We start from the raw sequence: 288,358 nt of genomic DNA, 5'->3' as shown, positions 1-288,358 counted from the left end.
AAACTTTCTCAAATTGTTGCTAATGTTCAGATTAATTGAAATTTTGTAGACCAAAAGCCTGTCAGATTTGAAAGCATAATGGAATTTTTCTAATTGTGAAACTATATTACATTAAAAAAATTCAGAGAACTAGAACAATTAATATTAATTTAGATCCATAAATTAGTGAAATATAGTATTGCAATTCAGAGACAACAAAAATTCATCAGGTGTGTTGCCCATAAAATAAAAACAGGCTTATTTCTTTACATGTATTTGTCCTCAGTAACTATTTAAAAGTTCCATAGATTGTGCCAAAAACAAAGATGAGGTAAGAATAATACTATTAATAATAAATAGGAGTAAAGATTATTTTAGTGTTCAGGCACAAACTAACTTGCAATCATTCCTAAATGTCTCATCCATGTGTCTTAGAAATCTCAAACTTGGTAATTTGTAAGAACTCTACTACAGAAATATTGAGTGTAGTTATTTCCTGGCCATATGAATTTGTTAAAGAATATGAATTTATTTTCTATTGCTGTAGCGACAAAGTATTACAAACTTAAAATCATAGGAATTTATTAATTTACAGTTCTATAAGTCAAATATGTTAAAATACACGTCTAAGTAGGGTCGTGCGTCTGGAGGCTGCAGGAAGGAATCTGTTTCCTTGTCATTCCCAGCCTTTAGAAGAAGCTGTTTTTCTACCTTCACAGCCAATACCATAGCAGCTTCTCATCACTTTCACCCGCTTTCTCTCCACCTCTGTCCCGTCCACCTTTGCTTCCACGTCATATCTCTGAATCTGCTGCTTTTCCCTCCCCTTTATAAAGCTCTTGATGATTGCACTGGACCTATCCACCTAATCCAGGTTTATCCTCCCCATCTCCAGAGCCTTAGTTTAATCACATTTGAAATGTACACTTTGCAGTCTTCAGGGTGTTGAGTATTATCTCCACCCCAAAGATACGTCAAGTTGCAACCTCGGAAGGGGACATTATCTCGAATAAAGGTCTTTGAAGATGAATTTAAACTAAATTTCTAAGATGAGATACTTGTGTATTAGGGTAGATCCACATCTAATAAGGAATGCCCATGTAAGAGACAAAAAAAAGTCTTAGACACTGACAAACAGTAGACAGACATGGTAATGACTTTTCCCTTAAAACCTTCAGAAGGAAATAATCCTACCACAAAATTTGGCCTTCATAACTATGAGAGAATAAATTTCTGTTGGAAAAAACCATTCAGTTTTATGGTAATTGTTTATGACAGTCCTAAGAAATTAATACTTTACAAGATCTGGATTGGCGGGGCATTATTCTACTTACTACAAATACAAACATTTTACCAAAGGTAAGATGTGAACCTCATATTTTGGCACGTTACATTGTTTCTGTCTCATGGGAGAAGTGGGAGGGATGAAACTCTAACCTAACAAAACTCTTTATGCATCACAATGGAACCATGACAAAGAACCAACTTGACAAAAATTTAGAACTTTTCTTCAAGGTAATGTAAAAAGCACAACTCCCACACATATTCTGGAAACTTGATATACTATCCCTATAATTTAGAAGTATTTGATATTCTTTTTGTCTTAATCATTAAATGCAAGCATAACAAAATTCATGAAAACTAACTTATCAACTGTAATACTCTAAGCAAAAAGAGATGCCAGTAACCATCTTTTGCCCTCTCTTTGTTTTCCCCATGGATTTGAGCTGATTTAGAAAGAGATGAATATCTAATTATGACACTTGATTTACTCAACCAACCATAACTCTCAGAAATATGAATATTTAATATAGTTATTTCAGAATACATGTATTCTTAACGTAACTATAAAGGTAAATGGTATAAAGTTTAACTCACTAATTTTTACTTGTTTATCCCTTTTGCTTTCTGGAAATATTTGTATCTAATGCATACCGATTTTAATTTCACGGTGAATTACAGAGTTTGATTTTCTTGTTCACTATTACACTTTACCAATGGTTTCACACTAATGTAAATTCCTATAAAATATCTTCAGGAATCTTTTGTATTCTATATAAAAATATTAAATTATAGTTAATGAAAGAGAATTGATTTTATTTTTTTAAAAATAGTGTTTTTAAATAGGTTGAATTTGAATTACTCCAAATCAATAATAAAACTACATCCTTGGTGAAAATGATAAAATATTGATTTCTCTAGTTTGAGGGAGGTTTCACGTAAATATAAGACAGTCTAAGAATTCTCAGCATTTAATGCATATGACTATGATTTCTTGCCTCCTTTAATTCCTTTTCAAAACAGACATGACTGACAAAGTTCTCTTTATACTCTATTTCTGGTTACCTGTTATAAGAGTATGTAGGACATTGCGACTCATTGAATGCAAGTGTGTTGCAATAGGCTCATAATTTCTCAGCAATAGTATTATTTTTTCATCAAGCAGTGATATATAACAAGTGAGAACATGATAGAATTATTCTGATGATGTTATATTCTGCATATACTCAAATAATGCTTAGTTTCTCAAAAAAGATCATTTTCATGAGTTTCAAGAGTAAAATTATAGAACACTAGAGTACTACAGATAACTTTAAAAATAAGGTATTTTTATAACTTTACTGAAGAAATTTACCAGAAATATGAAGCTTCTTACTGTATTCCATACCACCAATGAACATTGCAGTAATTTCCTTAAAAGTCCTGAGTGAAGTACAGCAGACATTGCTAGGCTCTATCTGCTAATATTTTGAATGTTCCTAAACTACTGAATTTCTTGGTACTCATAAAATAACATAGTGAATAATAATTGATGTTAAATGTGTTCCTGAATCTGCATTGTTATTCTAATGCATGATGGTATAATTTTCCTTGATTGAAATAAAGTGTTTCTAATTGCATACCAATTGCTTAAAAGCACACCTAGAGGTATGCATCTTTTAAGCTAATGAAATGTAATAATCAAAAAAGCTTATCCATGCTTAACTGATATAATTATTAATAAGTTCAAAGAAGGTGTGAAAAATATACCAAACACATTTACTTTCTGAAAGTTAGAGTAGAAAGTGAGTTTACACAAAATTTTTGAGTGTTTTACAAAATTTTTTGTGACATTTTCTTTCTTTTCCTTACTAATTTCACAGAAGTGTGTTGCTGTGACATTTCCACACGTGCATACAGTGAGCTTTGATCATATCCACCCCCTCCCGTTACCCCCTCTCAAACCGCTCCCTCTACCCCCTTCAACATTTTCAGTAGGTTTCATTATGCCACCCTCACATATGTATATATAATGCACTTCTGCTGTCTTCACACGTATTTAAGATGTAATGCAAATCACCTGCATTCATCTCTGTTTCCATTGGTTCCAATGCAAAAAAAGTCCTCCTTCTGTAATCATTTCACATGATTATGATTATTTGGGTTTATATTCTGTGTGTGAGTGAAAAACATGATATTTGTTTTTCTGAGCTTGGCTTATCTCACTCAGCATGGAGAACTCCATCCATTTCCCTGAAAATGACATAATATCATTCTTCTTTAATGGCTGAATAATACTCCATTGTGTATATATGCCACATTTAATTTACACATTCAGCAGTTTGGGGGCATGTAGATCGATTCCACAGCTTGGTTATTGTGAGTAGTGCCACGACCAATATCGGTATGCAGGCATCTCTACTGTACTATGACTTACAATCCTTTAGATATATGCTCAAGCGTGGTATGGCAGGATTATATGGTTTCTGATAAGCCTCCATGCTGATTTCCACAGTGGCTATAGAGTAATTTACATTCCCTTTCAACAGAGTATAAGGATTCCTTTTTCTCTTCATTCTCACCAGCATTTGCTATACTTGTTTTCTTGATGATAGTTATTCTGACTGGGGTGAGAGAGAATTTCAGTATCATTTTAATTTTCATTTCCTTTAAAACTGTGGTTGTTGAATACTTCTTAGGTATTTATATGTCACTTGTACTTCTTTTGAGAACTGTCTATTCAATTTGCCCATTTATTAATTGAATTATTTAATCTGTTGTTGGTTTCTTTTATTTTTTGAGCTCTTTAAATATTCTGGATCTTAATCCTTTGTTTGATGAATACCTTCCAAAGATTTTCTCCCATTGTGTAGGTTGTCTCTTCATTATGGTGATTATTTCTTTTGCAGAAGTTTTTTAATTTGATGCCATCACATTTGTTAGTTCTTCCTATTATTTCCTGAGCAATTGGAGTCCTATTCAGAAGCTTGTTATTTATACCTATATCTTCAAGTGTTTCTCCTGTCTTTTCCTACAATAATTTCAAAGTTTCAGGTTTTACATTAGTATCTTTGATCCACTTTGCATTGATTTTTCATACAGGGCAAGACACAGGGGTTTACGTTTAAGTCTTCTACATGTGGATATTATTTTTTCCTAACATCATTTGTTAAAGAAGCTTTCCTTCCTCCAACATATGTTTTTGGCTTCTTTGTAAAAGTCAGATGGCTGTAGGTGTGTGGATTTATTTCTGGGTCTTCTATTCTATTTCATTTGTCTACATGTTTGTTTTTGTTGATACATTTTCTTTAGGTTATTAAAATTTTCAAAACATTGAGAACATAGAGGCATGGATACAAGAACATCCATAAGGAAAAGGAAGGGAAAAATAAATGTAATAATGGGAAGTGAAAGTATCAAGTGATCATAATGAACTATTAAGAAGAAATAATGCCCATAGTGAGTGAGACTCTACCATACCCTGCTATGGTATAAATCATTATAAAAAGAAATATAATGTAGTCTTATCCTTTAGGAAGTTTTCTTTCCTAACCACTTTGCTTTCCAATCTCTGTTCCATTACTCTAACCACCATTTCACAAAGTGTTGTCTGCAGCCACCCACGTCTGCCTTAGCAGGGACGAGTTAGAAATGCAAATTCTCAAGAATTCCATCCTAGACCAAATGAATCAGAACCTCATAGGCAGTGTCCAGCAATGTTCTTTCTTTCTTCTTGTTTCTTTGTCTTTTCTATTTAGCATGCCTTTCAGGAGATGCACACTAAAAGCCATAACTTTAATCCAAATAATTATCATGTCTTGTTTAATCACTTTGTCTTCATCAGTTTCCATCCAAATATTTCAAACTCCATATAAAGCTAAAGAGAATGTGTATTATGTATTGTATTTATTTCATCTCTCTCCCACCCCTAGCTAGACTAGGTCAACAAAATAATGAAGACATGACAAAATAAAGGTGCATTCATATGTTTGACATTCAACACATCTTAAGAACAAAGTCAGATGAGATCATGTGCATTCAGGGTGGTATGGGCTAAGCCATGAAGAAGAATGAAATCTTATCATTCTCAAGTAAATGGATGGAACAGGAGAACATCATTCTGAGCAAGGTTAGCCAGGCTCAGAAGACCAAAAATCATGTGTTCTACCTCATATGCAGACTTTAGATCTAGGGCAAATGCAGCAATGTTGTTGGACTTGGGTCACACACTAAGGGGAGAGCACATATGGGAGATATGGGGATAGGTAGGAAACCCAAAACTTGAAAGTGTTTCATGTCCCCACTTCAGAGGAGCTAATACAGAAACCTTAAAGCAACAGAGGTCAGTATGGGAAGGTTACCGGGAACTAGTGAAAAGGTCAGGTAGAGATGAATCAATTCAGGTTGTAACACACTTGTGCATGGAAGCAATGCTGGGAATCTCTCTGTATAGCTATCCTTATCCCAACTAGCAAAAACACTTTGTCTTTCTTATTATGTTTATGTCTTCTCTTTAACAAAATTGGAGGAAAGGGCAGAATAGGTTCTGCCTGGAAGCGAGGGGAGTGGAAGGGAGAGGGTTGGGGAGGGGGGAGGGGAGAGGAGGGAGTGATGGCCCAAACAATGTATGCACATATGAATAAATGAGTAATAATAAAAAAAAGAACAAAGTCAGTAAGTAAAAGTTACAAAAGAAAAGTATTCCAGTTTATTCCCTCAACATTTCTAAAAATATTGGATTTCCATCTGCACTCCCTTCATTATGTCTCTGTCCAAAGTTCTTGGAATTATCTTCATACAGCCAGGTCTAGAAAAGTCACCATTTAATCAATTGTTGAGTTGATTTTTGAGGTCCAGGGTTGGCTTCAGTGTTAAGTATAGATGATTTGGCACTTTTCAAACCACCTAATTCTTCTATCTTCTCCCTTCTCTCACTTTATCTATGTCTGTACTTTTCAACTCACTATTCCCCCTATGACTTTGCACTGCCATGCCCATAACTTTTTTCTTCTTATGTCTGCAGCAATGCATCATTGTATTCTTATTTGAACCAATAAAATTCTATTCACTTTAAGTTCAATTTAAGATCTTTTTTTCCTAAAGAATATATGAAAACAATTCCATTTACAATAGCCTCAAAAAAAAATCAAATACCTAGGTGTAAACCTAACAAAAGATGTGAAAGACCTCTACAAGGAAAACTATACACTTCTGAAGAAAGAGATTGAGGAAGACTATAGAAAGTGGAGAGATCTCCCATGCTCATGGATTGGTAGAATCAACATAGTAAAAATGTCGATACTCCCCAAAGTAATCTACATGTTTAATGCAATTCCCATCAAAATTCCAATGACATTCATTAAAGAGATTGAAAAATCTACTGTTAAATTTATATGGAAACACAAGAGGCCACGAATAGCCAAGGCAATACTCAGTCAAAAGAACAATGCAGGAGGTATCACAATAACTGACTTCAAACTATATTACAAAGCAATAACAATAAAAACAGCATGGTACTGGCACAAAAACAGACATGAAGACCAGTGGAACAGAATAGAGGATCCAGATATGAAGCCACACAACTATGAGCAACTTATCTTTGACAAAGGAGCTAAAAATATACAATGGAGAAATAGCAGCCTCTTCAACAAAAACTGCTAGGAAAACTGGTTAGCAGTCTGCAAAAAACTGAAACTAGATCCATGTATATCACCCTATACCAAGATTAACTCAAAATGGATCAGGGATCTTAATATCAGACCCCAAACTCTTAAGTTGATACAAGAAAGAGTAGGAAATACTCTGGAGTTAGTAGGTATAGGTAAGAACTTTCTCAATGAAACCCCAGCAGCACAGCAACTAAGAGATAGCATAGATAAATGGGACCTCATAAAACTAAAAAGCTTCTGTTCATCAAAAGAAATGGTCTCTAAACTGAAGAGAACACCCACAGAGTGGGAGAAAATATTTGTCAATTATACATCAGACAAAGGACTGATAACCAGAATATACAGGGAACTTAAAAAACTAAATTCTCCCAAAACTAATGAACCAATAAAGAAATGGGCATGTGAACTAAACAGAACTTTCTCAAAAGAAGAAATTCAAATGGCCAGAAAACACATGAAAAAATGCTCACCATCTCTAGCAATAAAGGAAATGCAAATTAAAACCACGCTAAGATTCCACCTCACCCCTGTTAGAATAGCCATCATCAGCAACACCACCAACAACAGGTGTTGGCGAGGATGCGGGGAAAAAGGAACCCTCTTACACTGTTGGTGGGAATGTAGACTAGTACAACCACTCTGGAAAAAAATTTGGAGGCTACTTAAAAAGCTGGACATCGATCTACCATTTGATCCAGCAATACGACTCTTGGGGATATACCCAAAAGACTGTTACTCCAGAGGCACCTGCACATCCATGTTTATTGCGGCACTATTCACAATAGCCAAGTTATGGAAACAGCCAAGATGCCCCAGCACTGACGAATGGATTAAGTAAATGTGGTATCTATACATAATGGAATTTTATGCAGCCATGAAGAACGAAATGTTATCATTCGCTGGTAAATGGATGGAATTGGAGAACATCATTCTGAGTGAGGTTAGCCTGACCCAAAAGACCAAAAATCGTATGTTCTCCCTCATATGTGGACATTAGATCAAGGGCAAACACAACAAGGGGATTGGACTATGAGCACATGATAAAAGCGAGAGCACACAAGGACGGGGCTAGGATAGGTAAGACACCTAAAAAACTAGCTAGCATTTGTTGCCCTTAATGCAGAGAAACTAAAGCAGATACCTTAAAGCAACTGAGGCCAATAGGAAAAGGGGACCAGGAACTAGAGAAAAGGTTAGATCAAAAAGAATTAAGCTAGAAGGTAACACCCACGCACAGGAAATCAATGTGAGTCAACTCCCTGTATAGCTATCCTTATCTCAACTAGCAAAACCCCTTGTTCCTTCCTATTATTGCTTATACTCTCTCTACAACAAAATTAGAGATAAGGGCAAAATAGTTTCTGCTGGGTATTGAGGGGGGGGAGCGGGAGGGGGTAGAGTGGGTGGTAAGGGAGGGGGTGGGGGCAGGGGGGAGAAATGACCCAAGCCTTGTATGCACATATGAATAATAAAAGAAAAATGAAAAAAAAAAAAAGAAAAAGAAGTAGAAGAGTAAAAAAAAAAAGATCTTTTTTTCCTAATGAAGTGTGATCACTTATGTGCTTATTTCTATGTTCTATGTTCCATTTGATCACATGCAAACTCAGATTCTCTCAATGAATGATTTCCAAACTTAACCACAGAGATCCTTCTTGTAACACTTCAATTTTAGATATATTTTTAACATAAGTCCCCCCATCTAAATTTCTGCCATTCATCCATTATTTTATAATTTTAAAGCATTTTAAATTATGCAAATATTGCTTTACATTCTGTATTAATTTTCTGGGGCTGCCACAACAAAGTATCAAAAACTGGGTGACTTAAACAAGAGAATTTTTTTTTTTTTGTAGTTCTGCAGGTTGAAAGGCCAGTAACAATATAACACAAGGTTGATTCCTGCTGAAGCCCATGAGGGGCAGATCTATTCCCAGTTTTTCTCCATGGCTTCAAGATAGCTGTCTTCTCTCCGTTTCTTTGCATGGTTGCCCACTGTGTCTGTGCCCCAACTTTCTCTTATTTTAAGGATGCCATTAATGTTGGATTAGGGATCACAGTAATGAATTCATTTTAACTTAATGATCTATTTAAAGATTGTTTTTCTAAATATGCTATATTCTGAAATTCTCATGGTTAAGAATACAATATATGAATTTTAGGGAAAGAACAAACTTCAGCCTGTATTCTTTCCCTTAAATCAAACAAAAAGGAATAATTCATAATAACATGGATAAGGAGTCTGACATGATGAGTAAGACTAATTGTTTAGATAGTTTAAGGGCAAAAAAGGCTTCATTGGACAATTCTAGATCATAATATTTATCCTACATGGCCTAAACCAGTTAAAAATATTATAGTGTATATTTAAATATCATTCCCATCTCTCCAGTTTTCTCTATTGATTGAGCTTAAAGCCATGGGAAATATATGGAGTAACATCAAGTTTACACACTCATTGTTTAACAAAATGCCTTCTTAAGAGCTACAGCAGACCTTTAGCAAATTATTGCTGAGCTGTTGCACTGCAAGCACTGAGAAAAATCCAATCAATTTCTGCTATTTTCTATTGAAAAAAAACTAAAATATCATTCCTGAATAGACTTGCTTGAAAAGAATTCCATCATATTTAATGGTCTTATTGTTGGCATTATTTATTATTTACTACACAGAATTGGTTCGGATAAAATAAGCCAATCATGAAGTTCGTTCCATAATATTCCTTGTTATCAGTTACCATAGGGTCAGTATTATGCATGTTGTTTATAAAGCAGCAGAAGCATTTAGAAAAGACCTGAAGCCTTTAAATAATTACATTCCCTCTGATTAGAAGATAAAACAACATAGTGTGGTTTAGCTACCAAAAATATTTTAAAATACCCAATTCTTTAAATAAAATGAAATAACATTATATCTTTTCACTACTAAGAATGAACCACTTCAAGAGATCTATGTAGAACTTTTGTAATAAATGTAAAATGAACAGAAAATATTAGTTTACTTTTGTCATTGTGAAAGGAGACTCTCACTAAATCAGTATAAATTTATTATTTATACATGATTCAAAGTATTGTTTCTATTCTGTTAATTATTACAAATCATGAAATAAGAAATTCAAAGCATTAGAGAATCATAGAAACATTGATACATAGAGATTGTGCAGTATAAAAATGCATTTTTTAATCAAATGAAGAAATCAAGCTTTGAAGAGTTTTGACTCCACGTTCAGGAATAAAATAGATATTAAAGCAGATACCTTAAAAACAACTCAGGCCAATAGGAGAAGGGGACCAGGAGCTAGAAAAAAGATTACCTAGAAGGTAACACACATGCACAGGAAATCAATGTGAGTCAACTCCCTGTATAGCTATCCTTATCTCAACTAGCAAAAACCCTTGTTCCTTCCTATTATTGCTTATACTCTCTCTACAACAAAATTAGAGATAAGGGCAAAATAGTTTCTGCTGGGTATTGAGGGGCTGGGGGGAGAGGGAGGGGGCAGAATGGGTGGTAAGGGAGGGGGTGGGGGTGGGGGGAGAAATGATCCAAGCATTGTATGCACATATGAATAATAAAAAAATTTTTAAAAAGAAAAAAATAGATATCATGATATATAATAAGTGAAATCTATGTAATACATAATTCTTAAAATTATAGTCTATGAGAGAAGAAGGACATTATTTTAAAAATTAAATAAGACAAATATAATTATGGAAAATGAGTAAAGTACCATAAGAAAATCATTTAAAATAATTTTCATTCAATTTATGTGAACACAGTTGCAGATGTGGGCAAAACTTTTGCTGAAAAACCTAAATCTGATTTTTTGAGAGGCTAAGGCATGGGGATCCATATGTGACAGGATGTTTTAATTGCTGCATTGGCTTACAAAGATTTGAGAACTGGAACTATGTCAGAGACTTTATTCTGTAATCCATTCTTACAGCTTTAAAGACATCAGATTATGTGGCTTGTCAAAAATGAGTAGCTAGTGTGTTGAAAACCATCGGGTTTGGAAGAAGCATCCAACATCAAGTCACTTCTCATCTTATTGCTGACAAGCTTCTTGGTGGTTTACCTGAGAACAGACCATATACAGCTTCTAAGTAAATGGCTTTGTTTGCTTGTTTGGTTTCCCTGACATGTTATGGTATACAAATAGTTGCTTGAGTTTTCGGAGCATCCAGATTTACTTCATCAAAATGCCCACCCAAAATGTCCTTACTCTTGGTTTCAGAATTCGTTTTGAAACCTCTACAATAAAAGGAATAGGAACTCATCACAATCTTAACTCTTCCTGATTATTTGTAAAATCTACCATAACCTCCATGAATTGGCACATTCATGCAAAGGAAAACATTTCACATGTGTCCATCCAAGTGAGAGGCTGTAGTGTTTGATGTAGTCATATTTCTGCTCCCTTGATAACAAGATTGCCTCTTGTTTTTGTGGTTGCACATTATCAGTTTTATAGACTCTTTATTCTTAAGTTTAAAGGCATCTTAAGTTTAAAGTGTAAAATCCTGAGAATAAAATAGGTGAGTGTAAGAAACCCAGGAAAAATCATCACTGGAAAAAATTGGGGGGTTGAGAACCATATCAACTATGTAGCTATATCTAAAAAAATATAAGCTTAACCATACACAAGTTGTATTGTTTGTCTATAGATACCGTAGAGAATCTTGACAGTGCAGCAAGTGTTGAAATATAGTTGACAACTCTAGGTGAAAAAGTGATGGGACAGAGACTTTTTTTTTTAGGAAACTAAAGAATCATTACTAACTACACAATTTAATAAATGAGGGTAAAATGACTTAGAAAAAAGCAAGACTACACTGAGCTTCCTCATGACAAGGGTTGGTGCAGTTCTTGTCACAGAGGTCTATTTGCTTCTGGCAACAGAAGTGACTGCAAAGCAAATATTCTAATTGGACAAAGCAGTACTCTCCAGAAATAAATGATATTTCTACATCTTTCTGATAATATCTGAAGGTTAAAAAAAAGGAAAAATACTAGAACCTTAAGTGCCAAAGATAAACCCATCATGCTGACAGCAGAAATTATGGAAGGAGACAAAATCTTTTTTGATAGAACACTCCCAAACCTCCAGACTCATTTACATAATAGTTGTTTACATTGGCTATTGTCTAGTTTTCAAATAGTAAACTCCAGATAATATAGAAGTTATCTAACTTTGAGGAACTTTACAATGCATAAAGAAAATCTTACAAATAATGTTCTTTGATGACAGACAATACTTCAAGAATTTATTTTTTAATGGTATTTTAAATTTTTATTGCCATGTTTTGGGTACATTGTGGCATTTACAAAAGTTCATACATGATTTGTGAGCTTCTACCTTCCTAACTTGATTATTGTAACTTTTTAGATCAAATTGTCAGTCAAAACATATACTAAGCAGTTATCTCTTCTGAGTGCTGATGAAGATGTTACTGATTCCATGAAGGATTTACAAGTGTTTTGAATCAAGGAGGCAGTCAGGCTTGAAAAAAAAAATCACAATAAATATCAGAGAACAGGTAGGAGACACCTGTTTGCCATTTCTTTATTTCCCACCACCACCACCAATTTCCAAGGTGTTTAGAAACCATATGATCACTTCATTCTCATGTAATTATATATATCTTAGATCTTGCAGGCAGATCAGGATTTTGTGATAATAAAGACCCTAATCATAATACATTTATTTTTATGCTTATTAGTGACCAGAGGGATCAATTTGAGTAGCAATAAATACTAAATACTAAAACTGTGGTTGAAGTTTTACATTAGGTAAAGAAAACCACCCTGATCTTGTTTAACCACCCTAAGAATAGTCATGACCAGAACATATGCATCACATTAAAGAATGCAATAACAAGTTCATCTTACGGTATCAGGATTTTTGGAGTTACGATCCATTTTGAGTATATAATATTGGCTTCCTGAATTCAACAGTTGATGAATCTGTAACATTTCATCAATGAAGTGCTCGTTCCCTGGAGCTCTCTCTAACATCCCACACATCAGCATGACGAACATACCTTCATCTGTCTCCTCTTGTCAGAAATGCCTTTTAAGCAAGTTCTTTTATTAAGGAGCTTGAGTTATTTGAATTTCTTATGTCCAGGTTTAATTATTAATAGCACACACTCAAAACTGACATATTTGCTTTCTTTCAGTACTGGAAATTTAACCCAAGGCCTCCTGCATGGTAGGCAAGCACTCTACCACTTGAGCTAAGCACCCCCCTATTTTGGTTTCATTTTGTTTTGAGCTAGTCTTAACTTTGCTGGGGTTGGCTTCAGACTTAAGAATTGCTTTCCTCCTCCTGGGTGCTTCTGGTGTGCACCACCATGTTGGGCTCACAGTTTGCATTTTAATTGCTATACCCATTGCAGTTACACTATATATTTCTCTCAGTTTACAAAAAATTTGATTCGTCCTTGACATTGTGTATGGTATCATGTTATGACACTCCTCCAAAAAAGAAAAGAAATAACATACCAATGTTCATTTGGTAGGTAATTATAATTTGTAATCCGCAACTTCTCAATGACTTTTTACATAGGTATTTCATAGTTTTTCAAAGCTACATGAGGAAATTTGGGGTTTTGAATGAGGTCAAAATGTATTATTGCTTTTGTCATTTAAATTAATGTACCTAAAAGCTCACCATCTGAAAATTTATTATCCAGTGAATTTTCAGGAATGGATTAGATGGTAGTGTTTAAGAACTACTTGAACTACCATTGGTCAGCAGGTAAATAATAGATCTGGAAAGTAAATATTGCTTATTGTTCCTTGGGTATTATACTAGATCTTTACTGTGTTTGCTTTATTCAAAGAAATAAAGTGCATCAGGAAAAGAAAATCTAATCCTTCTTTCCCAGCTTCTCTATCTCTGCCAACAAATAGAAATAAAGCTCTTAGTTGAAATCGAGGGATGAATTCTGTTTATGTAGGCTTGAATTAGAGCAATGTTTGTTTTATCTGATTTGTAGTCCATGCTATTTTCTCCTTTAATTGAAAAACTAGCAAGGCCAATTTTATTAATCTTCTTGGAAAGGAAATTTTGTTTTGTTTTTAACCTGACATAGATTAAGAAGTCTACTTGTATGTCTGAAAGAGAAAAAGCAGAGAATTGTTATAAAAATATAAGATGTTAATCAAGATTAGTATTATTAAATGACAATCACGTGCTGACACAGCCTTCGTTTAAATGCACAAAATAAATGAAGAGATCTTCTCCGTAACTGAGATTCAGCTGGGCTTTTATTTGATCATCGTTGCCTGTAATAAACTAGGGCTTATTCAAGTGAGTGAGCTAGCACGTCTCTTTTTAAAGCTGAATTAGACAGCATTTTAACAGTGGGTGAAATCACAGGGATTTCAGATAGGCTGCACTGCCTCCATTGGTGGAGAAAAAACTGATGCCAGCTGAGGACACAGATACAGATGAGCTGGCCAACTTTGGCAAATTATCAATGTTATTTCCTTTTTCTTTAAAATTTAGATTGGCACTTGCATGATAAAAATATTCATCTTTGAAATTAATTCAAATTTCACATAAATGATGATTTTTTTCAAACTTCATAATTATTTTATTGAAGAAATAACACAGAAGTGTGCTTATCATATGAAGCAAAATACCAGGGCTAGTTTATTAGGACTTGCAGGAAATGTAGCCAGTCTGACTGTAACCCCATTTGTCATTGGATTCTTGCCTGTATATACACATGTACAAATTTCCTTCACAATGAGTACTGATGCACCTGCCAGGACAAGTCCAATTCTGACAGGAAGTACTATTCATACATGTTTACTGATTTACTAAGATAACCAAATAGCTTTATGTTTACACAGTTTCAATGATCATATATTGAATTGTAATTTATTTTATTAAATCTTGTGGGTAAAGTTAAAAAAACATAGAGATTTCAGAATTAAAGCCTATAATGATTAATATTTATGCATTTATTTCGTTTTTTACTCATTTTTTTTCTTTCAGCAATCCGTTCTTATTTTCTGTCAAGCAACATTTGGTGAATCATATAATGTAGTAGCGACTGAATTACAGAAGACAATGCAAGCATATGTGTACCGTTGTCTTGAGCAGAATTCCAAGTTCTCCCAGTCTCAACATACGTAAATAGGCAACATTAACACACTCTAATAAGTGGTAACATGGAAAAGGCTGAGTGGATGATAAGCGTTCTCACCACAGAAGTGATTATTGTGTGAAATAACGAATGTATTGATTATCTGGAGTTGGCCCTTCCACAGTATGTACGTACTTCAAAACAGAGTGCACATGGTAAGTACATACAAATTCGTCAATACAAAACATTAAATAAATTTGCCAAAAATTATTTAGAGTAGAACTATTGATTTAGAAGAGCTAATGATTAAAGTGTTAGTTATAAATTATCACCTTCTCAGATCATAATATTTATATTTGATAGCAGATAAATTTTGGCCTAAGAAAATCTTTTATTATAATAAGTAGCTTTCTCAGTCAGGAAAAATAAAGCCCAGAAAAATGAAAGAATTTTTCTAGGGAGAAAAATTCCTATGTCCATTTCTATTCTATTTCTGTGGACAGAGAAATTATCTACTATGCAACATTCTACTTTTTCCAAAACAAAACAAAAAGACAAGATCTAACTTATCCTTAAACATTTGCAAGAAAGTTTTTAACATTTGCCATTAATCATGAGGAAAAGAATAAACATATGCTTATAAAACATTCACTTTTAAACTATTAATTTATTCTTATCTAAAGACATAGTTTTAGTGATCCAATATTAATTTGCTGCAAAATTTAGTAAATAATTCAAATTTCCTAATTAACTTAGGGAATTTAAAATAGATATGCAAGAAATAAAAACTGATTGCATTAAAGTGACAACTAAGTTACTTCTTCTGGCAATGATTAACTATAATATTGAATATGTACTTAAGGCTATCTCCCTTTATGATTATAAAATCATATTATCACTATATCTTCTAAATTAGAATGAATAAATAATTAAAAATGTAATTAACCATATATATTGTGCATACACAGATTATCAAAATTATGTCTTAATTCATTGCACTGACAATCCATTTAATCATATTCTTTAAATGGATGCAGCATATTGTAACATATTCCCTTAACTATTCATTACAAGCCATTGTCTCATTCAGCAATAGAGTATCCTGTTCTTAAAATGGTGCTTTATGAGCAAAGATTGCATGTAAGAACTCATAAGTGGGAACTTACATTTGTTCCCTCTAATAACCTATAGCTCATTCTTGCCCACAGAATCAAACTTTGAAGATAGGTTAACAATGAATAAGATTTGTCATTGTTTTGGGACTTACATGTCAGTCAGCACAATTAGGGAAATGAAGCAAACATGGATTCATTTTACTTCCTTATAAAATATATATTTATATGGATAAATGTTATTTAGATATTTCTGACAAAAATAATCATATTCATTTCACTGCCTTACTCTTTCTTGACTACAGTAGAAAGGCAAGAACCAAATACAGAAAAGTATCCCTTGATGTTTATGAATACATGAAGGTTACCTCAACAGTGGGGATGTAACTCAGTGAGAATGCTTCCTAACATACAAGACCCTCAGTTCAATCTACATCATTGTGAACAAATATAACCTCAACTGCAACCCTAAATTATGTAGTAGAATTGCTGATACTATGAAATCTGGAATAAAAGAAGAGAACATGATGAGAAACAATATAGTTCACTCCCAAACCTAGAGGAATTTGGGCTTATTCTCAAAAGTAAATGTCACCTCCATAAAAAGAATGTTCAGCTAGACTTTCATGGAGCAGTAAAGTTCAAAACACCAAATAGGTCATGAGGTTTTCTTTTCTCTTCTGCAGATATCTTCTTACACCTCGAACGACTTCAAAGTGCTTGTACTGAAGGTAGAATTATAGTACAAGATAAAATAGTTGAGTAATTTCATAAACAGCACCTAGTTATAGTAGGAAATACTATGTCCAACAGTGGCTTAAATGACTATGATATAAAAAACATATTTTCAGCTGGTGCATAAAAGATGTGTTTTATTTTAAAATCATGCACTCCAAAAAGACAGTTTGGTCACTGACCAAAAATCTGGTCACAAACTAAAAACTTCCTGTTGCCTAGTGATGTAGCCTCATAACATTCAAATGCATTGCTTTACTCATGTGTTTATGATGACTGGCATAAATAAGGCTGTCCTCACCAGTTGTATAAAGTGCAAACAATTGCCTGTAGTACATAATGCTTGATAATTATAAGCAACTATGCAGATGATTTATGTATTAGCTATGCTATTCATTTTAATCTATATATTAGAATAGGCTCCTACTTGTGAAAAAAAGTTTGTTATAAAAGAGTATGCCTTGTTATACCAGCAGCAGACTTGTATGTCTCATGTTTTCCAGGTCTCTTGATTGTATTATACATACACCATGTAGGTTTGTATACACACATCTAATACTTCCATAATGATGAAATCACATCCCCTACCTAATGACAAATTTCTCAGAATGTGTGATTTTACATATACAGTATAAAGTTATTTCCACAATCAAGGTAATGAATATATCTATTATTTCACATAACTATTGATGTGTGTGAGAGAATGCTTGAGATATACAATAGAATTCCCTATAGTCATTAGTCATAGTCAGATAATTATTAGTTATTTATTCATTAAATATTCAGGACTTACTCATTTTTATAACTGAAAATTTGCATCTAGCTTTTATTCCTTTAATTGCATAATTTCAAATGACTTAACTTTGAATTAACAGTGTCTTTCTCCTGATAAATGGAGTATACTTTTTTTATAGCAGCGGGGCTTATATTCAGGGCCTCTTTTTAGGGAGGTGGTCTTACCACTTGAGCCAATCTGCCAGACCCTGGAGTATACTTTTGATGTTGTTTATTGAATTTTTCATTTATTCTTTGACTTCCTTAACTTAAGAATCATTTTGGTGCATTTTAACGCTTTCTACCTATCTGTTAATCTTCTTGTCTTGTTTGTTGTATTTATCAAATTGTCTATCTGTCTTTCATTTTATCTTAAAAATTGTTGGGAATGCCTAGCAATTAGTAAATTTCCATTTTTTGTTCAGTTACTAGAAAATTAGCCTCTTCCTTTATAGGAATCATATTTCCTTAACTTGTCATTTTCCTTGTAGCTTTACATTGGTTGCTGCACATTTGATGGAGGAGTTACCACTTCCAAACTTTCCAGATTGGTTTTCTTGTGGAAAGACCTTCACCAGCATGTGAGTGCAAAGGTGTCAGCTTGGTGGCTTGTGGCCCTTCTTGCGTAAGTATGGCCTGGGGATCCAGCTCTATCATCTGAGGTGAGCATCAGTAAATTGCAGGGGTCCTACATGGCCTAGGCTGTGAATGTTCAAAGTGTAAGAAAGGCCATTGGTGTCTTTGGAGACAAAAGTTATCATTTACCATCTCTGTTAGTCCAAGCAAATGGTGAAAAATGATGACTAGACCCTCACTTAGGGAGGTCATAGTTCCTGGTCATAATGCTATTGTCAATTTATAGCTACTATACTTCTTGATTTACTACTAAAATAATTATTACAGGTAGTATGGTGACTGCTCTTGTGGTCTGTTGCTCTTTTATCATAATGAGACCAAAGTAAGTAAGTGATAGCTACAACTGAAAGTCCCCTGGGCCTTTGAGTTTTCTATTACAAAACCCATTGCACTCAGGGAACAGATCTTTAGACTTACATGACCTAACGCTGAAATGATAGGAAGGACAAATCATCCAAGTTAGTAAGAGTGATGCCTTTTGATACCCAGATCTGTGATCCACATGTTCTGCCTACTGAAGACACACTTCTATTCATTGCTAATCAAGGTAAGGCATATCATATCCTGAAAAGGTGTTCCTAATTCAATGGAATGGGGAGATTCCTTGGTCAAGTGACAACTGCTTTGATATAAAATAGGCCTATTGCTCTGAGGTGATGTTATATAGCACGCTATGTGAACAGATCACTCCGTAGGTAGTGATAAGGTTGTTCAATCAAAAGACAAATTCATATATAGGAAATGTATAATTCTACTTCAAGAAGAAATATCTCATTTTCCTGGTAAAAGATATCTAATATTCTTACCCAGAATTCTGATAACCTGGTCTGATTTCTACTTGCCATAGCAGGTCTACAGCTGTGGCCCATTTTGTTGGAAAGTTGGTCAATAATGAGATTCACCTTAGGATGCTACATTGTCCTGCCCATATGTAGTCGTCCTCTCTGCCACTATAACTGCAGCAGGGAGGAGGGCCAGAAAAGAAACAGACAGACTGTTCTGATAATGAGGCAGGGGGAGGGGATGGCAAAGCAAAGAGATAAAACTTAAAAAATTAAAACATGAAGAAGGTCACACAGTACTGGAAAAATGAAATAGCCGTTGAAGTCATATGCAGGCACAAGTGGGTTGAGCTTTGCTTTTTGCTTCTATAACCTGCTTGCAAGGGTAGATAAGGTGAGACCCCTTTGTTCTCGGGGCTCAGCCTTTGAACACAAGTCCGTTGGGTCGGTGCTGGTGCAATAAAACATTGCTTCCTGCTAAACTGCCTCAGTCCCATTAGTCAGCCTGAGATTCCCACAACATAACCACTCTGTTTATGAACTTTTATACCAACAATGAGATGTAAATAAACTGGTTGCTTTCAACTAAGTCGTTCTTCTAATACCTTAGCTACATGTATAATTCATGGCAGATAATTTCTGATGTCTTTCAATAATATATAATGATCTTTACCCTTGCTCCCATTCCAATAGATCCATTTATTTCACACAGACATATGTGAGCCAACACACACACTTATTCCTTTACCTCCAGTTTTCTAATATTGTTTATCTATCTGTCTATCTACCTATCTATCTATCTATTATTGTTGTACTGGGTGGGAGTACATTATAGCATTTATAAAGGCTCTTATAATACCTCAAATGTATCATACTTGAATTCACCCCTTCCACCATTCTCCTTTATTACCTCCTCCCTCCATTCAACAGGTATCGTTTTTCTATTTACATACATGTGTACACAGTATTTGCATCATATCCACCATCCGATGCCCTTTCCCCACCTCCTCTCCCTCCCACTGGCACCAGTCACCCCCAGGCAGACTTTGTTCTGCAATCCTTATCTCCAATTTTTTAAAAGGGAAAAATGACTTTTTTGTTTGTTTAAGATAGCTACAAAGGGAGTTTCCTTGTGACATTTCCATGTATATATATATGTATGATAAACCAAATTGGTTCATCTCCTCTGTTTTTCATCTTTCTACTTTATTCCCTTGTATTATGGTCATTTCACCAGGTTTAAAAATTCTGTATTCATTCTTGTATAGAGAGTACATCAACCATATTCACCTTCTTAACTTCTTTCTTTTACCCTTCTCCTTTCCTATGTGACCTTCCCGTAGCATGACCTGTTGTTCATAATATTACTGTATTTGTATCAGGTATGTAGTCTACATATGAGAGAAAACATGTGGCTTTTGGTCTTCTGAATTTGACTAACTTCACTTAAGATGATGTTCTCCAGTTCCATCCATTTACTTACAAATGCCATTTACCTGCAAATGACAAAATTTCATCCTTCTTTGTAAATAAATAAAAATGCATTGTATATAAATACCAGATTTTCTTAATCCATTCATCAGTAGTGGGCATCTTTTGTTTTTTGAGGAGCCTCCATACTGTTTTCCAAGGTGGTTGTACTAATTTACATTCCCACCAGCAGTGTATGAGGGCTCCTTTTTCCCCACATTCTTGCCAACATTTGTTATCATTTGTGTTCTTAATGTTAGCCATTCTAACAGGAGTGAGGTAGAATATTAATTTGGTTTTCATTTGCATTTATTTATAGCCAGTGATGTTGAGCATTTCTTTGTGTGTATTTTATCCATTTGAACTTCTTCCTTTGAAAAAGCTCTGTTCAGTTCTTTTGCCCATTTCTTCATTAGGTCATTGTTTTTGGGGGGAATTTAGCTTTTTTACTTCCCTATATATTTTGATTATTAATCCCTTGTCAGATATATAGCTGGCAAAGATTTTCTCCCATTTTGTGGAGAAAATTTACTGACCAATTAAAAAGCAGAAGCCTTTTAATTTCATATAATCCCATTTGTCAATCCTTTCTCTTAATTTCTGAGCCATTTGAGTTCTATTTAGGAAGTCATTGCCTATGCCTGTTAATTTCAATGTATTCCAATGTATTCCCTGCTCTTTCCTGCACTAACTTCAGTTTCAGGTCTTATATTCAGGTCCTTGATACACTTAGAGTTGACACTTATGCAGGATGACAGACATGGATCTAGTTTCAGTTTTCTGCATGCAGATATCCGGTTTTCACAGCAATCTTTGTGTGGCTCAAATGGTAGTGTGTCTGCCTAGTCTTACTAATTCTAAATGCCTGATAAACCAATGTGGTAATTTGTTGCTGTCCATTTCCATCCACCCCATTCTACACAAAGTGGGTGATGAGGAATACTACCTGGAGTTCTTCCAATTGGGTAGACCTTTTCTTTATTCTGAGAGTACTTGTAGTTAATCAGTCATCTGTTTTCACTTTGTAACATGCCAAACTAAGTCTACTGTGAACCTTGTTTGACTTTTTCATTCTCTAGAAGTTGGGTACAACAGACCTCCATTTGTGGTTATAGCAGTGACCTGAGGGACAAGGACTGATTTAACAGTATGGGATGATTGTGAGGACACCTGAGCTGTCTAATCCTGATCCTACTTATCCAAATATTCATCAACCTTATCTTAATAGATTGCTGTACTTTTCTCTTCCCAGTTAATGATGTTGGTTTAAAAAATCAAAATTCAAGATGGTAACCTCTAGGTGTATTCACTTGATATCTCTTGGCCAGATAATCCATTTATACCAAACATAGTAGTGTACTTTGTGCTGCTGTTTTTAGAATATTTATGTATTTTATGTAAATGATACAACCTATTCCAGAAGCTTAAGAGTGTACAGTGTTATTCACCCACTAGAGAATATAAACAAATTCCAGGTAGCATTGTTTCCCAACACAGACACCTAAATGTCTACAAGGCAGCTGGTTCTATGACCCAGACCTGCTGCACAGCTTTCTTTCCTGGGGGCTGTTCAAAGCTGACTTCCTTTTGTATAACCAGTAAGTTGTTTGAAGCAACTGCTCAAACAACGTATGTAGAATGTGGTGTTTTCTGAACTCAAAAAGGTCTATCAAGCATCTCTTTCTTTAATAGTAGTAGAAACTGCAAGGTGAGTTCACCAGACCATTGAATTCTTAAAAATTGACTGCTGTGTCAGATCTTTAAATTTTGTAGCACTTTAGTTAGACTCTCTGGAGAGCAAGTATTGCTCTCACTATATTTTCCAAATCATGCCAATTGGCTTGATATGACATCATTGATAAGGAGCAAATATTTGTAGAAATGTCCAGAGAATAGAGTGTCAGAGTATAGATAGCAATGAAAAATGCCTGAAAATATGGACTCTTGTCTGTTACATGTGAATGCAAACTGCTTTTGATCCTCATTTGTGAAGAAAGGGAAAGAATTAATTTATCAGATCAAAAGTTGACACGTGCTGGAGGTGTTGTTTATCTGATGTATCAAAGGTACAAATTTTGACACAGCAGGTACAATTGGGGATACTACTGTCTCTGTGACAGTTTGGGACTATTGCTATTATCTCTGTGTTTACTGTAGAGACCACATTTATGAGTTAAAATAGGACTAGTACTACACATACTTCATTTTTATTTTTTTGAGGGTGGTTCTCCCATCTGCCATTCTTCTTGTAATACAAGATTATTTTTACTTCATTGCTTTGACTTGGAAAGGGAGAATACATTTTCAGATACTTCCGCTTAACCTTTTCTCTTATAATCCATGAGAATGACCTATTTAGAATCATGAGAAACTGAATTTCTGTTGTTTCAATCCATCATTTGTGGTGTTTTTTTAGTGGTAGTCCTAGAATTCTAGTACAATATGCTTCATCACTTTTGGGAAAGTGTTTAACAGTAAAATGAATAAATATGGTAAATTTGTTTTTAAGTATTGAACAAACCTCTCAAATATTTACACAAAGTTGCACCATTTTGTATTTTCATCAGTATTACATGATCATTCTAGTCATTTTACAGCTTTAGTGAATAGTGTCTCTCTTTCCTTACTAGGTCTGGCCCAGCCTCAATGAAACCTTGTTGCTATTTAATTTCCTTTAGTTTCCAGGAGGGGAGGGGATTTGGATCTTAAAGGAAGCACACTATCTTTTGAAGGCACCTGTTTCCTGACTTCTCCATGCTCTTCTCTCAAGATGGAGGGACACTCTTCTATCAAGACCACTCCTGATGCCCAGTGAATTCAGGAAACTTTATGAATAGAAGTTTCTCATTGAAATTTGACTTCAAATTTTCATCAGAAATAACAGGGGCACAATTTTTCCTTATCTAGATCTACTGGAGGTGATAATTCATCTGCTTCTGAAGCTCTCCTATTCTTATAATTAAGTCAGGAAATTGGACTTTGCCACTCTCAGGCTGCAGGTGATTATGGTTTTCTTACAGAATGGTATGGAGGTCTCTAGCCTTCACATTTTGTTTTGAATTAGTGTGACCTGATTAATTCATTCTTTGCAATGACTAAACAACACAGACTTAGTTCTATATTCTTAAGGTTGCTTTTTATTTCTATTGCTCAAGTTTCAGTAGTATTTAGTCTTCCAGAACATCTTCTTTCATCAGAATTCTACTCCAGTTCACCATTGTCAGACATTCCAACAATTGCACCAATACAATATGCAATATGTTATATTCATATTATACTTACTAGAGTGAAAGTGCCTGCATCGTCAGCTGTCCAGTTAGTGATTCATTCTCTAAGTTTCAATTTAAAATGTGTTTACTAAGACTGTTCCTGGTACCAACTGTCCTAGATTGAAATGCCCTTGAAGATAACATTTTATTTTTTTAAATTTTTTTTGTTCATTTATTCACATGTGCATACATTGTTTGGGTCATTTTTCCACCCTGCCCCCCCTTCTCCCCCTCCCCTCCTCAGTTTCAGGCAGGTCCCGTTCTGTCCTTATTACTAATTTTGTTGAAGAAAAGACATATGCATAATAAGAAAGACAAAGTGTTTTTGCTAGTTGAGTTAAGGATAGCTATACAGAGAGATTCCTACTATTGCTTTCATGTACCCATGTGTTATGACCCATGTTCATTCAACTCTAACTGATCTTTATATTGGTTCCTGATCCCCTGCTCATGACAACCTGTTGTTTTAACATTTCTGTATTAGTTCCTCTGGAGTGGGGACATCAAGTATTTTAGACACAAAATGGTACACAAAGCATTTACTGAAAAACTCTGCTATACCTATAATGATGTGTGGAAAGTAAGAAACTGACCTATGCATAGCAAGCAATTCAAACTTCCCTAAGGTTTATTCTGAATCTAAAGTTGGATGCTTCTTTAGGATTGTCTCCAAAGGAACCTTTGCATCCTTGTATCAGGAAGTCATTGAATAAAGTAACATCAACCTTTTTGCTTCCTAGGAAGGAACGAAAATCTTTGCCAGGTTCCTTCAGTTAAGGGCAATTCCCACTGAGGGCTATAACTATGAGCTGAGTAGCTGAGATCACCAAAAGTTGGGGTGAATGTGTGTATCCTGCAGAGGGAATCTGGACATTAAATTAAAAGTTATAGCTTTTAACATGTCTTTATTTTGTATAGGGAAATATTCTCTTACTCTGAAAAATGAGTCTCTTGTAAAATTAAAGTAATTGTTCATTTGCATTAGCTAGATCTCTCATCTACCTATCTACCTACCTACTCAACATAACTCTATATTTTTGTCTATATCGCATTTTACTTAAGACATACCAACTTGAGAATTAGAGTCAAATTAATGGGTTTCAAAAATATATGAGGCAATTTTTCTCTCTGGGGGTTTTTCATCAACTTAATTTGTAGTCACTTGCTATCTAGCAAACTGTCTTCTTTTGGTGCCAATTTTTGTTTCCATTAACTTTTAATGTATAGGAATTATTTGGTGGTTTGAAACAAGTATCATTAGTCTCTCTCATGAATATTTATATTTTCTGGGCTTTTCTCTGGTCTAAGCTAGGTCACCTGGAGCTAGATGATTGAAGACGATCTCTTTCACTTGTGTAGAAAGTAGAGGGCCTGGCTGAATGCAGTGGTTCAGGCCTGCAATCCCTGCTATTTGGGAGGTGGAGATCAGAGGATCATTTCTCAAGGCCATCCTGGGAAAAAAGTTAGCAAGACCCCATCTCAATCAGTAAGCCAGTTATGGTGGCACACGCCTTTGATCCTAAGTGTGAGGGAGACTGTAGGGAGGAGGGTCATGGTTTGAGGCTATTCCTGGACAAATCACAAGACTGTCCCTTAAAAATACCTAAAGCCAAACAGGGCTGGGGGCATAGCCGAAGTGGTGGAGATCCTGCCTAGCAAGTTCAAGTCCTTGAGGCCTTGGGTTCAAAAAAGGAAAAAGAAAAATGTAGCAAGCTTTTCGATCTAGGGACATCACAACTGGCTTGGCTCTTCTCTATCCACATAATCTGCCATATGGGGTACTTTAAACAGTATCTCTGTGTTCCAAAGAGCAGGAAAGGACAAGAACTAATGTATAAGCAGTCTTACAACTTCCTCACATTCACTAAGGCTCCATTTGCCTTGTCACGTTAAGTGGCCAAGATTAGAATCAAAGGGTTTTTATGTCATCCTAGAAAGATTTGCAAAGTCACATTGTATATCAAAATGAGAAAAATTGAGGGTCATTTTTACATTCTAGCAATCTAGTAAATTAAAATGGAAGAACAAAGAAAAAGTGCATAAACACCATTATTTTTGCTATTTATTTTACAGATGCAACATTATACTGTCAAATTGCCTTAAAATATTATAAATACTTTTGAGTTCTGTACTTAACTTGACATGTACTGATAAAAGCTGTTAATAGAACATAACCATCCCACTGCTGTAGAGATAGTCAGTCAGAACTTTTCTTATTTCCCTCTGATATTGTTTGACATATTCTTATTAAGCAGACTTGCTCTTTCCCATGTATGGCATTTTCATTTTTTCAAGAACAATGTAACAAGTAAGTTTTCTTATTCCATCATGTGAGACAATGTTGAGTCATCATTTTGTGAAATTCATAGCCATTGATACTTACTTTCTAGATCCTTTAGTTTATTACAGTTGCTCAATGCTTATATTTGTCTAAATCATTTTTTAATTCAATAGAAAAAACACCTCTATATTTTGTTATTTAGTAGCACAGTGGTACACGTCCAACAATGTTGACTCCAAAATGTTCAATTTATTGGTTTTACTTATCAGTTTTCAAAATAATGAGTTAATTTCCAATTTCTTTCACAGTTGATCAATTAGTTTATGTATGCAATAAACTAGTGGGTTTAAATGTATTGAAATGATTTAATAAACAGAAGTGTTTAAGACTAAGTAGCCCTGAACTCTCAATCCTCCTTTCTTAGTCTCCTAAGTGCTAGGATACATGTGTGTGGAAGGACACCTGGCTAGCATTTTGTTTTTATTGAGGTCAAAATATTCCAACTCGGTCTAGAAAGAGTATGCATAAATTAGTTCCTAAATATTTTATTTACATTTTCCCTAAACCCTTAAAAATTTTTTTATTGATACATATTAGTCATGTAAATTAATGTGACATCTTCATACATGCATATAACATATTTGAACATCTTTGACTCCCTTCTAATTTTCTTTTTTTCTCCCCCCCTTCTCCCCTTGGTACTTTTTTGTCTCTCCTAATAGTTTTGGTTATACTTTGATGTGTCTTTTTTTTCTGGATTCCACATATGAGAGAAAACGTGCAATACTTGTCTTTCTGAGTCTGTCTGATGTCACTTAAAATGATAATATCCAGTTCCATCCATTTTCCTGCTATAGACATGATTTCATTCTTCTTATTGTTGAATAATACCCCTTGTGTATGCCAAAAGCCCACATTATTCATAGATTTGATATACATGGCTTTGACCAAGCATGGTAAAAATATGAATAGAAAACAAAGGAAATTTTGCAAAAAAAGATTTAAATTCCCATACATACATTACATAGCTCAGTTGATGCAGACAGGTTCTGTCAATCCTGTGTCAGTTGTGTTCCATTCATTGTGTGATCTGCCAAGTATTCCCATGTCCTTAAATTTGCATCCTTAAATTTCCTCAAAAGCAAATGGTGCCCCCCCAAATAAGGTAAAGTCAATATGCTTAACCTAAGTAATAAGATGAAAATGTTAGATTTATTGACATATGGCATATCTTTAGCATAAGTTGTGTAGCATTATGGGGAAAATGAATCAAGCATCTACAGTATAGTTTTGACATCACATCCTGAGCGTTTTCCTCAATGGGGTCACCTTGGAACCATACACCCTTGTATACTAAGAGTCTATGTGCATACTGCATTTGGTTTATCCATTCATTTGTGGATGGACACCTAGACTGATTATATAGCTTGGGTATTGTGAACACTGCAATGATATACATGGGTGGGCAGGTTTTTCACAGCATGTTGACTTTGATTCCTTCAGGTATATAACCAGGTGTTGTATAGATGAATCATATAGTAGTTCTATTTTTGGGTTATCAAGGAGCCTCCGTATGTATTTCCAGAATGACTTGACTAATTGACATTCCCACCAATAGTGTATAAGGGTTTCTTTTTCCTTTCACCCTCCCCAAAAATAGTTGTTGTTTGTTTACTTAAGGGTAGTTATTGAGACTGGGGTGAGATGAAGTTTCAGTGAACTTTGGATTTGCATTTCCCTGATGATTAAAGATGTTGAAAATTTTTTCTGTGTTTATTGTCCACATGTACTTCTTCATTTGAGAAATTATCTGTTAAAATCGTTTGCCCATTTATTGATTGAACTATTTGTTCTTTGGGCATTTAATTTTTTGAGTTCTTTATATGTTTTAGATAGTAATCCCTTGTCAGATTGATAGCTGGCAATATTTTTCTCCCATTCTGTAGGCTATCTCTTAATCTGTTAGTTGCTTCCTTTGCTGTGCAGAATCTTCTTGCTCTTATTTCCTAAGGTGTTGAAGTTCTATTCAGAAATTCATTGCTGATGCAAGTATTTGTCCTGTTTCCATCTAGTCATGTCAAAATGCCAAATCTTACATTGAGATTGTTTATCTATTTTGAGTTGACTTTTGTACAAGATGAGACATAAAAATAAGATTTATTTCTCTACATGTGGATATTCAGTTTTCCTAGCACAATTTGTTTAAGAGACTGTCTTTTCTACAATGTACATGTTTGCCAAAATTTCCAAGGTTCAAATAACCATAGTTGCCTGGGTTTATTCTTGGGTTTTATATTCTATTCCACTTGACTACATGTCTGTTTTGGGGCCAAGTACCATACTTCCTAAATGTTTTGGAAGTGACCATAGGAGGGTAGCCATCCATTATGACATAATGTTAAAGGTTTATCTTATTCTTTTTCTTGACCCATATCTGAATTCAGTCATTAATGCAAGAAACTCTAGTTCTTTGGTAGAAAATGGCATTTTAAGGCTAGAACCTCAAAGTTAGCAGTGCTCATTTCTTTAATTCTCTCTGCAATCTTAATTGACATGTATAATTACATATACATAATCACAGATTCTGGGATAAACACATGGACATCTTTGTAAGCTATTATTCTGCCTATCACAATGTTCCTGTGCACTTTCACCATATACAGTTGACCTCTCTATTAATCAGTTCTACACGATGGATTCAACTAACAGAGAACCCAAAATGCAGTTAGGCCTAGAATGGTTGCATCTGTTTTGAACATGTATAGTACATTACAATGTACAGACATTTTATTTATGTCATATTCCCTAAATAATACATTATAACAATATTTCCCATGGGATTTTCATTGTGTTATGTATTATAAGTAATCTAGACATGATTTAAATTATATTGGAAAGGCTGGGGATATGGTTCAAACTACAGCACTTACTTAGCATCCAAGGATCCCTGACTTCAATCACCAACACCAAAAAAATTATATGAAGGATATTGGTTAGTTAGATGAAAAAAACTGGTATTTGATGTAAATGATTTATTTGCACATCTGTGGATTTGGTTGTCTGTGATAAATCTTCCTGGAAACATCCTCTGTGGATACTGAAAGTGATTATATCTTTCTGGGAAGTAGTTATTTCTCAAGACAAGGAAAGAGGCTCTCCATGTCATATTATAGTTAATGCAATAATGTTAAGAACATTGAAAGCTGCAAGAGAGAAGCACCAAGTCACATTTAAAGGCAAACCTGTCTGAATAACAACAGATTATTCAACAGAAACTCTAAAAGCTGAGGACATGCACTGAAGCACTTCAAGCCCTGAAGGAAAAGTAGCTGCCAACTTAGATTACTGTATTCAGAAAAGCTATCCTCCATAATGTAGGAAGAAATAAAAGTCTTCCATAATAAGCAAAATCTAAATGAATTCCTGACTTCTAGACCAGCACCACAGAAGACACTCAATGGCATTCTGCACACAGAAAAAAAAGATAAACAAAACCATGAGATTATGGGAAAAAATAAATCTCACTAGAAGAGAAGAAAAGCAATTGAGAATTAAGAAAGAATCAAATAGTATAAAGACAACAAAATGATAGCAAATAGTTCATACCTTATGATAATGACTCTGAATGTAAATAATTTAAATTCTACAATTAACAGAGACAGACTGATGGTTTGGTTTATAAAACAAGACCCAACTATTTGTTGCCTATAAGAAACACATTTCAATGGCAAAGACAAGCACAAACTTAAAGTGAAAGAATGGAAAAAAAATTCTAAGTAAATGGAACCTGAAAGTAAGCAAGAGCAGCTATACTCATATCTGACAAAGCATATTTCAAAATTAATCAGAAAAGACAAGTAAAATCACTTCATGTTGCTGAAGTAAACAATCCTTCAAGTGCTTATTACAATTGTGAACATATGCACACTGAACATTGGCACACCCAATTTCATAGAACAAGCACTGCTAGATGTGACAACTCAGATATATCCCAACATAATAATATTAGATGAATTTAATACCCCACTTTCATCACTAGATAAGTCATCCAGGAAAAAAAATCAGCAAAGTAACTTCAGGATTAAATGGCTTTATAGATGATATAGATTTAGCAGGTATTTACAAAATTTTTCACCCAAAAGCTGCAGAATACACATTGTTCTTTGTAGCCCATGGAAGTTTCTCCAATTATATCATATTTTAGGGCATAAAGCACATCTTAACAAATACAAGAAAATTTAAATAACTTCTTGTGTTTTATCACACCACAATGGAATGAAACTGGAAATTAACAGCAAGAGAAATTGTAGAAAATCTATAAACATGTTAACTGAACAATATACTTTTCCATGATCAGCAGACCACTGAAGAAATTAGGGGGATAAGAAAAAAATACTAGAAGTAAATGAAAATGAAAACACAACATACCAGATCCTATGGGGTATAAACAACCACAAAAAAAGTGGTCTAAGAGGGAAGTTTATAGCTATGAATGGCATATGCTTATATAAAAGTATATAACTATATGCTTATATAAAAAAGAGAGCTCTCAAATAAATAACCTAATGATGCAATTCAAAGTCTTAAGTAAACATGAACAAGCTAACTCCAAAAAGGAAAAAAAATGGAAGGAAAAGAACAGTAAATATCAGAGCTGATATTAGTGAAATGAAAACTAAAAGAACAATACAGAGGATCAGTGAAACTATGAGTTTGTTCTTTGTAAGAATAAACAAGATTGACAAACTCTTAGCTAAACTAACCAAAAGAAAGAAAGACCCAGATTAAATTAAAAGTAGAACTCCCATATGATTCAACCACACTATTTCTGGGTGTATACCCAGAAGAATCAAAGAAATCCTACTATAAAGATGTCTGTTTGCCCATGTTTATAATGGCATTATTCACCATAATCAAAGTGGGGAGTCAGCCTACATGCTCACTGACAGATGAATGGTTAAAAAAATGTAATACATGCATAATGGAGTTTTATTCAGCTATTAAGAAGAATGAAATTATGTTGCCAGAAGAAAAAAATAATGGACTTGGAGATAATCATCCTAAGTGAAATAAGCCAGTCCAACAAAGACAAACATTGCATGCTTTCTTTCACTTGTAGAAGTTAAACAAAAACAAAAACAAAGTTATGAACAGAGATTGAGGACTACTGGGGAGGTTGAAGAGAAAGGGGGAAGGAAAGAGAGCAATGGGCAGTTAAATATGATCAAAATGCATTGTTTGCAAGTATGGAAATGTTATGTATGGTACATTTGTTATGTACCAGCAATATAAAACAATAAAAAGTAATATTTAATGGAATATATGCTATAAAATGTATTGCCTAGTACTTTGTAACCTACTTATGGAACTTTAACTTTTTCCATACTTTTGTTTGGATTTAACTAGTGCTTATAATCTTAATTGGTACATGTGCACTTGTTTCATCTTTTATAACTTCAATTTTTTTCTTTCATTTTAACATTGATCTTTTTATATTTATTTATTTATTTATTGTGATACTGGGGCTTGAACTCAGGGCCTACACCTTGAGCCACTCCACCAGCCTGGGCTGGCTTTGAACCATGATCTTTCTGACCTCTGCCTCCTGAGTAGCTAGGATTATAGACGTGAGCCACCAGAACCTGACTCTGGCTTGATCTTTTTAAGTTTTAAGCAATGATTCAGCAGCATATGGACCTAGCCAAAGAGAAGGTAAACAGCACCATTCTTTCATTCATATCATTATTTTTCATCTTTTATGTGTAGGTTATAGAAAAGCATCCTAAACAATTGTCACTTCAGCAGGGGCCATTTTGACAGAGGTTAATCTGTAGCAGTAGGACTAAATGTTCTTTTCAGAATCTTAGCTATGTGGAGAAGGATTGATCAGATATATCTAGAGGCTTGGAGGCCTGAGAGTACATTAACAATAGTCTAGGTGAAAAGTGACAATAGCCCAGAAATAGAAGCAAAGAGAGCTGATTAGACCATATTTTAAAGACTAAGACGATGTCATGGCTAATTGTGTGGGTGGGAGGATGTTAGAGTCCATTTCAGTGATGGTTGCACCTCAAATTAAAGTCAGAGGAAGAACAAACATTTAGGGGTTAGATAACTTCAGTTTGGGATGTATTTAGATTGTGATACTTATGAGAAACTCAAGGTGAGTTACTGATTTGAGAATAATGGTAAATTCAACTTCTAAATCAATTAAAATTACTCAGGAAAGTAAGAAGAGCTAGAAGAGAAAGAAGGTAGGTACATTCACAAACACATAGAAAGGAATCAGAAAAATATAAGTATCAAATAACTATATCTTTTATTCTCTGAGACATTTCATTTAGGTCAAATAATTTGAAAGTTCACATGTAACTATGGGAGTTGATAAGGTTCCAGAGATACTGGACTTTCTAATCCTCAGTAAAAGAACGTAGAAGTTCAAGTTAATATTCATTGATTACACAACCAACAAGTTGGAAAGTATAATTTTAGATAGTTATTCAAAAAGCAAAAGAAAATCCAAATGAACAATAACTAAGATAAAATAGTGATAAATACTTATTGATTCTTGCAGTAGGAAGATTTTTCTAAATTTGAAAGCATTAGAAGAAAAATAAATTTAGAGATTGATTTTTTTCTATAAAATTGTTAATATCCATATAGACAAGCAATGAAAAGAAACATAGCATGTAACTGAGACACTTCTACTTGTAAATTTTAGTTTCAAATGTACTAAGCTATACTGACTTTTCTCGAAAACACCTAACATGGCTCAGAAACACCAAATCTCCTAAGAATACTGAAAGCTTTAGTATATTATAATAACCTGAAAGGAAGTACTAGACCTATGGGGCTGAGTTGAGAATTACAATTGGCAGCTGACATGAGCTTTGCCAATTGGAGCAGATGGTATAGATACGCCTTGGTTCTGTGCCACACCTCCCCCTGGTGAGAGATCAGAATCTATGCCAGCAGGAAAATTGGAAGCTGCCCTCCTACTGCACAGATCTAAGAGTTTTAGGGATCACAGTATTTAGTTACTTTCCTGTTGTTACACTGCTGTTAAGTACCTCTCAAATACACAATGTAAGATTTTAAAAGATGGAATTAGGAGGGAGAGACTAGCATTGATATGTTACATGCTGCAAGATGATGCCTAAACATGTTAAATTTTGTAGACAAGGTCATTGATAAGAGCCTCACTAGTCACACCTACTGAACATTATAGTTGCTTCAGAATTCTTTTTTCAACATAGTGTTAGAGAAAGTTGTCATGGTTTTCTTCAGACCATTGTACCTCAGTCAAGTGAAATTCCATTCCATAAATCATTTCCCAGTTCAGGAAGTGGATCTAGGAGCTCTGTCATCAACCTAGTATATAAAAATCAATAATGTGAGGTTTGTTTGCCTTTTATAAATTTCCTGTAACAGGCAGGTATTTGAACCTTTCTGTTTAGAAAAAGTAAATTCACACTGTTAAGTGGCTTATGCTAAAATGGTCCACTTTATTCCATTCATTTAAACCATTCAAAACTCTGCCAATTTGTTGCTTAAATATGAAAGCATAAGGCTTTGGTACAGCAATTCTTTTTGGATACTACCTGAGATGTGCAATGTAGACACTGAGAAAACATAGCATATGGTCTATCATTTTTTTTTCTGGAATTGACTGTGATAGACAACTCTTTATTGCAAAACAAGCAAAGAGTAATAAATGTTCATATAAGAGATATGAAAATACTGTGTAACAATGAGCAAAGATGAAAGTAGATGTACAATTGAGAGATTTTCCTTCCAATTACTGTTTAATTCTCTGAAATCATAAACTTCTATATTCCCTATGAGGACATGGTCATGATATTCCCCTCTTCCTTATTGTCTTAACTCCAGGTTTTCAACATTACTGAGACTTCCAAACCCTGACTTCATCTTTTTGGTACTCTTACCTCCTCTTCTGTTTTACTTTCTATCTGGAACAGACCCTTGAGCCTCTTCCCTAATCACATTCCACTTTTTGATTCTAGTCCATGTTAGTTTTATGCACCTGCCTGGAATAAGTTCAAAGCTGGATAGACCCCATATCTTCATTCTGTAAGCTATGTGAGATCTACGTAGCTATGGGTGTGGGGGAAGGACCTACATCAATGCACAGATTATGGCCTGATTTCTGTGTTTATTGTCATACTTCTACTTCTTCCATAGAGTAGAGCAGTTTGATTGTATGTTCTCAATTTTCTACAAATGTATTGAAGTTTTCCTTCACATTTGGTCCAGAACTTAGCTTTACAAAAATTATAAATTGTCTATATTATCACTAGTCTTTATTTTTTCTTGTTTTAGAAGAAAAGCTATCTCTTTCCTGTTGCAGAAGTGACACACAATTGGAATAAAGTTGAAAATTTTAGAGAATGACTATTAATTGTTATGGTCAAAGGGAAAATGTTACTGATATTTACTGGGTGGAGACCTATGAAAGCAGGAGTTCTGTAATTTTAAGGGGAGTCATCTTAGTTGAAAACGTATCTTCTCTTGACCCACTGTCAATGGTCTTTCAGATTAAAGGAGATGAAAAAAATCTGCTTATAATTGTATCAGTGTAGACCATAATTGTGGTTGATATGTACGGCATTATTTTTGCATGTACTTAACACAAGGAGAGCTCTAGAAAGGCAGCTAATGTAAAAGTCAAGGGAAATTTTAGTTAGTTTCGTTCAGAATTTAACCAAACACTGTCCATCACCTTCTACCTTGGGGTTGATTTTTTATTCTTATACAAGTATACAGGGTAGAAAATAATATGGGTTACAGAAAAAAACTGAAGAAAAATAAGGAAAGATTTAGAATCTCCTGAAGATCAACATAGTAGGTCTAACTGAGAGTGACTTTTGAACCAATATTTGAGAGATGTTATGAATTTACTTATTTATTAACTAGTGATGCACAAGAAAAAATAGCCACTAAAAAGAATTTCACACATGGGCACCCTGCAATGCATAGGTGATGACAGCTAAAAAATCCACTTGATTTTTGTACAGGTCAAAGTACAGTCTTGGTGTGAAATAGAGAATGCTCTAAAAATAATCTTTTCATTTAGCTCATTCATCATAATAAATATTTCTCTGCCAACACTAAATGTTCAATCCAATTTTTACAGAAAATGTATTACAATAATGAAAAGTTGAGAGAAATTTAAATGCCAAGTTAAAAATTATGAAGCAATTACAATTGTTTAGTTCAAAATTATTCAAAATAGTTCAAATATATAAAATATCGATTTTAGTAACATTTTCTGTAAAGAGGTGTTGTTGGATTTAAAGGAAAATAATCAAATGTCACTAAACTGGTATTTGCAATTTCTATCATAATGTGACTACAAATTTTTCCTCTCTTATTTTAAATCATTTTAAACGATTTCACTTATGCAGAAATTTTATTTATATTTTTAATTGAATTGTTTATATTTTATTTAATTTCCTATTACTATAGTAACCTTTTAGATATATGATTTTTAAGTCTTAGTATCACACTTCAGTTTTTAAACTCAATACATAAGGATTAGAAAATTTGAAAGCAAATATTTGTAGCCCTACTGTTGAGTTTTTCACTAGTCTAATGAGATTATCCTTACTGTAACAACTTTGTTAATACATAAATGGACATCTACTCATAAATTTAAATATCAACATATTTGCAAATTGGAGAAAAGCAAGACTGTGTAAAACTCTCACTTTATAAAGATTGACTTTCAGAGGACAATTTGTTTTAATTGATGGTGTGTATATTTAGGAGTGACATAAAGAATGGGAAAAATGCACCCTGCTTTGAAGCCTTACAAATAAGAAGTAGGAGGACCATCTGCTTTGGAGAAGATTGCTTCTTACCCATCAGTTAAATGTTTGTAAGCATTGTAAAAAAAATCTCAAATAATGTCTGCATTTCTTAAAGTACATATCATTTATAAAATCAAATATAAAATTCATAAAGTGGAATGTGTGAGCATACACAATGCTGAATTATTTTTTTCTGAATCAGATCCCCATCAAAGTGGAGCATTGTTGTAAGAAGAGCAAAATCCAAAAGTGAAGAAATCCTCAGTTGTTTATAATATAATGCACAAAAAGAAGGAACATCAATCTGAATACTGTCTTTTATCATCATGCAGAGATTTTTTTTTTAGTCAAAAATCATGTGAATATTAGAGTTTTATGGAGATATTTTAGTTGGCTTTTAATTTGGGGCAAAATATTTTCTTAAATACAGAATAATATGGCAGACTTCTTTATAACTGAGTTGAGGATGATTATTTACTCATTCAAAATGACTTTCTTTCAGAGAAAAATACACCTTCAATCATTTAATCTGTGAACCTCCCAATCTCAGCCTCCCAAGTATCAAAGATTGCAGGGACAGGCCACTGCCACCCAGCCAGTCATTTTTTTTTAATACTTGACTTCTTTATTTTTAATCACATAGCTTTAGTTGTTCTTGTCAAAATGAATTTAGTCAGTTTTTTAATTTACTTCATAATTCATTTCATTCATTTAAAAAGTGCACTCGTTTTGGTAAAATTTTTTTGGAATATAAGAATAATTAATGGCACTGTTCATCTCATCTCAAAAACTCAAGTAGCTTCCAAATGGACAGACTTTGTGAGAGCACTGGAGGCAGTATTTGATTAATTGTATACCTCATGCTTGACAGAATTGCTGGCAGAAGTTAAGGATTCCGTAGTGTCCATGTCAACAATAAGGAATCTGAGGCATTGTGTATTTTTATAATGGCTCATCTGTTTTGGCTAAAACTCAGATACAATGGTTAACTCAAACACTTTGTCTGATTTATCAGTCACTTCTTTCTACTAAATTAACTAAATATTTTAGATTTGTTTGTAGTATTAGTTGTCTAAGCTGTAGATATTTAGATATTGATTAAGATGTGTTCAGTGTATTTATAAAGATTTTTTTAAGTATTCTATTTATTTTGCATATGCTTAATGCATTTTATTTTGTAGGAATCACATAAAAATTCATCATTTCTGATGCCCTGTTAAGTTACAGCCTTTTGAAAAGAGGTTTCGATAATACTTTTGTATGTAATTAATGAATAATTATTTGTGGAAATGACTTGACTATATTGTAGTTCTCTGTAGCTATAATATAAATGACTTTAAAAAGAAGGCAGTATTCATATAATAACATATACCTAAAATGAATGAATGTCTGTGAATTATTAAAATATGAGACTATTTTGTTTTGATGATTATAATGTGGTCTCAAATTAGTACAAAGTATCTGGAAATGAGTTTAATATAAAATGATTTTTATGGACTATTGAAAGAACAAATGTTGCATTGTAAAATAATATTTGATCTAATATCATAAGCTTGATCAAAAGACTTCCTATTTACTTCACAGGAAATCTTTTTTGATTGGCATAACATCAGTTACAGGATCTACCTCCTCACCCAAGAAGAAATCTTTGATAAGGAAACCATTGATTAATATGAGCAAAGAGTTTTATAAATAAATACTAAAAAGGTAGCTTCAAAAATAAATTAGGTAGTGTGAAAAATGCTATCATCTTACTTTTAGTTTTGTTAAATTTGCTTAATTCCAGGGAATTGACTAAAGTTCCTGGTTTTAGAGACTTTCATATACTCCACATTGGCTACAAAAAAAAAAGAGAAAATGTTGATTTGCTAATTTGTCACTACTTCATTCTGAAATGTAAGAAACCTTTAATAATTTGATAAATTGCCTTGTTAATCTATTAAATTGTACCTAGCCATTGTGTTGATCCTAATTAAAAATGGACAAGTGTTATAGGAAGAGTGACTTAACTTTTTAAAAGTTTTGAAGACAGGGTGTTAGAAGTAATAATTTCTATAAAAACAAAACAAAAAAAGTCAATATCCCAGTAACACAATATCTAGCATGTAATAAAACTTTATACTGCTGGCTAAAATTTTAAAGAGCTTGGCAATTATTCATTTTACTAAGTTTCCAAAAAATGATTAGTCCCAATAGCTTTGTCATTTCTGTAACAGTGATAGTCTCTTCCTCTTTTTTTATTTTTTTTTATTATTATTCATATGTGTATACAAGTCTTGGGTCATTTCTCCCCCCTGCCCCCCCCCTCCCTTACCACCCACTCTGCCCCCTCCTTCTCCCCCCACCCCCTCAATACCCAGCAGAAACTATTTTGCCCTTATCTCTAATTTTGTTGAAGAGAGAGTATAAGCCATAATAGGAAGGAACAAGGGTTTTTGCTGGTTGAGATAAGGATAGCTATACAGGGCATTGACTCACATTGATTTCCTGTGCATGTGTGTTACCTTCTAGGTTAATTCTTTTTGATCTAACCTTTTCTCTAGTTCCTGGTCCCCTTTTCCTATTGGCCTCAGTTGCTTTTAAGGTATCTGCTTTAGTTTCTCTGCGTTGAGGACAACAAATGCTAGCTAATTTTTAGGTGTCTTACCTATCCTCACCCCTCCCTTGTGTGCTCTCACTTTTATCATGTGCTCAAAGTCCAATCCCCTTGTTGTGTTTGCCCTTGATCTAATGTCCACAAATGAGGGAGAACATACGATTTTTGGTCTTTTGGGCCAGGCTAACCTCACTCAGAATGATGTTCTCCAATTCCATCCATTTACCAGTGAATGATAACATTTCATTCTTCTTCAAGGCTGCATAAAATTCCATTGTGTATAGACCATCTGGGAGGGGATAGCAACCATCAAAGAGTGCAGAAATCCAGTCAGCAAATGACCGGCAGCAGTGGGGGAAGAGTTCATGATGTAAGTATCAGAACCAAGATGGATGACCAAGCTGCTTCCGCAGAAGATTCGCAGACTCAAGCCATATGCCTGCTCTGCTTCCTTAGCAAGCTGAGAACCTGTGTTCACAAATGAGCACACACCTTCTACTAGATCAAGCTCATTCGTCTGAATGGAATTTTTTTTCCTTCATAACACTTATTAATGGTGTTATTAATATATTAATATTGTAAAATGCTGAGTGTTTTTAAAATCTGCATTTCCATGTTTGAAAAATTAAGGGTTTTTTTGAGGAAATATACCAAAGTTTTAGACTATTAACTTCATTTTGGGGAATATGCAAGCTTGTATGTGTTTATTTTACAAACCATAAAATTGGAAATCTATTATAATTAGATGACTAACATGTGATCAGACACCAAACTGAGGCATTAACTGCTCATAGCACCACTTAGTTGTTTAAGCAAAATCCTTTGATGTACCTGTACTGATTGTAAATAGCTAACATTAATTAATCAATTCTAAAAAAGAAAAATGCCCATCCCCCCATAACTTACCAAATTAATTGGTTTGTATTTTATCAGAAGACCTCTGGTGACTGTGCCTATGTTTATTAACAATTTTAATGGAATAAAGTAGTAATTGTAAGATTAAAATTTCATTCCTCATGAAAGGAAAGCTAACAGTTAAAAGATGTTACCTAAAAGAAAACATTGCCTTCACTCATAAAATCATTTAGAACGGGCCTTTAGCATTTAAAACTGAAAGCAAAAGGTTTTATACACTGAAAAATTATGTCAAATAAGGACAACATTTTTGGCTTATCAATATAACATTTTAATACTGCTTATAGTAATAATACTTGAATTTCAATAAGAGGTAAATCATTTCAGAAAATTTAGAATAAAAGGGTTATCTTAGTCTGGACATGATGAGAATTTCACTTTTAAATAGACAGTAATTATAATTATTAATTTGAATTCAGAGAAACTAAGGCATGAAATTACTGTGCATTTGGAATGTCAATGATATAACCATCAATGGTGTTCTGTTAATCTTTTATCCATTTAACAATGTGAAGATAGATTAAAGGTAACTTTCTCTAAAATGGAAAACTATCATTTGGCAATTCTTATATTTCCATCATGCTAAGTAATTCAATTCACTTTTCTGTATATAATAAAGTGATATTGGAAATGGGCAAAAAGTTATGTTTAATAGATAATAAACTGAGAAAATACTTCATGACCAGTTCAGTTTAGCGACCTGAGAATATAAAAAATAGCAAGGCAATTAGCAGAGAAGACTCAGTCCACAGTAAAATCCCAAGTACCGGACATTCCTCAAAATTACAGAGCATTGTTGTAAAAATTAGATTACAGGAAATTATAAAATACCACACTCCCAAAAGAAGTAAGATTTTAATATTGTCTACATGACTTAAAATACAGAGGCATAAAAACTGGTAAATCTTCATGACTAGACACCGACATATGAAGACACAAATTGTGACAACAGCCTAAAACCGGAGGTGTAGAGCTACGTGAGTTTTGTTTGCTATTAAAGGTAAGTTGTTGTCAATTTGTATTAGATTGTTATAAATTTAGGTTTTTATATGTAATCGCCATGGAAACCACTAATAAATGTTTCAAAAATATACAGTGATGGGAGGGGTAAATATAATCAGGTACATTATATGCATGTATGCAAATAGAATAATGAAACCCATTAAAAATTGCTCAGAAAAGAGGGGAAAGAGGATAAGAAAGAGTAATAGAGGGTGAATATGGTCAAAGTGTATTATACACATGTGTAGAAGTATCACAATGAAACCTCTTTGTACAATTAATATAGACCAGTAAAATTGTAAAGTAAAAAAATACATAGAAAGAAACTAGAAAAGAGTCAAAACAAGTTACTAAAATCATTATAGGAGCCATGGGTCAAGCAGTAGAAAGTCTGCTTTGCAAGCACAAAGCTCTGAATTCACACCCCAGTCCCCCCAAAATAAAATTCAAACATTAACTAAACACAAAAGAAGATAGTAATTGATGGTATGAGATACAAAAAAAAAAAAAAAAAAAAACAGGAAAAGGAAAAGTCCTTTAAAATCATCAATAAGATAAAGTCATGAGTGATAAAATAATTTATGTTAAATAATGACCATTAAGGCTGGGAGCCATTTAATAGTCTTAGAAATTACTAGGGACTTTAATACTTCATGCAAAAATAATATTTTACATTTTTGCAAATCTAATATCTACCTTAATAAAAATGTGGGAGTCTCACATCTGTATCTGCAGTTTGTTATGCTATTTTATAAAAAAAAAAAAAAAAAGAGTAAAACATGTCAGGCAGAAGAATGACCTAGTAGACCACTGAAAAAGACATCAGGAGACATCATGCCACAGCTTGCAAAGCACAAACTTATCTGGAAACCAAGTTTCTGAAAAGACATCATGTATCATGGGCATCAACTCTGGCTTGAGTAATGTTTTTTCTCCAGGACTTCTGAATGACATTGTTTTTTCAAAAACAGTCACAGATACACTTATTTCAAGACAAATAATTTTCTTCTTTTTTCTCACACAACTTTGGCTTATGTCTTTTCTTAACTAATTGCATTCAGTTTTACCTATGGTTCGCTTCCTTACACCACCAGCACTTATAGGTACCACAATGTATTTCACTAGTTAGGACCATGTCACAAGTTACAAGTACACTGAATCACTCTAAAAGTGTACAGATGATTAGTTGGATAAATGGGTGAAGAAAATATTTGAAATGATATTTAAAAGCAAGTGTCATGTCTTCTTGTTAAGACTTGAACATAATAGAAGCATTCAAAGAACAGAAAGGTGGAACAGTTCCTTCCTGAAACAAGGGTTTGGTACCAGTGGGAGCGGGGAGGAGGTGGGAAAATGGTGAAGGAACGTGAATGTGGTGCAAATACTGTATATGTATGTAAATGGGAAAATGTAACCTTTTGAAACTATTCTAAGAATGGAGGTGCGAGTGGTTGAAGGAGAATGGTGGAGGGGGCCAATTAAAGTACAATATATTTGACATAAGGGCTTTTGTAAATGTCACAATGTACCCCCATATAGCACAACAATAAATATAATAACTATAATAAAATGAAAAAAAGAAATCTAAAACAAAAATTGTCAGAGGACATGGCAGGATAGCAAGGGAGAGATTTACCTTCATTCACAATGGCTTCTAGACTTAACACCCTACAGACTCCTCCTGCTGGCAACTCACTTGTGTGAGAAGCAAATTTCTTTTCCTTTTTATCCTTGTTTTTCTTTTTTAGTAGTTTACTGATATGATTTTAATGGTGGCATTAATTTTTTGAACTAATATTTAGAATTTGAAGAAATATTTAGATAAAAACCACTTAGTATTAAGTATTTTTCTAAAGATAGTAGATTGGGAACATTAAGAAAAAAACACTCTTACAACTAGGAAGAAATCAGTGTTCATAGTCACACATCTAGGCATATTGTAGTAAGGCTTTTCACACAGAACCTAAAGGTAATTCTATTAAGGCATCTTACTTAGGCATGTTATTTATTGTTTACTTTCTTGTGGATTTATACTGACTTTAAAATTGTGTGTTTGACATTGTTTGAAAAGAGGGGAAGGAAAGAGACAGGGGTTAAAGGAATTTAATAGACAGGATGAACTTCAAGTACCCTGTGTGCATCTATGGAATTATAATAATGAGACCCTCTTACATTACTAATGTATACTAATAAAAACAGTCAAAATTAATGCATTTGAGTTTGTGCATGTATGCCATTTTTCCACTCACTGTACTTCTTTATCTCCTTCCTCTTCGCCTCACCTATTCAGTCTTAGATGTGTACAACTCTTCCTTTTGGTATTTGGGATGAATGCATAGTTGACTTTGAGAGCTTCCTGCATGATAAAGCAGGTGATAGCCCCAAAGCTTCTGGCAGTCTGAGTTTGCCCCTGGCTCAGTGCAGATGGCAGTCACTGATGGAGACAGTGGCTTTGTGTACAAATGTGAGCCAGAGTGACAGCTTCTGCCCTTGCTGTGTTTCTAGTACCAAACCCATCCCAGAGAGGAGTTATCTTCCTCAAGGGAAGATTATTTATGAGGCAGCCACTGGGTGGGGCAAAAGTGCACATTTTGTAAGAGGACAGGAACCTGATTGACAAGTACTAATAAAGATTAGTTAAAAGTGTTTCGCAGGCTTATTTCTGAAAACTGAAGTTCAGACTCTAAGGTCTGAATTTTAATTATAAAGCATATCTCCTTTATAATATTTTTTAGTATTTGCCTATATCTTTGCACATATTAAAGAAAATTTTTCTCTTTGTCTATTTCTCTCTCTCTCTCACACACACACTCTCTCTCTCTCTCTAAGAACGAACCATGATCATTTATTTCTAAAATGGCAAGTAAAGCTCCAAGTGTGTTCGTACTTACCTGTAATCCTGACACTTAGGGGCTAAGGTAGGAGGTAATGATCTTGCCTCAAAACAAAACAAAACAAAAAAGGGGGGAAAAACCCAGAAACCACCAAGTTACCACTTATAATAAATTTTTTCTCCAACAGATCTTATCTGCTGGGCATTTTTGACTTTCTGAACATGTATGTTATAATTTTGCTTCAGTGCGGCAATTTTAAAAATGATAGTTTATCGCATTTTTCTTCTTAGTTCTATTGCTTTGTGATTGTTGTAGTTAGATTCATCAAACACCACATTCATATGCGCACATAATTGTGGCCGTTTAGTGTCTATAATCACTTACAGAGAATGAGTGGGAATTAGCCCTCCGCTGGAGTGTTTAAAGAAGGAAAGAGCGAGCTTTAGTGTTTAAAAACAGATGAGCCATTTTCTACCTTCAGGTTTCTTGCAGAATTTGTGCCTAGTTTGATTTTCCTTAGATTGGGAAAAGTGCTCGTATCTATGAAGAATGCAAATAAGTACATTATACAGATGTTATATTCAGGTGGAAGAAACTATTATGTTGTACTTTTTAAGGGACTCGGGACCTAAAAGTTCAGTACCGTAAATTTCACTCTTTAGACTTTTATAGAACATGGACACTGATTTTAAAGAATAATTTTACACAGGAAGGAAGTACTTTTTCCATGTTATGTTTGTAAGAAATGTGGAAATAACCACTGAAAAGGATAATATCATAAGTATATCAGTGTTAAATGCAAATTAAAACATTTAGTGGCATCGTCTAGATTTTTTTTTCTTTGTGTTTTCCTTTTTGTCAGTAAGGCAAGAGTCTTTTTCAAATGTAAAGAGAGCAGTGACGGATTATTGGCACAGCCAATTTAGAAAAAGAAACAAATGCAATGTTCAGTGATACTTTCCTTTTCCATTTCTATTTTCCTTCTCATTTGTTAATTGCCATGAAATTCACTTACTGCCAAGAACCGTTTCTCTCATTTGTTTATTATCAGCTTTAAAATGAAGTATTTCAGAAGGAAGTCCCTTCTTTTTTTTTTTTAATGGCATAGGGATTTGTCCATAACAACATACACAGAAAAAGCACAAGATATTTAACTTTGCTATATACAATCCTATTTTGTTTAAGTATGTTATAAAAGTGTTGGAAAGTAGCTGAAAATTATATTCGGTAATAAAATGTGCCGCATTCAACTTTTCCACTATTTGATTGTGACTGAATTAATAAAGCAACATCTTCCCATGATTCTTCCTGTGCCTCATTTGTGGCCAGTGGTTAATCTGTGAACAAAGATAATGCAATTTTTAAATATGAACAAAATGGCTCGTTCAAATATATCATAGACATGTTAAGAGTGAGTATCAAGGTGTCAAGGTGTGTATAGAGAAACTCCAAATACAAATGGGGCTTTGGTGGAAGTAACAATAGTGGTGATGAGGACAATGATAATGAGGATGACAGTAATAAAACAAATTCTGTCTACTGAAATAGAAACCTGGTCCTCTACCAAGATATCTGTGTGTTTGAGCGTGTGTGTGTCTTAATTCTAGTACCTATAATTCAGCATTTGCCAAAGGAAGAAGAAGCAAAATGATAATATGCAGGTTACCCAAGATTTGCCAGAAAATGAGTGACTAACTGTGGAAAAGAAGATGGAGTCTCCTCAATGCATTTACTATGACTGCAAAAATGAGACAAAACACTGGTCCTTTATAAGTGCCTGATGTCTTATTGTTTACAAAGTACTGCCTTACCACTGTTTGATTTGGGGAGAAATCTAGGGGATGCAACTATTACTAATTATCTCTGTGATCCAGATGAATGAATGAATACTTATAACAACTATGTACATAAGGTCAGGCAGAAAACCTGTTCTGTGCTCTATCAAATCACACCAGCTGTCTTGGAAAACTGATTGAAAGGTTAAAAAAAAAAAACTATACATATATATGGAAAGGAAGACATACATGTGAAGAAAGTCAAAGATTCCTCTTAGTTTTCTATCCCCGTTCAAGGCTTATGTAACACTGTATTGGCCATAGACTGTGGATGTGAAGAGACAAGCTGGAATTGACTGTTCCTTAAGGCAAAGGTGCTGTGTTCTAGACATGGAGTCTTCTCTTTGCACTCCCACCACCCTCGTTTCAGGAGCCCTCCATCTCTCCACTACTCTTCCTTGTAGCCATGGCAACAGGGCACTCTGCCTTTCAGACTAACCCAATTTGTGTCACTTTGTTTCTTCTGAATGAATAGCAGAAAGTCAGCAATACTTTTCTTTTTTCTTTCTTTCTTCTTGTTTGTTTGTTTGTTTTGTTGTTACGGTATTTGAACTCAGAACTAAACAAGCACTTTACCACTTAAGTCATGCTCCAGCCCTTGAGGCTTCTTTGTTTTTCACATAGGATCTAATGCTTTCACCTGGGGTAACCTCAGACAGTAAATCGTCTATCTATGCTTTCCATGTAACTGGAATTATAGATATGGTATACCACACACAGCTTGTTCTTTTCTTGAAAACTTTTTTCCCTGGATTGGCTTCTAGCCATAAATATATATTCAAATACACTTCATTTTATTATAAATAACTGTGGGGAGTGGATTAAAGTCTATAAGAACTGGACACAAGCAAGGCAAGATGCAGTTAATTTCTTTTACTTGTAGGCCAAGATAGGCAAAGCCTCCGGCCAGGAAACAGGGAAAGGTAGAACAGCTGTGTCTCCTAAGCTTGAGTTCAGAGAAGCAGGAAGGAAGGTTTCTCCTGTTACAATGTCACACCCCTCTGTTTGACACTGTTTATAGAAGGCCAGATGAAGGAGGGCTTGGGGCTCTTTGCTTTTGCTTTTGGGGGCTTTACTTTGGGCTTTTTTTTGGTGTGGGAAGCTTTTGGAAGGGAAAAGAATTATTGAAGGGAAAAATTGCTGAAGGGAAAAGAATTGTTGAAGGGAAAATGCTAAAGAGGGGTTGATAGAAAGTCTGCACCGAGAACTTTAACATGGGCTTCAGAAAGCAAAGCTGAGAAAGAGCTTCATGCATAGGCCTTAGGAAAGCTAAAGCTAAAGAAAAACCAAGGAGAACCTGGGACAGTGCACAGTACAAGTCTAAGGACCGAGACCTTAAGAGTTATGCAGATGCAGTTTTTAGGCTCGGCTGCTAGGCTGCTGGTTTGCAAGTTTGAGCACCAAGGCTTTGAGAGAGCAAAGGACAGATGAGACAGGGCAAGCCTGGGGGCAAAAGACTTTAAGAGCGATAAAGCTAAAGATAAGAGTAAACATGGGACAGTGCAGCCTAAGGAAAGAGGTTTTAAGCCAGGTTTTAAAGAGAAGCAAGGTTTTAAAGAACTGCAAGGAATGAGACATTAAAGAATCAAGATAGAGAAAAGAAGTAATGAGGGTTGTGCGTCTCCAGCTGAGTGTACAACACACCTGACCCCAGCTTTCTGTCTGTCTGTCTATTCTGTGTCTTTTCTAAAATCTCCAGTTGCCTCCAGTTAAGCCCAGTTAGGTCCAGCAAGGGAAGGAGCACGAGAAATAGCACCCCATTCAAATAACTTCCTTTATATTTCCTTTTTTATTAATTTTTTTCCTTCAATTCTTCTTTAAACTTTTATTAGCATAATATTGTTAGACTGGGCATTTACAAAAGTGCTTACAACAATATCTTAGTTAAATTCACTCCCTCCATCATTCTCCTTCGTCCACCTTCCCCTGGTCCTAAAGTAGTTTCGACAGGTCTCACTGTTCCATTTTCATAGACAAGCACACAATATTTCCACTACCTTTACCCTCCTGTACCCTTTCCTTGTATTCTCCCCCTCCTACTGGTACCAACACTCTGACAAGACCTGTGTTACCTTCCTGTTCTTCATTTTGAAAAAAGACATGTTTGTTTGTTTAAGATAGCTATACAGGGAGTTTCACTATGCCATTTCCATGTATATATGTATTATATCCTAAATTGGTTCATCTCTAGTTTTCTCCTTTCCACCTGAGTCCCCTTCTTGTGGTGATTTCAACAGGTTTAAATATTCTATATTCATTCTTCTATAGAAAGTACATCAACCATATTCATCTTCTTTACTCATTTCTTTTTCTTCTTTAAAATTTTTAATTTTTTGAAATTACAGGATCTGGCATTATAGTCCAGATTGACCTCTAACTCTTTTTATCCTACTGACTCAAGCCCTTCCCCTAAATGCTGGGATTACAGGTGTGTATCATCACACCCAGCTCTCACTTATTCTTAGAGGGATATGATATTAAAAATTTTTAGTGAACATATAGGTGAGTTTATTTTCTATAAATTCCATTTCAAATTGTTAAATAACCATGATAGAGTCCTTCTTACAAAAAAATCATTGGTTTTTATAAGGATATTTCTCACTGGCATAAAATTAGTTACATTGTTGACTAGAATCCTCCTTTCCAGGTTGGATAAACAATAATGCTTCTTTTTGCTCTAGTTTCTTTAACACTCATCATAACTGACTCTTTAATTGCCAGGATTAGGAAAATATCTGATATTTTATTTATTCCCATGTGGATTGGAAGAAGATGGCCAAAAATTAAAATAAAATAAAAATCTGAAAACAGATTTTTCTTTACCCCTTATGATATCCATCAGGTAACACTCATTGTGCACTTACACTGTGAATGCCAAGTGATCAAAGTGTGGAGTTTGAAAGACAAGGTGACGATCTTAATGAGGCTGCACTTGTGTTTGGTGGGATAGAAAGAAGAAATACATGAATAGGAAAGCATGAAGACCCAGGTTTTGTTTTAGGAAACAAAGGCATGCTATGCTATCACACTAAGAAAACCAGTTCTGACAAAAGTGATCAGAGAAGGTTTTATGAAAGAAATAACAGTTGAATAGAGGCTTAAGGATGAATGGATTTTGTTAGAGTAGGAGAACAAACAATATAAGCAGAATTAATTGGCGTAAAAATTTGTCTGTGTTCAGGGAATAATAAACAGTAAACAGGAGCAAGAGGGTGTGCGACCAGGTGGAGCTGAAAGGCAGTATGTGGTCAACCTTGGACATTACTGAATACAGAGCTTTTGACAATAACGCAACACTGAAGGTTTGGGGGAGAAGGTGCAGTCATGATCCAACTAGTTTAAGAAAATGACTGCCAACAATCTAAATGTTAAGTGAGCAAAATTCTTAAAAAATACAGGCAGCAAGACTAATTAGGAATTTCTTCCATAGTCCAGCCATGTTATGACAACACAGGACTGAAGCTAGACACTGTTTATGAGAATGAGAAAAAGAAAAATGACATGTGCCATTGGTGAACAGACACTGAGGAATATCAAGAGGGACAGAAGACTCCAGTGGCTCCTTACACTGGTAATACCAGTAACTGAAGCTGGCAGATGAGATATTCAGACAGAGGACAATGAATATGCTGAGTAACTTAATAATAAAGTTTTCTTTCAATAAAGGTAATATCAACATTAAAGGAAATCTATATTAATTTGTGACTATCAGCTGTCATCATGGTACAATATTGGCTGGCTTAAGAAGCTCTTCAAAACACTTTTTTTTTTTTAAGGTAATTGAATCACAGAGGCAATTAGCATTGTAGGTAAACTTCATCAGCAGGTACAAAAGTGTTGGTACAAAAGTGTTGTCAAGTGTGTGTTACAATTTAAAAAATGCATTGTATATATCCCTTGTCAATATAACCCAGCTGTTTACATCACCTAATGTGTGCTAGGATATGATTTGATACGATACCATGCCTAAAACTAAATTGAAGTTAGAGCAGACATTTATATGTACAAACACTTCCCAAGACAATTCTAAGGAGACACTTGCTTTTACACATTCTGAGGATAAGATTCTTTCTCAAGGTCTTCCACTAAATGCTAATTTTATTTTTTTTATTATTTTGATTTTGCCTTTGTTTCACAAAAGCATTTCATGTGCTCTTCACTCAGACACAAATGCTGTTTCTAGGTGACAGTCTAATTCCGATATATTGTAAGAATAAGTTATAGTTAGTGGGCTTTTTGAGAAGACATGGCCCACTATTTTTCCACTTCACAACCACTGGGAAATCTTTCTGCTCAAGATCATGGCACTGCTCTGGGTCGAGGCAGATAGAAAGACTTCAGAATCAGACAGAAGTCCCCAAATAACTTCAGAGATTGATTAGAGATCAAGTGAACTTGTCATTAAGGATAACAGCTACCAGATAAGACACTGATTGGAATAAAATAAACAGAAAAACTATACAAACAAAAACACCCAATTAACACATCTAGAGAAGTAAAGTGTTAATAAGAAAGAGAGGTTAGGAAGAAATGCAAAAGCACTCATAAATAATAAGCCATTTGGCTAGACATGCTTGTGTCTATTTTAGCCAGATGCCTTTACACTTTTAAATCACATAACTAACAATCCTCATTGAGATTTCATGCTCACCAAGTAACAGCCTGATTACAGTGTGGCTTCCCATGTGGCATGCCTGCAGGTGGAGTGTCTGGTTGCATCTCCAATTAGACTGCTCATTATAAATTGAAAATTGGTGTGCATCATTCTTTTTGAGCTGGGTTAACTTGAAACCACTCTTGTTTCTGGAATGTTGGTAAATCAGCTCTATAAGCTTCCTAGACTTTGAGGCAACCCTTGAACCAGGATGAATTTGAGGGTGTCATTCTCTGAACCTTCTTGGTAGATGGATAGAATTTATTTCTTTCAAACTTCCAACATCTCATTGATTGCAGCTTTTATGAATTACATTGCAGTAATTGCCACTATTGGCAGAGTGAAGGTCAAAATGAGATAAAATACAAGGTAGTATGTCTGGCCAAGTACTGTCATACAGCCAAGGTGAGCATATAATTCAGAGTTCAATACCAGATTATATTTGCGGGTGAAATGCAGCACTCACTAAATTTGAGAACAGAAAGTGGAAACAAGGGCTGCCCCATGGAAACAAGGGAATATAGTAACCTTCAGGTTGTTGACTAGTCTTGAGAGATTGAACTAGAGATTTTCATGATGATTCTTTTATAAATCTAGATCCATGAGACCCAGTTCCTCCTCTGTCAGGTGGTGCAAATGCCTCTTAGAGCTGCATGGCATCCTGGGATTCTGGCCTTTGAGATGCCTAGCACATACTGTGCTGTTTGGGATGAAATCCAGGATTGGGAGCCCCAGCTATACTCAGTATTTGGTGTGCTTTATCTAAAGACATATTTTGTTTATTATTTTCTGTACTATTTGAATTTTCTTGCATTCATTTGACTTTTTTAAATGATAACTATTTTTTTAAAAAGTCATTTTGTCCTTTTCAAAGTTCTTGCTGACTTGTATAATCGTACAAAAAGACTTTTATTGAAGGCTCATAACCTGAAGAGCACAGAAATAATACCTGTTTTAGTGTCACCACGATAAGCACATCAGAAGAGGGAAAAGTATGCACTGAATGTAAGAATTTCACGTATGGCTATGTGTGCATGTACATTTATCAGGATCACTGCCTCTTGAAATGTTATTTCTTCACTGGATTTTTTTTCTTTCCTGATTATCCTTTGTGAGGTTTATCACTGAAAACACTCACGCCAAAGTCTCCAAAGTATGCAAAGTGAGAAGTGTGGGTGCAGACTTCATTTTCTGAAAAGAATTCTCTGAGCACACTTTACAGAAGGAGACAGCTGCTATAAATCTTGTGAAATTAAATAGTATATTTTAAATTTCTTAAAATTAAAATATACCCAAGTGAGGGAATAAAAATAGAAAAAGAATTCTAACCTCAATAACAAATACCCGTGGCTTAAAATCGTCTTCATGTTTGAGCTTGCTTTCAGATACATATCAATGGTGTAAAAAGTATATTATTAAGACCTAGTCCAATGACAGAAGCTCAGTATAAATGATTCCTACAATGTAAATCATAGAGATTGCACCCAAGAAATAAGAAGGTGTATACACACTTGAAATGAAGACAGTGCTATTTGTCTAAAAAGAAAAAAAAAAAGAACAAGGAAGGAAGAAAGAATGAAAAAAAGAAAGAAAGAAAGAAAGAAAGGGCTCCTCAACCTTAATGATATTAGGGCACCTCAATCTAGTAGTAGAAAACAAAGGGAGAGAGCCTTTAAGGAGAAAAATACTAAAAAAAAAAAAAAAAGAAAGAAAGAAGGTAAAAAAAATTTCATTATATCGTGTTATTACTTTTTGCCCTATGATGCCTTTGCATACAATATATTCAAGAATTCAGACAAGAACATAATACATTCAGAAAGAGGACAGTGACAAATGATTAACTTGCAAATGGATGATTGAAGGAGTAGAAAATTCATGTATGTGGAATTCATTCTCAGTAAAGCGAAAAGAAAAATATTTGCATTTATCATACTATGAAAACATGGCAACAAACATATCCTCCTCAACAGTTTCATTTAAATGTCTTTAAGATGATAATAATGTATTAGATATTTTAAAGAAAATATTACTAAGGAGAATTTTTTTTTGTTTGTATAGAGATATGAATTCCAGGTCATAGAGAGAAAATATTGGAATCTAATCTTATCTTTAGCATTTATTGGGTACTTACAAAACAACAGAGATTCTTATATACTTTACAATAGACTGAGAATACAGACATTGTACTCATCTCATTTTATAGATGAGAAAACCAAAGATTAGGCAATTATTCAACATCATTGCCTGTTGGTAGTACTACCAGAATTTTAACTCAAGAATTCAGTCTTCAGAATGCTCATTATTGTGAATAAAGCTAAATAGTTAAAAGCGCTTGGTACCAGCCTTAATGTTCATCATTATGTAATATTTGTTATTATAACGCATATTATATGTATGAGGTATAAAAAGTTTTATGTATTTAAATTTAATATGTTATTTATTTAATACATTTTAATGTTAAAATTTAAGAAGAACTATTTCACTGGGATTGTTTAGAGATTCTGAATTCCTATGAATTCAGAAGAAGCGGTGTATTTGAAATTCAGAGAGAAATTCAGAGAGGTCGTGAGACACTAAGTTAGATAAAACCAAATGCAGTGGGACAAAAGCACTGAGGGTCGTTTGGTCCCAGACAATATTTTGGAGGTTATAAGCAGGTCTTGAGCAGCACAAAACACCAGGGACTTAGGCCAGCAATGGTTCTGTCATATTTACTATGTACCTTCCAAGACTGCTATGAACATGGTCATTTTAGACCCTGGGGAAAGAAAGGAGCAGAAGAGTAGAGGTGTGCGACTCTTCTTATGGAAGTGCGGTTGAAGTTGTGTGTATTACTGCATTCACATTCTACTGAGGGAAACTTGGACTCTTCACTTGCCCAGAGTATGAAGAATGTACTCTAGTTAGAAGCCTCAAAAGAAGAGAAACGTTGATATTAATTGATATTAATTATAGACACCAGTTTTAGCCACTTAAGCATTATTATTCATTCAACAAAAGTCAATAAAATTCAATAATAATCAGAAATGACTTCCAAATAATCTCTCATTTTTTTCCTTTGGCAATTCAGTGAAAACTCAAAATTCCTTAAGAACTGAAGAGTCAGACATGACACAAAAGTAAGGATCACATGACTTCCTTTGATAGAAGAGATCCTTTCATGAAAAATAATAGGAGTTACCATCCTGGAACTGACAGAGGATAGAGCTCATCTGGTGGCCAATGCCAGATGTTTCACTAAGAGGAATAAAACTCCCTTAATACAGTTAATTTCACAATACTATACCATAGGGGGGAATATCTTCCTGACCCATCTGGTAAGCAGCTTCTGCCCTGAAGCATGAAGATTGATAGCTGGTGCAATCCTATCCTAGTTAGTGTACTATAACTGCAAATGCTAGTCTTCCTCATGTGAATGTCTAATTACATTTTCTCTAGGATCATTTTCTCTCACTCACATCCTGTTGCCTGGACTTACACAGGTTAAAAAGGTAGTTGATTCTTGTATGTTATTCTAAAAAAAATAAAACACTTGTGGAGTACTTCATACATTGTTCTGTTTTGTTTTACTAGCTGCAGCAGTCTTTTTTTTTAAATAATTTCTCACTTTTTATTATGTATTCCCCTCATTAGTTTGACAGGTATATTAATAGACTATTTTTTTCTCAAAAATATTGTTGGCTCCATTGTTCCTATACCAAATATTTTTGTTTCTTTTCCATGGCAATTAACCTACATGAATAAATTCCTTTCTATTAATCTCACTGTAAATTTCACTCTGTTGCCATACCCTCTCTTGACTGTATACCAAGAGATCCATACTCTGAATTTATATTTGTTATGGAGCTATTGGCACAGGTATCAGCAGGATAACTAACTTCTAAAAAGTGATATCATCCTCTATCTTCATTATTAATAGTATCTTGTCTTGAAGGGCTACTTCTACTTGTATCTAATACACAATCACACATCAAAAGAACTTGCTGATAAATTTCAAAGTCCATTTGAATTCCAGACTTTACGGACATGATTTCTCTTCTAAGGCCAATTTTAAGATATGTAGGATACAAGAGCACATTGAAGAATATTTGTACAGTCAATCATGAAAAGAGCCATACATAGGGAAAATATAAAAGACACATAGAAGACAGATCTCAACTTCAAACACTGTGAAGAATGTAGATCATCATCCTTTCAGAAATAGTGGAGCCAATCTCTGCTTAAGTGACATGGAGTTCAGTTGAAGCACAGCTTTCACAGTGAAACAAAGGCTAACAAGTTCTCCTTGCCACAATATTTTCCCCTTGTAATTGAGAAGGGGACTAACTTCATTAAAACACACCATCTCCTTAAGGACTACTGGGAAAATTTGCATTTTATATCATATGCTTGCATTTTTTGTGAGTTTTACATTCCATTGTCTTTTGTATCATCATTTAAACATGACTGTGATTCTCTACTGAGTTCCACTAATGTGGACAAGGGATGGCATAACCAGCAGTTCTAATGGAGATAAAAAGAAAAGGACTCTATGGGTGGCAATCTCATCACTGCCTATGAATGGAATATTTGGGGTTGCCTGGGTCTTGTGGAATAATTATACTGAGCTTTTAACATAATAATAAATGCTGAGGACTGACAAATGCAAGGTTGATACCATTAATTTAAGGAATACAATGCCATCAAAGAAGAAATGGAACTTCACCTGTTATTTGGTAACATTTTTTAATGTTCTTATCCAAATTAAGGAATTAGAGACATTTTATTTTAAAACAAAATATGAGATTGTTGAAAGATATACACTTAAATTTGTCTAACCACTTCAAAAGCCTTCATTCAAAATGATAGTGTCACTTAAATCAAGTTATGCTGCTTTTTTATTTAATTAATGTCTGTTAGTATTTAACTACATTTTCTTCTGCAGCTTTGTTTTTAGTATAAATTTATCCTACTAGTTTGAAATTGTTCATATAATTCTATGCTTAAATTGGAAGATAATTTATCAAGTTTAATCATCACTTTACTTATAATTACTTCCTACTTACTACATGTGTTTTCCTTCATAAATGTCTTCACCCGACACTTCCACTTGTGCCACGTGCATCTAAAGAGTCAGTTCTGTATCCAAATGCTGGTGAGAATTACTCAGGTGCAAGGGAGATTCACAGTCTATAGGATGCTTGATAATTAGGTGTAACTTAATGAATGCTAACTACTTTTTTCCTTATTGTCACTCATATAACTATCTTGTAGTTTCTTATGTCATTATGGCCTACTTTTCAATATGACCATGTCTTAATATTAAGTGTATCAAATCTAATCCTATGGTTTATTGTAGGCAACCCCAGTTGGTCTGTTCTAAGCTTTTTCCTTCCTTCACAGTGAATGGAGCTTATACTTAGGCCCTACTGGTGGCTTGAATCACTTCAATTTGTTCTGGCAATCAGAGGCAGCTGCTTCATGTGAAAGTCATGAAGACCATGAACATCACATAAGAATTGACTTCAAGTTGAATGTGAAAGGCCCAGCCCTTTCTGCCAGGCCAGCAGACCATGTGCAAACAGATTTGCTGAAGTGTAAAATGGTCCAATGATTTAAAGCAAGGCTTAATCTCTTATCCCTCCCTCCTCTCCTCTCTCTCTCCTTTTCTTCCTTTAAAAATGAAACCGGATAGTGGACAAGCTGGTATAATATTAGCAACATCTGCTGCCTTTCACAAGGGTCTTGGTTGAGGACAATAACTTTTCAAAAAGCTGCTGCCATCTTGTTGAAAAGGGGTGAAATAAATGATCTCAACTGAAGGGAGGGTGGACATGTTGCCTTGCACACATTCCAGTCCTTTTGTGAGCTCTGTCAAAACGGACACAAAGAAAGTGTTTTTCTCTCTTTTTTTTTTTTGACTGATGTAACTGCCAGGAAAAAAAAAAAATCTCCCAATCAATGCTTAATGGACTTAAAGGACTGTAGAAATTTACAATTCACTTCTGCTTTCTTTTATTTTCAAACTGAAACTGTATCTCAAACTCAGTTTATCATCAATGCTTTGCATTCCTTCATAGCTATTACTTTTGAGCTCTCTTATTCAGATAACTTTTGCAACCAGACAGGTTGGAAGCAATCCTTAGCTTCTTTTACCTTTTTTTTTTCTATTTTACTTTTCATTTTGTCAAAATGAAAAAAAAAATATTGACATTTCACATTGATTATTTCCCCCTGGAATTTGTTCTGTCTTCCCTGCTTGTATGTCCATTAGAATTACCTGCTCTGAATTTATTCCTGCAAGATGTTTGTGATTGTAATCTGCTCCTGGCATCTTTTGCTTAAAAGGAGACAATAGATAAATAGGAATCAATTGAATTATCTATGCTATAATTGACCTTTTACATATTCAGATGTGCATATATACATATTTATATGCATGGAATTCTTGGTGTGATTTTGAAAATATATAGAGACAATGTAAAGATGTGGATTCATGTTTACTAAGAGAATGATAAATTAGTATAAATCTTAATCATGACCCTGATTCTAGTGTAGTAAAGACACAAATATGTCTGAATATATTTGAATTTATACATGTTTCTTTAAAATAGATATACAGGAGTCTTTGCCATTCAAATTATTTTACTAACTTAGTATATTAATGCATGATGTATTTAAGAATTAGTTAGTTTCCTTTAAATTTATTAAAGTGGATGTAATATATTGTATTCCAAAATTAAGAGGTTAATAGAACAAGAACTTTTAAAATGTTCCTTTTAGTTCCTTTTAGCATTAGACTTCTAATGCTATTTAAATATGTTCAATTTAAAATATAATAGTTCTATATTATATTTTTCATATGATTCTACTTAGTGGTTATAAAGTTGTATTCAAAATCAAAAGTAAAAATAAGCAACAGAAGTTCAGTTATAAGAATGAGGAGTAAGAATAAGGAGAATGGAGGAATATAAATATGGGAGAATATTCTGGGAATAATTGAAATAAATATAAATGTACATATATAGAGACATACACAATTTTTTGAAAGAAGGATGATACTAGAATTTGAAATCATGATCTTGTGCTTGCTAGTCAGGCACCCTACCACTTGATCCATGTCCCCGGTGCTTTTTGTTTTACTTAGTCTTCAAACAGGGTCTCATATTTATACCCAGGTTGGTCAGGTCTGTGATCCTCATATTTACTCCTCCCATGTAGCTGAGATGGTTGACTTGTACCCACATTCAGCTTTTCCTTGTTTGTGATGAGGTTTCATGAACTTCACGGGGACTGGTCTCAAACCACGATCCTCACTGTCTCCTCCTACTAAATTACAGGAATATAGCTATAAGTCACTGCTCCTAGCTAAATAAGAGTTTGGTTTTTTTGTTGTTGTTGGTGGTGGTGTTATTTTTTAAAGAAAAGAATTGTTACAATGTAATACAGAGTAACATCTAGATGATCCTGTAAGGATAAGAGAGGCCAAAAATAATTGAGTTTCAGGGCTAAGAATGTAACTTAAATGGTAGAGTGCTTACCTAATCTGCAAAAGGCCTTGAGTTTGATTTTCAACACAGCAAGAAAAATAAAGTGGAGAATGAGAGAGAACGAGAGAAAGATGTTGAAATTCATAAAATAGAATGATTTATGGTTTAATTTTCTTGTTTCTAGCAAATTTACATAAATGCTAAGCTCCCTTTTAAATCAATAGAAACACCAAGCCTGGAAAATTTTGATAGTGTCAGATGAGGGAATAGTGCAAAGGCTATTTTGGAGTTCATACATCCTAGTGGGTGGAACTGGAAGACCCCAGGCATGGAGCCATGCAAAAGGGCAATGACTGAGGCTTCCATTTACTTTCAAAGTATAGACAACTGTCAGGCAGCAGAATGAAAAGATCTAATTATTTCTAATGGTTAAGTTAAAAAAAAACTCTTCAGACTTTGAAGTCTTCTTACTTGTATATCTTACCTTCAGTATTGGTGATTCTAAACTCACATGCGTACAGAGGTTTGACAGATAATTTAAGGCATTACTTGACTGTGGTGAGCTGGAGTGTACATGTTTTATCTCAAGGGTATTCGTCATATTTTCACTGTCTTTAAGAGAAGTCAAAAATGGAATTTTCTAAGTGTAATTTTCCAATTGCAAATATTGGAAGACAATTAAATCTTAAAAAAAAAAAGCAGCAGCAGTAACAACAAAACGTGTGCGTAAACTCACCTGCAGGTTGAATGTAAACAGGGAAGCTGTTAGTTGGCATGCCTTATTTAAATAAAACTGTAGCTGAACTGAGCATTATTTGCTTTATTCCTTCTAATATTCATTCAAAACTGAGACTCACACTAAGTAAATTGCAAGATCAGTTAGTGAACTGTCTTTGGGGAATTACAAAAGATACACTTTAGTTATCCTAATCTTTAGGGAAATAATTAAATATTAAGAAATACCCAGCATATTTCTAACAAATAATAGAGCAATATTTATAGCTAAATTTTAAAAGAATATATGTATGTATATGTATGTATTATACAGAATATATAGTTTTTGTAATTGTTTAATTTTTAGGTGGAAACTACTTGGTATTTTGTACAATAAATGAACTGAATTATGAGTCAGTCTGGATTTTAATGCCAGTTGACTCTCTTGGCATAATATATGTTTTTTTTGTTACTTATAGTTCTTCAATGTATATGCATTTTTCTCTAAAGCAATTGAATCATTCAGTTCTTTTCTCCTAAGAATGAGGACTGTGATTTACCTTAGTATTTAAGTAAAAATTTAAGGTGTGGTAAGAGTCACATCTATCAAATTATTTATGAAAATATGTTCAATTTTTATGATTATGAATTCACTCTAGACCAAGCTATAAAAAGATCAAACTAAAAATGAGAAAATCTATAATCATATTCTTATTTCAGTTTTTAGAAAAGTTAGCAAATGTAAACAGAAAGGCCTTCTGGGTGTTTGAAATGCAAAATATCAAATAATTATATGTGGATATGCAGTTCTGTAGGAATCTTGCTTTGCTTTTGATTCATATTTCCACACCTGAAGTTTGTCATGAGATTATTGACCAATCCCTTTACCTTTCTGAATTTCAATTTCATGACTGATAAGAGAATATGATTAAGTGTCTTCAAAGATGTCTTATATAGGTCATTTTGTGCGTAAGGTATTGAGCCCAATTATTCTCAGTGGCAATGCCTCCCTGGCAATTTAGTTGCTTAATGAAACTAATTAACTCTTTCAGACGAATGTTTGCATCTACAATTATATTTTGGAGGAAATTTTTACATTATACTGTATCACATGTTTCTGTAGATGTTAAATGTGAAAAGTCCTCATCAAATATACATGCATAATAATTCTTTCTCTCCAAAATATATTCCCACATAAATACACAAATAATTTAGTAAATTAAGTGCTTTGTTTTGTTCCTGAGGTCTATTTGTTTATATCATTCCTAATACTTGGTGTTGATCTTGATCTTTTATTAGGAAGACCCCTCCCTCAATTTTGGGTTTAGAGTGAACATTTTGGTAGATAAGTACAGTATGAGAGAGAGATGCTTGTTTCAATCCTTTTTAATCATTCAGATATAAAAATGGAAGATGGAAACACTTTGTAATTCACAGAGATAATGACTGCTTCAGAGTTCACCTTTGTGCATGAAGTAGTTCAAGTTCATAAAAAGACTACTCTTCTTCTCAAGTGTCTTCTAGGACAGTGATATTTCAGTATTTTATTAAGCTGCTTACTTTCCTTAAATTCACCTTTGAAGAAAGTGGCACATTTTGTTGAAATTTTCTTTATAAGCTATGCAGTTTTCTTTCCTTTTGTCCCTTTCTGGATTCTCCTTTTGATTGAGAGCTTAGCCCCAAAGTCACATTCACCAGAGTTGTACTCTTGGCTCCATGCAGCAGCTTGAAGTAGGATCAATCCTACCTGCACATTTGATGGGTTAGGATAGCACTAAATATAATTGAGTGGCACCTCCTATCAAATCTGTAGAACCCAGGGCAAGTTAGCGCTTTAGATCTTCATGCAGGGAGCAGTTAAGTTAGTGCTGCTAGAGAAATGTGGTATATATGGAGAGGAGTGGAAGGAACTGTGTACTACACATAAATAGAAGTGGAAAAGGTGGGTGCATGATTAGGGGATTCTCTTTCCATGTGAGTTGAGAACTACAGATGAGAATTTAATTTTATCTTAATAAAATTGTATTATGTCCTTTTTCTTCTTGAAGACTAAAGTTGGTCAAAGTTCCATGATTTTCTACTGTTTCCTCCTGCCTACATCCTACTCATGACTCCAGGCCAACATGAAATATCACATTGGTACGCTATTAGGACATTCCAACGGCATGGATATCTTCCTCCTTCAAATCCTGTACCTCACTGCTTGCTCTTCTCTCACTGAGTGTAGCCTTTTCTCTCACTTTCATAGAGTCACACATGTGTAAGCACTTCCTGAGATCTTCGCCCTATTTCCTTTGTAATTCCTGCAATTTGTGCATTTAAACCTGCTACAGAGTACACACTCAATAAGTACTTGTGAAATGAGTTGTGTTATTGTAAAAATCTTTTTTTTGAAGAATTCTATGGCTTATCATGAAGCGAAATATAAGCAATATGAGGCAGAAATTTGCATTATTGCTTTTCTCTCTAAAGGTTTTAGAAGGCTTTTATAGAACAGCTATAATTCAAGAGGCAGCACAGTCCTGTCAGTATTTTTCTGACAATTTTTATTTGAGCTGCTTTTTAAAAGTAATTTGTGTTCCAAGTATTCTGAATCTAGAGCTACATTTGCACATCAGTAATATCATATGCTATTTAAATAAGTAAGTGTTCTCTTGCTTTGGCATTTTACATCAAATCCAAATCAAATGTTTATCTATTTGCGTTTGTTTTCCAGAAGAAAATGTTGAGAAATTTGACATGTAGCAGCAGAAAATTAAATTTCTACTTTAAAATGATAACCATTGACCCTCAACATCACGGATATTGTGAATCTCAGAGAAGAAACTGTGATTATATGAAAGAAACTGGAATGATAGAAACAACTTCATTTAGTGACTACAGGAATGAAATGGATTTCTTACCATGGCTTTCCAAACCTATGCTGTGTTATTTCATTGTCGTTTTCTTTCTGTGGGATTTTTCCAAGTGGTTCAAGGAAGAGTAAGCTACTTGCAGACTCAGAGTTCAAATGGTATCTTTGGCAGAACAGGAGAAAACCTCCAAAAATTCTTCCCTGAGGAGTTTTACTTCTCTTACCCTCTATTACACAGTGTTCTGTGGTATTAAGGACAGGAGCTCTTCAAAGGGCCATTACTGTCCACTCACTCAGAGGAACTTTCAAGGAAAACAATTTTCAGACCTTATTAGACACTCTTGCATTTTTAAATACTTCTGTGTGTAAAGCAGCCCCTTTATTCCAATGATTTTTTGAAGATCCTCTTGCTGAGCAACATTCTCTATGACAAAGAATTCATTTTTGTACAGAGGTTGAATTTTTGGATAATGAAACAAGAGCCCTTGAACATATCAATGAGGCAAAACTGTTTTAGCTCAGACTTTGGATTTTCAAGTTTAGTATTCTACCAAAGACCATGGTTACCAGCAAAATGCTATTCCAAGCAGATTCCATACGATGCATTGATAACTCTATGCAAGAAACTTGAAATCTATTTACATTATTTGAATATACACCAAGAATTACCATACATTACCAATGCCATAACTATAGTTGAGGTCATGATTTTTCTTATCTGGATTTCCACAACATTCTAAACATTTTCCTCATCTCTAATTGAAGACAGAGTTAAGACTGATAATGCATTCCTCCTTCTAATGCAAATGTGCTAATCATTTCTCTTCATAAAACTTATCAATTGAAATCCATTATTCTAGTGCATCACAAATATTTTCTCTTCTTTTTCAAGACTTTTCATCACTTGATTACTTCTTTTTTTTTTAATTGTTGTTCTGGGTGGGGGATGCATTGCGGCATTTACAAAAGTTCTTACACTATATCAAATATATCATACCTGAATTCACCCCCTCCACCACTCTTCTTCATACCCCTTCTCTCCTTCTTGGAATAAATAGTACATACATTTGTATACAGTCTTTAATTTTAGACTAGGAGAGTCCTGAAGATAAGAAATACATTTTGCTCTTTTGCTGCATTCCCATACTCTACACTAGAGATCATATAGCAAGGGTTCAGGAAATATTTCCTAAATTAATGAATAATTATGCTGAGGTAGAATCTCTTGTTCTATGTCTCATCTTTTCCAGGAAAAGAAATATGCTCCATTATATAAAATAAACTGAAGGATATAGACACCCTCAGAAAAATGTTAAGCACTGTATAATGAAAAAATTGTTAGTTATATTTTATGGTAGAGAAGTTATACAAAAGATACCATAAATGACCCACATTTCTGAGATGTTACCCTATGGAAAATCTTTTTACCTTCTACCACATCTATCTATGGCTTCCCAGAATTTCTTGAACTTAGTTTTCACTGGTAATTGCTTTTCTGTCATTAGGTATCACATAACCAACTTGCATCTTTGGTTTCAATATCAGAATGAAATGAATATTAGTTGAATCTAATAAGCTATCTCATCAGAAATTTCTTCCTTGGATCAAATCTTTGGAAAACAAAATAGCTATAGAAATACTTTCCACACTGAAAGAAGCCATGACAGAGTTCTTTTACATTTAATGATTCTTCCTCCTATGAAAAATAGTTCCAGTACAAGTGGTGACTTTAATTTAGTCAAGACAATGACAATAAGTTGAATAGAGTACTGTTTTCAGTAAGGTAGAAAAGTGAACAGTACCAAATTTATCAAATCATCTTTTACATGGCACTGAAGAAATAAAGCCTTCAGTTGAGAAGGTTAATATATATACATATTAATAGAAGTATTATAAAATAAATTTGAAATTTATCAGGAAGCATATGAAATTTCACAAGTATGCATATACAGTCACAGCTTACAGTTGTATTTCTTGGAATTGCAACTAATTGGTAGCACCTTTGGATTCATATACTAACACTAACTTTTTATTATGCTTCTCAGGAAACTAGATTTTCTTTTTGTTTTTTTTTTTTTCTTCTTTTATTATTCATATGTGCATACAAGGCTTGGGTCATTTCTCCCCCCTGCCCCCACCCCCTCCCTTACCACCCACTCCGCCCCCTCCCTCTCCCCCCCACCCCCTCAATACCCAGCAGATACTATTTTGCCCTTATCTCTAATTTTGTTGTAGAGAGAGTATAAGCAATAATAGGAAGGAACAAGGGTTTTTGCTGGTTGAGATAAGGATAGCTATACAGGGCATTGACTCACATTGATTTCCTGTGCTGGGTGTTACCTTCTAGGTTAATTCTTTTTGATGTAACCTTTTCTCTAGTTCCTGTTCTCCTTTTCCTATTGGCCTCAGTTGCTTTTAAGGTATCTGCTTTAGTTTCTCTGCGTTAAGGGCAACAAACGCTAGCTAATTTTTTAGGTGTCTTACCTATTATGGAAAACATCATTCTGAGGAAACTAGATTTTCTAATCAACCAGAAGTCATGGAGAAAGGGGAGGACAAATAACCTAATAAAGTATGTCTTTGCCCTGATTTGAGCACAACTTAAACCTGGGACCTCTTCTTTTATTTCTTTATTTGTTTATTAGCGTTCCTTCTAAAAATAAATTTAGATGTCTTCCAGGAGTGAAAACACCCTGTAAGATCAGGCCCATGGAACTCACTCACATGTGCTCCATATCTGTTCTCCTCAGTTTCTGCAGTACTTTCTGTTTCTCAAAAAAAACCCAACCCTTTCCTTTATCAGACTTCTCCCTTCTTTATTACACATAGATCATTCTTCCTTCAGATCTTCACAAAGCCTACTCATTTTCATCATCCTATCTCAACTTATCTCTCTCCTCAGAGGGACTATGATAATCAACTTTCATTGTCCATTTAATTGGCTTGACTTTTCCAGAGACAATTACATCATGCCAGCTCTGATGCAATGAAGGGTTTGATCCAGTGACATATTCAAAATTTGAATAGATCATTGAGAGGTGTTGGAAGTGTGGAAAGTGGAGCCTGGATGAAGGAAATAGGTCACTGGTGGCACATTCTCGGGGGCCAGACCCTGTCCTGTTTACTTTCTGTTACTGCTTGGCTCTACTTACTGTTCACCATGATATGAAGAATCTCTTCTACCACATGCTCCAGCAGCCATGATGTTCTGCCTCACCACAGGCCCAGACCAGGGGGAGCCAACTGACCACAGGCTGAGCCCTCTGAAACTGTGGGCTTAAATTCCTTCCCCTTAAGTTGTTTATGTCAGGTGTCTTGTCAGAGTGACAAAATGTCAGACTGACACAGCCACCATTCCTGATCCCCCTAGACGAAAGGATGGCTCTCATTTGCTGTATGTATATTGTCCTCACTTCTTTCTAGGGGAAACCTGGAATGATCAACTGAATGAACAGCTGGTTAGTGTGATCACCAGTTCTGGCTGACTGAACTCACTTTACCTCTTTCACAATCTGAATATAACTGTTTCACGGAAAGTTTTGAAAAGGAAGGCAGGTAGAATGGAAACATCTGGTTCAGAATGAAAGCCTGGATTTGTAATTAACCCTCATGCAGAGATACAAAATTACAAAACAAGAAAATTTGTGGAAAACTTGAGGAAAAGTATCACTAAAATAACTTGTCTTAATGGTCTGTAAATATTTTCCTTCCCTATGTGATATTCTTTGATTAAAACAAGCTAATGAATGAAGCTGTTTGCCAATCACAATACTATCTTTTTGCATTCAAATTATTCAGTGAGCAGTTTACGATCAGTTTGGAATACTCAGAGTTAAATGCCAGATGTGATTCAAACATTCACTTCTTTTTTTCAAAAACAATTTAATATGAGCAAAACCTGTTTTGTGTCTTGGTCATATTGAATACTAATATTTATCTACCTGAGACTTACAAAGGTCTCATCTCAGAAGTCAGTTCATTAGGCAAAAGAAGTATAATTACTAGAAAAATGTAAAGTTCTAGAGTATATGTTACCAGCCAGACAACTGAGGATTTTATCACAGGAAAACACATCAAAGAACTTAAAAATATTGCCAGGGTTTGATATCCGGGTACCTGGAGAACAACGCGATCCCTGACAGAAAAGCACACACTTGGGGGAACCAAGGAGAGATCTAAAAGGAGATAAAGGTGTTTGTACTAAGCCTCTTGAGTCCTGGTGATCTCTGACAGTTAAGATGAAATAGACCATGAAATTACCATCCAAGCAGATCAGGATCAGAGAAGATTTGGGATTGGAGATATAAATTTTAAAATGAAGCAATGATATGAGTATGGAGGATAGGATCACAGCTGCAATTTAGAGGAAGATTAAGTGTTTGCTCTTGGAAGTATTAGCTTGAATTCAGTTTAAATACTGAGACCATGTGTGGGGGAGGGGAGAATGCAAGCTAAATGGACAGGAGAGCCTGGATTGGGTGAAGAGCAAGTGTGCTTGAGTGAATATGAAATCCGAGACGCTGACGCGGACAAGCATATGCCCAAATAGCCTGTATCCTAAGAATCGCTGTTAAGGCTGAATCGTAAGAAGATGAGAAGTTGTACTGGCAGAATGAGAAAAATGAAAAGGAACTACTTGGAAATGATCTATTCATCTTTCTAGCCCTTGTGACAGAACACCTAGTCTTCAGGTTAAATCAAGCACCCGAGCAGAGGAAAACAAAGCGTGCTCAACTCAACTGGCTGCAGCGCGTTGTAAATAAAAGACCAGATGCTCTTCATTCCTTTCTTCGCCTCGCGACGGTCTTCTGTTCCACCCTGCGTGTAAATCATACACCTCGGAAGTTTTGCATTAGAGAACCCAGTAGGGGAAGAAATATTTTCCAAGTAAAGAAAGTACAACTAGGGCAATCCGAGGAGACTGAAAGGGCAAAACTATCAAGCAAGTTCGGATTAGTTTTATGACTTTGCCTTCATGCCTTAGGAGCTCAATTGATCAACGGCTTCCCAGACAGGCTAAGGAGGTGGGGGCTGACAAAAAATTCTCAAAACTCTCCACCAGCTTGGTGCTTTCAGATGCAAATACTTCCCGGAGAGATAGATGCACAGGCTTCAGCCCCTCCTACTTTCAACCCTCTTCTTTATTTTCCTGCGAAGAAATCCATCTGCACAGATCTGTCAGGAGGGAGGTGGAGGAGGGTGCGTGTGTGTGCGTGTGTGTATTGTGTGTGTGTCTGTGCGCGTGTGTGTGCGCGCCCGCGCGCGTGCCGGCTAGCGGCTCCGCTTCGCGTTTTTTGCCAATAGCCCTCACCGGATCTCCAGGAGGTTCTAAAGTCTCAGTGGCTCCCCGAACCGGCCTCGGACAGCGCTAACACTGGGCGCCCGCGGCGGAACCGAACCACCCTCTTGCGTTCCCCTGGCCCCCGACCCCGCGCGCTCTCTCTTTCTCTCCCGCGCTCGCCCTCTCGCCCTCTCGCGGGACGCGCGCTCCCGTTGGCTCCGGACCTGGTGTCTGAGCCGCCCGTGCGAGAGGAGAGTGGTGGGGGGTTGGGGGCCGCCCTCAGCCCACGGAGGCAGTGGGAACCTGGCGTCCGAGGCCGGGCAGGGTCTCCGTGCCCCGCGGAGTGAGCTGTGATTGGAGGAAGAGCCGGTGCCGTCCGACCCCGGCAGGTGCAGAACCGGTGCCTCCATTCCGCTCCGCGCGCGGAGCAGCGCGCCCAGGGTCCCGAAACGCCCGCAGGCGCCCGGCCGCCGAGCGTGCGTCCTTTCGGATGCAAACGCCTGTGTTCTGGGCGCCTGACGCCACCAGGAGGGCAGCGAGGCCTCAGGTGAGTGTGTCAGTCAGCTAGGGGCTGGGAAAGGCGCCGCCGGGCAGATGTGCGCCCTTGCTGTGCGCATTTGGAAACAGGACTGATATCAGTGAGCAGAAAGCGGGCGGGGGGTTGGGGGACCCGTGTGGAGTTTCCCTTGCTGTTCCCAAGTTACTGCGTGTTGTGAGACGTTCTGCCAGGCAGGACAAGCGTGTGGACGGAGCTGGGGGCGCTTGGCCCAGAAAGCGGTGTTGACAGACACCAGGTGCGACGCGAGAAGTAGTTCAGGGTAAGAGCAAATCCCAGCACTGTCAGATGCAGCGGAAAACACCGGCGGTCTGGTCCGCTTTTCTCCAAGAGGAACACCGGCAGGCTCCTCCCTTGACCTGAGACTGATGGGGGCACAACTCCGCGCTGCCCGTGCTGCTGGGTTCTGCAGGGGTTTGAGGCTGGAAGGGATGTACGCCTGTGTGTGCAGGAGTCCTTTGAACCATCTGCGTTAGACACCTTTTGCCTTCCATGGAGGTGAAACTCACCTAAGGTTGCTTTGCTTTTTCTTGTAATTAGTATTCTGCTGATATGGTGAATCCGCAGGGTTTGTCTTTGCTCCGCGTCCTGCTTCCCTTCCACCTGGTTGTACCTTAGGCGTGCGTTGGGAAAGAGCGCCCTGATTCTCCGAATGTATGGTGGACTTCTTTGTGGGTCCATATGGTAGACAATACTTGCTGGTATTCAGCCTTCCAGTGTGGATTAATGCGAGAGGACCCATGTTCTGTATGCCTTCACGTTTTAGATCCTTAAGCCTACGGATTTGTTAGATGTCATAGTTCAGGTGAGTAAAGATTAGCAATAAGTTCACCCAGTACTGGGCAAATGGCAAAGTGTTAGGAAACCATGAAGTATTGGGTGTCTCAAGACTTTGAAGATCTTCATATCCAACCAAAATATTCTCAAAACATCTTTTACTTTGCAAGAAGTATTTTGTCTTTCTGAGGTCATTTATTCAGAGAACTCAATATTAAGTAGGGCTTGCCCTTCATAACATCTGTAACCAGACAGCTGCTTAGGTCATTTTTTGTACAGAAGTAGATGAACATAACTTTATACAAAGAGAGAAAAATGTATCTTATCAACACATGGCCCTTCCTAAGAGATAATATGTATTTTAAAAATCAGAATAATAGCACAAAATGTGTATTTTAAGAGTTTAGGAGCAGTAACGGTCTTTTTAAAAGGAAAGTTTGCATAGATATCCTGCCAAAAACATCTAAATAGTTTTAAAGAGTGTCTTTATAAAGACAAGTTGTTAAGAGAAAAGAGCCAGGTAAAAAGAAATTATATTTGAAAATTCCAGAAACTCACGAGAAATTACTTCTTTTCTTAAGAAGCCTTTGTGTTGACCCAAGTTCTTTTCTTGTTTCTCTATGTAAAGGTAAAATTCATTAAGAACACGTTTCTTTTTATTTAGTGGTATTGGAGAATTATGGATTGAAGTATGAGGCCGGTAGTCAAGTGTAACTTTGTGTAAGTCTTGTTTGTGTGTTAGTGTTTAATATGGAGTGATTTAGTGGGAGCAATTAGGCAGCATAGTGTGTTAATAGTTTTATCTGGTAAAGCTAGCTAAAAGTCTGTGGAAGGAAAAATAAAGAAAACAAGAATCAGTAGTATAGCCCATCACCCTGCTAAAAGCTATTAAGGTTTGCAGCTTTAATAAAAGGGCATTGTGCACTTACAATGTTAGATATTATTGTAGTTACGGGCTGCAGTAGGTCATTAGAATTGTGTTAACAATCTGTTGACAGACTCACAACTCTTCTTAAGTCTACTTTTATTGATTTAATAGCATAGAGCTTTCCCTTTTCTTATCAAAGAGTACTTGTAAAGCATCTATATTACTGCAATTTACCCTTGAATTGACTCTGGATTTTAGTGCCCAATGAGGAAGAGAGGGTGGAGAGTACATTTCCTTGGCCTCTGTTCAGCCTTTCTTGGTCTAAAAATCAAACCACTGTCTCTTCTGAGGCATAATTTCTTTGCCAGTCTCCCTATTATTCAGCAGTTTTGCTTTTTAGTGGCAAAGCTGATATAAACTTCTCAGAATGTATTCAGATAAGAAGTGAATACATCTTTGTGTCAAGTCAAATACTTTCTTTGTCAAATTTTTCAGAAATTCTTTATCATTTACTTGCTAAACCCATAAATTGTTCTTTGTTGTGAATATTTATTGCTGAATGATTCCAATCTTCCTGAATTGTATAAGGTTTTACATTTACTGATTTAACAGCTTGTGTCATATCATCATTCTCTCTCACACATGAAAAAATGATTTCACTTGATTGGAAAGCTTCAAAGCCTTAGCTTAAATTGGGAGTTTCAGAAACTTCTAAAATAACTAACATGCATTAGTTAATTGCAAAAGGACCTTGATGGAAGCATTTCTTCCTGGATGAATGAATCAGATGTTCCTTGGTAGGGTGTAAAGGGGAACTGAGGACAAGGAAAGAGGCATGTGATCAGAGTCCTGTGTGTGACCGTGTCCCAGCCTCTGACAAGCAGAGCAGATCTAGCAGTAAACAGCAATACACGAGTGCCTCCTCTGGGAATTTGCAGGTTTTGCAGAAAGATGCCCCTGTGAACACTTCCCCCTTGTCATTCTGCAAGTCTCCTTACTGATAAAATTACCAGTGCAAATGAATATGCAGACATCTGTCCATACATTCATTTCAGATTATAATATAGATTCTCACTCTGGTAGAATTCCATTTTCTTCTGTTTTGCATAGTGTTCATTGAAACATGATGCCTTTTATTGAAGTCACATAAAGCACACCTGGCACAAGGTAAATATATGGGCAAATTAAAATGGATACAGCTAAGATTTCTTGTAAGAGTAAAATAAAAAGAACAAAAGTGATTAAATGTAATATTACTGTTTTGCTATTATGTAAGTAATTCAGAAGGACTATGCTTTGTGACTTTGTTTACTTTTAAATTACATGGACTTTTTTTCAAGTTAATTATAAAGCATTGTTTCCCTTTTCTTTTCATTTCTTTCACTCATGGCAAAGGTTGCTTGTGCTTAGTTGAAATTGACTCTGTAATCCACTTTGAGAAGTTTTCTTTCCATGTTTGATAACCAGATGCACACTGCAGGCTATGTGATTCATTTCCAGGGCTCCTTCCTGCATATTTAGGCCAGTTAACGGTAGGAGGTTGTGATCTGTGGTTGTAATGTTATCTGGCCCAGGGAGCTAATGGATTTGATCACAGTTTCTTTACATGGGAAGTGACATATCGCAAAGAATCCTAAGCCTCACTAATTGAACTGTAAAAAAATTATACAATTTAGCTACAGAGGAGATGAACCTTTTATGCATTAAATTTATTGACTGCAATGATAAACTTTAAATAATATTAAAAAAACAGCAAATTAAATGCTATTATATTACTATACTAGATGCTGAAGATGGCAAAATTAAATCTGGAACGAGTATAATGGAACTATTAGGACAAGACAGTCATCTTTTTAAAAAGTACTGGTTATAGTACTAACCCAAAAGAGTACAACTGGTATGATAGTTATTTTGCCAAACAAAATGGTCCTATATATAAATTTTATATTCAAATGTATTTTCTTGACTTGATGTCCTTTTTCTAAAACTTTTGATGGGATATCATTCAATTTTCATAGGGAATAGTTAATTTCTTAGGGTCATAATATAGTAGGAACTTATTTTTTGACCACCACAGTAGTTTAAACGGGAGAAGGCAATTTTAAATTTGGATCTGTTTGCTCTTCACTTTTTGCAACATTAGAAAATACAGCCCTACTCAATAGTTTCCTCTGGTCCTTATTCTTACTCTGTAACTCCCTGTCCTCTTAACTAGGAATAATCATGATGATCTCCTACTTTGAAAATTAAAACTTATGGTCATATAAAAGTTTGAGTATGATCAAATTCTCTTGGCTTTTGAGAAAGGCATGTTAAATTCCAAGATCATACATTAAAAAAGATATTCATAACCAGAATGAACAATTGTACAATGAATATTTTAAAGTGTTGTTTGCTAAAATGCTTTCAGTTTTAAATGAGTATTTTAAATTCATACTGCTACTAGTTGTGTGACCTTGGACATTTCACTAGGATTTTGTAGATTTCCATTTTGTTCTTAGTAAAGAAAGAAGGGTGGGCTAGGTTTTTATAAAGTTTATTCCAGCTCAAATATGTTATTTATCCTTGATTCCACAACTTCAGATCTTCAGACATCAAGAGCAGCAGAACTGAGAGTTCTTTATGTTTTTTCTCTAATATGAGCCTTCATGAGAATCAAACTATTTCATTATTCAGTATACAGGTGTCATTTTCATTAATTGTCTCATAGACATAGTCCTTAATAGCTTGGTTTTAATGTCATGGTTGAACATAAAGTGTGGCTAATATTCTTAAAACGCTCCTTACCCTGGTACACTTCTTTCTAGTGTTGAATTCTGACATCTGCTCAGTCATGAGTGAAAGGAAGTTAAAATATATCTCCTCCCCTTTGGTATTTCCAAAATGTATTACATGCCTCTACTTTAAAAAGAAACAAAAGGAACAACGAATAACTAATTATTAAAACTCAGCTACTCTAAATTTGTGGATAGAAGTAAATCACAGGGAGCACCTCAGTAGTCACAGGTGGCTGCTATCCTGGGGAAGCAAGGACAAGTGAAGGTCTTTGAAGACCTTGGCTAAATCAGGAGACAGATTTCTTGCTGCAGTTTAAATAAAGCTACCTCTTGCCTAAAAAATAGCCAAAATGTAAAAGAATATTCTTCCAATTATCCCAAAGAACTACTTAGTAGAAGTTTGCTCTTACAGCAGTGGTCACACTTAGCATCGTGTCCTCTAACCACTGCTGTGGAGTGGTGTCCTTTCCACTTTTCATCTTTCGTAAAAGTGAACGAAGACTGTGCTGCTTGTCAAAATGTAGTTCAACTTTAAAGCAGGCTTGGAAATGACTCAATAGGCCAAAGCAAGATATTTATTTCATTTTGTTGTCATTATAGCTATGATTCCTTGTACTATTATGTTTTATAGATGAGCCAACAAAAGATCCAAGGGAATATTGGTTAGAGTCTAGAAGGTTTTGGCAGTCAACTATTATAGTTTCTGATTCTCTTAGATAAATCTATGAAGTGCACTGACAGTACTGGAGTGCCATTCCTGGAATTGCTTCCCTAGAAGATGCAATAATTAAATTTATGTTTAATGATAACATTCATTTTATTTTTTCATACCCTACCTCATCAAGAAATGTACCCGTTTTTAAAAGAGAGATATAACTTTATTTTTTGTTGATGCATAATTTCTTTAAATGAAAATTACCAATTGAAAATAAGTTGTGTATTAGTGTGGCAGGAATTAACTACCTCCTACAGCAGTTTGAGACCTATAAACTCCAGACAGCATGAGACACTGCTTGCCCTAGAGTTTAGAGAAACTTTGAGGCATAAGATCTTTAATTGTGATAAGCCATTGGTTGTTTATATCAAACTACAATTTGCCTATAAGTACCACAAAAATCTAAACAAGTAATATATTTCCTTTTAATATAATTGATATTCATATTATAGCACAGATTATTTCTAGAGAGCATATGGCATTGTGTGCTTTATAGGATGATATGTAGTGACTGGATCTATTTTATACTTCTTGTCATGTTTTTAGCATGGTGACTTTAATGTAGATGGAACAGGTACTGGAAGATTTGTACTTCTGTAATTTATAGTTGATATGTTGATGCATAGAAAACATTCTTTGTGAGTAAAAGATCTCCAGTCATTTGCTTTTAAGTATGAAAATAAGCATTTGATTAAGAGCATGATAGTTGCTTAATCTAATTTTTAAAAGATGCTAAGTGAACTAGAAAATCCAAGAAAATTTTATAGTGAAGAATTCATTCTGGTGAAACAATATTAGCTGTTAAATGAATAATAAACAATTTACTTTGAAATAATTCTTTGCCACTTAGTGGAGCAAAAATAACTAAAGCAAAATGATAGCATGATAAAATGTTTTCAGCTCAAGTAAGTGATATTGATTTAATAGATACCACCTGACTGATTCTCACCCACTTTCTTTGTGCTTTAGCCCATTTATACTTTCCTATTCAAAGCTCTCTTTCTTTTACTGATCAATTAATGTATGTTGTGTTGATCATAGTACTACTTGTAATGATTCTCATATAAAAAGTTTGGAAAAATATGGAAAATATAAATTAAAATGCAAATCTTAATCTTAAAATATCACAACAAACAAAAAGTGTTTTAAGTCTTCAATAATTTCTGAATTTCAAGTGAGTCATTAGTCCAGCAGCCATCAGAAGTACTTTCTGCAAACATCTTTGGTTGACCCTCGTTTACTCCTCTACTGGATATAACCTATTCCCCTTGTTTTTCTTCTGAGTTGTAATCTCCACATTGATAACTGTGCAGAAGTTGACACACATCTGTAGAAGTTACTTCAACTGTATATCAACATACATTTCTGCACATTTTTTTTTTACCATCAATTGTGAAGGGTTAGTTGTTCAGATCGCAGAGAACAATCTCCTCATCCTTCCTGCATGTCTCTGCTTGTTTCTGAAGTGAGTCTTATGAACTCCTGTGTGTGAACTTTGGGAGAGAAGACAGAGAAAGGGAGAAGATGAGCCATGTGGAAGTCTAAGATGGGCTGCAGAGTTTTGCTTCAGGGCATAGATGTGTGAGGCAAACTTTAGCTTGTTGTGAAAAGTTGATAATTGTTATCTGTCCCTGCTCAAATTCATTTACATGTAAAATGTTGTTGTGATACCTTTATACATGTTGATATTTTTATGAAGATAAGAGCCCTGTTTAGAGAAGTTAGGTAATGAATGATGAAATCTCAGATTCACTTTTGGCTACAACCAAACACAAAGAATTGAAATTTTTTATAACCCTCCATTATCCTTCCTTTCTTAAATGATAACACAGTTCAAGACAGGATGAGTTTGGTTGAACTGCTGTACTGCATTTACCTTGAGAATCAGCTGTTTGAAAAGGAAGCAGGGTTTTGGGCTGATGAAGAAAAAGGACAGCTGACCTGTGGCCAGAATGCTTTTCTCTTGTATGTTGGGTGGATGTTCCTGGTAGAGCTGGTAACTACCAAAAATATTTGTGAAATGTTATGAACACATTTGTTTTGCATCACAATTTTCTCTTTTTTTCTTTTTTTTTTGGTAGAATTGGGGGTTTGAACTCAGGGCTTTGTGCTTACAAAGCAGGCACTCTATCACTTGAGCCACACCTCCAGTCCTGCAGCACAACTTTACAGACAGCATTTTCTATTTTTCCAAATACATCCACAAAGGATATTGCAAAGGTATTTATCTACACACACAAAGTGCCACATATGCAAAGTGCCAGTTATAGTATCCTAGTGCAATATTGTTTACTTTGAGAGAAAAATTTTAAAACTTGGCTTAAGAAACAAATCCTCCAACTACTGAAGATAAGTACAAAAGAATTGTTTCAAAGTGATTGTGCTTCATAAATATGCTAGCTACCTAGAAATTTACATTCTGACTTATGAGGTTGATTTTCCGTATGAAAATGTAGTATGTCACCATGAATGTGAACACTGTGTAAAGATTTTCTAAATATTGAGTATATGCCTATCTCTATTCTAGGTACCATGGATACAGAGTAGGTGCACCTGTTCATCAGGATGTATGTTCAGGCTAATGCTTTTAAAACCCTTGATTTAACTGGGATAGTGAATGATTCTTTTCACAAATACTATCTCAGTAGCAGTCAGTCACTTGTGGCATGTTCTGCAAGTCCCTTTCTTTATGTGTTCTATTTGATAAACCTACAGTTTTGTTATATGGAATAGAAATGCTCCTCAAGAGGAAAGAAGAGTTTTTTGAAGAGCAACTTCTCTTTTCAAAGATCTTCTGTATTTTACCAGCAGGCCAAATGGTTCTTTTAAATGCCTATCATTTTCTTAAATTTCTCTGTCCTTTAACCTTAATTATTAGCAATATATATTTTATCATAACTTTAAAAAAGCCAGTAAAATCAGTTTTATATAATTGTCAAAAGTCTAAAAGTAAGATTGAGAAAAATACACTTTATATGACAATTTATTTCAGCTCCTTCACTTTGTAAATGTGTAAAATGAAATTCCGGGAGGATCCAAAGTCATGTAGCATATGGTTGGGGTGAAAGAGCCCGGTAATCTTATTCTTTGTCCAGTTTGTTGTTTTTTTTACACTCTGAATGAACGCAAGTAAACTTTGATCCTGATACTAGTGTTTGGCTAATAAAAATTTAGACAGAATACATTTAGGAAATAATTATGTATATATATTTAATTTATTATTATACTCAGGGTACATCGTAACATTTACATAAGTTTTTTATGATGTATCCTAGTCAAATTCACCTCCTCTGTTCTTCTTCTTAATAACCGTATTTTAAAAAGTATTTTAATACTTCTGTTTGTATTCATCTAGATTTTTTGATCCATGAACACTTAGTTCTCTGAAAACAACTAGAAGAACCATTGTCATTTATGGTAACATTTGTAAAAATATCTTGTTAGAATTGACAACATTAAAACAAAAAGTAACATCTATTCACAAGCTGTCATTTTATCATAACCAGTTTCACATTCAAAAATCTCATGATAATAATCCTAAAAACTGTTTAACTTTTAAATGTGCCAAGCACTATGCTTAGAATTCTGTGATTTGCTTGTTTAATCCTGTAAAATACATGCCATTACATTCATTTCCATTTACAAGTGAGAGGCTTGAGACTTTATCATGGAAGTTAACTTCTTAGAATTTTACTTGCCTAAGGTCTCATCTAGCAAGATTGTATGATTAAGATACGATAGACCTTTATATGTATTTTTTCTGATATGGACATCCACAGTCTTCATCAGAATGTGATAATGCTTTCTCCCCAGTTTTTTAGTTCTTTTAGAAGTTGGATACACATTTACATTGACACAGTCTTACCAAGTCCACTCAATCTATAAAGTAGTCTAGATAATATAATTTGGCTATCTTGTACCTTAAAAGTATATCTTAAGGGGTAAAGTAAATATATCACTTTTCAAAAAGGAAAATTTATTCTCTCTGGAGAAGTGAGAGTAGAGAAATTGGAACCACATTTGGTTCCCAGTTTCTTATGCTTATCTCAGTCCTTTTCCCACTACTCCAAACATCCTTCCACATCCCAAGGGACCCAGTTTGCCACTAATGAAGGAAGTGCATAAACTTGCCTCACCCCATTCCTATAGCCACTGAGGCTAGTGGCCACTCTTCAGGATTCTTGGCTCCTCCTGGCCTAATCCATATACCAGTGCACCATTGCCTACTTTCTACACCTACTTGCCCTGTTTGCTCTTGTTAGTCTGTCCCCCAGACCTCCCACAATGAGCTACCAACTTCGTTAAGGGGCTAAAATGGACTGTCTAGGTATGACCCCAAGTTTCTTGTTCTTTATAATTCTAAGTGTAGAACAGTTAGTCCTCTAGGGTGATTTGTAAATGGAGGAAATTCTTTTTCTCAGTTTTTACTTTTTAAAATTGAAACATAATAATTGTATGTATTTGTGAGGAATGGTGAGATATTTTGACACATGTATACAAAGTGTAATGATCAAATGAAGGTGATTTTAGTATATTCACTACCTCAAATGTTTATCATCTCTGGGTTCAGAACATTCAAATTCCTCTTCTTTAGCTATTTTTGAAATGTGCAATAAATTACTGTTGTCATTCTACTGTGCTATCAAATGCTATAAATCAACCTTCCTATCTAACTGTATTTTTGTATCTATTAACCAACCCTCATCATGATGGTGTAAACCCTACTCCAGCCTACCTCTTATCTCTGGATTTTGGGTGATTGCATTCAATGCTCAGGTTGCAGTTAACAGCTTTAATACTAGTTACTCCTGCTGATTTTCAGCATGCAGGAATTTTGTGGACATTGGGCAATTCTGAAATATCTTCTGCAATATTAAAACTTTATAGAGATTTTAAAAATGTATGTGCTTATTTTAACAGAGCTCGAAGTCAGTGGGACGTCTTCTATTGTGTTCACTTTGTAACATAATCATTAAATTTATGTGTTTTTTTTCTTTCACATTTCTCCTTCTGTATATAGCATGTTTCTTAAACAATTTGCTTGTTGAAAATTTTTGTCTGTTGAGTAACAGGCATTACTGTTATAGGGGAAATAGATAGAAAGATGGAAAAGTTTACAAGGATACTACATTTTCTGTTTTACTAGGGAGGTATCTTTTGATACTGAAGTTTTCTCTTCTTCCTAAAAATATACACACACAAACTCACACAAGCACATGATAATCCCTTTCCTTAATCATCTTATTATTGATTTATTTATAGGAAGTAAAATGAATTCACAAACAAAGTGAAACATAGTGATTTAAGTGAGCATCTTGTTATAAATTCTCTTTTCTCTGTGTTTTGGGGGTGTGTTTAGAAGTTTGTTTTGTAACTGATTTTGTATCTTTTGCATAATCAGAATTCTGTGACTGCAATAAATAGACATTAGAAAAGGTCTTTTCCATGCTGCTGTTGAAGCACCTTCTGGGTGCAAGCCAACAGGACGTGGGGTTCACAATTATAGTTGTTTTCCTCACCATCTACTGATCAATGTAATTTAATTCCATAAATGTTTATAGAGGAAGAGCCTACTATGTACAATTCATGCTGAAAATGTTCAGTAAATATTTGTAGAATAGCAAATAACTACAGTGAGAAGCATAACCTAAGATGCTACACAGCATACATGACAGTAAGTTTGAAAGGTAGAAAATAGAAACTACTGAGCTTCTCAGCTGATCACAATCAAATCAGAACACATCAAAACAGCTGAGGTTCTGTGACTCAGCATCAGTCAACCAGTTTTGAGTCATCTTACACGTTTTTATTTCTCTTTAGTTTTACAGAAGAGATTTAAACCAGCGTATGTCCTTCCTGTTTGGTTAAATACCTTCTTTGAACTGCTTTGCTTTCACAGTATAATAAAAATGAATGAAACTGACTATTATAAAAAGGCTAACATTAAAATTATTTTTAAAATGATGCTGCTACATTTATGTAAAATAAACCATATGTTCAAATCAAATGCCCTAGTAGTAACATGAAATTTTAAGGTTGCATTATGGAATGAAGTTAATTCTGCATCTGAGGTATTAATGTAATTTACAAATGTGGCAATGGCTATTGTTATTATCTACTTGTATAATTAATATTTGACAGTATAACAAATAATATCTTGGGAAATTCAATATTAAGTTAGTAAATGAAAGCTTAATATTATTATGTTTTCTGGATTCTGACATAAACCCTTCTCTTTGTTCTTGTAGGTATCTATTACACCATTCTTTGGCAAAGGCTACTCAACACTGGTGACCCCTTCCAATCCAACACTCTACAAATTATTGTCTTTGGACTCCCAGCTGACACCCTGCCGGAGGCAAGAACTACTAAGCCAACTGGAACTGTGCCTTTTCTCTTGTCAAGGTTTTTTTCTTACACAGGAAAAAGAAAGAAAAAAAAAGATGAAGTTGGGCAAAGTGGAGTTCTGCCATTTTTTGCAGCTAATAGCTCTTTTGCTGTGCTTCTCTGGAATGAGTCAAGCAGAACTCTCAAGGTCCAGATCAAAGCCGTATTTCCAATCAGGAAGGTCACGGACCAAGCGCAGCTGGGTGTGGAATCAGTTCTTTGTGCTGGAAGAATACATGGGTTCAGACCCCCTCTATGTAGGAAAGGTAGGGCATTTGACCTTTCAGAGTTGCAAATGGTTATGGTCAATATCTATGGGTGGATGCAGAACTACTCGTTTTTGCACTGGTGATAGAAAACATAAAACATTACTCTCATGAAGGAGTTTATGAAGGTTTTGTTATTGGCTGCCACGAAGTTGTAGTCAGAGTTTCATCAAGTACAGTGGAGTCATAGGTTAGAGAGTGAGGCTCTATCTTTAAGAACAGGTGAGGGGTCCTAGAGGCATGGTTTATCACAATGGCAGCACATTCTTAAACTCTTGTTACTACAATTAGAGTATTTGCTAATAAATGGAGGGTAGTGGGTTCTTACACCAGCTGAATTTCTAGTTGCTGATTGTGAGACACTGTGAAAATAACTTGCATACTTAGATTTATGCGTGTATGTATTTCCTGACACTTGCCATTTAGAAACTGCAAGGTGAAGTGGTTGAACTTAATGGTTCCAACTTATGAGCATTTCAAGCCCACTTTTCTTCATGGTCTTGTTTTTTGTAGATCGTTGGTTTTGCTTGTTAGATTGATTTTCTTGCTTTTTAAAATTTTCTAAAAATGAGCGTGAACAGAGGTCAGCTGGAAGTAGCATTACACAAATCATGAGTAGTTCATGGCACATGTGTTTGGTGGCCAAGCGGTGGCCAAGTTGAGATTTTTTTCCCACAGCTTTTACCTATCTGAGTTTTGGAGCAGAGGCTTTCACCTGAGGACCTACTGAATGGAAGGGCACTTCAAGGAGCATGATTTTTTCCCTCCACTCCATCCTTAGATCAAATTTCCAAAGATTTCCTGAATTTTCAATTTGGTGTTTAGTCCTGTTACAAGTGTACTGGAAAAGACACACCAGCAAGAAGTCTATACCCCTGTATTCTACCTTCTGCTTTGTCATTTTTATGCTTCTGTTCCTCATAAAATTAAGCATATATAACAGATGGGTTTATTTATAAATAAATTTTTCAGGTTTGAAAGCTCAAGGTAGAATCTTATTTTAACCGAATAATCTTGGTTATTTTTTTCCTTAGGTCATTGTTTTCACTTAATTTTACCTTAAGAAAATGTGAAAAATTATTTTTCTTAATGAGCCTTTATGGTGTTTAAGGTAATCTTTATTGTGTTTATTATTTTTTTCTTGTAGTCTCTCTATATTTTATAAATATTAACAGGTACTATATTGTAAACAAAAGGATTTAAATAAATTAGTGTGTTCTATACCTGTGGATTAAGATTACTTTTTGTCCACTGATAACATTTTCCTGCCTTAAGAAAGCATATGTAGATAAAACGTGTTTTTATTTATGTATGTATTTCTCATGGCCACTCTCTTGTGCCAATAGTATCAGCATCTATACCTATGTTATGACACATATTATAAAATATGTATATAATATGTGATAAACTTGCCCTCTTACCTGCTTTTCTTAGAAAAAAGAAACATGAGAGCAGTAATCATAAATGTAATGCCTTGACTAAGAATCTAGCTCTTAATTCCATTCATTTCAATGGATATTTAGCGAATTTAGTTTTCTTTAGTGAGCACTAATATTTAACTAATCTTAAAATAGACCATAGCTGTTAGGTAAAACCATGTTTTTGTGAAAATGTAAATGTTTTTATTTCTTTATTTAATTATTCATTTATTCACATGTGCATACATTGTTTGGGTCGTTTCTCCCCTCTGCCTCCCTCCCCCACCCTCTTACCCCTAACCCCCTCAGTTCCAGGCAGGTCCTGTTCTGCCTTTATCACTAATTTTGTTGAAGAAAAGACACAAGCATAATAAGGAAGACAAAGCATTTTTGCTAGATGAGTTGAGGATAGCTATACAGAAATATTCCTAGCATAGCTTTTGTGAGCTGGTGGATTGGCTTAAGTTTTAGAATACCTGCCTAGCAAGTGTGAGAACCTGAGTTCAAACCCCAGTACCACCAAAAAGAAAGAAAGAATGAAAAAAAAGGTCAGGAGATATAGGAAGAAGTAGAAAACCCAAAACATGAAAGCATTTGATGTCCCCACTCCAGAGGAGCAAGTACGGAAACCTTAAAGCGACAGAGAGCAACGTGAGAAGGGGATCAGTAACCAGTGTAAAGATCAGTAAATGTTTTTAAAAGCAACAAAAATTTTACCATTAATCTGGTTTTAAGCAAAATTGTCTATACTAGATTGACATTTTAAAAATCAACACAATTATAAATTATTTTTTTATTTCATATTCTTCACATAATAATTCAGAATGCTTAAACTCAAATAATTCCTGCAAGTTGATTTAAAATTATGAAAATGTATGTCTTGGAGGTTGTTTAAGCACCAAATGTGTACGACATTACTGGGCAGTATCATCTATATCAAAGAGAAATTGCATGGTTTCTTGATTAGAGAATCAGAGATTACTTAGCAGAGTTTATTTGACAGGAAAGTAGGTTTGTATTTATCTCCCGATGCTGTATATTCTGGGCTTAGTACAACTGTTCACTGTGAAATGCCCAGGATGGAAATGAGCTTTAAAAATTCTTAATTGACTAAAAAAAAAACTTCTTAATTGACTAAAGTACAGAAGAATGTCAACATGATAATTTGAGATGTAATGAGGATTTGTAAATCAAAAAAATAAATCCAAGACCTTACATTAACAATGTGTATTTCATTGTAACAAGGTGACCAAACATGAAAACTGTAGATTGTATAGCATGAGCTGATAAGTGATGCTTTTTGCATTCATGGTCTGAATAAGCAGAGGAACAAAAATAACTCTGACCTCAGTATATTTTTGATCACTTGTGTATACAAAGTACAATGTTTTTGTTTCTTTGTTTAGTTAAAGGAGGTGATGACTATGACTAGAAGTGCTTATAGGACAGCAAACTAAACATTCGTAGACAAAGATGTGGAGGAAATATGGACAGATAATCATGAAGGAAAAGAACTAACCTTATTAGTATTTTTCACAGATGTCTGTCAAACCTAGCATAGTTAGATGTCCACACTGTTAGTCATCTAGACAACATCTAGATATCTAGGTAACTGGAGAATGTAAGCGATGACTCTGATAAATCTTACAGCTTAATTTGATGACATAATGGATAAGTACAGTGTGTGTCAGAGTGACATCAGTTCTATTGCTTGCTCTACCCCATCCTACTACTTCTGTAACTGCCTATTAATAAATTTTAGTTTCTCCTAAAATGAGCTTAATGATATCTGCCATTTATTTCTGTTACTTGATAAAAATTTCAAAATATTTGGAATATGCATTCAACTAATCTAGACATTATATATTCTACTTCAATACCTATTAATAAATTCACTGGGTATTGATAATGTATTGCATTATAGGTGAAGTGTTTTATTTGTGATCCATCAGGTGAAAGTAGATACTATTTTATGTATTGCATAGTGTTCATAATTATTACAATTAATTAGAAAGAAAGTCTGCTTTGTGTGTGCTTAGAAATGCAGAAATAATTTCTGTAAATTTTTTCAGACCTTCAAATTTGTAGACTGTATTAATAGCTGTGGATAGCAAGCTCAATTAAATGATTATGCCATAAATAAAATTTGGTCATTAAGACATTGAAGATAATGAGGTCACAATATGGCTTTTGACCTTATTATTTTAGCTAATTTACTGAGATTGTTTGACATAAGATAACCTGAGACCAAAGTTGAACAGATTCAAATGGGATCAGGAGTTCTTCAATGAGAACCATGGCTGTTTTCTTGTCCTTCTTTGGGGAGCATGAAGTGGAAAGATCTTGCCTTTGGCTGTTACAGGTTGTCATTTTTATCTGCTGTTCGCAGTTCATAGCAGCTCACATTTTCCACCCGTTTCATTGCATCACATTGAACTTTTCCAACCTCTTTTCTTCACATTGGCATTTCTCTCTTAACATCCCCTAACCATCTGACAAAAAAATCTGTCTTCAAAACTGCCCAGCCTCTGTTCCAGGTATTAAGTAGTTTTCATCTTTCCAAACTGTAGTGGACTGTCAGCTGGTGGCTGCACCTGAGGCCATTACTTTCAAGGAAGTATGTGCTCTGTGCATCTTCCACAGTCTGCTTCCATTGCTCTTCACATCACTCTTGCTCCACCCCCCTATTTTTTGCTATCTCCTTTCTTCCTTACTGATTTGGGAGAATTTATACCTATTACTCTAGTAAGAATCAAATACATAGAAATGCAGTGTTCAGGACTGTCTTTCCTTTACATCAAAGCTTGCTGGAGAGCATCGGTGAACATTTGCGATGCCTTTCATTACACCTCATCACCATCTCTCACTAAGAGACTGTCTCCCGGGATATAAAGCTGCATTCAGTGTTTCAGAAAAGAAATTTTCACCATGAAAATAGGTTCTGTTAAATAACAGATTAGATTCCTTAGCTGGGAAATTTTATGTTAAATACACAAAAAGAAAATAACGAATCCCAAGTTTTAGTTACTTAGTGAAGAATATGTTCATCACAGTAACATATTTTATAGATTTTACTAGAAAATAACAAAGTGTCTAATACGCTCAGAATAAATCCTAAGAGAAAACAAAGCCAGTTTATTTTTCATAAGTATGTATAGAAGCCCATTTTCATAGTATGTTTATAACCAGAGTTAGTTTGTTCTTACTTTCTTGGTAGCTTGCTGATAAAAGTGTGGAGCTCCTGCTGGTTTCAAAAGGAATTTGGACACAGATCAGCTCTGTGGGATGCAAATAAGTTCAGATTTTTAGAAGTACCTTCAGGCAGTATTTTTAGCTCTTACATTAATCCAGTGTAAACATAAGGTATTAAGTGCATTTTTTCCACATAAAATCAATAATTGAAAATTTTTGTTTTGTTTCCTTTTTACCATATTGCAAATAGAATGTCACACTGTGTCACTGATTATGTAAGTGCAATATTGCTGATTATCTTCAATGCTATCTTAAGTTGCAAATGAAGATAATAATTCCGAAGGCTTTATCAGATAGAAATAAATAACTGAAAGTTGGAGAAAGTGAGGAACTTTCAGGAATTTATCTAATTGTAGCCAACCTAGATAGTTTAGGTTAGGCTCACATTGCCTGTTCTGTGTTCATCATTTTAAAATGCTACATTTCATGTTGTTTGTGCTTATACACACTCAACTTGACACCTTCTTGGTAATGGAAGCCACAGAAATGAAGAATAAAATGCAGTCTATACTGTGTTTTGACACTGTATTTGTAGTAAGTTTTTAAGTATAAAAGACAAGACATGAAATGATTAGGATTTTGTATATGCAGTGCACTATAAATTGTTATCTAAAGTTTTATGTGCAGGGCTTATAGACACAGAACTATGGAATTTGCCACAGTCTGTGCAACTCCGAGATAATGACAAAATTAGATAAATGGACAGTCTGCCAGCTTTTGCTCGTTTAAGCATATGTAGCATATGTAGGCAAGTAGTATAATGGAGTAAATTCTGTCCTAATTGTTTTGCATGATTTATACTGATTATCAGTCTTAGGTTGACTAGCAGGAAAAAATACTAGTTTGCACAAATTTGCTTAACATTGCATTAAAAATATTCTTTCATGTGCCGTTAAACCTATGTGTTTTATTTCTTCCTTTTTCCCGCTTTCTTCTTCAAATACTAAGCAAATATCTACTCTGCAATAGAGTTTGTGCTTAATTGGAGAGTTAAATCTAAAGAGACTACTTTATAGAATTCACAATCTAGTTGGTAAGCCAACCAAGTAACCAGATGGTAAAGAAAAGTAGTAAATTTTAAGACTAAAGTATAGCTATGGAGGTAGGTAAAACAGAGAAGTTAATTCAGGGACCCATGACAAATGTTTGCTTGAGGGAATGTACCTCTAAAATTTCTTTAATTTTTTTAATATACTGTCTTCAAATCCAACAAAATAAGAGAGATTTATCTCCTTGGGTAGTAGGGCAGAGCCTTCTCAAACTCTACTAGGGGAAGCTTTATACGGTAGATTGAGTAAACAGAAACTCTTATAGTTGCAATTTTCTCATTATTTTGAGCAGTCTCTGAAATAATAAGTTTTGATGGCCTCATCTGTCAACTGAAGATCAATTAGGTAAAATTTTTTTAACTTTTTATTTTATTTTATTTATTTTTTCATTACTAGGAATTGAACCCAGAGCCTCCCACATGTTAATCAAACTCTCTGCCACTTGTACCATAACCCCAACCCTTTTGTTTATAATTTTGGCTTTGAGATAAGGTCTCACTTGTGTTTCCTGGCCTAGCCTTTTAAACTCATGATTGTCCTGCCTCTGGATCCTGAATTCTGGGATTATAGAAATGCACTAGCATTTCTGGCTAAAATTTATTTTGAAGTAATTTTGGATTTACAAATAAGTATTGCTATTCTCAAATACAGCTTCCTCAAATGTGATTATCTTAATAATTGTAAAAATGATTTAAGCCAGAAAATTAACATTGGTGTAATATCATTTACCGATCGGTAGATTGTGTTGGACTTTTGCTAATTGTTCCAATAAAGTACTTCTCCTGGTGAGAACAAATTCATTATCACATCTTTTCATTTGTTTTATCTCCTTAGAGTTTCCTAGTCTGGGGTAGTTTAGGATTCAGTTATAATTCTTGATCAAATATTTGTTTGAGTATCTCACAGTGGAGATCTGTCTCTTACCTCATTTTAATGAACACATTTCAGGAGTCATATTTTTAGCAAGAATACTACAGAACTGATCTTTTTCCCTTCTCATGAGCCATATCAGGAGGTCAGGACGTTGATATGTCTCATTTTCAATAATGGCTTGATTAAGGTGGTATATGTCAGTTTTCTCCAGTGACAAAAAATATTATCTAGAAGCTTAGAAATTTCAAAAGAGGTCTAAAATTATCTAACTGTCATTACAGATGTGACTAAACACTGCTGCTTGCTTTAGGGAGATGCAAGGAATTACTCATTACGTCCATTGTCCACTTTAAGATGAAGACTGGGTTCATCTGGAACTTTGGCCTAATTTAAATCTATAATGCTGTTGGGAAAACCCATAATTTTATGTAGTAATTGAGGATGTGTCTCCAAAGCACATCAATTTAGAGCACATCAGAGAAATTGATTTTTTTCTAAACTGTGCAATAATATTGTCTAAGGTTCAGGATACTAAGATTTTTTTTACTGATTTATAATTAAAAACAAAGGCTTCTATTTAGTTATTTGAAAAATAAAATGTCTTTTCATTGTAAGGTTAAGTCCCAAATACATAAACATTATAATTACAATTAAAATATTTTTTCAGAAAATAAGACACTTAGAATCCTGTACATTAAAAGAAGCAGTATCAGAAAACATAATCTAATATTTATGCTTTTATATTTTCACAGAGTTGAAATATCAACAGGACACAGAGTTACATTTAATTTTGAAAAGATTTAAAAATGACAGTTCCTTTTTATGATTCTCTTTTAGAGTCTATGATAGTTGTGCTTCATACTTAATACTGAGTTAATGTTCAAAAAGCCTTGAGTTAGAAAGAAGATGATTTTATGTTACAATATGAGGTAATGGATACATTTGAAAGTGAAATAAGTAGGTAATAGTAGCATGTAGAAGTTGGAAGTAGGATACAAAGGAATAGATATTAGTCTTATCACTGTGAAGAGCTAGAAAGCTTATCTGGATGTTTATATGGGATAATTCCCTTCTCTGTAAATCCTAAAACCTTAGCACAATACATACTAAAATTAACCCTGATTTTTCATAAAACCAATCAATCACATTTTAAAATTTTGAGTATCGTATTGGTCTTTTCAGGTTGCCGTAACAAAATATTAAGCTAGATGTCCTAAACAACAGAACTTTATGTCTTATGGTTTTGGAGGCTGGAAAGGCAAGGTCAAAGTGTCAACAGGGTCAATTTCTGATGAGGACTCTTCCTGTCTTACAGAGTGCAGCCTTATTCCTATGTCTTCACAAGGCAAAGAGAAAGCTATTTTTCCTTTTTTGTTGGCAGTGCTTGGGTTTTGAACTCAGGGCCTTGTGATTGCTAGGCAAGTGATCCACCACTTCAGACACAGCCTCAGCCCTTTTTCCTTTAGTTTATTTTCCAGATAGGGTCTCACATTTTTTCCTGGTTGTGAGCCTCAGAACTCAGAGGTCTTCTTCCATCTACCTTCTGTGTAGCTGGGATTACGGGTTTGTGCCACCATGCCTGACTTCACATCTTTCTCTTTTTTTATGAGGCTACCAAGGACAACCTGAGTCACCTCATAAATGCCCTAAAAACAAATTTAGTACTTTTGGAGTTAGGGTTTCGTCATATGAATTTTGGAAGAAGTCATAATTCAGTTCAAGTATCTAAACTTATTTGAACTAATAAAAAATAGAGGAATTAGTGGCAAGTAATTATTAAGATTAATTCATTTACCTTCCCATAACTGCTGGTTCTACATGCATAGTTTCAACCAACTTTGAATCAATATTTGAAAAAATACTGTGTCTGTACACTAAGGACATTTTTGTGTCATTGTTCCCCAAAGAAAATAATATAACAACTAATTTCATAACATTTTCATTGTATCACTCATTATAAGAAACCTACAGTTTCTTATAATATTTATATTGTAGGGAGGTTGTGTATAAATTATGTGCAGGACTCGACAATTTTATATGAGGAACTGGAGCATCCATAGGTGTTGGTATCTAGGAGGGGTCCTAAAATCTAATTTCCCCTGAATATTATTTAATTAAATTATGATAATTTTACATATTGCAGGAAAAATTGTATTCTATAGATTAGTTGTAGTAATTAAAAATTTCCAAACTTTGTTGGAGCATGGTTTCACTGAGGGTTTGAAAATTTTGCCCAAGTTTGTTTCATCCAGTTGTAGGTATTAGGCCAAAAACCAGGGAATTGTCTTTCCTGTTGCCACACAAAGAAAAATATAGATATGGGGATAAAAACAAAACTGTGGTAAAGCCAATCTACATTTCTACTCAGGCTGGAATGCTTGTCTTCTGTAAGATAAATGCAGAAGGGTAATTTCTCAAGGATGTAGCTGTTTTACAGGAATGGTAATTAAAGTACCAGAACCAAAATGACTGCATCATTCCAGCACGTCCTGTGTGTAAACAGTGCACAACTATCTGATAAGAATGCTTCCCTTAGAATGTTTACTTATCTCCAGAGTTAAAATGCTGACATGTTTTAAGGTATTTAGCTGAAAACACACAAACAAAATTTGGCCAACACATACATAATGTTCAACAGATGTGAGTTTGAAAGATTTATGATGATCACTAGTAAAATTAGTCAAACCATGCTTAAATTAGATTTTTCTGATTTGTGAGTCATTTAAGGGTCCACATTGGAGCCGAATATGTATGGAGAGGGAAAGATTTACATTATGCACTGAGTTCCTTGGAGTAGTGAAGAAATAAGATTGAAACTATCATTTTCTTTTCCATAATACATCTAAGAAACTCAGTTCTGTATCTCATATCTTCTCTGAATGGAATCATAACAGAACTGATTTGGGGAAGTTAACTGCTATGCCTTGCTTATTCAGGGGAAACAGATACTGGCGGGTTCTAGTGGTTGGGATTTATTTTGTACCTATGAAAATGAAGCCCATAGTGAGCTCCAATTTTTCTTAATTAAAAATGACCCTTAAAGACATAGATGAGAATGACCACATTACCTATTTCCGATAGTGTAAGCTTATTTGTAAAGCTAAAGTAACGCATAGTCTGTGAAGAAATGTAGAGCCATGTTTAAATAATAAGTAAGTCTTCAACCTTGGAAAAGTAGTTTTTCTAAGGTTAATATTAAGTAATGTAATATAGTTTAAAACTTGACATTGAAACACAGACTTTACTAAAGCAATTAAGTTATCTTTTTGGTTGATCATTAGAACACTTGAAAATAAATGTTTACCTGTGGCAGAATAGCTGAGTTCAGTGAATTTGATAGAGAGCAGTTGTGGCCTGTAATGATCTGAAACAGAGTGTTTTTCTCATTGATTAGATCATTTGTGGGAAACGTGAGTACAATTGATGATGGAAAATATACACAAGTAAGGGAGGACTAAGGTTTAGGTCAGAGCAGGGAGTGCATTTTGTTTCAGACCCAATTTAGATTCCACTGGGGATGTGTATGATCAAAAACAATCCTCAAATGACTAACACCTTGCAATATATTTTCTCAATGCTATTCTCTTCACACTGTGATCTTTAATTTATGTAAGGTTTGACTTTTCTATAAACTCTGAGCACACTGAGAACGTCTAGAATTCCACAGCATTTCATAGTTAACTCTCTGCCTACTCATAACTAATGCATGGATGCAAGGGAGAAAGAGAGAAAATATCGTTTCAACTGTTTCCATTGCTGTTTAACAGTTATTTTATTATTGTTCCAAACAGTGATTTCTCTTGAATTGAGCAAAAGATATAAAGCATAACATATAATTTTGGGTATAAGATTCACATAAATCACATATAATGATTTTATCAAATTATATGCTTCCTTAATATCAAATCTAAATGTTATATTGGCATCAAATATTTTCATAAAAAGGTAATATATTCTACTTTTAGTATTTTTTTAATATCAGGAATTGCTTGGGGCTCTGAAGCTCATTTACTCTAGTTTCCTGAACTCGAGAATTCCTTGCACAACTTGCCTGATAAGTGACCTGGAGACCTGGAATCTGTTTCAGAGTTCCATGATCTGGGTTTCTATATTGGCTCCACCACGTACACGTGATGTGATTTCAAATAAATACACTATTTTCCCATTTTGCTCACTTAAAATAAAATCAGTACAATAATGCTAACCTCACGAGGCTGTTATAAACACAGAAAGACTACAAAAGTATAAAATGACACATAACAGAGTGTATTTCTTTCTTTTCTTTTTTATTGTTGTGCTGGGTGGGAGTACATTGTAGCATTTACAAATGTTCTTACAATACATCAAGTATATCATTCTTGAATTCACCCCGTCCATCATTCTCCTTTAACCTCCCCTCCCACCATAGATGAGTACATTTCTAAGCTAGTGCGCTTCCTGAGGAAATCGGGATTGGGTGCAGCTTGAGTACAGTGCTCATCCCACATCTTGGTTGGTATAAACAGGAAGCTCACAAAATTGTGAGGCACGTGAGTATTGTTGGGAGAGGCTATTGAGTTTTACAACTCCCATTTATAGGAATTTGAAATATATCTAGTTGTTAAAATATTTGAAGGCAACAATTTTGCATTCCTCCAATTTTAAATGAATGCTTGAAAAGATTAAATAATTCTTCCTCTTAAGCATTTACATATGACATGATTTCCAGAGTTGTTCTCATACTAAGCTGTACTCATTTCTTTATTTGGCAGTACTAGGGTTGAACTTGGGACCTTCCACTGCTAGTCAGGTGCTCTACTACCTGAGCCACACCCCAGTCCATGCTTACTTTATTTTTTTTTTGCAGATAGGGTCTTGAACTTTTTGCCTGGAGCAGCTGCAGACTGCAATCAATTCTCCCACCTGTGCTTACCTGGGTAGCTGGCATTGCAGGCATGCCCCAGCACGTCTGGCCTTGTGTTTGCTTCTTTATGTCCTGAAATATAAAAATCAGAATTGCATTTATACAATCTGTAATAATCTATAAGCAGCCCAAAAAATAGAAATCAAGAATTTTATTTCTCTAGATAAATTGATATGAATTTTATTCCTGTATTAACACTAAAGCCATGATTGCATTAGTTACTATTTTTATTGTAAGCTTTATTACTATGTTCATTTCTTAAGGACAATGAAAAGTTAGGGTGTGAGACTAAATGTAGTTAATAATGAATATGTTAAAAGGAAACCTCAGTAGAATAAATATTGACGATGGAAGCTAAAACCAATCCTTTCAAAAATAGTTTTCCTCAGAAAAATATTAGATAAAGAGTCCAGTGACTCTTCCATTAAATTTTCAAACTTTCTGCACAAACTGCTGTTTGTTTGTGTTTACCTTTCTCTCAGGACATTCAGCAATCCTCCTTTTGTTTTAACAAGTTAAAACAACCTTTTTCATAAATAGTGTATTCTGTCCTCCAGGTAGAGAGGCAGCCCATTGCATTAGTGCATCACAGAGCTGCAGGGCCAGACTGTGTATTCAAGACTGAGCCTCATGCATCCGGTCAGGCATGGTTTCCTTGGGGCTGTCATTCCGTGTGTCTAAAGCTACTCCTATGTCTCTATGTTCAAGCCACAGGTGCTAGGACAGTCTAGTTTAATGGAAAAGTGTGTGACCCAGGAGACAAGGAGATAGGAATGTGAATGATAACTGTATCCCCTGAAATGCAGGATCACAGACTTTATCTTTCCCATAAGTCCTATGCAAGTTCTGACTCTGTTTAAAAACTGTTCATATATCAAGCAGAAGGAAATAAAGGGAAAACGGTAGTTGGGAAAAGAACTAGGTATTGCTGTGGCTGTCTGGAAAGTTCAATGTGTGATCCATGTAGCAAGAAGACTTCAATTGATTTTCTGATCAGTGTATCTGATAAAAGGAGATTGAGAATAAAGAAGTAAGAGCTTTAGAAAAGTGATGTGGAAGTTTTTGTTTTGTTTGGGTTTGTCTGACCTGGAAGTGATCCAGGAACTTGCATGTTACATGACCATCTTTGGATATGTCACCTAATTCAGAGGGTATAAACAGTAATGAATTAATTGATGGTGCCAGTACATGAGAAGGAGTTAGCCTAGATGGAAACTTCTAACTCAGGGTCATAAATCAGGGAAATCTAAGTATGAATTGAAACCCAATCACTTACTTTGAAATGACTTAGCTTCTCACAGCTTAATCTCTGTAAATGGGCTTAAATAGGTCTTATGCAGTACAGTTCTTGTCAGGACTAAATAGCATGATATATATAAAGAACTTCATGCTTGATATGCAGAAAGCATCCAGGCCAAGTGCAGCGGTTCAAGCATGTAATGCCAGCTACTTGGGAAGCAGAGATGGGGACGATTGTGGTTCCAGGCCAGCCAGTGCAAAAATGGTTATGAGAACTATCTCAACAGAAAAAACTGGGCATAGTGGCTCATGCCTGTCATTCCATCTGCACAAGGAAGCATGAATAGATTTTTGAAATAGGGTCTCATATTATGCTAAGGCCAGTAAATATAAGTCTTACTTTGTGAGACCCTATCTCAAAAAATAACCAAACCAAAAAGGGCTGGCAGTGTGCTCAAGTGATACAGTGCCTGCCTATCAAATATGAGGCTCTAAGTTAAAAAACAAAAAAACCCACCATGCATTAAGTGTTTGCTGTTATTGTTAGTAGTAATGGTACCCATTTTTACTCTGGAGTCAACTGCTACTTTCTCTAACTGACCTTGTTTAGGTCTTTTCTTCTTTAAGCCTACTTTAAACACCTTCTCAAGTTTAAGGAGAAAAGAATGGTGGTAAGCAGAATCCATCACATTGGCATTCTTCCTGACCTTGAACAAGTCCTTAAATTACCTTTCCCTTTCCTCTCATCCATCACAAAGAGACAGTAATACCAGCTTCCCTTCCTCTACGAAGTATGAGTCAAACTTAAATCACCTGTGAAAATGCTTCGAAATGTATAAACTATTAAATGTTAAATGTAATGTTTATGGAAAGAGCACACACTAGCTTCATTTATAAAATATTAGGATAGAACAGAATTTGCGACACAAATTTCTGGCAATTATTGATGAATAATACTTGGATAGTACCTTTGGTAATTATTGGTGACTAATACTTTTATATAAGTTACAATTTTACATAAAACATTCCAAGATCTGGCTGTCATTTTAGTAGTTTATATATTCAGAATCAAATCAGGTTTAAAATTACCTAGCACAGCCTTTCAAATCACACATTTGAAGTAAGGAATGAATACTCACACACACACATACACACACACACATATATGCACACACATGCATAAACAAACACACATGCGCACATACACACATGCACACACAAACATGCACACACATACACATATAAACACACATATACATGCACACATATACACATACACACATGCACATACACACATACAAACAAAACATACATTCACACATACAAACATGCACACACATGCACATACATGCACACACACATACACACGGAGGATAGTTCAGTTTTCAAATACTTTTCAAATCATGAAAGGTAATGAAATCTTTGAGAGTCTCCCAGGAGGCAAGAGATTCCATTGCTATTAGAATTCTACTGAAGAAAAGTGCTACTTAATGGAAGTAGATAAATGGGATTGCTTGATAATCTCTGTGTTTCTCAGTTCATTTTCTTTCTTTCCTTTTTTTTTTTTTGCAGACTATGCTTTAGCTCAGAACTTCTTTTAGTTTGATGTTGGACTGAAACCTATAACTAGGATTTACCAACTCCATACATCATTAAACTCTGAATTAAAAAACTAAGGGTGACTAACTCATAGTTTACTTCCCTAAATAGTAGTATTTAAACACCTTTAGCTTAGTATTCAGAACGTATACTTATTGTATAGCATTGTAGAGTGAGGAAATCCTGACAATTTGAGGGGAAGTAATAAGCATCTTCATATAATTTAAGTGCTCCCATTACATACATAAGAATTGTTTTCTACATTTTTTAAAGTTGAAGTAGAAAATAATTTTTTGTTTTTTATAATTCATATTACTATGAAAATCCATAGGGAGGGATCTAGAGCACTTATAAGGGGAAAATATTGTCAGGCTTCTAAGAATTACCATGCAAAGGTTAAGAGTTGTGTGGGCAGGTAGTCCATAATATAATTAACAAAAAATATGGAAAAAGGAGATAAGAAATTGTTCCTCTTTTTCCATAATTTAAGTAAAATGAAAGACATATGTTAAAATGAATCATCCAAAGGATATATACAAAGCAGGAAAGGGCTCCTAGAAATGCAACTCTACAGAATAAATATGAAGAAAATGCTACTATAACTATTTCTTCATACACAAAAATAATTATGCCAGTTGGCAACATCCAGATGAAAATGTTACCAGTTTTACAGAAAACTTTATTCATTCAATCATGGAAATTCTTGTGGTTCCTTGATGAAATGAAGGCTAATTCCATCCAAAAGCTCAAAGGATACTTGAGATGTGATCTCTGCAGTAGTGCTAGCCTATAGAAGTGAGACAAAACACTTCATCTTGTTGGAAATTTATTCACTCAACTTCATAAATTTGTGTTTTGTCCATCCAAACAGAAGCATCTGGTTGAGTGGAGAGATTGCATATTCTGCCATCAAAAATTCTTCATTGGGTAACTTCTGGTGATGTGCTTTCTCCTTTACCGTCTGACATCCATGAAGTGAGAGTTCTAGTGGAATACATGCTCTTATCCTACATTCACACAAGAATAACTAGTATTTACCTAAGTATAAAAATTATATAATGTCAAAAAATAAATCGCTATCTCTACCTAGCTGTATCTGTCTTTTGATCTACCTATCTATCTATCCATCTCTATCTACCATCTATCTTATCTATCTATCTATCTATCTATGACTTTTAATTTAAGTGTTGGCATTTTAACAATGTCTGCTTAGAGAATGCAATTTCTGGATTCACATTTGTCTCAGCCTTCATTATATCTCATTGTGGAGTGTTATCAGCCATATTGGAATTTTAATGTACATGTATCAGGGAGTCAATGAATTTCCCTTTGTATTTACCTTGTACTGGTTTATGACAACATGTTTAGCATGCCTCTGTGACCATCATCATTTTTATTAAGAACCTGTGACACAATCATTCTTCACAAGTATATGACCCTGAGTTTACATAAGAATTGTATGAAATTGGGGGCTAGCTTATAAAACCAAAATATGAAGAACTATACAAAGGAAATTAATTTCATTTGTTACCAGAGTTATACACCATCACCTAATCATCTTTTTCCACTAGAATTCACATGTATCTGAGTGTGGGCATCTGTTTAAATTTTGTATACTAGGAGACTCTCTTAAGAAAGCTCTCACTTTCAAAGACACAAGTAAAGCACATACCCAAAACTGACATTTAGTTCCTCCTTAAATTGGCACCCTTAACTTCTTTGTTTGCCTCATTTTAATCTTGACCTTTTGACAAAAGCAAATTAAGAGGATTTTCCTCCCTAGATCTCTGACTGATCCTGTTGCTAGCTGAGGCTCTATCTTCCCTTGAGTCCTGTCTTCACATGTGATCCTCATTAATAGTCTTGGCAAGACAATGGAGCTATAAAATACAAGTGAGTATCTGTCCAAAATTGTGTTGGATTGGAATGAATGCCCTTCTCTTTCATTATTTCAGAGGAACATTGAACTAAACTTGAATTTATTTGTGCATTGAGAGAAAATAATTCTACAATGTGATATTTCAGTATGTACACACATAGAACATTGAAGCAGAGAGTAGAATAGTATTTATCAGAGGCTGGGAGGGTAAAAGAGATGGAGAGATGGGGAGAGATGGGTAAATGGGTACAAAGACACAGCTACATAAGAGTAGGTTCTTGTGCACTATTACACAGAAGGCTCATTATCTTTAACAATATTATACCAAATCTGATTTTTTTTTCGTTTCATGGGTACATAATGACCAGTTTGTCAAAGAACTGACACTGAATTATCAGACAGAAAGATTTGATGGTAATGCTTAAGGCCCTTTTCTTGGATTGGCCCTATTTCATCTTTCATCTGGTTATATATATTTCACATATATTCAAATTTATGCCACCTGTATTTAAAAGGTGATAAACATGATTGACAATATAAACACTGATTTTAATAAGAAATAAAATTAACACTTGAATTTTATGTTTTAAGTAGCATGACAATAATTTGAGCACACATATAAATTTATTGCAAGTGTACATAATTATTTTTACACTAAGCATTTTATATACTTTAATGTGGCTGTTTAGTAGAAATCTGGAGTTATTTTACTTGACAAAAATGTTTTTGAATTTAAAACTTAACATTGTAGACATTTAAACAATGATATTATCAGAAAGAAGGAAATTCAAAACAGAATTTATGCAGTTTACTCTTTTTGCCTGGGCTTTTTCCACTTTCTTTCTTCTTTCATCTATCCTTTTGTTTTTCTTTACCACTATCTTATATTCGATAGTCAGTTGACACTTAATAGGGAGAACTACTCTTCTGAACTCGGGAGAATGACCTGCTGCCAATTATACTGTTGGTTGATTCTACTAGCAGGTAGAATTGGAATACTAGTGTTAAAACGGAACACCATTCTCTGCTGGATGAAGGATTATTTGTGTATAGTTAACTCTCACTGTATGTGGTAGTTACTCTGTGGAATCAGTATGAACACAGTGGCTAACACTGAACCATCCTCTTGGGGGGAAATGTAGGGATCAAATCTTATGAGACTCAGAATGTCTCCATGGCTCAAGATTAAAAAGAATCTTATGAGTCTCTAGTCCCACTATTTTCATCTGTTATTCAGACCTTAACCTGTTTTATGTTTATTTCTGCTTTAAGACACATTATTTAATATAGACTGTTTGATGTATTACCACTGAAATCACAGTAAGTTTTCAGTAACTCAAGCTTGATCAAAGCTGATTTAACACCAGCACATTTCTCCCCACCTTTTTTGTGCCTAAGAATCCTGGACAGCATTTCTGGACTATATCTGGGGACAATTTTAAACACCAAAATCATTCAATAAAAAGAACACAATTAAAGAATGTGTCATTAAACACACTGTGAAAAGATTAAGTATGAGAACTCAAAATAAGAGAGCAATGTTGCCTTGTTTGCTCTCAGTTGGGAATGTGTGAAGGAGGAGACTCAAATTTTGCTGCTTTTTGAATGCTCAAAACAACCACAGATAAATACATTTTATTGATTAAGTGAATCCCCAAATCCGGAATCCAAAAGTAAGGAAGATGAACTGTAGAGATTTAGCAAAGACAATATAAAGAAGTCACATTTGAACCACAAACACTTAATCTCCATTTATTAGGCAGTTGTTTCCCCAAATAAATCAAGAAGTCCAAGAAAAGAAAACTGAAGGTGATAAAGGAAAATTAGTAGTAACTTAATTTTAAAGTAATAATAGCAGTATCTGAAAATTCTGAAAGCCTTAAAAACATAACTGATAACCCATTTTCCCTTCTGAATAAAAATACACTAGGGAATGGAAGTGAAGAATGTAAGTATTAGAAGTTATAATTTTTTGTTGCTGTTTTTTTTTTGTTTTGTTTTGTTTTTGGTAGAACCAGGGTTTGAACTCAGGGCTTTGAGCTTGCAAATCAGGCACTCTACCACATGAGCCACACCTCCAGCCCTAGAAGTTATAATTTTTTAAAAGGTTGGTTATCTTCATTGAAAGTGGTACTTTTACAAAGTCCATAGGGAGGTGCAGGAATAAAGAGAGTAGGCTTAGATAAAGTGAATTCCAGGAAGAGGAAACAGTGACTTTTAGGCGGAAGTGACTTGTTATGTTTGAGGAAAAGTGTTAACAGCTAAGAGCAGACAGGAACAGGAAGTCATCTTACCATTAAATAGGTAAATTGTTTGAGTTTGACCCGGTGCACAGTTCCTATTAAGTGCTCCTTGATGTAATAGTAATGGTTTGTAGTTACAGTATGCTTCAAGAAAGCAAAGTAGTAAACACATCCATGTGCCTGCTGTATAGATATCACTCATAATCTCATTAGTTGTATTCCTTAGTATTTTTATGATTTTCATGGAAAAAATCATTAAGTGGTCTTAATACCAGGAATTATTACAGTTGATATCAATGTTCAATTTTTAAATCTCTAAGCTTCCTTCTTTTTACCATAATGCTTAAAACTTTATTGTCCAACAAGACCAGCAAATCTGAAGAAGTTCTTTGCAGCATCTTTTGGCTCCTTCTTGTTACTAAACCCGTCCCCAGACTTTCTGTTCTAATGTGCTGTTGCTGTGCCGTTGTGCTGCCATTAGTGACGTCACAGCTCCCTTTGGGAAAAAAAGTATTCAGAAGATAGAAATTTATAAAACTAACAAGGACACAAGAAAGTTGAATTTGTTCTCTTTATGATATTTGTAGCAACTATAATTATATTAGTGACTTCTGGATTTGTCTTCAGTTAACTAGAACTTGGTTAATTTATTGCAATAATCCATTTACAAACCAATACATGTGAACTGTGATTGGCTAAGTACAATACATGACATCTAATGTAGTGTTTATGAAAGACATTACTGGAGATCTTGATTATACATAAAATAAGCATATAATGTATCATATAATACATGTCCTACAAAATATACATTTTTAGCAATTCTCAGATCAAGGAAACAAATCTAACACAATTTTCTTTAGAAATAACATAAAAACTGGATGGGTCTCCATGGAATATACTGAGACTGTAGTAGAGATTATATTTTGTGTTAATTGCAACTTAGTAAAAAATATGTCTGTTAAAGTGGTAGCATGAAAATAATTACATCATCATGAGGTAAATGATATTCATTTAACAGCCACATTCTCTAACTCAGAACATTTATCAGTAAAAGGTGTATTAACAGTAAATTCTTAGCCAGCAATCCAAGACAGCTCTGCCTAGTGTAAGAGAGAAGTTAAAATTCTTGAAGGAAATAAGAATTTAATGGATTTCAGAAGCAACATACATCATTTTCCTAGTAACATTAGTTTCATGGCTCATTGTATCATCATGGAGGGAGTATTTATTAATTGTATTTTGGTTTGGATATTATCTAAGAAAAAGCAATCTGTTTGTAAAATACTCTCATTTAGAAGATTTCTTCCTAAACAAGAATATAAAACAAAAATTATAATCAAATCAGTCTTTTCAACATAGGAAATAAAATTTGTGATCATAAGTAGAGTAGCATAATTATAAAAATGTTTTAACACCATGTATTTGTTGTACAAAGAAAAGTGTTTCATTATGACATTTCCATACATGCATATACATGAAAATAACCATATTCACCCACCATTTTCCTTTCTTGTCCCCTCTTGCCTCCTGCTTTTGTTTTCCACATCCTTAATAGTTCCCCTTACACTTTGTCCTTTTTTTCCTCTAAAATCCACATATGAGAAAAAGCACATGATGCTTGACTTTGTGAATCTGGCTTATTTTGCTTTACGTGATGATACTGAGTTCCATCCATTTTCCGGAAAATGGCATAGTTTTGTTCTTTATAACTGAGTAATGTTTCATCATGTGCATACAGCACATTTCCTTTATTCATTCATCCTTCATGGGCACTGAGGCTGATGTGTGAAAGAATTTTTTAAGCAGCATATTATTCTCATAAGCTAAGTCTTCAATTTAAAATATAAGTGCTTATATGTCTGTCCCATCTACATGTTTCTTTTTTTTTTTTTAAGTCCTACTGGAGTTTTGAACTCTGGGCCTTAGTTATTTTTCAGATAGGGTCTTAGACTACAGTCATCTTACTTCCACCTCCCAAGCCACCATGTGCTGCCCTTGAGCCACAGACCTCCTGTCTCCACCTCCCAAGTACAGGAATCAACCACCATGCTGGCTCTGCGTGTTGCTTTTAAATCAGTATTTATAGGTACAGTCTTTGGTTTCCTTACCCCTTGATACTATGTTTAATAAAGGACATGGTGACAGTCTCCTGAGTTAGAGCTACCCATTGGTATAGCTACAACACATATCATAGACAATTTTGACTGTAACACTTAGCACATATTCAGGCCTGTGTTTCTACAATGAATGTACCTGTTTATACCATGGAAATCAATAAAGGAATGCATTTTGAAAAACAGTTTATTTGACATATGACATCAGAAGCATATCTAACATTTAAAGTGGAAGCAAGTGTCAAATATGAGTTTTGTGGGGTCTGAGGCTGACATAAAATATGTGGGTTCATAGCTTCAGAAATATAAAAATTTCTTTTGAATATATAAAAAAACTGTGATTGTATTGCTAGGCATACCAACCTCTACTTCCCAGGTCTTTGAAATGATACATATAAGGCTCTAAATCTTAATGTGCATTAAATTCAGAGTAAATCTACCTCTGTTATAACTCTGTACTGAAAACATTTAATTCAATATATTAATTTAATGTCTGTAATGGGATTGGTTTCCTGCTTAAAATGATGTTGTAAAAGATAGTTATATGGGTTGATAACCCTCTGGGTCAGATCATTTCTTTGGTTTGATGCTCATCAATGAAAACTCATTATTTTTGACACGAGACTGACTCATTTTTATGTATTTGAACCAAAACAAATTAAAGATCATTATCATTAGCAATATTTATTGATGTATGCAGGCTGAAAGTCACATGTGAAGCATATGAAAATTTTTAATAAAAAATGTGCTTTTAAAATTTCAGTACAGATTTTATATCTATAGAGAAAGGTTTTGTGTTAATTCTTTGAAGGAACTAGTTATCAGCACTTCTGAAATCATCATTATCATTTTTTTTTGTGGTACTGGGGTTTTGAGTTCAGGACTTTGTGCTTGCTAGGCAGCTACTCTACCACTTGAGCCATGCCTCTAGTCTTGTTTGCTGTGGTTGTTTTGGAGATAAGTTCTCTTTTTTCCAGGCAGGCCTGGACCATGATTTTATTTTATGTTTCCTGTCATCACTAGGATGATAGGGATGCATTATCACTTCCAGCATTTTCCCACTGAGGTGGAGTCCCACAAAATTTTACTTGAAGTGGTCTGGAACTGAGATCCTCTAGATCTCAGCCTCCTGCATAGCTTAGGATGACAGGTGTGAACCACTGCACCCAGCTGTATTAGTTGAGATGGGCTCTCATGAATTTTTCGCCCTGGATGGCCTTGCACCATGAGCCTCCCAATCTTAGTCTCCCAAATAGCTAGGATTACAGGTGTGAACCACCAGTGTCTTGGTACTGAATTAATTCTGTTGCTACTCGTGTTTCAGTCACAGCTTCTGCTGGTGGTGGAGGGGTTTGGGCATCAGTTCTATTTAATTTAACAAGCATTATTGAACATTTGTCACTTATTCTACAAGGTATGACAAGAGATTACTCACTAGCATGTTGGTGGACAGTAATTACCAAGTAAAAAGGACCATATTTTAAGGAATTCTTAGTCTAAGTTTCAGAAGATTTGGGGAGAATAACCAGGGTATAAACCAAAAAGCTGTTTTTATTCAAGGTTATGAAGGACTAGTTGGGTTTCCATGAGTATAAAGGCAGAAACAATTACATGTTTAGGCACAGCTGTTATTACTTCCTTACTACTTGGCTCTTCGGCTGAATGAGGTAGAACCTGGCTTCCAGTTTTGAATTTTCAACACCTAGAAAATGATCTCAGTACTTTCAATATATACAACACAGACAGATATAGCTAAGCAACTACAGTTTCTTGATAGAATGAGATTAACAGGGCATACTCAGTAGATGTAATATATTTTCAGGAAAAAAGTTGGTGAAATTTAATACAAAACAAGGAACCAGTTAGTGTAAAGAACACATGAAGGTAAATCATACTGCCTTTTTTTTGCAGCAAAAAAGATCTCAATAAAATAAAAGCACTGAAATCTTGTCCTAAAATATTAGGGAAGAATGAAAACAGATACTTAATTTAAAGGCTTCTGGGTTTTGTTTTAGTATTTTCACTGAACTCTGTCTTTCATTTAAAAAATACTCAGAATAAACTTGTATAATTAGGAATTTATTCCTGTATATCTTGTGAACAATTTGGCAAACTACTGGGCTATGGTCACAGGGCTGGTGAGTTGAGAATCCTGGACTAAAATGTGCACCTTGACAAGACATGTGTTTTCCATTCAACAAACGTTTTAACCGAGTACATGTTCTTCCTAGAGTAATTTCTACTAAACTTCGTAGCCGATTCTATATTTACTTCTGAAATTGTCTATAAGGTTTACGAATAACTTAAAAAAAGAAAACTACTCGAGGCCATCTCACTAAAATAGTTGGATTGGTATCTTTTATCTAATTTGCTCATCCTAAAACACACAGAGAACATCTGCAATTCAATAAAGAAAGAAAAGGGGAGGTTTTATTTTTTTGCTCCCATTTCCTGTGGGGGGGGGCAAGAAATGTTTCTCTCTCTTTTTCTCCTGCACCCACTTGTCTATACTTTATCCTGTTATACTAAAATAAATCCTTGCCAAAAATAAAAGAAAGAAAGAAGAGGAAAACAGGGAGAGAGGAGAGGAAGGCAGACAAGAGGGAGTGTGGAAAGAAGCTGTATTGTCACATTTTATGTGGTGTCCTCTATGGTAGCTGTAGGCCTGCTGCATAGTGTGAGCAGGTATGCTTATAGATAGATAATCTTTTCTCGTGCAGAGGTCAGAGGGACCCTCTGCTGATTTGCTCAACTAACACACAGTTGCTTGGGTCTCTAGTGGCCCCCAGCCTTTTGAAGTCACCATCTCACTGGCCACTTACTGATGGTACCACTTGCCAGACATCTGTGCAATCCAGAAAATAGAATATAAAATGCTGTTTATTGCTATCCTTAATAGAAAAAAAGAGAAATAGAGTTATTCCTGTTTTCAGTAAGATGGAAGTCCCCAGACTGTTAGCCAATTGACGTGTCAAAGTTTCCAAAAAGAATTTACTCTGGATTATTCTGCCCACATCACTTTTGATTTGAACTGTAGTTAACAGCTTGCCTTGTTGAGGATCAAACTTTGGAGTTAAGGAATTGCAAAAAGACGTCTACTATAGTTCTATAAGAAGTTATATTTTCATGAATATTTTTTAGGACACTCATTAATTTACCCTTTGAACTATGTTTTTGGAGTATGTAGACTATAAACCTATGTGACTATGTACTCGGGTATAAATCCTATAGGTTGTGATCTGATGAGAACACATGCAAATAATCTAATAAGTTATCCGATCTTTTTATAAAATGTTCAATGGAAGAGTGAAAAAAGAGTAAAATCAATCTGGGAACATCAGACAATACTTAAAGAGGATGATATTTCATCAGAATCTTGAAGGATGAAGAGGGATAATGTGCTGAAAAATATAAATGGGGTGAAAGGAAAAGTTATTCTTTTCCCAAGGAAGTAGTTTAAGTGAAGACATGAGAAAATACTGTTTGGTTTGGGGTCTGTAAGTGATTTAGATGACAAAGAACAGTCAAAGGAAGATTAGAGACAACCAGCACTATTATAAAAGTTTAAAATGCTTGCTAAGGTAGTTTTTGGTTTTGTTTGTTTGGTTTGGTTTCTTTTTGTTTTCGGATAAATTTGAAGGATTTTCCTTTTAGTTCACCTTCATTTCAGAAAAGCTGTTTTATGAGAGCCAAAGCCAACAACTGAAAGTGGCACAACTAGAACCATAAAACCAATTCCATGATAGTTTAATATCCAGGCAAGAGGTAGTAGAGACTAAAATGAATGATGGGATGAGGATAAAGACATAAGATGAAGAAAATTTATTTCAAAAATGGAGTAATTATGAAATGCTTGAGAAGTGGTTATGTTGGGAGGGATCCTGGAGAGAAAGGAGTGTCTCTTACTCACCATTTTATGCACAGCATTAGTCATTGTACTCTGTGTTTTGTAAATGCTGCCTATTTGCTTCTGTATCTAAGCAGCTAATATCAGATTAAGTTGTTATTTGACCATATTGAATCTAAAGTTGCTCGAGGGGTATCCATATAGAGTTGTGCATACATGAAGTCTTCAAATCCCTAAATGTAGCACATTGGCAGGGAAACCAACTAAGTAAGAATTAATTTAGAATGTAACACATATGCACAGGAAAGCAGTGTGAGTCAACTCCCTGTGTAGCTATCCTTATCTCAACTACCAAAAACCCTTGTTCCTTCCTATTATTGCTTATAGTCTCTCTTCAACAAAATTAGAGATAAGGGCAAAACAGTTTCTGCCTGGTAGCAAGCGGTTAGGGGGTAGAGGGAGGGGTGAGGAAAAGGAAGAGGGCAGAGGGAAGGGGAGAGAAATGACCCAAACACTGTAACATTGTATGCACATATGAATAAAAGAAAAAAAAAAAACCTAGTTGGTACTGAACCATGTAAGATTTAGTGACTCTCAATGAAGAATTGGCTTTTTAAGCTTGGTTATTTACTGAGACTCTTGAAAGTAAAAGTAGGAATAAGTACAGTATACTGAACTGATTTTTATATTCTCTCTCCTCTTTATTCTCATTTCCTGTCTACTGAAGTAGTCATTAGTACTTATTTTAAAAAAATATTGAAGTAGTCATAAGAGATTTTGGAGGAAAACCATTGTTATGAGCTATTTATGAAAGGTCATTGATTAGTTCAAAATGTACCCAAGAGAGTATGAAGTATGTACTGCTATTCACTGTATATATAATAATATATTATTTAGACACTATGGATAGAAGAAAATACACTTTTTTACAAAAGAATTTTCAAAAACTTGAAAAAATTTAAAGATTTCATTTATGTTCTTGCTTGAAAAAAAAAGATTTTTAAAATCTTTTAAGATGAATCTGATCTGAAGTTTAAGAATGACCCTTTTATCTCAGTCTGTGTGCTTATCTGTACTTAAAACATGAGTTATCTGAGTATACATATATATATATGTTTGATTATATGTGTATATGTTTATGCACCTTTATATACATATATTTTAATTTTACAAATAAGCCAATTCTTTGCATATATTTCTACATACAAATTAGTAAAATAGTTTGATCTGGAAACTGCCATTTTTATGTGTTGTCATTAAAATAGCACTAACGTAGCAAAAAGAGCCCTTTATCTAGTAGTACTTGGTGTATAAGCCATGCTGTTTTACAGTATTGCTTTCAAGTCTTACAAAGACTCTGGGTTTGAATGAGATATTACTAGTTCACCTTATATTACTAATACTAGTTTTACTATTATACTAGTATACTAGTAAATATATTTTCTTCTGTCCATAGTGTCAAAATAATAGTATACTAGTAAAACTAGTATTAGTAAACTACTACTAGTATTATTACTTGTTAATCTCTATATTTGAGAAAGATAAAGCTGAAAGTAAGATTTATGCATCAGTAATAAGCAGTAGACCAATGCCTTGGTCCAACTAGTCCAATTACAGAACATTCCACTGGTAGCCATTGTCTGTTTAATCTTTCAGCTCTTACTTCATGAACCTATTCAAGAGTATTAGAATGTAGTAGAGGTAAGTCATGACTTATTTTCTATTCCTTACAAATATGCAAAATGTTTCAAAGAATTCTTAGGAGCCTTGTTACATGATATAATAGTGTCTTAGAATATAATAGTATAACGCTCACTTTCAGAATCTGTTCAGTTAATCATGTGCCTGGTTTATTAATTTGTTTAGAACATGACAGAATTATTGGAGCACCAACACAATTAGATTAGTGTGGGCTACTTCTGCCCTAATAACTGTACCTGTATATATTCTCACATCCTGCTAATCCCTCTTGTGTTTCTGTTTAGACTTTGTTTTAAATTGCTATCTCTGGCTTTTAATTAAATGGCATTTCACTAAGTAAGCTTTCTCCTCTTAGTATTTTAATTTGTTTATTATGTACTTGGATATTTAGTTTTGTAAGTGACATTAACTATTTATTCTGTCATGACATGTTAGGTATTTTTCTCAAGTGACCCTGTGGCTGGCATTTTGTACCTTAAACCTTCTCACTGCACCCCATTGAGCCCCAGAATGGCTGCTGTAGCCAGTGTTTCAAGAGGGGCAAACCATATGGAAGACATCTTAAGGAATTTTGATGAGAGAATAAGAAAAGGAAAATGAGAGTTTTCTGATTTCTGTACTCCACAAGAGTGACTTGATGAATCCTCCAAGATTCAAAGGAGGTCAATGTCTGTTGACTATAAATATAAACTCTCAAACACCTAAACTTTGGAAAGTCTCCTCAGAAAAGCATGTAGGTGGAACAGCAGGTGGTATTCACTCCAGGACTGTGGGTTACCCATTTTATGTTATAATTTTTCCACCTTATGTTTTAAAAAAGAAACAACAACATGGATAGAAGAATATCTGTATCTTCTTTCTAAAGTAATATATATGTGGATAATATTGTATTCTAGAATGTGTTTCTCAGCTTTTTTTCACATGCCCACAGATTGTATTCTAATGTGTAGCATTGAGCCTTCCAGAATAGCAGAGAAGCAAAAACTTTCCTCATTATCTCTGTTGCTGCCCAGGTCCCAAAAGCTGTCTCACCTATGTAGGCTGATTATGTTCCACCTACATCAAAACTCAGTTCTTGCAAAATTTCCATTAAAAAAATCCAATTACACCAAGTGTTTTTCAATATTTTAAGAATCATTAAATATAAGTGAATCAGCGGGGAGTGTAACACACCATTTCCCTTAGCAGATCCTTGTCTCACATTTTGTCTTTGGCTGTTCCACCTCTGACACTCTTCCTTCCCTTTAAGGTTTTGGAATGCTTTTCCTTTCACTTCCCTCCATGGAGCATTCAGCTCCTGGCTTCTTTCTTTGTGTCTCTCTCTGTCCTTTATTTGTGTTGTAGAATTTAGTAATCCTCCTTTTATAAATCAAGTATTTTGTGGAAGTCATAGTGGCTTGTGTCTTGTCCATGCCACAAAGTTCATGGGACATTCCTTTTATAAAAGTATGCATATGAGAAATTCCAGAAATGTAACTATTAAATGCAAGAATATTTCTCACTGCATAAAAAGCCTGTGAGAAAGCATTATTATAAGCCAGTCTTTAGATTGAAGCTCAAGAATTACATAAGGCTTGTTTGTTAATGGTAGTGACAGGTAAACTGCTTCCAACTTCTCATCACAGTGCGCTTATTACCAAAGCATGCTATCACTGAATGTGAATGCAATGGAGATTTGATTTGAAAAGAAAAAAAAAGAAGAAGATATTCTGAAAAGATGTTCTGAAGAAAACATGTAGTGGCAGTACTAAACAAAATGGTAGCATTTATTGAAGCTATTGTCATTTTTCTTTGAGTAACTTGTATTCATTACTTTGTGTGCTCCTTATATGTTATTCATTTTGCTTGATACTTATCTTAGATAAATGGCGAGTGTGGGTAAGTATGACGTGGAATCTGGTGGATTTGGTCATAGGCATGCCCTGGGCAATGTGTTGTTGCTTTTCAAAGTCTGCTGAATTCCCAAGATATAAAGGGAAATGTAGAAGAATAGGGGCCAGCTAGATGTAGGAAGTAGGAGACAGGAACCTAAAAAGAGCACATGTTAACAATTTTAAGTTGCATCTTTTATCACTCTTTACATTTAGAATTCAAAATGCATGTTCCTAGAAATGACAACTTAAAATTATCATATACAAGGTTTTTCTTTCTTTCATGGTAGTATATATGACTATGGTACACATTGCAGCCAATAAGCCATACCACTGAGCATGATGAATACTAAATCTGACCTTTAGTGTGGAAATTTATAGGGATCTATCCATGGTTTTGACCTGGAAGTGGAAAAATATTGTGCTTTAGTAAGATTTATATAGAAATCATATATTACTGTATGTTAGAGATATTAAATGATGAGAGACCAGTTAAAAGGTCTGCACTTTTTGTAAAGTATACACTACTATAATGTTAAATCTATGTTAGAAATAAAGAAATTTATTCAGGCTATTAAGTGTTAGAGATAAGGATACAGGGAGTTGGTGCACCATCCATGTAGAATATTGGGAATTGATAGCTGGTGGGGTATGTGGGCCAAAGATCAAGGAAGGATCAGAAATAAAGACATGAAATTTCAGTAGGTTTGAATTCATGCTTTCCCTTAGTAATGGTCAAAGATTTTTCATAAGGAGGAGCAAGAATCCATATTCTTATAGTTCATCACATATTAGAAGAGAGGAGTTGAGAGTGAGAGTGGACATTCCTCAGATAATATGTGAGTAAGAGTTCAGATTCTCTGATTGGAGAGATGTAGATTCAAGACTGAAAAGTATTCTGTGAGCTTTGGAAAACACATTAACTCTGTTAAATCATAATTTTCTTACGTAGAAAATTGGAACAATAATGCCTACCACAGAAGTTTGTTAGCAGAATTAAAGGCTCTTTATTATAGTGTCTGACATATAATTACACTCAATAAATATTAGGTGTTATTCTAAGCCATTTGAATAAAAGAGATCTAAAACAATAGGTGAAACAGTGTATCTAGATGGTGAGAGTGTACAGATGTTAAGACAGTAAATATAAAATAAAGAAGCATGAGATGAAAGAAAGAAATAGGGAAACACGTTCTTTAATAGTAGGAATGGCATTTCAAATTAGACTAGATCAAGTGTGTAGGGAAGTTTGTCATAATTTTATTGATATTAAAATGGTCCCATTTCACATAATATTGCAGTCCAGGTTCAAGTAGTTTAATGATTTCTATTAGAACACATGCCCATTGAGGTACAAGTTTCCTTTTTAAATCATAAGTAATTTAAAAGAAAGGTGATTAAGCTAGCACTGTTTTTTTTTTTCCCCACAATAAAGGATGTCATGGTAAATGGAAGCAATATTTACCATTGGAGTGCAAATACTCACTCCAAATCATAGCCTTCATGAAGGTTTTTCTGTACTAGAACCCCTCAGTAGCAGGTTTCTATGAGGAAGTCATTATCATCCCAGAACTGCTGCAAGGAGTTTTGTATAGCACAAACTGAAATAGAATAATACATCTAAACTTGTATCTTTAATGTGACAGGATGGAGTACAGAGAAAACGTATAGCACTATAAATCTCAGAGAAAGAAAGAGCAAATGGACTTTCTTAGTGTGTATATTTTTATGTGATTTCAATTGGAATTGTGCATAAGGTATCAGTAAAAAAGTAGCATTCACAAAATGCTCTTTTAAATACATTTACTTATTTAAGAATTACATGTTTAGGCAGCACATTATATTGACATACCCTTTAAAGATATTTTGTGCATGTTCTTTACATAGATTTTTAAATAAGGTGCTGATTTCTTCTGATTAATTATCTTAACCAAACTGCAAACTGGTATACATAACCAAACATAGGTCCTCATTTCCAAGCACTCAGAAAAAAATGCCTTAATGCCTTTCTTTCATAAACCCTTGGTAAGCAGACATTTTGAAGTTATGGAAATTAATTTTAAAAAAATAAATCTTTGGGATTTTCTGAGAACAGAATATTGTGAACACATTCTAAAACATTTCCTGATTTTGCCAAGTGGCATAACTATACACGTAATATATTTTAGAAATTGTTTTGAAGTAAACCAAAGTTACACACCTAAAACTCACCCCTCTCCAGTGTTTTATGCACTTCCTAGAACCTACAATGTACATCAGATGCTGACTTGCACACTTATTGGCTGGATGGAGGATTATAGTTCGCCTGTGTTTGTGTACCGATGCTCTCATCAGACAATCCCAGGCACTAGATCCCCAGTCTTTTTGCTCCGTTTGATGTCTTGTTGCATAACACAGACATGAATCACTTTCAGACTTATTTTGATTCTCTTTAGTGATTGTGACCATGTTGCTAAAGAGCTTATTTTATTCATCTTGAATTCCACGTCTGTGGATTAATGAATAATAGAGTAGAGCTCTAATATTTAATACTGATTTGGAAAGAAGAGGCAAAGAGTCCTACAACAAAATAAATGTGGCTGTTAAGAAAATAGAGAACTTATTACATTTTCAAATCTGATGGGATTTCATCAGCTTGAAAACTAAACACACTTTTGCAAAACTCATTCTTAAGTCAAGCAGTGATATTATTCATTCTCCCACAGCCTGTTCATCTATACTGGAATGTGACCATCTTTCTCTAGGTGGTACTAATGAAGTTCTCCTGATGCCATCAGGAAAGAAACCTATATGAAAAGAGAGAGAACCCATAGCAAGTCTTTCCAAGGAAAATAAGTAATGTCTTTTAGACAGTTTTTGAGGATTCTTACCCTGTGTCAACTTTGTTCTATAATGACTTTGTTCTATAATGGCTGTTGTCTATCTCTTCTATACAACTCTCTCTCCTCCTCCCCCACAACCCCTTTCCTTTCTTTTGCTTTAATAAGTTCAGTACATTGTTCATGGAAAATTGTATCCTTAGGGCATAAAACACTGTGATCAAAATTGTTACTGTGTAGAAAGGCAGGAAAGTGAGGTCAGTATGGTTGGAGAAATGGGGCTCAGCGGGCTTGGAGGAGATTTTTTTCCTCATTTGTTTCTATATGGTAATTTGCTTTGAGGATAAAATGTCTCTTAGGTCTTCCTAGGTCAACTAAGCTGGAGCATGGTCTTATTAATCCTTACACCTGCCGTGTTTTAGATCAGATAATTACATATCCCCCGGAGGATCCTAACATGTGAACAAGGCTTATTTTTTATTTAGGAAGCTTTAGTGTTTATTGAAATTATGCCAGAGATTTTTTTGATGTATGCTCTAAAAAATTTGCATGTTTTCAGCAAGTTATTTTCAAAATTTTCAGACTTTATATTTAATTAATTAACCTATTTCTTCTCTGTCTTCCAAAATGATATTGCCAGTAAAATGGAAGAACTTTTTCTCAGATGCCCTGTGTTTTCCTTTCTTTCTTCGGCTGGTGATTCTTACCTGGTGTGTATAGCAGCTTGACTTAGAGAGCGTTGACAAATGAAACAAACTGGACTGTAGACAGATATACTGATTGGATTATTCTGTAGTAGCCTCTGAGCTTAATACTACTTGAGTGAACATAAGATGCTCACCCCAGGTGCAGAGCTGTGGAGGGATACATGCAGGTTGGGCCCCTGGGTTTATTGAGCTAAGGCAATTTTGCTTTCTCTTCCAAAAGGAAAACATCACAGTGAAGCCCTCTCACTCTTAGGATTGGTTCATTCCCAATATGAAGTTTCTATACAACAAAACATGTGGAGTATATGAAAAAAGGATGTATCTCAGGTGTCTACTAAAAGAAACAAGCAACACTGCCTGGGGTTATGACTTTTATGAATTTTGCCACCCTGCAGTGTCTGCTTCAGCTCCTGCCTCTTCTGATTCAGACATCTCTCAACAAATTATATAAATATTGCTCTCAATCACTGTCCTCTAAAGGAGAGAGCATGGTGTATGTGAGCAAAGAGGTGCACAGAGAATCTCTGCCACTCATCAGTTGTTGTGTGAGTCTGTGTGTACATGTTCCTGACCAGGTTCCTGAGGAAACAGATTTGAGACAGGGTTTGTCTGTTGGGATTGACTGGAGTGTATTCTTGGAATAAACACTTGTGAAGGAGAAGATGAGGAAGTAGGATTGGGCAGTAGAAGGAGTGAAGCAGGTCAACTTAGGATGCGGCTGGTCATTTAGTATCTTTGGAGAAGGCAAGGCTCTTCAGAGTCTATTCATAAGATGTTATTAATCAGTATAATTGTTGAAGGGCCAAGTCACTCTGTCTTCCTCTTGAGCTTGCTCCTCTTCTGTTTTTTTGTTATCTCTTCTAGTGCTGTGTTATCTTTTACATTGTGTTTGTCCATGTTTTTTCCACACACTGGCATCCATTAGGTCATATGGTCACATTGGAAACATATTATTACATTTATATTAGAATTGAAAAGACATGCTTGAGAATTTTCTCTTTAGATAATAAAAGTGTTAAAGTTTTCTTTCCCAAATGTAGACTCTGAAATTGTATTTCCATTGCATTAGCTATTATTGTTTCTGTTTCTAATGCATAAAGCAATGTAGTGAAGAAAACTTTGGGAAATATATTGCAAGCACCTTCTGCTGTTGCTTTCTGCAAAGTCTGTGAGTGCCTTCTTCAAAATGCCAGGTACAAACTCTCTGTGTAAATTCTTGAATGAGCTCTATAGATTGCCCTTTGCCTTCATTGTATCTTCTCTGATGTTAGGACAGGAAGAGTGTTAGAGGATTCTTCTATGCATAGAAGCATTCAGAAGTTTTCAAGTAAATTTTCATCCACCGATCCTGTGTTTCCTACTGGTCTGGAAAGATGGGTCAAGTTTTCTGTTTGTGGATTCTTTTTTTTTTTATGTTTATCTTTTTTAAATAACAGAATACACCATGCTGTGCCCTCCTAATAATTTTGTAAAATATATTAACAGTAAATTTGTTTACATTAAAAAAATCAATCCCAATAGTTTTCATGATTACTTTTGGGCTGAGCAGACTTTAAATTATTTTATGAAAATACTATCTTAGTTGCTAAGCTGTTTCATTTAATTTCTGTCCTTACTTTGATTTGGACAAATGGACACTGTCCTCAGACAACAGTTTTACTGATGCTGCTTAGCATCAGTTATGAATGTTGCCTACTCAACCAGCCCCATTTTAAAGGAGAAAATTAATGGTTATCCTTTTGATAAAAATCCTTAGCTTTTCCAAAGGTTTCTTGTTAACTACTAGTTTATTCTTGATGTTTACACTAAGTGATGATGTACAGTCCAACCTGTGAGCCCTGATGGAGTACATAGAAGTTCACAAACACTAAAGCGAGGATGAGGTCCAGGCCCAAGTTCTAATCACACATGGTGTGGAATTTTGGGGCCGGCCTGAAGGTAACAACTAGAGATAGGGTGAGATCAGTGCTGCAACATTTTCTTCAGGGAGGTGAATGGAACTGTGTCGAAGAGGGAGTACTTTTCTGAGTTGCTATCTCTTGTTCCCTGGTTGAAAAGCTGTGACTATGAATGTGCAGCTTTGAGTAATCATGGAACAGGTAGAGATGTACTACCTGTTTCAAACAAAAGCAAGATCCCTTCTCTAAGGGACAGGGTAAATCTACTGTAATGCAGTCTGTAAGTCTATAAATATGGATAGAAAGTTTCATTTTACAAAAGTCTTTCCAAAGGCATTACTTTATTTTATCCTTATTTCAACATTCAAGCCCACGTGTACATTTACAGATATAGATCTAAAACAGGTGAATAAACTGGGATTAGGAATGATAGAGACAGTACAATAAGGAGCAGAGTGGAGATTCAGTAGTCTTATCTGTGGCTCCTTTGCACTGAACTTGAAGTACTACATTGTGCTCCTAAGTAAATTAGCAAAGATCTCAGTTTGAACAACTGAATTACTATGGAATTTTTCTGAGAATGAAAACAATTTGAATAATCTTGTCTTTGTTTATTGTTGGCTAAAAAGAAATGAGATACTCTTAGCAATTTTAATGTTACCGATGAACTTCCTGAATTACATCTCTTTTTTGTTTATCTATGTGTACAAATGAATATCTATACCTCCTAAACCACACATCTTTTTTTTGTACATTTATTCACATGTGCATACAATGTTTGGGTCATTTCTCCACCCTGCTCCCTCCTCCAACTTGCCCCCCTCCCCCCTTCATTTCCAGGGACATCCTGTTCTGCCCTTATCACTAATTTTTAAACCACACATCTTAATAAAAGTACTTCACAAGTAACTTTTGTTCCATTATCCTGGGCCACAATGATAATTATAAATGAGGAATGCTTCAACCAGAAATAAATGACTCATATACTTATTTTCATCAGCAATATTTCTTCAATAGCTTGATAATTGCAGGGTATCTAGTGGCATGTGAAAAATACTTATTAAAAAGCAGAATGAGAAAAGAAAACAGAATAATATGTATGTTTAAGCAGCTTCATTTTTACTAAATATTGTTTCACTCTACCCTCTATGCATAAGATTTAAAAAATCTAAATCACTTGTATGGCATCCAACCATCTCAAAATCTCTTTTTTATAAAATCAGTAATTTATAGTAAGTAAATCAATAGTAGAACATTTATTTTAGATGCAATTGCTAATATTTAATACAAATCATTCTCAGATTGGTCAAAATGCTGCTAAAAGGAGTAATATTAATTTTGAGAGAGCATCTCACTATGTAGTCCAGGCTGGCCTCCAGTTCACAATCTTACTGATTCAGGATCTCAAGTAATGAGATTACAGTGTGTACCATCACACCTGGCTCAGAAGAGTACATTTTTTTGCTCTAACATTCATTACTCCATTTTTGTGTATTAATGTGCTAACAATATAAGATTTTACTTATATAATAATGCAATTTGCATTTTCTTCTTCCAATATTATTAAAAGGAAAAATTAATACAGAACTATAATTATTGCTGTCCTTAGCATGTATAGGTCAGTCTGTATGATAGAGACTAGAATTTGGTTTTATTTTGACAGTGTGAAAGGGTTCATGATAAATATTGTCTCTCTTCCAATAGTTTCATCTTATAGCTAGATTTCCTCATTTTTGTGACATGATATTTAGTATGCTTTCAAGGCAAAAGCATTAAAAAGCATAATACTGAATTACATTCTATCATATTATCTTGCCTAATGGTCACAATTACTCAATAAAGTTCAAGTGTGCATATATTTATCTTTATTTTTCAAAAGAGGGGACTTGGAAGTAGATAGTAAAGACAAAAGTATCAGTAAAACTTGGCAGAGTTTAAGAAGAACATAAAGAAAAGTTGATAAATGTATTGATTTTTTAACCTTAGTTTTTTTTAAACTGAAGAATAATTCCCACTTTCAGATGTTTCTTTAAGCAGATGGATGGAAAGTGATAGGTCAAGCAGTTCTTATCCAACTCTATCTGGTTGAAGAGATGCAAGAAAATATGCAGAACTGCTCTATTTTTGGTTTTGGTTTTATAATCTTAAATTGCAAAATAAAGGGTAGAGAAAGAAATAACTAAAAGGCATATAAATCCTGGCATACAAAGTCTTTCAAGTATCCTTGAACCCTTTTGTGTATGTGTAGTGTGTGTGTGTGTGTGTGTGTGTGTGTGTGTGTGTGTGTGTCCTACTGTGTAAGAGAGGAAGACACAGAGAAATAAGGAAGCAAGTTTGCCTCTATGAAGCCACTGTCTGCTGGAGAATGCCAACACATATGAAAGTACAACATGACATGACAAGGGTTACCATGAGCACACAATGAGATACCTGAGATTCATGTAGGTGATTCAGAAGATTAGGGAGAATGATCCAGAGATACAGATATTTTCTACTTGCTTTGTTTTACTTTGCTTTGTTTTGTCTAGTTTTATCAAGAGTAAAAATATAGCAATTGAAATAAAACAAGTATTACTATTTTAGAAGTGGCTTATGACTTTACCAAATTTCATACAAACAAACTATTTGAGAATGTGGAATATGATGATGAAAGAGCCTCATTCATTTTTTGGCAGTACTGGTGTTTGAACTCAGGGCTTTCTGCTTGCGAGAAGGCAGGTGCTCTACAACTTGAGCCACTCTGCCAATAGTTTATAAGTTAAAGAAGAGATCAGATATGAGATAACTAAAATAGACTTTCAACCAAGCCTAAATGAATTAATTCTGTCAGAAATTCAAGCAAGAGTCTATTAAGAAATAAAAATTAAAAATGTAATAAATAAAATTGTAAGATATAAAAAAGAACTTGCATTTAACTGAATTGGACGTCAGTTAGTGGGCAAGAAAATGACAGACGTGTTGAAAAGATGAACATGCTTCATGTGTGTAGGCAGTCCAACATGCTTGAGCAAAGAGTGAAAGTGAGCTAAGGATTCAGTATTTAACAAATAGCCCCATGCCTAGAATTTTGGCTTAAATTTAAAGTCCATGTGAACATTAAATCTATTTGATGAGCATATTTAAAAAGGCAAAAAATGAGATCAAGAGTGAGTCAAATAAATGTTCCATTCACTTTGAATTCCCCTAAAGAGTTGGTTTCTCAACAAAAATATGTTTCCCACAAGCTTTAAAATGAATGTAAGCATTATAAGAAATGCTGTCTGAAAAGGGCAATGGCCATTGTAGGAACACTGCACAGCCCCTGCCAGCCTCCTGTGTTGGTCCACCAGAGTTCTTCAGAGCCACCCTTTCTGAACAGGTGTGAGAGCTCCTGTACAATAGTGTCATGTTTTGGCACTCATCAATACAGATACTCCTGATTTTTTGGAAAACATTATGTATGAAGGGCAGATTATAATTAATGTTTATTTAGTGGAGGTAATATCTAAGAACATAGATAATGTGAGTTATTAACAATAGAGACTAATTGGGACCTTTTGTAATAAACCAAGTGAAAGAATTTACAGTTTTCCATTAGAACTTTAATTCAAAGAGAGTGGAGGGAGCACTGTAAGAGATGGTAAAGAATATGGGGGAGGGATGATAGAGCTATAATGGGTCATTAAGAAATGTATTTTAGGGTAAATATTTCTGGATTATGTAGATTATGGGAGTCCAAACGTTCTTTGATTTTTAATTTTTTTTGTACATTACTGGAGTTTGAACCCAGGGTCTCACACTTGCTAGGCAGTCATTCTACCGCTTGAGGCACACCTTCAGTCCTGATTTGTTACTTTTTTATATTTCACTATACAAAATGCTAACAAAAGTATATATCTGATTCACATAATAATTGTGTCTGTATTTATCTTCTTTTTTAAATTTTTGAATTGCTCTATTATTCTTGTTTTTTTTTCCAAATTGAATCTCTTTGGTTTTCCATGACCTGCAAATAAAGTTTTCCTTATTTCCAAGTTTGTATTTATTTGTTGGCTTTCTCTTACCTAATTGATTTTACTGTATTTCTAATGCACTTAAATAGTAATGCAGATAGCAGGTGTCGTTGCCTTATTTCTGGCCTCGGTCGAAAAACCTGTTTTTCCTGTGTTTGGAGCATAAGGACGTAGGGATTGATTTTATATGTGCACATGCTGTACTTACTGTTGCATCATCATTAGATAGACTCACCATCCTGTCTTCCTCACTTTTTGTGCTCATTTGAAAACAGTGTTTAATGTAATGTAAATCTTCACTTTGGGGTTCACAGAAATACTTTGAAAAGAATTTCGGAAAGATGAGTTTTGTGTGATGATAAATGAATTGAGAATGTTTGGGGGTAAGTTATTCTTTAGAGTAAGAATCACATTTACAAGGATATTTGTAAGTATAATAGACATAATATTGACGATTCTACTCTGCCCCACATGGATTACAAATACTTGTCTTGGGTTGTGTTTTTCATTTTTACTTACTCATTTACTATATGGTTGATCTTAGACATTCTTGGCCATAGGTTTTCATTGTGTGTCATAACACGTCTGAGGTTGTTTATAATAGCCATTTATTACTCACAGATGTCTGTGTCTGTATGTTTGTATATGCACTTACATAGATATGTGTCAAATTAAGAATTCCATTTGCTATTTCTAAGCTGGAACACTTTTCTTCTTTGCTGAGCATTCATTTTCAGTAGAGAGAGAGAGAAAGGAATTTTTCATTAACAGTATAGGTTTTACTACACCTATTAAGATTAGTATAATGCACATAGCCTCACAGTTTGAATGTCTGAAAGTGTCCTATAATTATGAATCAACCCTACTATTCTGAAGTTGGTTATCACTTTTAAGCACAGATTCTTACACCAACCTTGCAAAGATCTAGAGTTTGGACTCTGGGCAATTTTCTGCTTGTGAGTTTTGCTGATGATAATAAGCCTATCAACGGTACCAGGTGGGAAAAAACTGTCAGTGATAGGGGATTTGCAAAGTGCAGGACTCCCGACAAAGGATATGTATATATATGTCTATGTCAGGGGAGGGTGTGTACTACAAGAAATGTGATCCTTGAATGAATATGTAATCAAATAGGATGAACTTACTCTTGAGCTCTATGCTATCAGCAAGGGAAGACAACTAAGAATACCTTAATACAAAATACAGCATCAGAGATCAAGTTGAAGCTCACAGTCAGGACTTAACGTGTGCTTTATATGGACAAGAACTGTATCTTTTCTCTTGTGTCTAGAATACCACAAGGGCATTCTGTCAGCATGCCATGCAAACAAAAATCAGTTAACAGGAATTAGTTAAATGAATCATATGGATTTGTTCTCAAAGTGAGAGTCCTGAATGTGATTGAGAGAAAACCTCTGATTAAAAACACAACTCATGTATTGCTGATATTTCTTATGGTCATGTGGCTGTTACTGTGTTTCATACCATGTCATCAGATGCACATGGACCAGTTGCCAAAGGTGTTGTCCCATATGAACACAAATGAAAGCAGGGTTGGGAAAGTAAGGTTGAAAAGTTAGTTGAGGGCATGTTAGGAGCAGCTTAAAAACAATGTACTTGTGTATGTCTTCTGCATTTGTCTCAGGACTCCAGTATTTTGACTTGTATTGTTGAAAGTGGTAGAGTTTATTGTTGTGTGATGACAAAACGGACTCTTCTGGTAAGTAATAAAGTGCATTGATGGAAAATCCCCATTGCATTGAGCTGAAGATAATCAGGTGCATGTTGATTTCAGGCACCCTCATTTCCCCATGTTCTCCTTCGTAGAGACTCTTAACTCTTAATGTCCTTACTCACAGAAGACGGCACTTCCCATCACGGAAACAAGGTCTCATTGCAAGGAGTTTGGAGCTGGGCCTTATACCATTCGGTCCATTTGCTAAATTGTGGTGCTGCCGTGGAGTTGGCTAGGTGATGTCAAACAGGGTAGTTAGCTTTTCTCTGCCTCATTTTCCTCATTTGTTAATAACAATAATAAGGGCAGTTATGAATATTAAATGAGGTACTATGTAGAGAACAATAATATACTGATTCCTAGGGAGTCCTCAATAATGCAAAGTGTAATGTTGGTCACAGTTTTTCTTTCTTATTAGGAGACACATATGCAATAGTAAACCTGAGAAAGACTTGAGAAAAGTAAGTAATTCATAGAAGTTTAAGAACACACCTTCCTGGTATAAGAGGTGAACACAGCACAAGTAATAGATACTGGTAAAGTTAACCTTTAACATGGCTAGAATGTCATATGTTGTATTTTTTAGTTTGACTAAAAACCTCCAGAAATCAAAGGATAAATCAGATATTCAAGTGCCCCAAGCAGAATATAAACACTGGGGTGATAGGGCAGTGTGCAAAAAGCCATTTCCTCCACAGTACCAGAGAAAGAAGAGAAGTGGTTTTCCATATTTCATGTTTTCAGCACTTTATCTTTTGAAAAATGCAAATATAATTCTGTAGGGCACAGAAAAGCCTTGTTATTTGGTAAATTGGGTTTTTACGTTCATATTAACCCATGTCCAGAATGATGGCAGTTATAGGGGATGAAAGGTTGTTGAAATGACAGATTGACTAGTGTGTCTCAGGTTATGAAGTTCAAGAAAATGTGTAATTATTTCTGAGTTTCCTAAGGTAACTCTCTTCAACATAATGTTCTGACATACAGCAGAGACAGTTCCAGATATGAAATGCAAATCTGTAGGTGCCAGTCCTGCTGTAGACGCTGGAGTTAATCATGCAGATCTAATGCAGGTCTTGGTATTTCAAGAAAGGTTTTAGTTGAAGTCCCATGCATGGATTGATTTAAAATTCCTACTTTACAGAGCACTGCAGTTTTTTTCAGCTTCAAATTTTAAAATACAACATAGAATTTGGAGGCAGCTTTTGTACATCTGTTCGCATTGGTTAATCACAGAAAGGTGGGTGACAGGGGATGGGCCAAGGAGAGGGAGACAAGGGCACCTCAAGAGTGTAGGCATTTATAAGCAAATTGAATATTATAATAGAACTAAATGTATAGATGTTCTATAGAAAAATCCCCTAGCATGAACAAAATCCAGTCAATGGATTATGCATGTTTACTAAATGTCAGCTGAGTTCAAAGAAGATAGCTAGAACTGGCAAGGACAGGCCAAAGCCAAAGTAACACTCCAGTAAGTTCCTTTAGGAATGATATAGCAATACCTTTGGAAATGAGACTGTTTACAGGAAGAAATGAAATCCCCTTGCTCTCAAGTGCAAGATGACACATTCTAATAGCCTTTCTGCTGGGCACAATAAGCATTCAGCTTATCTTTCCAAGAACAATAAAATTTCATGTACCGCTGTCTGACGTAAGAATTATTTTTTACGTATCTCCGTATCGCTGACTCTCTTGTAAGTTAATCTCATCTCACATGAATTTTTCACCAGCTTCACTCTGATGTTGATAAAGGCGATGGTTCCATCAAATACATCTTGTCAGGCGAAGGGGCAAGTTCCATTTTCATTATCGATGAGAACACAGGGGATATTCATGCTACCAAGAGACTGGATCGAGAGGAGCAGGCCTACTACACACTCAGAGCTCAAGCGCTGGACAGGCTTACCAATAAACCAGTGGAGCCTGAGTCCGAGTTTGTTATCAAAATTCAGGATATCAACGACAATGAACCCAAATTTTTGGATGGCCCGTACACAGCAGGAGTTCCAGAAATGTCTCCTGTGGGTGAGTAACAAGTGTGCTGCTTTTGTAGTGAGTGTCTAATTTTATATGGTTTGTATTTTGAATTAATCTGTCACCAAGTACAGAAGAAAAAAAACACATTAGTCTACGTATAGCAGTTATCAGTTAAGATGAAGGGGAAATTTGAGAGATGCTGGTAGCTCAGACTCATTCATGCCCACATTATTTTACTTATATGGAAAATTAGACAATATTTTTTACATTTTAAGTTTTTGTGGATACATAGATATTTTAGTGTCTTTAAGAAATTATATGTCCATTTCCTTTTCAATTTAATATTCATTTGTTTTATGATTTCAAGTATGATTACAGTTATGACTGAGAAATTAAAAAAAAAAAACATAATCCAGACACAGTCTGGTGATGGTTTTTATTCTTCTTTATATGGCCTTAGGGCAATTATTGATTAATTTTAGTCTTACTCTATTACCAATGTAGCCAGAAGTCAATCAGTGGCTAGCCAGATTATCATCTGTGTGATTGATCTGTTTACTTGTATTGAATTTATTTGAACTCATAAATCCATCATATATTATCACTAATCTTATTGTAATTTCTCCAAGTGAATATTGATTAGTGAGTTATTTATAATGATACTTAGTTAGAAATGTATAAGAAAATGATGAAAACTGTTTTACTCAAAAGCCTTTTGGCATTTCCCTGTTACTAGGGAAATAGCAAGTAAAGCCCAACTAGAGTGTACATTATACCAAATAATATAAGGTATGATTTAAATTCCATTTACTTCTGGAATAGTCTATAGTGAGTATGAAATTTAAGTGTGGATGATTTTATGCAATAATATATGTCTAAAATACAAGCCAGTTGATTTATATATTCAATTCTTGTTGCTTTCAGTATTGAAGAAGGAAGTTTTAAAAAAAAAATACTGGAACTTGTTTTGTAGTGTATGGGCATTATAGCTAATATTATTTGTTTCATTTTAAATAAAGGTTGTTTCATTTGTTTAATCATTCAGTCAACACATATACAGCATTGGGGAGTAGGATTGTAAAGATGTACATTATCTGTGCTCCTTAGGGGATCACAATTTAGTGACTAAATTTCTATTCTTATCAGATGGGAGAAGGAAAAGTTTCTATTTCTCTAGGTTTTAGAGAAACAGAAAATGAAAATGAGACAGATGAATCGATGCTTGTGGTCATACAAACTCCTGAACCTCAGAAGGAGAATCTTGTGAAGGCATGTATGTCAGCATTTCTGTGGTTGTCAGACATATTCGTGCTTTCTCAACATTGCCCATCCTTCAGAGTATTTCCTGCTATTGTTACTTAACAAAAATAGCGGCAGTGACAATAAGAATTTGCAGGTTTTAGAAAAAAGAGAAAGCATATTTTCCTTCCCAAATTAGTGCTGTTCTGTAAAACAGGAATCACTGAGGTATATTTGAGCAATTTGATTCACCTTCATTCATCTACTTCTCATGGATATCTTTGATATTCCTCACTGGCTTGCTAATTTTTTCTCTCCTTCATAGAGTATAGCTATGCAATCAGGTATATTTGAATTTTTTGTTTTAGAGGCTAAGTAATGCAATGTAGCTTTGATTTTGATGGTACAAATTTATTATTATAAAGCATAATTATTATAAATACATGTGAGTTTTTTTATTTACTTAATTGGTTCTAACAGGCTAAAATTTTTTACAAAATTATTTTTAAAAATCTTTAGGATTTACTTGACTACTTTAAGTCACTGAGATGATATAAGAATTCAAACTTAGTACAATAGCTATTAATATAAAATGTATTATATAGACTTACAGTGAGTCAAAATTTAATAAAATGTTTAATTCTCACCAATTAGTAATAACAGGCACTAAATAAAGTGATATATCCAATGCAAGGTTTCAGTGCTTAATATTCAGAGATTTTTTTTTTGGATATTAAATAATTATGTTTTAAAAAGCATTCACCAGCCACTTGGACAGTTTATTCATTGCTACAATGGCATAAATAGGCATGGAAACTTGATATTTATTTGCAAATATGAGTATATGTATGTATATGTACTTATTATATATACATTAAATTACCTAGCCTTTCAAGAAAAGTGTATTGTTACATAAAATCAAATTTACTGAAATTTATTTTTCCATTATTTTGTTTAAAAATCAATATTCAATCATATAACCATCATAAATACTATTGTAAAGATACTGCATCATAGATAACAATAAAATCATGAATGCAATTTACAAATTTATCTTAACGTTTAGAAATATTCTAAATTTACTTGCTTCAAAGATTTAAAAATGTACGTCAAGCACCATCTTGATTCTACCAGACATCCACAAGGCATAATCATTTCAGTACATCAAAAATAAACTTAAGGATTACAAAAAATGATGTGATGAACATAACTTCATAGTTTCTACTCAATATTAAAGAAAGTGGAAGAGTTAAATCAAATCATAATATGACAAATGGAATGCATTTGCAACAAAACAAACATTAGATGACTTAAGACATTTAGAAAAAAAAGTTCTATCCAAAACAAATCTAACAATGATGTGAGATTTTAAGTACCATATTCAGGATGGGAGATGTGGCTCAAGCAGTAGAGTGCCTGCTTTGTAAACACAAAGCCCTGAGTTCAAACCCAAGTACCACCAAAATAAAGTAACATATTCAGGAAATTATAAAAAACATCTTAAGACCTTAAAGAATACATAAAAGGGGATGCTTTTCCCCTTACCCATCATATAGGGCAAAGAACTATGTGGCAATGTGTGCATGAATATATCAATTAAGCAAACATGGGTCTTTGTAATATTTTCAACATTACATTCCAAATGGAAATTAAAAGGAACAGATTAGAAAAAATGCTTTTCATATTGAATGAGTGAAAGCATAGTACAATGAAGACACAATATGGCAAGAAATACAGGAAAATAACTGGTGGTGCCATTTTTAAGTTCCCATGCTTTTCTTCCTTTGTGAATATTTAGTTAAATTTTTTATTTAATGCTATATTTTTAAGTGAATATCAATAAATTAAATAGTTATCAAGGAGATAGAGCAGCTTCTTTATGTCCAGGTAAATGTATCAAATATTCTCTCTCTGTAAAAATGAACTTCCAGTTTCTGTCTGGCTCTACTTAACAAGTAGAGTGATTATAGTGTCAATAATTCTAGTGTCTGACACTCTTTTACCTCCCAGGCTGCCTTCAGGACAGCAACTGAATCTCGCAGGGATGGCTCTTGTGAAAACTTGCTACTACCTGACCTTGATGACTGAGATGCCTAAAATTTCAGTCCCATCCATTTCTGAGTTGATCTCAGCCTAACATGAATCATTAATGTTATTTTTTGACAAAATATTTGCATGTCCCCTATTTCAAGTATTTTATTGGCACTTATTATCTCTTTGGGATTGATAAAGCAAAAATATTAAATCAGTTTTTCATTTGTTTTTGAAGAAGACAAATTAAAAATTACAAACAAGCTAATGTAGAATCTGCAATAGTTTTTGGGTTCTGCATTGTTGCAGTTGGAAGTTTTTAATTCAGAGGTTTCTGAATTGTCACCTAGGGACTTCAGTGGTACAAGTGACAGCCACAGATGCTGATGACCCTACTTATGGAAATAGTGCTCGTGTTGTCTACAGCATTCTGCAAGGACAACCCTACTTCTCAGTGGAACCAAAGACAGGTAAAAACTGAAAGTGGCACTCCCTATGAAGTCATCATTGACTAAAGTCAATGTTAGTTATTGTCTATGGATCATAGTTGATTACAGACGGTACTTTATAATGGTTCTCTCAGCATGTCAACTTTGATAAAATCGGCATGTTATAAAGGAGCTTAGACCTTTTTGAGAATAATTTATGACAATTATGTTTATTCCTAAAAATAAAAAATGCTGTACCTTCAAATGTATTTCAGCTACTGTCTACTGACTTCATATGAAAATTTTGATTATTTACCACTAGTTTTTATTTTTATTTTCTTTCATGAACTCCTATAGGGAATTATGCATAGTGAAATTTGAAACTCAACCGGGAGCCTCTCTTCCATGGAGTAGAGTAGACAGTAGGTTCAATTTGTCCTTGTAAAGGCTGGTTCTCAGTGATAGATAAAGCAGTGAAGATAATGATACAGGAAATCAAAATCAAAATTGTTATCTCTTACTCTTAGGGAAAATTTTGCATGAGTTATAAAACTGGATGAATATAATACGTGGTTGGTCTGTCATGTTTTACTTTTAAGGTGAAATACTTTAAGTACAAAACACTATTATTTGTTATAAATTGATTGATGTGTTTGGCGTTTATGATTCTGTGTGTGTAAGGATGGGAGGAGTAAATAGTACTGAGTGTGCTCCATTGACTTTTTTAACACCATGAAAATCCAAAAAATCTCTATTTAAAAACAATTCTGTCTTTATCATGGGGCAGAATTCTTCCAAGTATTTTGTAAATGCATGATAAAGAATATTTGATACCACCCATGATTCTAAGTGAATGTATTAATGGCATTCATTCTATTTTCTGCATTTACAAAAAGAACATTAGTAATTCACTCTCAAAATGCTGCAGGGATAAATATTTCAATTGTCTTTGGAAACAATATTTGTTATGTGCATGAACAGAGATGTAACTCCAATCCTAGCTTATTCATTAGAACTTTCACAGAGACTGCCCTACATATTTTATAGCAATGTAATAGTAGAGTTGAGAAACCACCTGGAAAGTCTAATAGAGAGGAAATAGTTCTGATTAATAAAGTACTGAAGGAGAAGTAAATGAAAGTATTTGATTTATAATATGAAGTCTGTGAATGTAGAAAATGTACTCGTGTTTGACTTGATAGATCTGAGAAACCTAAATTCAAACACCCACTCTTTGCCTTTTATATCTACTTTTTTTCAGCCTAGAAAGACATTGACAAGTTTCTGACAGTTTTCTTACAAATTATACACTCTTGCATTATGTAACTTGTCCAAAAATAGGATGTACTAATCTCAAGGGTTAAATATTTTGCTGCTACTAATGATTGGCTTGTGATTTTTAGTCTTGCTGAAAGATTGTGGAATTTTCCTACAACCCTGAAGAAGCAAAAGCACACTGATCAATCAACTGGCCAATAGCATATGTCATGGGATTTTATTTCTACCACTTAAATAGTAAACTTAATTTTAGGCAATATTAAGCCACGCCTCCTGATCTTTTGGTTTTTGTTTGTTTGTTTGTTTAAGAGGTAGCACCTTTCTGACTGAGTGTACTGTAAATATTATGTACTTGTGTATAGAAATGAAAAAATGAGACATGTTGAAACTCTTCCAAGAGTGGGAGAAAGTGGGGAATAAAGGAGAATGATGGAGGGGGTGAATTCAACTGTGAAATATTGTAAGAACTTTTGTAAATGTCACAATGTACTCCCACTATAACAATAATACAATAAAAGAAAAAAGAGGTATCATCTCCCTAAATTTGCCTGGACTTGGCTGCCCTTGAATTCTAGATCCTCCTGCCTCTTCCTCCTGAATAGCTTGGAGTACAGGCATGCAGCACCATGCTTAGCTCCATAAACTTTATTTGAATTTCCAAATCTAAAGATCCTATATTACAGAAGATGAAGAAAGTTTAGTTTTAAGTGCTGTAACCATGGTAATTATTAAGACTTGCATCTGTACATTCATAGTGAAGAGACATTGCATCCTCACAGCTAATTCATGCTGCATAGTATACACTGTTTGAAAAAAGAAATGAATGGTATTTTTCTGACAAAAATGGAAAGTTTTCAGCCTCCAGGGCACAGAGAGCTGTAAGTCAAGTTCAGTTAGTCTTCCTTACATGGTGTCAATCTGTTTCTGATCAATGTAAGAAATAACATTATTTTCCACTTCTCCAAACCCAGGGATTTTAAAGAATAAAGTGAAACTTTGACAGGAAAAAATGTTGAAAATATGCTAAATAAAGATTAGTAAAAATAGGCCCAGGCAATCGCTATTAGGTGCACTTCTGTAAGTCTGTTTAACTGCTAAAAAAGTCGCCTAGTTAAAGCACCAGAGCACATAGTCAGTCCCTCTGTAGCTCTGTTTCCAGGCCAAGTGACCAGAGACAAACTGTATTTCCTACCTTAATTTCTCCTTCCACAAAACCAGAATGTCCACAGTAGCAACCACCAATGTTGACAATTTGCTTCAACAAGGAAATAAAGTGGTAAAAAGACTGAGAAGAATTTCATCTCCCATCTTCATAACATCCACAAAGTTACTGGAAGAGAGGATTGTCTCAGGATTTATTCATCTGCTCTTTAACCTATCAGTAAATAGATTCTATTTATTAAAGGTTCTAGGTAATAAATGATAGAACCTTTAAATAATTTGCACTTCAAAATGAAAAGAACAGCTCTTGGTTTAAATTAAGGACTGCAAAAATCTCATCAGTGAAACTTAAAATGAAGCATGGGGTCAGTCTGACTGGACAGATTCCACCACATGAAGCCTACTCTGGAAAGCAGATTCAGTATTAAAGATTACTTGTCACTTAGGAATACTTTCTTAACACTAGTTGTGACTGAAAAGTGCCTGTGTTGTATGTTGCATGTGGACTTTATCATAATTTTATGCAGGTAATATCATCATCAGAAATCACCCCAGCCTCTGATGCCATTAATTACATTACTTTCTGTAGGGTGGCTCCATGCTATGGGAGGGCATAGGCTCCTGTCCACCTTTGCTGAGGATGCCCCCCTCCCCAGAGTTCAAGAAAAGTCCCTTCCTCTTGAATCTTGACTCTTCCTTTGCTCCAGCTATTGACTTTAATCTTCTAGAAATATTCAACTCTTACTGCTGGCTGTTCTCTGTATTTTTTGTTCCTATTGTATGTTACATTTACAAATAGAATAACCAAATAATACAGATCTTAGATGAAAAAAGTTAGGGAGAAATACAGACTTATTAGGAAGAAATTCACATTTTATGTCTTATGAGCAAATGAAATGAATATCCAAAAATTTATGTGATTTTCATTTATATTTTTACCCTCAAGAATTTTCACAGTTAGGAGCAACAGTCTGCTTGAAAGAGCCAGAACTATGCATATTTTTCATATTTGATGAAATCCAATAATAAATATCAGTAATAAAATTACCACATTTGTTTTATTGCCTACTTTGTGAAATTAAATCATAATTAACATTTTAGTATTGGAAACATTATCATTAAAAAGTATATTTAAAAGCAGAAACAATCTTTAAATACTTATGCTCATTCTCGTTTCTAAATTACTTTGAAATGTAGCTTTTAAGATACATGAATGCTTGTTTTCCTCAAAAGGTGCAACTGCTTTATTCAGGCTCTATTTCATCATGCCACAGTTTCTCTACTTGTAAGAAAGTCTGTTGCTTACCCTAGTCTGTCTCCTTTCTGTAAATCTACAGAGAAATATACAAAATTTCACTAGATCGTAGACCTAATAGCTTTTCATACATAAACCAGTATATTTTCCCAATGCAATTCCCAATACTCAAAAGTATACATACCTAAGAATGTTTGGCTAGATCCTATTTTTTTCATTTGCCCTCTGATTTATTTTCTAAATAACTCTTTATACTACAAGGTTTTGATTTTTAAGATTCTTTTTAAATTTCAGTGGTTATGACTATGCTTCATCAGAGAATGAGTTGTTGGATTGACTATGATGAAGCATTGCGGCAGGAGCTCTCCTCTGAAAATAAGGTGGCGTTTGGTACTTTGAATTCACAAAAATGACCAGTCTGAATGCACATAGAAAATACTTACTTCTCACCTGTAACATAACACCCTAATATACTGTATTAAATATCAGTTGCCTCTTTACTAGCAAAACATTGCATTGGAATTCTTTTCTGAGTGTTCACTTTGTTTGTAAATATTATGTGAGTGTTAACTCATTGATATAATGTGACACTGAGGAGACTCATGCTGATAAGAAGCATCACTGAGTAATTTTGAAATATTAATTATGTATATTGGTAGAAACTGAATGAGGGATATAAATACAAACCCAGTTCCTAGTCACTTACATCTACTGATCTCATTTATAGATGCATACTCACACACAAGCTATAATCTTTAAAGCAGATACCAAGAGAGCTGACATAATATCCAATTAAAGCAAAGCAGATAGAGAAATAATATAGATTTTCACTATTTTATTCTTGTGTTCAAAATTTCCTGTCTACCTCGGTTTTGTACTCTCAAGGTTTGACTGCTCCCTGCTCCTTTTTGACAAATACTGCACCAGGAAACTGCACTTAATTCATGGTCCTCACCTCCTGACATGTGTTTAATTTTTTTTTTTTTTTTGGTATTATTGGGGTTTGAACTTAGGTCTTCATTCTTACTACACAGGTACCCCACTGCTTGAGCCATGCCTCTAGCCTGTTTTGCTCTGGTTAGTTTGGAAATGGGGTCTGGACTGAACCATAATTCTCCTATTTTAAGCTTCCTGCTGTCACTGAGATAACATTTTCCATTGAGAAGGGAGTCTGGCAAACGTTTTTGCAAGCTGACCTGGTAACATGATCCTCTAATCAGTCCTCCACATAGCTAGAATTACATGCATGAGCCAGCAGCACCCAGGCCTCTGACACGTGTTACTAAATAAATAGAAGCCATGAGGAAACTGATGTCTCTGACACTTAATTCTATGGTCTTAGAACTCTTAAGTGACTATAGAAAACAAAGTTTGAAATGAAAAGTGGGGAACACCAATTGTTTCCAAAGTTTGTGAGTGCAGACAACACAGGTCCTTCCACGTTAGAAGAAAATCTTTCCTCAGTTTATTAGATCCCTGAGAAAGCTGGGTTTTCAATGTTGTGATTCCCTTTGGGACATTAATTCACTCAAGTGATATCACAAATGTTGATCCCAATGAATTAAACCTTCACAGCATGAATTCCTCGTGTCTTGTGCTCCTAAGGTTCATGTGGTTGTCCAGACATTCAAAGCCTTAGGCTCCAACGAGTGGTTCATTATACTGTGGACGGTTTCAGAAACGTTTCTGCTGCACATGGTAAATGAACCAAAATTATAAGAAGATGTCATGGTACCACAATGTGCTACATTGTAAGAACCTTTGTAAATGCCACAATGTACCCCCACCCAGCACAACAATAAAGCAAACAAACAAATAAATATCACCAGTGCCTTGCAGGACAGTGCTAAACATTTTTCCTAGACTAATAAACAATAATTGTGTTATATGTGCAATATTTTCTTTGGACATGGTTTATAAAGAAGTGGTAGGCTTTGAGTGATTGAAATGATACATCTGTAGAGAAAATCTAACTCAGTATAAGTTTTTATGATTTATGTATCAGTTAAAAAATTTTAAAGACATAGAATCATAAAATTGAAACAAGAATCTTTTTAACAATGGCTTAATGGATATGTTTTCCTCATTGTAAATGGCTTAAAATTATTGATTGTCAACATAAATAATTTTTATCTTTTGTGAAAATCTCATGGATTACAGGGATCCCATTAAGACTAGACTACAACACTGGCTTTAACAGTTCAGAGGACATAGTGTTAGCAGTTTGCTCTGTATAAATAACTATATAATAAGTATGAATACTTTATCTAAATTAAATTTTCCCCAATTATTCTACTCCTGTTCAAAAATGTTCAGTAGTTGAGATATTTAGAAATTACCTTTGCCACCTGCAATCATTTGCAAACTTTGTGATGATTTTAACTTAGGAAAAGTGTTATTTATAAGAACTTAGGAAGAGATAATTAGGGGTGTGAAAAATAAGCAAGTAACTTTGATTACCAGACTTTTATCCCCATGATGCTGTATTTTCTTTAAAAAAAATTTCACTAAACAAAACTATGAGAGGAGGAGGCTGCTGTGCTCATTTGGCTGCTTACTTGAAATGTTGTGAACTTCTCTCCATCACAGTAAATTTGAAAATAAAACACTTCCCTGACCCATATTGATATCAGAAGAAAACATAGAGATAAAGAGAAATGAAAAAGTGAAAAAGTAGGACATTTTTCTAAAATAGTTCATCTTATTAATGTTTTCTATAGATGAAATGTAATGCTAGACTAAACATGTTTAAATTAAAAGAGTTGCATGAAAATGATTAACAGCAAATAAATAAATAAAACAAGAAATAAGTGAAAGGATAAAGATATGTAAGTTCCAGAACTCTCAGGCAGAGATCATTTATGATTGAAGACAGTATTAATGAAACCTGTTATAAGCTAGAATTATAAATACTGAGAAGAAACATGAAATATTCATATAGTCATTATGATTCTGAAAATTATATTTATGTTATAGATAACAAGTGGACTTGCTGACTGAGGCATTTTTTTCCATTTTCACTGTATATTTCAAAGATTAGTTATTAGACATGAATAAACAGGCAAAATGATTAGAGGAAGGTGTTAGTCTACGTCATTGTGATTGTAGCACAGCCTCAATTGTAGTGTATTAGAAAGGTGAGAAAAAACTGAGTTATTTAAATAAGTGTGATTTAAGTGCTTAACATATAGATATATTTCTGATATGTATGTTTATCTTTGTGTGTTTGTGTTTGACAGGCAGTGGTAGTCCTAAACAAAACTGTAGCTTCTTAACAATGACATGTTACTTGAAATCATGGTAATTAATAATAAATTGTTATAAGTTTCTAGAATGGATGAAAGGGAAGGAAAAGATAAATTCAGTGTTATGTACTTGAATAGACATCTTCTTATTGTAGATCAAAGGTCCTCTTTATTTATTTCTGCATTGTTATTTCCTTATATAATGTTTGTATGAAATTTAAAGGCAGGTCTCTAAATCCAATGTTAAGAAAAACCAAATATATCATTTCCTTTATTGTATAATAATATTGTATACAAGTATAATATATCTTTGGTCTTCAATGCACATTAAAACCATGAAATATAAATAAAACAACAAAACAACTGAAGGGTAAATTATACTTGATTCAATGTTCATTGTTAGTGTAAATGCAGTGATTCATGATGGGTTTTACTGGGATTTGAAATCTTACAGGAGTCATCAAGACCGCCCTTCCAAACATGGATAGAGAGGCTAAAGACCAGTATTTGCTTGTCATTCAGGCAAAGGATATGGTTGGGCAAAATGGCGGACTGTCAGGGACAACTTCAGTCACTGTGACGCTAACTGATGTCAACGATAACCCACCTCGCTTTCCTAGAAGTAAGTGTTTTGTTTGTTAATAATTTTCCTTGCTAGTCTATAAAAATATCATTCAAGTGATTTTTTTCAAATATTTCTTTAGCAAATAATTCTTTTCCTGACTCTTCCAAAATTACATTTTCTCAGAAACATAATTTTAACTCTGTAATATGGAATTGTAAGGACTATCAAAGACAAATAGAACCATTTTATGTAGTTACTACTTCTATCTTAAAAACAATAGGAATTTTTCTTTTGTTTATGCTTTGAATGCTAGACACACATTAGTTTTATTTATGTGTTAGTCTTTTATCTTAGACAGTTTTTTTTGTGCAGTCTGAATTATTGAAGTTGCTGGCAAGTACTTTATCAGCTCTTACACACTAAAAGTATTGCTTGATAAAGAAAAGGGTAACATATAATTTTATTCATCACTTCATATTAGTTTTAAAGACTAATATGATTAATGGTAGTATTTTCATACATAGTCAGTTCATAGTTTTTACCCAGTTCATGATAATATTTCCTTTGGCAGCTTATCCACATCATTCTTGTACAAATATTCAGTATTTCAAAAGAAATCAGTCTAAAAGACCAGACAACCACAGGCTTTCAATCTTAATTCATCTTCTTTGACCAAAGCGGCTTTTGACTTATCCAAGAATAGACAGAAAAATGTTCTCAATGTAGAAGTATCCTGTCTGTAAGAAGCATTTCTTCTCATTCTCTTTTTAGATGACCTATTTTTTGATGTACTGCTGGGATTTATTTGAAATTATAAAAAAAACCAAAAAAACTTGTACAGCCTATAATGTATCAAAAATCGAGTCAAATAGAAATTGAAGTGTAAATTTTTTACAAATAAGCAAATAATAGCAAACAAGAAAGTTTCATGAGCAATTATGAGAGCCCTTATTTTTCTTTCAAATAATGCTTCTGTAGATATTTCACTTTATTTTACAATTTTAATATTTATGTCAATGTGCAACAAACATCATGAGACCTCCTAGCCATTTAGAAAAGAGATTCAGGCTTATCGTTAAAACAAATCAGCCTATTCTCAATTGTGTTCTGAAGGGTTTATCCTAGGGGATAAAATGGGGGGTTTTGAAAAAGTAATAATGTACTTATCTTGGGCTCATAATAAAATTAATTGCTTCTCCTTTCTTTAGACCTGAGAGGATAAGAATTGATGCTTAAAGTTCTCCTAGCTTCTGTTCTCATGCTTTGCTAAGGCAGACACAGGTTTTTTAGCTTATGAAATACTTTCCTACATATTAGAGAGAAGAAAACCAAGGATCTGCCATTAACTTTTTCATTTTTATTTGGATTTTCTCCAGTTTAATTATTATTCTAACCTTGAAATTTTTGAGTTTTACAAAGGACAGTCCTATGTGTCTGAAAGAGTTCATGCGGAATAATAAGCATATATTGCAATCACTTTAAAAAGGGACAGTAACTATTCCCAATCTTCAGATAATTGCTAACACGCCTCAGCCGAAAACTGCAAAGCAGTGCCTTCAAATGGATAGGTTTTCCTGTCTATACTTCTCTCAGAGAATCTGTTCTTCTCGCATAAAAAAGTACAAATGTGCCACAATTTAACAAACACAGGGAAATGGAATAAGGTCAGGAGGCATGAAAAAGGAAATGATTACAGAAAAATAGTGAAGGAGAGTATTGTTCTGAGGATTTTCCTAAATCTTAATCTGTCTTTCAAACTTACGTTTTCAGTTGAAGGATGATGAAAAGGAATTATTACAAAGATTAAGCAAAAGCTTTTAAAGGTTGTTTCTCATTTGCTGTTGTTTAAATAATATTGCTCATGCTGATTTACTATTGTACATCAAACCAGTTCTACATAAAACCCACAAAGACAATTCCTATCATTGGTAAATTTATGAGCTAAAAGAAGACTGATATTATCATTCACATACCTCTTTGCCCAATATTCTAAAAGTTCCTTAGTAAAAGATACTAAGTCAACCCTAACATTAACTAGTCAGAAATACTTAGGCTTACACTTAATGCTTTTATTAATTATATTTTAGTACTTTAAAATTTTATTATCAAAGGTACAATATTTCTCACTTCTAAAGATAAAAGAATGACGATACTCATCTTTCCTCAGGCCATCTGTTTCTGCCATCACTTTACTGAATCATCACCATGAAATTTCTTGATGCTTTTTTAAACTTGTAGTTTGTCTCATATTGTCTCAGCATCTTCCTTATTGAAAAATGGAAACAAATTAAGTAAATATTATGCACAAAGTAAAACAAATAGTTAATTTGAGAGGTTACTTGGTGACCCCAGTGTGACATGAACACAGTGCAAAGTTTTGTTCTTTTCTTGTTTGGAATTTCACAGGGTCTTACCAGTATAATGTCCCAGAGTCCTTGCCGGTAGCCTCGGTTGTGGCCAGAATTAAAGCTGCTGATGCGGATATAGGAGCTAATGCGGAAATGGAATACAAAATTGTGGATGGTGATGGACTGGGGATTTTCAAGATATCTGTTGACAAAGACACACAAGAAGGAATCATTACTGTACAAAAGGTAAGGCTTTCTTTATTTTTATTTCTACAAAGATTATGTCACACTACTGCAAGTCAATGCCTGCTTTAATGGGCGAGTATACGAGGTAGATTGAAAGACTATATGGAACCATTGCTATTTTAATTTTTTTGTAAGACAAGCTATGCATGTGTTCTTCAGCTTAGAGTCTTAAGGAAGCTTGATGACATTTGCAATACCCATCAATTTTTTTCCCTTATCTATAGCACTATAATGGTTATAAACACTGTCAAATGTGCTGTTGTAAAGGTGTACATAGGGAGATTAATGTTTTTTTCCTTGACTATTACACTAAAGAAACCCTATGCTCATCCAAAAGCCTTTGTATGCAAATTAGATAAACATTATTATTTTCTGCATACAAGATAATGCTATGGATAAATTGAGAGTAGAGGTGAAAATGATGACTTGCTACATTAGTGATTGTTCCTTCTAAAATACATAATAATGAAAGAAATGGAAGATTTTTTTTTTTACCAGAGGAGCACAGAAAGCTCTGAAGTCTATCATAATTGTTTAAATAAAATTATGAAAGAGACAAAAATTCTGTACAATTGACATTAATGTGCATTTTCCATGGGATATTAAATTGGTTCTCAATCACTGATTAAATTTATACTTTTCTCCTTGTTCACTGTATAAACATGATGTTGGACAATGTTCAATTAAGAAATAATTTATTTATTTAAGAATAGATTCCATATCAACTACTAGAAATGTTAAAAAATGTGGAAATTCCACCTCCCAAAAAACTGGGATGTTTATCAGTCTGACAATCCAGCTGTATAACTCTGTAATTAACAGTCATCAATAATTAACACATCAATAAAGAAATTTATATTTTAGTTGCTATAGGAGGACATATGCTTGATTTCAGGCCAATGAGCAAAATATTTCTGCAATTATTTCCAGTGGACATCTGCTGTTTTAGCTAAACTGGTAACAGTCTTTGCACAAAAGTTTTGATAAGTAGGGTAGTCCAACTGTTGGTAAAATGTTTTGTTTTGTTGTCTAAAATAAAAGGAATGCAATAAGGTACACTGCTGCTGAAGATTTGAAAGATGCATATGAAAACAATCTGTTCGTGTTCAAGAATTTTAACATGTATTGAAATGATTTCGTTGATCTCACACATATGTTTTCTATGATGAGGATGTCATAAATCATTGAAAATATATTTAGTACGATATATTTGATTCAGTAATTTAAAAAATAATCTTTGTTTTCATTTTCTATTAGTATACAATAGTTGTACAAGGGGTATACATTATGACATTTTCATATGTGCTTACCATGTGTCTTCATTAGATTCATCCCTTCCATCATTCTCCTTTATAGCTCCTCTCTTAGAAGAATATCAGCAGGTTTCATTATTCTGTGTTCATGCATGAATACAAAATACATCGCCGTACTTACTGTCCTTCACAGTTTTTTTATCTCTTCCTCCTCCCACTGATACCCACTGCTGGAAAGGACCTGTTTTACCTTTATGTCCTTCATTTAAAAATAAAATTTTTATACTCAATTCTTTAATATTATTTCCACACATTTTAGAAAGTTATGTGTTCAGAAGTGAGCCATAATAAAACTAGATAAAAATTGTTCACTCTAAAAACATAAAATCGATGAAAAAATTCCAAGGAGAAATTTAATTGTAAATTATAATATAAAAACAATACTAGTAATTATCACTATCATATAGGCAATGATTAATATCTGCCAGGACTTGTGAATAATTTAAAAGCTTTAGCTTATATGATTTCCACATCAATCTCATGAAAGTGTTATTACTATGATAAAAATATGAAAATGTTATAAAATGTCTGACAATGGAGAAAGTGGTTAATTTATAGTATTGCCACACTAAGTAGTATTTGTATATTACTAAAATGATATGGTGTTGCTGTCTGCCATACTAAGTAATTGGGAAATATTTATATGAAATATGTAAAATAGCATCCAAAAATTTCTAAGTTGTGTTTAAATTTTATGAAAATTGCACTTTAAAAAGGCTACAAAATAAATATAAATATGTTAATAGTGTTATTTTAGTTGATACAATGAAAAGGTTATTAAATACATAATGTTTTATTAAATATTCAAACCCAAATTTGTCTCATTAAACACTTTATAATTGACCTTAACTCTTACTGGTAACAGATACTTTTGCCTGAGTGTAAAAACAAGTCATCAAGATGTCATTCTGTGTGTTTAAACTTAGCTTATTGTTAGCTTTCTCTTGGGTAATAAAAAGACACCTTCTAGTGTCTAACAAATTAAGATTTGAAAACATTACAAAGTCCTCCCACATTTAGATTAATACAACTTTTATATTGATGCTAGAGATTCCACAATCACGGGCAGGAATCTGAATAATGCTTTGTGTCTAATAAATACTCAATAATTGATTTTTAAAGACATCCATTAGTCATTATATGAAAAACTAGCTATTTGTTTCAATAATTTATCTTGCTGAATATATAATCAAGATTATAGTCATTCTTCTTTTATATAATATAAATTAAGTTTTTGAAATAATTAAGCACACATAGTGTATAAAACCACCTTATGTCCCAAGGAATTTTAAGTATGTATGAGGCCTTAGGTTTAGATCCAGAAACACAAACATAAAGGAATGAAAGAAAAGAAATGGAACAATGAATGTCAAAAATATCATAAATTGGAAGTATATGAAAGCATAATCTCAGTGATTTAGTACAAGCTAAAAATCTTTTGAGTTAGCCAATGAGGCTTCACACATTCCTATTGCTACAAGCATAAATAGCCAATAAATATGTTACTATTTAAAAAAATTTTTCTTGTTCATTCTGACCTGCTGTAAAGAACCACATCAACTGCTTAGCTTTTGAGAGTTAAAAGTTCACATTTAGTTAAACATAGGTATTCTAAACATAACCTAAGAAAGCCCATATGTTGAATGCTAACACAATTTTCTACATTACTTTTAGCCTAGGAAAACACACTATTTATTAGAACAATAATTTATAATAAGAAATAAGCAGTGGTGAATTGCTTTAACTTTACTAGTATGGAAAATCCATCTGATTTCTAAGTTTTACTTAGTAGTTACTACCTATTTATGATATTGGAGCAAAATCATTCCATTCTAAAAGTTATGTATTTTGGGCCAGGAATGGTGGTGCATGCACATAATCCCAACTCCTGGGGAGGCAGAAGCAGAAGGATCATGGTCCACTGAGGCCAGCCTGCGTGGGAGATCAAATCTGAAAAACAAAGTAAAAGCAAAAAGACCGAAGGTATAGTTCAGGTGGTAGAGCACTTGCCTAGCAAGTCTGAAGCCCTGAGTTCAGTTCCCAGTACCACAAAAATAAATAAGCAAACAAGCTTATTTATTTTATAGAATTAAATATTCCATAGCAACAGACAGCAAGAGCATAAGCAGTATAGCTCTACCATCCTGGTCATTAGTTTGTCACAATAGGATACATACATAGTACAAAAGGATATCTGAATCTTTGCTATTTGAAATAGATAAATACTTTTTAAAAAGACACTTTGGTGCTTACAAAGTGAGATAATATCTTCATGGAAATAAGGGGGAACTCAATTTTACAGTGCTTTTTTTGTGCATGCTAAAAATCTCCAGCTTCAGCAAATGTTGCTTCACACTTTGCTTCCACCCTCCCTCTTCTTCATGTAGTTCTCAGTAAATAAGAGGTACTGGAGAAATTACTTGGTGCAAATCAGCCCAATTTTCATTTCCAAAGCACACACTATCCCCAAATTCATTTTTTAAAAATAATAACTTCATATTTTCTCCTAAAATGTTTAGTGAATAAGCAATTCAACTCAGAATTCACGCCCATACTGAAATAAACAAACATAAATATATTCTTGATTAAAAATAGTGGAAATTACACATTTACTTTTTTACGTTAAGCTGACTACAGAAGTTTTTCACTGAGAAAAAAATGTTTTAATATTATATAGTTATGTAGTTTTTAGATGAAAAACAATCACTGACCATATTTTTCTTATTCTCAAACAATGCTTTTATAAATTTTATAAATTATTTTATAATTTATGAATTATAAAAAATATAATTAATAGTGTAAGTGCAACTTCTGTGCCTCGCACTGTAATAAGTTCCTGGTCCTGTTTATAAACCTCAAGCAAATTTCATATCCCTATTATCTTTATGGAATTTAAAGACCCTATTGGATTCATAGAATTGTTCCAACTGCATTTGACAAAGAAATATTCCACAACAATGTTCTCTTCTTTTTTTGGCAGTTCTAGAGTCATAAACACTAAACTCTAATTTCTGGAAGTAACACAAATTTTCTTCCATGTCTTTTATGCTACTTATCCTTTTGGTCTGCAAGTAGTTCCCATTCTTCCCTGTTTAAAGTAAACATGTAAATGATGGAAGCAAAATTATTCACAGTCTTTCTCAATAAAGGAAATGTGTGTGTGTGTGTGTGTGTTTGTGCACTTTCTATGATAAGGATTGCTTTAATAATGTAAGGTAGATGTTCTACAAATAGCATGAGTTATTTTTTAAACGATTTTCATAAATTTAGCTGTAATCACAAGTACTCAGGCCCTGTCTGTCAGCCAACTGATCAGTCCCATCAGTGCTCCAAAGGTTGGGAACACATTCTGAAGAAGTAGTAGAACCATAAATGTATGACTTTGTTCTTCAGATGGATGAGGAAGAGGGATACTTTATCACAGAAGTAACTGCTTATGTAAAGACTTCACCAAATGAGGTAACGTATTAAGTTCAGGGAGCTAGATCTACAACAGTTCAACTGGAGAAAAGTATGCAAGACAATGTGGGCTCCAGATGGGGCGGTGCAAGCTGTCAGGCTGTTAATATTTTCCTCACAAGACTGCTGTCAGTAAATATGGACCATGTGTGCAGTGCTTTGCAAACACAGTGGATTACAAATAAATATTGTAACATCTTTAAGAACTGCTTCAATAAAATTGACTATGAACATAAAATAAAAATATTTGCTATCTTTTCTTGAACCCTTATTCTCAAAACTTGTTTTAACATTTTAATCCATTCATCTCAAACATTTCACTTTTTTTTTAAAGGAGCATATTATAATGGATTTAATGTTTATGTAAAAGATCGTCACTTTCCTGGCCACAGACAACACTCTTTTTCTTTCTTTCTCACTTTCTTATTGTCTTTTTTTATTTCAAGTTTAAAGCATTGAAGTCATCTTTAGTTTTTTTTTGTTATTGTTATTTGGTTTTTTGTTCCTTGCTTGACCCTTCCTGACCACCATAACAGCTTTTGGCTGTATGTTTTCACCACCTTTGATATGATTATATGTTTGGTTATCACTGCTTCAATCTAAAATTAATTTTTTAGGTGGCATGGGGGTTTGAATTCGTGACTTCACACTTTCTAGGCAGGTACTCTACCACTTGGGTCACACTTCCAGCCTTTTTTCCTCCAGTTAGTTTGGAGGTAGGGACTACTTTAAGCTTCCTGCCCTCACTAAGATGACAGGCATGCCATCATGCCCAGCTTTTTCCACTGAAACTGGGTCTCACAATTTTTTTTGTCCAGGCTCACCTGGAAACACAATCCTCGTGATCTCAGCCTACCAAGTAGCTAGGATTACAGGAGTGAGTCACATTTTCCTAATAGAATTGCAATGTCCATTTAGGTAATCATTTATTTTGGAATTGAATTATGTTTTTTAACCTGTAGCAAGTGCTTGATAGTCATCTGAAGTATTTTTTTCTACCCTCTGGTATAATAAAACTTTACATCATATTCTTTTCATAAACAGTATGGAATCACACATGTAATGAGATCTATTTCAGTTTGAGCAAATTGTTATCTTATTTGAAACATTTGCATATCTTATTTCTAACATAGGGTGAATACATTTTTACATTTTTATATTTAACATAAAAAAGATGTATTTTTACATCTTTATATTTAACATAAAGATCAAGAAGAAAAACAATCCCTTTTTATAAAAAAAAAAGATGTTCAGAAAAGAACAGAGAAATGTGAAAGATTACTTTCAATTATGCCAGTATTGCATACAGAAATATTTAATATGATCAAATGTGCAGAATGTATAATGCTAAAGTTTTGTATAAACAATATTTGTAATTGAATCATCCTTTCCATACATTAAGAATGAACATAATTGTGTTGCCTAAATTTGAAAATGTTGATAAAAATAGCAGTATTAAACAAAGCAATGCCGTTTTCACTTTTTGGCTATTTATGAATGTTTATAAGATAACATTTACAACCAGTTACATAGGGATTCAAAATTCACAAAGTGTAAACATAAAGATTATCCCAACTGAGTGAAAAACATGTTTTTCATTCCACCTAGAATTCTTTCCTTATACATTTCCACATCCTAATTTACAACTTAGGAACTTTAGTCTTTTATTTTTCCTTTGAGATATGGCAATTCTTCCTTTAATGTGCTTCAGTTTTCAATATAAAACCTCAGTTGGGACTAAATATGGAATTTTCTTCAATAAAATGCATTACTATAGAGCTACAGTGCAGTAAAAAAATGAGCATTTTCAAAATGCATTTCCTTTGAAGGATAACCACACTTCCAGTCTCTGGCACAAGAATGTCTGGCTTTGTGGCTTACACTGTCACACTATCAAGATACCATGCTGAAGCTACCTTAGGACAATTCTGCTGTGCTATCTTCATAACCTCCTCGTATGCATACTTAAAAACTATAAATGAAGTCAGAATAGCATTGCGTTATTGTGGAGGTATTGATAATACAGCTTTTCTCCATCTGTGAGAAGGAGAGTTAGAATGTACAGTCCTTTTAGCCTTCAGCTCAGCTGCACAGACCTCTCATGTCTGGAGTTTGTCCCCCTGGATGGAGATGTGTTCATTGCCTACCACATACAATAATGAGGGACTGATTCCCAAAGTCAAGTGCTCAGTTTTCACTACTTAAAATGTTTCTGATGTGTGGTGGAGATTAAAAAACCAGTGACAGTGACAGTGTACTTTTTCTTCTGATTAATGTTTTCCTCCAAAGATTTTTATTCAATTAATTTGACTGCCAAGGAGGCATATTTTTCCAACTGGATTGAAGATACGGCGCCCATTTCCCTATGAAAAGGCATAAATTTTGGATTATTTTAGCTTAAAGACAGATATGATAATATTAGTGCAATTAGTCTGATTTGTAGGATTACTGAATTTCAGACTTTATTTTTCATTTGCTGGAAGTCACTGTCACCTGTGTACATATATGGACATAATGTCAGTTTCATCATTATGCTCATATATTAATTTGCACAGGTTTATTATCTTCTAATTTTAGTATAAACTTACCTGCACTTGAGTAGTTAAGATTAGAGATTAATTTCAGGTTTTATGAAGAAGGTAAGTAATCAACATTATTTGATGAAAGTTGGTATTAATATAAATGTCAGCACATGATATTCATGATCAAAAGACACTAAGACTACTTCTTGGATTTGATAGTTATCACATCACAACAGTGTTCTCAGAATATGTGTATGTTGAAGACACTTTCCAGTGAGTCCATCATGAAATTTAAATGGCTGAATATATGTCACAGAAAATGTAAAATTTTCTTTACTTCTGTCTTTTGTTAAGGTGTGTTGATAAAAGATCTTCTTCAGTAGCCAGGATTCCAAGAAAGAGATATTTAAGAAGCAAATATGACAGATTTGGTTATTATATAAGGAAGGTCAGAGGGAGATGTAAAAGACAAAAACAATGTTTCAAACCTGACTATTTACATGAGTAATTGTCTTGTTCCTTTTGACTGGGGAGATGAAGATTATCAGTATGGCGTGGGACATATAATGTTTGATTTATGTGTAATATACAGGTACTTATGTCTAGAAGTTCAGGAAGAAGTTGTGAAGTTCAAAGATGTGGTATTGAATACAAATTTAGAGCAAGGAGTCACATGCGTACCAATCAAAATTAAAAGAAAAATTGAAAACATCTAGGAGGCATGTACATAAACTAAAGGAAAGATGTCTTTAACATTGCTTGGTAAAAGTGAAAATTTTAAGCTTTCAGGGCAGAAAAGAATTCAAAGAAGAAAATTTCTTTATTACTCCAGGATTGAAGCATTCTGAAAGGGTTTCTAAAAGGAAAGGGGAAGGGATGGGCCCAGAACAAAATAGAACACTGAAGAATACCCCTAGTGACATTCCTTCAACTAGGCACCACCTCCTAAATTGTTACCACTGTCAATAATACCATCAAAATGTGGATTAATCCATAGATTAAGTCAGAGCCCTCATGATCTAATACCTCTCAGTGATCTGGTCCAACAGCTAAGGCCTTGAACACATGATACTTTTGAGGAGATATTTCTTGTCAGAATCTTAAGAAATGACAAAGTAAGACTAAATCTCAGGTCTGCTAAATTCCACCATTTTCCTATCTCCTCTCTAAGCCTAACTCAAAAAGTAATTGTTGTGTGAAGAAAAGGTAACATTTGCTAATGTGTTATGAATGGTCCTAGGAAAATATATGCTTACCTATCATTGAATCACTATCTTGATTGGGTTTCTTTTATGGCAGTCATTGGGTACAGTCAGTAGAGCATGCTGGGAAATACAGACATCATCGTAGAGGAAAGGAAGGCCAATCAGGTTTTGCATTTGGGGCAGGAATATGTTCATTTGCAAGGCTTGTTTCCTACTTTATGCCTTTAATATCAAAACAGACTAAATTCACAATAGGATGTTATCCTAAAGATAAACACAGAAACTGTGAGTATTTCACCTTAAGAGGCAAGTAGAAATTTCTAATATGAGTAAGTTAGGGAGCCTAGAGGTGGAGAGATTATTCTGGATCATTTGATTTGTCTCAGCATAATCCACAGGTGAATCAGGGTTCAAAAAGAGATATAGCAACAGAAGCAGAGGTTGGAGTACTATACGTTGAAGACTGAGGAAGGTGCTGTGAGCCAAGGAGTCATAAATCTTTAGAAATTGGAAGTATTTTCCCCTGGAGTCTCTAGAAAGAATGTAGCCCTATTGACATCTTGATTTTCAACCTCTCACATTCAAAACTATAAAATAACAAACTTGTATTCTTTTAAGTACCTAAGTTTGAAGACATTTGTTATTGTAGCTTTAGGAAATTAATACTTAAGACAAAGTAGAACATTTCTGTAGAAGTAAAAGCTAATCCAGACAACAGAACATAAAAGAGAACTCAAGACATTTGTTAACTGAGTGTGGATAAGAATCAGAGTAGACTGAGCCAGGCCTTCTGTGCTCCGTTTAAAATAATATACAATGGCAATAGACAGTTTAGTGATAAGAATGCTCAATTTGTCTCCCTCTCTTCCACACCATCCCATTATAGATGGCTTGTTTTCTACATCAGGTTTACAAGGCTTTTTCCAATTTCTTCCTTTGTCATCATCTTGGCCTTCTATTCTACTGGTTTTTATTTTAAATAACCTGCACCATGCTCCCTGTTCATTCTGATAGTTTTTATTAATATGCAGGAACACAGCTCCTAGTCACAATGACAAGGTTACTACCTATGTAATTGGGAGCAAAAAACTCGAATTCCCCTTGGCTCCATTACCAGGTTTGTCCAAAACATCTGTCAAACCTACATGATATAAATCCTTGTGAGAATTAATGAATTGTGAGCAGTTAATGGGTTAATATAGTAAAATTCCTTGCACATGGTGAGGACTAAAATCTGCATTGTTAACAGGAAATATATTTAGCAATTTATGATGCCACTTTTTGTGAATGACTACATCTGAGGATCTGAAACATGTTATGCATTTAATGTTGGTCATAGATTTTGAAAAAAAATATATTGTGAAATTGAGAGATACTGTCAAAATGGGATATTATATTTTTTTCAGGGTTTTTTGCTTGTTCCTATTGGGGCTTGAACTCTGGGCCTTGCATTTGCTAGGCAGGCACTCTACCATTGGAGCTACACCTCCAGCCCTTTTTAGTTATTTTTCAGATAGGGTCTTGCATGTTTTGTTCAGCCTCACACTGCTATCCTCCTATATATGTCCCCCATGTAGCTATAAATTCAGAGGTTAACCATGTCTATAAATTGAAGTGTGTCTGTAAGAAATAACTATGGTTGGCTTATTTGTTGAGTTAGGGTGGTCTCTCTAACTTTTGCCCTTTTGGCCTTGAACTCTGATTCTTCTGATCTGCACCTCCTAAGTACCTAGGATTATAGGCATACCCAGTAAGGACAGTTTTAGATATCCATTTGAATGGTTTTTAAAAAATATTCAGGACTTGTCATGTATAGATTAAAATGCTAATTGAAATACTTGTGGAAGTCAAGAAGTTTGTGTAGCTAGGTGATGGAAATAATTCCTGGTATTTATGTCTTTATTTATTTGGTGGCACTAGGGATTGAACTCACACTTGTTAGGCAGGCATTCTACCACTTGAATCACTCCATCATTCCTGTTAATGTATTTGTATTGACATAATTTAATGTTTGATGCTCAAAACAGTCCTGCAATTATTCATAATATCTTTATACCTACTCACTAGTAAAACAGCAGAGACTATATTTGCAATAGTGTGTTTGCAAAATGTGAATGTGAGCTTATATATTGATGTATTGTTCTGATAATCAGCTGTATTAAAGTGTTGCTTTTGTCTGTTATTTATTTAATTTTTGCAGTGCAAGGGATTGAACTCAGGTCCTTGCATGTGCTGGGCAAACACTGTACCACTTGAACTGTACCCAGGTCTTTTTTTTTTCACTTCGGAGACAAGGTCTTGCCGTTATCTTTGCCCAGGCTGGCCTCAAATTTGTGATCCTCCTCCTGCCTCCACCTCCAAGGTAGTTGGGATTACAGGTGTGGTCCACCACGCCCAATTTAAAGTATGCTTTTTAACAATGTTAAAATAATTACACTCATACAAATATAAATTGTAAATAGGTATACCCATTAATTATTTTTGCTCATTCCACATTTTCCTATACTTTACTATTTTTCAGAGAATTTACTTGACCTTAGATAATTCTTATCCACTCAGCAATCAGTGAATCACAATTATATTCAAGACATCTATTATAGATATGTAAGATTAATAATTTGTAGGTCTTGTCTTAAGAATCTCAAAATCTAGTGTAGTGAGACAGATATGAAAGGGTCAAACTTCCTGGAATGAACCCACATAGAATTGGGCAGGTCTACCCAGCTCTTTTCCTTTTAACCCATTGATTTCTGTAAGTGTATCAGTAGTGTCCATCCAAATGAAATCATAGGATTTATTCTTCTCATCTTATTTTCCCCTTCTCTATAATAAACAATCTCTTGGGGGGCAAATCTGAACGTAGGCCTCACAAGTCACAAAAATCATGAGACAAATCTTCGTACTACTAAAATCACATGTAATTGTCAAAGCAAGATTTGCATTGGACAAAATTAGATATATAAGGAGCCTTTATTCAAGGCTGTTGTAAAAGGGGAGAGAGACCCAACTCAGTCTAAATTCAGCTTTGTTAGAACTAAGAGTTGGAGGGTTTTTAAGAGCTGAGATTGCAAAGTGGGGAATCATACTTCATCTGTTTGAAAATCTGCTTTACCCAAAAGAAAAGTAAATCTTGAATCTTCATGAATAGGGTGTAGATTTACAAGGTAGGACAGGAACTGCCTGAAGTTAAGCATCTCCCTTTCCATAGAAATTGAAACCTAGAGTCTCTATCTTCCTTGATGGCTACATTTCAAAGAGATTGCTCTTGGGTCCTTAAGAGAGACAATCATAGGTTTTAAAAATGGAAAGAGGTTTTTAAAAAGATTTACATTTTAAAGGGAGTAGAGAGGGGATTAACAGACAAGTTTTCAAAAAGTAAATGCTTCAAGAAAAGGCAGGTCAAAAAAAGCCTGTCTAAATTTACTCAAGTTAGGAGGCCTTCTTGGTCACAAACCAGCTAAGGAACAAAAATAACAGCAGTGCAGTTGTGTTGTGCATTATAAAGAGGGCATGTTTTGGTTTCAGAAAGTAATTAGGGAGTAACTTTAGAACTTTTATGATTGTATGAAAATGTAGAGAAATATTCTTGCTGAGATAACATCCAAAGTTGTAGAGCACTTTTAAGGTTCTGCTGAGTAGCTGATTTCTTTAAAGTAAAATTATCTTAAAAAGAGAGTTCTAATATTTTTTCAATAGGCGTAGGATCATTTAGCCCAGTTATTTAGGAAAAAATAGGATTTATCTTAACTTGATCAAAAAGTAGATACGATACTGAAAGCTACAAAATGTGCTTGATCTAAAAAAACAGCCAGAGTGGGAGACAACGCTTTAAAAAATGACAAAGAGCTTTTGTAAACAATGAACATTAAGTATAAGATATTAAATATGTACACACACACACACAAACACTAACCAGGATGATGATACCATGTAGAATTTCCAGAAGGATTTAACTTGGATCAATTCCTGAAACATAAAAACAGCCTGGTCCAAGGATGCTAGATCTAAAAGAAGGCCTTTGAGTTTAATGCAAGTATTTTTGGCCACAGACCTGAAGCCAAGGTATATGGAAGCAGAAAAAAATGCAGTGCAATGATTTTATCACATGGATGCACTAACACTTTGACCGAGATTTTATTATTGAAAAGCTAAAAATGACAAGGGGAACTTTTGACAATTTTTTTAAAAAGAATTCAACAACAAATATTATAAGCTTACTTTGTCAAATATAGACTTAGGATGAGACAGGAAACAAATGATATAGTCTTTATTATGCTTTTTTTAAAAAATATTTTGTCTTTTTCTTTTAAAATTTGATTTTTGTTGTAGTTACTGGCGTCTTGTTCAGACAAGATGTAATCTTTATTTTCTATTTGTTCATAATTGTGCAGAAATAATTTTAAAGATTGTTAGAACAGCATAAAAGCATAATAACTACATAACAGTAAATATTTATATTCTCTGTTAGAAACAGTTCTAGGTGAAATATACTTCCAAATAATTTACTACCTCCTGAGTTTGATGATCTAGGCAATTTCCTAGAGATGGTAACATACGATACGAGACCCTAATTGCTGTTAGAGCTTGAAGAATGCCTGTGTGTTAGAGCAGAAAGTTAACACCATGAGTCCACATGGAGTCTCTGCCCCTTCAACATGGACTTTTTGATTTTTCTCTAGAATTCTCTGTTTATTGAATTTTGAACAATTAAAAAGTACTGCTTTTTAACAAAAGTACTGCTGCCGTAACAAAAATACCATAGACTGGGTGTTTAAACAGCAACAATCTATTTTTCTCAGATCTAGAAGCTGGGAAGTCCAAAATCAAAGTAGATTCAGTTTCTGGTGAGAGCCTTTCTCCTGGCTCTTCTCACTATGTCCTCACCAAAGCCAGAGAACATTTATGAGGGCATTTATGAGACAACGAAGTTGCCACTCTGAAATTCTAATCAAGGCCCCATCTCTTAAGGCTATTGTTTTGGGCATTAGAGAATATAGCTATACAACTCAAAACAAATACTAACCTTTCAGTTTTTAAAATATATTTTAAAGATATGTGCAAAAATTACTTGTTCATAGATAACTCTTAATGTAAAGAAGTTCTGATATCACCTTGGTAAGGGGATTATGGAACCATTCATAAAGAAGACAGTGGTCTCTAAAAGATTGCAATAAAGCTGGGCACTGGTGGCTCACGCCTATAATCCTAGCTACTTAGGAGGCAGAGATCAGGAGGATTGCGGTTGCAAGCCAGCCACAGCAAATAGTTCATGAGACCCTATCTCAAAAAACGTACATAAAAAAGGGCTGGCAGAGTGGCTACAGTGGTAGAACACCTGCATAGCATGCTAGCATGCACAAAGCCCTTAATTCAAGCCTCAGTACCACCAAAAAAAAAAAAAAAAAAAAACAAGAAAGAAAGATTGCAATAAAATGAATGCCACAAGAAAGAGGGAATAGCAGGTGGTGTATGTTGGAAGGGACACTGTGTGCTATTTATAGTGAGTAGTTCATGCACTGAAGGGAGAGAGATGAGCATTTAGTCTAAAAAGATAGTATGGATATTATTCATGCAAGACCTGGAATTAGCCTTATCATTTTGGAATTTTTCAGTCAAGGTGGGCAAGCAACTACCTGCTTGTTTTTATCCAACCCATCGGCAATAACTTTATATTTTTTAGTAATTGATAAAAATCACAAGAAGAATGTGTTGGGCTACAAGAAGGTTATATAAAATTTAAATCTCAGTGTTTATCTATGAAGAATTATTGGCGTAAAACTATTTCCTTCCTTTACCTGCAGCTGGGAAATCATGGGCTGCCCAGCTAACATTTACTGTTTGGCCCTCTGCAGGAAACTTGCAGACCCTGGCCTCAGATACAGTTTTATTTAAATACTAAATTTTATCTTCATTGCTAACAATAATTTTGAAGAACTCTCTTTTATAGTTTGGATGCAAACTGCTTCTGCTCTCTTTTGTGCATCTCTGCAATTGATGTCACTTGACATAGGAAAAAGCAGTGTCTACAAGTCCTGCACAGGCTCAGTGGCTTCACAAGTGTGCCTTTGTGACTCATATTTCATTTACAGTCTTATCAGTCCTACTTATGGCTTTCTATTGTGGGCCACAGTGTAACACTGTGTTGGTTAAAAATTCCAAATATATATTGTCTGCGATTATATGTAGTTTCAAACATCAAAGACAGTCTGGTTGGACATTATTTTTATTTTCCTTCTTTTTTTCCTCCTGTACCTTTCCTCAACTGTTACTTCCAATTTCTGAAGTATAACTCTGATAATTAAATCCAATAGTTTTGGGATGCATTACTCATTTAGGAACTAATAATGAGGAAAATAGAAATTATGTTTTTATTGCAAAAATATTTTCAATTTGTTTAACAATCCTTTCCTTCACAACACTGTTTTGAAAACTAGATCTCTAGCTTATTGTCATATGCTTTGAAGATACTTTTACATAAGTCTTTTGTGTACAATCTAGATTCATAACCTTTCATATGAATTCTTTTATTGCTCTATTTTCATAATAGCTTGTAGGCAACCAATCATCACATCTGATTCTATGTTTCTACATGACTTTTTAGCATCCAGATGTCTATACTTCATGTTGCTGCCTTCCAGACATGTTTTTAAAAAAGTTGCTGCACAATAATTGCATTCACTTCTGTAATAAATTTTAAAGTATTCTTTCATAAGTGAGGCAAACTTTTATTCTAATGCTGAAAAACTTAATATTCCTTTTGATAATGTGGAAAACCTAAACATGTATCTTAAAGATCTTTGGGGGTTTACAATGATTTGAAAGCAGTTGGTAAATAGGACATTTTTGGACACATTAAATATAGGCACATAATATTAGTATATAAATTTTCTCTTATAATTACTCATATTTATAAGGAATATAAGATTAAGCTGAGGCTACTATCCAAACTGTTTACATGTATGCTTATGTTTCTCAGTAAATGTTTTTAGGTTAATAAAAATAGTTTACCTTACTATTAGCATTTTGCAATATAAATGTTGAATTTTATATATAGACTCAGGAAAGTTTCAAGGGCTAGGTTAAGTTTCTTAAAAGAGTGTTTTCACCAAAATTACCTGAGGGGTCCTTTAAAAATACATATGCTTGTGCCTCAACTGGGGTCTGCTTGGTCAAGTCCTGTAGGAAGGGGCCAGGTGTGTTAGAAAGTCCCCACAGATACCTCTGATTCTTCCCTTTGCTTGGAAACCACTGGGCTGCTCCCTGTGGTCTACCATTATAAACAAAGTTGGCTCATAAAACATCACTGAATTTGTTAATAAGGTGCTGTTTATGATAATGTTTATCATCTGTCCCAGTTTTTTATAGGAAACCTCAGATAAGATTTCAAACTTTTTACTTGAGCAATTTTATGAAGTTGCTTTTGTGTGTGTGTGTGTGTGTGTGTGTGTGTGTGCCTATGACTCAGAATTCTGGGTCAGAAGTAGAGTTAAATTTTAAAACTTATTAGCTAAAATTATTTGTATTCTATTTATTTTTGCTCTAATTCAACAAGAATTTGTTGAGTCTCTTCTCTGTACCAAAAGAAACATAAGTGCTGTGAATAATAGCAATGAACAAAGCAATCTGGGTTTCAGATCTATTGGATGAGACAGCATGTACTCTCTGCTCTTGATATTGTAAACCTATACTGTGCATTGATTTATGTATTTCCCCCCAGTATTAACCAGAGATGAGACATGAAATCTCTTTATTCACTCGTAAGTAAAACAAAAATGCATGGATAAAAGTGATCTAAGAGGTAAGGCTGAAAAATGCAATGCAAATTCACCCACTCTATACATAGACACAGATGTGTACATACATAGGTACAAATTCCAACTCATCCTAAAAAGAGTCTGATATCATTCAAAAAAAGTTTTAAAATATAGTTACATAAATAAAAAAGAGGATATATATTTCTTTATGTGCATATATAAGTTATATAATGGGTACATTTTGCATAAAATAACATAATAGCACAACACACATATACACATTATAAATACACATAATTATTGATTTTAATTACTTTGTCCTTACATTAAATCTAGAGCATTCTGGGCAACTTTCAGTGAGATAGAAGACTGAAAGTCATAAAGAATGCTGTTACGTTCTGCATCTATTGGAGAAAGAGAAGCACATTACTGTTGCAAACATCTTCTACGTGTTGTGTATATAATTCTTATCTTTTTCACAGATGGTATTGAGCAGAAACATTTAATAGCCTTAAGTCATTGTGAGCTCCCTTAGGGTTTGATCCAGTCACTATGTTTGATGAACTTTTTGGCATTGTTAATCCTCTTGGAAAATTAGATACATAATAAAGGGTCTGGTATATGTATCATCTATCTAACATAAGTATAGAAAGAATGTGTTTATTGATGGGGAAGTAATAAAGATAGAAAGGATGGTGCTCCATGGAGAATAATAATTGTGTTTTCAGTCTAGATATACTGTATCCTTCCTCCCCTCCACCTGCTTCATCCACTGACCCTGCATTTTAAACAGCTGACAGCTCAGCATCCCAAGGTATTCTCCCACATCACTGACCTTTTAAATGAAAAATTGAATGGAAAGCTACATTTTTCTTCCTTTTTAATGTGCACCTCTAAGTTTTGCAGGTGAATTACATGGTTGAAGAATTTTACCTTGATGTGTTGTTGGAAAATAAGTTTGAACCTGATCAGATGAGTTTCAATGAATGTTCTGAAGACTTGCATCTGTCAACACACTGTATGGCAGCAGAGTGGATTAAGTTAGCTCAAAAGCACTTGCCACTGTCTATGCACCAGAAAAGCAGCAAGGATTCTGATTGGCATAATTGCTTATTATTTTTGAATGCTGACAGTGGATTTTCATGGCAAAGTCCTTTCCATGTTTATTGACGTTCATAAATGAAAAGGCTCTGCTTTGCTGACTATCTAATTGGTAATTTAATTTCCCTAATAACTTTCTTTACAGGAACTGGATTTTGAAGCCAAAACAAGTTACACGCTACGCATAGAAGCTGCAAATAAAGATGCTGACCCTCGCTTTCTGAGCTTGGGGCCATTCAGTGACACCACAACTGTGAAGGTAATTGTGGAGGATGTGGATGAGCCCCCCGTGTTTTCTTCACCCCTGTACCCTATGGAGGTGTCAGAAGCCACCCAAGTTGGGAATATCATTGGCACAGTGGCAGCTCATGACCCAGATTCTTCCAACAGCCCTGTGAGGTAAAAGCTGTTGTTTTCCTTTTCTACCATTTTACATCAATATATCTGCATTCATAACTCATGCTTCTGCATTATGATGCTTCTTTGTTCATAGCAAATAAAAACCTTCATTATTTCAGTATGGAGTCATAGTAGCAAAGTGAAAAAGAAGCAGAACAATACAACATTATTTCAAAAAAGTCACTCAGTTACCCAAAGCCATTACAATAACAGTATTTTTAGGCATCCACTGTAACCACAAACCATCCCTGATGTTTCTTTTCAATGAATTACCTTGAACCTCTACAAAACAAGCTAGTTCCAGACATGAAGTGACACATGTCTTAGTTGTAGGGTAAATGCACAAGTTAAAAAAGTAATTGCATAAACTTTTTAAATTAGGGATTAAATTTTTTAACAAATCACTCTTCATATTAGTCTGTTTCGATAGTATGTGTTGTTTATTGTTTCTACTTATAAAATTAAAACAATACCTCATTTAAGTATAAAGACTATTTAAAATTCCCTCTGGGAAGTCTTATATCTAGATCAGACACATTGCTACAGCTTAATTATCTCTTTGAGTCTAAGATAATTATGATGTGCAAGTATTTCAAAATATCCCAACATTGAGTGTTGCATTTTTTACCTTCAGTTTACAATCTGAGATCTATCTTGATGTTTGAGTATAATCATGTGCTTGTGTTTGTGTGCATGGGACAAATCATTCTTAAATTTTGGGGAGAATATTATAAATAAAATATACTTAAAAGATTGTGGGCATTGTGTTACTTAATTTGAGTTTCACTTTTCAATGTGAAAGTGCAATTTTCAAGTACAAGTTAACAATGGACAATATAAATTTAAAAATTAGATTGCATATTTCAGATATGTTCAATTTATACACTAAGCTCTGATTTTTAGATTTAGTGTTTTTGAGCTAAATGCAGACTTACTTCACTAAAAGTGTCATGAAAAGTATTTATATGTAAGTCATGACTTACTTCACTAAAAGTGTCATGAAAAGTATTTATATGTAAGTCATCAGTTATTTTCCTCTTTTTCTTCTCTTTTCCCTCACATTGGTAGAGCATAGTAGAGTTGTGATGAAGTCATACTTATTACCCTAGCTGCACTAAAAAAATGAGGATATGAATGCTATTGTCTTTATGTGGTGATTATCATTGTATAAAAAAGAAGTCGATAAACTAAAATAATTGTGAGTCCAAATGTACCAGACAAAATAATCCTCTTCTTTTTCTCTACAATATCCCTGTAATAGCTCCTGTTGTCCAAAACACCTCCCTAACATAAGCTCCACCCAACCCAGCAAGTCATATTAACTTGGACAAATTTGTTTGGGTTTTGTTTTAGTGTTCCATGTTCTGGTAGAATACATAAGTCTCTTGCCCTCATGAACAATCAACAATAGCAAAATTGTGGGTATCAATTGACTACTTAAGACTTCTCCTTAAATCGGGTATGGAAAAATACAAAAGCATACACTAATATATATCACTATTTAGCATTAAAATTCAATTTGTAGATTTGAGAATATTTTGATTGCATTAATATTTCTTATCTTGTTCTTATTTTTCCTTTACTTGTTTCCTTATGTGATCATCTTGTTGACGCTTTTCCAAGAACAATTTTAATTTTTATTATATTTGTTTGGAAAAAATAGCTGTGGTATTATATAATAATTCTAGGAAAATGAAGGAAGAATCAGCCTCAGTGGATAGCTACTTTTATTAGGAAAAGGTGACATGAACTCCAGGTCTGTCATCTGAAACACAGATATAAAAAATGCCTAAGACAACTCTGCTGGTTTAGATACCAAATTGTCTGTAGTTTTTATTAGTGAATGAGTACCATCACTATATTTTACCTTGGTTTTATTTTCTTAAATCCTGAAAGTGACCTGACAGTTCAAGTTAGTACTAACTTACATCGTTATCTCACAAATACAGAGATGGATTTTGTCTCAAAGCAAATTAAAACATTTTTGTATGTGTGAATATTTCTTTGGCTTTTATACAATTTGCATCTTGACTGACGTTTAATTCCATAGTTGAAATATTTATTTCTCACTATTTTCATAAGAACAAATTTATCATTCATAAGTTGTTTTTTTTCTGGATTTGTCTCACATATTTCCCTTGTCCTATCTATTTATGATATCCTTTTAATAGCCCTGTGCCCTCACTTTGTAGTTTGGTGAGTATGTACTTTTCTTGTGCAGGCTCTGGAAGACTGGTGCTCTTCCCACACTGCTGTGGGTTGAGTGACCTACGAAATGTCAGTTAACTTCCTGTGTTCTTTTCTGTGGGCTAGCAAAAATGGACAACAATTAATGATTGCTTTAGCTCTGCTTTTTTGATGAATAAATAAGAAAGGGAACGTAAATGATGCTTTTATATTGTGAATTATGGCAAATATTAGTAAGTGTTATAATTATTCACTGCTTTTATTACTGAGTATTACAATGTTTCATGCCATTTTAGTTCAAGGTCAATAAAGTCAATGAAAGGAGATATTTTATATGCAACCACATTGGCCATTTATACTGAAGATGGTTTTATACTTACACATGTTCTGACTCATAGACAATATTACATAGTTGTTTGATGTAAGTTATTATGTATTTGTACTGAGTGGTCAAGTAACTTTCAGAATTTAAACCTTCCTTCATAGGTGGGGTGAGTAAACAGCACAGTCTTCTTAGGTACTCAGGGTTATGAATCTCAAGACATGGAACGTGAAGATTGCCAACAACTGTGCACTTTGTGCTTCTGCACCTTTAGGAACAGTTTCATTGTCATTGTCTAAAATTAGGCCAACAGTGTTAGAATTATAAAACAGTGTGGTAAATTGGATAATTAGCTTTAATTTATTGACATTCTTTCCTGTGTGTTACTAAAATCTAACATATGCCACTAATGTTTGCAATGTTTACAGTTGATTGGTAAAAAAGATTTGAATTCTAGAAAGAAATGTATTTTCTTGCCTCCAGCAAGGCAAAATTGAGACTCTCTGTGTCCATGATCCTTGCTTTGTACAGCATTTTGAAAGTCTACCAACTTTACTTAAACAGCAACAAAAGGCTACATGTAACTCTTCTGTGTACTTTCCTTTCCTGAAAAGAATACTGGGGCACCAGTGCAATCATCATTTGACATTTTAACTGTTTACAAGTAGAACAGTCAGAGGTGAAAAGATTAAATGAACTTGGAGCCCAGTGATAGGCTAGAACCCAGCACCGTTGGAAAATGTTATGCTTTTTTTCCCATTTGGAAACTAAAACTGCAGTCAAATCCAAAAGCAATAATTACTTGACACTTAAAATTACTTGCAAAAATAGTTTTTTTTAAAAAAAGCAAAAGCAGGTAATTGAAAGCAAGCATGTAGTTTTAAATAGTTGTCTGTCATTTTAAGTAGTTGTCTAACATTTTATGTAAATTTTGTTTGTCAGTACTAGATATCAGGCTATATCTGCTAAACATGGAGGGACAGACTGTGGTTTGTTGGTTCTGATCATCTCTTTAAGTGGTAGAAACTTCACTTCTGTGTGCAGGACTCAGACTCATTCTTCATGACAGCAGTGGCAGACTGATCAATGACTCAATGTACATTTATTAAGGACCTGCTCTGAGCAAGACATGGGGAAAAATGCTGATAGGAAACAAAGATGAATAAAACATTTCCTCCAACTTCTAGGAACTTACAATCTGTATGAAATAGCAAGAGTCCATAAAAGTTAAATAATATGAGGGAAAAAAAGTGTCATTGCTGTAATGTGGCAAATTGTGAGATAAATCCTAACTACTCTGAGTTCACTGGACTTGAGACTACATTTGTAGGAGTAATGGTATAAGCAGAGCTTTGAGGAATGGCAGGATTTGGACAAGCCAAGAAAAAAAAAAGCAAAGTATGTTTATGTCTTATTTAATTATATCATAAGAGTCTAGTATTAAATTCTGAAACCAGCAGATTCATTTCTGTAGGTTACAGAACAAACCCAAAGGTCCAGTGCTAAAAATGACCCATGAGTTGAAATGTATTATTACAAATAAAATCAGATGTGAAAATGGCTGAAGGAAAAAGGAATAGGTATCATTTTCAGGATTTCCATCAATTTAAATATACAGCATTTATATTCAAAGGTACTTTCATAATATTTACCTGTAGATTCTTTTCACATTCCAGCTATTTTATGTCTTCAGATAAAAAAGTCATAAAGCAGTATCAGAAATGCCATTATCTAGTGAGGCTAGCATGAACACATTTGGGATATTTGAATAATTCAGTGTGTACTTTTAAGTGTCTTCTATGCATGCATATATTTGTATGCATTATCTTAAATAATTTATGAATATCTGATTTTTAAAGATAGCTTGTGAACTAGTAACATGCAGAAAGTAGTGTTAACAATAAAGCTGGTTAATTTGAAATAGTTACAGAAATCAATTCTGTAAGAATATGAGCTGTGTTCAATTTCAAAATGTTGCTTGTTTTTACTTAATTACTACTAAAGTGTAAAAAGAAAGTGAAAACAAAAAAATATATATTTTTTGTGAGCTTAGTGTAGTTACTATGCAGAGGTAATTTTTTAAATGTGTCAAGTAGGAAATGCTTAATTTATTTGAGCCATTTCAGTTGTACATTATGTCTTAGAAATAGAGCTGTGCTTTCAGCAAAGACCTTCTGAGTTAGTTTTTTGAAAAACTGCAGATAAAATGAATTTATTAAAAATTACATGTGTCTTAATTTGTCCTTATAGTATTTTCCACTCCTTAAATATCCATTGAAAGAGATTAACAAAAGAACACAAATTTCTACAGGTTTTTTTTTTTTTCTACATAAACCAGGAAGGAACTTTACATGAGGTTGAAAAGGTTGATTAGCTCATACTTCTTTATCTTCTATGTACTAATAGCACTCTGTAATTGCAGTCAACAAGAAATTGGCCATGATTAGCTGAAAAAAAAAGGAATTTATTAAAATAATTTGGACAAAAAAAAGAGTGGAAACCAAGGAAAAAAATAAAATAATTTGGACAAAGCTCACAAAATCAAAAGGAAAGTTGAAAAAACAATCTTCAGAAAAGAGACAGTAAGGTCCTCTCTGAATATGAGAAGCAAGAATGAGCTATGTCTTTAAGAAGGAGTGACTAAGATGAATCTACTCCAAGCATTTTTCTGTGGCCTTCAGTTTAAGATTCAAATTTTTGACAAGGCCTGTGGTATATTGTGATACAGGTGCCATCTGTCACTCAGAATGGTCTGTGTAGCACGATTGTCCTGTTGAGATTGTATGTGACTAAGATGGTTTCGATCTCCAATGGAAAATTTAGTTGCTCTTATCAGAAGCAGGGGAGGGGTACAAGGTACAGAATTCAGCAGTTGATTTTGAAGTAATTTACATCTCTTTAAGTCAGTATAAGGAAAGCATTATTATTTCTGCTTTAAAATAAACATGCCTGTCTTCACAGAGTTAACAAAATTTTCCAAGATATCAATGAAGTCTGTAGCAAACCTATACAAAACAGCATTATATCCTAATGCATACACACATATACACCAACTTTCAAACAGACTAAAATTCCAGTTCAAATGATTCAGTTATTTCTAGTGTTCATATTTGGCCATGTTTATTTATTATGATATCCTTTGGCAATTTTGGCATACTGATGATACATCTGTGTTCATCCAGCCCTCTCACCTGCACATTTTATTTATGAAATGGTGTCAGAGCAATTAATGGCTATGAAGTAGAACATTTTAATTGTTCTCCATAGCTTATCAAATAGCATCAGTGATAATGAAAGGCATTTGTTCAGAATTCATTTTGTAACAGATGTGTAGAGCACTTAAGATACAAACATGCATAAGATGTTTTCCAGCCTTCTTGGTATTCAGCTGTAGAAAAGCTCTTGCACAAAAACTCATTTAAAAAATTGACAATAAATCTGGGAATAAAAAATCTTTATAGAGCTTACGCATTTTGCAGATGAAGATACACAAAGCACAAATGAATAGAAAGCCCCAGTAGGTAGAGAGGGTTCATGTCAGGACAAATTTTCCTTTAGTTCTAGATCTGTTGTTCCTTGTGATGAAGGAGCATTGGTGAAGTCCGTGGATCACATGTACTACAGGATTTCTGGAAAAGGCATGACATCTCATGTAATTGGAAAGACTTGCTGGTTTAATGGCAGGGATTTGACTTCAAGAAAAAACAGGACTAAAATAATTGAGAAAGAGGAAACACAGGAACACAAACTGACCAACATGAGGAAAGGAATAAGAACTGGAATTTGTGTGATATTCCATTAGTCAACTAATATAACAGTTTGACTGGTTAGGAGTTTAGATAGCAGAGTTGGAGGGCAGTACAAATATACTGAATCATGGAGTTTAAAGTGTCAAAGAATAAGAACTCTTTTATGACCATTGAGGCATACTGGAAAGATGACTTGGACAAACATGAGCATGAATTGTGGTTCTACCATCAGTGGTGAGTCTTTAGAGTCCAGTGCTGAAATACGAAAATAATAATACCTGCTTCTATTAGTTAAAAATTTTGCTCAGCTATTACCAACAAAGCTTAACTTGAATGACTTGCTGTGAAGTAAGAATCTATGCCATTAAAGATCTTGACTTTTAAACATCGAACACTTTTCAAATGATATTTGCAGGGTAGTTTCTGTATATTTTGCAATTTTGTTTATGTCCTGGGTGAAAAAAACAGGAAGGAGCAAAGATCAAAGAGCAAGTAAAATAAGAATTTCCCATTCTTATTTTTCACTAAGACTCACCAAACAAAGTATTTTACATCTTAATTTCTAAAACTTAGCTGTAAGGATACCACATCTACACAGGAAGCTAGCAAATATAATTTTTCAGCTGCACACAAAAATGCCTCTAACAAAATTAATGTTCTCTTAACAAGAATATAAACAAATAGGATATTAGACATACAAATAGGAGTCTATGTATGATCTGATACGTTTGTTGAGAATAAGGGGAGAAAAGGTAAACCATATTTTAAATATTCAGTGTATTCTAATAATAAGAGAGGTTAGGAGGGAAGATAATTTAGGGGGAAATGCTACTAAATCTGCTTTGGGGTATATTGAGCTTGAATTGAGGTCGGTGCAGGCTTGTAGAACAGTTAAAAAGTCTCAGGAACGGGTTTGAAGGTGGATATTAACATATAGAGCCTTCTATATAGTAAGTGGATAGGTAACCTTAACTGTATTGCTACCAAAATTATGAAAGTGAACTATCTAATTGGTCATGCCCATGTATGCTAATAGACAGTGGGTGCTTTAGCCTGGCAATCTGCAGAAGCTAAAGGAATAATTGTGACTCCACATACAATTAACAAATAGTACCAGAAACTTTACAAAGATAATTTCAGTTCCTGACTAGGAAAGCACCTATTCACTTCCAATTCAATATCCAATCAGCCAGGCACCTGCTTTTTTCAGTCTCTAGGCCAGTGGATCCAGAACTGCAAACAGTGTTCACCTCAAAGCTTTCTGGGACATTTCTTCCTTTTTGGTCCAGTCCGCACTTCTAGGTTCTAAGGCAGGGATATTCCAAGCATTGTCATATATTAGCCATTCATTCATACCTTAACTCCAATTTTTGCCACATCCAGAGGGTCTGGTAAGAAAATCGGTAATCCTTTTAATACTGGGTGCTCCCAAGTCCCGCCAGGGCTGTTTGGACTCCTTCGGCTCCTTCCCCTTGTCAGATGTTCCATTTCTTCTCAAGTTAATGCCACATTCCTTCCTCAGATCTCTCCTAACTTCTTCCACTGTTTTCCACCATAGCAACTTACTGTATTCCTCCTAAACATTTAACATTTAGCTTATTATTTTTGACAGTCATTTGTTTACATAATAAGTACATGAACATAAAATGTCATTTGCACGTGCTGAAAAATAATTGACTGATATATGAATGACATTAGATAAGAAAGACATGAGATAAGGAAACCATAATGTCATAAATGACCAAATATACATATACATCATACAAGTACACACATATGTGACTATATTCAACACTGAGATCTAAGACAAGATATAGTTTTATACAAATACATGAAATTTATAAGTGGAAGGTGGAGAGTTTATGATTTAGAAATGATACATAGTTGAATGATAGAAACTTTGGTTTCCCATGCTTCTTCAAAACTCAGAGAGACCTAGCTTATTTTTAAATTCCAAAATGGTTGGTGTTTTTTCTATTAAGTGAATAGTGACTCAAGAAATTTATCATATTAATGAATTCTCACCTAAATGTCCTTTATTCTAATGCTGAGATCTTTGAGATTATTGGTAATAAAGGCAAATGTTTTATTCATTGGCTTTTGCTCTCTGGAGAATTGCACCAACTCATTTAAACAGATAAACGTTCAGTTCAAGGCCTTTTTGCTTTGAAAAATCTAGAAGCATATTTTTTTCAGGAATATGCAGATACTGTTGGGGTAAATTTAGAGATTTAAGAAAATGAAATATTGAAGTTTACTTTATTGGTTTAAATTATGAAGGGTTACATAAGTATTAAGTTCTAATCATCTTATCAAACATTATATCAATTGATCCATTGCTATTGGATACAATATACATAAACGCATATATTTGTGTATATTGACTGCATGTATGTATATGCATATGCAGTATATGTACCTGTGTTTATATTTATAGGTATTTATACATACACACCCACAAATAATCCTATTCTAGGGAAACATATTCACCCTGTCTCCCTGTCTCTCACATTGGATGCACCTAAAATCTGCATAGGAAACAGCTATTCAAGACTCCGAAAGGCAAATAGCAATAGGCAGTTTGGGGAAGAAGACCACTATTCAAAGTATCTCCAAACTTGTAGTCAGTTTGCCATTATTTTCTCTTTATTATTCCTTAGCCTAGACTAGAAAATACAAAAATATTAGCAAAATAAATCCAAAACAAAGTAAAAGAATGAAACAATAATATTGAATAGCAGAAATCAAAGCATTTTATTATTAATAAAATAATACAGGAATCCATAAAATAATCTGTTATTATTACTGCGAATCATCCAACATGACATATTATGAATAGTCCCATGACTATTAAATAAATTGTTTGAAACTTTCTGAAAAAATGTAGCCAAGGTGAGATTTCATTAGAAAATTCTGCTTGGCATTCAAAGAAGAATTAGAATGAATTCTACAAAGTATTCTAGAAAATAGAAGAGGAACTACGCCCCACCTTTTTTACTGACTCCAGCAGTATTAGACTCACTAACAAAGTCAGGTAAGTATCGATGAGTGCTCATGCAAATATTTTCAATAAAACATTAGAAAATTAAATCAAACAATGTACAAAAGAATAATCCCTCAAGTCAATGGAAGGTTTAAGGAGTAAGACTTGAGAAATATTAAAAGGCCCCTCAGTATAAAACACTGTATTAATAGACTAAAGGAGAAAATTCACATAATCATATCAATTCATGTTGGCTAAACTTAACATCCATTCCTGATTTTTAAAAATATTGTTAGCAAACTAGAAATAGACTAGAATGTCTTTGTCCTAATAAAGGAAATTAAAAAATTAAAGTTGAGATCAGATGAGATCAGGCAATTCAATATAGAAATCTTAAACTGGCCAGGGCCACTATGGAAAGGGGACAGGGAGGAGTGAAGAGCTTTGCAGAGATGAACCAATTCGGGTTATAATACACATATGCATGGAAACAACACAAGGAGTCTCCCTCATAGCTATCTTTTATCTCAAACTAGCAAAAATTCCATGTTTCTTTTTCTAGGTTTTTTTTCTTCTACAAAATTGGAGAACAGGAGGATAGAACAGGTTCTGTCCAAGAGGTGGGGGGCTTGGCACCGGTGGGAGGGGGGAGGTGGCAGGCAAAGGGGTAGTTGGATGAATTTGGTGCAAATAATGTATATACATGTATGTAAATGTAAAAATGATACCGGTTGAAACTGTTCCAGGAATTGGGGATGGGGGATGAAAGAGAGCAGTGGAGGGGGTGAGTTCAATATGATATATTTGATACATTGTAAGAATCTTTGTAAATGCTACAGTGTACCATCACCCAACACAATAATAATAAAAAATTAAACCTAATATTATATATAATCAGTTGTGAACAAATCAATGCTTTTCCCTGTAGTTCAAAATGTGAAAAGATTGCCCTCTCAGCACTTACAATTTTCATCATATCGAAAGTCCTTGCCAGTGCAGTAAAACAAGAAAAAGAAATAAAATCATACACACCAGAAAGGAAGAAGTAAAAGTTGAATATTATATAAGTACATTGTATTTGTGTATGAAAATAACATAATGAAGCCCACTAAATATTGTTAAAAAGGAGAGGAGAGGAGGAATGGAGATTAAGAAAGAGTGATATAAATGGAGAAATTTGATTAAGCTAAATTATATGTTGGAAATTTACAGTGAAACCTCTTTGTACAATTAATACATGCCAATAAAAAAAAGAAGAAGGGATTCTTATTTGATTGTTGTTTGTATAGAAAATCCCAAGGAAATAAAAAAAAAATCCTCCTAGACTAGTAAATGATTTGCCAAGCTTGCAGGATATACAAAGTAACAGATAAAAATCAAATGTATTTTTATATGACAGCCTGGAACAATTAGAACCTAATGTTAGAATGTTTGCCTAGCATGTGTGAGACTCTGGCTTCAATTCCAGCTGCTAAAAAAATAAACACTCTATAGTTTACAATAACTCCTAAAAATAAAATACATAGGTATAAATCTAGCTAAACTGTTATCAGACCTGGTGAAAAATACAAATCATTGGTGAAAGAAAGCCTATCATATGGATATAAGGTGCTCATCATTTGGAAAATTCAATAGAGTAAAATTTTCACTTATTCTCAAATTAATCCATAGGTCTAATAAAAACTCAAAAAAATCCCAGCAGTTATTTCTTATAGATGTAGATAAGCTGACTCTAAAATATATTTGAAAATTCAAAGTATTCAGAATATTCAAATAATTGTGAAAAGGAAACATAAAGGTTGGAAAAACGATCTGTCAAATTTCAGGGTTTATCATATTGCAGAGATCAACATGATCTGCAATGGCAAAGTGACTTATACACAATCAATGAATGGAACACTAGAAATAGGTTTACATGCACATGGTCAGGGGATTTTTCACAAAGACTGAAGGACAATTTGCCAAAGAAGGAAGAGGATATGCTTTCCAGGAAGTGGTGTAATAATTGGGCAAGCATATACATAAAGGAACCCTGGCCTAAACCTTATGTTTTATACAAAACAAGTCAAAATAAATCATATATCCAAATATGCCATGCAAAACAATAAACATTAAATATTGAGAATACAGGAGAAATATTCATTACTTAGAGTTAGCCAAGAAGATCTTAAAAATGACACAAATAGGGCAGTCCTTAAAAGATAACACACGTGCATATATGCATGTGTATATATTTGTATACATAACCTTCCTCATGGTTAAAAACTATGAAAATGCAGTAGACTCTTGATATCTTCAGATAGATGGTTTCTACTCTTGAGGAAAATCGGCAAATGCTCAGGTGAATAGAATCCAACTTTATATGGTGGAAACAATAACCCAATTAAAAATGGGCAACCTACTTAAATGAATATTTCACTAAAAATGATGTGCATATGGCAAGTAGTCAAATAAAAACATGGTCAATGTAGCTTATCATTAGGAAATACAAACAAATTTAAAAGGAAAACCTGGTGAATAGAATGACTAGAACTCTGATCTATTTCAGGTGGGAATGTAGAATGGGACAGTTATCTCCCAATTTTATTTCCTATAAATGTGCATTTACCTCATGACACAGTGATCTCACCCCCTAGAGAAAAGAAAACTTGATGAAACAAAATTTGTCCATAAATGCTTGCAGCAGCTCTGTCTGTCACATTGGGCATTAACCCAAATATAAGTTAATATATGACTGTATAAATATGCTGCCATATATCCACTTGGTAGAATCCAACCCAACACTAAAAATGGAAGGGCCCTTAAATAAAAAAATATGTAAATACATAAGTAAATAAGGGTGGGCACAAAAGTTGTATGAATCTATCTTTACACTGACTGGAAGAAGTCAATGTTAATAGATTATATTCTATATGATTCCCTTTAGGTGATATTCTCAGAAATATCAAATTATAGTGATGTAGCCCAGATCAGTGCTTTCCAGGACTTGCTGGTGAGAGAGTTTTAGCTACAAAGAGATAGCACAAGGTGACAGAGCTGTTCTGCTTCCTGATTTCACTGGTAATTTCATGATTTCTGTGTATGTTGTGTTCACGAAATTGTACATAACTCTCTTCAGAATTATTTGGAGGGATATATAAATCCATTACTCTAGCCATCCTAACTTTAAACCATCAAGAACATTGGGAAGAGACATTTTAGTAGAACTATACTTTGCATCCTTTTTATATTCCCAATAATTTCAGAAATGCTAGGAACAGTGTAAAAATCACGGACCTTACATTTATCACTTATTTTTTGAGAATGTATATCAAAGCCACTGTCCAGCGTATTGTCTTTCTATGTAAAGTACTCTAATAAAAAGTCTAATAGATGGCCTATGTGGCTAACAAAATATGATGGAATCAGCAGTGTGTTACGAAAGTGCTGCACCTTCCAGACTCCTGTATTATTTTTGGGTTGCTTGCTCTGGAAGCCAGTTCTCTTACCACAAGGACACTAAGTATAATGATGAGAAGCCAGCTTGCCAGCAACAACTTATCATCTGTGGAATTCACATGCTATTTATGAACATAAGACATTTTGGAGATGAAGCCCAAATCAAGTCATCAAATGACTATAGCCAAGACAACATTTATTTCTATCTTCCTGGGAGATCAGAAACCAAAACCACTCTACTGATACACTCCCAAATTCCTGACTCAAAAAACAAGAGATATTGAATGCCTATTACTGTTTTAAACCAGAGTTGTTGTGCTGCAGTAGGCATATACATAGGAGTGATAGTTACAAGGACTATTATATATAAGTTGGTAAGGAAGAAATGGGAAATATAGGAACTTACCCTGATATTGAAAAGATGTTGGTGGTATCAGTGGATTGTAAATCTTCACCAGGATGGAGAATTGCTGGAATGGAAAGAGAACAAAGTAACATGCTTGAAGTAAAGTTTTTCAAAATCATTGCATGTATGAATGCCAAAAAGCTGAGGACATGTTCCTAAGAATTTATGTCTGAATTGAGATGAATTTGCAGATCACTGGAGTCAGGACACCAAATGTTACAGACCGATATGTTCTATGTTTCTGGGTGTGGTCGAATCAGTTACTAAACATCATGCCTAAAGTGCATGTGTGTTTATTTTTTAATTGTCCTTTAGTTTGTTCATTTGTTTTTAAATGAGACTGCTTACCAATCTAGAAAGACTGTAAGGTGAATATTAAGATGGTGACTTGTGTGTATAGAAAAACGGTAACATGGAATAAAATACAAGCAAGACAGAAATTTTTCCCTAATATATGTGCTGCAGATATTTTGAGAAAGAGCTTTTACATGCAAAAATAGTCATGCGACTTTAGGGGATTTACTTTGTAACACTTCTTTGGGACCCTGGCCAAGCTTCCTCAAGGAGAGATCCAGAATAAAAAGGATTTATACCAGATTGGTGTTATCAAAGCAAATATGATAATAAGTATATGCAAATATCAAGATGTCTACTTATGCTTGGTTGTAGAAGGACCTGTAGCTACGATGAGGGCTAGTTATCTAGTGGAAGTATTGTTCAGGAGCAGTAATAGTGAATTTGAAGCTATAATGGCACATTCAAAACCACTTTGAACATAACTACATTCTGGTGTTCATTTTGAAATGTCTGACGGAAAAGTGAAAATATTGCTGATACATAGGTTATGAACCCACAGCTTTGCTGAAGAAGTTTTAAACAAGGCATGTGTTTATGTCACTAACTTGACAGATCATGGTGTCAAGAATTGGTGATTGGTTATGCAATTAATGAAATAATTTTAGCCAAGTATAACTGAAAGTGAAAGATAAACTTTTTCTTTAAATTTTCAATTAGGTATTCAATAGATAGAAATACAGACTTGGAGAGATATTTCAATATTGATGCCAACAGTGGAGTTATTACAACGGCCAAATCTTTGGATCGAGAGACAAATGCTGTTCATAACATCACAGTTCTTGCAATGGAGAGCCGTAAGTTTGTAAGATTTAAAATTATATTAGCATGGAAAAGAGTGAGAATGGAGAAGATTGTCATGAGATTATAAAATCAGTTTGAACTGTAATAATTCTGTAATTGAATTTAACAAATGTTAGAAAATCTAAAATCACCAAGCTGTAAAAAAGAGTATAAATTCATTATTTGCTAATATTTATAAAATTAATGAAAAGACTATAGCATAAGTCTGTATTGCCGTTCAAGCTGCTTATGTTTTCTGGTCACATTTTGTATGTTACAATTGTGCAGACAGAGAGTTAGTAAAATAATTCATAGTAATTAGCAAACTAATCTCTCTCGAAGACACCTAGATTTAAATATTCTGATGTTGAACTAATTTTAGTCTCTGATAAGAAAACCATTGGAAAAAGAATGATCAATGCTCATATGCACATTGTATGTATTTTAGTACATATGCATATAAAACACATGTGTATATAATATGATTTTTGTTCAGACAAGTATGAACTGTAGCCTCAAAAATACTGAATTTCATGCATAGTTTGTTGTTAATCCTTTTTTCAAAATGTCCTTATCAGGAACTATAATAGATACTATATACTACGCATGCCTATGCACACATATTCATATGTGTCAACATACATACATATAGATAGGTGCATCATATATACATATATCATATATACATATATATATCCCATATATGTGCACATGTGTGTATATATTTATAAATACGTGTAGTTCTGATTAAATAAAGTGGAATTATCATTCTAAATTTCATTTGAGACTTATGTTTTAGAGATAGAAATATTTTTACGTGATTTTCCATATAAGATTGTTTTGCCTGTTTTTCATGTAAGTTTCTTGTGTAAAATAGCAGCACAGTAACAGCTTTCATATCACAGTAAATTATAACACATTTTCTTATTTTTTAGAGAATCCATCTCAGGTCGGAAGAGGCTATGTGGCCATCACTATACTTGACATTAATGACAATGCCCCTGAATTTGCCATGGACTATGAAACCACCGTATGTGAAAATGCCCAACCAGGGCAGGTAAGACTGCTCAAACACCTTATTCCTTGTTTGTGATTTCTTTAAAAATATCTACTGCCTTTGAAATCTTCCAGCACTAGCATAACATATAATCAGGTTGTTTCAGCAAAGCTACCACTTTGATGTGTGGTACAAACGAATATTAAGGAACTTTCAAATTTTGTTTTAATTGGGTGACAGAAATTCCTGGGGAAAAAAAGGTAACAGTGTAGACACCCTGTTAAATGGTTAAGGGCTTAGATTCCTTTAATGAGAAATTTAGCATATTAAGCTTGATTGGCTGTTTCCTCACATTTCACGGCAGAGTTTAGGTACCTTGAAGTTCTAAGAATTAAGTGCAGTTCAGTCTTAGTTTGGCTTGTTTTTCCACATTGTTCAGTGTCTTGTGATGTTTATTGGGATGTCTAATCAATTTGTACGGCTTATTTCTGAAGTTCACAAACATAAGTTCAAATATGTTCTTTGTAAGACATGATTTGTTTTCAAGAGCACTTTTTAGATTGGGTATATATTGGCACACCTGATCCACTTGCCCAGCTCACTCAGAAAGAAAAGTATTTGTTAGAAGGTGTAAAAATCACCCTTTCCTGCCTCAGAAATTTTAGCAGAGCAGATCAACATGCCTTGTACATTCTCAATCTCTAGGTTATCCAGAAAATCAGCGCTGTAGATAAAGATGAACCATCCAATGGACACCACTTTTACTTCAGTTTAACAACAGATGCAACGATTAACCACAACTTTTCATTGAAAGATAACAAAGGTAAGGTGTCACTGTCACTATTGGAGGCAGCAAATATAGATCCTAAGCAAGTACTGTTTCTTCCTTAAGAATGCTGACTATGGATTAAAAAGAAAAAAAAAAAAAAAGCAAGGACATTAATTAAAGGGCAATGAACCCCTAAAGTAATTTTTATCTATGGATTTCCTGTCAGTAAGGAGAAGCTGTTATTTAAATCATTTTAGGCCTAAAGCCAAATGGGAAATTTAAACCTATTTCTCTCTTTCTTTTTTTCTAGACAGCTTGCCTCCTTATTTGTGTACCAAGTTTTTCATTCAAATGATCTAATATGTTGAGGGCCTTTATAAGAGATATATTATTTAGACACAACTTGAGGCATAGGAAAATCCTTGGACTTTATCCATTGTAAATTTTAAAAAATGTCTTGATTTAATACTTTCAATATTAATAAGATCAGTTATTCATCTATTTTTGGATGAAAATAAAAGTAATCCATGCAAACAATATTAATAATATATTCATGATGCTAAAACTAAACATAATTACACTAATAAAAGAAAGTGCTCTCTTTCCAAGTTTGCATTTCTCTTTCAAAATTAATAACTCTTAGCAATTTCCTAAATGCTATTATAGAAACATTTTTACAAATACTTATAAGTAGATTCTAGTTTTGTGTAATAATATATATATTGATAATTATAAGACCTTTTAAAGGAACTATTAGAATTTGTTCGTATGTTATCTAGTTACAAATTTATATTCTAGGTTGTTCTGTGCATCAGGTTTCAGGAAAAAGGTAAAAATAAATTTGCTGGTTACATACTGTCTTACCTGAAAAGACTTGCTTTCAGAAAATAGGTATTATGATGTATTTGTCTGAGGCCACTACTTTCCTTAGTGAAAAAAATTGAAACATGGCCTCAAAAATTCAATCTGAAAGTAGTAATTTTTCCTGATACGACTCTACACTTAATGAGAACACTCTGCTGTCCCTTTAGTAATATAAAAGAAGAGCTTTCTATATGTGGGTAATCCCAGACTCTCTGACTTAATCATAGTTGGAAAACATCATTCTTGGTTCTTACAGTTACCTAGTACAAATGCAGATAGGGGAATACATGACCCTCACCAAAAAAGTGTGAATATGTCCCATGTGTCATCATCCAATACCATCGTGATTGTTGTACAGTGTGAGCACAAAACTATCTGGATGTAGAAGACATCTATACTGCTTCGCATTTGAAAATGTCCCTGTGTCAGCTACATCCGGCCCAAAGCTCTACCTGTACCTGAAAGGGAGACAAAAGTATGGGAGAAAATAAGTTCTTACATTCTCTTTCTTCCTAGAGAATAAATATCCTCATGAACTTTATCTCTCTCCTAAACATCATTTACTCATTTTCCAGCTTGTGCTCCTCAATCCAGCATGTGTGTTTGTATACTCTTTTGATGTCAGTCATGTTAGATTAAAAGCCAACAACTTTTTGGTTTTGTATTGAATTATCAATGCATGTATCATGTAAATTATTGTTAATTTTATAGGACCATGCTCAAATAATATCCCTGAACAGTTCCATATGTATTTTTTCAGTGAATACCTATTCAAATAAATATATTTTAAAATAAAAATATCTTTACATAAAAATCCACCAGTGAAATATGATATTCGAGTATTTTTATTCCTGTTCATAGTTAATACCTTTGCTCCAGTCTAATATGAGTTCACTGGTGCTGCTTGAGTAAGAAATGATGTCAACTTTCTCTTTTGCTAGAATATTATTAATTCTTTCAGGCTAACCTTGGATAAATTATCTTTTTTGACTATTTCACATACATTTTTTACTGTATTATATATATTTCACATACACATACACATTGGATGTCCTGATTTCTTTTCTTTTGCATTATATTTTCATTAATTACTATAATTAAGAATCATATAAATTTCCTAACTATTTAATTAAGACAAACTAGTTGAAAAAACTCCTAACAGATTAACAATCTATTTTCTGATACAGAAATCCAAGTTATATAAATTACTTGATTGCTTTTTTTTTATTCTTGTGCTGGGTGTGGTTGCATTATAGCATTTACAAAAGTCCTTGCAATATATCAAATATATCATACTTGAATTCACCTCCTCAACTGCTCTCCTTTATCCCCCCTTTCCCTCATTCCTAGACTAGTTTCAACAGGTACTATTTTTGCATTTACATGCACGTGTACACAGGTTTTGCACCATATTCACCCTCCTACCCCCTTTCCCTGCCACCTCCCCCACTCACTGGTACCACCTTCCCCCTGGGCAGGACCTGCTCCACCCTCCTATTCTCCAATTTTCTAGAAGAAAGAAAAAATGACATATTTGCTTGTTTGTGATAAAGGTAGCTATACAGGGAGTTTCCTTGTATTTCCATGTATGTATGTATTATAACCCCAACTGGTTCATCTCCTCTAGTTGATAACTTTTTAAATCTTCCTGGTTAGTATAACTTTTTAGATGAATGAATATCAAATATAAATTAAACACTGACAGTAATCTATCTACCATTGAGAAAATGTTTATATACATGAAGTTTGAAAAAGTATAAATACCAATATATAATTTTTAGAGTTATATAATAATTCATCTCTGAGTATCTGTGTTCAGTAATTCTTTGCCTAATATCATTTGATCATGGGCTCATAAGTTTGTATCACTTAGTGACATCTTACATTATATAACAGCCCATGATATTAACACAATGATGAGATGGGCTGACGCATTGCTTAGAATATAGCCTCGTGTTAAGTGACATATGAATGTATACTTAATGCAAATAAAACTGCAGTGGCTTATTTTACTTTTTCTGTATTGAGCTTGGAACTTGCCAAAAAAAGGATGGATCAAAAATTCTGTCTATGTTTTATGATAATTCTGCAAAAATATTTAACTTGTTAACTTTCAACATCTTCTGTATATCTGTATGATTTGAAATTTATAGTAAAAGGATGTATCATAGGTAATGTTTACAAAGTTGCATTTAACAAGATAAGTGATACACAAAAATTTCCATATTCAGTTTTTAAACACAACTGTTTTTTAAGTTTACAAAGACATAAGTACCTTAAAATCATTGCATTGAAATTATGTCTTTCTGTCCCAAAGGACTCAATGAGAATTGAGTAAATGAATGTAATTCCACACCTTTTTCTTTTTTTTTTTTTTCCATTTTTCTTTTATTATTCATATGTGCATACAAGGCTTGGGTCATTTCTCTGCCCTGCCCCCACCCCCTTCCTTACCACCCACTCCGCCCCCTCCCTCTCTCCCCCCTCAATACCCAGCAGAAACTATTTTGCCCTTATTTCTAATTTTGTTGTAGAGAGAGTATAAGCAATAATAGGAAGGAACAAGGGTTTTTGCTGGTTGAGATAAGGATAGCTATACAGGGCATTGACTCACATTGATTTCCTGTGCGTGGGTGTTACCTTCTAGGTTAATTCTTTTTGGTCTAACCTTTTCCACACCTTTTTCTAATGAAGGGATCGAAGTAAACAGAGTGACTTGAAGTTTGGAAAGACTAATTGCATGAGAAATCTTGTCACATATTTGTTTTCTTTACCCTAGACAACACAGCTTCAATACTAACGAGGAGAAATGGTTTTCGGAGACAGGAGCAATCCGTTTACTATCTACCAATTTTCATTGTGGACAGTGGCTCTCCCTCACTCAGCAGCACCAACACCCTCACCATCCGTGTCTGTGACTGTGATGCTGAAGGCATCGCCCAGACCTGCAATGCAGAGGCCTACGCCTTACCTGCTGGCCTCAGCACAGGAGCCCTGATAGCAATACTCGCCTGCATCCTGACGCTACTGGGTAGGTGCTGTCACGAGCACCATGCTCCACAGACAGCCTTCCTATTTTCTTCTCTGTTCCTTTACAGTATATATATATATATATATATATATATATATATATATATATACACACACACACACACACACACACACACTTTTTTGTGGTACTGGGATTTGAACTCAAGGCCCTGGGACTCTACCACCATAGCCATATCTCAGGCCCTTTTTGTTTTTAGATTAATTTTCAGATAGCATGATAGGTTTTTGATGGGGCTGACCTCCATCCAGCATAGTTGGGATTGCAAACATGTACCACCATGCCAGGCTACTGTACCATCTTGAGAACTTATGCCAAATTCTATGAATGGTGTTTTGATCACTAAGTAACATTCACCAGATGGCCACACTGACCAATGTGTGTTTAAAATATAACCAGAATAAAATAATATCAATTTCATTTTTAAGACAAAAATGAAGGTATATAGCTTCTTCTCAATATTGATGTTTTCCAAGACTTTCATTTTAAATTTAACTTCTCTCATTTCTTTGCTCTCAAATACTTTAGTCTAGATACTCTAGCCTGCAAAGAATGTCTTCTATATTGTTTTGATAATATGCTTATTTTAGAAATTATGACTTTATAGTCAGCTTTTTTAAAGTTGGATGTCCTAAATTATTTGCAAATTTCAAAAGATTGAAATCTCAGCCATACCAACATTATAGTTTCCTAAGAATGGTTAACATAATTGTATTTTTCCATGATTATTTTATTTGCTTAAGCTGTATTTATAGCTTGCATTAGAATTGCAGTTTTATAAGAGATTATGCAGATCCTTTTAAAAATTGGGACACTTCCAAGATGGCATTGGGTGATGGGTTTATTCCAGTCAGCTTTCTCCTTCAGAGTATAACTTCCTTCACCAAGGACAGCAAGGAATTAACATTGACCTGAGATTGTACTGTACTTTGTTGGAGTGTAATGGAATTAGTGAATCCATTTATAACATATGTTTATAAAAGCATTTACAAGGGAAGTTAGAATTGTATGATGTTTAAAAGCAAGATTTGTTGAGCTGGGTAAAGCCTTCAACACACACTAGTTTTTCACAAGGGGAATATTAGTAGTTTCTCAATAGCTAGCATCTTAATCTAAAAGGGGCAAGTAATAGCATGACTCTCATAAAGTTGTGAGAATTAAATGAGATAATTCATGTGAAGAACAGAGTGCCTACCACATAGTGAACATTCAGTCTACTTTAAGGGCTATTGATGAAGCAAAAACCCTCACTCTATTAACCAAGCTAAGACCTAGTTACTAATACATTGTAAATTGTCTCATAAAAATGGAAGGTAGTATCTCCAATAACTTCAGCTAAACAAATACATCTAGAAAATAATTAAACTATTTTTTCCAAAGAGCTTCATACAAGCGGCAAAAACTTCAGAAATTCATGAGAAATGACAAGTAACTCCCAGTTACAGTCTGATTAGAATAAAGGGACCAGAGTAAATTTGAAAAAAATTTTATCAGAAAAATTGTGAACATGTTTTTATTGCTCTATTGGGTTCCATGTAAATTACGTATTTACTTTATACTAGCAGAATAACCTACAGAAGATTTTTAAATTCCTTTCATATTTAAAATGGCGATGTCTTTAACTTGAACGTACAGACTCAAAAAAATGAGATGAGAGTAGATGGTGTGTGGAACATTTTTCAACTGGACTAGTTTGTCACAAATCGTATACATTAAAAAGTACTTAAAAAACTGGAGGCCGGGGGCTCATACCTGTAATTGTAGCTACTCAAGAGGCAGAGATCAGGAAGGTCCGAATTCAAAGCCAAGCCAGTCTGTGAGACCCTATTTCAGAAAAACCCAGCACAAAACAGGGCTAATGTGGTATCTCCCATGCTGAGCGCCTGCCTGGTAAGCCTAAGGCTCTAAATCAAAACCCAGTACATTAAAAAAAATGTACTTACAAAAGTAAGATGAAACTGTACTCCCCAAATTTAACTGTTGCCAATAGTGAGTTCAGTTTTGATTTTTCAAAACCTGTTTGGTGAATTTTTCTTTCACTTGTCATAAAGATTGTCAGCTCTAACTTTGGAGCTCTTTGCAGTTGAGGTTCTTGAAGATGATAATTAAGAATTATCAAACTGTTATTGAAAATAACTAAAATAGAATTCATTAGACTTCGTTCTTGGTTTTAATGTATTTAAGTGCATATGTGTGAGCATATAGGCTTGGGAGATTTTGTCAAAATCAGGTATAACTATTGTTTTTGTTAAATCAAGCATGTTTTATGTATTAAGCAATTAGGAATGCCTCTTGAATTTGTAAGGGTCAAATTTTGTGCCTCAAATTTTACTCACTTTTGAAAGTTCCTACAAGTCTACAAAAGCATAAGAAAAACAGAGCTTTATTGTACAGAAATAGTTTTGAAACAGGGACTTTTGCCTTCAAGCTTCTGTTTCTATAGTGATGCTTTATAGTAGCCAGTGCTTTCAAATGCTAACATTTCAGCTCAAAATTGTAATCTCTTTGTAGTTTATTTCCTAACATGGTGATATCAGATAAGCAGGGCTTTTTGTACTCCTTTTGTTTGTGTCTTCACTATTGTGAACTGGATTTTCACAAGGTAGGGGCTGAAGCCAGTGAAACTGAGTATTCACAGTGGGTGTGATGAAGTTCACAGCCTGATTTTGAGTGCCCAAATGGCTCATTCTTTTCAACACCTCAACAAGTGATGTGAATCTTGTTTTCAGACACTAGTAGGGGAATTCATAACTCACATCTTTTCAAACAAATATGGCTACATAAAAATGAAGAGGAGGAGCTGGGAATGGTAAGGAAGAACCTGAGATTCAAGTTCAATTAAGGATGAAACTCAAGAAGCCACCAGGCTTCAGAGTCCTAAAAAAGAAGCACACTTTGCTACATGTTAAATTTCTCTTCCAGTTATGTGACAAATTAAAGTGACTTATAACTTGACAGAAAGTGATACACTGAAGTTCCAGAATGTTAACCCTGGAAAGCATCCCAGAAATCAATCTGGGCCCAAACCTCCTACTTTACAGAGGGATAAACAGACACTAGCTAGGTTCAGTATTTGCCAGAGTTCATCTAATGTGTTAGAGGCTACAATGGGATAGGATGCGAGGTCTCCTTATTTATAGTCACCGATTTCTGGTTAATCCACAAAATAAATAAACCGTGAAAATATAAATATCATTACTCGCATATAGTTTTTTATTTCTCAGGACTCGAGATGCATTTTACCTGAAGTTGGATTTGTCAACATTCACCTCCATCTGTATTTTTCTAACTTTATAGGTGAATAATTTTCTGATTTAGCTCTCATTCTGTTGCTTTCACCACGCTGCAATTTATTTGCACCTAAATTTTCTAAATTAGAGAGATGATCCAAAAATTATAATTGGTTTCCTTTAAACTGAATACAACTTGGATGGAAGAATCATGAAATTCAAATTTCATGATATAGTAATCAAACAGGTGCCTCAATTGTTTTTCATGTGGAAAATATTCATTAATATATTGCAAGATGCACTAGTATTCTGACGCTTGAATAAAAATTGTGACCCATGACCTAGCACCAACACCAATTTATTTGTGTATTTTATCATAGTTAAATTCATACTTTTTGACATACATAGTTATTTTACCACCAGACTAAAAGCACTTTGAAGAAAAATTTATATGAATTACTGACACATTAAATTATAACTTGGGTATGATTTTAAGGAATCAAGAGAAAGAATTTCAACTGCTTTGGTTTAAAAAGATTTCAATATTAAATATTGGATATCTACTTGGAAAATATGACAATTAAATTCTGTTTCAATGTACAAGGAAACTTTTACCCACTCACTAAAGCTACCACATAATTTGTTAAATTAAATTGTGCTCTTTTCCTTACTCAGACTTAAGTTCCAAGTAATTGAAGTCCTGTATCATTTCTTCCAGGCCTTTGCTCTTCACACATAATTGGGATTAGTTAGACTGGCTCAGCTTCATAAATTCCGGTTTAATAAGGTGTTTACAGCAACTCACCATTCACTGTACAGAATTCTCTCTTCCAAAGTGTCTAGGATAGGCTGTTTGACATTTAGCTATCATCTGTCTTTTCATTTTGCTTTCCTGACCTACCAAATCTGAACTATATTTGGACTCCTGTTACTGTGGCCACTCACAATTTCGCTCAATAGGAAAGTGTTTTCCTAGATTTATAAGTGATGGTAAACATTGATAATGTGAAAAAAAATAACAAATTGCTGAAAATAATAATGGAAGCACTATGTGAAAATGATTTTCATCATGATCTAACAATAGAATATTCACTTGCTTGTCCTAGAGATAATAATGGACGAGTTACAGTTAGCTAATTTATGATAGCAAATGTGTTTGTCTTTCAAATAAGCATGAAACAGAATGGATTAAAAAAATTGCATCTCATAAGCTCATACTATTAGCAAGGCAGTTTTTAATTTCTTATCAGAATTTACTCGACAACAATTATTTTTATATGCTCTTTTTCTAAGGGAAAACTGTAGCCTAGAGTTTATAAAAAAAAAGTTACAGGGTAAAAGAGTGTTAGAATCAAGACTGAAACACAAGTAAGACTGCAATATAAATGTCATGTTGAAAAGGTATTTTTCCACGTGTGAATTCCAATATGAAATTCCTCTGTGACTCAGAGATACATAAGGGTCCTTGAGTATCACAAACCTGGAGGCTGCCAGACCAGAGATGGCAGTGTCTTTGATCTGTTTCACATAACGGATTCACTTCCTTGATTAATTCTGACTGTCTAACTTTTCGTATCCTCTAATTACTTTTGAACTTGAGAAAGACACATGCAATTGTGTATGTTAAATTTGAGGTTATATTTTGGTGCAACCAAAACATTCACTGGACCTAGAACAGTTTTCTCTGTCTTAACTGAGAATGAAATCATTGTTTTCTTTGATTGTTTGTTTGAGACAGAGTCAGGACTGCCCTCAAACTCACAATCTTCTTGCCTTAGCCTCTCAAGTGCTAAGATTACAGGTGTATGCCACCATTTCTGGTTTCAAATGAAACCTATCTAGCATGCATACAAAAGAGAAGTTTATGATAGTTGTTTAGAGGATAGAAAAGACACATTTCAGTTACAATTACACTTTTCTCTGTCTTCAGCCGTGAAACTAATTATCTAATTTTTGTACATGATTTAGAAATCTCTAGTTTGGATGTTGAGGGCCTATATTTTCTATTCTCAATTACGGCAACTGCCCCACACTTCTCTATCAAATGTAACCAGTCAGTACTAAGATGGAATAAGCTTTTTTAAGACAAATGTGGTTATTATGTACCCCAAATTAAAATACTGTTTCAATGATATTTCAGTTTCTACACAATGAAATCACAGATACCATGAGCTCAGTCTTCTCCTTTCTAGTTCAACCTGTTCCTCTTCATTTACACAGTATACCATGACCAAATTACATGAGTTGTTTTCTCTCAAACTCATGTTGTTTATGTTTTTTGTTTTTACATGTTCTAACCTACTTTTGTCCTTTTGCCCAGAATACTTCTTTACAGAATTCTCCTTTTTATATGTAAGCTTCCCTTTCTTGACTTCTGAGTTCAGCTTGGGTGCTGCTCCCCAGGGTTCCATAGTACCTGTGGCACGGCAGTCTTAGAGCATCCATCATAGCCGTGATTATGCCAGCAAGGCATAATTTTTTGGCCTCATTTGTTAAACTATTGCTTTTGAAAACAAGGACTGAACATTATCCTATCATTATATGTAGCACTTCATAAATCGCTGATATGACATGAAGATGGCTATTCCATACATGTATGCTAAATGAACCATAAATGATCTTAGTGTACTCAGTGGTGGAAAAGAACATTTTATTTTGTCTTTATTCATAAGTGCAATCTCCCCTGGATCCTCATTTTCCTTTTTTCCCTAAGATCCAACTCTTTTAGGACATTTTTCTGAGAATTAGTTTATCGCTTCAACTTTAATAGATAATGAATATGGCACTGGTGAAAGTTTTTAATACTTTCATGTTAATAGCCATTGAAATATACACATTCTCAAGAAAAATCAGAACTGTATGACTAAAGATAGAGATACCAATGATACCTTATTTGCTATCAACTTAAAATATGATAGTTGATATCAAATTTATCTCAGTCACACATTTGGACTATAACCTTTATAAATCTATATCTTTGTGAATGTAACTATTAGAGTATGCTCAAAGAGTAAGTTAAAATGTTGACTTTTGTTACTGGGAATCTGCATGTATCTCTGATTCCACTGCACATTGATGGAGAGGAAATGACAAATGACATCTATTTTTTCCTTCAGAACTTAGGGTGGCTGTCACTTCTGATGACAACCTTTTCCTCATCACAACCAACACTCCTGTGTTCTTCCTACCATTTCATTGTTTTAAAAAATTACTTTATTTCTTTGTTGAAACACTTCAGAAAATATTAAGTATATTTAAATAAAGCTGGCCTATTTCTTCTGGCCCACAAGCAAGGCATGTTCTGCCATCTGCTCACCACTCTTAAGTACTAGGCTGTCTGAACCTCTACTCACTCAAGATGGAATTCACTTTTCTTTCCATTATTTTCAAATGTACCACCCTTTTCTTTCTCTGAAATGTTCTTTGGGAACCTTCCATATGAATCTGCATCCCTTTCAGTTCGTATTATCCTTCATGGCCCATTTTCAGTGTTTTCTCTTCTAGAAGAACGTTCTCCCCACTATGATTAAATTAAGCAACCTTCACATTTACTGTCCTCTGCTGTACCATACAGTTATTCCTATTCGTATGTATTAGAGTTTGTAAACACACACACATAAGTAAATTTGTTTGCTTGATTTGCTCAAATATAAAGGCATCTTGAGAGTCTGAGAGTAGTAAGTATACAACCATGGCTAGGAAGGAGAGAATAAATCATCTTCTTTTTCCTAAACTGGCTGCCAGAAGCTCTTACTCTGTTTTATTCCATGAGTTCAAGGTAGCTGACCCACTTTTTGTTTGCTGGGTGAACTTCTGTTCTACTTGTGTCAGAAAAAGCAGGTAATTCTATGAAAACAAACAGCTCTAAGTCACCATTGGATTTGGAAAAACATGAAAGTCATTGGTCATCTTAGTTTCTGAGAAATAAGGTAAAACTAGATTTTGCTGCTTTAAGAGCATTCAGGATATCTGAATTTAGGACTATGGAGTAGAGTTATTTTTCAAAAAAGAAAACCATTGATTGGAAATTTTCAGGAAACTGTTTGCAGTTGATAGTCTCTCTGGTTTTGATGAGGGAGGATGTGGAGGTCTAGTGGAGTGGTGCCTGAGAGGATAGTGGAGAGGGTTTGAAAATGACCCTGAGAAGAGTGGTGACAGAATGCTTCTTCATCATGTTTAGTTCAGATATGAAGCCAATAAAATTCAAATACAGTTTAAAAATCAATAGAAAATTAATGAAACTTAATTAGTGTCCAGTAGAGAAACATAGATTTTAGTGAATTATATGTAAATCAACACAAAGAAGAATGAACGTTGAAAAATAGAAAGCTGTTGAAAGTTCTGCTTGCACATCAGTGTGGATCATTATTTAATAAATTATAAAACATCATATTTTATATAGAATGGAATAAATTATATATGGCTTATTTAGATTTTCCATTTACATTAATTTTTAAAGTACCTCTTTTAGGTAAAATAATAATTACAATTACAACAGCTGTTTCTCCATTAAATATTTATTTTGGAAATAAAAATTAATGAAAACTTAGGACCATATGCAATTAAGATTTTTCCAGCATTTTTACTCACTTGTTCAGATCAGCCATCCAAAATAAATTGATTGTCATTGATTTCAAGCACTTATATAATTTTAAATTTCCAAATAGCTTTCTTAACACAAGTAAAAATAAACAGACTTGAAAAATATGCTAACAATTTATTTTAAGTAACATATGTACAGAATATCATCATTTCAGTACAAATCAATGAAATTAATTTTACTTTTTTAATCAATTAAACCTATACCAACTCATTTACTTTATACCTAGAACACATGTCAATTCAGAACTGCATGTCAAGTGTCCAATGTCCACATACAGTTAGTGACAATCCTGTCAAACAGAATATTTAGATAACTATTTTCATCCCTATTTAGAAAGTATACTTGTTCATAGTGACCAGAGAAAAGAAGCTGTTTTTCAGTGAAGTCTCGCTTATCTGTCAAGGTGTAGCTCAAGTGCAGTTCTTTCCACGAGACTTTCTCTGAGCATCTTGGTTGGACATAAACATTTTCCCTTGTATATTTACCTCGCATTTTATACTACTATATAATTTAATGCATTATATGATATCTAACTTATTTTAATGTACAAACATAACCAAGTTGTTGAAACAACTATCTTTACATCCATAGCCAGGGTGCTTTATTAATTAATTTATCAAAAAAATACTAAGTGCATATTCATTATTACATATTTTCATTCTTCTTAGGATAAATCTGTAGGGAACAAGATCATAACCTTTATAGGGTTCACAGTTTTACAAGTCAGTGCTCGTTAAAAGCTATTATTAAATTGAGTGATAATCAGGCATAAAACTTTTGAGACCATCACTAAACAATGGGTTAAACTTGCCATGGTATATAATAGGTATGTGCAGAAAGTCTTCCAATCTGATTGTTTTTAAAAATATTATTGTAGGATGGAAAATAACTGCTATGGTAGTCATGATGTCACTGAGTGATTTTTAAAGAACACCAGCTCACTATTTGACTTGTTATAAATATAAGTGAAGAGAAATGGTTTCACTTTGATGTAAGTGCTCTTATTTAACAGTGGTATCATTTTGTTGCCATCAACTCCCATCTGCAGAATTCTGCTTAGTTTAGGGTGTCTAAACTGAATGTTCAGAATTGCGATATTTGCAATCATAGAAATTTAGAGCAAGGGATTCACAATGACCATGAGTGGTGAACTCAGGAACTGCTGAGACTACACAACAAATGGCTAGAGAGAAACTCTCCATGACTCAAGAATTCTGTAAAAAAGACATGAAACTTGATGATAGAAATATATGTATTGGAAGAAAAGCATTTTTTATTTCCAGAGATCAATAATGCTACAGCCTCCTCAAGAAGGTTAGGACCATATAACTAAAGTACTTTAAAGGTACATAGTAAAAATCATGTTCCAGCTTAAATATCTAGGTATTTTTCTGCCACAGACCATAGTGTAGTTGAGAATAAAGAATCCCACTAATTTTTAGGTGGTGTATGTTTTGCAATTCTATAATTTTCTGCATCTTTTCCTTTAATTTTGCTTGGTTTGGAGAAAATAAGTTATGCTTCTCTGCACCTACGCACACCTGTTCTTACAGTGAAATGTACTACAATTTATTCATCTAAGTATACATAACCTACAATGTTTGAACTGCTTACTCACTGTTGTTATAATTTTGCCAGTATCTAGTACTATTTTTTACACACTGGGACACTCAGAAAATGTTGTATTGAATGTCATAAAAACCGAATCTAAAACAGGAAATTTCGGTCAGCATTATGCTTTTACTATTTCACAACACTGTAACTTGTTTCTCACATCTGCTCTTTCCCACTTCCTATTCTTAGTACAGAAGAATGATTTTTAAAACAAACCTAATAATGGTATGCAGTCCTTAAAGCATGTTTGTCCTCTATTTGTCCAACCTTATTCTCCAATCTTTCTTTGTCCTGTGGCCACACTGGTCTCAAAACTCTGACCACTATGTTCTCTTTGCCAAGAATTTTAATCCATGTTACATCTCCACCCACTTCTCAGCTTTCAGCCTTAGTAATCCTTAGTTAATGACTATATATCTATATCTATCTATCTATGCATTCCTTCATTTGGAATAATCTATAATATCCACAATTGTATTTTTAAATTAATTTGTAACTTCATTAATTTCTGTCCTGCCCCATTTAAGTGTAAGTTTTATAAGGAAATGTAGTATCTCTAATTCTGTGCATAACCTTACATCATCATATTTATTTCTTATAATAAATTGTAAAATGATTTTGCTAAATCAGTGTACAAATTCATGAACAACCAACCCAGTAAAATCAACTGGACTAAATATTTTCTTCTGTTTCTGTTCAGAAGTATAGTCTATGGGACAAAAGATGAAATTCTTGTGCTAACTTAGACAGAATATATTCTTAATACATGGATTACCTCTATAGTCTCTGGAGAACAGTTGATACTGGTTCTATGTAAAGGTTAGATTTTATTTTTATATGTGCTCAAGTAGTTAGAAATTAATATTCTCCCAAGTCATTGAAATGTTAAATTATCTAACCTTTGAAAACACTTCCGAGTTTTCTTAGCTTTGAGTAAGATTGGAAAATAAGGAAAATTCCACAAGATATTGTTATCCTTGTAGTGTGTTGTGCCTGTATATGTTAGACCATGGATAATCTTGATTTTATTTCTACTGAAGACTTTAATGACAGGGAAAATTTACCAATAGCTTGAAATTAATTTTAAGTAGAATATAAGAACCAGTTAATTAATATGTATTCAAGGCAGAGATCATTATAATAATACATAAGAAAGAATTGAAAAATTTGAAATGCTTTGCCTTCTTAGACAATGATTTAAATGTAAAGAGCATCTCATTATTACACAGCTTCTATCCTCTTCACAACCTCAGTCTTGTGTCCATGTAGATGTTCATGTAGAAAGGTGGATTCCCTACACGCTTTTGCTCTCAGTTGGACACCCTCCTTCTGTTTCTCACTTTTACCAGCCAGCACATATCAAACCCAATAGTATTCTCTCATACTCATCTCTTCATTCTCTACCTTCATCTGGTTTCTGAGAATTTGTATTAGGTTTTACTTTCTTTTTTTGTAATTATTTTTTTTGAAGAGTCTATGTGAAAAGTTGCAGAAACTATAATTAGTATGTAAATTAAAAATTTTGTTTTATTCTTTTACTTGTCATAAAATTTACTGCCATATCTTTCTTTGAATGAGCAATTGCTACTTGTGCTCTTCAGGCTTCATTTCACCATTACCTTCTGTACTTCTAAGTTTGTGGTGGTGTAGGAAATTCAAAAGTCTTGAATGCTTACCAGTGTGGATTGCTATCCATCCCTAGTTATAGCACTTAACCACACTGCCTACAGACATTGTTTTATGTGTTTCAGACAAGCATGGAATGGGGAAATACCCAGAGAATTGTACAAGTTAAACAGTGTGTTCTGTATTGTTTAAATAAGGTCTGTATAGACCTTCATTTCTCACTCATCAAGTTTCTGTCTCCCACTCATCCTTGAGTATGCAAGCCTAGCCATATAACTGGTACACCTTCTGCTTTGCTTATTATCTAGTCCTCTTATTTGCTTTTTCTTAGTTAAAGGAAAACACAGTATTTTCAAGGAGGTTTGAATTAATGTTCCAGACAGGACAGAAGATAACAATGAAAACGTCTGTGTTACATAATTAAAATTTCCTAGAACTCTGCTACCTCTGCTTTATGTCATTTCCAAATATCTTTATCCCTTTATTCCAGCCTATGAACATTGAGGTTGGTTGTTATCACTTGTAGGTAGGATCAGTTAAAGTTTCTTGTTCCAGCTGATATGTGTAAGACTTCTTGACACCAAAGCTAAAGCCCCTTCTGCTTGAAGTATTCTGCCATAGCCTGTGAAGAAATGAAGGGACTAAATGTCAAGCTACTAATGAGAACAGGGGGTGGATTTTCAGGTACATGTCTTCCCTTTTGATGGAGCCTGTTCAGGACATGCAACTGCAATAAGTGGGCGGTATAAAGAAAATAAGCATATATTTGTGCCATCCTAAGATAAGAAGAATATATAGAAGCTCAGAAAGGTACGTACACTGTAGGCTGTACAAAAAGGTTAAAGCTTTTGAGATGAACAACAGGCCAGAGTCAATGGGAAAGAAAAGGAAAATGTCACAACAAAACAAAACAGAGTAACAACAAAACAATAGTTTTCACAAGTATTTCCAGAGCTCTTCAATAAAAATTTCATCACATTTCTGTTGGTGGTAGAAAAGAAAGTACAGATAAATACTTAAGAAAGTGTATAGTTTTCATAGCACTTAATAAATTGATTTTAATTAAAATTAAATAAGCAGTTAGTGTTTTTCAACTTTTGAAAGTAGAATGAAATAGAGGATGAAATATGCCTTGTTACTGCATATGATTACATTGGATTGCATGTGTGCCCTTGAGTTTCCATTTTTATTTCTAGTTCTATTTTTAATGTTAAATATGAATACCATAATATACTTTCAGTATAAACATCCTGAGGACTCCTTTTTATGCTTATTTATTCTTGTTTTCTGTGGTACTGGGAATTCAACTCAGGCCTCATACCTGCGGGCAAATGCTCTACAGTCTCAGCCCCCATGACTCATAAAGAGCAATGTATACCAAGCAATAATCCACTTCGTGTGTACTTTGGGCCTTAGGTATCCAAAAGAAAAAAAACTTAGACCAGTGTAGTAAAAATCGCTAAAAGATAGTTTATTTTTACACCTAATCAAACATAACTCATTGTTTTTATATTTTGGATTTCAAAATTCAAGAATACCTTTCTGACCTTATTTTAACTTAGTTATGGAAGCTATGAAATACAGTATGTTTTCCTTCGGGGAGTCAGTTTCAGCCAGTGAAGCATCCTTCTTATTAATATATTTTAATTTAAAATACAGTTTGTACTCTGTTTAACATCAAAGAGTATCCAGTTATTTCTTTTTGCTTTCCAGTGCACCCACATGCATCCTGATTTAACACTAATTTTGTATGTATAAGAATTAAAGGGGTGATTCATTTCTCAAATCTGTCTTTGACTGATCCTGAAAGACTCACAACCTGTATTCTGTCTCTAGGTGTAATGCTCAAAGACCAAGTTCACGATTCTCATATATAAAAGTAGGGCTCAATTCATTATAGAGAAACTTTTAATCTTTGTATATGGCTTGACATGCTGAATTTTATTCAATAGCTGAATTTCAGAGACAAGGACCAGACATTTCTTCAAAGAACCTGACCAAGTACTGTAATCTATTTCCTTCTGAAATTGCAGTTGTTAAATTAGACACAAAACATTTATGAATGCCATTTTGCCTCTCCAGCAATTAAGGAGTTCAAAAAAATCCCTTTGTGTTGCATGGCTTTGAAAATTATTATATTTATCTTGAACTGGCCCTTCAATTTGTTCTGTCAAATACTTTGGAGGTTAGAGCAAGACATCAATCCTGAATAGGTGCAGAAAAAGGTTTCTTGATGTTTGAAAGTGTTCTATTTTAAGGCCATTTTAGCACATCTACTGCTGTGATTTCCCATGTCAGTAGGAAGCCAATTCATTTCCCTGTAAAGAGAAGAAAATCTACGAGTCAACATCATAGGCCCAATTTTACCATGTTTCACAAGTTTACTGAAATTTTCCTTTTGCTGTCTCATTTTAGTGTTGATCCTCCTTATCGTCACTATGAGAAGAAGGAAAAAAGAGCCCCTCATTTTTGATGAAGAGAGAGATATTAGAGAAAACATCGTTAGATATGATGATGAGGGTGGGGGAGAGGAAGACACTGAAGCCTTTGACATGGCAGCACTGAGAAACCTCAACGTCATTCGAGACACCAAGACCAGGAGGGATGTGACTCCAGAAATTCAGTTCTTGAGTCGACCAACTTTTAAAAGCATCCCAGATAATGTCATTTTTCGGGAATTTATTTGGGAGAGACTGAAAGAAGCTGATGTGGATCCAGGTGCTCCCCCCTATGATTCTTTGCAGACATATGCATTTGAAGGAAATGGCTCAGTTGCTGAATCACTCAGTTCTTTAGATTCCATCAGCTCAAACTCTGATCAGAATTATGACTACCTAAGTGACTGGGGACCTCGCTTCAAACGACTGGCAGACATGTATGGAACTGGGCAAGAGAGTTTGTACTCATAGCCTTGAAACCTTAACTTAAAATGTACTGAAGAAAAAGTAACAGCAAAAAACTATACTACATATAGAAAGCAAGAACTCCACTTGCTGGGAAAAAGTGGTTGTAAATATTCCTCCATTTTTAACTGTTTAGATTTCTGCCTTGGTGAAGGATATCTGTGTTAGACTTATCCAAGGGACTGCACTGACCGCAGACTCTGAGCATTTGAAGGTTTTTTGATAAAAAGAAATGCTCAGTGGTTTGTGAATAGATAGCAACTCTCATATACCTGCAAAGGCACCTAACCTCTATGAGTAAGCAGTGCCCGGGATGTCAGTGAGCCAAGGATGCCCTGTATGTACCTTCATGGTACTGTCAGTGAGAATACAACAGGATATGCCATTGAAAATCCAGAATTTCTTGCATATCAAAACTAGGGACAAATTTAATTTGTGGTGATGCTTTTAGCTTGCTATGTGATAGAATTCAGCAGAATTTTATTGCTGTGGGTTAGCAAAAAATATTTAATTTAGCAATATATAAATTTTCAGAAGATCTTTCTCAAATGAAAACCCTCCAATAAAAACCAGTGAAATTTGATTTAAGGCAGCATAAACCATTGTTTTGCCAATAAATTATATGAAGTATTTCAAATAAGAGAAAGGTAAATGATTCTTCAAGTTTGGAATAGTTTTGAGATGCTTGTGTAGGTATGTTAAGAAAAAAGTTGCTGTCTATTCGTTGATTTTTACTATCTCTTCTGATTTGTACAGGAGAATATCTTTTCATTTTTTATTTGACACATAGTGTTATATTTATTTTGGAGCTCCAATCTCCACTAAATTCAGGTCCATCTTACTGCCTGGTAGTATTAAACTCATCAGAACATGCTGGTTTTTCTCCAGCTTGAGCTACATGAAGGAGATGAAGTATATAATAAATGGGGAAAAAATAGTACAGCAATTGAGCCCCATCTCAGTTCACATCTCAAAGAGGAGCACAGCTACAAGGACATACAAATTGTTCTTCTGAGCCATTAGAATGTACAAAACCACTGGAATAAAATATTTGTATTTCAGAAAGACTTCAAAGACAATTGAGATTTTCTTTGATGCAAGATTTATTTTCCAAGGTCTTGAGTTTTATTTGCTTCAAAGACTTCCAAGATTTGGTTTCCCAACCTCTTTTGCAGCAACCATGTTGAGTAAAAGACTGAATTTTAAAATATATTTTAAAACTATAATGTCATAAATTTCAAACCTATCTTTAAATCATGATGCAAACGTGACCCTCGAGAACTGAGTGATGTATGATTTCTCTAGTGGTTCAGATGTGCCAAAGGGAGAGGGAAATCGCAAGTGTTCACATGTTTTCAAGATTGAGATGAATATCTCAGAAACAGAAGACTTTTTTAACCAAAATAATATTTCTACTTATTTTTCCTAGATTATACTAGTTTAATGTGCATATAATTAAGAATGGATTTATTTTCCCTTACTTTCTTCTTATGAAAATAATTCATTGTTGAGCTCCTAATAAATCTACATATAGATAGTAAACACTGTGTAGAAAATAGTGTTCTAAAAATGTTTCTTTCTGAAAGCAGACAATGGAACCAGAATATTCATATGTGGATTACGTGAAGAGAAACTATGTAGGATTCGGTAAACTTCCAGTTCACGTTCAGAAATGAAGTATGTGAAAGTGGCCTTCAGCTTCACAAGAATAAATAATTTAATAAATTTGATTATCTGCAAACAGTTCTTTAATTTGAATGATTTTAGACATTTCATGATGAGCTAGATATGCTTCTTGCTGCACTAATTTGCATATATATATACAACAATTTTATAACAGAGTAAATAATCCTGTTAATAACTTTTAGTCACACTTGCAAAATTTCTCAAATAAAAAAATAGTACACTTAGTTCAATAAAAATCAGAGTGTGATGCAGAAATTATATAGATGCTAAATCAGCAAGGTGCTGAGGAAACAGGTTTGTAATAATCTACTTGTTGTCTAGTAGAAGATAAAATAGTTTAGTACATTTGGATTATGTTGTCAAAACTGCTGATGTTTGCACATATTCAAAATGAGGGTTTGGCTATATTTTAGGAAAGGAACATTGCATCAAACATCACACTTTTGCTCTTTTTAAAATATATGCATTTTTCCTTATTTGTCAGTAATAGATTGAAAAAAGACTCCAACTAATGACTTAAAATCTTGCATATATTACGTTTCTATTCATGTGTAAAATATCATATTAATACATTATTGAACTTAACTCAATAGTATTTTTCCATTGCTTGAGATAACTGAAGGAAAGTCCCTACTGTAGACAGAATTTTTATGATGTGCTCTAAGCTTAGTTATAAGAGTGGTGATTTCCTTTATTCTAGCTTTCTTTTTTCTTCTAAAATCTAATTGTACATGCAATTTTCTGACATAATACTTGAGAGGGAAGCTTTGTTTTAAAAGCAGAGATTGGATTAGTTGATTGATTAAGTCAATCTTAAAATGAGTTGAAAGATTCTTCAAAAATAATTTGTGTAAATATATATTATTTTGTCATTTAAATTCAGCATTGGACTGGAAATAGCCAGAACCAGCTCCCAACATCTAATTACCCACATCTCTTTCCAATTCCACTTACAGTGATCCTACTCTGGTAGGTTAATGTCAGGTATGCTGGTGCTATTTAGTCCTCTGTGATAATCAGAAATACTGCTCTTTCTTTCTGGATAACATTTATTACCACTTTACTTCTTAAATTACTTTATTAACAAAAACTCATGATTATAGGTATAGTATGAATGAGTAGAATATCAAATAATGATATGAAAAGGATTTATGTTATATCTTATTGCTAAAGAGAGAGATGCATAAAGGAATGATTTTTCTTACAGTTAATCCTTGGAACTACATGTAAGAAAAGAGAGAATCCACTTCATTTTCAGAAGCAATGATTTAACAATTTCTAGTTCAGACAAAAATTCAGGAATTCACTAAGTTTAAATATTTTTCATTTCTCCATAAAGAAGTACTCCCCCCAAAAAAAACCATCTTATGGTTTACAAAGCAATGACTTCTGTGATCAATTTAGTTTCTTAGTAAATGAATTTCATGACACTTGTTACTTTCCGTGCCAAGGAAATGAATGCAAGCAAATATTATGAATTGTTATATTTGAATAATTTTAAACCAGTTTAAAGTAAGAAAACCAATCCTTACCAAGAAATCAGACTTTCACAAATCAAGCGTAAGTTATTATCTTGATTAGCAGTCAGTCTCTCTCTTAAAGCAATAATCCAAGATCAGCTGCAGACTAAAATCCAGAAGGAGTCATAGAGAAAAAATTAGGCATGTGGAGGCAACAAGTAGATCACTCAGCAGTTACTAGACGGGCTTGGTAAACTTTTCTTTGCCGTGAAGCTCTGCTGGGGCCGACTGCAGTTGAGTTTAGACGACACATATATACAAGAAGTATTAGTGTTTTGGTGATGATAGCTGCCTTTTCACTTTGCCCTCTCAGAATGTTTTAAATTATTTTAACTTCAAACACAATTACATTTACTACCTTGGATGAAGAACAGACATAGGCAATTACTCTCATGCAGACGGGATAGTTGTATAAGGTATCAGTATTTGTGATATGATACACATATTCAAAGAAATGCAAATGCCAATTGACTGTTAGCATTTACATTCAAATATGAGATCTAAAGGACCTTAAAATAAATTACTTTGACCATTATTGTAAGAGGCAAAAGGACCCAGTGTCAACGTTTTAGTCTTTAAGCACTGGCTGTAAATAGTAATCTTTAAATTGTCAAATTAACTTGACATATATTGAGTTACAAACTGTTTTTATTATCCTAATTGTTTTTAAGTCAACATTTAAAGGTTTATTTATAGTTGATCTAATTGAATTAAAGTTGATGAAAGCTTCATCTCAGTCTCATCTCTTTCTGGTCAGAGATGGCTGGAGACAGGAAAACTATATATGATAATAGACGAGTCAGTTTACTTTTCTGCTAGTCTGTGTTTATTCATTCTGACATATGCAGTTATTTTTACTTATTAACAATGTGCTTTGTGTGTATATATGATGGTGTATGAAAACTTGGCAAGGAAAGCTAATATATTCCCATTAGCTAAATAGATATAATAAAGAGTAAAAAAAATTAGTAGCATTTGTATTTTGAATGTAATTGAAAATTTTTTTCAGGAAAGTGAAATAAGTCCCTAAAAAGAAGGGAGGTATGAGAGGCAGTGATTGGACAAGTATTGTGAAATATAATTCTGGAGATAATTTTTTCAGCAAGAGAAGGCAGCATGTGTGCAATTCTGACACTTTTTCAACATTATGCTAACTTCTACTGGTTCAGAATATAACTAAAGCGACATGATTGTGTGTATGCAGACACTGAGAAGGAAGTCTGAATCAATCCTAACAAATGAGTCTAATATCACCCAGCTAATGCTAGTATGTTGTCACTTGCTAAATGGTTGTTAGAAAGTATGACTAGAATATCTAATACTGACCAATGGTGCAAATGTGTCTATATGTGTATATGCATATAGTTAGCAAACTAATTTTTATTGGAAGAAGGATTTTTAGTGCCTAAGGGAAGAGTATTCAGCTGAACTATCTGATCTGAATATTTACCACATTTTACTTTTATTATAGAGATGTGATGTCAATTGTCAATTAAAATTTCAATTATTTATTATGGAATGTTCCTGGGCTTTGGCTCTTTTCGTATCAGTGCCCATCCTAGGAATTATCATCTCCAAGCTGTTGTTACAAAATGTAGATTAGAAGCTCAATTCAGGAATGTTTTGCTGAGTCCTTAATCCCATTGTGATTCTCTAAACTTTATCTTCATAATTATAGTGAAATTAATGACAGTCTTCTCTATTTCAAAGACCTGAAGTATGAAATGATGACCTGAAGTATGCATAAACTGTAAAATGCTGTAAAATGTAAGGCTTTTATTATGAAAAATTATAAAAATTATGGAAGAAAGTTGATTATATTTATTATTATACAGAAAGCATATACAATTTCTGTTTAGGTAAATGCATACTAAGGAAAAATACATGTGGTTAAAACCGTAAATTGGGAGAAAAATTAAAAGAGACAAACAGCAAAAGTATTTGAAACCAGACTCAAAAATGTTATAAAGTCTTTTAGTTTAGGGTCCAATTCATTTATAAGAATTAAGTATATCAACATAAACAAGGGATAATAAAGAACATTTTTTTCCTACTCATGTAGGTGGAAGATAAAGGCTTTTAGGTGGTCCCAGCCACACGGTAGAATACAGACACTCCCAAACACACAAGATGGTTAAAAAGCAATAGAGAGTAGTATTACATGGACTTCTAGCTATCCACATCAGATGAAAAAGCAAAATTCTAGAGAACTCAGTAATTTTGACAGTATTGTTGGCATTTGTAATTATTAATTTAGACACTTCAAGTAAGTAGAGTGCAGTAATATTGGCTTAACATGTAAAATATCTTGAATACAATACACTCTTGTTTTGATTACTCAAAACCACTTCCAATATATTGCAGTAATACACATTCAGCTTTTATAAGTAAATACACCCCAGGAAAATAAAAATAATATATACTGTAGACCACTATTTGTCAATGATGTTCTACTCATTAGATGTTTGTTAATGAGCCCTCATCTCAAGTATTAGTTATCCGGCTATTTGATACCTACATGAACATATGTTACAAGCAAATACATTGACAACTGTATAATTAATGAGAACATTGAGAAATATAGCATATTCTCATTTAAAACTATTTTACTTTCATTAATTAATGTAATTAGTTTAAATGTTTATATTTTTATGAGGAAAATTATGATTCACTATCCTGCCACTTCATGCTGTAAGTATAAACATGTTTTTGTATATCAAAATTAAGGATATATTGTATGTTGTGATCAGTTTTTAAAATAATCAAAATTTTAAAACAGATCAGCTAAGTATATGACAATTGCATACACATATACATACATTGTATTTATGACTTCAAATTTGTATGTATAAATATACATGTGTGTGTATAGTAAGCATATACATACATATGTAAATTTGAGGCTATGTGTGAAATTTAAGTAAATGGCTTTTAATGTGTTTGTTTTTAGTTTTCAAGATACTTGTGTTTGCTACATCCAAGCTGTACAATCAAATTACATGAACATGATGGAAAAAACACTGCACATTTGTAAATCTTCTTTACTACAAATTTCAGAATACCAGTCTCAAAATGTACAGAAATGAATACTTTATATATTCATAAGACACACAGCTTTACTTTTAAAAATTATTATCGAACATTTATGAGGATTCAACTATAATTAAATTGAAAGAATTGAAACATTTTGCAATGTTTTGCTTACTTTAGAGTAACATAAATAAATAAATCTTAAACACTTTCAAGAATGCTAGTATGCTAGTCCCATTGACCATGAAATTATTCCTTGAAATCCCATTACATTTAGCCTTGAAGATGAGACATTAAGTATGAAGCTGGGATTGGAATGTATGTTAGAGCCTGAAGAGATCATTTGTGTTCAGGTCAAGCACTACCTTTCAGTGAATAAGTATTTGAGATTTTTAAAGCAGATACAGGAAATAAAGTAGTTTTAGAGCAACAGAAATGTAAAGGTGTATAGTATCAATGAGTCAAGTGTGAGAAAACCAATGATGAAAATGTGAAAGCTCAGTTTTTTGTCACGTTTTCCTGATGTGTGTTTTGCTGAATTAAAAAAATAACAAAAAGTTCACAGATTAAGAGACTATGGAAGAAAATAATTTCCCAAATTCCTGAAAGTTCAAAAGACTTGGGACAATACAATGACTACTTTTATTGTCACCATTCTCAGCTGTGATGGTGATACTTACTTGGCTTGTAATTTTTACTCCTTATATCTTGGTATATACAATGGATATTATTATAATTAAAGTCTGATGTTTTATTCTAAATAATTGATTTTATATAAAATTATAATAAAATTTTTCCATATTATGTCATTTTAAGTTCCAGAAAATCCTAACATAACATGTTACATCAATTTTCTTACAATCTTGTTATTTCCTCAGGAGAGGTACTGCTTTTGCAAAAGAGGCATGCCTTTTTACTGGAGAAACCTAGGGCACAGAATAATTGCAACATATCCAGGGAAACATGAGAAGTAAATCATAGAGATGAAAGTAGGAAAAAAAACTTAGACATTCTTCATAAATTTTACCCATTAACTTTTCTATTACCATACACCTTCAAAAAATAGTGTTCTGGTATGGATAGATAAGAAGAGAGTTGAAATTCATTTCAAAATTACACTCTCAAATTTAATTAGGCTTTTAGATTCCTTACAAAAACTTTTAGACTTTTTATGATATATTTTTCTCCTTTTAAATATCCTAATTTGGAAAATGACATTATATTCTGTGTTTCAAAATATTTAAAAAATGAAAATATTTATACTGTTGAGAAGTTGGCAATTTTTGATGCCATTCTACATATCCTAATACCTACTTGAGTTGGTGCCTTTTTTTTTTCTTTTATTCATGTGTGCATACAATGTTTGGATCATTTCTCCCCTTCCCCCGGCCCCCTCCCTTCGGTTGGTACCTTGACCTCAAGATATATATTATTCTGAGCATAAGTCAGAACAGATGCACCAGGTGTTACCATTTCTGCAGATTCATACTTTGAATTCATTCTTAGCTCAGAAAAAGTGTAAAAATATTCCAAATATCCATCTGCCTTTGCCAAAGAAATGGAGAAAAAGAAAAAAGAAAAAGAAAAAGTTTAATGCTATAAAACTGTGCTTTTTATCCACAGGGCCACTTCAGGGGCCCTGGGGTTCTGCAGGGAAATACCAAGGGACCTACATTAAGGAAAGACTCATAAAGGTGCTAATTTTAGGTAAGGACAGTTTTCTCCCCAGCTCTCATGGGTTATTTTCAAACAAATACAAATGAGTAATCAAAAATCACCAAACACACAAGACAAACTACCACAAAAGAGATAGTTTACAAAATCCCCAAGAACTTCAGACATCACAATTATTAGAAGCATAAAAATGTCAAATATAAAATGTTAAAAGAAAGAAAATATATATAAAAAATGAGGAATAGTGAAGAGATTGTAAATGATGGAATATATTTATAAAGGAATAAACAGTATATTTAGAAATACAAGATTTAATTTTTGAAGCTGAAAATACATAAGACACAGTTTAAAATAGACTTGGTAGACTCAAAGCTAGTCTAGATGAAACTATCCAGGCTGTCATGTATAGAGATAAAAAGGATATATAAGAAAATAAGAGAAAACAATACAATGTGGCAATCTAATATTCTTTGAATGATGTTTCATTCCCCTCTATACCTCTCATCTTTAAATGGTGGATAGTTTGTACTAAGGTCTGCTAAGTCTCCAATTTTACACCAAGCTATAATCACTCTGCACTGCAGTTTGACTTGTTAACTTTAAGGAGCCATTTCACAAACATTAATTACAAATACATGAAGTCTAAAGCTTATCAAAAATTAATTGAGTACATTCATAAAAACCTATGACACACCTAGGAAAAGTAGGCATGACACTCAGTCAATTTGAACTGAAGTGAAGATAGTTACATACAGACCTTGTGTTTTATCTTTCCCTAGTATGCTTAGAATAGTTTTTATATTTGGACATTGAATATAAAGTAGAGTCTTATTTTTTTCATCTAGTAGAAAAGAGGTTTATTTAGCTGGACAAAAAGTTACAGTAAAAGATGAGTGGCATAATCAAGATGGTATTTTGTTTTAATTTTCTCTTCCAAGTCCTCTCTTCCTACATTCTGACTTCCTCAAAATCACATTGTGATTTTCTCTATAGCCAAAAAGCACACTCAGTTGAGATTCAGTACAATTCTTCATATCTCAGGTGGCTATCAACCACAGTCACTAATTCAGACCTATTTTACTTGTAAGTGATCTTAGATACCCAGGTTTATAAATTTCATAAAATACAGCCTAGCTGTGCTTGGTGATCTCAGGTAGTAAAGTGGATTCACTTGGTTCTAGTTCAAGGCAAAGATTACTGTCTTTTTTTCTCTTGTGGACATCAAAGGAGGATATGAGGTAAGGGTGGTGTCATTATGAATTCTCCATAGAAAATGTTAAGATGCCCATGTTTTTTAACAGGAACAGATAATTTGTACCTAATGGTACCTGGAAAAGTAAATGTATAAAACTTAGTCTCCAAGCTTACAGTAAGCAGAGTGTGCGTATTCTTACAAGTCAGTGGAGTCAAGGAAAAGTCTTCTATGTAAGCCTTAAAAATTTTTCTACCTTTTCTCAGGCTTACAAGTTAGACTGATTAGCTAGCCTTAAAACATGAAGATAAATAGTGAAACACAGTGTGATTTTTTAAATGAGTGAAAATGCATTATGCATTGTTCCTTTTATTTTATATAATTAAATCACAAAAGGCTTAAATCACATAAATATTCCTTAGAGATTTAAGAAACCTGTTCATATAAAGTATATTTCACCAACAATGCTGATATATTTTCTAATGACATATATTATTGTCAATGTTTCATCCACAATTAAAGTGAAATTCAAAGAGCATTGGTGAATTGCTCAGTGTTCTGTAAGGTTGAAGAGATAGGCAGGATCTTGAATAAGGCAAAGTCCATTTTTTCTTGGCATTAATATGGCTGCTCAAAATTTGAAGTTTAATGTCATGATACTATAATTTCATCTATCAGATATATTATATACACTATATATAGAGTCACATTATATGTAATATATATGAATTTTCTATAGGTAGGTAAGTATCAGTAATTAAAGCTTATTGTTATTTTTTGTAGGTGAAAATACTTCTAAAATATGATCCTTTAAGTTGTGATGTATTTAAGTGAGAAAATGTGTAAAGTGGGTCGATGGTCATATATTTTTTGTTTTCAAGTTTCATTTTAATTTCAATTAGCATAAAATAATTTAAAATTTTATGTGGTACCATGTATTGCATTTTTCAAAATGGTTAGGAGAAAGAACTTTGAATGGTTTAGCACAAAATAACAATTAATGCTTCAGGTGATAAATATGCTAATTTCCCTTAGTCGTTCCACAATATACTTGCATGACATATCACATTGTTCCCCATAACTGTAATCATATTTGTGTGAGCGAATCATTGTTAAGTTTTAAATATTAGGTCACCTTCACCACATTGATGTACATTCAAATCACATAGAAATACAAAAGAATACTTGGTAGTTATCTTGGCAAATTGTGAAGTGTAATAATGAAGGAATAAGGCATTAGGAATGAGAGCTAAAATTAGAAGGTATGATTTAAAAATGAACACAGTATTTAAAAATTGGCTTGAAACCAAGTGTACCTAGCACAATCAAGCAAAAGATTATGACTGCTGTCATAATGCATACTTTGCACTTGAAACACTTTTGTAGACTATTAATATAAAAACAAATAGCAAAAGGTGTCTCTATTTCTTGAATCCATGCAAACTGTTAATGAAAGGTTGAGTGAATGTTGGTTGAAAGTAGAGATTTGTGGAAAACTGTTATTCAAATTACTGATAATTCATGCCAAAAGTCCTGGCTGGGCACCTGTAATCCTAGCTGCCCAGGAGAAAGAAATCAGGAGAGTTGCAGTTCCAGGCAAACACAGCACACAGTCTAATAGACCCTACTTAGAAAACACCTAAGTCAAAAAATGGGCTGGTAATAGTGGCTCAAGTGGCAGAGTGCCTTGCTTAGCAATCATGAAGCTCTGAGTTCAAACCCCAGAACTGCCAAGGAAAGAAAAATCCTTCTCCCTCTTTAACTTAGTTTTCCAAACCCAAACTCTTAATTTGTCCACTATAGAAATTCTTATTAAGCATTTATTATGAAGTAGATCCTGATATTACAAAAGCAAGACAGGCAGATATGATTATACTACACCTACCTAACAGAATGCAGCCCTAGATAATTTAAATCATAGTAATTCTTAAGTAGCAATAGCATTTGTGTTAAGAAAGCACATTCCTGCAGGCCTCATACTGTACACTATTAGAATTTCGTGAAGTTGGAAGTCTTGATTTTAGAGATTCCCTTCACCTGTCATTGACACTTACATTGGACTTTGCCAACAGGTGCTTCAGTCAGATTTTCTGCCATGGAGATAAGCAAACAATATTTTTTATATGTTAATACTATTATACAGGGATCTAATTGTTCACTACATTGGGTTAGGGAAATTTATACTTACCAGCAATTTTGAACCACTTCAAATTATCTTTTCCAGTTTGGTTATGAAAATGTGTAAGAATATTATAAATTATAAGCTGCTAAATAAAAATCCATGAATCAAAACTGGTATAAATGAATAAAAGCTTCAATTATGGTTCAGTGAAAGTATTTCCTTGCAGTAGCAAGCTGGCCAGTATACATCCAACGGATGGTGATGATGAAGCTGGGAAGCCATCAAAGGATGTTGAAATTTACGTGTAATGTTTAGTGATCAACAAATTCTTTACAGACACTCAAGGTTTCTTCCCACAAGATGTTTATTAATTATAGAGAGAAAATAATAATTTTACAATTGAGAAATCTGGCAGACATTGCCTTAATCCACTAGCTAGTTGCTCCTAAGATTAGGAATTATTGTTGTCAAGTACCCCCAGATAAATTGCAATGAAGACACAGCATCGCGCATACTAGTCCTTACAGATATTTATAACCCATTTCTAATCAGGAGACTACATATTGCAAACCCAAATTGAGGAATGTTAGACAAAATAATGAACCTGAATATTTTGAAAATATCAACTTCAATAAATAAAATGCAAAACTAAGAAATGTTCTGGATGGAAGAAAACTAAAAAGCTAAATCTAATGTGACTATTTCCACAGTTAGAAGGCAATTTTTAGAATGCTTTTGTGAGAAAACACATGAAAAAATGCTCATCATCTCTAGCAATAAAGGAAATGCAAATTAAAACCACACTAAGATTCCACCTCACCCCTGTTAGAATAGCCATCATCAGCAACATCACCAACAACAGGTGTTGGCGAGGATGCGGGGAAAAAGGAACCCTCTTACACTGTTGGTGGGAATGTAGACTAGTACAACTACTCTGGAAAAAAAATTGGAGGCTACTTAAAAAGCTGGACATCGATCTACCATTTGATCCAGCAATACCACTCTTGGGGATATACCAAAAAGACTGTTACTCCAGAGGCACCTGCACATCCATGTTTATTGCGGCACTATTCACAATAGCCAAGTTATGGAAACAGCCAAGATGCCCCAGCACTGACGAATGGATTAAGAAAATGTGGTATCTATACACAATGGAATTTTATGCAGCCATGAAGAAGAACGAAATGTTATCATTCGCTGGTAAATGGATGGAATTGGAGAACATCATTCTGAGTGAGGTTAGCCTGGCTCAAAAAACCAAAAATCGTATGTTCTCCCTCATATGTGGACATTAGATCAAGGGCAAACACAACAAGGGGATTGGACTATGAGCACATGATAAAAGCGAGAGCACACAAGGGAGGGGTGAGGATAGGTAAGACACCTAAAAAACTAGCTAGCATTTGTTGCCCTTAATGCAGAGAAACTAAAGCAGATACCTTAAAGCAACTGAAGCCAATAGGAAAAGGGGAACAGGTACTAGAGAAAAGGTTAGATCAAAAAGAATTAACCTAGAAGGTAACACCCACACACAGGAAATCAATGTGAGTCAATGCCCTGTATAGCTATCCTTATCTCAACCAGCAAAACCCCTTGTTCCTTCCTATTATTGCTTATACTCTCTCTACAACAAAATTAGAAATAAGGGCAAAATAGTTTCTGCTGGGTATTGAGAGGGGGGAAGAGGGAGGGGGCGGAGTGGGTGGTAAGGGAGGGGGTGGGGGCAGGGGGGAGAAATGAACCAAGCCGTGTATGCACATATGAATAATAAAAGAAAAATGAAAAAAAAGAATGCTTTTGTGAAACCTCAACCAAAAGGCCACTTTCGCCTCTACTCAACAGAAGTCCTCCTTTTTTGTATTTGGTTAATAACAAATGGAATTTTTAATTACAGTAGAAATAGGTATTAGAGTCAGCATTATGTTGGTCCCCAAGATAAATCAAGATAGGTAATTAAATCAAACCTCGTAAGAGACTTGCACGTGGGACAGGCAAGTTGTGAGTAGTTTCTATGGTTATTACCAAAGAGCTGCTATTCACTGTTTCTTTTTTCCATGTGACATTGTAATTTGTTGTAAAATTTTAATAAGTGATTTATAAAGTATACATCTTAAGTAATGGAATGTGAATTGACAATATCTAATTTCCCTGTAAGCCAATTAGTTTTTGAAATGAAGGCCTATAAAAATTGTAATGAATATTATCAGGTTTTTTTCTGGAATAAGAATGACAGGGAGTACCTGATTGATTTGGTATAGATTCACTCAGTGAAAAATCTATGTATTAATTTAAAATGAGAAATTTTCTTTTGCAGTATAAACTATGGAGTTATCACTGCTATAACAACATAAAGTATTTTAAGTGGTCTATTTATCATTCATGTACTCATTAGGAAAATAATAGATGTCCTAATGGTTCGAGCCATTGATAAGTACATGTTCATTTATTTACTGCCAAAAAACTCTCCAAAGTAATAGACTATATTAGAAAATCATGTTTGTATTAAATTATTACATATAAGCAAAAGTTTAAAATGATGGTGTATGCTTTAAGAAAATGAATTACAAAAGAAAGTTTACTTATTTGTTCTAAAGGCAGGCAAAAGCTAAGATATAATTACAGTTTTATATGTAATTAATGATATTAGTATCTTTACATATCTTTCACTGGAACAACTTCAATTATCTTATTTAAATGATATGACTTTATTATTGCCGTCCAGAAAATATGTATTAGGATAGCAATGCAAATTATCCTCAGTTCCTGACTGCATCTAATTCAAATCAAAACTCTGCTTTCTTGAAACTTTCCCCAAATCATTTAACACAAGCTTCAATAACATAAGTCTTTTCTAACATATTCTCATAGAGATGCCTAACAGTTCTGTGTGTGTTCTTTCTTGCAATGAGCAATCACATTTGGCATTGTTGAAGTACAGGTCTATTACTGGTGGATTTTGGCTATGGATATTAACAGTGTTTGTATGGCAGAAGATATTGGGGAAATGAGAAAATAGATAAGAGAGAATGTAGGGCCCAAGGAAGGCTTTTTAAAGATGGGACAATAGTACAATATTTGTATGTGTTATGAGTTGGGGAAATTTTCAGCTCCAGTTAATAATAGAGAAATCAGTTATTAATATATTGTTAAGTTAGCCAATATTAAGAATGCAAATGCATTCTTATTTTATTTATTTATTTAAGAGAGGGAGCAATGGAGTGATCAAAAGATAGTATTATCCAATAAATTTCTATATCACTGTTATATCCCAAACTTGTTTGAAAGCAAAATATCTTATTCTGAAAGTGTTCATTTAAAAGATTAACCTGTAGGATTATTATGAGATATCAAAAAGCAGCCCCATGTGAAAACCTACAAATACTACTTGTTATTAATCTATTTTCCCAGTTTTAATACCATATTTTAAGTTTAGAGATTTATTTAGTCTCTTTCATGGTTAAATATATGGTTTTATATAGCTGCATTTTTCTATCTGTGTTCACAGATTCTAAAAAAATCTAAAAAGACCAGATCTGTTGAGTGAAATTTCTTTCTCAAATCTATAAAACCTCAAATGATGAGACTTATAAGAGTAACATACTCTCTTAGGGACTTTATTGACTCTGAAATTCTAAGTATTGACAACTTTTTGAATGAAATAAAATGCTGTGTGACAATTATACTAATAAAATAAGTTTTGAGAAAAATGCAAAAATCCAAAGTCATCCAAGTCCACCTATTTCAAAAGTAAAGCTTTCAGACAAAGAATGGAGTCCCTAAGAACGGCCCAGAAGCTTCACAAGAACTGAGATGCACCCAGAGAAATGAATTTCTATTAAAACACAACAGGAATTTAACTGTACTGATCATCTATTCTCTTTGGAGATAACGTTCGATGGAGTGATGGAGTTCTTTTTACTTTAAAAAACGCTGCTCAAAGCTTTTCCTTTGCTTCTCAAAGAACCTTGTCTTGCTTTACAGGCACTATCCACAGAGAAATAAAAGATACTTTGGGTGATATTACATTGCACTTTACATTCAAGGACACTGTGAGGATTTGTGAATTATATAAAAATTAAAACTTATTTTTCCTAGGGACACATAAAAGCTTGAATACTATGTCTGTTTCTGGTCTTCATACTCACTTCCCTGCCAAGTCAAATGATGCCAAAGAGATTAAGAAAACATAATTTAAACTTCTTGGTACTAATTCATTCATTTTACTGTGTTATAGAGTAAATATGGATTAATTAGATAAACAGATCAAAATATGGGAATAAAAATCTGTAATAACTTTAAGCCACTTGAGAGTATGGGAGCTGACAGTATTGTCTGTAAGGAAGAATATTTTCTAAATTATAGAAACTATCTTTATGAAAAAAATTATATTAAAAGTAGGAAATATTACTCAAACAAAGAAATAAAAGGTAACATAATATTTCAAATATTTAATATTGAGTATTAGTTTTATTTCTCTATTCTGCAGATATTGAAAGTCCATGTAATATTTTATGTACTCAAATCATGCAAATCAGTAGGATTTGGATAGAATAACTAATGAAGGAAAAGAAAGCTAGATGTCCAGTATTTTTCTCTTCATGCACTTGTTTGTAAGCGTACATGTAGGTGTATGTGAAAGTGTACCTATCTGCTTATGTACATATTATGTATGCTGCTATCATGCTGGAATAGAAGAGTCAGACTGACTCAAGTGCCTTGTGTCATGTTTAAAAGTTGCTGAAGACCTAAAGATCATCCTTGGAAAATTCACTTCTAATTCCTATCTCAGTGCAGTTATTGATACTTGTAGACATGTTTCCCTTGAATGTTATGAAACTAAAATAGCAATTAATGAAATGTTTTGCAAAGCAAGAAGATATGATCCGTTTACAGTTTGGTTGGGTAATTTACTTACAGTTGAGGAAAAATAAACACTATTTTTAAGTGAAAATTGTCACAAGAGTATATAGGGCTTTATGCAGGCAAAGATCTGTTGAAAGTTCCCTAAAGGTCATGCATTTGTTAAGTTCTAGGAAAAAGATTCAATTGAACAGAATCGACCCATGAAATTCACTAGATTTTATAAAAAAATTTTGATATTAGTTTAAAGCTAAACATTGCATCACACTGCAAAGATCTTGCATGAATACATGCTTTGTGTGATTTCTGACTTTAATATGAAAACAATTCCTGTTTTTATTTCTCAGGCTTCTTTGAAGCTGTGTTTCTGGTAGATGTTTTAAGACTTCTGCCTGATCATTTCCAAACTGATTCATGTGAAGCAACAAGATATAATTCAGGGTTTCATATAATAGAGCTATTAAAGGTTTATTAATACATTTATATTCCCCACGTGCATGTATTCCAGAGGTATCCCTGTACCTTCAATTTCAAAATGTTATTTCTTTGCTTTGCTTTGCTTTATTTATGTTATTCTTTTTATACCTCTAGCTCCTGAGTGCTGGAGACATGAAATACCACACCTTAGAAAAATGTTCTTTTTTTCAAACTTCATATTTAAAGCTAAAATAAAATAAAATGATTTCATTTTTGTTAATTGAACATCATTTGAAAGAAACTGAAACACATTTAAATATATATCCACAAGGTCATGGTTCTAAACAGCTCAAAAAACGTGGTGCTGACAGTTGCTTCTGTTTATTTGAGGACTGTTAACTTCTATTTATTCAACTTAGCATAATTTGGAAAATCTGAAGTTGAACACAGAAAATTAAAATATAATTTATACATTGTAAGAAAATAAAGCCAGCTCTTCTGAGTTCCTAAAATAAGCCTAATAAAATGTGTGGAAACATAAAAAAGAGTCAAGAAGTCCCTCTACATTTTACAATGATTTGTAAAACTTTAGCAACCCAGAATAGAAGACTGTTCATATGTCCCATGATACTGTGCTAACTTGTGTTCTTTGACCTTTTATGAAGGATTCTCTCATTCCAGACTCGGTGAAGAGTTAATCTAAAATAAGTTTGACATTCATATTATAAAATGTATTAAAGAAGAACTGAGTTTAATGCATCTTGCAAATTTTATTCTATAACTATCTTTGCAATATTTGGGTGTAATAATAAAAGCAAATCAGATAATGTCATAGATGAAATCTATATCAATCCAAAGAACAACCCAAATATTATGAAAAGAATAATTCAGAAATATTTAAACAGTCCTTTAAGAATAGAAACTTGGACTCATATTAGGGCTGTATATTTGAATTCTGTATGAAATAGTTTAAATTTATTTGTCCTTGCAAATGCTTTAACTCTCTGAGAATGAGTATGTAATAACATTTGACTATCCAGATATAGCAAAAAGATGACCACATAATAAATACACTGAGTCATTTTTTTATTTTTTTGATCAAGATAATTCTAACAGATAAGAAATAATTGCCTTCATTTAATGGAAAACACAGAGACACTAAACATACATAACCTATATTGATGGTATATCTAACTTTATGTAAATACATATATACATATATATGTACATTATACATATACACATATATATCAGTAATCATATACCCAAAGAACAAAGGAGAAACAAAAAGCTTAAAATGTATACACTTATGATTTAGTAATTTTGGAGCATATGATGTGTATTGGTGATTTTTGCATCACTGTGACTGAAATACCTAGATATATTTTGGCTCATGGTTTCAGAGGGTTCACTTGGTCTCATGTACTGTGCAGAAGATCACACTGGTCAGAGCATTTGGCAGAGCATATTTCTCACCTCATGGTGGATAGAAAAATAGAGAGGAAATGATAGGAACAGGTATAACCTTCAAAGGCCTCTCTTTTAAGACCCACATCTTTGAGTAGTTCTCACCTCTACTGTTTCCACAACTTCTCAAAATAGCTGGAGAATAAGCATTTGCTATATGATCTTTCGGGGGATTTTTCATGTTCAGAGCATAACATTCTTCCCCTAACTCTCAAAGGTGCATGGCTATCTCATAGTTGAAAATGCATTTAGATCATATCAGAATCCCAAAGTCTTAACAGTTACAAATATTGTTCAAAGGTCAAAATTCAAAGTTGCTTCTGAGACTGAAGGCAAACTCTTAAGCTGTGAGAACTGGTAAAAATCAAAAGGAAAGTTACCTATTTCCAAGATGCAATGCCTCAGGGTAAACTTTCCCCATTCAACAAGGGAGGAATGGAGACATAGAAAGAAGGGATGAGTCAGAAACCCAGAATGGTATACAATAAATCCAATAGCTTCATGTCTGTCAACCAGGCCATGTAGCATGTGGAGCATGTGGTATTGTGGTATAAGCTCCAATGTGTTTAGGCAATCCCACCACTATGGCCTTGCTATTTGCAGCTCACCTGGCCTTTTTCTTGGATTGGAAACATTTGTTGCCTGCAGTTTTCCTTTCCTTGGGAGATATTCCATGTTCTTAGCATCTCCAATATCCTGGAATCTCCATTGCAACTTAGTCTCCACTCTCACAGATTCACACATTACCCTTTCACACATTGCCCTTTCAGGAGCTGCCTGAAATTGCTTGAGCTTCCAGGCTTTCTTTTAAAATTTGGGTGGAAGCCTCTAAGACCCTATAACTCTTGCATTCTGCTTGTCTGCAAAACCAGCAATGCCTAGACATCACCAAGGTCTGCTACCAGCTCAAGTCAGGCTTCCTTGAACTAAGGATAGAGTGTCCTCTGAGTGCCGGGTCAGATGAACAAAGTGAAAACAATCCTGGAAAAACAACCTTATGGGCTGTCCTGGGCAAACAAGGTGCCTCAGAGGCACTCTTTTCTCAATGTAGTGTTCTATACCCTTAGACCTGACAAAGGCAGGGTTTGATCTGTTTGTGAAATTTCATACTGCCTCAATACAAGTATTTTACTTCTTTTTAATGACCCTAAGCTTATTCAGAAACTCTTCTTTCCCAGGCAAATTCTCTACCACTGAGGCATATATCCACCCCCTTGAAAATCTCAAAGTTCGCACTGATGTTTCTGAACAAACTACAAATTTTTCAATTCTTTCTGCTTTGCTTTTTTGCTTCTAATTCTCAATGCAAACCTTCAGTGTTCACAGTCCTATGAGCATTCTGGACTTCCAAGCTCCAACTAGAATTATCCATTAGGGATTCTCACAAAGGTCTCTGAACCACATCATCTGGTAAAGTCATAGCAATAACCCTATCCCTCTAATATCAATTTTGTGTATTGATTGCTTTCATATTGTTGTGACCAAAATATCTGAGAGGATAACTTAATGGGGGAAAGATTTATTTTGGCTCACATTTAGCAAGCATTCAGTCCAAGGTTGTTTGACCCCATGTACTTGGGCAGAACATCTAGTTGGTGTGGGTATGTGGTTGAAGAGGTTCTTCACCTCAGGGTGAATAGGAAGCAGGAGAGAGGAAATGATCGGGACCAGGTATAACCTTCAAAGACATGTCCCCCCCGGGACATAGTTCTTCTACCGAGGTCCTACCTACCTCCTAAAATTTTCACAGCCTCTCAAGAGTGCCAGCAGCTAGGGTCCACATATTCAACACGAGTCCATGGGGGACAGTTCATATTGAAAAAAATAACATTATGAACCCTGTGAAAGAGCTGACACCCTCATTTTAGTTTGAACATTTTTTTTAAATATTCGTTTCACTTGAATTCTAAATTGCTCTATCAAAACTCTAACTAGTGACTGGCATTTAATAGTTGTAGATTAAAAACCTAAATTAATGTAGAGTAAAAGAAGATAGATAATATACTCAAAGTATAAATTATTCCCTTTCCTAAACCTTATGACCAATAAATCTGTACTGTCATTATAAATTTTACTGCCAAGTTAAAAACTTAAAGATAGTTGAACATTATTGTTGTACTCAATTACACAGGAAACTGCTTGAGGCAAGAGAAATTGTCTTCTCTAATACCCTCCACTCAATGAGTATAAAGGCTTGCTTCTGATTCACATCATGCATACAATTAAAATAGATATTTCATATTCAAAAAATAACACTGTGCATCACTGTGAAAGATTTGACACCCTTATTTTGTTTGGAAAAATCGAGAAACAAAAGAGGTGATGCTTTTAACATAATTTGAATAACCAGTCTTGAGGAATTAATTAATGATACATTTAATTGTAAGTATCAAAATAATGAAACCCAATCCAATATATATATTGTCATGTGGAAAAACAATGTCTGCAAACTAGTCTTAACTTTCTAGAAATAGTTGATAATGTCTTGATATTTATTCTTTTATTTCTAACTCATGTTATCACGTGTAGGAAATTAAATGAGGATTTCCATTTCCTACAGTAATGGAATAGCTTATATTATAAAAGTCTTCCTATAGATTGTCACAAACTTTAGAAAATGGATGAAAAATAATAATCTGAAGACACAAACAAGTAGGTGAGACCAGAGGGCATTCATTTGTTGAAAGAAAAGGACTGCCAATGAAATGTAAAGTGTCAATCAACAAGGAAGTGCAAAGCGTGAAGAGATTTGCTTTGAAATTGTGCAATCTGAGGAATCAAACTTGAATGTGAGAAACTTGCACAAACTCTGGCAACAATTAAAGTATATATGACTAAAGGTCCCAAAGAAGAAGTGAAATACAAAAGAAAAGGTCAACTAAGTCAATGGAAAGTGTGTTAGGAAAAATGCCACTCACAAAGAAAGCTCATGAGAAAAGTCTCATGTCCAAGAGCAAAGTATAATGGCAGGCTCGAACCGCCAGGCTGGCCGGGGAAAGATGGCGCAATGCTGACTGAGGCGTGGCTTTTATAGAAGAGGGAGGCCAAGGAAGTCAGCACATGCATGGTAGTCTCTGGTAGGGATGGGGCTGTCTTAGAGCACGAGAATTTCTGTTAAGGGGCAGGCTGCCATTTTGGCCATGATTCACAAAATGGTGACATTATTGTTCTATCATTCCCCCATTTTTTCTTTAATAATGATGAGGGTAGGAGTTGAGGATCAAGAATGGGGGCAAAGCGTCAGACTCTTAGTTGCTTCCTGCTGGCAGGGGATGTTGTATGAGGTGAGATCCTCAGACTCCTGCATCCTGGTGGGGTCCCTCATAGCAGTCCTCTGGATGGTTTTGGAGAGGTTGATATCCCTGGAGGTACATCTGGTTAAACTTTTGATTAGCAATAGCAGACATGAAGTATGACATAGGGTGGGGCAAGATCTGGTCTGCATGCTCTCTGAGAAGTTCCCTGAGAAGATTAAGATAAGGTAGATAGTTAGCCAGAGGAGCAGGGTCTGTTGGAGGCAAGTTTATTAGAAGGGGCATAAAAGGTGTTTACTAAAAGACTGCATATCTAGGGATCTAAATTCTGCAAAATCCTGTAACTCCCAAGAAAGTTCTAAGCTGCTTTATGGTATGGGGGAGAGGGAAATGGAGGATTGGGTCAATGCACTCATGACTCAGGGAGTGAGTCTGTCCCTTTGAGGCCACACTTAGGTAGGTGACCTGTGGGAGGCAGGGGCTGTCAGGATTTAAATGTAACACTCTTGGATAAAAAACTTCTAGGTCATTTTTTATATAACTTTGTAAATGTTTGTGCCATATTTAGATAAAGTATAGGCACAATACTGTAACAAGGTGGTCATTTAAGATACATAAGCACATATATAAATGAACTCTAATTTAGTAGTACTTAAAGCTTGACAAGATCAGCAGAAACACAAATAATTTCTTTGATAAAAGCTTTCCCTATAACAGTTTTCTGTAGATGTTACTCAGAGCAGACCAATATTAAGATAACCTTGTTACTTTATAGACATAGAGGATTTGATTTTAGTTTGACATGACCCTAAAAATCTTTTAGGCAACTCTTAGATTAAACTCAACTTTAACTTTATTACACATTGTAGCTTTTTATTATACATTTTTAAAACTTATTCAGACCTTTATATAACATACTAAGCCCTTTGATGGTTTGTCCTTATCCTTATTTGAAACAATCTTTAGGACAAACTCTTCTCTGAAAAATCCTTTCTCATCCAAAAAAGAAAAAACATTCTTTTTTCCTTTAACTTCTCAAAAAATACATTCAATACCTATCTATATCCTTTCCAGTTGTTTACTTTGTAATGTGTATTTTAAAATTAACTTTTATAAGAATTTTAAATTTATTATAGGGGCTGGAGCAACTAAGTAGTAGCCCTTGTTGTTTTAAAGAATTTATGATAGGCGTAAGTCCTCATTGTCCCTCAGGCTTGATGTTGAGGAGAATTTGAGCTTTTAATTGAGATAGTAAATCTCATCCCAGCAGAGGCACTGGAGTTCCAGGAACTATGAAGAAAGAGTGACCGAAGAGGAGGTCTCTCAATGAGCAGGCCAGAGGCTGGGTAAAATAGCACTCTAGGGGTTTGCCAGATTTTCTCTGAATGATAACTGTTGTCATTGGACCAGGGACCCTGAAAGAATGGTAAGTCAGAGAAACAGGCTCCACTGTCTAGCCAGAAAATGATCTTTTGTTTTTCTGCCATAATGGCTATTATGAGGCTCCTCAACATTGATGCCAAGAAGTGGAGTGTGAACAGGAGGCCAGGACCCATAAATCCATAGGAGGTGGCACCTTGCCTTCCATCTGGATATGGGGACACTCAAACCTCCAGTGGTTACCTTTGCAGAGAGGGCAGGGTCCTGGTTGGGGACGGGGCTGTCTCCCAGGCTGTCCCCCTTAAGCATTCTTTGCAGAAGTGCCCCTCCTGTCCACCATGGTATCAAGTTCAGGATGCAGGCCCAAGTCAGGTGGGGCCCTCTCTGAGAGCTGCAATGAGGCCATGGTGTCTTTTATCTTTTTCTCTCCTGTTAGTAAGGTCCCTGACATACAGACATAGCTATACATACAGACATGGCTAGCTGTATTACTTGGTTCAATGACTTTTCTCCTTCAGCCACAGACTTTGAGATTTTTATGATATCTGGGGCTGTCTGTGTTAGAAACTTATCTTTAAGGAGAACCTCTCTCACCTGTGACTATGGGTCCACTGTGGTATGCTTTCTGGTAGTGTCCTTAAGATGCTGCAGAAAGGTAAGGGAATTTTCTTCAGGGCGTTTCTGTAAAGCAAAATTGTTATTTCACATTGACTCCTGATACTCTGGAGAGCAGGTCTCTGAACCGTTCTGGGCCTCAGTTTCCTCACTTGAAGAATGAGGGATCTGGTCTAGGTTAAACTACTTTCTTCCACTATGAGATGGCTGAACCACATCATCAGCTCCTCTTGGTGTGGATCTGTCAAGGGGACTGCCTGTGCCCCGTAGGTAGGCACATTTATTCCCTCATTTCCAGATGCCACTAGTATTGGGGCTTATTGTAAATGGTAATCATTTCCAACCTGAGTGGCCTGGGCCAGAACCCATTGCATTTCTAATGAGACAAGAGTCTGGTCTAGTAGAAGCATTATATCCTTTCATGTCAATTGAAAGGTTTGGATCACAGAGATAAAGGCTTGAATGTATTTATCTGGGCATCAGTATAGCTGTCCAGATGTTTTTTAATTTCCCTTAGATCTGATAGCTGGATGGGGACGTAGCCTGGCTCACTTCCTACCATTACCTATTGAAGGGGGAAGCACTCATTAGGAGGTTCTGAATATTGGGGCGGCTTAGAAGGTAAGGCAATTATGGAGCCAATATGAGATGAAAGAAAGTTTGTATAGGGGACCTAAATTCACTTTTTTCCCTTTTATAGAAAGGTCTAATTGGAATATGGTATTGTAATTTAGGCAACCCTGTGAAGGCCACTTCTCTTGGTCACCCAAAGCATACTGAGGCCAGGCCTCAGTACAAAGCTTCCGACATCTACAAGCCAGAAAACTGGAAGGTGCAGCTCCCACCTAGAAAGAACAAAATGCTAGGATCCTGTCTTTTAGCTAACAGCAGGCAGCCTCTTTAATAAAGGCTACCTTTTTAACAAAGGAATAAATCTTTTGTAAAGTTAGAGAAGGCCATTCAGAGGGCATCCTGGGCCAAGAACAGTGCTATATGGGACAACTAGTGTTAATATTTGGAGGGAAAAATTTATGCTAAGGCCGAGAGTATAGAAAAATTTAAATGAGAAGTTTAGAGACAACAGTAATGTCCATTTTGCTATTTCTGGGACTGCAACCTTGAGCTAACAATTGGCTTACAAGGGGTGGGTCTGGTGCCCCTATGTGTGAGGTGGGGATAGGAGCAGGGTGTGCACAAGTCACCGACCCCCTCCACACACATCTGGGACAAGTGAGCCATACTGCCTAGGTCTGCTCCTGTGGCCTGTTGCCTCTCCCCACTTCCTGTATACTCTATGCACATTTATTCTAGGGGAAGTGGCGGTGGGCTGCAGCCACCACTATGTGCAGCTGGTGGCCTAGGATGTGTGTTGGGTTGGCCTATGGATTCTCTTAGCTATGGCAGGCATTCCCACTGTCCATGAGAGTGCCTATTTGCTTTCCCTCCTCCTTGTGGGGGTGGAGTTAGGGTGTTAGCATGGCAGCTGCAATTCTTTTGTAAGCGCATTTGCCTAGCAACTGATTTAAAGTTACTTTAGACTTAGAGGCCTGGCAAACTAGTTGGAATAACTTAAGTCATAAGGTACCATGCTACAAGTTTTTCATGGGAGGCAGGGTCCCAGTAAGCCCAGGGACAAAGGACATGTGGTGAGACCATGGAGGAAGCAGAAAAGGTGTCCCAACATCTTAGGCAAGGGAGGGGAAGGCAGAGCCTGGAGGCATGACACACACCTGAGGGATTAGCCATCACTTGAGCCTCTAGGTCGCTCCCATTGACTGGTACTGGAACACTTTCAGCAACACAAAAGCTCCACTCTCTGGGTTGCTGTCTCAGGCAAAAGGGGATTAGACAGTGGGGAAAAGAAGCAGTTGTCAGATGCCATACTCAATCAGGACTCCCCCAATATAGCATGAGGCATACCCGAATAAACCCCAGGCTGGGTCTCAGCCCACAGGGAGGGAGCATGAGCTCCCCAGAGCTGGAATCACCTTGAAGCCAGAGTTGGCAAGGAGTGGCATGACACCACGATGGGAAATTCCCTCAAAAAGATAGGAAGAGGCAAGCAGCGTGAACAGTGCAAGAAGTTTGCTTACATGGGGAAGGAGGAGGTTCGGGAGAGGATTTGGTTTGTTAAGAAGCTGGTTTAGAGGCTAACAGAACCTGTGCAGGGGAACAGGAAGTACAAAGGGAGGGTTTGGTGTGGAGATGGGAAAAGGATTGGATGTAGGGTATTTCCTTCCATTTACCGGCAAGCTCACAGAAATTGTATAAATCCCTTAAAATATTGAGGTTGAAAGTGCCATTAACTGGCCATTTGGAGACATTGTCTAATGGGTATTGGGGCCATGCCTGATTACAGAGAAAAATGAGCTTTTGTGGCTTAAGATCAGGTGTTAGGCAGAGGGGCCCAAGGTTGGCCAGGAGACATTCCAACTGGGCATCTGAAGGAATTTGGGATGGTCCAATCTCCAAGGTGAGGCCTGACCTCAGGAGAGGTATGGCGGGCATCCCCGATATATCAGTTCCTCAGGAAAAAGTAGATGTGGAACACCCGGGAGGAATGTATTCATCCCAGGGGTCCACAGTCCTAGGGAATCCAGTTCCCAGGGACGGGAGCTAGCTGAGACCTAGTGCTAGGATTTCGAGAAAATGAGAAAGAGATCATGGCTCTGCATGTGAGGAGGACTCACCAAGAGAGGACACTGAGGGAAGATTGGCCAGCAGTGGATGGCAATTGGAGGCACGCTGGGACAGAGGAAATTCCCTGTGAGCTGTGAGAAAGTGGCATTTTCTAGGATCAGGGTTCCAGCAAAGCAGCTCAGATCCCAGAAGAAGGGAATGGGAGTTGAGAAAGAGAGAGTGTGGGATGAGGTGGGGGAGGCCAGGAGAGCGAAGTCAGTGCTGGGAGCACACCCGATCTGAGTCACAACACCAAAATATTAGGAAAAACGCTGCTCACAAAGAAAGCTCACGAGAAAAGTCTCACGTCCAAGAGCAAAGTTTAGTGGCAGGCTCAAACCGCCAGGCTGGCGGGGGAAAGATGGTGCAGCACAGACTCTGGGCCAGGCATTGCTTTTATAGAAGAGGGAGGCCAAGGAAGTCAATGCATGTGTGGTAGTCTCTGGTAGGGGTGGGGCTGTCTTAGACCACAGGAATTTCTGTTAAGGGGCGGGGCTGCCATTTTGGCCATGATTCACAAAATGGCAACATTTATTGTTCTATCAAGGTGAGAGAGCAAAAGAGAAAAAAAGGAGTGATAAATAGAAAAAAATGCCACAGTGATGATTTCACCTGAAAATGATCCAAAAGTGGATGAGATTCTCAGATGAATTATTGAAAAGGAAGAGCCAATTCTGCTATGTATAAAAGAGGACAAGAATAAAAGCAAATATAAATTGAAATTAATAATATGACAAAATATATGTCATTTAAGCTTTCTGCTTAAAAAGCTTGTGCAGTTATTTAAATATCAGGCAACACACACTTCAAAGGAATAAATCTTACCAGAGATAAAGTGATATTCCATAATGACAAAAGTATTAATTAATCAAGAAAACATAAAAATTAAGAATGTATATTGATCAGAACTTTAAAATATGTGAAATAATTCTGAAATTTCTGCCATTAGCAGACAAACTCATAACAGATGGAGATTTTAACTATTTTAAAATCAGTAATAAATGTAAACCACAATAAAATCCAAAACAGCCTCTGACACTATAGTTTCCATTTTCTGGAATCAGGTATAAATGAAATAAGAATGTGGTCAATCATTTCTTATCAGTTTTCTTTAATCAGGACAATTGCTTTAATATTTATTAATGCTCATGAGTCAGTAGTTCATGCCTTTTATTCAATGTATGGATATGCTGACATTTGTTTATCCATTTATCTCTCTTTTGTGTCATTTCTAGTTTTTGGTTACTTCATATAAAACTTCTATGACTATTTGTTTACAAAAAAGATGGTAATTAGTTCTTCTAAGAAGATGAACTTTTTTCCAATTATTTCATAATTCATATAGACCTGGACAGGGGATTACCTCCTGCCTAGGCACTGAAACATCAATCCCACCTGCTGCATGTTTGGGTGACCGTTGGTCATTGTCCCCTGTCTTAAGGGCTGATACTTACTCAAAAGATGTAATTCTCACCACTTTGTTTCTCCATAACCCTTGCTGGCAGAATTTCTATACTTCTCATTCCAAAGCTACATATTGTTCATTATAAATATATGGCTTTTAAATTAGATAATAAGAATAATGATACAATTTCTTGCTTGAATTTAAATTTCATATGTATAAGAACTCTTCTAATTTCAGATAATGCCCTTCCTAATTTGGGTTTTTTTAAATGTTTTCCCATTTATAATAAATTGTATGTTTACTTGTTTTGGGTGGTACTGGAATTTGAATTCAAGGCCTTCGGTTGCCAGGTATGTGCTGTACCACTTCAACCATACCTGCAGCCCCATTTATGACATGAATTTTGTAACAGCTGTTGTTTCTGTTTTATAATGTGCTTCCTTGAAAAAAATAGTGGCAATATAAAAGGAAAAGCCTGGAACTTTATTTTTCTTCTCCCAAATATGTCTCTCCATTTCTTCTCCATAACTGTAATCAGGGACTCATAAAGGGATTGATTCTCCAACTGAAGCAAGTCAGTGTTGTATATGGTAGGGAAGTTATGTGAGTTAGTTTGACATATGCAATGTGCTTACCACTTCTAGTAATAAAAGAAGATAGCCATAGAACCACAGCTGATGTTGTACCCTTGGGAGAGCAAACTAACGGAAGTCAGTCCTTTCAAAGAGCTTTTTCTACCCAATAACAAGCTGTGCTGAAGATGCGTTTTTAGAGTCTGCATACAGAAATACTAATTAAAAGTACTAATTGTATGCAAACTTATTCTTATAACACAGTGTAGTTGAAACAAAAATTTCACCAGACAGTTAAAGAGATATGAAAAACTTTACTCAAGGATACCTGCAGTGGGGGAGAGGAAGAACTTGGTCAGCGCTCAGCTCCCCTGAAATAAAGAACTGCAGAGCCATACAATTGCTCAGAGCTGGGGTGGGAGGGTCTGGGTTTGCTAATTGGCTTGACTGAAAGAAAGAAAAACCTTTCTCCTGGAATGACTGGAGGGCAGCTTTTACAGTTTGGGTCAAATTACTAGTGAAGTTAGACTCCTGCCCTCCCTAGGCAGAGAGAGGAAAGTGGAGTCTTATTCTCCTTGATGGTTTCCCTTACAGAGGGATGGCTCCCAGGCCTTTGAGAAAGACATACTTGAATTGTAAAACTAGCAAGAGGCTTTAAAAAATGTACATGTCAAAAGGGCAGAGAAAAGATTAACAATCCTTATAGTAAAAGTTCTAAGAAAAAGGAAGTCAGAGGTCTATAGCCAGGAACAAGCCTGTCTAAAGTGTAGTCTAAACCTAGAGGAATCTGAAGGCCTTCGTAGTAACTGGTTATAACAAAATAGGGCTTTCAAAACAAAATTTTATAATTGCAGTCAGGTACAAGTGTAAGGATATAAAAGATTTCTTAAGGCAGTCATAGAATTCCATCTAAGAAAAATAGGATTAAAATTGGAAACATTTAAGAAACAGAGAAAATTGGTCAAAAGACAATAGAAGTTAACCCTTGAAAATGGTTGTTTTGGAGAATTTTCTTTGCTGGTCTTTTAATGACCACATATTTATATTTTATGATCTTGTTTATGGTTAAAATCTTTTTTATTTATTTGTTTATTTTTGATTTGAACTCAGGGCTTTGTGCTTGCAAAGTAGGCACTCTACCACTTGAGACATACCTCCAGTACATTTTGCTCTAGTTATTTTGGAGATGGCAAACTATTTGCCATTGGTGGCCTCAAACCACCATCATTCTGATATCAGCCACCAAATTAGCTAAGATTACAGGCATAAGCCACCTGCATCCAGCTCTTAATATAAAGGATATTAATAAACTTTAAATACTCATAATCTCTAATGGGTTCATTAGTAGCTTTCCATAGAATTACTTATTTACTCTGAATAACTCATTCCTTCCCCATTCACACCTCTGTGTTACCATGCTTCAGGATGTGTGGCTACCAAAAGTAATGGATTACAAATGAAAAGGATTTTGTAAACTGATGTGAGGACCTACAAAACCCCTGCACTTCCCTTGAAGGAAACTCCGTCTGCAAGAAATATGAAAATGACCAAGAGTTAGATAAGAATCCATATTTCTTAATTTCAACCCTGTAATTAAGTTTTTGATAGTTTTATACTTATAATCATGGATTATGTATAATTGTATTAGGCAAGAAATATCCTCCACCTAGAAAAATGTTAATAGTGTAAAATTTGGGAAAATAACCTCCCTGAAATCTGTTAACATTTATGATCAATTAGTAGGTATAATTTTGAGAGAGTTGATAGGCAGCTACCTATTTATCATATAGTTTTCAGAAACAGTTTTAAATTCAAGCAAGTTTTAGAAAACTATTTGATCCAACTTTGAATATCCTTTTACTTTGCTGGTTACTGAATATACCATGTGGGAGAAGATTGTCAAAATAGAAATCATGTAGTCTGTTACAAGAAAGAAAATTTCACGCTGTTGGGTGTCAGTAGCATAAGAACAAAGGATTTAGTTCAGGGGGTGGTTTTTGTTGTTCTATTTCCTGAAACTAGTTGAGCTATTTCACAAGCTGATTCACTAGTGGGCCCCAGAAAAAGAGTACCATGGAGAAAAGCAGGATGTTGCCACTGATAATTTGCTGACCACATGGATAGGGGAAAGGAAAATCCACTCCCTCCTTCTGATCAAAGATAAAAGGGCCCCCCTGCTGTTACCACAGGGAGCTACCAGGCTCTGCCATGCTACTTTAACTGCAGCCTTTTCTGTCCCTAATAAATCTACCTGTGTGTGCATTCTTTGTGTCTCATGAGTTTATTCCTAATCCCAGTGAAAACAAAAACTCCTGGAGTGCCCCCAACATTTGTGATGGCAATGAAGGACCCCTCCAAGACAAAGGAACCCTCCCACACAAAGGGATCCCCCCAAGACAAAGGTCAGTACTGAAAGCACCTAATCAGCAGGGGTCTCCCTAGGGTGTGACCATGAGTGTCTGGCACCCCTGTGGATTCCCTCATGGGGGAGGCATCCTGCTGTAAACTAGTCAAATGGGAACTCCTTGCATGACTCCCATCTTTTCTCTCCTCTCTTCTCTTCACTGTGTAGGGATTTCCCTGACCACAGGTTGCCTATTCTGGGTCCAAGCTCACTAAGGCTCATTAGCAAACTCTAAAGCATCCCTCAGGGTTTATACAAGACTGCCTACTGCTACATGAGTGGCCAAGAAATAGAACTAAAAGTCATATCTTTCTCTTTATGTCAGACTGGCTTTTCTGTCCTTGCCAGAAATGGTGGACATACTTTTGTGACATCCGTACCCATACTTCCTCCCCAGTCCTGTCGCCTTGTTCTTCACCTTCTTCTCCATGTGTTTATTGTAACCCCAGCTTTCCTTGGGAAACTCTTCCCCTAGTTTCTTATGACATCATTCATTTACTTCCACACCTTGTCTGTCAGGCCCCTTGGTCCCTAGAAAGCACTAATGTCATCTTCCAGGAACAGCTGAAAGAAATGGGCATTACCATGGTCTCCAGACCTTTTATTTGGAATTTCTTATATTTTTGGCCTCAGAACAGAGAAAGTTTTCTCCAAATGCTGGCACTGATAGTCCTTTTGTGGAACTATGATTGCCCTGGGTCCCCTCTGAGCACTTTCTTTAACTTTACAGACAATTCTCCAAGTACTCCACCCCTTTGTTAAAGAAGTAACCTTCCATTTGGCTGCCTGTTTCTGGTGGAAACACCTTAAATACCTAAGATATAATGCTAGCAGTCAGGATCCTAAATGTTCTAACCACATCGGTAGTGTGGTTGCTGTCCAACCAGTTACTCCATTTCCTTCAGTACTGGCCATGGACAGCAGAGGGAAGTCAAGTGACAAGGATGCCTGTTCTCTCTGGGTCAGCTTCCTGCCAGGGCTCCAATGAAAGGGGAGTCTGGCAAGTTTTTCTGTTGTTCTTCTAGATGGGACCTGTTCCCTCTAGTTTTCTGGCTTTAGTACCCAAGCAGTCTCTGCTGGCTTTTCTACTAAAACATTGGAAAGATCTTGACCATGATAACTTTAAGAGAAAAATCCTCATCTTTCTTTGTACTGAGGCCTTGCTCCTAATATGCTTTGGGTGATGAGAAGAGACCTTCATAATCCTTAAATTATAATACCATACTCCAACTAGATCTTTTCTGTAAGTGGGAAGAAAAGTGGGTTGAGATCCCCTATATATAGCTTTTATTTTATCTCTGGAATCACCTAGAATGGCTCCATGACTGGCACCTAGACATCTGAAGATTGGCAATGCTCTGTAATCCCCAAAACAGCACAGGGTGAGACCAGCAATTAGCAGTTCAATGTCAACCTCCTGAGAAAACCAAGCCACCCTTTTCCACCAAACCCTCTGCTCCACCCCCTGAGTCATCCTAATACTCAGGACCCTTCATGGATATCACCCCCTCCAATATGCAGTAGTGGGAAGAGGGCAAGTCTATGTCCCCTTCCAGTTATCAGATCTAAAGCAGATCAAAATGGATTTAGGTAGTTATGCAGACAATGATGACAAATATATTGAGGCCTTTATTATTGTGATCCTAACCTTTGAATTGGCATGGAAAGATATCATGCTCTTACTATACCAAACCCTTTCCTCCTTAGAAAAACAATGGGTCCTGATCCAGGCCACCCAGGTGGAGGATGATTTTCACCTACAACATGCCCTGATACCTGTGGCACCAGGAAATGAAGGGATGGAAATTCCCATGCCCACAGGGGCACAAGAAGTCCCTTTGGGTAGACCCCACTGGGATCAAAATGATGGAAGAGGTGAATGGATGAGATGCCACTTTGTCCATCTGATAGTGGAAGAACTAAAAAGGGCCAAGGTTAAGACTCTAAATTATTCCCAGGTAACTGCAGTACAACAAGACCCTGATGAAAACCCCTTACCTTTCTACAGTGTCTTAAGGATGCTATTCTGGAACACATCTCAGCGGACCCAGAGTCACAGGGAGAAGTTCTCCTTATGGATAAATTTCTAAATCAGTCAGCCCCAGATATCTGTAGAAAATTCCATTCAAAAGTCTGTGGCTGAAAGGGAAGTCATTGGACCAACTAATGGAACTAGCCACATCTGTATACTATAATTAGGACCTCACCAAAAATAGAGAAAAAGATAAAAGGCATCATGGAGTACCCCCTTATTGGGGCCTTACATCCCAAGTTTGCTACCATTGTGGACAAGAGGGGCACTCCCACAGGGAATGCCCAAAATGGAGACAGCCCTGACCCCCAACAGGAACTTGCCCCATCTGCAAGGGTAACCACTGGAGGCCCCCATCTCTAGGCCTAAGGCAGAATGTCACCTTCTATGGATTGATGGGTCCTAGGCCTCCTGTCCAGGCTCCATTCTTGACATCAGTGTTGAGGAGCCTCGGGTAGCCATAACAGTGGAGAAGTGAAAAGTTATCTTTCTTTTAGAAAGTGGAGTCCATTTCTCTGTCTTATAATTTTCTACTGGTCTCTGGTCCAATGACAAGGTTATCATTTGGGGCATAATTGGCCAGCCCCTAGAGTGCTATTTCTCTTAGCCTCTGGCCTGTTCTTGGGGAGACCTCCACTTCTGTCACATTTTTCTCATAGTCCCTGAGATTCCAGTGCCCTTGCTAAGGAACACTCAACTAAAGGCTCAAATTTTGTTACCCCAGGCGGACTAGCTCTATTTTCTGTTGCCTCTTTCTTCAGGAACAGTAGATCCTGCAGTAGGGACTGATGGAGTGGCTGTAGGGTGAGAAAAAATGGCCCTTCTGGTTTAAATAAGACTTAGAGACTCCTCACAGTTACCACATCAAAAGCAGTGTCCCCTAAAGCCCGAAGGACAAGAAGGCCTCTTACCTATTATTAGTTCCCTCAAAAAACAAGGACTACTAGTCAGTTGCTCCAGCCCCTACAATATTCCTATTCTTGCTGTCAGAAAAGGACAAGATAAATGGAAACTTGGTGAAGATCTCTGGCTCATTAGTGAAACAGTCATTCCTCTCCACCCTATTGTTCCCAATCCTTATACTCTATTGGTTTAAATACCCTCCAAAGCTCAATATTACTCAGTACTAGACCTAAAGGACACTTTCTTCTATATTCCCCTACATCCTGACGGTCAGCCTCTGTTTGCTTTTGAAGACCCTACCAACTCCTCACAACAGTTGACCTGGACAGTTTTGCCGCAAGGGTTAAGAGACAGCCCTTATCTTTTTGGACAGCCTAGAGATTTACTAGGTTGGTACCATCTGGAGGTCTCCCTTCTTCAATATGTTGATGAGCTCTTTGTGTGGAGTCACAGGGTTCCTCATCTCCAGGGTGACTGAGTCCCTTTTAAACTTTCTGGCCTCCCATGGATAAAGTCCTCAAGAAAAAGGCCTGAGTCACCTATCTGGGCATGGTCTTAAAGGGACGAACTCACTGAGTCCTGAACAGATCAGCCTATCCTCCATTAACCACTGCCCCAGACAATACAGCAACTTAGAGCCTTTTTGGGAGTTACAGGATTTTGCAGAATCTGGATTCTTAGAAATGTGTCCCTTGCCAGGCCCTTATATCAGCTCCTCAGGATGCCTAGCAGGATTCCCAATCCCTCCTTGAATGGAACCCTGAGCATGTAAAGGCCTTTCAAACCCTCAAATGATTGCTCCAAATGGCCCCGGCATTGAGCCTGCCCACCCAAGACTGCTTCTAGTTCTATGTTTATGAAAAGGGGGGAGTGGCCCTTGGAGTATTAGCCCAGCCCTGAGAGCCCACTCCCCAACCAGTGGGATACCTGAGCAACGAGGTAGACAATGTAGCTAAAGGAAGCCCTGGATGCCTAAGGACCTTAGCAGTGACCTGCCTTTTGATCTCAGAGCCCCCAAATTGATTCTGGGAGAGTCCTTAACCATATATACTCCCCATGATCTAGGAAGGTTCCAACAGCCAAAAGAGGAATATGGTTATCAGACAGCAGGTTGCTTAAATATCAGGCTCAATTATTAGAATGCCCAGATGTGAGCCTGCAAATGTTCTCTGACCTAAATCCAGCATCAGTCCTTTCCACTAAGGGGGACCCACTCATGCATTCCTATGAGGAGGTAATAACCAAATGATACTTGGCTAGGCCGGACCTCCTTGACTAACCGCTCCCAGACTCAGACCTTACTCTTTTCACAGACGGATGTTCATTCATCCAGGAGGGAACAAGGAGAGCAGGGGCAGCTGTGGTTTCTTTCACTGAGACCCTATGAGCTGAGCCCCTGCCTCCTTCCACTAGTGCCCAATCAGCTGATCTGATAGCTCTTACCAAAGCATTACAACTATCTCAGGGGAAAGTTGTCAACATCTACACAGACTCTAAGTATGCTTTCTTGATCTTACAAGCTCATGTGACTCTCTGGAAGGAACGAGGACTGTTAACTACTGAAGGGTCCCCTATTAAACACTCTTGGGAGATCTTAAACTTTTTACAGGGAGCTTTACTTCCAAAGTAAGTAGCAATGATCCACTATCCTGGTCATCAGCGATGGGAAGACCAGGTCACTAAAGGTAGCCAAAGGGCTGACATAGCAGCAAAGGAGGCTGACTGGAGACCTTATGTACAAGCTTCCTTCTAATGGGAACAATTCTTCCTTCCTCCTGAACACCCCCAGTACTTGCCTACAAAGTATTCACAGGCTTCAGAGTGAGGATATCACTTAGATCATAGAGGATGGTGGATAACTCCTGAGGACAAATTATTTCTTTCACAGAGTAGTCAATGGAAAATTCTAAAAACTCTACATCAATTCTATTACCTAGGGGTCCATGAGACACTCTCCTTGGCAGGCCAGTTATTTGAGGGGATAAAACCCAGAGATACCCTTCAGGATATTATTAGAGGATATGAAACTGTCAGCATAACAGTCCTTGCAACGCTGCCTTACCTGTCCCTGGGACACAGAGGTGGGGCACAAATCTGGGGGGGACTGGCAGCTTGACTTCACCCACCTGCCAGGAGGCCCAACCTCCAGAGTGCTTCTGGTTCTGGTAGACACCTTCACTGGATGGGTTGACACATTCCCCTGCTCCTCTGAAAAGGTCCGAGAGGCAATTAAAGTTCTAATTAATGAGAATATCCCCAGACTTGGACTTCCCTGGACCCTCCAAAGAGACAATGAGTCAGCCTTCCAAGCCAAAATCACTTAGGAAATCTCTAAGGCTTTGGGAATCAAATACCACCACCACTGTGCCTGAAGACCCCAATCCTCAGGTAGAGTTGAAAGGGCCAATGTACTACTTAACAGACACCTGTCCAAACTGGCTCAAGAGCCCCACCTTCTATAGCTTAAGTTGTTACCTTTGGCCCTAACTCAGCTTCAAAACACCCCAAATTCATTGGGACTGATACCATTGGAGGCACTCTATGGGAGACCTACTGTATAGGAGACTCTGAAGTTACCTACTTATAAACCCAGAAGCCACAAGCTTCCTCTCCCACACAACCCAGCTAGCCAAGTTTCAACAGAACTTATCTGAACTTGGATGGGAGGAACCTTCACTAAAAGACCCTCCTTCCTTCTGTCCCAGTGACATGGTTCTGCTCAGACTTCTCCATACCTCGTAAGGATTTTCTGAGGCTCCCTGGGAGGGCCCTTATCCTGTCTTATTATCTACCCCCACAGGTGTCAAGATCTCCAGATGAGACTCCTGGATTCATATTTCCTGGGTCAAATGTCAGACTCCAGTCCAGGACACGCCCTTCCTGAAGATCATCATTCAGCACCATCGACCTACTCTTGTGACCCTCTGGAGGACATAAGGCTGCTACTGAAGAATAAACAACCACATGATTGCAGGGTCCATGACCATCTTCTGGTCCATTTACAGCCTGGTGAACAAGAACAAGTTCCATTTTCTTGTCTCAGAATATTCCCTGGTTCCGATGCAAGAAACTTTAGTCGGTTTCTACTGTGGCCTGATGATGACCTCACAAGACCACCATGAGACGGACACCCCTGTTCCCATCTTCCTGCAACACCCTCTCACAGCATGAATCAGCCAGATGAATTGTCACCCCTGTCCTAACAGCAGTTGGGCATCCCTCTCAGAAGAGGAGCTTGCAGCCTATGAACAAAGGATTTAGTTCAGGGGGCGGTTTTTGTTGTTGTACTTCCTGCAACCAATTGAGCTATTTCACAAGCTGTTTCACAAGTGGGCCCCAGAAAAGAGTACCATGGCGAAAAGCAAGATGTTGCCATTAATAGATTGTTGACTACATGGATAGGGGAAAGGAAAACTCCACCCTCTCCTTCTGATCAAAGATAAAAGAACCCCCCTGCTGTTACCACAGGGAGCTACCAGGCTCTGTGGTTCTACTTTAGCTGCAGCCTTTTCTGTCCCTAATAAATCTACCTGTGTGTGCATTCTTTGTGTCTCATGAGCTTATTCCTAATCCCAGTGAAGACAAGAACCCCTGGAATGCACTCCCCCCAACAACTTTAGCATGTAAATTGTTACCTGACTCTGGAAGTGCTGCAAGTCATCGAAATTATTTGTGAATTGAAGTGATTTCTAAGGTGGTTATGCTACATTTTGTTGCTATGGTCATCTACTAATCAGAAAGGATTTTTGTTGTTTTTTTTGTTGTGTCTTCCATTTAAAGCTATTTATGTAAATACTCTATGGGTGAGGGAGTTACTTAATAAAGTATAGAATTATGTTTTTAATAATACTAATGAATCTGAAGCCTAAGTTTAAAGTGTCCTGGAACTAAAATACAGCTATCCATTCCACATGTTCTTAACAGACAAGTTTTGCTGTGCCATGGGATTGGGGGGGGGGGGGAGTGGGATGTTGCAAAATGACTTTTGACATTTACTTCCTTTTTTCCCAAATATATAGGTTTTTTTACTTGAAATATTATTCAAAAATTTCAGTTGTCCCTTGACAAAAATAACTGGGAAGTTTTTCTCTCAATGGTTTTATGTCAATAAATTCCAGCAATAGGGAATCCCCAGGACTGTAGTAGTCATAACAGTGATATAAACACTATAATTCACACAGCTATTAATAACCGTGAGATAGTAAAAGAAATAGCTGTTCTTCCTAAACACCATGCAAGAAAAATAATTGTGAATACTAAATTACCCTTCAAAATGTAAGAAATTAAACTTAATTACAACTACTTATGTTTATGTAAATTCTCACTTCCTTTTCCTTCAGAAGTATTTGATAATTTTGAAAGGTGTTGTCATTTCTGCTAACCAATGGCAAAATACGGGTTTGTCTTACTGTTAGGTTAAAACCTACTGCCATGAACTTTAATTTCTCATTTGACTTCAGATCTGTTGGCTCTAAGACAGATATTTAATGAAGTTGGTATAAAAATCACCTTATTCTAAAATCCATTTTGCAAATTAGCCCCTGCCTATACCACTGCTGATAAATAAGCATAAGTGGGCAGAAAAGTGCACACTGCCTTCACATCTCACTAGTACAAAGGTGAGATTTACTTCTGTGATTCCATTCACCTCTTCCAACCTTTTCTTTTCTTGCTTCTTTTTAATTTTCTACTCTGAATTGCCCCCATCCTTAAGACCATTTGAAGTCAAATGTTATATGCTTATTAGAGATTATTGTGATGTATGTCTCCAAAACATAATCTGATTAGCTATGTTATTAGTTATTTATATCAACAAAATTTCTTAGCTCCATTTATGCAACACTGGTCTCTAAAAAACAAAACAATGGAAAAACAGAAATAGACAAAGTCAACCGCAGGAAAACAAGATGGAAACAAAACCAATAATCTGTGTAATTGAACTTGAAGGTTTATATGTTCAAAGTGTATACATGTATGACTCAGATGTATAAATGTCCACCATGTTTCATGATTTTATTTCTATGTCTTTCCTGTTTGTCATAGTCTTTAAGCAAATGTGGTGGAGACTCTACTTGATATGACTATTAATTTAGCCAAAAATATTTTGAAATACTAAAGAGGTGTCAAAATGTTCATTAATGTGAAAAAATAGAAAATCTTTCTGGAATATAGGGTAACGATACAACTTGGCTGTTCAGGTGACATTTTAGCATTTTTTCCCCTAAAATAAAATTTATTTTTTTTTTCATTTTTCTTTTATTATTCATATGTGCATACAAGGCTTGGTTCATTTCTCCCCCCTGCCCCCACCCCCTCCCTTACCACCCACTCCACCCCCTCCCGCTCCCCCCCCTTCAATACCCAGCAGAAACTATTTTGCCCTTATCTCTAATTTTGTTGTAGAGAGAGTATAAGCAATAATAGGAAGGAACAAGGGTTTTGCTGGTTGAGATAAGGATAGCTATACAGGGCATTGACTCACATTGATTTCCTGTGCGTGGGTGTTACCTTCTAGGTTAATTCTTTTTAATCTAACCTTTTCTCTAGTTCCTGGTCCCCTTTTCCTATTGGCCTCAGTTGCTTTAAGGTATTTAAAAATACGTATAAGTCTTATCTTTTAGAGAAGAAATTTTAACAATGTATCAGCAAGTCCCCATGGCAAGATCTCTGAAAACCTATTAGTTCCTGGGTGGTTTAATGATATTAAAGGAAGAAAAGTTTTGAAACAAAATATTCACAATCATTTCATAATTGAACATCAAAGATTTCTTATGATTTTTCATGGAAATGTCACTCTGTTTACAGTAATAGCTTTGTGCTCTATGGCCTGCACTATCCAGTTTGTCTGGACTGATTTTAAAGACAGAGGTTACTTTGTAAATGAAGATTTTTTTATTGTTTTTACTGTCACTTACCTTTCTATCTTTGTTATTTTAATAATTTTTATTGTGTTACATTAAACTCCCACATCACCAATTTCATTAGTGGAAAAATGTCTTATTAAATTATAAATTCAGTGATTTTAGTAACATAGTGACTACAACTCAAAATAATATCATTAATGAAGCTAGTTAACATCTTGTGCCAGTACAGACTCTAAATCTCTATGTTCTTGGACAATTAGTTCTGTGGAGGTGTCAATTCACACAAGTACTTAAAAAAAGAATAAGCTTGCAATTCTACGAATAGAAAAATTTGTAATTTTTTTGATTTTTCAACAGATAGAACTTTACTTTCCGTGAAAGTATACCAAAGGAAACTTTATCAATGCTTTACTCTCTAAGTTTTTATTTGACTCTGGAAGTGCTGCAAATCTATGAAGTTATTTGTAAATTGAAGTGATTTCTAAGCCCTTCCTTATTGGAATTAATCTAACATTAAAATTGAGAAAAGTGGACAAAATTATAAAGGTACAATTCAAAATGGCACACCTCATAGCCAAAATGAAAACAAGAAATACTATTGCTGAAGAACTTGTAAACTAGCAAAAATTAGCTTTTGGTCAGTTTATGATGTGCAATTGAATGTCACACCATGTTGGTGCCACAAAATGTGGAAGAACAAAGTAAATTACATTGGCAAATTAAATCTTAGATGTTAACAATGACTCACCAATCTGAATTAAAGGAATTACTGAAAAATTTGAATGAAATCCAATATTTGCCATTAAGTGTTCTTCAGCCCAGACTTCAATTTAAAAACATCTTGTCTAAGAAGATTCAACTTTTCTACTCTGAAATCCACTCTCTTGAAATGAGATATTCAAATGGACAAAGATCAAGGTGGGCCCTCTTTATCACATTTTATATATTTAATTCATTATTTCATAAGATGTTCAGGAAAGATTTACAGTGCCAAGATTTTTTTAGTTGTACAAAAAGAACTTGGAATTTTGTTTGATGTAGTTTTATGTGCAGATTTAAAAAAAAAAATTAGAACCTAAACAACAGCATTCATAATCAGTGGAGGTGATTTCATTCCAAAAGTCTCTGTTAAGAAAATAAATAGAGAGAGACTTGTCTGAAGACATGCCCTGTGGATTCAAACTGGTCTCCACTCATCTTGAGTAGCTGGACTCCCTCTTTTGTAACCAATGTGAATGCAATTTCAGTTGCTCTTTCGGGTATTGAGAAACTGACTTCTTTTATCCTGTAGCATAAATATTTCAAAATAATATTGCCATCATTTCTTAGAAGGATATTAGTGTCTTATGAAATGAGATATGCTTTATTCCCTTCTCATTTGTTAATCTCTCAATTTTTTTTCCCACTGAATTCTACCTGTTATTTTAGAATGGGTTAATGCTACACTCCTTAAAAATTTTAATTTTATTTTTTATACTTAATGAATTTGTATCTTTGTATGAACATTTACCAGAAATAGAATTAAGAAAGGTGCTGAATTAAATGGGACTATTAAAATAACAACCTCTTATCTGTCCTGAACCTAAGATGACCAAACATAATGGGTGACTTTCATTGCAACAGCCTCTCTAAAGTTATCAATTTAATATATTTTTTCCAACAATTGTATAATTTTCAACTCTAAGGTCTCTGCCTTACAATAACAAGTGACTTCACCATTTCATTTGAACCAAATTAGGTTGATTTACAAACTTTGCTTGTGTATTCCAATAATTCAGCTTTTCAGATTCATGGTGATTTTTACCCCACAAATGTTTTAACAAAGTAATTAAATCCTCAAGAAGAGCATCAATAGTTTTCAATTAATCAATGCATGCTACTAATTAGCCTTATAGGTTATGATGCTCACAGATATCTTTCAAGTAATTGTAGATGTCAATCAAAACATCTAATATTAGAGTTTTCTCCAAACTGCTCAATATACCACAAAATGTTCCTATTAAGTGATAATAGATTTATTAACAGATCTTTCACAGAACTCCAAAGCTGGTCCTGCTGACCAAATGTTGTAAACAAGTAGCACTGGCCATATCAGCAATCACATACTTAATACACTAGCTTGAAATAATCAAAAGGAGTAGATATTTGTAAGTTTTACAGTTGAACACAGAGCATTCCTAGTCCTCTCACTGATTTCACTCTTTTTGGTTGTACAGTATGTCATAGAAAGAATTTCAAGACATAGTTCTCTTACTAACTTTCTGGTTATTGCTAATTTGTTTCCCTGGAAAGTCTTCAAATTGTACAATAAGGTTTTTTTTTGAAAACTTGTTCTACATTCTAAATAATAAAGGCAAGATTTTATAATAAATTCAAAAGTATAGTTCTTTGGGCACACAAAACCAAAAGGTTACCTAGGTTCTTACATTGTAAGGTATGGCTGCAATCGTTTTCATTCCCAGAACTTCTAATTCACCCCCAACCATACTGTAGTGATTTTTTCAAATATAGATATGTCATGTCTAAAATGACTCTAACAGACTGATTTACTTGTGTTTAAGCAGCTTTTTTGCAGTATGATTTAAATATAATTTATAGCCTGTGTTTAAAGTATACAGATATATTTTAAACATATATCATAGTAAAAATGAACATATATTTCACCACCCAAAATTTCTCTGGGTCTTTTTGTCATTGTATTCTCTCATTCTTTCTTTTCTTCTCTGTCCATAGACAAACACTGATCTGTAACCAGTCTCTACAAATTTATTTTGTATTTCTAGAATTTTATATGGAAGCATTTATATACTGGGTGTTCTTCCTTACCATTTAGCATAAATATTTTTATTCTTGCCCAGGTTCTTGGGCATATAGTTTCTTCCTCTTATTGCTTAGCATTTTCTCATTATATGGATATTCCACAATCCTTGGGTCCACATTTTAATCACTTCAAGTTTCTGACTATTTGAAAGATAACCAGAAATCCTGAGTGAAGTATCTTTGTGTATATTCATTCCCTAGAATAGAATAACTGTGCCATTTGGTGGATGCATAATTCAACTTATAAGACTCTTTTAACTTGTGTACAACTTTACATTACCACTATAGTGCTTTAATGTGTCTACCAAGGTTCATGCATTGGAAACTTAATTCTCAGTACAAGGAACTGAGGCTTAAAGATGTGATAAGTGATGAGAGTTCCAACTTCATGAATGCATCAAAACTTTTATCACAGAAGTAGGTTCCTTATGAAAGGACACTTTCGGCCCTTCTTGCTCTTTTTCCCACCTTTTCGTTGACCTTGTGTAGTGGGGTGAGGCATCAAAATGGTCCTTGCCAGATGCTGGTCCCTCAGTTTTGGACTTCCTATACTCTAGAACCATGAACCAATAAATTTTTATTTATTATAAGTTCCTAGATCTGTAATATTTTATTATAAAAGCACAAAGCTGGCTAGGACAATCACTACTGGTATAAGAACATTCCAAGTGCTTCAAATCCTCTCCAACACCTCCTATGGTATGTCTTTATAGTTTTAGAAATTTAAATAGATATGAAGTGGTATCTAGTGACAACAATTTGCATTTATCTAAGAACTAATGATTGTTAATACTCCACTGTTCATGTATCTTCTTTACTAAAATGCTTGCAGTCAATTGTAGGGTTCACCTAACTCATTTTCTGTCTCTCAAAGATTTGCTTTTATTGCCTCGTGCATAATGTTGTTTCATATTTTTTGCATGGATTTGTAATTTTATCAAGTGGGAGAGTAAGTCCAGTTTCTCTAATTACATCAAAGTCAGAAGTTTTTATCCACCCAATTAAATGTTTAGTCGTCTTCCAATGAATCCATGTATGTTCTACCAGCTTAGCAGTCATTAGACTTAAGTAAACATTTCATTGTGTCTTTTTTCTCCCTTATGTGCTTTGTTGCCTTTAAAAGTGTTCCATGAGCTACACCCTCCTTCATGCTCTATTCAGTTTTTTATACTAATTGGTTCTCCCACATTTCACATACCAATAACTAGATTAATTTGGAGCTTATACTTTTGTTTTGAATGATTAGTTAGATTCACTGCTCTGTCATTGGAGACAAGTAATTTACCTTGTAATGTTTCTGTGGTTGTTAGTGTATTTTTAAAATTGTATCTCCACACATTTCCCAAAATGCTTCCTTTGCATCTATAAGCAGGGCTATTATTAGCATTTGTTTCAAGCCATTGATTAACATTGCTAATTACTATGGTGGAACAGTTTGGTACCTTGCTGAATGTAGTCCAATCAAATGATTGGGAATTAATAATTAGCACTCAGGGTATCACCTCCTTATGATCCACCTTAGCAAAGGGAGACAATATATTTGCACTGAGTTCCAGACACTGGACTAAGAATTGCAAGACCTGTTGTAAAATATTTCCCTTATCACTATCAGTCATTGTAAATCACTTTTCAAAATACTGCAGTACTGTACATAAAGTTGCTGAGTGAGTCTCTAAAAATTAACCAATAAGTTGAACTTTAAACTACTTGAACTATCACAATAAATAGCAGGAAAAGAATAAAACAGTGGAAAAGAAAATCTACTTTAAGATTCCTTTGTGCTTCAAAAATGGTGTAGGAGTTTAAGTTACATTTACCATAATCTTGATGAGTTACCTGTTAAGTATGGCCTGAATCTTAACCATTTGTTTATTTTGGATATAGTTCATGTGTAATTAATCCATAATTTTCCTCTTATTTGATAAAAGGGAATTTTTTTATTTTTCCAATAATACTGCAAGTGAATTATACTTTCATTAAATTATTACCCCAGATTTTACAAACAAAAATAAATTAAGTTCACCCTAAATCAATAAACTTATATTTATTTAAAAACATTATGTGTATTTTGTTCCACTATATTTTTAACTTTTATTGTAACAAAGATAAACTTGGGAAGTCCTTTTGCCCTGGGTTCCTCCATGGCAGTCACAGTTACAGATATTTAAAGGAATGGGCTGCTTATTTCTTTCATCTGATCTATAGTCTATATTCAACCAATTTTATCTCCCCAAAGGAGTTAATTGATGCGCATGATTCATGCACTAAGATTTGTTATGTTGTAAGAATAGAAAATGTTGTGAGGTCTGACAAGTCATATTAAAACGAGTCCAAATTGGAGTGGTCAACCCAAACCCAAAGAAATATTTACATAATATACTCATATCACAAAATGTCATCATCAAAATGTGCAGACTATGAAATAAGAAAACTAAACCATATTTCTAGTAGAGTTCATTATGAGAAGTACATCATTATGATAGCTCTGGTCAATTTTTTCATGACATATTTTATAGCATATTCAAGAAATATCATATATTCTCATTCCTAAACACAGTCAGTAGCTTACTCTTTGTAGTAGTGCTTGTGAAAGATTGGTGGAATGATTAATTCTGATTATTGACTTGATTAGATTAAGAAGAACCAAGGAGATTAGTAATCACATCTAGGTGTGGCAGTGAATTTTTACAGAGACAATGAGGTCATGAGGGCTCTGTTTTAATGAATAGTTTAACCTATTGATGGATTCAAAATCTAAGTAAACTATGGGAATATACACTGTGGAAGGTGGGTCTTATTGGAGGAAGTTGGTCACTTGGACTATATCCTTGAGAACTATTTCTTACCTTAGTCCCTTTCTTATGCTGCCTCCACTCTATGTATGGTGAGGTGAACAAGCTTCTCCTCCACACAAAACCATTGCTATGATGTTCTGCCTTATGTTGGAACCGGAAACATAGAGCCAAATGAGTATGAATTAAACTCTGAAACTGTGGCCAAAGCCCTTCTTCCCTTAATCTGTTTTGTTCATATGTTTGGTCACAGTAATGAGAAAAGTAACCAACACCACATGGTCACCAAGCAGATGATGATCATAATCTGGGAACTCATTAGAGATGCAAATCTTGCTCCTGTTTCATTTACCCTGAACCTTGCTTCAACACTCATTGAGTCAGAAACTCTGGGAGGGGGGCCCCAGAAATCTCTTAAGTCTTTCAAGTGATTCTGAGTAAGCCAAAACATGAGAATCACTGCTATAAACAATGTTATCTTTTTACTTCAAATACTCTAGACTGCTACAAAAGGAGGTACTCAGGGAAATGTCTGTCATTTATTAACCACATTTATTCAAATATTACTTTCATGAGTCTGTTTAACTGATAGTATATGAAAAACTTCTTATACAAAATTAATTTAAGGGTATGGTTGAAAGAGATCCTTATGAAATCATATGAAACTGTAGGATATTGACTTTAGGATAGGCATTTAAGGAAACAGGAAAGTATCATGCTTTAAATAAATATAAATATTTTTTGAATTCTTAAGAATTTGAAGTAGTCACTTAAAATAGGAGCCTAGAAACTATGTTTCTTCCTTAAAAATAATTTTTTCCTTAACATGCTTAGTTACTTCCTGAGTATAATTGATTGTCTATCTATAAATAACTTTAATAGTGAAAACTATTTCATTTAAAATAGTACATGTGCTATATATGTTATAAATTATGAAATTACATAAAGGAAAGCTATCTGGTTATAGGGATGTATCTAAATTATTCTACATAATTTTTTTAGATAATACCTTCTATCAAATTCATTTTAGCAAGTTGTTAATCTCCTGCAACTTTCTTTACCTATCAGGCATAGATTGTATTTTTTCTTTTTAGTGTTCAGAGAACAAGAATTTCAAAGAATCCTATTCAGTTAACTGTAATGAAATGGTGAAATCATTGGAGCACAGTTCAAATGGTAGAACACTTGCCTAGCAAGCACAAGGGCCTGAGTTCAATCCCCAATTAATTAATTAATTAATCAATTAAGATAAAATACTTAGTATGGTTGATTTGAATATTACCAGCTTTCAATACACTGAGAAGTGATAGCTATAAAAATTAAACTCTGTACCATCCATCAGAGGATCTCCTTTTGATGTATGCCATAGCAGCAATCTACAAAGACAATTATCAGAGTTGTGTTTCAGGAACTTGAAGAGTTAATAGAAGTGAATGACTCCTGGCAGCTGCCTAGTCATTTTTAAAGCATCATATAATGTCCCCCTCTATTATTTCAATGTGCTTCTGTAACCTGTCTGTATAGAAGACACCATATACTCGGAAAAATCGCTACTTTGTCTCAAAGAAATCTTTTCCAAAGCAATAAAGCTCTATTTTTCTTCCTTATCCCTTTTTCCACCCATTTTGGAAAATAACAGTGAAAAAGCTCCCATCACAGGAACTTGAGCATATTCCATGTTTTTTTGAGCCAGAAACCTAATAACAGGACCTAGGTTTAAACGTGATTCACATATGCAGTGAAGTGGTAAAGATGATTTGATGAAAGTAGAACAGAGAGAGGACACATTTTTGAACCAGATAAACTTAAGTGTATTTGATTAAGTAAGTGACTCTCATTCAATTCTTTGGATGATTTAAATTAAGCTCTTTTAGTCTCAGTGTCTTCATCTGTAAATGAGCAGAATAATACTACAAATGACTTGTGTGAGTTACAATGATGACATTGGTTTCTTTCTTTCCTATAAGAGTCAATACCTCCTGTGGAGATTTTATGTGGTTGTCAATAAAACCAGTTGACTTGCAAGGCAATGATCAGTACATTTTCTTTAGTCATAGTTTTTCTTGAGATAATGATGTTAATTTCTGATGCTTTTCCTTTGCTGTCTACAATTCTCCAGTTTTTTTTTTTTTTTCTTTTTAAAATCTTTTTTCTGTCTGGAAGTGAGGGGAGTAGGGGGAAGATGAAGAGGGCGGAGAGCAAGGGGGAGAGATGGCCCAAACAATGTAAACAAAGAAAAAAATCATAAAATAAAATTCTTTCAAAATTAGAATATATTCATGGTACAAGCTTATATTTTACATTGGTTAATTCACTCCCTCCATATGTCCCCCTTAGCCCTATATCTGCCCCACTTAAAGTAGTTGAAAAGGTTTATTTCTCCTATTTCATTTAAGTGTATGAAGTCTATCAACCATAAGCCTTCACACTGATCTCTTTCATTCTTGCTCCCTCTCCCACAAATACCTCCCAAACATCCTGTACCTATTTTGCAGTCCTGTCTTTCATTATCAATCCCCAAGCTGGTCTTCAAAGAGGTTTCTCACTGTATCACTGCTGTGAGTATACTTTACTTTGGTCTTTTCAACTCCTTCCATTACTTTCTCTTACCCCCTCACCTCCCACTCCCCCATTTTTCAACAGTTCTCAATACATGTTCTTATATCCTCTACTTTCACAGATGTTATGTTTTATGATATTGTTGATGCTGTCATTCTCTTTTCCTTTCCCTATTTCTTCAAGCTCCATAGAGTAGCTCCACTGTTACAAACATGTTCTACATATGAGGTTGTATTGGATCATGCTTGGATTTGTGAATATATTTGTCTTTTGGCTGTATTTTGTCCACACATGAGAGAACACATGAGGCCTTTGTGTTTCTGAGCCTGGCTTACTTCACTTAACAAAATGTCCTCCAATTTCATCCATTTACCTTCAAGCTACATGTCATTATTCCTTATAGTTTAATAAAACTCCATTGTGAATATATATCACATTTTCTTGATCCATTCATCAGTTGTAGGGCTTCTGGGTTGTTTCCATAGCTTGGCTATTGTGAATAGCGCTGTGATGAACAACAATCCAGGTGTTTCTGTTGTATCTTGAGTTAACGTTCCTTTGGATATATGCCCAAGAGAGGTATCACTGGATCATATGACAGTTCTGTCTTTAGTTTTTGAGGAATCTTATTACTGTTTTCCATAATGGTTGTACTAACTTGCATTCCCATCAACAGTGTATAAAGGATTCCTATTTTGCTTCATTCTCGCCAGCATTTGTTGTTGTTACTGCCCTTGAATATGGCCATTCTAATTGGACTAAGATGAAACCTTTGTGTAGTTTTGGTTTGCATCTCTTTTATAGCCAGAAAAGTTGAGCACTTCTTCATGTATTTATTGGCCATTTGTACCTCTTCTCTTGAGAATTCTCTGTTTATTTCATGTACCCATTACTTCATTAAGATGTTGTTTCTTTGGTGGTTGAGTTTTTTCAGTTCCCTGTAGATTCTGGATATTAGTCCCTTATCGGATAGTTAAGTCTGCAGTTTAATAAGTTTTTGCTCTTGCTTTACTGCTATTTCCATAGAACAGAAGCTAACTTTTAACCTCCCTTCAGTATTAAATATTTGATGATATTTGAATACTAACTTCTTAAGGAGGTTTTAAATCATTCTGTAAATATACTAGCACAAATCATAGAGGTTTAGACCTCTGCTAGATGCTGAAAAAACCATGGAATTAAATCTACTACAAGCTAAGTAAAGTTGCATAGGAGATTTTATATGGTAGGGATGGCAAATAATGTATTTTCATTTATTTCCCTGGAGTGAGAAAGTTTTTCTGCTAATTACTAGTTAATGATCATAAAGTACATTGAAAATGTGAAAATGCTGTGTATAGTCCTTATAATGATGGAACCTTTATGACTCTTTCAAGTTATATGATCATTTAACAACATTTGAAAACCCTTTATTCTAATTGCTTCTCATAGTCATTTAGTTTGCAGGGTGACTGCTCCTAACCTGAGAGAAAAATATTCCCATGCTCTGACCACTCATCAGGTTGCCTGTCCATGCCCTGTGATTTTCATATTAGATTTTGGCTCAAATATTCTTTTTCATACTAAAGTATATTTTTCCTTCAATGTGATATGTAAATAATGTCAGTGGGATGAATTCTTCCTTTAGTCTCTTACTTTAAAAATGAAGTCTCTAGTTTGAATCCCATGACCACATAAAAATAAAGATTTTCTTAATTATGTTGAATGCTTAAATCTCTAATATCCTGATCTTGTATTTTCATATTTAATCTCATACACATTCAGTTCTGGCCAAATGCCACATCCCCTAGCTCCTCTTCCTCTGAAGACACAAGTTAGATTCTCATGTGTATGGTTTGGCAGCACACTCTGTGTGCAGCTTTGTAAATACTGTCATAGCAACATAAAATGATGACTTATGCTTACATGAACTTTCATGGTTTAGAAAAATAAACACTTGGCATAACATCAAATACTTGTCTAGATTTGTTAGTTTTCTACTCTGGTATAACATAAAAATTATGGACAGGTTGTTTCTTTTATCTTTTTTCATGTATAAAGGACCAAATTTGCTTCTATGATTCATGCTGACCTTCTAACATCACTTTGTAGGCTTAGTCCCTTGGTGCTCAATTCTGTGTCTGAACTGAGCAGCAATCAATTTATCACTGAGCAGAGGAAATAGAAATGGAAGAAAGTGAGGAGAGTGTCAAATGGATGCATGAGGTTTGCTGTCATGTAGATGTGTTACTTTTGAGAAGCTGAACTATAAATACACAGTGTGTGAAATAAATAATGACTTATAGTTAAAAATAATTTATGTCTGCTTATCAAATATTACTCATGCCATGGTATATAATACTGCCACTTTACATTGTCACTACTTATGCTTTCATAATTATTATTGATTCACTTAATGTATTTATCATTCCTATACAATTTATTAAGGGCTCAGTTTAATAATGTATAAGTTTATTGTAAGGTAATTCAATACTAGAATTTATTTTTCACTATTTTATTTTTATAATTCTATACCTCCCTGTAAGTTAGCACTTAAAACTAACATTTTTAACTTCTCTCTGAATCAAATGTGAAAAAAATATGAATTTTCTTAAGCAAGGAATATTTAACTATTATACTCTTGGGCTCATCTTCATTAGGTTCAGTCACCAACAGATACAAAGTATTTTTTTTTTCAAAAACCTGCATGTGTACTGAACATGCACAAATGTTTTTGCTTGTCGTTATTCTCTTATCAATATAGTAAAACAACAACTTAAATTGAAATTACATTAGGTATTCTAAGTAATGTGGAGACAGTTTAATATATTTCGGAGGACATGCATTAGTTATGTAAGTACTATGTCCTTTTATATAGGGGACTTGAGCATCCATATCTTTTGGTGTTGACTGGAAAGTGGTTTGTGTTCTGGAGCCAATCTCCCATAACAGTGAAAGAAAACTACACACAGATTTTGAGAAAGTAATTCAAATATTTAACCTCAATTATAATGAATTTGTTTGGAACTGAGAAGCTTAATATCTCAGGAGCTATGGTGCTCAAAATGCTAATGCACACCTCAAATACTAAGACAAGGGATCTTAGGAGAAGATATATCCTTCAGTTCTGTGCTACTGCATGGATACACAGCTAACTATGATGAAGTGCCAGACCAGGTGCTCTTCCAGCCTTGTCACAAACCCTGGATTGTGTGTGTGTGTGCGTGTGTGTATGCGTGCATGCTAAGCAACTGTTCTACCTCTGGACTACAACATCAACTGAATTTAAAAAGAATAGACAAGAAAATTGTATGTAGGTAAAATTAGTTTTGCAGATACAAGGTATTTTTCTAGGATGTGAACAGAAGCCACAAAAGGACAGGATGATCAGCTCTTGATAAGATAATGAATTTCTTTAAGCTTGCTGTGTACCTGGTACTATACCAAATGACTAACTCATTTGATCCTCATAACCTTTCTGTAGTTTAGGAAATTATTCCAGAAAGATGAGAAAATGTATTTATACAGAGAATGACATTTGAGTAGAATAGATTTCATATTCATAAAGGTGACATGTGTGTTTTTTAACTATGGCTTCATTTAGATGGCAAAATGATCCTAATTTAACACTAAAATAAAGGCTCAGTTAATTGAAGGTGGCCTGGTGATGGGCAGAAAGTGCAAAGGAAACAGAGAGAGCAGTTAGGAAGAGGTGAGAAGGAGGACGATACACAATAAGCCATGGGAATAAGAAGAACATTAAGGAAAGGCTGGGGAAAGATGCAGAGCTGTTGATGGGAGTCAGATGGGAAAGGTAAGGCCTTCTGAATTTCACCTAATGCTTCATTACAAGGAACTTTCTCTCATTTTCTTTGTGTCAATTACACTAGAGAAGTAGCCCAGTGTTTAAAAGAAGCCACAATCTCCATGCACTCAGGGCCTTCAGAACTGTGTTTCATCTGCTTCTTGCATCTTCTGTCCCTCCTTTGGACTCATTCTAGTCACCATCACAGGTGAGATGTGATCCCCTTTGTGAAGACTGTCCTGAAAGGCCAGTATGCACCTTAGCACCCTCTGTTTGCACAGTTTTCCTCTCTCCTCAGTCCACCTGTTTATGATTATCCATTCTATAGTAATAATCATGTAACTGAAGATTCATAAAGGGGAGATGGTATTTCATCCTGATATAGTTTTGATATAAGCTCAATAGACATTTTAGGAGTAAATAAAATACCATGTTAAATAATTTCCAGTGTGAACTATATAAAAGTTTTGGTGGTTCTAACTAGAAGATTGGCAGATATAGTCTGAAGATATAATTTTGTAAGAGCATAAACTGATTCCCACATTAAAAGAAAAGAATGAACTATTGAATTGGAAAACTGATTTGTAAAAGTAAATGACACCAGATGGATTAAAAATCTAAAAAATATTTCTATGACGGAAATGTCACTTAAGAATATTGTTGTGCTTTACATATTGAAAGAACCTAATAAACAAGATCCAAAACAACCAAAAAATGTCCAAATCATAAAACTAAGAAAGTAAATGTATAATTATCCTTTAAGATCCTTGGAGAATTAGTTTCAGGACACCCCCCACTCTCTTACCTAAAAGACATTGAACTTGCAAATGACTTATTAGCATCCTCCCTTGTATTTAAAGTCATCTCTAGATTCTTATATCTGATACATCATAATGCTATGTAAATAGTTGTCATTCTGTATTGTTTAGGGAATAATGGCACAAAAAACAATTTCTTTTCAAGGAATTTCAACCTGTTAGGTGTTAAATCTGAAAATATAGGACCCTTCAATACAGAGGGAAGATTGTGTTTGATCATATCAAAATTAAATTTTTCTCTTTAATATGGTGATGGGCAAGATTACAGATCAGTGGTTGTTTGGAAGGAGATATGCGATGTGAAAGTAAAGGAATGTCTAGTATCTAGAATACAAAGTAAGTCCTATAATTTAAGAAGAGGGGGGAGCTAAATTGATAAACAGATTCTAAACAATTGAAAAGAATATGAGGTCATTTCAAAAAATGTTCAATCAAGAGATTCTTATTACATCATTAATTCCAATCAATACATTTCAGATTATTATAAAGAAAAAAGAAAGATTGACAACTCAATGTCTGCTAGAGATGTGGGGAAACAGGAGCCCTTGCACTGCCAGGCTTATACAGAACAGTGGAGGCATTTTATAGAGCAAACAGGCAGCACTTAATTTGTTTATCCAACCTCTCACTTTCTTTTGGAAATAAAATTATATGTCCATCCTTTTGTCTTGTGATTTTTAGGTGACTTCCTCAGGATAGAGAGCAGATAGATAACCCACTATTGATTGAGGCCTCAGTCATCTGCCTCAATTTAGTAGCTTAATACAGGTAAAAATTTTAAATTGGCTTGCACATCTGAGATTGACCTCTTGCCTTCATTGTAATCTAGTCTGAGAAGAGTCACTGCATCCTCGTGACAGATACATGGTACATAGTTCAAATCCACCAGAGCCTAAACATGGGAGCTGTCACCAACTCTTCCTGGCACTCACCAGTCCCCAGGTCAGTGCATTCTTCTGCAATAAGATCTGGAATATGCCTTGCTTTTTCTCCATTCCCATGAGTGATACCTTATTTCAGCTTCATACCTATTAAATTGCTATAATAGAGTCTTCACTAATACTCCTACCTCCCACCTGTTGTCTTTCCCAAACCCCAACCCAATAACTTCAACTTCCAATCTGCTTCTTTAACAGTTTTCTGAACTTTGGGCTTGATCATGACACATTCCTGCATAAAATCCTTCAAGAGTTTTTATAAAACAAAACTCATTTCCTAAATATACAAGGGATACTACTCCTCTTCCTCTCTCTACTCCTGCCATCTCCCACAGGTGCCCTTTGACTTCTGGGCTGGTGACTATCTGTTGTTTCTCAGAATTATCTCCACACTTTTAAGTCTTCCCATGCAGCTCAGTATTAGAAGCTGTATTTCTCAGACTCCAGTAGTGTTCTGATTTAGCAAGTGTCAGTGAATGGAATCAGCACAGCTTTATGATAACCAGGCAATAAAGAATAAATAGCAGTGGGGGGATATCTGATTAGATATTGTAATATACCAAGCCAAAACCCCCTTGAACAATCAATATACATTTTAAAATGATGAAAGACAGGAAGATAAAACAGGTCCTTTTTGAGAAGTGGGTTCCAGTGGAAGGGGAGAGAATAAACAGAAATGGTGAAAGAAAGTGGATATGGTGGATATCCTTTGCGTATATGTATGAACATAAAACAGTGAAACCTGTTTAAATTAGTCTAAGGGTGTGGGAAGGGAAGGAGAAATCAGGGACAGTAATGGAGGCAGTGAATTTAATTAATTAAGATATATTATAAGCACATATGTAAATATGTTCATAAATCCCCCAGTGCAATTATTATAAGCTAATAAATAAAAAGGAAAGTTTAGGGTGATAGAACACAAACAGAAATTACCAGTGCTGCTCTAACACAGACTGGCAGGTGTGTGGAATTCAGAAGACAAGTGACATGGATTTATCAGTGACTACAATATCTCCTACAGATTACATCACTGCTCCATTTGCTTGAAATTATTGGTGGTACTTTATGCAAATATCATAGCAATCCACTTTCCTGAAATCATTGGAATCTTATTGCCATATTGGAAGTGTACCTAATTTTCCCAAACACTGCAGAAGTAGCCTGTTTTCATTATTAAACAATGTTTTATCTGAAATCTCTAAAGATGTTTGAGTTTTCATGACCTTTGAGAGAAACATCTATTATTGAGTTAGATAATCTCAGCTGTTACCATTTATGACTCTTGTTTGATTTAAACTAAAATTCTTTTCTCACACATTCTTTGCTTAATTTCTAGTTATCAAAAACTGGAAACTCACTTCCTTTTGGATGACTTCTGAATCATTCCTATATAAACCTGATGAAAATGTTCTCATTTCTTTCTGACTACCTCTCATAATAATGGAGTCGGATTTCCTTAACTTGTCTCTCTTGGACTTGGTTCTAAAGTTGTGAAAGCATGAGCCAAGCCAAATGCAATAGACCCATGGTCCCTAAGAGAAGGATTTGTGCATAGAGTGTGATTAGAATATAGTTATAACACGTGAATATTAACACATGAGGTTATTCTTTCAGATGAGATCACAGGAGACAGACTCAGAAATAAAACTAAAGACAATTCAGTGTAGTGTTCCATATGACAGCCTCAAAGTTACACACCACTTGCTGTCTTCATTACAAAAGAATAATTACTACACATTACTACACTTTAATTTTTGCATCTGTAACATAACACTAGTAATATTAGTAAAATTCACTTATATGATTTTAATAGAATTTAATGATATGAAGTGGCATCAGGGATTCCAAGATGGCAGCTAGAGGGAGGAAGCAGAAAGCGAGCCTCCTATAGTGAAATCTTGGCGAGACGCTGGAGACACACTTTACAGGCATAATCACTGAGAAAAGGCATAACTTTGATCCCTCCATACCTCCAGCTGGCGCAGAGAATCTCCATTTCATGTTAAACAGAGAAACAAGGAGGGCCACCGGGCCGCCAGTCTCCGGTGCCCAGATGGCTTGGGAAGACGCAGATGAGGTGAGCTTCACAGTACCGTGGTACTCCCACAGACAAGCCTGGGCCAGAGCAGCATAGCCCCCTTGACAGACAGACCTCCACCCAGGGAAAAAAAGAAACTGAGTAATAAGCAATAAGACAATAAAGACACACTGGAAAGAAGGTGGGGCTCCCTGAGCACTGAAGATTGGGGGAAGGGAATCCTTCCCGGGACTGTAAATAAACAAGCCGGGCGGGTCGGCTAGCCTCTGGTGGGAGTGGGGGCAGGGCGTGTGACAAGCAACCAGGAGCGCGGAAGCTGGTGAGAGTGGCGGAGGGAGGAAAACTTCACAGGAGAGGAGGCAAGACCCACTTCCCACGTGAACTGTAAACAAACATGGTGGCTGGCAGGAGCAGCAGCACCGCCCAGTAAGCAGGACCTGGAAAGCTTGTGAAAGTGGCAGTGGGAGGAAAACTTCACAGGAGAGGGGGGAAGAACCACCTCCCACATGAACTGTAAATAAACTCACAGGCCTGACAACACGGATGCAGTGTCACCTTTTCCAGTGCTTGGAAAGGGGAAAGCTTATATCAGAGCACAGGAGAACTCTGAACAAACAAAGCCTGTGGGGCCAAGTGAGTGCTAAGCTCACCGGAGAGATCTGCATAAACAATGCTTCCAGCAACAGCAGGTTGACAGTAGCTGGCAGGCAAGCCACAGCTGCAGATTCCATTCTCAGAACTGTCTCCAGACTCTTTTTTTTCTTTTTCTCCCTACCTTTGATGAAAGAACAACTGAATTACACCTGCAAGTGGAAAAACTTACTGAAACTGTATTGCATTTGGACTTGGGAAACTTGGTGGGGTTTGTGTGTGTGTGTGTGTGTGCAGTTTTGTTCTACTTTATGCGCCCCCTTTGATGAGACAACTACAGAGCAACATCTGAGGCACCATCTCCAGGATTGGAGACTGAGACGGATACCAAAATTATTAAGACTGAAACTGCATTGCATTTGAACTTGGAGATTTTTTTTTTTTAATTTTCTATTTTCTATTTTATTTTAATTCATTTTTAATATATAGATATTTCTTTCATTTACTTATTTTTTATTTTTATTCCTATCTTAATTTTTTTTTTATTTTTGATTTTCAATCCTATCTCTGTCCCTCTAGTGTCTGTTCAGCTTACTGTCAATTAGTACACTAAAGCTCCCTGTTTATACCTTTGAAACTTTCTTGTCTGAAACCTTGTTCTGTTTTCTTTCTCTTGTCTGTGTAATTGTTTTCCCCTTTTCTTTAACTTCTTGCTTTCCATCTCACCTCACCCTTCCATTCTAAATATTACCATTGTTATTATTACAAGCTAGAAAATACTTAATTACACACAGTACAGGGACAGTAACAACACCAAAGACAATGACGTGAAGAAAGAAAAAAATAAGGAAACCAGTTTCCCCACAGCAAAAAATTAGTACAGGAACCAGAGGGGAATGAAGAGAACAGAAACTCAGATCCAGACTCCAACAAAATGAAGATAAACTATGCCAAAGAACCCAATGAAGCCCACAAGAATAATTTAAAAGAAGACATACTACAAGTACTCAATGAGAATTTTATAGAGATGATACTGGATAGGGTCAACCAAAATGTACAGGAGACACTCAAGAAATTCCAAGACAACGAAAATAGAGAATTTGAAAAAGCAAAAGAAGAAATAAAGGAAACCATAGAAGCACTGTATAAACACCAAAGTGAAAGAGAGAACACAATGAATAAATGGATAAATGAGCTCAGGACAAAAATAGAAAACATTAAAGAGGAAAACAGCCAGGATATGGAAAACCTCAGAAAAAAGAACAGAACAGAGCTGCAAAACAAAATGGAAGGCCAATCCAGCAGAATAGAATAAACAGAAGACAGAATCTCAGAACTTGAAGATGAAATGGTAATTAAAGGAAAAACTGAAGAACTATTAATTAAACAACTCAAGACCTGTGAAAAGAAAATGCAAGAACTCACTGACTCCATCAAAAGACCAAACTTGAGAATCATGGGCATCGAAGAAGGAGAAGAGGTGCAAGCGAAGAGAATGCGTAATCTATTCAACAAAATAATAATGGAAAATTTCCCAAATCTAGAGAAAGATATTCCCATACAGATGCAAGAGGCCTCCAGGACACCAAGCAGACTAGATCAAAATAGAACTACTCCACGACATATCATCATTAAAACAACAAGTTCAGAAACTAAGGAAAGAATATTGAAGGCTGTAAGAGAGAAAAAACAAGCAACATATAAAGGTAAACTCATCAAAATCACAGCAGACTTCTCAACAGAAACATTAAAAGCAAGAAGAGCATGGGGACAGTTCTTCTGGGCACTGAATGAAAATAACTTCAACCCCAGGATACTCTACCCAGCAAAACTATCATTCAAAATAGATGGAGCAATAAAAGTCTTCCATGATAAGCAGAAACTAAAACAATATGTGACCACAAAGCCACCACTACAAAAGATTCTGCAAGGGATTCTGCACACAGAAAGTGAAACCCAACTTAACAATGAAAAGACAGGCAGCACCAAACCATAGGAAAAGAAAAGTCAAGACAGTAGAGAGTAACCTCAACTTAGGTACACACAATCAAACCTTCAAACAACTAAGACAACTAAATGACAGGAATCACCACATACCTATCAGTACTAACACTTAATGTTAACAGACTTAATTCACCCATCAGAAGGCACTGCTTGACAAAATGGATTAAAAAGGAAGATCCAACAATTTGTTGCTTACAGGAGACCCATCTCACTGACAGAAATAAGCATAGGCTTAGGATGAAAGGCTGGAAGAAGATTTACCAAGCCAATGGCCCCCGAAAACAGGAAGGAGTAGCAATACTTATCTCTGACAAAGTAGACTTCAAACCTACATTGATCTAATGAGATAAAGAAGGACATTCCATACTAATAAAAGGGGAAATAGACCAAAAGGAAATAATAATCATCAATCTGTACGCACCCAATGTCAACGCACCCAATTTCATCAAACATATCCTGAAAGACCTAAAAGCATATATAAACGCCAACACAGTGGTTGTGGGAGACTTTAACACCCCATTATCATCAATAGATAGGTCATCCAAACAAAAAATCAATAAAGAAATCCAATATCTAAAATATGCAATAGATCAAGTGGACCTAGTTGATGTCTACAGAACATTTCATCCAACCTCTACACAATATACATTCTTCTCAGCAGCCCATGGAACCTTCTCCAAAATAGATCATATCCTAGGGCACAAAGCAAGCCTCAGCAAATATAAGAAAATAGAAATTATACCGTGCATACTCTCTGTTCACAATGCAGTAAAAGTAGAACTCAACAACAAAAGTGTAGACAAAAAACATGCAAACAGCTGGAAACTAAATAACTCATTACTTAATGAAGAATGCATCATCAATGAAATAAAAGAGGAAATTAAAAAGTTCCCGGAAGTCAATGAAAATGAAAACACAACCTACCGGAACCTATGGGACACAGCTAAGGCAGTCCTGAGAGGAAAGTTTATAGCCATGAGTGCATATATTAAAAAGACTGAAAGATCCCAAATCAATGACCTAATGATACATCTCAAACTCCTAGAAAAACAAGAACAAGCAAATCCCAAAACAAATAGAAGGAGAGAAATAATAAAAATAATAGCTGAAATCAACGAAATAGAAACCAAAAAAACCATACAAAGAATGAATGAAACAAAAAATTGGTTCTTTGAAAAAATAAACAAGATCGATAGACCCCTGGCAAACCTGACTAAAATGAGGAGAGAAAAAACTCAAATTAGTAGAATCAGGTATGCAAAAGGGGAGATAACAACAAACACCACAGAAGTCCAGAAAATCATCAGAGACTACTTTGAGAACCTATATTCAAATAAATTTGAAAATTTTAAAGAAATGGACAGATTTCTAGATACATATGATCATCCAAACCTGAACCAAGAGGAAATTAATCATCTGAATAGACCTATAACACAAAATGAAATTGAAGCAGCAATCAAGAGTCTCCCCAAAAAGAAAAGTCCAGGACCTGATGGATTCTCTGCTGAATTCTATCAGACCTTTAAAGAAAAACTGATACCAACGCTGTTTAAACTGTTCCATGAAATAGAAAGGGAAGGAAAACTTCCTAACACATTTTATGAAGCCAGTATTACACTTATCCCAAAACCAGTCAAAGACACCTCCAAAAAGGAGAACTATAGGCCAATCTCCTTAATGAACATTGATGCAAAAATCCTCAACAAAATAATGGCAAACCGAATTCAACAACACATCAAAAAGATTATTCACCACGACCAAGTAGGCTTCATCCCAGGGATGCAGGGGTAGTTCAACATACAAAAATCAATAAATGTAATAAACCACATTAACAGAAGCAAAGACAAAAATCACTTGATCATCTCAATAGATGCAGAAAAAGCCTTTGATAAGATCCAACATCATTTCATGATAAAAGCTCTAAGAAAACTAGGAATAGAAGGAAAGTACCTCAACATTATAAAAGCTATATATGACAAACCTACAGCCAGCATTATACTTAACAGAGAAAAACTGAAACCATTCCCTCTAAAATCAGGAACCAGACAAGGATGCCCACTATCTCCACTCCTATTCAGCATAGTACTGGAATTCCTAACCAGAGCAATTAGGCAAGAAGAAGGAATAAAAGGAATACAAATAGGTAAAGAAACTGTCAAAATATCCCTATTTGCAGATGACATGATCCTATACCTTAAAGACCCAAAAAACTCTACTCAGAAGCTTCTAGACATCATCAATAGCTATAGCAAGGTAGCAGGATATAAAATCAACATAGAAAAATCATTATCATTTCTATGCACTAACAATGAGCAAATGGAAAAAGAATGTATGAAAACAATTTCATTTACAATAGCCTCAAAAAAAATCAAATACCTAGGTGTAAACCTAACAAAAGATGTGAAAGACCTCTACAAGGAAAACTATACACTTCTGAAGAAAGAGATTGAGGAAGACTATAGAAAGTGGAGAGATCTCCCATGCTCATGGATTGGTAGAATCAACATAGTAAAAATGTCGATACTCCCCAAAGTAATCTACATGTTTAATGCAATTCCCATCAAAATTCCAATGACATTCATTAAAGAGATTGAAAAATCTACTGTTAAATTTATATGGAAACACAAGAGGCCACGCATAGCCAAGGCAATACTCAGTCAAAAGAACAATGCAGGAGGTATCACAATACCTGACTTCAAGCTATATTACAAAGCAATAATAATAAAAACAGCATGGTACTGGCACAAAAACAGACATGAAGACCAGTGGAACAGAATAGAGGACCCAGATATGAAGCCACACAACTATAACAACCTTGTCTTTGACAAAGGAGCTAAAAATATACGATGGAGAAATAGCAGCCTCTTCAACAAAAACTGCTGAGAAAACTGGTTAGCAGTCTGCAAAAAACTGAAACTAGATCCATGTATTTCACCCTATACCAAGATTAACTCAAAATAGATCAAGGATCTTAATATCAGACCCCAAACTCTTAAGTTGATACAAGAAAGAGTAGGAAATACTCTGGAGTTAGTAGGTATAGGTAAGAACTTTCTCAACGAAACCCCAGCAGCACAGCAACTAAGAGATAGCATAGATAAATGGGACCTCATAAAGCTAAAAAGCTTCTGTTCATCAAAAGAAATGGTCTCTAAACTGAAGAGAACACCCACAGACTGGGAGAAAATATTTGCCAACTATACATCAGACAAAGGACTGATAACCAGAATATATAGGGAACTTAAAAAACTAAATTATCCCAAAACTAATGAACCAATAAAGAAATGGGCAAGTGAACTAAACAGAACTTTCTCAAAAGAAGAAATTCAAGTGGCCAAAAAACACATGAAAAAATGCTCACCATCTCTAGCAATAAAGGAAATGCAAATTAAAACCACACTAAGATTCCACCTCACCTCTGTTAGAATAGCCATCATCAGCAACACCACCAACAACAGGTGTTGGCGAGGATGCGGGGAAAAAGGAACCCTCTTACACTGTTGGTGGGAATGTAGACTAGTACAACCACTCTGGAAAAAAATTTCGAGGCTACTTAAAAAGCTAGACATTGATCTACAATTTGATCCAGCAATACCACTCTTGGGGATATACCCAAAAGACTGTGACACAGGTTACTCCAGAGGCACCTGCACACCCATGTTTATTGCGGCACTATTCACAATAGCCAAGTTATGGAAACAGCCAAGATGCCCCACTACTAACGAATGGATCAAGAAAATGTGGTATCTATATACAATGGAATTTTATGCAGCCATGAAGAAGAACGAAATGTTATCATTCACTGGTAAATGGATGGAATTGGAGAACATCATTCTGAGTGAGGTTAGCCTGGCCCAAAAGACCAAAAATCGTATGTTCTCCCTCATTTGTGGACATTAGATCAAGGGCAAACACAACAATGGGATTGGACTTTGAGCACATGATAAAAGCGAGAGCACACAAGGGAGGGGTGAGGATAGGTAAGACACCTAAAAAATTAGCTAGCATTTGTTGCCCTTAACGCAGAGAAACTAAAGCAGATACCTTAAAAGCAACTGAGGCCAATAGGAAAAGGGGACCAGGAAGTAGAGAAAAGGTTGGATCACAAAGAATTATCCTAGAAGATAACACACATGCACAGGAAATCAATGTGAGTCAACTCCCTGTACAGCTATCTTTATCTCAACCAGCAAAAGCCCTTGTTCCTTCCTATTATGGCTTATACTCTCTCTACAACAAAATTAGAAATAAGGGCAAAAGAGTTTCTGCTGGGTATTGAGGGGGTGGGGGTTAGAGGGAGGGGTGGAGTGGGTGGTAAGTGAGGGGGTGGGGGCAGGGGGGAGAAATGACCCAAGCCTTGTATGCACATATGAATAAAATGATATGAAGTATTTAACATAGTGTTCACATATGCCAAGTGGTCCTTAGAGGATATTATTATTGCAATTTGTTCTAGGAGTCACTTAATAATCATGTTCAGCCAGCAAATTAATTTTAGGTGAATTGTTTGATATCTTAAACACTTAACTACTTGCTATCTGAGATTCAGTAATCAAAGAAGATAATGAAATGTTATTGTTTGCAATCTAAATAAACTATCTGCCCATATTATTGGAACTTTGAAGTGAAATAGATCCAGATAATGATGGTAAAATGCATAAACAGTTCTTGGGGGTGTTGCAGCTAAGAGTATTAGAAAAATCACTAATGGCTTGAAGGTGTCCTTTATTCACCTAGTAAGTAACAAACCTTGCCCTTCTCAAGTAAAAGAATCTTTGCAAGCCATGTGTAAATTTTTTGGAAGAAGAAATTAACCTAGATGAACAATGAGATTGCAGAAAAACAATATATTTTACCATTTTTCACTGACACACAAGTAAATTCTTGCTTATCCTTTATCTCTTAGGCTTATTTTATTTGATTTTGATATATTATAATCACATAATAGTACTTAGATTATGTAACATATAAGGATCATTTGAGAACTAAACAAAACTTTAATATATGTCACATCATCACCTTTATGTGTGAAAGTGCCATCTGCTCTCAAGTAATGAAGTTACACAATTTCATGAATTAGAAACAATCTGAACATTTTTTGAAGAACTATCATGTGTACCTTTCAGGGTTTTCATATAAAAGACTGTTTTAAAAATAGTTCACATATTGTTTCCTTTAGTGGATTTTAGTTAACAATTTAAATATGATCCAATCTAAACATTTTGTGGTAAAACTTCTACATATTTTAGAGCAATATTTTATAGTATATAGTTTAGGACCAGGTATGTAGTTTTATAAATGAGCTCATTCTTACATTTACCATTCCTTTCTATGTCGGAGTATTAAAATTTGTTGTTAAGTAGAGGCATTTGTACAGCAGGGTTTCTGAAGTTGCTGGTGCATGCTAGTCTTGAAGCTGAATGAGGTTTTGCATTCCATGCTGTGTTGTTAGGAGATCATAATATTCTGCAGAACTTACCTTTGATAGGCATAGCTAGGTAGCAAAATCTAGGTTTTTCTAGAATATATTTGTAACAATAACAATAATGATGATACTTCTTAAGACCTTTAAGGGCACTATGCCTCATATGTTATCAAATTTCCACCCACCTCTGCTTTTCCACTAGCTGGGATTACAGATGTGAAGCACCATATCCTGCCTAGATGTCTGTAATTTTAAAGTGATGCATTGTTAAATAAATTTACTGAGGGTTTTAAACCATTATACTTCCATGAATTCTTGTTGTCAAACAAGAATTAGCAAATTTATGATGCTCCTTTTGTATCTGTGTATGTGGGATGTAGTTCTAAAAATTTTAAGGTGTTGCTATAAGTGCACTGTAACATAATTTTAATACACATATTAAAATATTTCTGTTCTTGCATTTTACATTATAAGTTGCAATTAGTTCAATGTAATCATTAAAATTTTTATTTCTTCAAGGTCAGTGACTATATAATTATATAAAATGTACAATTTTTAGAAAATTGAGATATGATAACAAATCAAAATTGTACATACTTAAAATGTGCAACTTGATATTTTGATATATATATTGTGAAATAAATGATTAGATGTGGGTCAAAGGGTAGAAAACTTCAGTTATGTAAGGTGACCAATTATTAGGTTTTAATGCATATGTGAACTGAAGCTTAAATATGAATCATATATATTCCTATTTCTAAAGTTGTTGCAAGCTAGATGGTCTCACTCTGAATATAATGTGTAACATCATTAAGACTGATTTTATACTCTAATAGACAGTAAGAAATGGTCATCTGTGTTCTAAAATATTGGTTTTGCTTTTCCTAAGAGAATGAGAATTAAAATAGCTTTAGGCATATGGAGACAATCATTGTAAAGTCTGATGACTCAGCATTCAAAGGCAGTAATGACATAAAAATAACTTTACCTGGAATTAGGAGGATGAAAGTCTCAAGAGAGTTGCTTAATTTTAAAAATTTTATACCATGGGGTCCAAGTTTTATATATATATACTAGATAAATGTATATACTCTGAGGTGCAAGGAAGCTGAGCTACAAAATTTGAAGACAATTTAAACAGGATGCCACTCTCACTTGGAATAACCAAGCAAGGAAAAATATTAAGTATGATTATACACAAAGGACTTAATTATAGTAGATTTAAATGTAAATTATAAATTTTTCTTTGTGTGATTTTATTTGAATACATTGTTCTGCTTACAGGCAATTATTTTATTTATCATGATATTTTAAGATCAAAATCACTATCATAATGGAAACTAATAATCATCCATTAGGAAAATAATGTCCTCTCAAAGTTGACCATGTCTAAATATAAATGTGTTAGGTTTCATGACACAGGGGAATTTGCTAGCAGTTGGAATTAATTGCCAACTATCTGAACTTAAGTCAGAGTTTATTCTTGAATATCCCTGCCATTCTCCTCCATTATAGGAGAGGAAGGCAGAAGGTTTAGTGTTAGAGTAAAGTAATGTGAAGAAGATACACATCACTGGCCATGGCTGACTTTGAAGATGTAGGATGGGCACCCTAAGTCAAGCAATGTGGGTCATTTATAGAGGCTACAAAAATCTAGCAGATGATTGTCCCTTGGGTTTTGTCTGGTAGGATTCATTTCGGCCTTCTAATTTCTAGGACTGGAAGATAAATGAGTATTATTTTATTGTGACCATTTGTTATAGCAACAATGGGAAGTCAACATAGATAGAATACTAGCATGATGAAACATTTTGGTATCCTATTTGTTGAATAACTTGATTTGAATGCTTAGCTTCTTCTAAGAGAAATAAATAAATGCAAGGACTTAATAAGATGAAGTGTAATACAGGGGTGGGACAATAAAAAAAAAATCTTGAATTGTCTCCAAGACACTTCCTACATCATGTTCTGCCTAACTGAGTGGTACCCATACTTCCAGAGTGAAGGGAAGAACTTCCCACAGTGGCAGATAGCGGTGGCCCAGCTTAAGTGATGTGAGGATTCAGGGCACTAAGTCTTGGTGTTCAAATAGGGGACTTAACTTTTAAAATTGGGTCTCTGTATGATTACCTTTAATCTACTACATTTTAATTAAAACTGAGAAGATTTGTGTTTTGAAGTGCAGAGAAATTTATAAAATATTATTCATCAATGTACACTTAGTTTCTTAAATTCAGTGACAGAAAGCAGCAACTAAGGATGTTGTCAGCTGTTTTGTTGGTTTTACTAAAATATTAACAAATGAAACAGAGCAAACAACTAATGGTCTCTCTGAAATCCTGTGGCTCTCATGATTTGAAGAATTTTTACTTTTTAAAGCTCTCACAAATTCCAAGTGAACAAGTAGGTGAAGCTATTCTGAAGAGATATGAAACATTACAAAATTTTGGTTTGAATTTCATAAATTTATTCTATTTTTTAAATTCAGAACAAAAATGCCAATAATATATTATTTAGCATTCTTTCAATGTGTCTGTGTAGTAGGCGGAATGAACACTTGAAGAAATCCCAGGAAATTCAGAATATGTCTCCATCCATGGCAGAAGGAATTTTGCATATGTGATTAGGGTCACTGATCTTTAAATAGGGGAATTTTCCTAGATTGTCTGGATTTTCACAAAGTTCTTTAAAAGCAGAAAACTTTCTATGTCTGGAGTCAGATATGGGAGAAGATGAAAACAAAGATTTGAAGCCTAAGAAGAGTCCACCCCTTCACCGAGGGAGCCACAAGGAAAGCAGGAGAAGGCAAGGGAAGTAGTCTCTAGGATCCCAGACAAGACAGGCATCTGGCTGACAGCTAGCAAAAACCATGAAGCTCAGATATGTATCACAGTGAACCTAACTCAATCAGCAGCCTGAATGATCTTGGAAATGGATTCTTTTTCAGTGCTGAAAATAAGGAGCTTACTCCAGCCAACAACCTGATTTCAGACTTGTGAGACTCTGAACAATTTAGCAGAGTTCTAATCCACAGAAATTGGTAGGGGTAAATGTTCATTGTGGGAAGTGGTTATAAGAGGTAAAGAAAATAACCTTGTTTTAGGAATCGCATTGCCATGGAGTCACCAGGGTTCAGTAGAGCATCTGGTCAGCAGTATGGATCAGATGTCTTGTCTGGGAGTACATTTAAGAGTTGGTGTTGGCGAGGATGTGGGGAAAAAGGAACCCTCTTACATTGTTGGTGGGAATGTAAACTAGTACAACCACTCTGGAAAAAAATTTGGAGGCTACTTAAAAAGCTAGACATTGATCTACCATTTGATCCAGCATACCACTCCTGGGGATATACCCAAAATACTGTGACACAGGTTACTTCAGAGGCACCTGCACACCCATGTTTATTGTAGCACTATTCACAATAGCCAAGTTATGGAAACAGCCAAGATGCCCCACTACTAACGAATAGATCAAGAAAATGTGGTATCTATACATAATGGAATTTTATGCAGCCATGAAGAAGAACGAAATGTTATCATTCACTGGTAAATGGATGGAATTGGAGAACATCATTCTGAATGAGGTTAGCCTGGCCCAAAAGACCAAAAATCATATGTTCTCCCTCATATGTGGACATTAGATCAAGGGCAAACACAACAATGGGATTGGGCTTTGATCACAAGGTAAAAGTGAGAGCACACAAGGGAGGGGTGAGGATAGGTAAGACACCTAAAAAATTAGCTAGCATTTGTTGCTCTCAATGCAGAGAAACTAAAGCAGATACCTTAAAAGCAACTGAGGCCAATAACAGAAGGGGACCAGAAACTAGAGAAAAGGTTAGATCAAAAAGAATTAACCTAGAAGGTAACACCCACGCACAGGAAATTAATGTGAGTCAACTCTCTGTATAGCTCTCCTTATCTCAACTAGCAAAAACCCTTGTTCCTTCCTACTATTGCTTATACTCTCTCTTCAACAAAATTAGAGATAAGGGCAGAATAGTTTCTGCCTGGTATCGAGGGGGTGGGGTGGAAAGGGAGGGGGCGGAGTGGGTGGTAAGGGAGGGGGTGGGGGTGGGGGCAGGGGAAGAAATGACCCAAGCATTGTATGCACATATGAATAATAAAAAAATAAAAATTAAAAAAAAAGTTGCAGAAGAGAGCAGGGGATTATCAGTGCACTTATTTTCCTCTTTCAACTGGATGCATTGCCTCTGAATTCCTGGTGACATGTAACAACTACAAAGTTAAAAATAAAATCAATTCAAAACTTTTAGTTCATTGTGGAAAAGTGCCCTGCATTTTCGATTCATTTATCATACTACTTACTATGCCACCTGGCTCAGCCTGAACCTGGGCTGCAAAGTATAACTTTGCTATTCTAAATTTTCTGTTGCCATGCAATGTGTTAGAGGAAATGTTGCAAAATTATTTTTTAATCCTGCCAGTTTCTGACAATTTGTGTTCCAACTCTGATCTCACTACTGAGTTCCTCCCTTAACAGGACTTGTTTTGATATTTTAAGTGATTTTATTTACGTTGGAGTAAATACTTGAGTAAATCTCTATACATTTAAGTTATAATGTTTCTTGTTTAATATTTCTAAAAGACTATTACACATTTGAAAATTTTATTATTTTTTTCCTCAAAAATGTGTTACATCTGAAACACATAGAGATATATGAATAGTTTGTTAAAATCTGTGAAAAAAATTCATCTCCTCCTTTTTGCCTTTAATAATCTCCTCTAACTCTTCTATATCCCTCTGCAAATGTCCCTCACAGATTTTGTTCCCCTGCCATGTCTCAGTTAAGTGTTCCCATTTAAATGAAAGTTACCTGTCCTTTTCATTAAATGGTACTCTGTCCTAAGAATTTAAAGACCTCCAAGTAGCATATCAGCAAGATTAACAGCAAATGAAATGGTGCATTTCAGTGTTACTGTGGACTTCATTAAAATTTAGTGTTCATTATTGGTCTCTTCTAAGATCACAAATTCCATTGAATCATTTGAGTCTGTCCTTGTAGTTTCATTAATAATTAAAAAAAACTTTGCTTTAAATATCTATTGTCAGTATCTTTCATCTTGTTAGTGACTGAGTACCATCTGAAACATCAAAGAAGGGGATCTCCAACAGAGGCAAGATTCTCCATCAAGACAAATCTTGTCTCTTTTCATAACAGCTTCTGAATGGATGCATTTTCCATCATATATGCACAGGAACCCGTACTGAATGCATGTTACCTTTGATAAAAAGACTTGTCACTCCTATGATGCAATAAATGTTGTCATCATACATACTTAGCATAGAAAATTTGAAATGTAGAAAACTAAAAATGGAAATAAAAAACATGTATTATCTTTTTGCCCAAAGATAATTTCCTATCATCATTTTTCATTATTTGTCTGCAATAGTCATACATAACTAGATCGTATTGTATGTATAAATTTTTTTTTGTTTTTATTTGATTATATATCCTATGCATTTTCTTTTTTTCATTAATTAGTCTTACACATTGGAATTTGTAGTGACTATCATATGGAGTTAGTGCAAGTTTTATTTATAATTTAGTTACTGCTGGTACATTGTGACATTTACAAAATTTCTTACAACTTATCATAGTTGAATTCATCCACTCCTTTTTTCTCCTTCATTCCCTACCCCCATTCTTGGAATAGTTTCAATAGGTCTAATTTTTCTATTTATGCACATATGCACACATTATTCACCATACTCACCCTCACAACTCTTTCCTTACTCCTCCCCTCCTCAGTACCAATTCCCCAGACAGGACTTGTTTTGCCTTCCTGGTCTCTGTTTTTGTTAAAAAAATGACATTTTGTTTGTTTAATATAGCTACACAGGGTGTTTCATTGTGACTTTCCATGAATACATGTATTACAGCCTGAACTGTTTCATTTCCTGTATTTTTTCCCTTCATCTTAGTCAATTCTTATGGTGATTTCAACAGGTTTAAAAATTTTATATTCATTCTTGTATAGGAAGTACATTGACTATATTCACCTTCTTATCTTCCTTATTTTACCCTCCTTCTCTCACCTCTCCTACGTATGACCTGTTTTTCATAAGATAAATCTTTTTATTAAGTGTGCCATTATCAAAGATTTGCTGTAACTATAAAATAACACTAAAATATGCGAACTTTATTTGACTGTAAGTAATTTATTCTAAACACAACTGGAAATCATTTGAAGATATTCTTTCCTGGAGGGTCTACTTGTAGATATGAGAATAAAAATTCCAGGAGTCCTTAACTTGAATGAGTAAATGGTACATCTTTATTTTCACTAACCTCGTAATAAAGCTTAGCCACCATTGTAATATTTAAGAACATGTGACTTCATCATAAGCCACATGTTTTTCATACTACTTTGTAGGTATTGCAGACATCTCAACATTATACTTGTACTTTCCTCCACCATGTGATCATTATTAAATATATTATTAATTTTTATTGTATAACATGTTAACAGAATCTCTTATGTTATTATCTCACACGTTAGGCTAATTTACTTATTTATTTTGGTAGTACTGGAGTTTGAACTCAGGGCCTTACCCTTGCTAAACAGGCTCTCTACTGCTTAAGCCATGACTCCAAATCTTTTGACTCTGGTTAGTGTTGAGATAAGGTTTCCTTTTTGCACAGACTTGAATTCTTCTGTTTATGCTTTCCACAGTAGCTGGGATGACAGGTGCACACCTATGCACACAGCTTATTGTTGAGATGACTCTCAGAAACTCTTTGTCCTGGCCGGCCTCAAACTGCCAACCTCCAGATTTCAGACTTCAAAGTGGCTAGGAGTATAAATGTAAGCCTCTGGACCCCAGCAAGGCTTATTTAAAAATAGCTTGATCCGTGTATTTTAGCAGTTTACTTTGTAATAATATGTATTTTATTTTGTGCAGTTAAAACTACTACTCTGAGTGAGAATGGAACTATAGACTTCTTTAGCATAAGGCAAATAATTAAAATTTCTCAGGAGCCTCTGCACTTCATAAAAACAACAAGAAGTGATATAATCAGGTTTAAAGGTTTATGAACCTATTTTATTTTCATGTGGAGTATAGACTGCAGCTATAAGGAAGAAATTGGTGAAATCAAGAAAGTAGTTTAATGGTAGTGAAAATACAGATAGTGAGACAGAATTGAGAACTTGAAAGTGAATGGGTGGAAGTGAGGAAAGAGGATGCAAGATGATTCAAGGTTTGACATTTACTAACTGTATGAATACTCACAACATTTGTGTGGTAAGAAACTTGAGGAGGAAAAAACTCTAAGAGTGCCTTCACTTTGAAATATTAAGTTTGAGAGCCTACTAGTTATCGAGGTGAAGATATAAAGTGAAAGTTAATTGCACATAGCAGTAAGAGATAAATACATAAAAGTACTTCAACAAAACAAGTGAGTAAGTCATTTTTTAGGTACAGCACCAAAGTCACAGGCAAAGAAGAAAATATTAAGACTCTATCAACCTTTAAAAGTTTTATCCTGCAAAGGTCCTTTTAGCAAAGTGAAGTGGTAAGTCCCAAACTGTGAGAAAATATTTGTACATTGTATACTAGCTAAGAAATAACTTAATAATAAGCAAATAATCTTTGATATTCTTCAAAGTAGCTATGCAAATAACTAATGAGCACATTCAAAAATCATTATATTATCAGGGAAATATAAGTTAGTGCCAGGAGAAAGGTCACCTCACTCCCACTGTTGTAGGACGGCTCAGACAGAGAGATGGGCACCAAAACTTTTGGGAAGCAAGTTTATTAAGCAGGCCAGCAGCGACTCAGAGGATTCACATCCAAAGGCTGAGCCCCAAGAACAAGGGGGGCTTTACTTATATACCAGTTAGAGTAGGTTACAGAAATGGGAGGTACATCTTGTCCCATACATGGTCACATACTATTTCATTAGCTATTTTAACCTCTGGGTCGAAGCGACTCTTCTCTAGTCTCACCCCAGGTGACATTCCTCAAATCCAGTTTTTCTCTTTCACTGTTACACTCATAATCTCTCATTATCTCCCTTCCCCCTCCCTGCCTTCCTGCCACAACACAAGAGTATCTAAAATTAAGACAGGGAATAACATTGCTATTGGGAATGCAAAATGGTGCAGCCACTTTGAAAATAGTCTGGCAGAGTCACCATGTGATCAGCATTTCTATTCCCTTCTGTACCTAAAAGAAATAAGAACATAAGACTACAGAAAGAATTTTTTGTAAATGTTCATGGTAGGGAAATCCAAAATGACCAAAAAATGTGAGATGAAACATCCATCAATTAGTGAATGGACAAGCAAAATATGGTATATTCACACAATGGGGTATTTTTAAATGAAAAGAATGAAGTACTGCTACATGTGAACACTTGGGTTTATCTTTAAAAAAAAAAAGAAATGGAAAGAAAGAAAAGAAAACTATGATGCTCAACAAAGGAAACCACTTACAAAGACCATTTATTGTCAGGATTCATCTGATGAAATGTCCACAAAAAGCTCATCCACAGAAAAAGAGCGTAGGTAAGTCATGTTGTTTGGATTGAATGTGGGAATAGGAAGTGATGGCAATTGGACATTTTTTTTTGGTGGAGGTGTTGGAAAGATTCTAAAATTAGATTGTGGTGAGAATTCAAATCTGTATACTTACTAAATGTCATTTAAATATAGTGGATTTTAAGGTATTCAAATTATACCATAATAAATGTGGAAAAAGAAAAAAAGTTAATTTTGTGGACTGAATATCTAAATGTGTAGTTGGCTTCATATAATAGTGTATTAGTCAGAATGCAGAGAAGAAAATGGAATGAGCATTTGTAATTTCAAGCAGAGCAAATCTTACAGGTCATAGAGGTAACAGAACTTTAAGAAATATTTCCTTCCTTGTGGCACTGATGTGAAATGAGATTGAGTCTGAGAATGACCAAATAATGTGAGGACTAGAAAAAACTGAGATTCTATGGCAATGTAATGGGGTACCAAATGTCAAAAGATTTAGACTAGTGTCTGGCAAACTTAGATTAATCACATTAGCATTCACACCCTAGAAAGAAAACAAATGTGGAACGCCATCTTGAATTCTGGGAAAATAGATCAATGGAAAGACAGAGAAATTCATTTCTTGATACACTAATATGCCAGATCAGTTTCTAGGGGGTAGCAATGTGTTTGTTTATCCAAACTGTCTAAAGCTTAACTTGTCACCAAATTCAGGCCTTGTATGAATGATTGTGTACCTCTTCTTCTTCTGTGGTGTTTTAAAGATATCTAAGAGTAACACAACTTCCTGAGTCCTAAGACTTACCAGTTAATATTTGACATCTGTAGTACAAAAGGAGGGAACAAACAACTTGCAGTTGTTAGAAATATAAGGCTCAGCATCATTGAATTCATGAAATCATGTGCCTTTCTGCTATAGATTAGATTGTTTGCTTTTATAATTTTCACTTATTAGTATGAAGAACATGTCATTAATGGAAGGAATGATTTATGATGAAAAGAGGCACAGTAATTAATATGAATACATGTGTAAAGTAAATATTTGAGGCTTTTTTTGCTATCTCTTATTTCTTATGGAAACAAATCATAATAGTTTTTTAATCAGTTTTGTCCATAACTCTCTTGCCAAATGATACATTGTAATAAAAATATTCAATTACTTGCTGTAGAGTTTGTGAAAATATTGGATCTAAGTGTTGCTGCATAATTTAAGACTGATTTTTCTATTTTCTATTCTGTCTCATTTCTCCTCATGAGATCTGAGAAATAAGAGAAGGTTGCTATTCCAATGAATACTTTCAAAGGATTTTACAAGAGGGAATGCATAAAAGCCCTTGGAATGTGAAATATGTAACTCAGCAATTTGAAGTCTTTTATATCAGGTTAGAAGTTATAGTATGAAGTTTTAAATGGGGAGAATTAAAGATCTTTTTTTTTAAAAAAAAAGTTTTCCTTATTGTTGTACTAGAATGCTTTGTGACACTTACAAAAGTACTTACAAAATATTATTGTTGAATTCATCCCCTCCATCATTCTCCTTTAGCCTCCCTACCCCATTCTTGGAATAGTTTCAGCATGTCTCATTTTCCCATTTATATACATGTGTACCTAATATTTCCACTATACTTACCCTCCTAGTTTGGAAGTTATTCAACTTCTTGATGGTATTTCTAAATTTGTTTAAATATGAAAGACTGTTTAGTTATGGGGAAAAATTTCTCTAACAACTTAAGCCGTTTGTATGAAAAAATGTACCTCTCTTCATGTTAACATTGTTAAAAGGTTCCATGTCACTGTGTTGTCATACTTTATTTTCTTCCAGCCCTTAAAATGGGATTCACTGTGTGGTGGATATTGTAGCATGCCACGAAGATGTCCCTTAGGAATCAATAACATATTCTCCCATCCTCTGGGTGTGCTGTGGGAAGATGACCTTTTCTGCCACCTACTTTGGGTTTCTTTGGCTGGATGATACTGCCTGACATTGCATTGTCTTCCATGATCTGGCCGTATTCTGTAATTAGTTGCCACAAGGCAGTGAAGAACAGACCCCTCAGAACCATGTGATAGAATACTTAAAATGTTGCCCACTGGTCAGGTAACTGAGTCTCAGTCCAATCCAGTGTCCATCTCCTGCCTAGTATATGAGGAAACTTTACCTGAGCACACATCCCTATCAATATTCAAAGACTCATCCAGAATCAGCTGCCCAAGAATCCCGGAGGACGATACATAGTCCATGTGCTGTGCCATACACATAGACTTACAGATCTCTTGGTTTTTATTTTGTAAGTAAATAGTTTCCAAAAGAAGTATACATAGAAAAATTGAGGCACCTCTGTATTATTTTCCATAGAAGATGCTCTTATCTAAACTCTTGCTAACAGGGAACAAAAATTTCCTCATCCCTACCTTTCCAACACATGTTTTTGGATAACATCTATTTTAATAGGAGTGAGGTGACAACTCCTTGTGGCTTTGATTTGTATTTCCCTGAAGAATAATGGCATTGAGCATTTTTAAGTATCTTTATTGGCTATTTGTATGCCATCATTTGAAAAATGTATATTCAGGTCTTTTGCCCATTTTTAAATTAGGGTTTTATTTCTTGGTTATTGAGTTGACTGAGTTCCTTATATAATAATAAAGATATTATGTACATCTGACCCCTTGTCAGAGGAATATATATAGGTGTGATATTTACTATATATACATATATATCTCCAAAGGAAATGAAGTCAGTATGTTGAAAAGATGTCTGTTCTCTCATGCTTATAGGATGATATAGAAACAACTTAACTTTCTATTAACAAATGAATAAAGAAGAGGTAGCATACATATATGTATATATAATTAGGGGATACAAAATTTAAAGAACAAAATCCTTCCATTTGTGACAACATGGATGAACGTGAGGACTTTATATTAAGTGAAATAAGCCAGATACAGAGAGACAAGTATTATGTGCTTCCACTAATTTGGAATGTAAAAATGTTGATCACATGGAAACTGAGAAGAGATGAAGAGATCTATGGTTATCATAGTCTACAGTGTCTGAGTAGGGGGAGGAGAAGAGGAGATGTTTTTCAAAGGATATGTAGTTATAGTTGTACAGGAGGAACAAGTTCAAGAAGTCTATTGTACAACATCTTGTGTATAGTTCATGACAATGTATTTTATTCTTGCAAAACTCACCTACATATGTGTTCTTGCCATTGAAGTAGCCATTTGTTATTCAGCCAGATTTAACCATTCCTTAAAGTATGTATACTTCAAAACATCATATTGCACACAATAAATACATACAATTTGATCTCTCACTTAAAAAAAATTTAAATCAAAGAAGATAAGTGAACAAACTGTAATGGTGGTAATGGTGCTGTTCAATGACTTTACCAATCTCCTATTCCACTATTATCAGTACCCAGAAGAAGAATGCAAACATTTATGAATATGCACTAATCTCTTCTGCACCTACTTATCACAAAAGAAGTGACTATTGTGACTTCTAATGTAATACATAATCTGTTTTTGAACTTGATATAAGTAGGCTCATAATTTGTATGTTGTTCTGTAGCTTTTCTCACTCTACATTAGGTTTGTGCAATCCATCCATGTTTTAAAATGTACTTTAGTTCTTTAAATGCAATACAATTTTCGATTATATGAATATGCCATGCATTATTCATTAGTTTATGGAAATTTACCTTCTTCCAAATTTGGCTTGTTTAACGTGTTCTAAAAATATAATGGCAAATGTCTTTTGGTGAACATACATACATTTATTTGGATAGCCTTTTATCCTGTGAGAATTGCTAGATCATTAAGAATGTACATTTCCATTTTTATAGATGGTACCAGTTTTGCAAAGTGGCTAGACCAATTTGCATTTCCACTAAGCAGTATTTGCAACGTGGTTGCTTTTGTGTTTATATACATATATATATTTATATTTTTAAATAAAATTAAAAATTTTAATTTTAATTATATCTGGAAGTTCAACACCTTTTAACACATGAATTCACTATTACTATCTTCTTTTGTGAAAGAATAATTTTAATTATTTTAAAATTATGTTGTTTGACTTTTTCTGATTGGTTTTTAAGAGTTGTATTTTCATTTAGGTGCTTATTGAATATGTTTCTAAACTATTTCCTTCCTCACTGTAGCTTAATTTTTACACAATGGTAACTTTTGGTGAACAGAGTTTTTAATTTTAATGCAGTCCAATTATATTTTTTTCCCATTACAGTTAGTACTTTCTGTATTGCACTTAAGACAATTTTGTAGTCTGTTGGACAAAAAGATATTTTTCCCTATTTTCTTCTAAAATCTTCATTATTTATCTCAATATATAAATCAACTCTTAGTAAGTATTGTTTGTGTGCCTGTATGTAAAGTTGAGTAAAATGTACACTTTCACTAGTATTATAAAGTAGGTAAATGCAAGAGTAAGTCTGTTTCCAGACTCTTTATTTTGTTCGTGTATTTATCTACCCTGGACCCACAAGCACACTCATAATTATTGCAGCTTTGTAATAGTATATAATAGTATAAGCCATGTAGTGGTTTTATTGCTTTTTTATCTATTTTTTTGTGGTACTGGGGTTTGAACTCAAGGTTTCACGTTTGCTAGGTTAGTGCTCTGCCACTTGAGATGTTCTCCTAAGTGGGTAGCTGTTCTATTTTTAAAGGTATCATCAATGTTATTGGATGTTTGTATTTCTAAGTTTATTTTAGATTCTACTCACCAATTTCCACTCAAAAAGACCTGATTAATTCAATTTTGGTTAGGATGGATTAAATCCTTAGATCAATTTAGGGAGAAGAGATTTGTTTATGGTACTTCTAATCCATAAATGCAGGAATATTTTTTCCTTATATTTATATTTTTAATATTTTCTTTAAATAAAATTATAGTATTCTATTGCACTTAGTCTTTGGTATATAATATTTCTGAGGCATCACTTTTAGAATATGGTTTTCTGCTTCATTGTTTATGGTATCCAGTGATTGTTTTTCCTGTTGACATTTATTCTAACTTCTTACAGGTTTTACTTAATAATTTTAAGGTTTTGCCTACAGACATTGTTTTTGGCCCAACTCTATTGGACAAAAATCATTTGTAGTTCACAAATAAAATTAAATATATTTATAGATTAAAATGTGATCTTTTGATATGTATACCCAGTGTGACATGATAACCACTACCAAACTGATTAAGATATCTACCACTTAGCATAGTTCTCCTTTTTAGTGTGTGGTGGAACATATTTAATAAAGACATTGTTTTAATTCACATATAGATTTTTCTTCAGTTGTGAAAGATACCACTTTACACTATGTTTCAACTTTGTGGGTAAGACCCATTAGGTCAAAATTCAGAGTGGATACTGATAGTGTAAATAATGATTACATACTTGAATTATTCCTCAATCTCTGTTTTTCCTCAAGGATGGACTAAAAGCAGCTACAGAGCATCCCAGAAAGAGAACAGAAACTCATGCCTATATTAAGTAGTTAAAATTTGCAAAGGTTGCGAAAGACACAGTGTTTCAAATAAACAGCATACTCATTGAGAATGCTGAAGATTTGCTGTCATTGGCTTTTCCCAAATTCCACCTTGATGAATTCTTTGGTAAATGGAGACAATGACTAAAAAATTAGGAGAGGAAGAGCCCAAAACACCTCTTCACCAAATGCAAATAGTTTATTCAAGAATGCAGTTGTCCTGCCCATCTTTTTCATGCAATATCATCATTCCACATGAAAAGGTAGCAGCTATCTTTTCTAGAGTAAAAGGCATCACTATTCCATCATGTGAGCACATCATTATTTAAAAAATATTTAATTTGGTTATGCTGTAGCTGTCAGTGTTTCACATGAAATGCCAATTCACTTTTATTATTGCTCCCCTGTAAAGGACATCTAATATCTAGATGCTTTTGCAAATTTTTGTTAGTTTGTGTCAGAAGTTTGACTCTGTTGCTCCTAGGATTAGTTGTCTTTGTAATTATTCACTGCAGGGTACATAAGACCTTTTGGATATGTGTGTTGATGTCTTTCAAAAGTATAAAAATCCTTGGCTATTATCTACTCTAATATGCTTTCTGCCCATAACTTTTCCTTTTCTTAGATTATAAATACATGTATAGAGAACTTTTCACTGACTTCTGAATGAGTTTGAGACTTTGTAGTATTTTTACCTTTTTTTCCTCAGTTGTATATTTTTAAACTGACTTGACTCTTCTATGATATTTATTCTGAATTTTAACCCTACTTATTAGATTTTTTTATTTCTTGAATTTATATTTGTTATATAATTTGATTCTCTAGAAACAATCTATACATTCACCTATTGATTTAATATTCAATCTATTAAAGATACAAATCTTGAGATATCTTCATGTTCGTCATCAAATATTACAGTGTCGTACACTGTAAAATTTGAATTATTATAGCCTATTTCTGTAGTGTGTTTCCTCTCTTATTTCTTTGTCTTTTTTATTGGCATGGTTATGAAGATTGGGGTGAAATATTACATACTCTCTAGATAATATCATTTTCCTTAAAAAAGAGCACATTCTTTTGTTTGAATTATTTTTCCAGAAAGATGTAGTGCTGTCTGCTATGTTTAATATAATCAGAGACTGGCAAGATTGCTTGACCCTTTGGTAGAAACACCCTAAATACATCCAGCTACAAGTTTGGGAGTTCTTCAGAACCTGGTCTTAGACATACCTTTGTCCTGTTTGTCTCATAATCTTAGGAGACTACTTTAAACTGTGTTTTATAGAATTTTTGTTTAGTGTTATAATATTCTTCCTTGCTTAATTTTAGGATTCCTTAAATATCTTCCAAGTAAAACTGATGCTAACTTTGAAACACTTCAAATTACAAGTTTTTGGTCTCCAAACATTCTAGGTCACAGAATCTTTTCTGGTTTTCTTATTCCTAAGTCACAACCATTTGTATGGCAAAACTCAGTCTTATTCTCTTGCCCTGAATCCAGAGTGATCATTCCTCACCCAGTCTAAAACTTATTCCAGATGTCAGCAAACTTCTCTGAAGTAATTTGTTCCTCAAACTAAAAATTTCTTTGTTTCAATTGCCCAAATTGAAATAGGTTATTTTTACTTATTATTTCTTATTTTCCAGAGAGTGGTGGTTTGACATCCCCACTCAATTGTACCTAGGCAACTTTCCTGCTTGGTCAAATGTTGATGTGTGTATGCAGTGTGTGTATAAGAGTGTGTGTCTGTGTCTCTGTGTGTATGTGTGTGCATGTGTGTATGGGTGTGTATATGTGTATGCATTTTTATGTGTGTGTATATGTGTGTGTCTACGGTGTGTGTGTCTCTGTGTATGTGTGTGCGGTGTGTGTGTATGTATGTGTCTTTGTGTGTATGTGTTTGTGTGCATGTGTGTGTATGTGTGTGTATGTGTGTTATATATGTGTGCATATGTGTATGAGTGTGGTGTGTGTATGTGTGTATGCGCATGTGTGCATGTGTGAGTATGTGTGCGGTATGTCTGTGTATATGTGTGTCTAAGTGTGCATGTGTCTGTGGTGGTGTGTATGTATGAGTGTGTGTTGTGTATGTGTGTGTGTGGTGTGGTGTGTGTGTGGTGTGTGTGTGGTGTGTATGTGTGGTGTATATGTGTGGTGTGTGTAGTGTATATGTATAGTGTGTGTGGTGCATGTATGGTGTGTGTGTGTGTGGTGTGTGTGTGTGTGGTGTGTGTGGTGTGTATGGTGTGTGTGTGTGTGGTGTATGTGGACATGTGGAGTGTGTGTGGTGTGCTATAGTATTTCCTATCAGATTCAATGTTGATCACAGTGTGCAATTCAGTGTGAGAAGGATTAGGTGCAACTTGCTATTTTCTGTAGTGAAAAAAGTGAGGTGAAACATGAAGCTGTCCATGAGATACCAAGAAAAATTGTCACTGCATGTTCTGATTATCACATAAGGACTTTGACTTGGGAGCACTTAAGGACTTAAGTGTGCAAGGTCAGAGCATTATATAGCTTTGCTCAAAGATACAGTTCTGAAGGCAAATTGCAGAGTATCAAACGGCTGTGTTTTATTGTCCCTTCAAAAGGTTGTTATCCTCTAGTCAAGATTGCAGGGTAGGTATTGCTGATGCACTAGTTTTGTTTTGAATCTTTTAATCTACAGATTGGCAAACTCTTATTTCTACAACTATTTGCTGAAAACCACAGGAGTTGCCTCTATTTCCTTCTTAAGAAAATATATTAAGACTGTAGAAATTTGCAGTTGGAAAAGATAATAAAGCCCATAAACTTTATAGTCCTTTTAAAATGTAGTGGAACTCAGAGTAGGAACTCTTATGTTCTCTATTATAGAATCAATGTCGTAACCAAATTTTCTGACTCTTGGTCCAATAGATATTTATTTTTTTTCTTTATACAATATGCTTCCCTCCACCTAATGATGCTCTGCATCTTCAAACTTTTTGTCTATATGTCTTCATTATTTTCCCTCTCAGTTTAAATCCAATCCATGATTATTTAACATAACTCATTCTGTCTCTTTTGTGCTGCTTCCTGTTTATTTGCTCCATTTTTGTGTGTTATAAGAAATATCTAGTTGAAAGAGAATATTTAGTACTGGAGATACCTGGTGGGAAAGTATAAGAAAGAATAGTTCAAAAAGAAATTTATGTGATCTTTGTGTAGAGTTTCTGGCTAAGTGTGGAGAGAAAATTCTACATTAAAAAAAATCCAACTTTACTATAGTTCTGTTTATAAATCCTGCTTTGATTCAGAAGCAAATTATGCAAAGATGATATTTAAACTGCTTCTCCTCTACAATTTTCCTTCTACAGGACTTAAAGCAAAGGGAACCTACACATTTACAACAAAATATCTACTGAGATCTTCAGTAGCTAAAATAGATTATTTACTGAAAAAGTAAAATAAATTTGAGCATAAGACTTTTACAAAAAAATAAAACAAAACAAAACACATTGAATTTGCCAAAATTCTTTAATATTTTCAGGAGTTTACAGATTGTTGCAGTAGTATATCCCAAATCCATGTGGTGAGAGTGCCTTAACAGTTCTTAAGATGAAGTCCTTTCATTTTATACAAGGCACTTGACTGCCTTAGACTGTGCTTTACTGGGGTATGTTGTCTGTAATAAGACTCACTAAGTGGGAAAAAACAAAGTCAGAAGAACAAAGTGATACAGCTTGGATCATCAGCCAGACTCTTAGAATGATGTTAGGGTGGGCTTGAATGAAATCAAATCTAAACACAATTTCATTTTAGTAAATCTTGGATTCTTTCGAATGCTGTGGTCCTGTGATTTCCCACACTGACCTCCTCACTATAAAGTAAATGGCTTATAAATACTGTGAATGAAGGTGGGAATGAGAAATATTTTCCTATTATGGATATGCAGATAAAATAGGTATACAACAGGATTAAAGACTCATATCAAGTCATATCAAGTCACTTTTGTTTAGAAGTGAAACAAAAAAGCTTTATTAATATCCCTATAAAAACAGAGAACCATAAAGCAAAAGCTGTAATTATTCTAAAAAGATTTTTTTGTGTGCATGCCCTTTGCTTTTCTCCTCAAAATTCTGAGAACACTTTAGTTATCTACCTCTGTAAGTAGATAATACTCCTATTGCCTTGCTCAATCTTTATCATTTCTGCTTTTGATTGCAAGCTGTTTGGAATTTTTTTCATAGTTAGTAGACCACATATGTACACGTGTAATAATGTTTGAAGTGACATTTCCCCAAAGCACACCGTACTGCATTCAAGATTTTTACTGTATATCAAAGGCTTTTTCATTATACAAACAGAATTTTCATATTTGCCATAATCTTAAAAGATATATAAAATCCACTACTAAATACTTTACATTAGGGGACTTCTTCCTGAAATCATGTAATGGATTTTATAGCAATAAATACATTGATAATATGTAAAAGATTTTATTTTTGTATAAATATTAGGTTTAGCCTCTTAGATTCTAACCTAGATTTCAGTAGGCTGAAACAGTCTTGCAAAGGAGAGTGAGGCAAAATTATGTTATATACACAAATTCCTAGTATAATGGAAATGAATATGTCCTTTGGATTTAAAAAGACTAAGTATTAACCATTGTAATCATTACCTCTTTCAAGGACTTAAATTATGGCTGTTTTCCTCTCTGACAATCAGTCACACTCCTACTTACACTCTTAATTTTCCTTGGTGTCTAAACAATTGAGCACTTCTGCTCTGTAAATATAAAGTAATTATATATTTTTGATTGAATATTAGACATATTCATATCTCAACTGAAGTCTCATAACAGAAAACCTTCAGGGCTGGTAGAGTAGTTCAAGTCATAGAGCACCTGTCTAGCATATGTGAGGCCTTGAATTCAAATCCCAATGACACCCCCCAAAAAAGTTAATAAATAACAGAATACCTTGGCACCCATCTAAACACCCTGTAATTCTTTTTCCTTAAAGCTGGTTTGACTGAATTAGAGATGCAGCTAGCATCCTTGTGTTCTTCCAACCAGCACTGTACTTTATTAAAACTCTGAAGACCTGTAGCAATATTTTCAGGTATGTATTATAGTTTCTATTTTAAAGACGAACATAGAGTCAAAAATGTTAAAAAATTTGGCAAACCTAGTCTTTCAAAAATTGTTGAAGTACTTACTAACAGCTCATCTTTCTTAGTGCCCAGCATTCATTCTTCCCATCACACTGTGCTAGTCATAGTGGATAGCATGTTCCAGACTGCCACGTGAAGATCATTCCGGCCTACATTGTAATTGGCTTCCTAGCAACCGAGCTCACAAGTGGCAGATATTCTTGCTTTCTGTAGGAAAGGGGACGAGTTAATATTCACTCATATATATGAGTTAGCCTACATATGTGATGGGTAATTACATACATTGCCTATAATAAATGCACGTGAGATACCTAGAGGTAGATGATAAATGATAGATGAGAGATAGATAGGTAGGTAGACAGATAGATAGGTGATAGCTAGATTTGAAACTAAAACTGAATGTTGAGCATATAGATATTCTTGCTTTATATTTGGCGAACTAATGATTCTCTGCATTTTCTTACTAAAAATTATTTTTATTCCCAGTTTTCTCTCTGAAGAGCATTTAAGGAGAGTAAGGAAATGTGCTTGATCCTAAGCAATAGCAATTTGAGTATAATAGGGAAATGTTTTTATGAAAATAATTTCTGTAAAATGGTCCTTTGGCTCTTTGGCTATTTATTTGTATTTAAAAATTGTTCAAACATTTTTTGTGATATTGTCATAAGTGCATATCATATATTTTGATTATATTCATCTTCCATTACTCTATCCTACCCTCAACCTCCCTCCCTTTAAAAAATTTTTTTCATTCTATTTACATACATGCATATAATGTACTAAGATCATATTCATCCTGTTATTGACTCCTTTTTCCCTCCTTTCTCACACTGGTTCCTTGCCAAACAACTCTCCTTTTATATTCATGTCTTTATTTTTCATTTCTCTATGTAGATTCTGCACATGAGAGAAATCATGAGCTGTATGTCTTTCTGAGTCTGGCTTATTTTGCTAACATAATGATCACCAGTTTCACCCATCTTTCTGTAAACAACAAAATTTTGTTCTTTTTTAAAGTTATATATATATTTTCCTTATTCATTTATCTATTGATGGACACCTAAGATGATTCCATAACTTGGCTATTGTGACTAGTGCTGTAATAAACATGGTGTGCAGGTATCTCTATTTTATGCTAATTTATATTCCTTAGGAGAAGAATCCAGAAATGAACTAGTAAGATTTTATGGTAGCTCTCTGTTTAGTTTTGAGGGACCTCCATACTGATTTCCATAGGGGCTGCACTCATTTACATTCTCACCAACATCATAAAGGGTTCCTTTATCCCACAATATCTCCAAAATTTGTTGTTTATTTTCTTGATGATTAACATTCTGACTAGAGTGAGATGGAATTTTAATGTCCATTTGATTTGCATTTCTTTATGGTTCGGGTATGGAACCATTCTTCATGTATTTATTGGTCCTTTTGAGAAAAGCCCCCTCAAGAAATTTGCCCATTTATGAATTGTACTAGTATTCTTTTGTGTTTAATTTTTGAGAACTTCATGTATTCTGGACATTATTGTTTTGCCCAATTTATTGCTACTTTCTTTTGTGTGTTGATTTTATATTCTGCTACATTGCCAAAAGTGTTTATCTGTTCCAGAAGTAATTTGGTAGAGTCTTTAAGCTATTTTAAATAGAATCACATCATCTACAAATAGAAATACTTTGAGTTCTTCCTTTCTTATTTGCATCCATTTAATCTTTTTTATCTTGCTTTAGTGCTTTGACCAGCAAAAAAAGGTCTATTTTGAATAATAGTGAAGGGAGTGGACACCATTGACTCATTCTTGATTTCAGAAGAAATTTCTTCAGGTTTTTTCATGTTTAGTATAATGTTGGCTGTATATTTATTACATTATCATTTGTTATGTTGAAGTGCATTCCTTTTTTTCTGAGAACGAAGTTTTTCTTATTGTTGTGCTTAATGGGGGTACATTGTGGCATTTGCAAAAGTTCTTACAATATTTGAATTCACTCCTACCAACATCGTCATTTATCCTCCCTTTCTCCCATTTCTGGAAAGGTATCATTTTTCCATTTACATACATGAGTACACAGTATTTACACTATATTCTCTTTCCCAAATCCTTTTCCCTGCCTCCTCACCTCTCCCACTGGTACCAACATCCCCAGGCAGGACCTGTTCCTCCCTTCTGTCCTCTGATTTTGTGAAAGAAAAAAGATGACATTTTTGTTTGTTTGAGATAGCTACACAGGGAGTTTCCTTCTAACATTTCCATGTTTATATAAATTATAACCTGAATTACTTCATCTCCTCTGTTTTTCTTCCACCTACCTTAAGCCCCTTCTTATGGTGGTTTGAATGGGTTTAAAAATTCTGTATTCATTCTTGTATAGAGAGTACATCAACCATATTCACTTAGATGTTGGATGGGGATACATTGTAGCATATACAAAAGTTCATGCAATGTATCAAATATATTATACTTTAATTCACTCCCTCCATCATTCTCTTCCCCCCCATTCCTAGAATAGTTTCAACAGGTATCATTTTTCCATTCACAACATGTGTACACAGTATTTGCACCAAGGTGTATTCCTTTTATTTCTAGTTGTTTATGAAATTTTTTGTGTGTGAAGGTTGTTGAATCTTGTCATGATTTATCTGCATCTATTGAGATGATCTTGTGATATTTGTCCTTTATTGTATTTGTAAGCTAAATTATATTGACTTTTTCATATGCTGAACCAGCCCTGTATCCCAGGAATGAAGCCGAGTAGATCACATGTTGTTGAACTCAGTTTGCAAGCATTTTATTAAAATTTTTACATCTATTTTCATCAAAAATATTAGCCTATAATTCTATTTATTTACTTATTTGTCCTTATTTGGATTTAGTCTTAGGGTAATCCTGGCTTCTTGGAATGAGTTTGGTACTGTACTTTCCCTTTCTATTGCATGGAATGGTTTGACAAGCATTCTGTTAGTTTTTCTTCAAAGGTTTGGTAGATTCAGCAGTGATTCTGTCCAGTGCTGGGTTTTTCTTTTTTGGGAGACTCTTTCTTATAAAGAATCCATCTGGTCCTAGGCTTGTCTTTGTTCAGAAACTCTTTATTACTGTTGCAATCTTGTTGTATGCTATAGATATGTTTAAGTAGTTCCTATGCTTGCAAAAATTTGTCAGTTCCTTCTCGATTTTCCAGTTTATTGTAATATAAGTGTTGAAAACATTCTCCAATGATCCTCTGAGTTTCATTGGCATTTGTTGTAATTTTCTCTTTTTATTTCTTATTTTGTTTATTTAGGTCTTTTCCTTCTTTCTTTTGATTAATTTAGCTAAGAGCTTATCAATGACATTTATCTTTTTTGTCATTGATTTTTTATATCATTCTTTTAATTTCCATTTAATTAATTTCTGACCTGATCTCTTTATTATTTCTTTCTGCTTATGGATTTTGGGGTCGGCTTTTCCGAGTTTTTCATAGAGCTTGAAGTACATTTTTAGGTTACTTATTTGTGTTCTGTCTGATTTTTTTAATGTAGGTGTTCATAAGTATAAATTTCCTCTTAGAACTGCACTTGTGTTCTAAAAGAGAACAATTATCATTTCCCCTTATTTCTTTCATGGCACACTCACTGATCATCTGAACATGTATTGCTTAGTCTCTATACTCTATATTTCTTGTAGTTTCTCTTGTTGATTTCTTGGTATTTCCAATGTGATCTAATAAAATACAGGATAGTATTTCAAATGTTTTATATGTTAAGATTTGTTTTATATCTTGGAGAAGAACACGCATTCCATAGCTGTTGTGTTGAATATTCTGTAAATGTCCATCATGAATGTAGCGTTCTGTAGGTTCTGGTTACAGCTATCTCCAACCTCTTAATGATGACCATATCAACTTGTAAAATTATACTTTGAATTTAATATGAATATTTCAGTAATTACTTTCACAGTGCTGTGACAAAACACATGGCAGAACTATTTATTTATTTATTTATCCCTTAAATGTTGTGCTGGGTGGGATACATTGTGGCATTTATACAGATTCTTACAATATATCAAATATATCATACTTGAATTCTGCCCCCTCTACCACTCTCCTTTATCACCCCTGCCCCCATTTCTTCAATAGTTTCAACAGGTGCCACTTTTGCATTTATATACCTGTGTACTCATTTTTTGCAATGTATTCACCCTCCTACACCTTCTCCCTATCACTTCCCCAATCCCATCAGTGCCATCCCTCCCCACTGGGCAGAACCTGTTTTACCCTCCTTTCCTCCGATTTCATAGAAGAAAAAAGAGAAGAGACAAAAGGAAAAATAAGACATTTTAGCTACTTTGAGATAAAGGTAGCTATACAGGGAGTTTCTCCGTGGCATTTCCATGTACATGTGTATTATAACCCTAATTGGTTCATCATCTCTAATTTTCTTCATTCTACTTTAGTCCCTTTCTTATGGTAGTTTCAGCTGGTTTAAGATTACTATGTTCATTCTTGTATAAAGCATAGGAACCATATTCAAGTTCTTAGTTTCTCTACCTCTCCTATGAGCGATCTCCCCTTAGTGTGAACAGGGTTTCATAACATTACTGCATTTGTATTAGTTCTGTATTCCACAAATGGAGAGAACGTGTGGCTTTCAGCTTTGTGAATCTGGCTAACTTCACTTAAGATGATGTTCTCCAGTTCCATCTATTTACCTGTGAATGACAAAATTTCATTCTTTTTTGTGGCTGAGTAAAATTCAATTCTATGTAACTATCATATTTTCTTAAACCGTTTGTCAGTAGTGTGCCATCTTGGCTGTTTCCATAGCTTAACTATTGTGCGTAGTGCTGCAATAAACATGGGTGTGTAGGTGCTTTTGTTGTAGCTTAGCTCTCTTTCCTTCAGGTTTATCCCTAGGCATGGTATTGCTGAGTTGTATGACAGGTCTGTTTTCAATTTTTTTAGGAGGCTCCATACTGTTTTGCATAGTGGTTGTCCTAGCTTATATTTTCACTGGGTTCCTTTTTCCCCACATGCTTGCCAACATTTGTTGCTGGTGGTGTTCTTGATGGTACCAGGAGTGAAGTGGGATCTTAATGTGGTTTTGATTTGCATTTCCTTTATGGCCAGGGATGATGAGCATTTTTTTCATGTGTTGTTTTTAGCCATTTAGACTTCTTCCTTTGAAAAGTCTCTGTTCAGTTCATTGGCCCATTTCTTCATTGGCTCATTGATTTTGGGGGGAGTTTAGTTTTTTGAGCTCCTTGTGTATTCTGGTTATCAGTCCTTTGTCTGATGTAAAACCAACAAAGACTTGCTCCCATTCTATGGGTGGCCTCTTCAACTTAAAGGCCATTGCTTTTATCGTGCAGAAGCTTTTTAATTTCATGTAGTCCCATTTGTCTATCCTTTCTCTTAGTTGCTGAGCTGCTTGAATTCTACTGAAGAAGTCCTTATCTATGTCTACTGCCGCCAGTATATTCCCTGCTCTTTCCTGCACTAGCTTCAAAGTTTCAGGTCTGATATTAAGGTCATTAATCCACTTTGAGTTGATACTAGTACAGGGTGACAAACACGGATCTAGTTTCAGTTTTCTGCAGGTAGATATCCAGTTTCTCCTGCAACAATTGTTGAAGAGGCTGTCTTTTCTCCATCATATGTATTTTGCTTCTTTGTCAAATAGTAGGTCATTTATCCCAAAACTGGACAAGGACAAATCAAAAAAGACAGAACTGAAGACCAATCTCCTTAGTGAACAGAGATGCAAAAATCTTCAATAAAATAATGCATACTGAATTCAACAGCAGATTCAGGTACTGGCACTTAAAGCTGGTGCTTTCTCATTGTCCCTGCCCCTTCTCAAGGCTGGCATGCTGGGTGGTGTGGGGATAGATGTTGCCCCTCTTTGTTGGACAGGTTAGGAGGGTGTTGGCTCGGGGTTTTTGAGCCTGGTACTTCCTTGGGCTGATGGGCCATCTGCTGCTGGCAGGATCTGTGTAGTGGTTTCGCCAAAAGGCTGTTTTGTGAGCAGTCATTGGTCCCTGTGCCCACAAGACAAGTTGCAATTGAGCTCAGTGGTCAATCACTACTAGGTTGTCCAAGGTGATCAGATATATTTCTGTTTTTGCCAGATGGCAGCTAGTTGCTCCACGGCCACTTTAATTCTGGCTGGTTTGCCCCTCCCCCAACAAAGCAGCAACTCAGCATTGTGGCCACCCACAGTCCCAGGAGTGGGACTCAGCAAAACTCCACACCCCACTCTGAAGGTTGGCCTCTTCTTCTATCCTACTCTCTGAGGTCAGTTCTGCATTCTGCCCCACAACTGCCAGGCAGTGGTGAATAATGTTCTCTGTTTATGGTGTTCGCTGCCCAGGAGCTGCACTGGATTATGTTTCTGGGAGAACATATAGTATGTTGCACTCACCTGTTGGATTTGCATATTCACATAGACGAAGTTGGGTCCAGGCAGCTTTTCCCAAGGCAGGCACATGCTGGGCCTGTGCTGGTTCCCAGCTGGGTCCAAGCCTGCGGGATGACACACCTAGTGGTCCTGAGTTCCTGAGCCAGACACACCCTAGTGGTTGTGCCTGTCCTGTGCTGGGACTTCCCTGGCTGTTATGCGCAATTAAAAGCTATTTTAAGGGTCAGTCCTTGAATTTTATGTTCACCTTATATGCTGGCAGTAATTTAGTTGGCTAAAAATAATCAGAATTACCCAAATGAAGCTACCACAACTCTAAAGTGTTTTCTGAAGTTATGGAGCTAAGAACTGATTCCCTCTATCTGCCATCTTGGATCCTCTTTGTTGATTTTTCTTGACCAGAATACCTATTTATTGTTAAGTGCGGGTTATTGAAGTCACCTGTCTCCTCCACCTGTTATGTTGGGGTCTATCTGTGCTTTTATGCCCAGTAGTGTTTGTTTTATGAAATTGGGTATAGTGACATTCAGTACATATATATGTTTATAATTATTTTATCTTCTTAATGAATTGTTCCCTTTTTAAAAAGTTTTTTGGCACTGGGGTTTGAAACTAGGGCTTTGGGCTTGCAAATCATGTGCAGTCTTACTTGAACCCTGTATCCAGTCTGTTTTTCTCTGGCTATTTTGAATATAAGATATTGTGAACTATTTGCCCAGGCTTGCTTTCAACCATGATCTCAGCCTCCCAAGTAGCTAGGATTATAGACTGGCCTGTGAGCCACTGGAGTCGGGCTTAAATAACTTTATCTCATCTGCCTTATTTTGGTTTGAAGTTACTTTATCAGATATGAGTGTAGCTATTCCTGCTTGCTCCAGGCTCCATTTACTTAGAAAATCTTTTTCCATGCTTTCACGTTAAGCCTGCATGTTTCTTTGCTAATGAGGGGAATTTCTTGTAGACAGCAAATGATTGGGTGTTGTTTTCTTAATCCAATCTCCCAGTTTGAGTGTCTTGATTAGAGAACTGAAACCATTAAAATTCAGAGTTATTATTTAATGGTATGTCATAATTCCTGTCATTTTGCTGTTTTTGTTGTGTTTGAGTCTTGCCAATCGTCATTTGCTTATGTACACATCTAGTGAGATTTGTTCTTTCCCATATTTTCATGTGTGTGTTTATATTCCTCTTGTCTGGGTAGGATTCTGTTAAGTGTCTTCTGTGGTGTTGGTTTAATGGACATGAATTCCTTTAGTTTTGTTTATTAGGAAGGACTTTTATTTCTCATGCAATTATCAAGAATAGCATTGCTGGATACAGTAATCTAGGTTTGCACTTATTTTCCTTGATGGTTTGGAAAGCACCACTCTATGTCATACTGGCTTTGAGAGTTTCTGTTGCGAAATCTGCTGTTATTTTTATGGATTTGCTTTGATATAGTGGCTTCACATTTCTGCCTTGATTCACTAAGTATGCTTGCCTACTCTCGCAGTTTACTCCGCGTCTGTCCCTTGCCCTGCACAAGGAACTCAGTGAACCAGTTAGCTCTGGCTTGTCCTTAATGAGATTTCCCATCTTTTACCCTAGCCTGTCATGCTAGTGATCTGTTTGCAAAGAGGAGTCAAACTCATTGCTAGCTCTGCCCACACAAATGCATAGGGAGGTGGGCCTGTGGATGGAGCAGATTAAGTCCTATTTCAAAGAGTGTAGCCACTTCTTTACTAGCTTTGGTGAGGAGTATTAATGACATAGGACCATTCTAGGCTCTACACAAGCAAAATTTTCCTTTTGTTTCCTTTATAGATTGAAAGTTCTTTATTTGTTGATTTGCCTTAGTATTTAAACTTTTATTCTTTTACTTGAGCCCTCCCCTCCCCTTCAAATTGCTGCTTTTTCTTGTAGCCATGTATCTGGGATTTTATTTCAGAGTCATACAGATGCAGGAATGTGGTGGGTGTCTCTAAACTGCCATCTTGTCTGTCTTGTTTTTGTCAAATGTGTATATATTTTTTTTCACCAAAGATATGATTCTTGCAACTAGGAAAGATTTTTGACAGAGTTTTAAGGAATTGTAATGATTTTCACATTTCTCATATAATCCAAGCAGCTTTTTTATATAAAGAGACATGAAATAAAAGGCCATTTTTTCCTTTTTTATTTAGTGCTGAGGATCAAATCCAAGGCCTTCCACATGGTTAGCAAGAGCTCTAATACTAAGCTACCTATTCAGCTCTTGTTTTATCAAAATGGATTTTCTTGTGGGTATCAGGTTGACCTTGAACTCACTGTGTTGCCAGTTGAACTTGAGCTCTCTATCTTCCTGCCTCCACCTCCAAATCATTGTATTACAGGTGTGTACCACAATGCTGGCTTAAAATGTCCCTTTCTATGGCATGTACCTTATTTTATTTATTTTTTTTCAAATAATTCTGACTGCTTTCCATGTTGTTTCATATATTTTTTTACTTAGGAGACAATCTGAAAACTAAACTTTTTTTTTTAATTAATATATATATATTTCTACATGGTCTCTTTCACCAACTTCATGCCTCATTTTATTTTTTCTGTAGTTACATGTAGGAAACTGTCCAAAATATTTATTGAATAACTGATGAGAGTGGGCTGAATTTGATTCCTAAATGTCTTATATGCAAGACAGTGATTCTGTATTTCTTAGACTTTGAAAAAAACATTTGAAACATGAGCAGCAGACACAAAAAATGCAACTGTAACCTCCTTAGTTTATTACAGATATGAAATATTGAAAGATCAAACTGAGAAGCAACAGTAAATGATGTCATTTGGTGTTTTATTTCTGTTGTTCTCATGTGTTCCTGGTTCCCAAGATGGGAGTTGATATTTGACTTTAGGATCTTCGTTTCTGACTTATCTGAACATTTGTTGGCATATTCCACAAAGCAGATGGTTGTGAAGGAGGTTTATTCTGACAAGTAGCAAACTCTGTCTGTCTGGATGGTTGAGGTAAGTTCTATACACCAGAAAGTAAGATGTAAACAATTTTAAATGACAGATTTTAATGTTACTAAAACCTGATTAAGACTGAGAAATGTTAAGTTTTCAGTGTTACAGAGAAAAACTAATTCAAGAACCTTTCTCAAAGAGAAAATAGAGCAAATCAAAAGTTAAGGACACCTTACTGGCTTCTTTTGAGATTAGCTTATATTTATCACAGTTTTGTCAAATGCAAACTGCAAAGATTCTCCTTAGATAATTTCCTTTAAGCCTTCCTTTATGAGTCTTGGTGAATTCTCATGGAAAATTAAAATCAGAATATAGTCAGTTACTTGATGTATTATCAACTTGAACTTATTGGAATAATGAGAAAAATTGTTACTAATTGACTTCGTGATGATCTAAAGCATTTCACAATTTCTGTTTTTAAAAGATGTTAACGGACAAAAATTTCTCAAAAACTTGGCATAAAAATTATTTTCCTCTTTGAGGACACCTGCTCATTTCATGTACTTAGTTTAGTTGATTGAGATTTCTTATCATGGGATAGAGAGGACATTATAAAGTTTGAATATTTCTGGAGCTCACCTTAAACCAAGAAATATTTATTTGCCATCAACTGTTATGGGGGACAACAGAGAAAAAGAGTCAACCCTTCAGTTCTCTGAGAATCTGTAGAAACTGCCTATTTTTCTAAGTTCTTATGTTTCTTTTCCTTAGGCAAGATAAATGAAGATCAGGTGGCTATTTTTAAAAGAAATAAACAATTTGACACATTGTCCCAGCAGTTGTGATTAAAGTTAGTTTAAGCCTGAATTAATCCCTGATTTTAGCCAGGGCACTGGTACTTTTACAGGAAAGTTCTTTACGGTTACTGCAAATAGGGATTTTTTTTTTCCCTTTTTTTAACAACATAATAAAACTTTCAATAAGAAGTAACTACTTTGACAAATTTCTCTAAAATCAAATAATACAGATTCTCAGAATTAATCTATACATTTGTGTTTTAGGTGAATTTTAATTTCACCTTTTAAATCTTTGTTTCCACTGGAAAGTGTTTATATAGATCAATGCACAGCTCAAGGAAAGAGGCTTATGACAGGAGTACCGGAAATACCTCACACTAAGGAGATGTGATTTACCATACCCATGAATGCATTTCCTAGTGTGCTGTGTGCGGGTTGACTTTTATCGGGTAATTATGGTGAATCTTCTCCTAAACCTTTTGTTCCCCAGGCAGCACCATCTTTTGCGTAAACCATCATCAGCATGCTTTTCTCATACATCACGCCTGTGACAGCTTCAATGGTGTACTGAAGCAAAACTCATCAGACCAGCAGTGTACTGTGATGATTTATCATAGTAACATATCATCCGAGGGAGGCAGCAGCATAATATATGGCCAGGAGCATTCACGAATGCTATGCAGGAGCATATTTAGATGTGCAGGAAGATTCAAGGGAACCTGAAAGATCTCTTTTGCAGACCTGTGTACTTATCCATATATGGTGTTATTTGTGAGTGAAGGCTATTCCTTCACTCGAAAGGAAATTAATTAGACACTGTAGTGTGTCGACTGAATATTTTTGAATTTCCACAGGACCTTTGCTAATACAATTCAGGCATTGTCTTTATAAAACATTGACAGTTATTAAGAGTGACACAAAGTGGCAGATATTGTCTAGAGATTGCTCTTATTCCATTTTCTTGAAGGGTGTGCCACTTTTTATATAAATTACTCACACTGGGAAACCACTTTCTTCCATGAAATAGATTCACTTGAAAGCCTAAAAAATGGTGAATATTTCACATTCTAAATTAATGCAAAGTGAAAAAATAGGCTATAATTTAAAAAAAGAGTGTTGATAAAAATCAAATACTAAGGGAAATATTTATCATCTTAACCTGGCTAACATTGAGAGCAACACCACTGTGTAATTTATAGGAAAAGGTTTGTTGAAATTCTCGGTTCTTAATGGGTGTGTGATATAAACCAAGTATTGAGAAGCATTTTTAATCTTTCAGCAAATCCAATCTTTTGTTTTCATTAAAGAACTGATTTGTGAAGTTATAATAATAATTAAAAATCTTTACTGGGTATGTTGATTTTATTCATCTTGCAGATAATTCAATTTGTTTCATGTTCCTAGTCATAATTTTTTATGCATGATGTCTCATGGCACAGTCACTTCTGACATGATTAGTAGAACATTAAAATAGATCCAGTTTTGGAAGCACAACAACTTCTCTTCTAATGAGTTCTGCTTTTGGAAGGACAGAGAGTGCTCTTGCCCTGATTTTGATGTGTACGTATGTCCTACTTCTTGAATGTGCTGCTCTGTTAGAAATGCCTCTTGGCAAATCTCCCAATACAGCATTTGTCAAGAGTTTACAATCCTGGGTCCCAGTTGGATGAGAAATATTTCCTGAGTGAATTATTTCTTCTCCCTCAATGGAAGGCTGTTGTCACTAACTTTATTGGGCAGTAAAGAAGAGGCTTTAAAGAAACTAAATCATACATTTTGTTGTCAGCTTGTATTTTTGATATCCTCAATATGTAGTATCTTATTTTATGAATTTGGATACAACATTCTCCAGTGTCTTCCTGCTCAGGCTGTTTTCCTGTCATTTTCTTTCTTTTTTTTACCCAACTTTAACAGCACTTATCTTTATGCAATACATCATTATAATGAATCTGTTTACAAGTATGTCTTCCCCAATAGGCATTGAGATTCATGAGGACAAGAATTATGTTTTATCAGTCTATGTGTTCTCAAGGGTAATATATGACGAAGACCAAATCAAAATGAGATAGAATGGTTTTGTTTTAACTTGTGGCATCTTAAGTACTCAAATTACTATTCCCCTGAATAAACTTCTGTTTATACTGATTTTTTTTTTGCTTATTCATCCCATAATATACTTTCTATATTTGGCTAATGGTTTGTTTGTATTTATTAAAAACCCACTATTTGCCAGGGTTGATCATGTCCCTAGACCAGAGAAGAGCACAGTAAGGTAAATATATACCTGCAACACACGCTGTGTGGCCAAAAAGCAACCATAGTAAAGATGATTGACTAATTGCTAGTCGTAAAATTGTAATAAATATTAATTAGTGAGGTAATACATAGAAAAGAAAAAACAAGCTTGTACATTCTAAACAGAATACGTGCATACTCTTATAGACTGTTGAATTTAATCTTCCTATGTTGAACGAAGTCCCATCATTGCCCTCTTCTACAGCCAAGGAGGTTACTTTTTTTTAAACCTATTATCCTATCAAAGATACACAATTAGTATGTGTTGGAGCACTAAGTACCTAATAAAGTATGTTATGATAGCTGTGCACAGGTGCTGTGGGGAATGAGGGAGGATTTCCACCAACTGAGGCTCCAGGAGGAGGTTCTCGAGCAGTTTGTCTAAGCTGGATCATGCACCTTATTTTCTAGGTGTAAAGATATTAAAAAGTATTAAAGGGGAGTGATAGGATCAGTTTAGGATTGTGCTGGCTCACTCTGCTGGCAGGGAGAATCCATTAAGGGAGATAAGGTGAAATAGCATATTGAAAACGTTGTTTCCTAGATGTACATTAACGTCAGAATCACTTAGAAGATTTGTGATAGCGGATTGCTGGGACTCACCCCAGAGTTTCTGGAGGTAGGAAGTGACCTAGGATTCTCATTCCTAACAAGAATTCTGTTGATGGTGATGTTTCTTATCTGAATCCACACTTGAAAAACTCTTTTATAGTTTATTTCAACAGTTCAGAACACTAAAGACAAGAATTCAAATTAAGATACACAATGAAGATGCAGAGAGGGGAATAATTAATAGATATTTACATATTGCTTCTAGGAATGAGAAAGTAACTGAATTTGAATCTGTTATGATTCTATTTTTTCTTAGGTTGGATGATAGAACATAGAAATAAAAGGAGGTGAGGTAGAATTGTTCTTGTTCTTTGTTTAAAACAGGTGTCTCACTATATTGCCTGGTCCCTAATTCCTATGCTGAAGGACTGTAGGCAAGAACTACCATGTCTGGTTTAGAGGTTTGTGAGAGAAAAATGAAGCTGTTACATGATGGGATTTGAGGATTTGAAACTCATGACTCATGCTTTTGCAGTCCCTATGGCACCTTTTGTGCTGGGTCATCTTTTTAAGGACATATGCAAAGCAAACAATAGCTATAATGACCCCACACTTCCCTGGGGCATTTACTGAGAAGGATAATAAAGACACTGATCCTGTCTGGGGTAAAGTTTGAGCATGTTTGTTAATTCCTAAGGTCGTATTTCCTCATCTATGACACCTAACCACTGTGTTCAGCATCTGTCTAGGCCACACCATTACGCATGAGCAGGGGCCAAGGGATGTTGTCTGTACAATGTGAAGATCATGCTGCTTGCTGTGCAATGAGTCACAAAATCCTTTGCCTCAGGAACCTCCTTCCTCTGCCACCATTCATGAGACTGAAACGGGATAACTCATCAGATCTCAGGTAACATATAGTCTTACACATTTTATGATTCTGGCAGACATGTCAGTGGGAGCAGATGTGTACAAATAGATATGACCAAGAAGAAGGAAAAGAAAGGTCTGAGGCTCATGGATCCAGTTAGATACAATTCGGTCAATCTTTACATAGAGGAAAACAAAATACTAGGATTAGAGAACATCACCCAAGAAGATCATGTATTTTGCTAAACAGTGGGTCAAGAAAGAAAATGAACTAGAGTTTTCTGTTTTAGGTGCTGGAACAGAATTCTATTGTGAAAGAAAAAGTCTTGTGTGGCCTTTGGCCATGAATAAGAGGAGTAAGATATAAAGAATAAAAATCAGGAGCTTTTTCTTTGGATCCAAAACCAAATAAATTGATTTGAAGTTAGTTAGGTCATTTACTAAGGGTATAAGAAGGTGAATATGATACAATCCTGTGTACACGTGTATGCAAATATGAGGCCTGTTGAAACGCTTCTAGGAATGGGGGAGGGGAGAAATAAAACAAAAAGAAAATGCAAATCAAGATAAAAAAGCACCTTTTATGTAAAAATTGTTTAAAAATATGAGAACGCTGTGGTAGAAGAGAGAAAATTAGAATGCAATATTGATATGTGAAAAACATAGATGGATCCCTAAAACATTAGATGCTGTTATAAAAACTAGATAACAAAAGAATACTTACTCTTTAGTTTCACTTATATGAAATTCTAGAAAAGGCAAAATATTAGTGACATAAATTTGAACATTTTTCAAGTGCTTAAAAAGGAGTGTGGTATTTATTGTTATAAACAAATCTTTTTTGATTGATGAGAATGTTATGGCTTGATTGTGTTGGTTACATTACATATATGTGTGTATGTGTATAAATGCATTTCAGTTAATCAAGACATGCTTTTAAAATTAATGACTTATGTAGATTTTACTTTAAAATTATTTAAAAAGTACATGAAGAGTAACATTTTTCAAGGCAATGTGTAAATACTGCATTTGTTTTGATCTTTATCAAAATATCAATGCTAAGCTTTCAACATAATGCTACCATCTAAATTTCATATTACATTATTAAAATTTTCTTCCTAATCTTCTTTCATCTATTGTTCACACTTTTCTTTCATACAGACATTGAATTTATGATCTTGGTATCATTTGGATGAATTCATTCCATATTCTTAGTTTCTTTGCCTTGAACTGACACCACTAAGGCTTTGTATTGCTTGCTCATATGTCTTCAGAGTGATGAGTTTTTCAATGGCCTTGGACTATGTCACCTTAATAAATGGTTCAATTTTATATGTTCTTTGGACGTGGAGATATTGAGATGACAGGATCTTGATTATGTCCCAAGAGAGAATTAAAAGAAAGTGGGTATTAGCCTGAAATACCAAAGAAATTTCTGTGTGAATATTTGAGTCAGGCTGTTTAGAAATATGCATGTAGTTGAAAAAGCCCTGGAGTATTTTTATAATGAGAAAATCTCAGTTCTTGTCTAATTTATGAAACTAATGTTTTCCTTGGCTAAGTCATTCAACCATTCTGCCTCAGTTTATCTTCAAGGTGGATATAAGAATTGCTAAAGCCTTAAACTGAAAAGGAGTAAGGGAAAATATTTAGAGAGTATTTATAATAAAAATGTTATTTTAGTAAATATTTGGGAATTCCATATATTGAATAATCAGAATTTCATTGTAGGCTAATGAATCTGCTTCTTTCTGTACAATATTACTAAGCTTCCAAATATTTTGTTTTTCAATACATTAATTCATTTATTCAGTAATATAAAAAATTCTTATTTAGCTCCTATTAGAGTTATTCCAAATACTGGGACAAGGGCTGGGTATACATTGTTAAGCAGAAGAATCTACCCTTAGTTCTTACATTGTTTATAATCTAGTGGGAAGGTAGATATTAACCACATCATCATCAGCATAAATGCTCATTTGCAAGGCGAAATTCATTCTTAGTTGGAAAAAAAAGCATAGTTATTGTGACATACATATTGCTCAGATCTGATTTCTACTGGAAGGAAGTGAAGAAGAGTGTCAGGAGGTTTTCCTGGGGAAGTGGTACTTAGACTATGATATATGATTGTTAGGGTACAAGGAATCACGAAAAGAACATTTCCTACTGAGAGAAAAAACAGAGGCAGTGTTCCTATGGCAGGGATGATATAAAGCAAGTTTCCAGAACACTGTGAGTCAATGGGAGTGTGATATAAAATGAAGAGAGATGGGAAGTAGGGACCTGCCAATGCACACAGTTTGCCCTTGTGGAGGTTTTACAGATGGATAAATCTTCCATTTTCTAATTCTGAATGCCCCTTTCCTCCACTTGGAAAGCCAGCAGCATTTGACCTCTCAGAGCATTCCACCATAGTCACATCCTTCTCTGACTCACGTGTTAAGTACTCTTCTTTGCATATGGCACCCAGCTGGATAGTCAGAAAACAATATTCCCCCATCCTACGGCATACGCTCATAGTCACGTCTACAAGCTACTTTTTGACATGTAATGTAACATAGTCACAAGTTTGGACAGTTAAGACATGGAATCTTTAGGAGAAAGGATGTTATTTTACCAGGAAATCTTTAGGCTCTTTGTAATATGACTTTCATTAACATGTGACATTGATTAGTTTAACTCACTGGCAAATTAAATCAGCAAACAATTATTAAGAGTTATAATCAAATACTATGTTAAAGAATGGAAATGGCTAAGACATAGATTATATTACTTAAGTGTAGTAAACTGTAGGAATCTAGTAGGATTCAGATTCATATACCATCAATTGTAGTGCAATTTTATACTACATGGACACAAATATCAGAATCAGGAAGAGGTATAAAGGAGTTCAGGAGGAGGTATAAGGGGATTTTCAATGAAATTGACCCATGAATTTATCCTGAAGAGTAAGAATTAATTCAATAAAGGAAGAAAAGAGCTCTTGAATTGTAAAGCATTCTTTGAAAAATTCAATTAAGTCCCAAAGTTTATAGTAAGCATTACAGTTCTGTGTTAATAAAACTCATCTTTACACTTGTGATAGTTAATCTTGATGCAAACTTGGCTAGGTTGAGAAACTTCTAGGAGATTAGTAAAACACAACTCTGGGTGTTTGTGAGGCCATTTCCAGAGACAATTACACTATGCTGGCTCTAACCTAATAAATGGTTTAATCCATTGATGGATTCAAAATTTGATGGACTATTGGGGGGCGTGGAACTGTGGAAGGTGGAGCCTTGTTGGAGGAAGTAGGTTGTAATGCCATTTACCAGCAGAACCTGGGTAACTGAAGCCGTGAAAACATGAGGAGACTACTGAGTCCTGCTCAGTGGCCACTTTAATGAAGTATACATTGCTTTTTATAAACTCCTTTTACACAGAGAGCATTTGGTCAGAAAAACATGTCAAATATTATGTGTCAAGGTTACATTAGCACAGGGAGGCAGAGTTAAAATTAACTCTTTGTTATGTCTCCTTTAAAATGGGAACAGAGACGCAGGAGAAGCACACGGTCAACATAACTTTCTTATTTACATCTGAAGGACACAAAGCCATCTGGGAACCTTGAATATTATTTTTCTGGATGTTTGGCTTTCTCACAAGGCCAGCTACCAACTCACACAGGCACAGTCTGGTCCTGAGGCTTTTGCCCCAGTTTCTTGGAGCTTTCTCACAAGGCCAGGTACCTACTTACACAGGCAAGGTCCCATTGCTGGCTCCGACAGTAGGTCACTGGGGGCATGTCTTTGGGAGCTGTATTTTGTCCTGTCCCCTTCCTATATCCCCTTTTCTCTGCTTCTTGCCCATCCTTATGTGAACTGCTCTACCACACATTCCCCACTGTGATGGATTGAAACCAAGAGCAATATAAAAATCTTATCTACATTAAGTTGTTTCTTTCAAGTATTTTGTCACAGTGTTGAGAAAAACATACAACATTAGTGAAAACTATTTTATTTGAGGCTGATAATTGTCATTTTTCAAATAATTATGAAATGTACAAAATGTACACTTAAATTTCTGCTTAAATTTAATCATCTTTAAAAGTCACTTCTTAGTAGAATGTGTACAATATTTTCCCTTTTTTTGGAAACTCTATTAATTTAACAACTTTATGCTATAGCACTACATAAGAAACCAATGACTAAGAATGTATTCTCAAAAATCTTCTCAGAAAGCTTTCTCCTTGCCTCTTCTTATCTCTTCCTTGTTCATATGCTTCACTGCTCCCCAGAATAGATAATAAGCACAAAAACCGACTATGTGTTATACTAGGAATCTTTAATTTAGTCATGTAGCAATTCATTCTTTTCATATTGTAATTTCTAACAAAATCATGTGAATCCCAACTAAGCTACAAACTTTTTGAGAAAAGGCACAATTCAAAATCTTACTTATTTCATAAACCCATTATCTGGGATATTTTTCAGTAAAATTTCACAAGAGTATTACATTAATATTTTACAGAATTTTTTTTGTGTTAAGATAACACGTAAGATCATGAGGATGGTTCAAATGTCTGTGCTTTAGTACTTAGCAAAATGAGCCATGTGATAACCAACCAACTTGCAACAGTTCTCCATGCTAGTTAGTTAATTGCTAGAACCTGAATTGTAAATCCCAGGTGTCCTTATCCACAAAACCTTGTCATTTAACCTCTACATAATTTCTGTCCTGCTAAGTTAGATGGATTGAAGAACTGGGATGAATGTTTCCTTCCAAAAGCACAATGTTTGGGAACATATAACCTACGAAATGGAGAAAGAATTCTTCAAGAAGTCAAGCTTGATGGAATACACTCTAGAGATGGATCAGTTGTGGAGTAAGACATTCATTGGGGGAAATCACTCAAAAAGCCTAACACAACTTACGTGCTCTTGCCTCCTGAACACTGTAGGGGGAAAATAACAGTGTTATACTCATTTATTTTGTTTTCCATTTCTTATGCCTACAAGTTAAAAAAATGTGACATTCACTAGATTAGAAATAATGCTTCATTTTGAATTAATTTCATTTACAAAAAAACCTCTCATATGTATCATTAATATTGAATAAAGGAAAAATATTGCAACAACTTATAATGCAGAAGGAAAATAAATTATTTTCAGCTTTGTGAAAGAGTCAATGAATAAGCAAAGAAACCCTCAACTGAGTATGTGACGTAAGAATGAGAGCCCCGGTGGAATCTGCAGTGTTTTATTCTGTTTTTCGGGTAAAAAAGGAAACAGTCTTTGCTGTCAGGCTAAACAGCCTTGGTTAGTGCAACTCACTCTTTGGCTCATGGATTCAAGAAGTGCCAGAAGTCCAGGTTTTAATAATCTGTGCAGTGGAAGAGAAGATTCATGAAGTATATGTCCTACTTAATTAGCAGAGACAGCTAGGTTGCCCAGGGTGCCTCAACATCATTATCAAGAACTTCTTAGTTATTTCAGGGACTTAGCCCCTAGGGAGCTCAGAACATCCTATGACCTACAGAGAGACCTATTGCTAATATACAGATAACAAGTGGCCTGAGGGTCATATAGTTTGTGATTAAAATAGGAAAATTTATTTTATAGCTTTTAATTTAACAATGCCAATTTAGCCACAGGCAATGCATAAAAGATGACATAGCTGTGTGATAGGGTGAAAGACAGGCCAGGTCTCCTATCTTGTTGAACATGAGGGTTTCCCATTAACACGGATTAAGTTACCTGAAAATATTTAATTTTGGATTGAATCGGCCATCTCTTCTCAACTCTTGCAACAATGCAAAAGTTTATGAAGTTTAATAGAAAAATAAAAGCACTATAAATTAACCACTGACTAATTGTAGAGTTTGTGCATTTCTCAACTGAGCATAAGAGCAAGAATTATGTTTTGGTACTCACAACTACATCTATTGTTGTAACATTAAATGTCACCTGCAATAGTGGAAAGCCTGCTTCAAACCCGAATCTCACCAAAAAAAAAAAGTAACCTGCAATGGAAATTTGAAAGTACTTCAAGAGAGTATTTGACATGTTTTGCTTTCTATAGTCACAACCACAGGGATGAAATGAAATATTGCTGGCAGTAGCATCTGATGAGAAAGTGTGCATCTTGGAATCTGAGAGTGGACAACTGCATATGAACATCTTGGAGAAGTCGTGTGCTCTGCAAATCACTCCTTATTCGGTATAGAAATGACCATGTTTATTTTATGGTATGTATATGCCAGAAGTTTGAAAAAGAAGTTATCATTACAGTGTACGTGAACAATCTTATTTTAAATGATTATGCTTTAGTGACAATGGTTTTGTCTTTTTCCTCCTTAAATTCCAAAAATGCACTTGGGCTCTCTAAGCATTCATTAGAATCTCAATTAGAGAAAGCTATTTATTACAAGTTATGACAAAAGATTATGGCAGATGGGGAGTGGGTAGTGAAATCCTGTCATTTCAACTTTCTTATTTCCCTTAGGCTTTTAAAATTTTTCCTTTTTATTCAATTGTTTCCTTAGAGATGTTGCTTCAAAATTCCAGTCTCTATATTCCCCTCTAAAATATTTTCAGATAATTTCAAACAGTATCTCTAGTTAGGGGACAAAGCAGTAGCATTTACATTTGGGAATGAATTTATGAGTTTTACCTCATTCTTTTTAGGCTGTGATTTACTTTTTTTTTTTTCTTTGTTAATTTCATGAATGACAGTTAAGAAGAAAACATTAAAATTCTCAAAAGGTGCCCAAGAGTTATTAAAGCATTTAAAATTCATTTTTAGACCTCTTTCTTTCTTTGTGCCCATGGCAATCTTGGTTAATGAGACCATTTACATTCATGAAATAAAAAGAGGGTCTGCAGAAGGCCATGAGATACACTTTACACGTTTAAATATATTACAGGTAGTATCTGTATATTTGAAATGCAAGGCCAGGAGCCTCAATAATTTCAGAAGCCAAGTGCCAGTTACAAAGAACACTTAAAAATTTTAAGGTTTATATTGCCAAGGTACCATTTGTAATAGATTTTAGTGGTTATTCTTGCTTAAAAATTGTTTTCATAATTTTTCACCAATATAATTTCTATACTAGTGTCTCGTAGTGCTTAAGATACCCCCTGATCTGGGTAAGCTTAGCCAGCTGAATTAGCTGTTGAAGGATATTAAGGAATTATTTGGATAATTAAAGTAGGAAGTTATTTAGTAATACCTTAAGTCTCTTCTTTAAAAATTAGGGGAAAAGCTAAATTTAGTCATTATACAATGTATAGTTGTTACCCATGGAGAACCGGTTTCAGAAAACCTACCCAGATCTGTAGATGGTCCAATCCTTTGTAAAAAATGTATTTATAGCAAGACACATTCTCAACATCCAAGCCAGATTGGAGACACTGAACTGCAATCTAAGCTATGCAGTAGGTGGAGAGAGGAAGATAGGGGTCCAGCATAAGTCTGGTGAGAGACCCTAGCTGAAGAATAATTAGAACAAAAGAGCTAGGAACTTGGTTCAAGATCTAAAGTGCCTGCCTACCAAGAGCAAGACCTTAAGTTCAAACCCACTGTCTCCAAAAAAATCATAAACATT

The 288,358-nt window shown here is 34.7% G+C and overlaps 1 protein-coding gene across 1 annotated transcript; it reads left to right on the top strand.

Moving 5' to 3' along the window:
• The first annotated feature begins 65,330 nt into the window (after positions 1-65,330).
• On the top strand, positions 65,331-191,879 carry Cdh7 (cadherin 7). Its single transcript, XM_074069667.1, has 12 exons — positions 65,331-65,793; positions 77,992-78,396; positions 119,272-119,566; positions 123,139-123,258; positions 130,610-130,777; positions 133,127-133,314; positions 150,814-151,067; positions 165,167-165,303; positions 166,225-166,346; positions 166,992-167,109; positions 170,699-170,950; positions 184,457-191,879. The coding sequence occupies exons 1-12, from the start codon at positions 65,731-65,733 to the stop codon at positions 184,948-184,950; spliced, it is 2,616 nt and encodes an 871-aa protein (XP_073925768.1). The 5' UTR covers positions 65,331-65,730; the 3' UTR covers positions 184,951-191,879.
• Positions 191,880-288,358: the final 96,479 nt, after the last annotated feature.

The sequence above is a fragment of the Castor canadensis genome, chromosome 4 (assembly GCF_047511655.1).
Source record: "Castor canadensis chromosome 4, mCasCan1.hap1v2, whole genome shotgun sequence".
Lineage (NCBI taxonomy): Eukaryota > Metazoa > Chordata > Mammalia > Rodentia > Castoridae > Castor > Castor canadensis.
The sequence above is the reverse complement of the archived record's forward strand: the minus strand, read 5'-3'. Positions and strand labels throughout refer to the sequence as shown.

What these genes read in the sequence shown, in the direction of transcription:
- Cdh7 (XM_074069667.1), top strand. Translation starts at nt 65,731, where the DNA reads ATGACTTTGCCTTCATGCCTTAGGAGCTCAATTGATCAACGGCTTCCC. An exon ending in CCCACCTCGCTTTCCTAGAA is followed by an intron (nt 130,778 to 133,126) that starts GTAAGTGTTTTG and finishes GGAATTTCACAG; the next exon opens with GGTCTTACCAGTATAATGTC. An exon ending in GAATCATTACTGTACAAAAG is followed by an intron (nt 133,315 to 150,813) that starts GTAAGGCTTTCT and finishes CTTTCTTTACAG; the next exon opens with GAACTGGATTTTGAAGCCAA.